Raw genomic sequence first — 288,358 nt, forward strand, 5'->3', positions numbered from 1 at the left:
CAAAGACTTACATATCTTCCTCTTCATCCCATTCAAGTGGACCAACCTTTTTCTCAATGGGGATTGGATTCCATAGGCCCTATCAACCCTCCTTCTAGCTCTAGTCACAAATAGATTCTAGCTGCTACGAATTACTTCACCAGATGGATAGAGGTAGTTGCATTGAAGGATACCATAGAATCTTTAGTTGTTGAATTCCTTTATGAAATTATTACCAGGTTTGGTGCCCCTTCAACAATTATTTTAGATAATGCAAAATCTTTTGTAGGAGCTCAAATTTGTGCATGAGCAATGGATCATAATATCTATTTAAGCACGTCCTCAAACTATTATCCTCAAGTTGATGGATTGGTTGAGTCATCTAATAAGAACATAATCAAGATTATGAAAAGGACTATAGAGAATAATCAAAGGTGTTGGCATCAAAATTTGAAGACAACACTATGGGCTGATAGAATACCACCTAAGAGAGCCATAGAAAATTCACCCTTTATGTTGGTATATGGTAGGGAAGCAAGGCTTCTAATTTTGTTGGAGTTTCCTACTCTTGAGTTAGCTCATCAATTAGAGCTAATTGAAAATGATGCTATGTCTTAAAAATGGTAGAATTGATGGATTTGGAAGAGAAAAGAAAATAGGCATGTAGACCCTAGAAACACATCAGCAACAAACAAAAAAGAGCTTTGATAAGAAGGCTAAGGTCAAAATTTTTTGAGAGGATGACCTTGTGCTCAAGTGGGATGCAAATAGGGAAAAACTAGGGAGGCACTCAAAATTTGATGCACTATGGAGTGGTCCCTATGTGGTTATCAGTTGCAAATAGGCCAATGCTTTTCAATTAAGTAGGCCTAATGGTAAAATTTTGCCTATTCTGGTTAATGGAATATATCTTAAGTCCTGCTTCTGATCAAAGACAAGTTTTGCATGTATATAGTTAGGTCAGTTTCCTTCATATGGTTTCCTATTTTCCAAGAAGTACAAGAGCACATGTGTTTTTGTAGAGGTTGCAAAGGATTTTGCTTCCTGACTTTCAATTGTAGAGAGATAGTTTGGAGGTTCCTAGGCATGTTTTCTGTGATTTTAGGGTTTTTTCTAGGTGGATCTTCATGATTTCTATGACTCTATTTCCCAATGGATGCGTAGGCTACTAGTCAATGCATAGCTCACTTGCATTCCCTCTAAGTCACCTGATTTATTGGCCAAATTTGCCTTCCTACCAAATTTTCCACATTTGAAATCAAATGTTAAACGGTCACTTCCCACCTTTAATATTAAAAAATTCCATGGAAATATGAAATAAATTAAATAAAAAACTTATAATATTTCATATTTTCTTAAGTTATATTTCTACAGGCCCACATTTTCCTCATCGTTAGATCTTTTCATGATCTACAGTCATCATTATGTCACTATGCAAAGTTACAAGGTAGTTATTTCATGCGACATAGCGACAGCTCAGTGGACCCCTTTCCTATCAAAGCAGTCAAGCAGTTGTCAGACCATGTCAGTATTTTGTCGGTTTCTCATTAGCTAGGGTAATGATTGTGCAAGGTGTGTTTACTCACCATCGTATCTTTCATCATCCACAGTTGTCACTTTGTCAATTTGTGAAGATACATGACCTTTATTTCATGCAACAAAGTGACATCGCACCATGTGTCTATGTGGGTATGAGTTCTTTGGTGGGTCGTCCTTCCAACTGTGCTAACATGTCAATGTTGTGTTGTGTGGGCCATAGGGTGATAGGGTAATGAGTAAGATTGAGCTAGCATATTGTGGGATTTCCATTGGTTGAGCCTCTAACATGTCGATTTTGTGGGCCACATGTTCTTAGCTTCTACCTCCTACCATCTAATGCAAACAGATCAAGGGTGGTTGCTTTGTCGCAATGGGGAGTTGCTTGATCTTTAATCATAACGACAAAGTGATGATTTGACATGTGGTATGGTGGGTCCTTTCTTTTTGTGGGTCATGGTAATGTAGATGAAGTGTCAGATTGGTTGGAAAAAGAACATGTTTCTATTGGTTGGTGTATTTGTAGGATTGATGGTTTTTTAGGGCTGTCAAATTGAGGAAGATCGACATCTCTCACTTTGTCACTATAGGAAGTTGCTTGATCTTTAGACATAGCAACATGGTGAGGTCTTGTCATGTATCCTGGTGGGCCCAAGTCAATTTGCATTGTGGTTAGAATTAACAATATTATAAGTCGTTGTGGTTAAGTTTGAAGCTGGTGTGGTTACTTAAACATGATATGGTCAAACAAGTGAAGACTTCATGAGGTGGCAAAAGGAAATAATATGGTTGTTCCACATGGAGGTTTCTGGTTGCATGACCAAGTTAACCTATTGACTTTGCTGATTCAAGAGCCAAAAACGAGGAAACATTAGCTTTTCTTGCACGATATGATCTTTTCGATCTATTTCAACCACTCCAGATTTAATGCTAAGCTTTAACAATGCAAAGGACACTATTCCCGCTATCTGATCATCCATTTTGAGGAATTTAGCATTGATTGGTGTCATTTCCATCACTTAAGGGTTTGCTCTAGTTAGGGTTTCCATGATTTTCATGCCTTTGCAAATGTACCAAATTAAATCTAGTGTTTGGGTCACCTTAATTGTTCTTTGAGCACTTAATGACAATGGTCATGAAGTAACTTCAGTTAGAAATATCTTAGTTATGCCTAAGCTATAAAGGCATATTTTGTAATCTTTGTAAAGGTTGATCTTTCTCTAATTCTCTAGTACTGCTTCTATAATTTTTCATGCCTCTAAGCCATTGTAATTCTCTGTTGAGTCTCTTTTTAGCCATTAACACATTGTGCAAGATTTCTTTGCCTCTAGTTAATGTTCTTATCCATATTCTGAATTTGCATGATTTTATCTACTTTTGGCATTTGAATGATATTAAGTGAAGTCTCTTCCTACAGCATTCTCTTGTTTTCTAATCTACATGTGGTTGTTGAATTAAGTAAAGCTTGAATCTATATTCTTTGAGGTTATAACTGGTAAATTGTGCATTTATGGGCAAAGATAAGGTCAAACACTCTATTTTGGTTCATCACCCCCTTAGATTAGATTGGGTAGTTTTCTTTTATGCATTCCTTCTCCCTTTTTCTCTCCAAGAGTAGTTAGGTGCATCCTAATAGCAAAGGAAGTCAGCCTTCTCTAGAGGCTCAACCTCATAGTTCAAGTCCCATAGCTTCGAGGTTGTTTCCATAGATCACAAGGTTTTCCTTAGGTAAAAACTTTGGACAAGGGTACAAACTTTTGTGAAAACAATTTTCACTTCTAATATGAAGATACCACTTCCAATATTCTATTCATTTATATGTCTATTTTAGTCAATTTTCATGAGTTCACTCAAACTTGTGATTTATCAATATGAATATAAACTTGCTAGGAGAAGAATGTATACTTTACCTACTTTTGCATGGAAATTTTGAATTTACTAATTTCTTCTAATTGTCTCAAATAAATCCAATTGAAACACTTAATTTTTTACACAATATTTTTTAGCACGCTAGAAAATTAGGACTTATGTGTTCCTAATATTGTTTAATGAAATTGCATATTTTACTTATCATTAATACCATTTAATTCTCTTATATGTTATTATAGCTACCCATCTATAAAAATTCATTTAGTTTAATTCAAACTAAAGGATAGTTCTTTGAAGAAATTTCTTAAGATACATAACCTAATTATAATTCAAAAAAATCTTACACACACTTCCTTATGATCTACTCATATCTAAGCATCATGCAAGTTGAAATTGCCCTAACTTAATAAAATTATTTATTCTTTTCTAGAGTTTTAAAAGAGAAGAGAGAGAATATTGTTAATATATATAATCTATAATAATTCATTTATCAAGTACCCATTCTAAAGTATATATGAATACAATCTTTTCAAAATTATTTTCAAAGCCAAAGAAAAGGTTAAGGTATTACCCTATACAAACAACTTTTTCCTAAATCATATATTAAAAGATAAGGGAAGAAACATACTCATCCCACACATTTATCACCAAACAGTATTATCATTGTTTTTTATATTTCAATGTAAGCATTATCAAAGTCACAAACAAATACACTATTAGTCTGAACTAAATAAGGAAATATGTTTGATAATCTTCTAAAGCTAAGTTGGTTTTGGTAAAACGAACACATATAGGATAGAGGTTACCAATGCTAGATATAATTCAACATATACCAATCATGGATTTTTTTCCCTAGAATAAGAGCGCACACACTGTGAAGCATAATTAGTATCATTATGACCCAAAATACAAAACATATGTATTTGACAAAAGATAAGTCCATCCCAAGACAACATGAATATAGGAGAATGTAGCTTTCTTTTATAAGAAGTAAGTTCTTACTAACCCTCCAGAAAATGTTTAAAAGGTTCTACACATAATATTAATGGTTATGCATAAGCAATCTATGAGTCCCTAGAGTTCTCAGTGTGGAAACCTAGGGCTGATACTAAATACAAAGCTCCTCCATGAAACCTAAGAGAACAAGCTATCTAACTACTAAAAGTGCAAGTTTTTTTAAACAATGAGATGTGCATAGTTTCCAAAACATAAATAGACACATGTTTACAAAATTAAATGTAGGATTACTAACCAAACTAAGTCCTCATAGGTTCGCTAACGTCACTACCAAATTAAAATCATTAAACATATTTTCATATGTAAAAATATAAAGTGATTTGTGATCTGTATTAGTCTATGATCATTTTAATATTCATATGTAACTTAATCAACTATCATTATTTAAATTATCAACTCAAGCCATTACTTAAAACTAATCATTGAATTCATAACATGTGCTAGTTTATGCTTGATATTAGTTTTATTTAGACATTAAGGTAGAGATAAATCCTCATTAAGGTGTGCATTGTCTTATTACTCTACATTCAGTTTAAATGCATTAAGTAAACATAAACCATTCGTTGTTCTATACAATCAAGTTAGTGTCTTCGTTAATTATATCATAAATACCCATTGATTACGAGTGTGATTTACACAATTTATCATTCACAATACATCCTTTAAACATTAAGTTAAAATTTAATGTTTTTTTCTTTCTATCATTCAATAGTTATTTCTACATCAATTTTTATTTAATCCATCAACTTAATAGATACTAAAACAAATATCATTATTGAAACAACATCTTTCAAATGTTGTAAAAAAATACAATGTGCTCACTTTCCCCTTTCCTTTCTCTTAGAGCTACCATTTCCATTTTTACATTTCTTTTAAATTTAATTACATCAATATAAATCAATATGTCATATACTTACGACACCTTTTAGGAGATTATATTTACATGAATACATACACATTAGTACATTATACATAAATATAAAATCTTCACAGGATAATCTAGAAGGGAACATGGACAAGTATCATCCATGAGACCATAACAATAACTTGATAAAATTAACCACCCAACCGTGTTGAACCAAAAAGGCCCACTCACCCAAGCTAGGAGATATAAACCAAAGTCCACATAAGAGGTGAAAACTATGATATTCCTATGTTTTTAGACCCCTTCCTAAAATAAAGAACGATAAGGTTATTAAAAAAATAATAAAGAAAAAAGAACTACTATAGGCAATAGCAACAAGAGTGAGCGATTCTAGGGTATTAACTATTGTGGTCTCCACAACACATGCCCCATTCCTTACTAGGAGTGGGGACCCCCTACTTTTTTTGACTCCCGGACTCATAGTTTGGGAGTCAAGAGAAGAAAACTCGATTAAATAAGTTAGAGTCAAAAAGTCAAAAAGTTAAATTTAAAAAAAAAAAAAAAAAAAATAAATCACAACAAATTAAATAAGTTCTAGGAGATCTTTTTTTTTCTTTATGTTTTATATATATCCAATAATTAATCATTCTTTCTCTCTTTGTGACGTGCAGATAATATAATCAAATGGCATTCACATCCGAATCAATAGCAAAGCCAATTGTGTACAAGCTCCAAGGCGTAACCCCAAAGTCACAATTGCGCAATGAACACTCTAAGAGCAAAGACACAGAACTTGGACACACAGACTTGGGAGAGTTTTTGAGGGTTTGTAACAACCCAACTGAAAGATCTTCTTTGAGATCTGCCTTAATCTGATCTAGATTGGTAAATGCAGCATCACATCTTGGGACCATTCAGTCAATTGAATTGATTATGACCTTATCTTGACATTTTTTTCCTGAGGAAAGGGTGGTAAAGAGTGTCACTGGGGAAGTGGTCTTAGATCTATGACCTGATAATATCGAAAGGGTTTTTCACCTACCTAGAGCTGATCAGTTTATCAGGCTTTCATATGAAGCAGCCGAGAGGTGGCATAAGGATCATCACCAGGAGGCCATCAATGTCATATATTCCTCATACTTCATTAAGAAGCCATATTGGGGAAAGATAATTAGTAAAGTAGATATGACTCAAGGATACATGAAGGATGACATTGGATATTCAATCATTCTCCTGAGCAGAGTCATGGGATTGCCTGTAGTGGTCATCTCACTCCATTCATGGTTAACTTTATTGAGACCATTAGACACACAAAGATGCCACTAGATTGGGCCACCACACTTAGTGAGAACTTGTGTGATCAGTTGCGGACAGTAAAGGACAAGAAGAAGTTCTATATGACTTCTTATGTGGTATATCTACTTGCAGCAAGAGCCACCGACTATCTCGGTATGCAGGATCCTAACGCATGGCCGTATATAATTTATCCTTAGCTAGTTAAGAAGAAGATCTCACTAAAAAGCAAAGAGTACAGGATTGTGAATGGTGCCTTCATCTTTGCCATCATTCAATTCATCGAAGGGGATTATGGGAAGAGATTGTCTGATGAGGCCAAGGCACAGATCACAGCTCTTGGTGCATATTTCATCCAATTCTAAACATTCACATACATTCGGGTTGGTGGTGCATCCATCCATCCAAAGAAGCTCCCAAGATACCCAAGTGACAAGTTAGTTCTAATGGAAATTTCTTGGCAGATTGAATCAGCTTATGAGAGGATCAAGAAACAACGAAGGCCTTGTCGGGATTGGCCTTTTGTAATAGGAGCATACCAGGTAAAGAGAAAGCAGGATATCCCAACTTTTGAATGGGAATGGGAAAATTATCCTCTCGAAGAATATAACTCTCCTTAGCCATTCTTTGACAATGTTGGTAAAGTGGAAAATTTGACAGGAAAAGAGTTCTACCATGAAGACGCCATTGAAGATCATTAGATGAATGCCACAAATGACTATGACGTTCATATCAGGGACTATTGTAGAATGACTTTGTATTTAGTAGAGAAGGCTCTCCATTTGACCATCCCAAATGAGATAAGGTTACAAGATTCGCAGGAGCTACTGGATCCCTTATTCAATACAGATAAAGTTGGTGAAAGGCCTATCCTAAATGCAAAAATTGATAGAGAGGAAGGAGATGATATTAATCATTGAGCAAGACATGTCATCAGAATGACAAAGATTTGGATCAAGAAACCCTTTCCACTTTATCCAATTTCAAACACAGTGATATTCCATGCACATGCTCACCCAGAAAGAGTAAAGGGGAGGAAAGTCATAGTTCCTATCTTTGCGCTCCAATCTCCTATTAGGCCAGAAATAGTATACCAACTTGACCGCCCAGTGGGATACTACCATCCTTCAGAAGAGAAGAAAGAAAAGAGGAAGAGAGCCTCTCCTCAGAGGATCCAGATAGAGCATGTTGAAGAACAGGCCCCTTTGCAGCAACATGAATCTACTCCCCAGGACCCCCGAGACCCTAGAATTTCTCATATCCAGGTTGATTTTCCATTGCCTCCTATTTTGTCAAGCCAACAAGAAGAGGGAGAGATTCCAGAGACATCCATTCATCCGATGCATGAAGAGCCTGCTTCTCCTATGGTTCCACAGAAGCAAAGGAGGGTTAAGGTTAGAATGAACAAGAGGCAAAGAGTTCGTAAAAGATTAGTGCCTAATCCATCTGTTCCTGAAACCATTCCCAAGGAAGAATCAGATGAGGATGAAATAGAGTTAGATGGGGAGGAAGAGCAAGTGCCTCTACAAGGGAGAACCCGACTAGCCAAAGCCACAGAATTGGAAAGAAAGAAGAATGTCACAAATACCCCACCACCCACCCAAGTTGAAATGGTAGAGCTCTCTTCTTCGAAAGATGAAGTACAATGATGGGTGAATGAGAAAAGGGAGCTAGGTGATAATATTCTCTCCATTCCAGATTTTGATTCATGCCAGTGGGTACAAAATTAGTTGGAGATAAGATTAGAGATACTCCTACAGGTGAATTTCAACAACAAGATTGGATGCAGATGCCACCTGAGACACAAGGTACTCATCCAACACCCCCATCTCCACCTCAGGCTATGATGGTAGATAAGGTTTCAGTGACACTTCCACCTCTGAGTTCAGAAGAACATGTTCAGAAGGAATTATCATTACAAGGAGAGCCAGAACCAAGGGTTATTGATGAGCCCTCAAAAGAGGCACAGATAGTAGAATGTATACAACAGCCTCCCCAAGAAGTTGAGGATCAAACTATGGGATCTACAGAAATTGAGACTATAGAAGAAGAACCCTCACAATAGGAGAATTCGAGTAAGAGCAACAAAGGGAAGGAGGTAGTTGAACACATCGCTACATCATCTAGAGCCAAGGTTACAAAAAGACATATCCTGAGATGGTTCTGGAAGGAAATAATGAGAAGTGCTAAGCATCAATTCCTTGCTTCAGAGGATGATATTTGTGACATTGTAGAGATTTTGAACAAGCCTAACTCTCCATTACAGGATGCAACACCATTTGCATTCATTACTACTACTCGGAACCAGGACTTATTTGCATAGGTGGCTCACCCTCCGAAAGGTATAGATGAAGAAGCCATCAGCCTTCAGGACTATGAAACGAAGGATATCATGTTAGGAAAGCCTACACGGGATACTTCTCAACAGATGATGACTATGGGAGTTAAGGACGTTCTTAACCATATGGAACATGATGAGATTGAAATCAGAGCACTTCGAAGGCAAGTTGAGATCTTGAAAGGATATCTAGCTGAAGTTATTGGTCCTCTTGATTCTAAATGCCCTAAGGAGACTTTGACTACCATTCTTAAAGAAGGGGAAGGTGTACGGCTCAGTCCATTCTTGAGAGCTTGTCAGGATTTGTGAGACAACCTTGAGGATAGGGGTGTCACTATAATTACAAGAAGTCTAAAGTTATTACATGCTACACAAGACAATGTTGATAAGATTGTGGAAATTTTGAGGCAGGACTTCAGTATTATGGATGAGGTACAAGTTTGGAGCAAGGATTTGCAAATTCTACAAGCCATAAAAGGACAAAGGTACTACATTCTGATTGATGTATATACCGGAGAAGAGCTAGACATGATAGATGATTGGATAGGAAAGATTGCAAAGGGAAATAAAGTGATGGAAACATTGCATGATGAGATACATAGGCTTAAGGACCAAGCCTAAGAGCAAATTTTGGAAGCATAAAAGTTATATAGTGATGCATGCTTGGATATTTTTGAAGATGAAGAATGAGAGAAGCTTTTACTAGTTGAGGTAGTTGTGGAAAACTTCAGAAAGACTTTAGAGGAAGCATCCAGTGATGAAGACATTAGACAAGCCTTCAGGATAGAAGAAGCATTGTTAGAGTTGGATACCAAACTTGAAGATTTTGCAGAAACTCGAATTGAGGTGGACAACTACAAACAAAAGGTCAAAGATAAGTATGAGGCTTTGGATCTTCCTGATGCTGCTAAGATTAATGAGATTATAGAGAAATTCAAGGGCAAACATCCAAACATATCTTTAGGATAAAGATGAGCAAAACCTAGATGCCAGAATTTCAATTTTGACACTTAGTAAAATTTTGAGATTTTGGCCCAGTTGAGGTCTGCAGGTCCATAGCTTCGTAATTCAGAGGTGCACCAATAGTTGACTACCAATTCCAAAAATAGCACTTTCCATGCATTGGAAACGCATCTTGATGGCAAGTTAACTCTAACACACATCAAGTGAAGGGCTAGCTTCTGTTTTTGGTGTCTCCATGCACTTCTACTTCGACTGATGGCTTCCTCCTACTTTCTCTCTCATGCTTTTATTGTTTTCGACATGTAAAGGGCTCATGCATCCAATTAATAAATAAAATATGGATGGAGTCCCTCTAAGCACCAATTAGATTACCAGTTTGTATATATTTAGTTTGTTTTAATGTTTTAAAAGCATTTTATTGCATCAAGATATCTCTCACTCTCAACACAAATTGAGGAGATGATTTCTTATAAATACCCCATTGTAAAATGTAAAAAGGGTCACCATTATTATGCAATAAAATTATGCTTTTGGTGCTAACACTCAGAGTGTAGTTATTCTTGCCTGAATGTGTCATTGTTTTGTGGATTTTATTCATGATATTGTGATTGAGCCAAAGGTTTATTGCGTTGTTTTTGGTTGTGCGATCTTTTAGTTCTGGTGTTTGCTATAGATATATGAATTCTGTTGACGTAACGAGTTTGAGAAGAAATCACCTGATTGTGTCTACATAGCTTTTTGTCTCGCATGAGTGCACTTTCTATGGCCTTGCGATTTGATGAAGAGTGAAACATCATTTGATTTGTTAAAGATTCTCACCGACGATTGCATCAGTGGATTCTAGGAAGCACTGCTCCTGTTTTCATTAGTTTCGTACCGATTTCTTCAAAGGTTTAACTCATAGTGCGTTGTGTTCTGTAGCTTATGTCCGTTTAGGAATTTCAGTTTCAAGTTATTTGATTTCATGTTATTTGCTTTCAGTTTCATTATTTTCTTTGCTAACCCCCCTGTTAAAATAGGACCTCATAGTAGCTGCATTGTTAGAATTGAAAAACAGAAAATACAAAATATTTTTCTTTTGGTGTAATATTTTTGAGACAACAAACAGATTTTACTTGATTCCAAGGTAAAACAATTTTTGAAACCAGCAAAGGCCTCCTCGTGAACATTCACATTTATCTTCTACTAAGCAGATTTTGGTACGTCGAAAGACAAACACTGAACCTTGGAGTGGATCCTTAAAAAGATTTGCTTTTCAAGAGAGGAATTACACTATGGATTCCTGTCGTTGACCTCATGCAAAATGAACGCCCAACATTAACTAGGTGAGTGTCAACACATACCCCTCAAATGTTTGGATTAACCTCCCAAACCATTGTTACCCTACCATACTTAGATCTTCTATAGAATGATTTATGGTCCCAGTAGTCTAATAGGGCATATGTGACCTCTTATTTGTCTTTATATTTATTAACATGTTAAGAAAAACTCCCCTAATATAAAATTTATTTAATAAATGTTTTCACTTGATTACAAAACTCACATGTAGAATCCAACCTGCTAAAGGCCCTAGTCTCCTACTTCATAGGATCCTCTAGTGACCAATTCTAGGTCCTAGCGCCTATGGTGAGCCACTCACATAGAGTGCGTAGTTTACCCTTCTCTTATGAAAATATCATTAAAATTTATTAAAACACATAATAATGACTAAACATTTCATAATAACATCAGAACATTAGTTGATTGGGTTTAGAAATCCTATGTTGTCCATAGTTCAGTAAACAACCCTAAACCCTAATCTGGGCTTCAAAACTTATGAGAAGGAAATAAAAATACTCCATACATGATATAAAAACATATTAAGTATATTTCAGATCCTTAATAATAAAATAATATCATAAAATCCTCTACTAACCTACAACCCTCTAACACATGACAACTTCAAAAATTATTTATTTCAAACAATGGTTAAATGCCAAGAAAAGTCATCAATGAAAAATAATCCATATAATGAAGAAGACATATCTATTTTATTTCCTTAAACTTATATGAAGATCCAATGAGGGGGATGAAATTTATGGCTAATGTTATAAAATTAAAAACCCTAGTTTGGGTTCAAACCTGTCTTCACTAAAATGGTTGTAACTTTCACAAAACATAAAAAAAATCCATCAAACTAGTGGAAAATAAAATATAAGACATACAAAAATCTCTCATATCAAATTCAATTTCATACACAAAATTTACAATCCATACCATTCAAATAAACTTGACTGAAAATTGGAACCCGAAATTGATAGATTTATTCTAAAATAAATATAGTTTAGGGCATTAATTCGACCATAATAAGGATATCTAAGAGATATCCATTTGATATCTCCAAATTTTCCTTCCACAAAATAATCCAAGAAGAACCATAGACTCATAGATTTCCAAAAAAGGATTTCTACAAACCCTAGGAAAACACATAACAATTTTCACAAAAATGAACTCAAAACTTTTGAATAACTCTTAAGAATGGAAAATACATATATTATATATTATGAGAACATATAAACAGATCCATGTTTTATCAAATAAATATAACAACCAAGATATTCAATCCATACCTCAAGTCCTATGAAGATTCGATCGAAGAAGGAGGAAGGAGTCAAAGAGAGGAAGACAAGTCTAACTTGAGATGCATCATTCAAACCCTCTTTACTTTCAGAAATATACAAGGAAGGTGAATAAACAATTAAAGAAAGAAAAAAATCCCTTTCTCAATCCTTAAAACTTTTATATATGTCTCTCTCCCCCAAAATAGATAAACTTATAAATCCTTAAAGAATTTTGTTAAAAAACCCTCCTTCACATTCATATTTTTTCTTGAGAAATCTCCATGAAAAGTAAAAGTATGCTCTCCTTAATGTTTCAACCCTCTCTCCTCCAAAAGAAATAAAAAAATCCATATAAATAAAATTTTGAAAGGTAATAAACCCCTGACTAATTCATAACTAAAGGGCATAATTAAACAACTCAACATAATTATAAACACACAACTGCATAGTACAGAAAAACTAGAATGAATGCTTTTATAATCAATAATATGCATATTTATATTTAGCATGAAATATGTAAATAATATATAACCTATTCATATGATTAGTAATTAAGAACATCATACTTCACATTATGTAATATTCAATTAGTAACAATATTATGTTTACCTTACATCCAAATATACACCATAACTAATGTCTGTAGTCATCCAAATATAATCATAGATAACTTGTGTGTGTGTGTGTGTGTGTCACACACCCACCCCCACCCCACACACATACACATTTCAAATACCAAGTAGTATAATATATGTGATTATGCATTAATATATCACAACATTAATATTATTACATATTTATACTTCCTATAATATATAAAATACTAAGATGGAATAAAATTCCATGCTTCAAAGTACATCTAATCATCCAAAGATGTCATTGTAAGGAAACTTGCAACAAAATATATAACCATTTTCACATAACCCATAATAGATCTGAAATAAAAATTTAATTTAAATCCACATGCAAGAGAATAGACAACATACCCACAAAATGTGATGCAATATATACCCTAGGAGAGCCTCATTGAGGGAAAAACCCAGCCTCCAAAAGCATTTGTCACTATATATTATTCAAAAAAAACATAATTGCAATGCAACCATGGAAGCTTTTAAATCCACAGCCATAACCAAGAAATCCATGTGAATAAGCATGAATCCACACATCCCCATGTCATGCTTTCAACCTTCACAAATTCTACCTTAGCTAACTTGTCAAGCCTTATCTTTCTCGACTTTCCTTTTTGCCTTGTCTCTACAATTGTGGCTACTTATATAGTAGCAAGTCCCAGCAAGTGGTATTACATAAACTATGAGCTAAAACCATGTGCTACCTAACCCATTGACCCCATTTAATATTGGACATTTAATTCTTTTTACCAATATTAAGTAATTAGATATTCAAATATTATCAATGTTACAATACAACTCATCAAGTATATCCTATGAATCTCTACATGTTGCGCATCTATCTAGGTTCTCCTAGGTGAAACATTACATAATATATTAAAATAATATAATATAAAAAAATTATGCAATATGTGCAACACTGATTATCTCAACAATCTCCCACTTGTTGTATACATTGCATAGGGTTAATTTGTAGCCACATGAATGAACAAGGAAACAAACCCTCCTAGTGCATCCACCATCATGGATCAAAGTACACCATGTGCTCCATCATGGTACCCATAATAAAATCAAAGTATCTAGCATATTGAACATGAATGATCCCACCTCCTATTATGTCACTGCCATCGAACATACATAGAAGCCATCCAAAGAGAAAGCCACCCAACCTATCACATTAGAAGATCATGAATCTTGTACCAACTAAAATGCCAAGCATAAACACCTGATCCAAAGGTAATCACATGGATATATAGCTATCAAAATATCCATAGCTGAAATAGCACCCACAACAAGTGCCAACCCATCCAATTATCCATACCTCCAAAGGCATACCAAGTGAAACTCACATCATCAACATATCCAATCTGCAACCTGTAATCACAAGCCTCAAGAGAAATTCCTACCACAAAAATATCAAGAAGCTCCCAATGTAAAAGATAATGTCAAATCTATAACCAATCCACTCACAACATCTCAAAGAAGTAAATACTTAGTTTCAAGAACATTCACAACACAAACCAATAATTTGCAATGACAACTCTCATAACAAGTTTTCGTTGCTCTCTCAAGTTTTACACAACCAGTAAAGGAAATAAATAAAGGAATAAAAATGACATCTCTCACATGACATACATGAGCACAAACAAGTGATCAAGATCTCCAAAAAATCCCAAATGCAATGTAAGTGAAATAGAACATCCAAGAAGATAACCAAGACCAAAAAGAAAATCATGCAAATCATAACATGTATAATGTCCTTCTACACACACCTCTAGATGTAAACTATGTCAATTAATATCTCATCCATAAAACCCCAACAAAGAAGCCACAACAACACCCAAACCCTACCATATAACTAATCATAGATGTAAGCATCTCACGGGAAGATCTAACTCATAAACCATTTCTAAACTAAGTAATAATCATTCTTAATCCAAGGAATATGCCCAATATAAAACCATCTTCAAAAATCAACTAGCATAAAAACATTTGCACAAAGAGATAATCAATGCTAAACCATATCTCAAATGAATCCTCCAAAACTAACTCATGTACCATAGCTCAAGATCCATATCAATGAAAGATAAGCATAAACATACTATACCTGAGAGAAATAATGGGCTATACCTCTCAAGTAGTAAACTAACGAATAGACCAAAAGTGGGGAATGAGAATATTCATCAAGATATCCAAGTCTCCAACCAATAATCATCTAAAAAAAATAACCTCTCAAGTCCATATCAAGTTAGTGCCCTTTGGAATTCCTACTAAAACCATCAAGTATCCCAACAAATACATCTCTAATCCAAGAGAAATCAACATCACCACTATTTCTAAGTATCTATGAGCACCTATAACTAATCAATCCATACCAACTCCAAATGTAACATAGCAATATCATGAAGTATCCAACAAATGATCAATGTACTCAATTCAAAGAAACTAAACCAAGATCAATGTCAAAGTTTCAACCATGGCCTCAAGAACAAAAACATGACAACATGATCTAAACCATCTCAACAAAAGAGATAACATGCTCCATATGAACATACCATAGCATGTCAAAACTCTAAATGTGTATCAAGAGTATATCATGAAATAATAATGAAACCATCCTAACACCAAGGATAACATGTCAAATGAAAGCATAAACCACACCTTTACTAAGAACCCCATGAGTCCTCAAGATGTAACCATCTCCACACACCATGAACAACACCATGTCCACGTAACATGAAGAACCATCTCCACACACCATGAAGATAACCAAGAACCCCATGATTCCTCAAATTCCAACCATCTTCACACACCATGAAGGTAACAAGTGCACCATGCAAATGCCAAAGGTGCTTTTGTAACAACATGATCTAAGACATCCTCTAACATCTATAAATACTCAATAAATATATCAATGCAAAAAAAAATCTCACTCAATTGTGGTACAGAGTTACTCATGGCATCATAAAACCAATTTCCTACATGAAAATCATCTAGGTCTACGTACACAACAAAAGTGTCAATACCAAGTGAAACCAAGAAAATACAAGCCTAATCAAAACTAATCTTGCACTACCACCTCATCACTGTCACAAGATCCCACTAAACCATGTAGCCAAGCTATCCATGACATCATGATGATAAACCATCCTCTAAACATGATAATCAACCAATGCATCAAACCATCAAAGAACTCAGAGTGCACATCATGAGCTCCTCAAAAGAATCCAAATAACCATGATCTTCAACCAAGAAGATATACTACCATAACCAATTCAGTAATCCAAATCAATGAACATCAAGGATGTACTTATATATCCAATCATGTCATACCAAAATCCATGACACCATGATCACATCCATGAACTGAGCAACTAACTCTCAAAGTGTCCAACCTGTCATCATAAAATAGTCAGCCAAAATCCTCCACCATGACTATGCCTGGTAACAATATCTCATCCCTTCTACATGAAGATAAGTAATAAAATCATGTGACTAAGGGCATATACAACCCAAATCCAAGTCACCAATCTAAATATGCATCAATAATGAAAGATCAATGGGCAAAGACAACCCACATCCAAGCAATAAATGCAATATGTAAGTATAGACTGCTTACAACACTACACAACATGTAGACCTAACAAGTCCTCATACATATCCAAATCAACATTGATAACCATACCATCATGAAACCAATTTAAAATATAAGTTGAGTATACACTGACATTAAACTCAAATCTTCAATATACACAATGTCATAAACTCACAATGTTACTATAGTTAATATATATCAATAACCCATTCGGATTAATTAGTAAATAAATCATGCCAAACCTACACCAAATCTAAACTAATGTATAGAGCTCTCCAAGAGCTTTATGTTGACTACTCAAAGTCCAAAATTTGACTTTATATGCCCCAAGTTATACCCTAATCTATGCTCAAAATAAATAACATTTGACTTTTGTGCTCTAAAAACCTGAAAAAATGTCAAAATCACAAAATCAAACCCACACCAAGTTGTAGTGCTCTAAATTAGATTTCCAATGACTATAAGAAGTCCAACATTTGACATCCTGAGATGGGATTAAATTTGACAGCCGTCATAGGATACAACTAAAAAACTTTTATATTTTTCTATCAATATGGCAAAACTAGGGCATATTATATATCAACATTTATGGAAAAGCCAACTCAATCCAATGGTGATGTCTATTTTTGTTTAGGAGCTCATTTTTGCAAGCTCCCCCCTAAAACCCTCATTTAAATGAAATATCCAAAAAATCTATTTAACCAACAATCTCACATGCCCAAAATCTACCAACATCCAATCATAACAGCAAACCCAAAACCCTCATATCTACAATAAACAACTTACAAAATCCATATATATTTCCCTCTTTTTTATCCTCTCGTGCATTCTTATAGATTCAATCCAGGGTTACAACAATAAAATCATAGCTCTAATACCACTTGTAAAGAAACTCACAACAAAATATATAATTGTTTTCACATAACCCATGATCGATCTAAAATAAATATGTAATTTAAATCCACATGCAAGAGAATAGATAACATACCCACAAAATGTGACACAAGATATACCCTGGGAAACCCTCATTAAGGGAAAAAAAACCCAACCTCCAAAAGGATCCATCACCATGTATTGTTCAACAAAAACATCATTACAATACAACCATGGAAGCCTTCAAAGCCATAGCCATAACCAAGCAATCCATGTGAATAAGCATGAATCTACACATCCCATATCATGCTTCCAACCTTCATAGATTCTCCCTTGGCTGACCTTTCAAGCCTTATCTTACTTGATTTTCATTTTTGCCTTTTGTCGTTTTGTCTTGTCTCTACAACTAGCCTTGTGGCTTCTTATATAATAGCAAGTCCCACAAAACCAGCAAGTGGTATAACATAAACTATGTGTTAAAACCATGTGCTACCTAACCCATTGACCCCACATCTAATTCTTTTTTTCCAATATTAAATAATTACATTAAATATTATGACAATGTTACAATACAACTCATCAAGTATATCCTATGAGAATCTCTACATGTTGAACATCCAAGTGCTCCTAGGTGCAACATTACATAATAAAATAAAATAATACAATATAACAATATTATACAATGTGTTCAATACCCATTATCTCAATAGTCATAACACCTAGCTATAAAACAAAAAGAAAACCACAAGATCAAATAAGGTCACCTAAAGTCAACTAGGAAAGTCAATCCAAACTTCTTGTAAAGTGTGAAACCCTAAAACATAGCATAACATAACAAAGATAATCTGTGAATCATCCCAAGAAGGATAAATAAATACATTTGTAAGACAAATAGTACACCAAAATAATGAAAGTGTAAATTTACCTAGTCCAAGAAAGTCAACTACTCTACCTAAACATAAAACTTGTGCCAAAAGAAGTTACTTGTGGGGACATTTGCACTACCTCCACACCAAAAACTTTCAAGGATTTTAAAGGCATGCTCAAGCTTGTTTAGCTAGGTGAATTTGATGCATAGTACGTACAATCTTGCATTACTAAGATGAGAAAATATGCATACATACATACATGTAACGCCCTGCCAGGGAACCCAAAAGAAATCAACTTAAAGTTTCACTAAGTTTTCCAAACTTTTTTTTTTGAAAGATAATATACAAAAATAGTTATAAAATAGTGGAAGCAATAACAACAATAGATAAAATAATAGCAGAAGCATTAGCTCACATACATAACAACCATCATAAATAGATAAAAATTCTTAAGGGTCCCATGACGTTGAATCACATTTAAGTTTAATTAATATTAAAACTAATATATAACACAACCATATTAAAGAATGACTACAAGTACAAATTCCATTTAAACAATATACAATTATCCTGAATGTCACTTGGCAATAAATAGAATGCACAATCATCCACTATACAAATTATAAGGTATGAGAAGCTAAAATAATATACATCATAAAATAGATTACATCATCTTGTAGGATCTATTAAATCAAATATAATACACTTAGAGCATAACCATCCATCATAGTAATACAAGATCAGATAGAAATGAACATTTGCATAAACACATCTAGCAACGACATCCAATGGTCAGATCTCAATGGTATAAGAAAAAGTACTACCCCCTGACCTCATGGAACCTAAATGGCTCACTCCCACCGTGCTAAGGAGATAATCTCAAGTCCCAAATAGGATAATAAACTCAAAATTCAAAACTAACATCTAGGTTCAAGGAATCACCTGAAAGCAAACTAACTCAAAGGATACCAAGAGACAAGTACCAACTAATCCTAGAGGCAACACAAACACATAGCGAATCTACTATGCAAGTGGGCAAGTGTCATCACATGAGCCAAATCTAAGTTTACCCTGGCAACCTCTTTAGACTTCAGCCTCCTAGTGTCTCTATGTGACATTAGTATCCTTTTGTACAAACAAAGCATACTAACGAGTCAACTCTAAGGTTACCCCAACAGTTTCTCAAGACTCTAGCCCCCTAATGACATTATGTGGTATCATGTCTTATTAATTCATTTTAAACCCATTTAATGAAATGTTATCACTTATTAAAACAACCTACAATGGGTTACCTAGGCAACCTCTTTAGGGCTCTGGTCTCCATTGCAAGCCACTTCCCAACATGACATATAGATAACCTACCCTAAGCTCAGCAAAAGTAAAAGATCTCAAATGACTATAAACCACAAATCAGTTCATAAACAAGCAATTGGAACACACTGAAATATTATTGATCATAATCATAGATTCTACCAATATGATCATCCTAACAGGACCGATCCAAAATCAAGTACACAAAAACCAAACCATGTCATAACATGACAACACCAAAACAAATCATTTAATCACCTCAATCCTATACAAGCAACCGATAAGCAATCAAAGATAACTGATCGAAGACTCAAAGGTTATATCAGATAAGTCACACCATTCACCTCAATTTCACACAAGAACATTGGAAAGCAATAATCATCATTTGATTAAACTCATCATAGAAACATGTGACACATCACCAAGGTTAGGTATAAAAGATCGTAATAAAAACACCATCAACACATCATAGAACAAAACTCCCAAGCCTCTGGTAAACATCCTAATTTATTCAAAGCTAAGTCAAACCCTAGAAACCGAACACCAGTAAATCACACGTCATATAAGGTACATACAAAAGTCATTTTCATAATTCATAAGGTTTTGAAAACACATAAGTTCAATGTTCATTATAGGTTTTCAAGTTTTCATTTTCATTTCCAACACAAAGATTCAACAACAACCAGGGTTTCAATTTTTTTTTCTAAGTATGACTATTTATAGAGTTTTCAATTTCAATTAGGGTTCATGTTTCCATTTCTCTAGTTGCCAAATTTACTATGGTTTTCAATTCCACCAGAATCCTAGATGATTCAACAATTCATATAAAGTCATTTAAACATTGTTCATAGTTTAATTCGTTATCAAAACATAAGAGTTCAAGTTTTCATTTCTAGGTTTTCAACTTTATAAAGTTTATTAATTTCCCCTATAATAGAACCCATTTCTACTTTTAAATTTAATCACCCAATTACCACTAATTCACAAAATTATCGTCTCTATAGGATCATTTATGAAACAATAAATTATTAAATAATTAACCAGTAATTATTAACAATACTAAATATTAAAAGAATTAGCAATATTTTATAAATTTGGAATCTTGAACCTAGGCCCCAGTCCACTTCTGGATGGATTTAGTGGTGGAATGATGCCATCACCCATACTACGAGGTTTCTTAGCATTAATGGGAGACAGTTGGCCACTTACTGTAGGAGATCATATGAGGCCACTACCAAAGATCTTTGTACAACCACTGAAGCTCTTGCCATGAATCTATTTGACATGGATCTCCAAGTTTGGCTTGCCAACCTCCACTACCAAAAGCAGGTTGCAGACAACTATACTGCCCAAGGAGCTTAGCTCAATGCCCGCCTACACTGGCTGGAGGTTGGAGATCAAGCTTCCAAGGAATTTTTTAATGCGCTAAGGGCTCACCATTTAGTAGTTGGGATCAAACCTAATCAGAAGGGTCAACACTCCTTCTGTGAGCTTCCTGACATCCTCCAAGCTTTCATGCACCACTATGAAAAAGTTTTCACGGCACAAGGCCCTTCAAAAGCTCAAAATCAAGCCTTGTAGGCTTGTTTAGATGTTACTCCTAAAAGCCTCGCTCCAGAACAATATGCTTTCTACGAGCAGAAGCTCAATTTAGCAGACCTCAATGAGGTTGTTTTCTCCATGGCAAATGATAAGGCCCCTGGTTGTGATGGTTTCCCTTGTGAATTTTACAATGCCTTTTGGGAAGAGATCAAACTAGACCTACATAAAGTCTACTTTGAAATATTATTAACAAGGAAAATATCAAGTTCATACCTAAGGCAGATGAACCTGAAGATATATGTAATTGGAGGCCCATCACCTTGTTAAATGTCTCTTATAAGATCATTGCCAAGGCTCTCTCTCTTAAAATCCGTCATCTTCTTCCTCAGATTATTTGCCCTGAGCAAATAGGTTTTATCAAATCCTAGTATATTTTGGATAATATAATCACTGTGTGGGAAGGGATGGAATGGGCTCAACACTCCAAGCAATAGGCCATCTTTCTTAAGATTGATTTTGCCAAAGCTTATGATTGGATAGAGTGGTCCTTCATTCTTGCAATGCTTCAAGCGCTTGGGTTTGGCCCCACTTTTATACAGTCAGTCTAGATGCTTTTTGGGGATGCCTCTACTTGCATCTCTATCAATGGTCAACAAAGTCTCAAGCCTTTGGGCTTTATCATTCAATTCGACAAGGTTGTCCTCTAACACCCTCACTATATGTGTTGGCTATTGAAGGCTTTAGGTATTTGCTTGCCAATGTCATTTCACAAGGTAGGGTTTGTGGTATTTTCCTTCTGAACTCCCCTAATTAGCTTGTGAATGGCCATTTCATGGATGACTCCTTCCTCACTCTCATTTAGGATGAGGATAACATTGCTAATTCTCTGCAATGTCTTGACACCTTTTGTCTTGCCTCTGGGTTTGCTATACAGTGGCACAAAACCCTCTACTACAGGCAGTCTTCCTTTCCCAAACCTACTTGGTTTGGGAAATATCAATGGAAATGGGTCCAACATGGTGAAATTTTTTATTTTCTGGGCATCCATTTTTCCTTTCAAGCTTCGGCTATCGAGCTCTAGAATGTGCTCCTTCCACGAATAGAGAAGAAGCTGGAGTTTTGGATCACTAAGCCTCTCTCCCTTGCGGGAAAATTCCAGATTTGTTCCAAGGTGTTGGCCACCACCCATGTGTACTATTCTTCCTATTGGGCTCTTTCAAAGGCCTCTTATCTCAAACTTGAGCATCTACTACGTGACTTCCTCTGGGCTTCAAATGCTTCTCACCAGGGCTTTCATAGAGTTGCATGGGATTTTTGTTGTCTTCCCAACGATTTTAGTGGTCTTGGCTTGCTCTATAGCTAGAAGCAAGGTCTTGCTCTTTGTGCCAAATGGGATATCCACACTCACACTAGCAATGAAGCTTGGAAGATTTTGTTGCGACATTGCATCTCTTCAGGACTTTTGGTCCACCAGCCAGCCTAGAAGGGGATTTGTTTTCAGACCCTTCTTGTGACCACTAAACCTATTCAGATTCAGGGCACTTTTGTTGCCAAAAGCATTTGGAAAGCTAGGGAAGCGATTAAGCCTTGGCTTCACTGGGCTGGTGACAGGTTCAGAGATGGGCTCTCCGTGAACCAGCACAATCTCTGGTGGTCACTTTTATTTGCTATCCAAGGTGTTCCCCTAGCCAAAGTACATGGGGCTAGTGGTCTGCATTTTTTCAAACGAGGGATAAGAACCCCTAAAGATCTTTTCTCTAGAGTTACTATGAGCTTATAGTCATGGGAGGACATAAAAGCTCAATTCTGGCTCACCCATCTAGATCGTCAAACTTATGATCTTCTAATTTCTATGGTGCCTCCCCATATGTTGCATAAACTCAGTATTTATTCTTCTCACCCTTGGTGGAAAGACTAGAAGTGGTATCCAACCACTCTAGTAACTAGCCACAAGCCTAGGCTTGGCTACCGGTGGTTGGGTCCTCACTTGCCCATGGTTAAAATTCTCAACCAAAGATGACATTTGCAATCTTCTCACTGTACTAAGAGTCATAGGTTTTCCACTATGTGGCAAACTATTACTGAGCCTAAAATTGTGCATTTTTCCTAGTGTATTCTTTTCTAGGGCTTACCTTTGGGCCCTTGACTATGGCACCTAGGAGTTCCTAACCCCCATTACCCTTTCTATGGTCAACCAGAGACTTTTTGGCACATTTTTTGGTTTTGTAGATGGGCTCAGTGTTACTGGTGATGAATCCATGATCTCTTTCGCCCCTTCTGCCCAAAACCTTTTTCTTGGCATATGGTTATTCTGGGAGATAACACTTAGCTTCCCTTTAAGTACTCTTAGATTTGGCATACTTTCAGATTGGAGATCTTATTTACCATTTGGAAAGATTGCAATGTTGTCATCTTTGCTAATAACACTCCTGACATTAATGTTGCTATGTACGCTAAAGCATGTATGTATAACAATGTCATGATGTAGATTCAAGTAAAAAAAGATAATGTGGCTCTGGAGGTGGCTCACCTGCAGGAGCTGCTGGCACACTGGGGAAATGCCCCTTGTACAATTGCTCATGTTCCACTAGATTCTACCTTCGATGACCGTAACGCTCCTCGCAATCATCATTGAGGACATAGTAGCTTTGCTCACTGCTTGCACACACCTTGCTCTCAGCCATGCTACTCTCCTAGCGGCGGTGCTTTTGGTCGGCACCGCTCTCTTGGAGGCTCTGGTAGTTGGCATTGCTCCACCTCGCCCCCACAAAAGTCTAGATCAAGGTGGTCCCCTATGGCTACTCTTTCTACTCCTACTAGTGGTTGGCTCTCTGCTCATTCAAACCCCAAGTGGGTGTTCCCTTAGCTAAATTTAGCCATTTCTCCTCCCAAACCTAAGGGAGAGAAAGAAGATGATAATGCTGCTATTGCCGACAGATGGGCTCCCCCTGAGCTATCCGCTCACCCCACCCTTGGGTGGGGATCTGATGATAAGGATTCTCCTGCCTCGACTGGCACTATGCTCGCAACCTGAGGCTTTTTGTTTTCTATGTTTTTTTATGAATAGTTGATCTTCGATCTTGGGCCATGTGAACTCGCGGGGTGATCCTGTTTCCCCTGACCCCTTTTTTTATGAATATGTAACTTTATTATATATTTTTGAATATAAGGAAGGGACTATTCATCCAAAAAAAAAGAATTTCATTAAATAATTTCCTTCTAATGTCCTATTAACAAATTAATTAATTAATTAATTAATTAAATTGTTAATAACATAAATTTTTAAAGCAATACTTAATAAATTAACATATTTTAATAGTTAAAAGAAAACTATTAATAAAATATATTAATAACTAAATTTTAATTAAAATAAAATTTAAATTTAAATTTATTAAATTTTAAATACATTTATATTAAATTATTTAATTTAAAATAAAATAAATTTTGAAAAAAGGCTTCAGTCGTTTACCTATAAAAAAAAAAGGCAATAGCCTACAACACAACGGTAAATGGTGAGCCTCTTATCTACGTGGTCTTGGGTTCAAGTCTACTCAAGCTTAATAATAACAATAATAATAAATTACAACACAAAATAATAACTAATCTTGGCTTTGGCCTCTTACAGATCAAAAAAATTAAAAAATTAAAAATAAACATTTAAGGCCCACCGACCATATACTGCAAAGCTGTCATGGCAGTGTTGCTGTAGCAGTGCATTGCCATAAAGGTCGTAGCTGCCATGTAGCCCCTCCACGAGAGCTGAGTGTGGGTGGGGTTTGGTGGCCTCGCCCACCATTTATTATTAATTTATATTTTTAAAAAATTGTTTTAAAAACAAAATAAGCCCCCACCATTAAATTCACATTTACTAATGTAATTACATAGTAATTACACACACACACACACACACACACACACACACACACACACACACACACACATACATATATCCAAATAAGAACCTGGTAGAAAAGCTTAGATTAAACAATTGAAATCCATAAAATGAAATTCATTTTCTTTACAAAACCCACAACCTGATTTAACAATCCAAAATAACCCTTCAAATCAATTGAACAAGAGTTTCAAAATTATAATCATTCACAGATGTTCTCAAGAAATGGAGAGTGATAATTGCAATACGAGGGTTTTCAAATTCTTAAACCATAAACAAATATTTCTCAATCAAAGAACAATCAGCTTACATACAAGGGTTTCAACCTAATAACAGTTTGAAACCAAAACACGTAACAAACACAGAGAAGACAAAAGTTTGAAGAACGAAAACTATTGCACAAATAAAACATGAGATCCTACCTGGATTTGATACTAAAATGACAATCGCACAGAGCACACAAACAAACCCCTTTTTCTAAAACCCTTCCTCTTGGAAAATTGCTCCTCCAAAACTCGGTTAATGAAGAAATGAACTCTAGATCTCCGGTAAAGAGTTCTCCCCTAAATTTAAGGCTTTGATTGTGCAATCACGCGAGGGAACTCATTGATCAATTATCTTTTATTATTTTATTACCTTTTTACATTTTCATGCATAGATATTTAATTACAAAATATCTTTATTTAAATGATTAGCTTTGTCCCTTTAATTAATTTACTATATTTTAATTTCATGCATAAGCTTTATGCAATTTTAATTAAAATAAATTTTATTAAATGATTGCTCACTCTCTCTTATTAATTTGTGAGATGTTTTTAATATAATATTTATTAATTTAACTAATAATACTATTTAGAGTTTATTAATAAAAATAAAACTCCTAAATAAAAGGCAAGAGCCTACAACACAATGGTAACTTGTGAGCCTCTCATGTGGGAGGTCTTAGGTTCAAATTTGCTTAACACATAAAAATAATTTAATAACAATAAATTAAAATAAATAACAATACTTAATCTAGGCTTCAGCCATTTACCAATTTAAAAAAACTCCCAAATAAATTAGTATTAAATTAAATAAATATAAATACGCCAAAATTAGAACTTTAATTAAATCTTTTAAATTTAATTCTTTTATTTAGTTAATATCTTAATTACTTAAATATAATTAAATATTAAATTTTCCTTATAAAATTTTCATTAAATTAAATCATTAATTTATCTTTTAATTTGATTTAATTAAAACAAAACATCATCACATCAGACCTACGAGCCAAATACGACAACTCAAATGAAGACAAAGAATAGATTCAAACTCTAGGGTCAAAGTCACAAATTCATGTCACTTGACGAATTTAGATAGGTGAAACTAACTCAGATACTTATCCTACTTTCTAGGAAAATTGGCTTAGGTTAGGATTTAGACTCAAGAGATATCTCCCCACTTATACCATTGAAATACTACGATAGGGTACGCTCATCTTAGCAATTCAGGGAAGTCGATACCTGATACCTGCAATCTGCATAAAATTCATGCATGTACAAACACATATATTCTAAACCAAACAAGCAATAGCAGGAAGTGGTACATCATGTAGATCCCAACTAGTAGATGACTATGACTCCCTTCCTCAACCACATTAGAAATGCCATACATAAAGTAAAATATACAGATACACCATATACATGCAAGTATGGGATAAGTAACCATAAAATTTGCATATAAATCATTCCTTTAACTAACATCATGAAATAATTGAAAGCATTAAATGAACATATGTATCATCATCGAAATAATCCTAAAATAACTAAGTAACTCAACATATAATCAACTGAGTATGAAATAACATACAATCAAATTTGGTAACTAGGTACTGCTAATCACAAAACATGCCTAAAATAATCCAACAATACAATTAAAAAAAGTCAAGTAGGGGTAGGCATTACAATACACACACACACACACACACACACACACACACACACACACACACACACACACACACACATATACATACATGTGTGTCTATGTACAGGAAAACATTAGTAGATAAGGATGGAGGAGTGTACCATTGTATACATATCTCCTATAGGAGTGACTATGACTTCCACCCTTCATCCAAAAAATACACCAAATATGTGTGTGTGTGTGTGTGTGTGTGTGTGTGTTGGATTACTAGGGTTAGACCAAAATATCATAATCATACTCAACTAGATGCACTAATCAAAGAAATTGATTATTATCATTACATACATTTCAAATTACAATGTTGTTCCAAAACAACAAAAGGGTATTATCAACTAGTTGCTATTCATTTCATTGATAATAATTAAACCATTAGACTCTTCATCCTTCATCCAAACACAATAGATAGTACATCATTAGGATAGATATTACAAGAAGGTTATCATGTAGAAAGGGGATTATCACATATTACTATGAATATATTTTTAAAGTAATATCTAGGGTTACAATACAACTCATCAAGTATATCCCATGAGAATCTCTACATGTTGAGCATCCATCTACGTGCTCCTAGGTGCAACATTACATAATATAATAAAATAATATAATATAACAATATTGTGCAATGTGTGCAACACCCATTATCTCAACAATCATAACACCTAGCTATAAAACAAAAAAGAAAACCACAAGATCAAATAAGGTCACCTAAAGTCAACTAGGAAAGTCAATCCAAACTCCTCACCAAGTGTGATATCTTGAAACATGGCATAACATAACAAAGATAATCTATGAATCATAAATCGTCAAACAAATAGTACACCAAAATAAAGAAAGTGTAAATTTACCAAGTCCAAGAAAGTCAACTACTCTACCTAAACATAAAACCCATGCCAAAAGGAGTTACTTGTGGGGACGTTGGCACTACCTCCACACCAACAAATTTCAAGGATTTTAAAGGCACGCTCAAGCTCATTTAGCTAGGTGAATTTGATGCCTAGTACTTGCAATCCTACATTACTAAGATGAGAAAACACACACACACACACACACAACTAGATACACTAATCAAAGAAACTAATTATTATCATTATATACATTTCAAATTATGACGTTGTTCCAAAATAACAAAAGGTTATTATCAACTAGTTGATATTCATTTCATTGATAATAATTAAATCATTAGACCCTTCATCCTTCATCCAAACACAATAGATAGTACATCATTAGGATAGACATTAAAAGAAGGTTATCATGTAGAAAGGGGATTATCATATATTATTACGAATATATTTTTCAAAGTAATATTTAGGGTCCTAATTAGAAGATTTATTATAAAGCACAATATTATAGTCTCTCACCCACTTCGTAAATGTATCTTAAAATCGTACATATACCATTGTTAGGTGGATTAAAGGACATAACATATCAACCCAAGCATTTAGACAAAATTGTGCCTTCAAGATAATGCTAGTGCTCTAATTACATCCCTAGTACTCAAAATTACATGTCAAGGTTAGAGGGGCATTACATAAGTAGTTAGAAATCAAAAAAAAAACCAAGGAAAAAGAAAGAATTTGAACATAAATTGAGCATTGTCCTAGAGGTCACTAAAATGAGGCCTAAGAAGTCTTTAGAGCCTCAATGAGTGCTAACTTTCAAGACAAAACACACTCATTCAAAATCTAGGATTGACACGTAGAGATTCATGCATTTGTAAAGGCATCTTGATTCTATAAGACATTTGAAGCATAAATTTGAGCATCTTCACAGATTTTACTATTCTCTACATCCATCCATGAGAGATTTTCAAGCAAGATAAATTTTACATTCATCTTATTTATATTGCTTTTCTTATGCCATTTCTATTTCATTTAGAGGTTGATTCCTATAATAGGGATTGACCAGGGTAGACATCTTTCCACAACCTTTTCCCCTTCTTTTGTGTGTAGGAATAGGTTTTTGACATTTCACATAGATTTTGGGAGTTGTATAATCACTTTTAGATCCTTCCAAACTTCCTTAGGTTCAAAGTCTCTAAGACAAGGTCAACTTTTCTGGACAAGGTTGACTTACTCGACACTCTCCTTTGAATTTATAATTTCCATAGTCAGAAGTTACAAGTGTCAGAGTGTTAGATCCAAAACCATTTTTTATTCTGACAGCTCCACGATAATGAATCTTAAGTCTACTTTTCCTTCCTACCTTTAATGTGAGTTCATTACTGCTCTTTTCATTTTTCTCTAACTTTTATATATCACATCTTATCAGCTTCCATTTACTTCTTTTCATTTCATACACTTGCATGTCATTTTTATATATCATTTAAATTTTGTTGTTAAAGGAACCCATCCCCAAACTTACTACATCCTAAAATTTATATCTTATATTAGCACCCCTTTATCCTTTTGGGTTGTGCAGATCTTATTTGGGTTTGAGGGTGAGCCTTTAGTGTTGTTTCTAATGTATCATAACCCCCACATCATTTGATTTGCATAGTTATCTTCCTTCGTAGTATTGCTCTCCATTTCTTATGATACATAAACATTTATCGATATAAATAGCATGGATTTTCAAACTTTTGAATCATGTTAATTATCATATCACAACCTTAGCACATAATGCTAATTATTATGTTTTTACAACACTTTACCACTTCATTTACCAAGAAAGGCATAACCAAAGGATTTCTAAATAAAAATATTTCACTGTATAGTTTTCCCTTTCAAATGCTATATTATCAAGTCACTCAAGGTGACCAAGAAATATCTTTCTTGCAATGAACTCAAGAATATCATATGAATATGAAAATTTAATCCAAATGCAAGAACTGTTACAGTAGTGATTTGTAATGATCACATAGTTTGTCTATCCTTAGCCACTAGTAAATCAAACCACAAATATTTCAACTATTTCTAATTCAAACTTATCATTATACCAATCATATGCCATTGCAAAAATTGATTTGTACATGCATGTTATAACAAATTGGTATGTTCCATGTAGTCAATTGGTCAAACCTAATCACTATACTAGATGCACCATTTATCAAACTTGGAACTAAGGGATTAATGACTGTGCCATGTCATCATTGACCAAACCAAATACCAACTAAGTGTGACATCATGAATGCCAAGTATGACAGAGAGTCAGATACAAAAATCTACACGAGCATAACATGACCAAGTTAGTGTTTGGGCACCAAGGACAACACAAAGGTAAAGCAAAAAACTCCCCTTTTTTCCTTAGTGTTAAAACATCCCTATTTGCATCAAGGAAAAAGGAAAGAGGAAAGTAGTGCATATCCCTCAAATATCAATAGCTGAGAATAAAATATCTAGATGAACATTTTAATAAGATTTCATAAGAGTGCATCAAGAACAACAAATAATATTTATACATATGTAGATTTCAACTTACAAACCAAACCTTAAAGAGTCATGATGTAAATATATACCAAGCTCGCTAAGCCAACTGAAAGAATATATGAAAACACCAATCAACAAAACTTATAATGTTAAACACCAAAATCATTGACACAATTTGTGAATCATCATCCAATTTGAGAAACTGAGATCTATCACAGATTTTTGAGAACCAAAGATCACAATACTATCAAGATTATGAGTGATTGCAATGCATTGAAAATGCTTTAAAAATGTTGTTATTATACTATGATCTACTCAAAATATTGAGTATTCAAAATTGCTAAAGAAATACCCTTTGATGAAAATATGCATGTAAATTGATGGAAGTGTGTTGGTAGATTTAAACATGTTCAACTTGTAGATCTAAACACAAGTCTTTGCATGTATGATGTAAATCTAAAACACTTTTTGCTCTCTTTTGACAACAATATTAACAATCAAATGGGTATAAATATTCTGTTGTTATAACAAAAGAAAAGAACACCAACTTGAAAATATATAACCAATAAGAATAGTGTATATGGAAAAAATGTGCCATCCTATTGGAACTATACTCTTCGAGGTGAAGAATATACTCAAGATAAGAAAAAAATTGAAGTATGAGCATGCCAAGAAATGACCACACCAAGAAGCATGAGTATCAATTTCCTAGCATATCAACTTGCTATAGTGAACTTGATCTGATTTAGGATCTATAAGTTTTATGACTTAATCCCAAAAATCAGATATACTTTCCCAATCCAAGCAGTAAATGTGTGGCTATGTATTTTAAAACCATTGAAATTACAAGGAAGAATAAATACTTTGAACACTTAAAACAATTATGTGTTTAATAATATCAACGAAGGAGAATAATAAAATGAAATAATCGAGAGAATAAGAGAGAGAAAAATGCAAACACTTTGATAACAGAGTTCATCCTTGGGGACTATGTCTCCGAGTTTGCTTCTCAATTCGAGGACCACTTTATTGATATCACCAAGCAAAACTTTGCTTTGTTACAATATCCATGCTTCAAAGCCTTCACAATCTCTTTCACACACTTGAAGATGATATACTATATATTTGTGCTTACAAGATATCTCTCACTTACAAAGTCTCTCTCAAGAACTTACAAAATTCTCCCAAGGAATTTCCCTCTAGAATTACAAAATAATTCTCCAAGACTATTTTCTCTCAAAGTCTCCTGCACATCCAAAGGTCTAATTCCTCCAAGACTCCTTGTTTTTCTCTTCCAAATTCCCCTCCTATTTATACAAAATATTTCCCTTATTTGGTATAAAACCAAATAACAAAATTTACAACCATATCCCCATTTTAAAATAACAAGTAACCTCATTTTTGGCTTTTATAATTATAAGCCTTAAAAAAAATGATAATAAAGCTAACACCTCCATAATTTTAGGGAACATAATGACAAAATATTTCAAGAGGGAGTTTGTATAAAACAACTTCTCATGCAAATTCTAAATTATATTTGGAATTTTTTTCCCAATACAATTAAAAATTCCTCCAAAATTCTAATGACATAATGATGACATCATCAATACTTGTTTTTTTCTCCCAAACTTTGAATGATGATAACTTTTACATATGTACTCTAATTTTGATGAAACGAAGGTCATTGGAAAGCTCTTTAATTTGACACCCATTGTTGAACACTTTCAAGATAGCCAAATTTCACCTCTAGTTCACCAATTTGACTCAAACTTTGATAAAGCATAATCTTGAGCAAACGGGCTCCTTTTTCGCCCATTCAAGTTGTGTCAAGTTCAGTTTTCCAAGCTCTTCACAATGATATCATTTTTGAGAGATTTTGAGACTGTGGAATTTTTAGCCTTTTTGGATCCACTTGGACGATTTTCTTCCCACTGAGAAGCTTTTGGACCTCCAAAAGTTTATTTTTACATAAAATGAAAATGAGGGCATGTTTGCCTCACTTGTCTAGTATCACCTGTACAAACTGCTGGAATTCTGAATATCTGAACCATCACACACATTATGATGAATGAGATAGTACTACTAATACCATCAACCATACATCCACTAGTGTTCATTGTTACATCAATCATTGACATAGTACCAACTAGTATAAATAGTAGCAACAAAACTGAAATAACTAATAAAATGGACAAAGTATAAACATTTTGGACCTCCTGCATAAGAACACCATTAAAAAGTGAACCCTTCAAATCCTCTTTTATCATCACGGGTTGAAGACTTGTTTCTGCTTGCATTTGATCCTCACTTGTTGCTATAGACATGACAGTCAATTTACTGCTTGCATTTACAATCATTTTCAAATGTCCTGTGTTTACAATTGATCCTTCATTCTTCATGCGATGAGCTCTTATAATGTATTCAATTCCATCTTTAAACAAATGATACTTGTTATGTTCCTTGTAGAAGATAGCTTTCCTATTATATATGTATGGGCTACTCAACACAATCCCACAGATATCAAGTGGAACAACATCAAACTCAACCTCATCGATGAACTTAGATTTTATTGCAAATCTTAACTTACATTGCTTAGTGACTCACAATCTGTTATCATTGCACACCCAACCTAATGGATAAGATCTCTTATGTGGCTTAGTTTCCAATCCTAACTATTTAACAACTTCTTCTGAAATCAAATTAACTTGGGACCTACTATCTATCAATGTGTCAATTTTAGTGTTCTTTGAAATCACCCTTATATGAAAAAGTTCACACCTTTTACTATCTTTAGGAACAACATGATTTTTGGAAGTGGAAGTATATGAAACATCAGTGGTAGAATCAACAAAAACTTTACATTTCAAACCCACAGCCAATATTGTTGTCTCATCACTAGAATCTGATCCAAGATCCTCAACAATAACTGTAGAATTTTGCTTTCCTTTTTTATCCTTCTTAAACCACTTTGGTTTCAACTCCGGATGCAATTTCCAACACTTTTCTTCTGCATGCCCTTTCTTTTGACAATGTGAGCAAGTAGGCTTGCCACCTTCCTCTTTCTTCACTATGGCTACTTTCTTGCCCTTCTTGTGTCCTTTAGGAGGAACAAATTCCTTCTTTGAACTGAAACTTGTGTTTCCTCCAGCTGATTCAATATGAGTTGCTTGAACACACAGTTCATCAAAGTTAGAAGGACTAAACATCAATATTGTATGCTTCAAATATGAATGCATTCCACCTATATACTTTAACAAAGTATCTTGCGTGTAAAGAGGAATTCCAAGAGTTAATGCCTTCTTCCTAAACACCTGTGTATATTCTTGTACCGATTGTCCTTTACCTTGCCTTAGATTTTGCCAATCCATAATGGCTTGTTGCATATAACCTAATGGATAAAATTGTTTCTTCAAAGAAGTAAATTCATACCAAGATGAAATGATTTTACCATGTGTAGCAAGATCATCCTAGATCTTACTCTCCCACCAGACTAATGCAGTGCCTCCCATTCTGAGAGTAGCTAGCTAGATGTTGGAAGGATCATCCAAAATATTTTGAACCCTATAGTACACTTCAATTTGCTTAAGCTAGTTATCTAGTTTTTCTACATCCAATTCATCACTATATACAGGAAAATCAAACTTTACATCAAGATTTAACAAGGGTGTCTTCACATGTTTCTTTTTAGAAGAAGTAGATAGAGAAGAAGAAGACAATGAAGAAGATGGGGATGGAGGGTCAGGAGTGTCACTACCACCTCCTACTCCTTTGCCTTTGTCATCTTTTGATGAAGATTTAGCTTCTTCCTTCTTCCTAGCCTTGTTCGTGTTTCTCAATTGTCATTCATGCCTCTCTTGAAGAAGAATGTCCACCAAAGCCTTTAACTCCACAAATGCTCTCTGGAAGGCTTCTGCATCAAACTTGGGAAGATTTTGTTTAGATGCCATCTCTGATCAAGGAAAAGTCCTTCTTTTCCCAATCTCTGGATTGAACTTTTTAAGTTCACCTTCTTGTTTTGACCTTAACCTGGTTAACATTCACCACCTGCAATTTCTCTGCAAAACAAGCTCTGATACCAAACTTGATCTGATTTAGGATCTATAAGTTTTATGACTTAATATCAACAATCAAATATACTTTCTTGATCGAAGTAGTAAATGTGTGGCTATGTATTTTAAAACCATTGAAATTACAAGGAAGAATAAATACTTTGAACACTTAAAAACATTTATATGTTTAATAACATCAACAAAGGAGAATAATAAAATGAAAGAATTGAGAGAATAAGAGAGAGAGAAATGCAAACACTTTGATAATGGAGTTCATTCTTAGGGACTACGTCTCCGAGTCTGCTTCTCAATTCAGGGATAGCTTTATTGATATTGCCAAGAAAAACTCTGCTTTGTTACAATATCCATGCTTCAAAGCCTTCACAATCTCTTTCACGCACTTAAAGATGATATACTATATCTTTGTGCTTACAAAATATCTCTCACTTACAAAGTCTCTCTCAAGAACTTACAAAATTCTCCCAAGGAATTTCCCTCTAGAATGTTACAATATCCATGCTTCAAAGCCTTCACAATCTCTTTCATGCACTTGATGATGATATACTATATCTTTGTGCTTACAAAATATCTCTCACCTACAAAGTCTCTCTCAAGAACTTACAAAATTCTCCCAAGGAATTTCCCTCTAGAATTACAAAATAATTCTCCAAGACTAATTTCTCTCAAAGTCTCTTGCACACCCAAAGGTCTAATTCCTCCAAGACTCCTTGTTTTTCTCTTCCAAATTCCCCTCCTTTTTATACAAAATATTTACCTTATTTGGTATAAAACCAAATAACAAAATTTACAACCATATCCCCATTTTAAAATAACAAGTAACCTCATTTTTGGCTTTTATAAGCCTTAAAAAAACCGATAATAAAGCTAACACCTTCATAATTATAGGGAACAAAATGACAAAATATTTCAAGAGGGAGTATGTATAAAACAACTTCCTGTGCAAATTCTAAATTATATTTGGAATTGTTTTCCCAATATAATTTAAAATTCCTCCAAAATGCTAATGACATAATGACGACATCATCAATACTTGCTTTTTTTCCCCAAACTTTGAATGATGATAACTTTTACATACGTACTTCGATTTTGATGAAATGAAGGTCATTGGAAAGCTCTTGATGAGCTCTTTAATTTGACACCCATTGTTGAACACTTTCAAGATAGCCAAATTTTGCCCCTAGTTCACCAATTTGACTCAAACTTTGACAAAGCATATCTTGAGCAAACGAGCTCCTTTTTCACCCATTCAAGTTGTGTTCCAGGTTCAGTTTTCCAAGATCTTCACAATGATGTTATTTTTTGAGAGATTTTGAGACTGTGGAATTTTTAGCCTTTCTGGATCCACCTGGATAAGAACTAGTGTCACAATCCTTGTAAGACCAACCAATAAGCCCATACATTCTTAAATTGTATGATCACTATTATTGCAAGACATCAATGAAAACTTGTCTTTGAGCCCAAAAACTTGTTGGTAGTGAAAGATCTTGTAGGTGCTAAAGAAGTCACGATTTTGTTATAATATCTTATTAAATACAACTAGTCTTAAACACATTACAAATCCAATATCATATGGAATGTGTATTCACTAAGATATCTAATTATCTATCACTGTATTTATTGATGAATCATCAAGGTCCTCATTAAAAACACAATACACAAAATGTCTGATTCTAATAAAGGTCAAGTCATAGTTTTTATTAACTAATAATATAAAACAAATAATATCACAAAATGCACATACAAGTCGTCAATCCTATGCCTTGACAATGTGCTAAAACTGCTTCCTTACACTGATGATCTATTCTCAACCATTGCCATGATATGCCCCCACCAACCCCACACGCATAAACTAATCCAGTCCATATCAAACTATGCCCCCTAATTAGTCTACCTCCCGATAGTATATACACCCTCCTAAACTAAAATGGTAGGGGCCATGAAAGCCCTCTTGAAAATAGATAAGAACCCTCTCAACAATATAATAGAAGCCCTCCTACTAATGTAATAGGAGCTCTTCATCAAAGTGGGGTGGGGAGGGGGGGAGAGGGTATGTATATTGTTAGGAGAGCTTTTGTGGCTATATGGGAGGGTATGTATATCATTGAGAGGGTTATTATCTATTTCCTACATGGAGAGTACTATATCATTCTCCCCACACAACCACTAGAATAGTATGGGGGTAGGAGTTCCCTTAACCTCTACTATTTTAAGGGCAAGGGCCCTGCAAAAATATACCTCTGGAGGGGTTGAGAATGAATAAAGGGGAATTATAGTTGGTTTGATTGTGATATTGAGAGGGAGTTGGTAAGTTGAGTCTTCACAAAGATGTTTCATACATATGAGGCTTTAATGACACATATATTACGTAATAAGATACTTGACCTTCCAAGAGAATGAATTATCCAACTTTATCGTGTCAAATAATATGTTTAAGGGGCTTCACAGACCTAAACATGTGCAACAAGTTAGGAACACGTGGAAACTATGCCCCCACCTATCCTCACATAGAGGATGCCATACATGGGGGGTCAACTAACAAGCAATCCAGATATGTAGGAAGGTTTCGACTAACACTTCATCAAAGACATCCCTTGTTTGAAATGTTAGTTGGGGTTGGAACAACTATCTCCACCCGCCTCCTGCATAGTACAATAGAGGCAATATAGCCCCCATCCACCCCACACATAGGAATAAGTTATAAGCATGGTGAACCCTACTATTTTAAAGCAACTATAATTGTAGGACAACATAGGGTGGGGGAAAGGATATAATTGCACATGTATGAGCAATGATTCTAGCCCTCTTAACAATATAGTTGTTTTAGAACATCAAATTTCCATAGTCTATGTTAATTGGAAGTGATGCATCTAGCTTCAACTTTGTAAGATCGTTTTAGCATCAATATTTCAATTCACACTCCTCGATCCATCATTACAATGAAATAAGAAAGTCATGCTCTCCTAACTCTCTGAAACTCCTTATGCTCTCTTATTTCATTTTATGATAGAACATGATATATGATCCTTAAATCAGCTTATGCAACAATTGTAAATATAAATATTTCACTATTTTTTAATCTTATAATAAACTATTTAACATTCTATCATTTTCCCTCTAATTTAAGATTGACGATGAAAATATTCTCTCACAAAAGTTTTGTGCAATAATTTGTTTTTAATCATTTGACCAGTTGCTAATCTACGTTGACTTTAGAGCCACTGAGCTGCGGTAGTCTAGAACCAGTCTCCGACCAACCTATTTTTCTTTTAATTTGTAATAATTGGAAATATAAATAATTTTCTTTTCAGATACGAGGGGATTCGTTTTTTCGGCAGCAGGAAAGGAAGGAACCCTCGTTTTGTCTTACTGCAGGTACATATTATCTATCGTTTGCAATTTTTAAAAAAATTTGTATGGGAGGCGTGGAACGCGGGTTTGAATTTTAAATCGGAACATGAGATGCAAATGCTCTTATTTAGATTGACGTTCACTGCGACATTGCCTGAGAAATTAGATTTAGAATAAGATTATCCGATTTTCTTCGTGTAGATTTCTTTTTAACTTTCTCGAAATCACGCCCATCACTGATTACGTTGATCCGTTGTAGTCGTTTCTACTGTGGTCCTACAGGAGAGGAAAAATCCTGGCAGTCGCGTATCTGTCGGGGCAACTATGCGTAGATCTAAAGAAATTGTATCAAATGTTATGCTTTTGAATGTATTACTGTAGGGAAAGAAACACAAAACAACGGTTTTTAGATCTAATAAATTAGTAAAACACTCAGTGCAATCAGTTTTAAATAAATAGTTGAGATTGTATATTTAAATGCAATTGATAATGTTAGGCTAGGATTATGTTGCCCAGATTTTTATCAACCTAAAATGCAAAAATATTTATTCGTGTTAATCCTGAAACTCGGTGATCATAAATCTTTATGTTACCTGTACATTGTCAGTGATCCAAAGTTTTTTCATTCCTAAATCCTTTCGGGGCTCTTTTGGGCATTGTTGTATTTTTTCACCAAGTTCATTTTTGTTGAGGTTATGAATTTATTTAGAAATCTGAAATAATTAAATTTATTCTTCAAAATAATTTTAATAATTTAAATTTTCACCAATAATCTACCTTTAAGACAAGCCCACACTGTGAAAAAATGGTTGAAAATCCCACAAGTTATCCTCTTTTATCTAAAGTGTTCAAAAATTTCAAATTCCTAATTAATAAGTTAGAAAGGCTCAAAATTTGAGCATACACAACCAAAAATAGTTGACAGTGTTATCAAGTAATCAAAACCATAAAGGTTTTGAGTACTAAAAAATTGAGCGGTCAAAACCAAAAAGTTTAGTAATGCTCAAAAACGCAGCATTTCTAACTTCTCTGATTATGAATGCTTACATCTGAGCATTCCTAACCTCATTTCAAAACTGGGTTGTAACTGCCTGCCTCAATCTTTCTCAGTAGCTTCTTTGCCAGAAGTTATAAATGAAAATGCTGTGCTAGATTTACAGGCGAGCTGTGAAACTAAGAGCACACACCTAAAGGTATTTGATAGGTCGCCTCAAAGAGATACCGTGTGAAAGGATAGGGCTATATTGGAGACTTCATTTTACAAGAACAAAGTTAAGAAAGGGAATCCATTTGGTCATGTTGCACAAGTGACTGTTGCAGCAAGTTAAAAATTGTGATTTAGAGTTTCAAGTGGTTAGAATCTTTCATGATGATCTCTCCACATGTGTTATAGCATTAGGTGCAAATGATGATTGCAATGCTGAAGTATTTTCTCATAAGGATTTCATAGTCAAATGCTCAAATAGCCACTTGTTCGAATGCCTCCAAGAAAATAAATGTCATGGAATGAGATGTGTGCTGTGCATTCTCTAGTTACTTTCATGCTCATGGTGGTAATCTCGAAGGCTACCCAAAATCTTTTTGATAATATTCCAGTTATAACTGCGAGTGTTGTGTGAAATTTTTATGTTACTGTGATCTTATATGAATGCAGGCTGAGTATCCCATCGGCATTGTGCAATTTTGAATTACCAATACCAAATAATGAAATGAATGAATGTAGCATGTGCATGAAATGAATTTGTTGATGCTTCAGAAATCTGAACAGCAAATGCATGTTTACTGTTTGACATAAGCCTCAAGGAAGTTGTAAATGTGGAAGTGCAGATTAAATATGCCGCAAACCTTTTAATAGAATGCTTCGAAGATGTGTCATTACAAAGGAAAGAAATGAAGTGACTGCAGATTGTGCATGCAATGGAGTTTTGGAACAACACCGACCATCCATCAAGGCATAGAGGATAGAAGATTTTTTTTTTTTTTGGCATACACGCATATAAAACATGGAGCCATAGACCATTACCTCCGTGTTGTAATTATTATACATGCACAAAATGAATTTGATAAAACAACTTTAGCAATTTTCAATAAAATGTAAACAGCAAGAAATGTGTTGAATTTCACAACCTTTGCTAGCATCCTCCTGCTGTGCCATTATACAAAATCTAAAATGTGGTATGGACATGCACATCGAAGCATACTGTTCAAGGCACATATGCAAAATGTGGAACCATAAACAGCAACTAAGTTGTTTAATAGAGCCGCCTCAATGAGATGCCGTCTCATGATATGATGGTAGCAAGTTATGAATAATATTGACTACTTTTGAGACTTTAAAAAATAAATGAAGAATGAAAAGGCACAGACAGGCCACATGCATGTTTGGATGATTTCCTGATGGATTTGACATCTCATGGAGTACAATGATTTCAGAATTTACAGTGAATAGATTCATTACAGAGGCATTCAGAACTCTCAAACAAAAGCGCCCACATACACACAGACAAGGCACTTGAAATGAGTGGTAGAATTGCTGCAAAAGAATGTGATCTTGTTGTGTGATTCTTGTCAAATATTATAGTTGGAAATGCTCTGTCAATCAATATGAATGCAAAATGTGGATGGCTTTACAAGGCACACAAACTATTTGCTAAGAATGTCTATGATTGATGTCACTTCATGGAACATAGTATTCACAGGAACTCACATCAAATGGATATGTTGAAAAGGCTTTACAAAGTACCAAATAGATGCAAATGGTAGGTACAGAGCCAAATTGGTTTCTAGCACCCCTGCGTGTATAGAAGAAAGAGACATGGGTGCAGTTTATTGAATTTGTGACTAGGATATCCCCTACATTTCATGCCAGGCAAAGTTTAGCCTATTTTCCCTATAATCTATTAGATGATGTTGGTCCTGATGATATATTAGCATGCGTATGTCCTAAATGGTCCACTATATTCCAAATGCAATTTGTTGCACTTAATAAACTTGATCTGCACAAGGATGTTGCTGATATGTTTAAAGAAGGGAGCAGTACTCAAGAAAAAGTGACAACAATCACCAATTATGGGATGAAATCTGATATTCATTTGAACATGTTTTTCATAGAGTATTGAGGTGATGTCCATAAGCAATGATTGTAATTCAAATCTCCAGAGAATAAGCAGCTACATGTTCTTTATTATTACAAAAGGGGTTCATGTAAGGGATATAGTTGTTATTGGTCATCATGCCTTACATGGTATTCATATGTATGCCAGTAAAGTTTTCACTATCTTTTTCCTTTAGTTTCTAGCTGTATCCTCTTTGTACTTTCAGGCGAAAAGTACACAGAAATCACAAACACCCCCGTCATGTGAGGGAGCTGCCCCTCTTGAATGCAGAGGAAGATTGCAATCTGATTGTGATATAATTTCAATCACCCCAACTGTTGGCATGATTGTCATTGCTCAGAGGGCAAACAGGGTCAACTTTTAAGAAGCACTCACCGTAACAAATCTGTTTACCAACAGGTTACATGAGGGGCTTTCAGAATCTTTTGAGGGATAGGTGTCATGAAGCAAAAAACGTGCTGCAGGATTGGTTGGAATCTTTATTTCAATAGTTGCGGTCCATACTGTTTAGTTTGAAGATTTCAGTAGGTACATTTGTGGTGGGAGTAGAAACTGTCCCATCAGGCATAGGCTTAGGCTTTCTCATGTCACTTATCATTACGAGTTTTAAAATTCCAGCCAATTAATTAGATATACAGAATACTAAAATTCACGAGACCACGAACTTCTATACATTTTGGAGCTTAAACTTATAAGTTTAAATTGTACTATAAAATTTATGGACCACCTCCTTTTGAATATTTCTTAAAAACCTCAGAAGCATCCTCTGAATTTTTTCAGAAAGCCCCCTCTGTAGGACCCCACCCTTAGAATAGTCTAGTGCCCTAATTTTTTGATTTAAAGTAGTAAAAAGCTTAAACTCTAAACCATTTGGTCTGCTACACAGGAAAAGAGAAATTAGTACAAGTTTTCCATAAATTTAGCTTGATCTACAAGGATAAAGTTGGTTGACAAAACCTAGTAGCAGTCTGAAGTAGTAGGTACTGTTGGGGTTCTTTCATTTGCAATGGGCATACACATGGCCACCCTACTATCTTGTGCGGATCCATGATCATTGTGAGTAAGAAATGCTGTTTTGACCTATCACACATGTCCTAAAGGGGCTTGAGAACTCATTTGGAGTGGAATACTCTCCAGGGATTGCTGTAAGAGATTTGTGGAAGTCTGTTTACCATTGAATGCTGCTCTTTAGTTTGTACCAGCTAAAGATGGTCATGTCAAGGATGCTCTTGCTTTTAAGACTAAACTTTATTGGCCTTTATTATTAAAATGTCAGCCATATTTATCAAGAACAAACAGTAGATATGGTAATACACATAACATATGATGCATTGTAGGGTTGGGGTTGGTTGGTAGAAACCAAAGGTGATCAAAATTGGAAAAAAAATCACAATATGCTTTGAGAACATGGGTTTGAAGTATATACGTGATTTGAAGAACCAAGTAGTTGGTGAGGAAGTAGCTTCCATAGATTCATAAAATATAGCTTCCGAAAAAGAATGGATGGAGAAGGAGCATCTGGGTTTCAATAGAACGGAACTTTGAAGGGATCTTTAGTCATGTTTAGAAGATTAAAAAAACTCTCTCTATGGTCTGTTTCATTGCCAAATGGAGGATTATGAGTTATTTTCAACAAATTGTAATTTATTTGAAGTTGTAGGGATAAGAAAAAAATGGACAATTTGTGTGTTGGATGCAGTACAAGGCTTGCAAAAGACAATATTTTTCATTTCAGCAGAAGCAACATAATCAACAGGGTAGCAAGCTCTATGCAGCTTGAACTTGTATTGTTTATCATGATAGACTCATACTGTATACCATTAGATCACAGTCCAGTAGACTTATTGGACATTTCTTCTTTTGGCCTAACAAAATATTTTGCAATTTTTTCTAAACTTGTCTGGAATGGCAGCAAGACGTTCTGATGCATTGAGTTAATGAACCAGCAACTCAGAATCTTGCATAACAATTTAATAGATGGCCTGAATGTCTTTGTAGCAGCAACTTCTCATATGGTTATATGTAATGAAAACAATTATTTGATGAAATTTTTCTTCCCTAAGAATCAAGACTGAATTGAGTTTCTCTATCAAGAATATCACATACCACCGGCTTATAATTTTGTGAGGTTTAGCGTCTTGTTAAGAAACTTACTTTTACATATGAAAACGATTCTTCTGTGAAAATCACCTTGGTTTGTTTTAGGCATAGATATGAACTGCTCGAAAAGGCTTAGTTATTCTTGATCTGATGTTGATTTTTTCTTCTAAGGGCTTATTATTTAAAGCTTATCTTTACTCAAATAACGGTTGATGTTATCATGTCGAGGGAGGCTAATGGATCACATTCTACTGCAGTTCTCTTTTATTTTTTATAGAATAATGAAAACTAATAATCCTCACATATAAAAATTAAAATATGTCTGTTCAACAATGAATTTCAATACATAGTTTTAAATTTTGTTTCTATTTCGTAGAAGCTAATGATTATATATATAATATTCAAAGGCATTTATTTATAGGTCTGACAGTGTTTTGGTGTCTACAAGGTAATTTGAAGTACATTTGGAACATAAAATGGCAGCGACGTTTCGGACATTCTTGAATAGCCCTGTCGGCCCAAAGACAACCCACTTCTGGGGTCCTATTGCCAACTGGGGATTTGTTATTGCTGTAAGTTTTTAACTTTCTCATACCAATATCTCACTGATGAAGCAAGGGGGCATTTCCTTTGAACAAAATTTACCAAGAATGTCTCTCTCCAAGTTGAAAACAATAGTTTGCATGGTCGAGTTCAAAAATTGCAGAATATATTTATCTAGATTAGATATTATTAATGCCTTGATTAGATTTTATTCTTTGAAACTTGAATAAAATTAAGTAAGAATCTTAATTTGTTATTTGTGTTGGAAACCTTTACAATTCCTACAAATAATTTTGCCATTCTTTAAGTTTGGAAATATTATAAAAATAATGATTTTTATTTAATTGTAAACTAGTCAACTTTATATTATCATTCATTTCTAATTATGAAGTATATAATTGGCTGGTCTAGAAGATAATTACATGTCTCTGGCAATAAATAAGGTCAATTTTAACGTTTCTAACTTTGAATTGCATTGTTCTATTAAAATTAGAGCCCAGAAATCCAGAAAAATAACCAGCAATAAGAGAAAGACAAAACTGAAACAAAGAACACCAGAAATATCTTGCGAAAACCCTTCTAGAATGAAGGGAAAAACCCAGCCACACAACACAAATATATCTATATTAATAATGAAATGTTAAGTGCACAATATCCTTTACTTGATGCAATATATATATAACAATAGAAAAGACTCTTCACATTATAACCGAAGGTCTCTTGATATTCCTGTAACTCCTATAATTAATTATGACTTTTCGAATATTCATGCCTCAATGCATGTCCAATGACACATGTCATTACATTTAATATTACAATTTAAACATAAGTGTCCTTTTCAGCTGAACGTAACAATAATGGTAATAACATTCATATTTCTAGAGATAAAGATCTCTATCGCAGCTACCATCTTCAACACTCCCTCTTAGCTAGAGAGAGATCTTTAGCTGAACAATCACACAAGACTGCAACCAAAATGTTAATAATAAAATCTCATCACATATATCCTATTTAAACCTGTAACAATCGATCATATTCATGGAATCACTCAACATGAAACCTTGTAACAATTACTTATATTCATGGAATCACTCAACATGAAAAGATTTGCAAGACTTGCAGCTAAGCCTTTATTCACAGACTCTCTCAATGTGAACTGTCATGGAATCTCTCAACATGACATCCAACTCCCATCACAGAATCTCTCAACGTGATGACATCATGGACTCTCTCAACATGATGTTCACTATTGCATAGTGAAAGAGTTATCATAGCTGAGCTTACAATCTCATTTATTTACAGAAGAATAGAAATATGCATAACAAAATAAGACTTAGTTCCGTTTAAGTCAGATTTACAAATGCCACAAGCATCACATGCATATATAACAATGAAAGGAATTCCATAAACATTCCCTCTTAATAATTAAACCTCCCTCTAAAGCTAATATCTCCTTTTAAAGCTTAACATCTCCCAAAGCAATCTAATGCCTTTCTTGTTGCATCCTGCAGTGAAGAGAGATTAAATGAATTTATCATTAAGATTAATTGAGGACTATTTTGATCGTTAGAAAACAGCAAAAGAAATCTCCCTCTCAAGCTGAAACTTTTCCTTCTAGATGCAAAGCAACACTCTCATCTTAATACTTCTTGTTGCATCCTAAAGAACACTAATGCATTAGGAAATATTACCAAAGTTCTTTATCTCGAAATGGCGCTTCATCCTCGGAAAAAGTCCCCTAACGCCTTCTCCAATCAATGCTACTGTTTATATGGTTGGTGGCCTTCTACAACACTTGGAATCAAATAGCCAATAACTTTTTTCATGCTTGACATAAATTTATTATTAATGTTTCCTCCTTGGTCAGAATCTGTAGATGTCATTTCCTTCGACATAGTACCTGATGTTGTTATAGCCTTTGATAAAATTGCTCTTCTTGATCCCTTCCAACTAGTCCTTCTCAAGATAGGATTCCAATGCGAGTCTTGGAAATGCAAGCTGAAGTTTAAAAAAAAAAGAAACAATAGAATCAAAATCCACAAATATAGAGGATTTTGGAGGCAGAAATGAGGCTAAACCCACTACTCCTTTGCATGGAATTTCCTGTCCCAATGAAGAATAGAGTCCAAACACTGGCCTCCCATAAATGTATGACCCACAAACAAATGATAGTGGAGGCAAGGCAATATGATGATGTAGAAGTTCCGGGCGATTGCAGCAACACAAGTGACTAACTTCTGTTATCCTTGCTTGACGGGGGTACAATTGTAGCAGATGTTTCACAATAAAGTAATTGACAATGGTGATTAAATCACAAGCTTCCTTGTCATGAATTTACCATTTGTAGGGAAACTCCTTTATGTTGTCGGTGCTGAGTGTAACCGATGCCAGTAATGACACATCAAACTCTTAAAAGAATAAGTAAAGCTTTACACCTGGGATTACCGTTGGCAGTGCCGACTCCTATATGTTATAAGAATTGATGCCCAAGACAAAGAAAGTGACCGCTTTATACAAATAAATTGGCTCCAGCACTTAAGTCAGATCCCCCTCTACAATGTAAAAAATATATTACCACAACACTGTCAGATTCCAATCGCTGCACAAAACCTCATAATGCCATGACCCCAAATGGCCAGAACAAATGCAAAAATTCAAATCAGGGCAGTGCCAAACACATGACAATGTTAGCATTTGTATTTCAGAGCATTAATGCTTTGCTAGTGGTGTCAAATTCACACAACCTGATAGGACAAATCAACTCCCTCAGTCACAACTTGATTCCCCTCTAACAATCACCCATGTAGATGAATCGCGACAGTAGGGAGTGCTATGAGGACCTAGTGTTTTTGCGTTCTGCTTCAGATTGATCAACGTCATTTGTGCAGGGGGTATCTCAGTTCAAATTGCCACCAGTTTGCAGCAGCGGCATCTAGGGTAATAGCAAATATGGGCGCTCACAGACAGGATTCACAACACCCAATTTCGCACATAGTAACAAACCATTATAATTCCCTTTCCCCTTCTCAATCTAAAACGCTTCAGTACAGGAAATTTCAAATGCAGATACTCAGAAGAATTCAACATCCAAACATAATGCCAAACCACGTTGAGCCATGTACAGGAGATTTGGCACCCAGATAAACAATTCAGATCCTTACCAAATTATCACAAATCCTCATGTAATCATAGCTCTAATAACCAGATTTGAATACAAGCGATGATATCACCAAAATATACTTATGAAAGCATTTACAGACGGCTTCCTAACAATACAAATCTCGACTTATGCCAAAGAAAACTATATCCAATGTGGCAAAAATAATAAAAGACTTGAATACAAAAAAATCTAAAGAAATACAATATATTGCAGATTTCTGATATTGCAGATACACCAAATTGAAGAGGAAACTGCATAAGACAAAATATTTAAGAAGTTATAGTGAGGCATCACTTAGAAATGAAAAAAAAAAAAAAGTTCCCTTAATCAAAGTGGGCATCATATACGCACATCCGCCCAAGAGATTTAGATGGAAGACACAGAACCATCTGGCAAGCACGACACAATAGGAATAAATAAATTATAATAATATTTATGCAGAAGTTGATGATACCAAGAACACAAGTAGGCTTCCTTCATTAATAAAATTAAACTAGGCTCTGATACCATGTTAAAATTGGAGCCCAGAAATCCAGAAAAATAACCAGCAATAAGAAAGAGACAAAATTGAAACAAAAAACACCAAAAATATCATGGGAAAACCCTTCTAGAATGAAGGGAAAAACCCAGCGACACAACACAAATATATCTTTATTGATCATGAAATGTTAAGTGTACAATATCCTTTGCTTGATGCAAATATATAACAATAGAAAAGACTCTTCACATTATAACCGAAGGTCTCTTGATATTCTCATAACTCCTATAATTAATTATGACTCTTCGAATATTCATGCCTCAATGCATGTCCAATGACACATGTCATTACATTTAATATTACAATTTAAACATAAGTGTCCTTTTCAGCTGAACGTAACGATAACGGTAATAACGTTCATATTTTTAGAGATAAAGATCTCTATCACAGCTACCATCTTCAACATGTTCAACTGTGCATTTTCATCCGTTTCTAAGTTAGAGTATATGATAGCATGTTAGTGACTTATGGAAGAGTAAAACAGACACTTAAAGGAATTGACACAGACTATGTTCACTTGGTCACTACTAGGGAAGTCTTGCATAAGTATTCCTTTGGAAATGTCAACTGGAGGACTGGAGTGTGACTTTTGCCAAAATTATCATGGAAGTTGTAGCAACAACCCTCATGACATAAAATACTAAGCTTTAACAAGATCGTAAATAACCGCATGCTAAAAATCTTGAGTAAACTTATTTCCTTTCGCATGTCATTTATTTAACATGTTCATTTTTAAAATGGGAAATACAACCATTATAAAACATAATTAAATATTATATGCAACGTTTCAACAATGAATTTTTAACAATCTTTTTCTTTCACATTGCATACATGCATTGCATTAAAGAAACTTGTTTACAACTGCACTAGATGAGCTATAGATTATTTTGTATCTGGAATCTTGCACCTTTCACACAAGTCTTGGCGAGTTGTTTGCAAGAGGAAGAGCAGCCATTTGCAAGAGGAAGAGCATCACCCAAGTGCTTTTCCACCAGCAACAAACTAGAAGTCTATCTAGAAGTGGCCCTAACCTTAATCTAGAATATAGATGAAGGAAACCAACAAAGTTCATGCCATTTGAGTCTTAGTGTTGTCTCTTTCATAACTCGATTGACCGGACAACCTTAGACAATCCTTTGACTAATTACAATGAATCTGACTGTATTACAAAATTTGGGACATTGTGAACCAACTAAATGCAATCGTCTGTTCACACACCTCTAACTGGACTTGGATACTATATTCATCCCACAATTTATAACACAACTGACTCACTGTTGGACTAGTTGACTTGCTGCTTAATCATCTAATGTTTCATATAGAATAAAGACCAAACACGTATTTCTTGCTATTCTAAGCAAGCCACTAAAGTAATTGAATTATACTTCCAACAAAGAACTTCCAATTTGCGCACTCATAATTCATGGATCTTGGCTATTGCCATGTGTATGTCTAATTCAAGAGTATAATACTCTCCTAATTTTTCTAGCATAAGACATTTTAACTCATTTATAGGTTATAGCACATTCATAATGTCACCTTCCTACCATGGAGTAATAATTCTATGGGTTATCATTGAAGGGTCTTGACAACTTGTAAATGCAGATAAATAAGAGTTTTATCCTCTTTCATATTGTCTAAACAAAATAACATCATTGTATTTCTGTTTTTTTCTTCTTATACTCTGGGCTTTATTTAAGAAAAATAATTTATATAACCAATGGAGGTACAAAGGAAAAAGCTAGAAAAGAAGAATAATACAATTCCTAAAAGAATGGAGACTCATAGTAGTAAATTGGAACAACAAACCAAGGTGAAATCAAATGTTGGAACTCTGGAGAAACCTGGAAGGAAATCTTCAAGGAAAACTAGAGAAATGGAAAATATGCAGAATATTGCTGATGGAAGACAAGCAACTATTTTGGATTTTACCCCTAAAAAACAAATATGAAAATTATTACTTGGAATATAAGGGGTTTGAATAGTAGTCACAAACTTGATGTTGTTAGGAATTTTGTTAGAGAGCATAAACCGGATTTTCTGTTGCTACAAGAAATCAAAATGGAAAAGGAGAGAGCAGAACAAATTAAGTCTTTTAAAGATTATTGTATAAAAGCAAGTAGTTCAGAAGGAGCTTCAGGGGGTACTCTGATGTTATAGAAGAAATCTTATTACTCAAGAACTGTCTTAAATGCTAGTAAACATTTTATGGTAGTCAAAATTACTAGCATTGACCAGAAAAATGTTTGGTATGTTGTAAATATGTACTAAATTTAAAGAACTCCAGGAAAAAGGTTTGGGAACTCTTTCTCATATAAAGAGTAAAGATTACTTTGGTAGATGGATTTTCTTGGGGGACTTTAACGTTCCTCTCTCTATGATCATGAAAAAAAGGGAGGTAATGCGAGTCAGCAAGATGGAAGACTGGATCTTATGGATTTCATTAATAAGGAGGGCTTAATGGATTTGGATTTTCATGGAATTGAGTTTACATGGAGTAATAAGAGACTAGGTAATGATTGTATTCAGGCCCGATTGGATAGAGCCCTTATTTCTTCTGATTGGTCTAAAGAGTTTATTTGTAAACTGGAGGCTTTATAGAAAATTGGGTCTGATCATTTCCCTTTGATATTTACTGCGGAAAAGATAAATTTCAAAAAAAACTTTCCTTTTAGGTTTGAACAAATGTAGATGCAACATCCACAGTTTGAGAGTAAACTGGCTGCATGGTGGAACATAGATGTTGAAGGAATTGCTTTTTTCAGAGTGCCTGCCAAATTAAGAAATGTTAAAAAGGAGGTTAAAATATGGAATAAAAGATGTTTTGGTAATATTTTTGAGAAGAAAGCTAGTATAAAGGAGGACCTGCAAAGTATTTAAAGCAAGATACAGAAGGAAGGCTATTCTTCTGACCTTGTTAGTGAAGAGAATGAAAAATTGGTTGAGTTTCATGACATTGTCACTAAGGAGGAAATCTATTGGAGACAAAGATCTATATCGATTTGGCTGAACGAAGGAGATAAGAATACTAGGTTTTTTCATCTTCCACTCTGAAACACAGAGCAAAAACTCGTATTGCACATCTTAAAAAGGGTGATCTAAAGATTACTGAGGAAAAGAATATTTCAAAAGAGATGGTTTCTTTTTTCTCTTCTTTAATGACAACTGATCTTAATATTGATGCTGCTCACCAAGATGATCTCTTAAAGGTGATTCCTTCTCTAATTACTGAAGAACAAAACAAATTGTTAGGATCCATTCCTAAGGAAGAAGAAATTTTTAAAGCTGTTTGCTCCTTAGGAGGGGATAAGTCTCTAGGACCAGATGGTTTTCCTATGTTCTTTTTTCAGAAGGCTCGGTATTTGGTTGGTAGAGATGTATGTGATGCTGTAAAGAAATTCTTTGGGGCTAAGAGAATGCTTAAGGAGATCAACTCTACCTTCCTTTGTCTTATTCCTAAAAAGATTGGGGCTGATTCTCCATATCAGTTTAGACCTATTAGCCTTTGTAATTCCTTTTATAAGTTTATTTCAAAGTTTCTCACATCTAGGTTGCTTTTGGTGCTTCCATCTCTAATTGCTGACCAACAAAATGGTTTTATCCCAGGAAGGCAATTTCTTAATTCTGTTATTACTGCTCATGAGAACATTCATTCCTTATCTTGCTCTAACAATCAAGGATTTATCATAAAAGTTGATATTGTGAAAGCTTATGATAGAGTAGAATGGGGTTTTCTTGTTAAGATTTTGCAGGCTTTTGGGTTTAATCATAAGATTGTAAGGGCTATATCTTAGCTGATCTCCACTACTTCTATAGCTATTTTGGTGAATGGATGCTCTTCTGAATTTTTCAGCCCTTCCAGAGGATTAAGATAGGGAGATCCTTTACCCCCTATCCTCTTTATTATTATGGCTGATTGCTTGGGGAGATATATTGGAAAATTGGTTTCGCAAGGGGATATTAAAGGTTTGCAGCCTTCTTCTCAACCTCTTACTTGTTCTCATGGTCAATTTGTTGATGATACTACTTTCATGGGTAAAGTTGAGGTCAAGGAAGCTAGAAACCTTAAGAAAGCCCTTAATTTGTACTCCTCTGCTTCAGGTCAATTGATTAATTGGAATAAGAGCTCCTTGTTTTTTATTAATACCCCTGTTCCAAGACAGAACAAAATTGCTAAAATTCTAGGGTGTTCAATAGGATCTTTTCCTTGTATCTGTTTGGGTCTTCCTTTGGGACCTAAAGTTCCAGCCTCTTTCTGGGAAGATCTCATAAAGAAGTTTAACAAGAAGTTGGTGGGCTGGAAGGGCAACCTTTTGAGTCAAGTTGGTAAAATCACACTCCTTAAAGCTTGCCTTCAGAGCATCCCTACTTATGCTTTGAGTCTTTTTAGAATATCGGCAAAATTTGCAGATACTAATGATAAAATCCAAAGAAATTTTCTTTGGTCTGGAACTGAGGAAAGAAAGAGAATGGCTCTGATAGCTTTGGATCAAATTTGTCAACCTATTCGGAAAGGTGGTCTGGGAATCAGGTCAATGTGAAGTATAAATAGAGCTCTTTTGGCTAAACAAGGATGGAGAGTATATGATGATGATAAGGAATGGAGTAAAATATGGAAACATAAATGTCTTTTTTATGCTCATTCTTTACCTGAATTTTTGTCTTCTTCTGATGTTCTTTCCCCTTCTACTATTTGGGGGGCTGTTCAGGGAATTAAGAATACCCTAAGTAAAGGATGCTCATGGAAAATTGGAAATAGGTTAAAAGTCAGATTTTGGGATGATACTTGGATAAATGATCACCCCCTAGGGGATTGAGGATTTTGAGGATAGGACTCAAGTTGACAGATGTAAACAATTGTATGAGACACTTGTGGGACATTATTGGCATAATAATAATTGGGTCAACCTTGTTGATGTAAACCAGGTTTTTCATAACATTCAGATCATGTTGAATGCCTTTTCCTTGCATCCCCTTCAGGAGGATAAGATGATATGGAGTGCTGATCCTAGTGGTCAGTTCAAAGTTTCCTCTGTTTTCAATTCTAAGGAGAAAGGTAATCAACCATTTTGGAGAAAAGTATGGATTAAGGGTCTTATACCAAACATAAATATATTTTATTGGATCCTGCTTCAAAATAAAATTCTAACTCAGGACAATTTGCAAAAGAGAGGCATTAATGTGGTTAACAGGTTCAGTCTTTCTAAAGAAGGTTTTGGAGACAAAGATCACTTGTTTTTGAATTGCACTTACAGTCAACAAGTTTGGAACTCTATTCTTAACTATTGGAATATTTCTTGGGTCCATCAAAATAATGTTGATCTATGTTTTAAAAGTTGGATCTGTCCACCTAAGGATACTGATGTTGTTTTCCTATGGAAAATTACCCTCCCCCATCTCTAGTGGGGTATTTGGAAAGAAAGAAATAACAGAATCTTTTGTAATGAAGAAATGCCAGATTGGGTGCTTGGACAAAACATAGTTAGGGCACTAAAGGAAAATTTTAAATCTCAAAGGAAATGTAATAAAGACTTTCAAATTGATAATCCAATGCTCTCCACAGATTCAAATATGGAGAAAGAAGACCTTAGACTAAAGACTAGATGGAAGGCTCCTCCAATGGGATGGCTTAAAGGGAATTTTGATGGTGCAACTAAGGGAAATCCAATCAAAGTAGGTTGTGGTGGAGTTCTGAGAGATCATATACGTAATATAATAGATGCTATTGCTATACCTATTGGTATATCTAATAGCCATAAAGCTGAGGCCACTGCAGCTCTATATACAATGAGGATTGTTGTTGAAACTGGTTTTCGGAACCTTTGGATGGAAGGAGATTCCTTAAACATTGTTAATATGCTAAATGGTAAAAGCTTAGTCACGTGGTCAATCAAAGATATTGTAATGGAAATTAAATCATTAATGAATAAATTTGAGAGTATTTATTTCCCATTCTTTCCGCGAAGGTAATGCAGTGGCTGATTTGATCGCCAACAAAGCTGTCTAATGAGAGTGTAAGATGACATGGCATGATGATTTAAGCAGGGATATGGATTTGAAATCTCTCATTAATTATGATAGAATTCACGTGACGAAGGGAAAGATTTGCTAAGATTAGAAATATGATGATGTATGGAAGTGCAAATATAGAAGTTAGTGTTATTTTCCCGAGAAAGTACATTCATGTGAATTCAATCTTGGCTTCGCATGTATTTTTTTTTATGAGTGCCTTAGCTATTTTAATGAATACCTTGGTTGTGGTTTTTTCTTTATTTCTTCCTCTCCACTCGACTCTGGATTTTCTCAGCAAAACAAAGTCTTTGGAAATGGGTGGAGAACCACGAAAGCAAGAGCCTAAAAATTGCAAGGCATGGAAAGCCAAAACCTCTGTTTGGCAAAATCTGTAGAAGGGGAATGTCACCACTTATCTGGAGTGACTTCATGGATGTAAATCTCATGCCACAACGGCTTTCTTCAAAAACTGGGTTGAAGATAGGGTTTCTCTGCATGGAGTGATGGTGCATTTGACGGAAGATTTCATTGTTGAGGTGACGGGATTGCCAAAGGAAGGCATTAAATTTAGCAAGGAAACAAGTATTTCAAATGCAATGTTTAAGAAGTTTTCAAAAATGGATGAGGAGGAAAAGAACCTGGAGAAGAATGGTGACTTTTACGAACTGGGCCAAATCAAGGTTATTTGGGAGGACGTGTTTTCATGCATTCGTGAGTACTTTATCTTAGATGGTAGAGCTAAACGTGTTCATAAATTTCATTTTGTGTTCTTGAATCACTTTAGGCACAAAGATAGAATCTCATTTCCTTTTTATTTGAGATTTTCTTTACTCCATAGTCCCCAAGCTCATAGAAAAAAAGAATCTCGCCCGTTTCTTCATGAAGGGTTAATTTTATTGATTGAGAATTATTGTAAGAATAAGGCTACTGTGTCTTCCCCTCCCTCTGAGAAAAAGAAGGGCTCTGTGAGTGAAACCTACTCTAAGAAGAGTAGAGGTGAGGAAGGGGTTAGTGGGAAAAGACAAAATCTGAAGCAAAAAACCCCTCAGAAAAATGTGGAAGAGATTACTGAGTCTGATAACTCAGATAATAATGAAGAAAAAAATGTGAAAGAGGAGGAGAATACGGATGTGGGAGATTTCAGTTCTAATTTGGAAGGTTACCCTGGTAGTAAGGACAAAACTGGTAAGGAGGAGATGGATGAAAGCAATGATAAAAATATTGGGTCGGGTAATGTTGGTGAAGAGGATACCAATCAGAGTGAGCAATCCCTGGGAGCAAAGGATGAAAAAGAAGTAATGGTGAAAGAAAAGGAGGACCTCACTAATATGGATGTTGAGAATGTGAAGGAAGATACAAGGAAAGAGAAGAATGAGTCTATGGGTAAGGAAGACATGGGGAAGGAGAACGATGATTTTGCTGGTAGAGATACTAGGCTTTCTTTCCTGCATACTGCAAAGCTCAAGGCGGATTCTTCCCTTCAAGAAGACTCCTAGGTGTACAATGAATTAATGAACTTGAAAAGAAAAGTAACAAAAATGGAGTAGAACCAAGAAACTGATTGTGCAAAGACCACCCAGATGGAAATTCAGGTTGGTAATATACTGGACAAACTAAAAGAATATGAAAAAAAGCTCCGGTTATTGATCAAAGAAAGCGGAAATAAGATGGAGCAGGTTACTTCCAGCATTTGTGCAGCAGCTGCCAGCTTAGGGAAGAGAACTAATGAAGATATCATATCTCCAGGTGGTCCAAGTAAAAAAACTAGACAGAGCTCCAGGAAAAAAGTAATGGAGGTCACTGTGGAAGCTGCTGTTAATACCATCCAAAGTACTGCGGAGGCTGGAAAAGAGATGGTCCAAATGATCAAAGAACTGTAGTAGCAGTTATTTGTGTTTCTGGTCTTTGTTTTGGTAATAGTCCTGGTTTTTGGTTGATTGTCTAGGTTCTTTATTTGGTTTTGTTGTTTATAAATTAGGTTCCAAGTCCTTGTAAAACCTGGTCTTATTTTTTGGTTCTATTCTGTGGTTTCGAGTCCCTGTAAAACTTGATTTTGAATCTTTTAAAATTGCAGGTTTTAGGTCCTTGTAAAACCTGGTGGGGCTTAATGGTTTTTCTTTTGATTTCTTGTTAAGGGTTTCAAGATCCCTTCAAAACTTGTTTTTACCTTAATCTAAAACCAATGGAGGTACAACATGTTTTAGATTAAGGTAAAAACAGGTTTTGAAGGGGACCCGAAACCCTTAATAGAATAGAAAAAGATAAACCATGAAGCACTACCAGGTTTTACAATGACCTAAAACCTGCAGTTTAACAGTAACAAAATTAGGTTTTACAGGGACCTGAAACCACATAAAAGGACTATAAAACGAACCCAGGTTTTACAAGGACTTGGAACCTAGTTTTTACAATAGACAAAAATAAAATAAAATAACCAAGATCAGCGACCAATTACCAGGACCACAAAAGACAGAGACCAGATACCAGTGACACTAGTAGTTGCTATTGCAGCTCTTTAATCATTTTGACCACCTCTTTGCCTACCTCCGCAGTGCCTTGGATGGTATTAGCAGCCAATCCTCTAGTAACCTTAGCTGCCCTTTTCCTGGAGCTCTGTCTGGTTCTTGTACTTGGTCTACCTGGAGACATTATTTCTTCATTGGTTCGCTTCCCTAAACTTGCAGTAGCAGTACAAATGCTGGAAGTAACCTGCTCCATCTTATTGCCACTTTCTTTGATTAGCAAACGAAGTTTATGTTCATACTCCTTTAGTTTCTCCGGTATATTACCATCCTGGACTTCCATTTGACTGATCTTTGCACAGTCAATTTCCTGGTCCTATTGCACCTTTTCCACTTTTCTTTTCAGACTCATTAATTCATTATACATCCATGAGTTGGCTTGCAGAGAGGTATCAACTTTAAGCTTTATAGTATGCAGGAAAGAAAGCATAGTATCCCTATGAGTAGAGTCGTTCTTCTCCTTCCCCATTTCTTCCCTACCAGAAGACTCATCCTTCTCTGTCCTTACATCTTCCCTTACATTCACATTAGAAGGGTCCTCCTTTTCCTTCGCCATTTCTTCTTTTCCATCCCTCACTTCCTTGGAATGCTCACTCTGATTATCCTCTTCATCAACATTACTCGACCCTATATTTTTCTCATTACTTTCTTCCTCCTCATCCTTACCAATCTCACCCTTGCTTTCTGGGTAGCCTTCCAAATTGGAGTTGAAATCTCCCACATCCATATTCTCCTCCAAATTTTTCTCATCATTATTTTCCGAGTTATCGGACTCAGTAATCTCTTCCACATTTTGCTGGGGGGTTTGCTGAGTTTCTTGCTTCAGACTCCTCCTTTTTCCCTTAACCCCTTCATCACCCTTACTCTTCCTAGAGTAAGTTTCGCTAACAGAGCCTTTCTCTTTTTCAAGAGGAGGAGAATACACAATGGCCTTGTTTTACAATAATCCTCAATAAGTAAAATTAACCCTTCATGTAAAATCGGACGAGACTCTTTTTTCCTATGAGTTTGCAAACTTTGGAGTAGAGAAAATCTCAATTAAAAGGAAATGAGAGCCTATCGGTGTGCCTAAAGTGATTGAGGAACACAAAATGAAATTTATGAACATGCTTAGCTCTACCATCTAAAATAAAATATTCACGAATGCACGAGAGCACACTCTGCCAGATAACCTTAATCTGACCCAGTTCATAAAAATTGCCATTCTTCTCCAGATTCTTTTCCTCTTCATCCGTTTTGGGAAATTTCTTAAACACAACATTTGAAATACTTGTTTCTTTACTGAATTTTATCCCTTCCTTAGGCAAACCCGTCACCTCAGCTATGAACTCTTCAGTCAAATGCATTGTCACTCCATGCAGGGAAACCCTATCTTCAATCTAGTTTTTGAAGAACGCCTTTGTAACATGAGGTTTATATCCATGAAGATGCTCCAAATAAGTGGTGACGTTACCCTTCTGCAGAATATGCCAAACAAAAGCTTTGGCCTTCCATGCTTTACAATTTTTTGGCTCATGTTTTCTTGGTTCTTCGCCCATTTCCAAAGACTTTGAATTACTGCAAAAAGCCAAAGTCGAATGGATACGAAGAACTAATGAATTAATCAAAGACAATACATTCATTGAAACAACTAAGGCACGCATTAAAACAGATACGTGCAAAGCCAGGACAAAAATCACATTAATGTACTTCCTCGGGGAGAGAACACTGACATCCATAACCCCACTCCCATATATCATTAAGTTGCTAATCTTAGCAAATCTTTCCCTCCGTCGCATGAGTTGTATCATAATTAATAAGGGCTTTCAAATCCACGTTTCTACTTAAGTCACCATGCCACGTCATCTTATACCCATTTGGACAGCATGGCTGGCAATCCAGTCAGCCACCGCATTACCTTCACGGAAAGAATGAGATAATCACTTTTTAAAATTTATTCATTAAAGATTTAATTTCCATAACACTAGCTTCAATCGACCAAGTAATTGCATTTTTTTCATTAAGCATATTGACAATGTTTAAGGAGTCTCCTTCCAGCCAGAAGTTCCGAAAACCAGTTTCCATCGCTAGCCTCATTGTATATAGAGCTGCAGTAGCCTCAACTTTATGAATGTTAGAGATACTACTAGGTATTGCAATTGTATCTATTATATTACCTGTATGATCTCTCAAAACTCCTCCACAACCTGCTTTGCCTGGGTTTCTCTTAGTAGCACCATCAAAGTTCCCTTTAAACCATCCAATAGGGGGAGCCTTCCATCTAGTCTTCAATCTTAGGTCTTCTTTTTTAATATTAGAACCTTTGGATAACTTTGGAGTGTCAATTTGAAAGTCTTGATCACATCTTCTCTGAGACTTAAAATTTTCCTTTATTGCCCTGACAATATTTTGTCCAAGTACCCAACCTGGCATTATTTCTAAAGATTCTGTTATTTCTTTCTATCCAGATACCCCACCAGAGATGTGGAAGAGTAATTTTTCATAGAAAATCAACATTAGTATCCTTAGATGGACATTTCCAACTTTTAAAACAAAGTTCAATATTATTTTGATGAACCCAAGTTATGTTCCAGTAATTGAGAATAGAGCTCCATACTTGTTGATTGTAAGAACAGTTTAAAAACAAATGATCTTTGTTTTCAAAACCTCCTTTACATAGACTACACCTATTAACCACATTAATGCCTTTTTTTGCAAGTTATCCTGAGTAAGAATTTTGTTTTGAAGCAAAATCCAATAAAAGATATTTATTTTTGGTATGAGACCCTTTATCTATGCTTGAGACCATAAAGGTTGATTACCTTTCTCATTAGATTTAAAAACAGAAGAAACTTTGAACTGACCACTAGGATCAACATTCCATATCATCTTATCCTCCTGATGGGGATACAAAGAAAAGGCATTCAACATTATTTGGATGTTATGAAAACCCTGGTCAACATCAAGCAGGTTAACCCAACTGTTGTTATGCCAATAATGTCCCACAAAAGTCCCATACAATTGCTTGCATTTGTCAACTTGGGTTCTATCCTCGAAGTCCTCAATCATAAGATGATCCATTAACCAAGAATCTTCCCAAAATCTTACCTTCTGCCCATTTCCAATTTTCCGTGAACAACGTTTAGCTAAGGTACTCTTAGTTCCCTGAACAGCTCCCCAAATAGTAGAAGGGGAGAGAATATCAGGAGATAATAGGAGATCAGATAAAGAATTAGCATTAAAAAGATACTTATGTTTCCATATAGTACTCCATTCCTTATCATCATGATAAACTCTCCATCCTTGTTTCACCAGAAGAGCTCTATTCATACTTCGTATAGACTTGATTTCCAATCCACCTTCCTGGATAGGCTTACAAATTTGATCCTAGGCGATCAAAGCCATTTTCTTCTTTTCCTCAGTTCCAGTCCATAGAAAATTTCTTTGAATTTTATCAATAGTATTTGCAAATTTCATTGGTATTCTGAAAAGACTCAAAGCATAAGTAGGGATACTTTGGAGACAGGCTTTAAGGAGGGTAATTTTACCAGCTTGACCTAAAAGGTTACCCTTCCAGCCCGCCAATTTCTTGTTGAATTTCTTTATGAAATCTTCCCAAAAAGAATCAGGAGCTTTTGGTCCCAAAGGAAGACCCAAATAGATACAGGGAAATGATCCTATTGAGCACCCTAGAATTTTAACAATTTTGTTTTGTTTTGGGATAGGGGTATTAATAAAAAACAAAGAGCTCTTGTTCCAATTTACCGACTTGAAGCAGAAGAGTACAAATTAAGGGCTTGCTGAAGATTTCTAGCTTCCTTAACTTCAATTTTGCCCATGAAAATAATATCATCTACAAATTGACCATGAGAACAAGTAAGAGGTTGAGAAGAAGGCTGCAAACCTTTAATATCCCCTTGTAAGACCAATTTCCCAATATATCTCCCCAAGCAATCAGCCATAATAATAAAAAGAACAGGGGATAAAGGGTCTCCCTGTCTCAATCCTCTAGATGGACTATAAAATTCAGTAGAACAACCATTCACCAAGACAGCTACAGATGTGGTAGAGATCAACTGATAAATAGCTCTTACAATCTTATGATCAAACCCAAAGGCCTGCAAAATCTTAACAGGAAAAGCCCATTCAATTCTGTCATAGGCTTTAGCAATATCAACTTTCATGATAAAACCCTGATTATTAGAACATGATAAAGAATGAATATTCTCATGAGCAACAATGACAGAATTAAGAATTTGCCTACTTGGGATAAAACCATTTTCTTGAACAACAATATGAGAAGGAAGCACTAGCAGCAATTTGGATGTGAGTACTTTTGAAATAATTTTGTAAAAGGAATTATAGAGACTAATAGGCCTGAACTGGTCTGGAGAATCAGCCCCAATCTTTTTGTGAATCAGACATAGGAAGGTAGAATTGATTTCCTTAAGCATTCTTTTTGCCCCAAAAAATTCCTTAAGGGCCCGTTTGGTTGCTAGCATAGGAATTGAAAAATAGAATAGAAAAATGGAATGGGAATGGAAAAAAAGTTTATTTTTTTTAATAAAAAAAACAGATTGGGAATATGAATGGCTATTCTAGTTCCAACTATTTTTTTGCTAGACATACGCTCATTTTAGGGGCAAAATTGGAATGTCTTCCTATTCCCAATTCTAATTGAGCGTACCAAACAACAAATATAAAACATATTCTAATTTTCTTTTCCTATTCCAGTCCTATTCCAACAACCAAACGGGCCCTAACAACATCACAAACATCTCTTACAACCAGCGTCCATGCCTTTTGGAAAAAGAACATGGGAAAACCATTTGGTCCTGGCAACTTGTCTACTCCCAAGGAACAGACAACCTTTAAGATTTCTTCTTCCTTAGGAATGGAACCTAATGATTTATTTTGTTCCTCAGTAATTAAAGGAGGAATCACCTTTAAAAGTTCAGCCTGGTGAGCAGGATCAATGTTAGGGTCAGCTGTCATTAAAGAAGAAAAGAAGGAGACCATCTCTTCCGAAATATCCTTTTCCTCAGTAATCTTCAAATCTCCCTTTTTTAAGATATGAGATACGAGTTTTGGCTCTATGCTTCAGAGTAGAGAGATGGAAAAACCCAGTATTCTTATCTCCTTCATTCAGCCAAATCGATTTGGATCTTTGCCTCCAATAGATTTCCTCCTTAGTAACAATGTCATGATATTCTACCAATTTTTCATTCTCCTCTTACAAGGTCAGAAGTATATCCTTCCTTCTGTATCTTATCCTGGATAATTTGGAGATCTTTCTTAATACATGCTTTACTCTCAAATATATTACCAAAACATCTTTTATTCCATATTTTAACCTCCTTTTTAACATTTCTTAATTTTGAAGCCATTCTAAAAAGAGCAGTACTTTCAACATCTATATTACACCAATCAACCAATTTACTTTCAAACTGTGGATGCTGCATCCACATTTTTTCAAACCTAAAAGGGAAGTTTTTTTTGAGATTTATCTTATCAGTAGAAAAAAACAAAGGGAAATGATTTGACCCAATTTTCTGAAGTGCCTCTAGTTTGCAAACAAACTCTTTAGTCTAATCAGGAGAAATAAGAGCTCTATTCAGTTGAGCTTGAATGCAATCATTACCTAGCCTCTTATTACTTCAGGTAAACTGAATTCCATGAAGATCCATATCCATTAAACCCTCCTTGTTAATGAAGTCCATAAGATCCAGTTTCCCTTCCAGCTGACTCACATTACCTCCCTTTTTTTCATGGTCATAAAGAGGAACATTAAAGTCCCCCATAATAATCCATCGCCCAAAATAATCTTTACAATCTCTTTATATGAGAAAGAGTGTCCTATACCTTTTTCCTAAGATTCTTGATATTTGGAGCATACATATTGACAATATACTAATCCTTATTCTGATCAATGCTAGTAATTTTAACCACCATGAAATGTTTACTAGCATTCAGTACAGTACCTGAGTAATAAGATTTCTTCCATAACATCAGAGTTCCCCCAGAAGCTCCGTCTGAACTACTTGCTTTTAAACAATAATTTTTAAAAGATTTAATTTGTTTAGCTTTCTCCTTTTCCATCTTTGTTTCTTGTAGTAATAGAAAATCCGGTTTATGCTTTCTAACAAAATTCCTTACAACATCAAGTTTATGACTACTATTCAAACCCCTAATATTCCAAGAAATAATTTTCATATCTATTTTTTAGGGGTAAAATTCAGAATAGTTGCCTGTCTTCCATCAGCGATATTCTACATACTTTCCATTTCTCTGGTTCTCCTAGAAGATTTCCTTCCAGGTTTCTCTGGAGTACCAAGATTTGGTTTCACCTTAGCTTGTTGGTCCACTTTACTACTTCGAGTCTCCACTCCTCTAGGAATTGTGTTACTCTTCTTTTCTATCTTTTTCCTTTGACTCGGTTTATGTTTAAGATCCTTCCCTTCCTCCTTTGTCTCCTCAAGCTCAACTTCATTCCTTAAGGGAACAATTTCTTTGCACATAGGCATCTCGAGAGGCTTTGGGGTAACATTTTGATTTTAAATCAGCTAGAGATTTTGAGAATCTTCTGGCACCATCAGTTTACTAGAGTCGGACATAATTTCCCCCTCCTCTAATTCATACATCTCAACTAGATCTTCCCAGTTAGCATCAATCTTCTGATAAATTACTAGCTGTTTCGTCAAATCCATTATATTTTCTATATTTTGCTCAGGTGGCACAGATTCAAGCATCATCCCGACCCCTTGATTTTCAATGTTCAAATTTTCTTTCAAGGCCGAATTTGACATTTTACCAGTATCCTGAGAGTCCAAATTCAATTTATCCTTCATATCTTTCATATGAGTAACTTTAGGTTTCCAAACTTTCTTCTGGACTTTTACTTCTTTCTTTTTATCTTCCTTTTTAGTCTTTAGGATTATTCTTGCCTTTATTAGGACAGTTTTTCACCCAATGGCCCTGTTTTTAACAGGCAAAGCAGGTATTTGGAAGATCTTCATATATAATTTCCTGTATTCTTTTACCCAGTTTTGAAATTAGTTCCACTTTTTCTGGGAGGTGATTCAAGTTTGCCACTTTCACATATAGTCTGGCACTCTGAAGTTTAGATTTCGATGCCGTTGCATGATCCATAGCAACCAGTTCCCCAAAGGAGCTAGCAATTCCTTTAAAGATAACTTCATGCCAAAATTCTAAAGGAAGGCCAGGGAGCCTAACCTAGATCGGTGTGGTTAAGAAGAAAGCATCAGTTAAATCCATATTTGGCTCCCATTTTTTAATAGTGAGAGTACTTTTTCCAAATGACCATGGACCTCCACAGAGAACCATATTCATATCTTCTTTACAATTAAAAACAAATGAGAAGAAACCATTCAACATAGGGGCTATATCAACTTCACCACGGATAACCCATTTCCGTTTAATCATTTTTTTCAAAGTATCTATATCTGGTCTAGCCCCCATAAATTTTTCCACAAAAGTAAACTCCATGGAAGATACAGAGAAATCAACGATTGGGTTCGGAATAAAAAATTGGAACTCACCTTTCTCCCAGCAAGATTTTGAAGTGACCGACGAGAAGGATGATTTACCCCCAGGTTTCCTACCAAACAGGGAAGACCATGTCCTTTGATCACTAAACCCTTTCCTTGACCCTTCAGATTGCCTCTCAATATTGACCTCCACATTCTATAAAGGATTCTTTTCATTCTCGGATACCTGACCGGGCACGTGAATTGCAGTGGAAGAATTCGAAGGCACAACATGTTATCCAAATTCTTTTTGCAAGAATAAAAAATAAGGCTTTGAGTAAAATCTAAATACTCACTGCCATTATAACCAATCTAGGTATCAAGCTTTTCATACATTGGTGAAAGTAATGTTGAGAATTACAATGAAGTCCTCATTGGATCATAGTAAGCTTTTCAGCATGATAACTAGAATGTCCTCTTCTTTGATCTTGAGACCAGTGGCCTCCTATTGATTGTGAATGTCTTTGATCTTCATCAGATAATTCTGTTAAGACATTTTTCTGTCCATCATGATTGAGAACAACATATTTTTAAGGAAGAAAGCTCTACCTTTGTCAAATGTCTAATGAAGACTCATCAGGTGCATCCAAAATTAGTAGCCGTCTTGCTAGATGGCACTTCCGGAAACATCTTGTCGGTGACAAATAATTCGACCAATATAATGGCTTCATGGTGCCTACCACCATGTTGCAAGTAGATATGTGATGTCCCCCTTTTTGGGATTGCCCTTGAATCACAAATTCCATTGAAATAAGAATTGTAAGTTGGTTAGAGATGTAATTTTACCTCTTAAAATGCCTTGCAACAAGGTTAATCCTGATTTTGGGCCTGCAATCACCAAATAAGGGACTACTGCACATATATATATTCTAAATAATTATATTGTTAGTGTAATATAATCTGCCTTAGGCTTTATAAACTGATATTACAAAGAGATATACAATCCTCACCTAGAGATTAGGTAACAATATAATGCATCTTTCGGTGTATGAAAGAAACATACTTATAGCATTTAGTTTCCATGATTTCAACCATAACGAGGAATGAGAAAAGAAAGACATGATGAGGTTCACCTACTGCCCTTCCCTATGACCAAGAGTCAAAACTTTGTTCCCCTTGGCCCCATACTTCATGGGGTTAGCGTATCTAATCTTACTAAATCATATGGTCAAATTTTGCTTCCTTAGATACACAATTCTCCAATATGTGTTGGTGGAAGGATTACAATAGGGTTTCCTTAACTCAACCCTAGCCCAAAGAGCTGAATCTCATCCCCCTGGGCCTCATGTTTCATGAGGCGGTGTACCTAGTGAGGCCTCATTGTTGCCCATTATTGAAATTGCTTCCCATCCATATGGACTATCTTTCACAAATACTGCCGTTGTATGATGTAGCCCTTTCCCATTATATTGCTGGCCTTATCCTTTGCCTTTGTAGGATGTAGCCCATGCCCTTTCCACCACAGGAGTTATCCCTTCTTTTGTATGATGTAGCATGGCCCATTGTACCATAGGGCTTACCTATCTTGTGAGGCATTGATACCACGTTTCATTGTTGCCTTTGAGAATAACATATTATTCCCCCAATTAATCTTTCCCTTTTTGAGTTCTTCCTCAAATGGAACCTTCTCCTCCTTGATATCTCCTTCAAGTTTAGGGAGTCACACCCTTTCATTTGTTAATGCCCTTATGAAAGGATCACACACTTTGGCTATGAATAGATAGATCTGTTTGACAACAACTATTGTCCTTTTCACTCCTATTTTAAGCTTCACCCATCTCTCACTTCCCTTCCCTTTCCCTCAATACCTCCTTAATTCTTATGTTCCACGCTTTCTTCCTTCTTCCCCTTTTCCCCTCAAATGAAGTTCTCGTCTCGCCCTTTTCTACCTCTCATTTGAGTGTAGGGAGTTGCACCATTTCATTTGTTAATGCCCTTATGAAAGGATCACACACTTTGGTTATGAATAGATAGATCTGTTTGACAACTACTATTGTCCCTTCTACTCTGTAAAGTTTAATAGATCTTTATTGGTGGAGACTAAGCAACTATATTTTCAGTCTTGATTTTATTTAATTCTGGAGTTCTTTGAGTTTCTTATGTGAAAGCTTGACTTCTTCTTATGTGTGCTTAATGATTTCTGTAAATCCAATATATATTCAATATATTTATTGAAGTAGTATTCTGATATGATCTGAGATTGATATGCCAATGTAATTGATATGATCTGCAGATAGAAAATAGAACAAGGATAAATATGTTGAAACATAACCATGTAGGGGCATGACCCTACGTGGTCATGCCTCAACATATATATAATTGCACCTGTTCATAATTAATCACAACTCACCTGATACCAATCGGTGATGATAAAACAAGTCTGATAAACGATAACCAAGCGGTGTATAAGACACCTGATAATGACACCCGATATTATCAATTGGTATGGAGCATGATGACACCCGATTAACAATCGGTGTGTAGAACAATAACATCCGATGCTTATTGGTGGTGAAGCAAATTATCTCAGACATAATTCATAGCTTCAATATAGAAGATCGATACCTTGTATCATATGCAAGAGTGACAAATCAAGATTCTCACGTAACTGGTAATCTGCAGTGTAAGTGTAATGACAGTTTTGTATATATATATATATATATATTGTCAACTACTAAGATTAAACAGTAGATGTTTCAATACACTAACTCCTTATTTAAGCTTCACCCATCTCTCACTTTCCTTCTCTTTCCCCCAATACCTTCTTAATTCTTATGCTCCACGCTTTCTTCCTTCTTCCCCTTTCCCCTTAAATGAAGTTCTCATCACTCCCTTTTCTACCTCTCATTTGATGAAGACACCTTTTCCATTCATGCCTTTTGGTTAACTAATATTTACTTATTTTTTAATATTACTCTTTTATATTTTCAATTTATTTATTATTGTTTATTATTTAATCCTATGGCCATGACAAGATTTACCCAGAACAATCTGATTTAGGCACAGGTACTAAACTATGTGAGCATTCACTGCTTTTGGGTGTTGTAATTTTTGCCATTGAATCGTTGATCCCCTACCACCACGATGTTGGTCAAAGATGCCATCCCTCCCATTTTGCAGAGGCACAAAAAATGAGGTCAAAGTCAACTCAACAATGAACTTTAAAAATAATTCTGATTGTTCTGTCCCCTGGGTAATCAGCTGGCTGATTTTTATTAAAATCGGTCAAAAGAAATAGAACAGTGGCGTAGCTCAAAAACCCTAGCTCTATCAATTTGTAGAGAAAATATGTGTAACCTAGGTCACCAAACTCTAGGCATTCAGAGACAGATCACAACATGGGCAAAAATATTGATCTTCACAAACAGAGAAACCTAGCTGCATGGTAACATGGAGAAGGTGTCTTTTCTCAAAACAATGGCCAAAAAATTGTTCGGAACATGGAGAAATGTACAAATCCGTTGCAGCTGCACAATACCATTTGTTTTGCAGGCTTAGAAACCACTAACGTGGGTTTTGTGGATTGTGAGCAGACAAGAAAACCGCAAAACAAAATCTGTGTGGACGGGGCAAAAAAAATGGTGAAAAACACTGTTGCTTACCATCTAAAAAATAGTGTTTGAAAGTCCTTTTGTGGGCTAAGTGATGCAAGAACATGCGGAAGCAAGTTGGACAGGGCGAGAAAAAAAGTCTTCAATGTGCTGTAAAAGACTAGAGAGTGGCCCTTAAAACCATGAGTAAAAACCCCTTGAACATTGAGAAAACCTCACACAATGCACCCGCAATTTTTTCATAAAAAAATTGATTCAAAAAAACTTGAGGAAAATAAAACTTCTATGTACCCATGAATTTTATTGATATAAATAATTTCGCCGACTTTATATACAATGAAATGGTGATGGAATGAATAAAATAAGGCGAGGAAGACTCTGTATAAAGAGATTAAAAATGGTGTTTCTAAAACAGAAACAATCGCTAACACACACATTAAAAGTTACTAAAACTAACCAATTCACATGACCATTAAATATAACATTATAACTTTAATAAAGGGGTTCTCTTTGATGATCAAAGTTTTTTCCAATCCTGTGGAGGTATGGAGATATATGATAAAATTATAAATCAGATCATTTAGAATGGCAAACTCTTTGAGTTCTAGTTTTTCCACGTTGACTTGAAAGAGAGGACACCCTTTCCGCTTTTCCCTCTTTAAGTTGCATGGCTGAAATCTGTTTAATCTTTACTTCTCTTTGAGTACCTTGAAGGAAGACGTTGTTTCCTATGTTGTCTAGACACTATTGATTTTGTGAAATAGTGCACCTTGGCTCTATGCTTCCATAACTGATTTATCCGTAGGACAACATCATCAGAACCGAGATGGGCTACATATAGATCCACAGTAATTGAGAAACCAGGGAGATCAGTTTTGTCTTCAAATAGGCATTGTTCTACTTGAGCTTTTGTTTAGATAGCATATTCAATTGGCCAGGGTTTAGCTATTAATCCAACTCATGGGAAATTTTCTTAATACTCGTGGTGCAATAAACCTTCATTTAACACATGTATCAATAAAAATATAAATGGGAACTCAAAATAAAGTAAATGTCCCTATGGGACTAATTTGGTATTTCCTGTGTTAGATGTCCAAGGATGCATGAATCCTTTGGAAGAGGCCGCTTGCTGGGTTGGTAATGGATTACCTCTTTGTTGGACTTTGGGTTCTTGTTTGGCTATTGGTTTGCATAGTGATCACCTCCACAAGAGAAACAACCTCCAGGAGGTCCTCACTTTTCAGAAGCTTTACTAGTATTCACAACATTCCTCTTGGAACTGTTGTTATTTTTCTTTTCAGTTCTGGATTAATTTTGGTGATTTCTGAATCGTTGGTTTTTTCCTTCACACATCTTACATTTTGTTTCCTTTTTTAAATGGTTGAGAAGATTGTGACCAGTTGTATTTTTTACCCTAGTTGGCATAATCGTCGATTAGGAACTAATTGCCGAGTCTTCTTGCAGGGCGAGTAAATCCCAAAAAAAATTGCGACTCGACACTTCTAAAACACTTGCCATTTTTTTTTGGTTTCTTGACAGATTAATTGCCGAGTGTTTCTTAAAAACTCACCGAGTTTTTACCTGTGACTTGGCCATGTGATAGGCAGTGGCGTTGAAAGCAAAAAAATGTATTTTTTTGTTTACTAGTTTCATTTTCAGTGTTTCGAGGTTTGAGGAGTGGAGAGAAGAAGGGTTCCAAGGCATTCTTAGGTGATTGCAAGCTACTAAAGGCAGATTTGAAAAACATGTATTTTCAAATAAATTTAAGCAGTTTTTTAGGTTCCTGGGTTTTTCCTGAGTTTGTTTGAAAAACTGACCATTTTTTCCCGAATAAACTTTTAGGAGCTTGGCGAGTTGTTGCCGAGTGAGAGTTTTCCAACTATGCTTTTTGCGATTCTTTTCGCTATAAGTGGACATTGACTTCAGTTTCCATTCTTGCTTTAGCCTTATCAACCACTTGATCCATCATGTTCAGACCATGAACATCTACTTCTCCACCTATCTGGGCATTCAGTCCCATCATGAATTTCCTGATTTTAAATCTTTGATCTTTTTGGCATTGGGGCTCATACTCCAAAAGACGGGTAAACCTCTTCTAGTATTCTACCACGAAGATGTCCCCTTGATGCAAATTCTGGAAATCTGTTAGTTTTTGGTTAAAAAGGAGTTGAGGTAATTTCCTTTATCTAAATATGACCACAAATTGGTCCAATGTTAAACTTAAGGAGGTTAATCCTAGTTCCATGTTCCTATTCATCCGCTATGTAGATACTTCTTCCGCAAACTGATTGGCACCCCATACTGATTAGTTATCTCAGAATAGTTTTTTGATCTTAAAATACTTCAACAATTCTGTCAGTGAAGCTTCCACAACATCACCACTTACTATCCCATAGAACTTAGGTGTTGTTCTTCATAGTCCTTACAAATCAAGATAAAATCAAGCTTCCTTTAATCACGAGTTCTAGTTTTAGCATTGTTCTTCCTTTGCTGACTTTTGTGTGTCATTTTCTTGCTTATTTTCTGTAATGTCCCCTTTTTCTGGGACATTATAATTCTTTGTGGCCAGTTCACTTCGCTCAGGCTTCAGGGGCGAAAAGGTTCTGTACGAGGTTTAGTTCGAGATTTGGCCTAGACATTTCCAGTTCCAGACCCATCGGAGCAGTTTTGGCAGGTTGTCCAGATACTTACTATTTTTAGTAAGTAATTAGAGCTCAGTATTTTCAGTACTTCAGTGTTAGGTTGGAAGTGTCTCGCTGAGAGCTTTCCAAGGAGCTATAACACGAGCTTATCCGAGTTCGTTTGGTCAGTTATTTTAATGCCTGAAGATTTTATGGTTTACTAGCTAAGTGACTTAAAGGTTTATTTAATTTGTCACTTTATTTTAAAAAGGTACTATGTTCACTTAAGTGACTAAAGGACAAAAAATTGCTTTATCCCACATTGCTTGAATGAGCGTGCATCTCATTGGGAAAAGTAATAAAGGTACAACAAGCTCCACTTGAGAGGATATATATGAAGATTATAATATTCAAGCAAATATTAATCTGGGAACTGGAAACAGTTGCTGGTTTCTTCTTCTAGGACGCAAACCCTTGGAGAAGTGTTTGAAGGTTGGACGCAAACCTAGCCTTCTTATAGGTTTTCATTTATATTTCCAATCTGGCTGTTATTTTCTGTTTATAAGATTGGACTACTTGAGTTGTTGCATGTTATTGTATTGCTGATGTATAATACAGTAGCACATTTATGTTATTTGAGTTAACTCCTGGTTTTTAATATGTATTTCTGATTATTGGAGAAATAAACAAAGTTTATCTGCATTTCTTTGAATGCAAATCTGTGCGTTACAAGTCATTTAAGGTTCTGAAAATTGTGTCAAATACTGGTTGCTGTTCGGGTTTTAAAATCTGCACGTATATATTTCATTTTTAATAGAATATCCGGTAGAGGGATATTACATTTTCATCATCTCTTTTCTGTGTAGCCTCATTGTCTCCTTCAGGTTTGCTTTGGCCCCACTTCTTGTTCGAGCGTAGGAAGCCTTTCCTTAGTTTAATTAAAATTTTCAGAATTTGATCCAATTAGGCTATTTGATTTTCAGAAGGATTCGACCCCTCCTAACTTTCTCTATGGTTTATTGAGGGTCACACAATATTGAATTACTTTCTCATACTTGGAGTTGATTGTGAGTGTTTAATTAGATTTCAGAATTTTAACATTGCACATTAAACGAAAATCATCATATATAAAAATATCAATAAAAATACACAGATTTGTGAGAACAACAAAATTTAATAATATTTTATTCAGTGCATGGTAGTACATCCTTATTTAGTACAATTTTTCTTTGTTATTTTGAGACTATAGCTAACATTGGACAAATTTATTTCTTCAGGTTCTTGTTCCCCACCATAATCTATTAGGACAAATTTGGAGGTTGGGTGTACTTGTAGGTACTCCACATTCACTGCCTTACCTACTCTAGGTATATCACGACCACATGATGAGCAGATGGTTTACTTGGTGTAATAGAGGGATTGGGGGCAATGGACTTCTTTTCCATGTTTACTTGTTGCTTCCTACTGAATGTACTTAAGAGCATCCGCAAGGGTTTCAGAATCAGTAAGACATGCACTAAACAATTGAGTGTTATACCCCAACTGGGTATCGTTCACAACCCCTCAAAATAAGAAACCACAAAATAATGAACAACAAATGCATGTAACAGATTTTACCAGCTATTCAACCCAAAACTAGCAATTTCACCAATACCATAGATTAAAACAACCTCAGATTTGTTATTGCATTATATATCAGCAATACAATAACTCTTATTACCACCCAAATCCAATCTTACAAAGAGAGATACAGTCAAATTGGAAGTATTGAAAATCAGAGATACAAATAAGTACAAGTGAGACACCTGAAGTGACGTCTCCATTACGTTGGATTTTCTTCCACTGTCTTTTGACTTAAGGGTTTTCGTCCTCTAAGCGAGCTGAAAGTTGAAACTTCCTATTGGCTCTCCAAGAGTGCTCAATATCCAAATCAAATCCAAGCAAATATCCAAGCATGCCCAAAATGAACACCTGAATGTCCTTTTATAACTATCCCTGTGTCTCTTCATTTTCCCTTTGCTCGACTCTTCATATTCTCCTTGTCTTATTATTCTACTTTTAATTTATGTCTCCATGTAATAGGAAAGTGGCATAATAGATAGTCTAAATGCATCTCTGACATAAGAAATGAACAACCAACTGAAATCAGAATAGCAGGTGTGATAGCTCAATGGAAAGCTCTCGATGAACTAGTCCAAGTTCAATATTGGAATATTAAAATACAGACCCAAATGACTTACTATAAATAGTAAGTGTTTGAGAAACTGGACTAAAACACTTTGCCTAGCTTGAACTGTAAGCACCTAGACCAAACTTGCTCTGATATCTCAAAGGTTTCTTGGTTAGCTCATGATAGCATAGCGGAAAGGGCTAAAACCGTGGCAATAGTAATGAACCAAAAAATGGGACATTACAACCCTCCCTTCCCAAAGATTGCTTGCTCTCAAGCAATCAAGATCTGCATGCCACGAACTAGCTGCTGCACAACTTTGATGCAAACATGTCCCATTGTGAAGCTGCTCATCAGTCCCCCACAACAACAATGTATTAATTGTATCAATACTAGGATCCCAAATCACACCACGTGCATGATCAGTCAAAACAACCTGCCACTACTATCATATACAAGAAGATCCTCAATCCAACTGAGACTCTCACTCCAACTGAGATTACCAACACCACTATGGTCACATGACTTTGGGAACTCAACCGTGTGCCAACCAACTCTTGGAAACCTTACTAAACATGGGAATGTTCCCCTTGGATCCCACAAGTAAAAGGGCCATTCATCTTCCCATCTTTTTGTAATATCATGTTGCTTTGTGCCTGTAAAGGGTGGAATATCCAAGCTATCCAACTGACACAACACTACCCCTCTAAATAAATGCTCTCTAGCTATACTGCTAGCCCCATCCCTATCCAAGGCTGATTTGTAATTAGTATTATGTCTCTCTGTCAAGGCAACGATCTCCTGGTTGCAACACATCTCAATCTGAGACTCATGATCAATATCAACTGACGTTCCATCATCAAACTCAAATAGTGGATTCTCCAATGTCCAATCAACATCTACCTCAAAAAGGGAATTGCTATGATTTATCCAATGAATATTATGCAGGCTAGGAGAAATGTCATCATCAAAGGCCTCAATCTTTTTGTTTATTTAATCTGAATGCAAAGGCAAAGCTGTTGCTATGTCATTGTTCTCATGCAAACATTCATCATACAAAGATTTCAACATGCTCTTACTTCGAGTAGAACCAACCTCATCAACATGTTTGTCAAGGCTAACCTCCAAATCACCAACGTAGAAACTTGTAGAAGTTCCTTAACCATTTTCTTTCCATCGTTGGTCTTAATTACTTTACCTTCCTTCTCACTGCTATAATTCCCATAAAGCCTCGTAGGAGTTCCTTTAACCTGTAAACCCATGGAGATCAGTTCACTATCCGTCACGAGATTCCAAAATTTGTTGATTATATGCTTAATTAACCCCTTTGTTAGTATTTTTTATTTCAATCTTCTAGGCCAAGTGACTTGTTTCCATGGGAAAATGGTCGTCTGCTTGTGTTTCCACTGGAAAATGAAGTCCACAGGAAAGTTGTCTACAGGAAAGTTTGTCCACGGGAAAGTTGTCCATGGGAAATTTAGTCCACGAGAAAGATAGTCCACAGGAAAGTAGTCCATGAGAAAGTTTGTTCACAGGGAAGTTGTCCACGGGAAAGTTTGTCCATGGGAAAATTAAGTCCTGGGAGAATGTTAGTCCACGGGAGAATGCTAGTCCATAGGAAAGTGAAATCCATTGGAGAATATTTAGTTGACAGTATTTCTTCACTACACTGTTTGTATTTGTTGACACTCTTTATTTGGGGTTCATGAATTTCTAACTTCAAATCTGCAAAGTACTGCACAACACAGTAGATTCTCCGATTTTTTGAAGGTATCAGGTGTTGTTTTGGTGTGTTGAAGCCGAACAAAGAACAATTTTTGGTAGGATGTAATGATCATACTTCAGCTGTTACTTTCATCCAGGTAGCAATGAAAACATTATGGACAAGTTGCGTACCCATGTTAGAGACACGATTGTGATATTCATGCAGAGAGTGGGGAACATAAAAAGGTTTTGCTATTCTTTAGGTAGAGTGTGAATTAGAGGGTGGAATTTTCATTTGAAGCAAGAAGATAGTGATAGAAAATGGGGAGGGAAGAAATTGCTATGTCTGTATTCTTGTCTACAATGTTTTATCACTTCATGATAAAACAAGATTAAAAATTGGTTGTAATAAAGTTGCTTCATTAGTTAGCTAGAGGTTGTGACCTCTAGAGGTAGTTGCCTCTGTTTGATTAGGTTGCAACATGCTTTTTATTGAGAAAGTTGGAGCCTTGGATGTACTAGGTTGTAGCCCCCATTTGTAGTGATTAGTGATATCGTGTTTTTAGCCAAAAGGGTTTCCACAAGAAAATCCTTGCGTCTTTGTTTTCTTTGTGTTCATTTACTTGCATTTACTTTTAAATTTTTGAAATATTGATTCACCCCCTTCTCGCGGCATTTCTTCAGTTTTTTCAATTGGTATTAGAGTTGGGTCTCTCTTTCAAAGACTTAAAAGCTTGAGGGTAGGTCTGTCCGGTGTTGCCATGAGTGCTTTAGAGGGTCTTGCTACAAACCGCGCACCCTTATTTGATGGAACTATGTGTTTTGGGCTGTGAGTATGAAGACATACATTATGTCATTGGTCTATGATATTTATTTAAGTATGGTCAATGGCTACATATTCCAGCTCGACCACCCATTGATCTTGATGATAAAAAGGATTTTGAGAACAATGCTAAGGCTATGAATGCTTTATTACGTGGATTGACTGAATCTGAATTTCTGAAAGTCATGCATTGCACCTTAGCCAAAGAAGTATGGGACAAGTTGTTTGATGCCTATCATGGAGATGTCAAAGTCAGGAACGACAAGGTCCAAACACATAGGGTTGTTTTTGAAAATCTTCACATGAAAAAAGATCAGAGCATTGCTGCCTATTTTCTTCGGGTTGAAGTTGTAAATGCGTTTAAAGGCTTGGGAGAAAATAGTGGTTCAAAAGATTCTTCGCTCTCTTACTATGAAATTTAATGCTAAAGTATCTATTGAAGAAATGTCTGATTTGGATACTAATGCAGAGGGATCAACACTGGAACTCTCCTTAAGGAATTTAACACTCAAGGGATTCAACAGTGGACCTTCTCTACATCTTGATAAAATTTATAATGAGCTCTTCAATCAAATTATGCACCTTATACTTCATTTCTTTGTCATAAAAATTCAGAATAGAGGAAAACTCAAAGTAAACATATATTATTTCTACAAATCTACAGTAACATGGTTCTGTTCGAAAATGTGCAGATATTCAACGGGAACTAATCCGATTTCTTGTAGCAATATTGACTTTCTTGTACAGATTTAACTTCAACCGACCAGATTCTTCCTTACAAAAATTTAAATACATGGGAAACATAAACCAACTTTGAATGTAAACTGGGAACATGAACCATAGAGAGTATAACAAAAATAGAGAATGAAATAACATAGAACTCTAAAATTTATTGAAGATACTTAAAAAGCAGCTACAACTATCACCATGATTGTCGATAGCCAGAGGGTGGGATAAATTTTACATTTTTATCTTTACCCTCTGAACTATTTGATTTCTCTCTATTGATCATGCCCTTTATAATTACTTTGGGCAGTTACAAATGACTATTCATATTCTTGTTGGTTGCATGACTCTTTGGATTCCCTTTCAGTTACAAAATATTTTTCATTACTTTTGGCACATCTACCGTGCAGGTTTCTCTCTTAAATATATAAATATTTTCAACATGATATAAACTTTTGCATTTTAATATGATGTGCTCTTGTCGCTGTCAGACTTCCTGTCGCAAAACTTTTGCATGTTACTGATATTTCAGGTTGCCTTCCTGTCACCACTAGACTTCTTGTTGCAGACGTGCTCCTACACCATACTCCCAAATTCGTAAAGTTTCCATGTCCCATGGAAATATGCTTGATTGAAACTTGCAAAAACAAGAATCTCTACCTCTTTCTCTTCATTTTCTTTGACATCTCTATTGAACCAATTCTTCAAACTAAGATTCTCATCACTGAAATTTGTAATGACTGCCTTCAAACAAAAATCCACTCCTCTAGTGCTGCATTCCTCACACACAAACAATTTCTATGCCTCACCTGGGAGTTCCTTCCATGCCTCTCTCCCCAAGACTTTTGGCCAACTTGGACCACCTTCTAAGGTCCTTGTGGTAGACCTCCATGTCCCTCTTGCAGCGAGTGAACAAACAACTGCAACCACAAAAACTTCACTAACAAAATCAATTCATAAACTCTTCCATTGCCCAAATCATTTACTGAGCTCTTACACCAAAAATGATGCAGAGGGATCAACATTGGAACTCTCCTTAAGGAACTAAACACTCAAGGGACTCAACGGTGGATCTATTCTACATCTTAATATAATTCATAATGAGCTCTTTAACTAAATCTGCAAACTCCAATTAATTTACTGTCAAAATGTAGATAGAAAGAGGCAACTCTATATTGTTCCTGTGGCTGAAGTCTTCCAAATCTACATCTTAATATAATTCATAATGAGCTCTTTAACCAATCTGCAAACTCCAATTAATTTACTGTCAAAATGTAGATAGAAAGAGGCAACTCTATATTGTTCCTGTGGCTGAAGTCTTCCAGGGCTTCTCATTTAAACATTTTAATTGCTAGTCTCTTCAAACTAGCCTTATATCTTATTTCCATGTCTCCCCAAATGCAATCCAAAAAATATTTAAAAAGTTCTGGAAAATCTGCTCATACCAAGAAAATAACAAATTACTCCACTTCCAAATGATCAACACCCAAACTATATCAAACCATAGGTAAATCTGAAAATTGTTTCCATATGGTGGGAATAAAATATCAATTCCATGATCCATTAATAGTCTTTTAAAATTCAGATTTTGAATATCAAAATCTGCACTAAAAAAAACCATTCCAAAGTTTATTCAAATACGTATAGAAGAAAATCTGATTTTTCCTTTTATTTGCCAAGAAATCTGCATCCTGCACATTCTCATTTTAACTCTCCCATGCTAATAAAGAAACCAAATCTTATTCCATGTTATTCAACTTGGTTCAAAAATTGTTTAAGCTTATTCTCAATTTGACCGTAAAAGTAATCTATTCCATACAAAAATCTGCACTTTTGGTTTTCAAACCAAACGAATATCTTTCCAAATCAGAATTACGAAATTAACTCTTGGAATCCCATTTCACTAACAAAGCTGATATCTTCAAATCATAAACCAAATCCCACCTTTTATAAACTGAAATCAGAAATTGCCTTTTATTAATCCATTCCCAATTCGACCGTAAAAGAAATCTATTCCATACAAAATCTGCACTTTTGGTTTTCAAACCAAACCAATATCTTTCGAAATCAGAATTACGAAACTAACTCTTGGAATCCCATTTTACTAACAAAGCTGGTATCTTGAAATCATAAACCGAATTCCACCTTTTATAAACTGAAATCAGAAATGGTCTTTTATTAATCCATTTTGAAATGAACCGAAATATTGGGTTGTAAAATCAAAATAAATACAAACCACTATCAAAGGAATCAATGCCATTACTTCAAAGTATCGATGCGTTTTGAATTAAAACCGAACAATAGTAAATCAATACCCACATACCAAGACTGCAACTTTATCTTTCAAAGGGTGACACCATGAAATAAAAGAAATAAAAATGAAACAGCACTAAGAAATTTTTATTGAAAACTATAAAAAACTACAAAAAGAAATGGCCATGACTGTCAACAGCCAGAGGGATGAAATATTCTCACATTTTGTTCTCCCTCTGAACTATGTTTTGTTTGAACCGCTCATGCCCTTTTATAATTACTTTGGGCAGTTACAAATGACTATTCATATTCTTGGCAGTTGCATGACTCTTTGGATTCCCTTTCAGTTACAAAATATTTTTCATTACATTTGGCACATCCATTGTGCAGATTTCTCTCTTAAATATATAAATATTTTCAACATGATATAAAATTTTGCATTTTAATATGATGTCCTCCTGTCACTGTCAGACTTCCTGTCGCAAAACTTCTGCATTTTACTGATATTTCAGGTTGCCTTCCTGTCACCACCAGACTTCCTGTTGTAGACGTGCTCCTGCACCAGATACTCTCACCATTGACAAGTTGAATGGTTTTTAACTGCCTATGAGATGAGAACAAACATTGAAGGCATCTCTAAAAGTTAGATGGCATTCAATGCCTCTTAATACCAGTAAGGACAAAGAAAAGAAACAAGGTGAAAGTTAAGATGAAGGCAAAAATGACGAAATTGCAAATTTTGTGAGGAAGTTGAAAAACGGTCTTAGCAAGAGGAAAGGCAAGATCTCTTTAAAGTGTTTCAACTGTGGGAAACAAGGCCATTCTGCATCTAAATGCCCTTTTGAGAAAGAAGATGATAGCTAGGATGAAAGGAACACAAATGCCAGAAGAACAAGAAGATTCTTGAAATGTCATTGGAAAGCTAATAAAACAAAAAGGGTATTATACTCTAAAGATGGCAGTGGAAATTCATCCAGCAGTGAAGATGATCCTCAAAATGATGAGATTCTGTTCATGGCCATTGATGACTTGAATCTGGGTCAGCATGTTAATTTTGGGGTTCCCTAGTTTGATGGCTCAAATTTCACCATTTGGAGCTTTAGAATGATGACCTACATCAAGGCTCTTGGACTTGAGGTTTGGGAATGTGTTTCAGCTGAATATGATCCACCCCTTAATCCTCCGAATTCTGAAAAAAGGGTGACTGCAAATGCAAAGGTAGTGAATGCTATCATAAGTTGTCTTGCAGATTCTCTACGTGAGAAATTTCTTCATCTCAAAACAACCAAAGAAATGTGGGAGCAATTATGCAACACCTATGGTAAAGACCTTCAAGAGGATATGGCTCGGTTAGCTATGGAGTACGCTCTGCTTGAAGATCAAGACTTCTTTGAAGATGTGGTTATGGATGATGATGAAGTGGACTTATAACTTGAATTAGTTGCAACCCTGGCTGAAATTAAGAAGCTCAAGAAGAAAAATTAGAGTCATGTTGATTTTCTGCAAGTAGAGAGTGAAGAAAAGTTGAAAATTGCAATGGCTCTCAGTGAAGCTGAAAAACACTTGACTGATCTGAAAATACAAAATGAGAAGGCCAAGATAATTCACGAGAATCTTGAGAATTAGATTCAGCTGAAGGAAGGTAACATTGCCAAGCTAGGAGCTGAGATTATTTCAGTTAGAAACATTGGTAAACCGTAAATCTACTACCTTGTCTAGTTTGGAGTTCTCAAATAGTAAGAAGAACATGTCCTTGGATGACATTCTTGCCTCTCAAAAATCAACTCTTGACAAGAAAGGTGTCGTATGGGAAGAAGGTGAAAGCTCTCTATAAAAAAGAAAGGGTCGGCTGAATTCAAATAATGGTCAGCATGCTATCTCTTAACACATGCAAGTTGACAAGGTGAACACGCCTTTCTTTTATGGTTAGTTTTTTTCTTGTAATTACTTTGGGCACAAAGCTATGGATTGCAAGACCGGTTATGGAAGGAAGTTCTGCAACTTTGAAAGGAATGTCTTTGGTTCTTTTAAGAGATTTAATCTGACATACTACAGCTGTAACAAGTTTGGTCATACTTCAAGGTTTTGTAAGAATTATGATGTAGGGTTACTCACTAAACCTGGAACCAAAGGCATACCAAAGATTGTCAAGGCATGGAAAAAACAGAACCAAGAGGATTCACACAAAGCTCTAATTGTTTTAACAACTCTTCTAGCTAAGAATGAAAAAGATATATGGTACATTGATAGTGGCTGCTTTAGACACATGACAAGTGATTTAAGTAAGTTTCATTCTATAAAACAAACGAAGAGTGGAAAAGTAAGGTTTACTGGTAGTTCCTCTGCTAGAGTTGTTGGTATAGGTAATCTCTTGTTGAATAATGGTCAAACTGTTGTAGAAAATATTTTCTATGTTAAAGGGCTGAAATGCAATCTATTGAGTGAGAGTTACCTATGTGTTCAAGGATATGATCTTGGTTTTGATTCTAACTCTTTTACTATTATGAAAGGGAAAGATGTCATAGCAAATGCAACTAGGGCAGCTAACAATCTCTACATTCTTGAGGACTCTAATGTTGAAACCTGTTGCCTAAGTAGCATGGATGATGCTTGGCTTTGGCAAAAGTGTCTTGGGCACATTAACTTTGACAATATGGTCAAGATTAGCAAGAAGGAAGCTGTTAGAGACATGCCAAAGATAGAGTAACCAACTGATATTGTTTGCAAGAATTGTCAAGAGGGGATGCAGACTAGAGTTTTTTTCAAACCAAAAGAACATACCAGCTCTAAACCACTTGAGCTAGTACACAGATTTTTATGGACCAACTAGAACAACAAGCCTTCAAGGTGAGAAATACTTTATGTTGTTAATTGATGACTATACTCACATGACATGGGTTACATTTGTAAAGGAAAAATCAGAAGCATTGGATAAATTCAAGGTGTTTAAAGCTCCAGTGGAGAATGAAATTGATTTAAAAATCAAATGTTTACATTCTGATAATGGTGGTGGAGAGTTCACTTTTAATGAGTTTATAGGCTTTTGTGAACTTCATAGTATTAGAAGACCAGTTTTAGCCCCAAGAACACCACATCAAAATGGTGTCGTGGGAAGAAAAAATAGAACAAGCCAAGAAATGACACGTTGCTTAATCAGTGAAAGAAAGGGGAGTAATACCTTCAGGAGAGAAGTTATTCGTACAATTGTGTATATTCAGAATATGACCTTGTTGAGATCCACGTTCAATAAGATTCCATATGAACTTTGGAAAGGTAAACCAGCAACAGTCAAATACTTCAAAATTTTTGGTAGTCCATGTTATATTAGAAGAGATGAAGATAACTTGGGTAAGTTTGACTCTAGAGCTGATGAAGGGATCTTTCTTCGCTACTCCTTACAACAAAAGGTTACATAAAATTGTTGAAAGTGCTAATGTTAAAATTCATGAAGTCACTAACGTTTCTAGTGAGAATGTGGATAGTCATAGTGAAAGAGAAGGTTAGACCGGCACTACTATACCTTCTTCATCTCAACTCATAGAAGCTGGGACAAGCAAAGATGGTGGAGATGCCAGAGAAAAGACTAAATCAGCGAGTGGAAGTGAAAGGTCTTTACATAATGAAGCTGAAACCTCACATTGGCATTCAAAGCATGATACTAAAGGTGAAATTGATGATTCCTCTTCTTTTAAAACTCCTTCTAAGTTTGTTGAAAAGAATTATCCCTTAGATCAAGTCATATTTGAAAGGAGGCCAAGGGCTACTAAGAAAAATGTAATTTACTTTGAAGAAGATGATATTTCATTTTTTTCTTTTGTATGAGCCTAAATGTTATGAAGAAGCAGCCAAGGATGAGGATTGGATTGCAGCCATGACGGAGGAGTTAGAGAAGATCCACAAGAGCAATACTTGGGAGCTTGTGCCTAGACCCAAGGGCAAGAATGTAATAGGGACAAAATGGGTGTTTCGTAACAAGGTGAATAAAGAAGGTAAAGTTGTTATAAGCAAAGCTCGTTTGGGTTGTAAAGGGTATTCACAAGTTGAGGGTGTTGATTTTGATGAGACTTTTGCACTTGTAGCTAGAATAGAAGCTATTAGAATGTTTCTAGCTTTTGCATCCTTCAAAGGTTTTGAAGTGTTTTAAATGGATGTCAAATCTGCTTTCTTAAATGGTGACTTAAATGAAGAAGTTTATATCGAACAGCTGGAAGGTTATATGTTAACTAATAATCTGGACTATGTATGCAAGTTGAGGAAGACACTCTCTGGTTTAAAACAAGCTCCTAGAGCTTGGTATGACAAGCTGGATAATTATCTACAACAATAAGGTTTCAAAAGGGGATATGTGGACAACAACCTGTATGTTAAGGAGGAAGCCTATACAGATGTAGAGTGGGGATAATTATCTACAACAATAAGGTTTCAAAAGGGGATATGTGGACAACAACCTGTATGTTAAGGAGGAAGCCTATACAGATGCAGACTGGGGTGGCTCGGTGGATGACAAGAAGAGCACAAGTGGCTTTGTTTTCTTTCTAGACGGCTGTTTGGTTTCATGGCTCAGCAAGAAACAGTCTTGCACTTCCTTATCTACTACTAAAGCGATGTATATTGCAATAGTTTCATGTTGCACTTAGGTAATTTGGATGCAAAACACCTCGATTGATTACAAGATTCAGTTTGATAATCCCATTTGCATATATTGTGTTAATACGAGTGCCATTGATATTTCCAAGAAATCCTGTTATGGACTCCCGCACAAGCACATTTTTATTAAGTATCACTATCTAAAAGGGAGAGTTGCTAACAACATGGTCAAGCTAGACTATGTTTGTTTAAAAGAACAAACTGGTGACATTTTTAAAAAATTGTTATCTTGGGAGCACTTTGAGTATCTTCAAAACAAGCTCGTTCTTCTGCCTAATTAAATGACACATGTTTAGGGAGGAGATTTTCGTTGCAATATCTCATAGGCATTGATGTCAAAGGGGGAGTTATGTCATATGCTTGCAGAGGCAGTTGTATGTTCAGCTTCAGGACAACTCAATTTTAGGAATATTGTGGTATCAATATGGGTTGCCATCAATGAAAAATAGGCGGAGATTGTTAGTATTTTCATTTCAGTCTTCTAGGCTGAGTGACTTATTTCCATGAGAGAATGGTAGTTTATGAGAAAATGTTCACCCGCTTGTGTTTCTATGGGAAAATGAAGTCCACAAGAAAATTGTCTATGGGAAAGTTTGTCCACCAGAAAGTTATCCACAAGAAAGTTTATCCATGGGAAAGTTGCCCACGTGAAAGTTGTTCGTGGGAAAGTTTGTCCATGGGAAAGTTGCCCACGGTAGGGAAAGTCCACTGGAAAGTTTATTCGTTTGTCCACGGGAAAGTTAAGTCCATGTGAGAATGTTAGTCCACGAGAGAATGTTAGTCCACACTAAAGTGAAGTCTATTGGAGAATATTTAGTCGGTAGTATTTCTTCACTACACCCTTTGTAACTGTCGACACTCTGTGTGTGGGATTCTTGAATTTCTAACCGCATTGCTGCAAACTACTGCACAACATAATAGATTCTCTGATTTTCTGAAGGTAACAGGTGTTGGTTTTTGTGCGCTAAAGCCGAACAAAGAACAATTTTTGGCAGGATGTAATGATCAATGGTTACTTTCATGCAAGTAGCAATGTAAACATTATGGGTGGTTGCGTACCCATGTTAGAGACACGATTTTGATATGCATGTAGAGAGTGGAGAACATAAAAAGGTTTTGCTATTCTTTAGGTAGAATGTGGATCAGAGGGTGAATCTTTCATTTGAAGCAAGAAAATAATGATAGAAAATGGGGAAGGAAGAAATTGCTGCGTCTTTATCCTTGTCTACAACGTTTTATCACTTCATGATAAAACAAGATTAAAAACTGGTTGTAATATAGTTGCTTCATCAGTTAGCTAGAGGTTGTGGCCTCTAGAGGTAGTTGCCTTAGTTTGATAAGGTTGAAGCTTGCTTTTTGTTGAGAAGGTTGTAGCCTTGGATTTATTGGGTTGTAGCCCACATTTGTAGTGATTAGTGATACCGTAGTTTTTACCCAAAATGGTTTTCACGAGATAAATCCTTGTCTTTGTTTTCTTTGTGTTCATTCAGTTGCATTTACTTTTAAATTTTTGAAATACTTATTCACCCCCTCTTAACATTTCTTCAGTTTTTCACCCTTCACGACCTCGAAGGTTGCAAATGAGAGCATAAATGTGAACAATCCTTTGCAATATTTATGTTTCCTCCAAAAAGCTAACAAGGTTGATTGCAACATCTTGCAGATTTAACATTTGCATAAAAAATGGAGGATATAATGGTGTGAATGCAAGTCTTTAGTTTTCCTAAATGATGCTTCCCAATTTTGAACAAGAAGCATTCTAACAGCTGAAGAATTAAGTCATTGTATTCAAGGTCAATCCTACTATAAAATAATCTCATCTCGGCCATCGTACCTAGAATCTTAGTCCTTTTGGCAAACATAGGGTCTTTGTCATTATATAATCCCTGTAAGTTTTTCACCATCAACTGCAAAAATTTCCTAAACACCACATCATTTTAGGCTATTGTATGAGATGTTATTCGCATAATCTTGTTGAGACATGAAGCAATCGCAAGCCTCACATCTTTATGTGAATGTTCAATAAACTTGGGCTTAACCAAGGTAACCATTGAGGGTTGTAAAGCCCAATTCGTGAGCCAACAATCTTCGTGCTCTTCATTGGTCAAATATGTTTCTATCTCTTCCAATTTGGAGAGAACATCATTTGAGGATTCCATGTGTTCTAATTGCAAACCAAAACGTATAGCCAACCAAGTTTTTTTTTCTTTCCGCAAGTCTCTTAGCCGAGGGCCATTGGATGTATTGTTAAATTCATCTGAAAAATACTAATTTTTCGATCTTCCATGGTGTTACGCATTGTCTGGATTCCCTTGAACTAAAGCAATGTTTCATATTACTTTTGTTTGCTACTTAGTCTGATGAAATGAAATTTGGACTAGTCTGGTAACAATTTTAAATGATATTTGAACTGAGTTCTCTTATCACGTGTACAATGCCCTTCATAGCTGCTTCAGACAACAACAGTACCACTATTCAAGCTCCTAGATCATATATTAATTGACTATGGAGTATTCTAACAGGGCCTGTGAATGGTCAGGTACCAGATAATACCCTTTGTTGCTGGAACTTCAATTGCTATTTGTATAAACCAAATGCATCTCTTTAAATTCCAGTCGCTTGCAAAAAATAGTTGGTGCTGTTCAATCTGCATCCTAAGTAATTGTGTTCGAAAAAATGAATTCCTTGATACCCTAAGGTATTGCGGAAGTGAGATGTCTTGTTGACAAGAGTAGTCCGTCAAGTGTATTTGCAAAAAATCTGAATCATCTAAACTATTTGAACCGCCAAATGCAAGTAGATTTAATTGTTTCCCTCTTAAGAAAATTCACGAATCAATGGCTCCAGTTGGAAGTCACAATTTAATTCCTCACAATCATTGGTTTGTGTTTGTGTAAATTACCATTTACTAGATGTTATCACAACAAATTTGCTATTGTTACTTCAAACATATCATTTGAACCTTTTCAAGATTATCGGTTATCTTAGACAGTATAACTCCCGTCCATACGTCTATGCACATGGTACGCTGGCATAGAGCTCTTTTCCCTTTGCCCACAATAGCAAATACTTTCCAATGCTTCTGTTAAATAATCTAGGCAAAGAAAGGTAATTGTCGTCTTTGCAATCCCTCTACTCTAATGACAACTATAAAAGGTTCCTAATGTATTAGTTTGGCCAACCAATAGTAGACAAGCCTAACTTCTCATAATCTCTATGACCAAATGCATCTATATCATTTGCGAGCTTCTTAGTGCAGCTGTCACTAGGTGGCCCTGTATATTATCACAAAAGGTATGCTTTGCCACTTTTATTAAGAGATAAACCTAGTATGAATTCCAACACTAATTGGCAACAATTTAAAATATTTGAAACTTGGGCCATATGCGGCAGATTGTAGTCACAACAGATAATATATTAATCTTTAATTCCTTTGCCAATCGCATGTGCTCCTAACCACACTTCCAACCTCTTAATGCTCTTCTTCTAGTGTTAATAGATTTCTAGTCCCCCATGTTTTGATTACATTACTTGTTACTGTTTCAAATTGCATTCACTATCGCTAATGTTAAATACTGATCGACATATTAATAATATCCGCAAACATCATTGACTCTTGGAAACATACTCGAACCATGTAAAACCCGACTCCAAAGGTATCAATAATTTCTTTGTTAGGTGTTGTTTTTCTTTCTTTGAGATTGGTAATACTTCTTCCCAGGTTTGTAACGACAATTTTGCTCATCTGTAGTTCTAAATACGGCTCAACATTCAATATCATTTTTTTGTGCGTTACTCTTCCTTTGCAAGAGCTTGGACACTCCCAGAAAGTGTAGGTTATTTACGCATGTTTATAATCTTTTCTATTGCAAATCATCTATGACCAAATTCAATTACCTCCCAACCGATTCTTCTTCTTTTGACACTCTCCTTGTAGAAAACCGAGATTGGTAATACTTCTTCCCAGGTTTGTAACGACAATTTTGCTCATCTGTAGTTCTAAATACGGCTCAACATTCAATATCATTTTTTTGTGCGTTACTCTTCCTTTGCAAGAGCTTGGACACTCCCAGAAAGTGTAGGTTATTTACGCATGTTTATAATCTTTTCTGTTGCAAATCATCTATGACCAAATTCAATTACTTCCCAATCGATTCTTCTTCTTTTGACACTCTCCTTGTAGAAAACCGAATAGTAGATTCAAAACAAATTATAAATTAATTTTCCATGTGGCATGCATATTTTGAGTCTCAAAATTTAAAATATTCAACTCCCAGATATCTCTGTGACTTCAAAGTTAAAACGCATTTAGACAAAAGTTGTATCTCCCCATATGTTACTTCCGCTTCAAATTTTTTTGTTGTAGTGTGCAGATACCGAACTGTAATTGTTCTTGGCACATATACTATAAGATGGAGATCTTTAGTTCAACCCAACAAAGAGGCGTTTATAAAATTCATGACTCTGCATACTTATGGGGTGATACGTTTTACAATGGACAACATTGAAGAATAACTTTCAAATGTCGACTTCTCATAAAAGTTTAAGGAATCCCACAAATATTTCTTTGACAACTTTGACAAGAAATAAAACTTCAAAAATGTTGCCAAATCTTGTTTTCAATATATCACATGCTTTGTTTTCTGACATCGCATATAATAGTTTTTTCCACAACGGGGCTTTAGATAAATTTGGCTTTAATATTTCCACAAATCCTTTCCAAAACCATGAAATTATATCTCCTTACCAATCTGGTTCCATTGATTAAAATATTACTTTCAAACCCATATTTGTAACAATTTAACCGATAATATTTCAACAACTTCACAATTCCTTTTAGAAGATAGAGCTTATTTCATTGTTTCTCCAAAATAAGAATTTCCAGATCTGCAAATATCTTTAAATATCATAGGTTGGTAGGATACTCTACTTTGATACCACTATAATATGTCGACAGGGATAACTTTAATGGCAAATATTTGCCAAATTGCAAATTTCACTCATCGAGGACCTTGAATTTGGCGAAAAAATTTGCACATTCGGGATGACCATGTCATCCACACATTATGAAAATTGGGTCCAATGTTTAGGCGAATTGCCAATAACGATACATAATTATTTTTATTTTGGTGATGACTTCGCCAATGTAATCTAATCTTTCCACATGTTAAATTAAATATTTTCACCTACAATTTCCGATGCATGTCTTATTCGATGGTCAGATTTACCAATCTATGGTAAAAATTTAAGTCAGGTTATATGTAAAGTACATAGACTTGACAAATGTCTCTATTCCGGAGACTTTCCAAGGAACTTTTTATCCTTGTAATCTTTGGCCCAAAATAGATTTTATTGTGGACATGTGTCATTATTTTGGAAACTTTCTCTGAAACTTGTTGTTCTTTAACATTTTCGCCTGAAATAGGATTTATACCGTCTATTTAGGATCATCTAATGGTTATTAAAAAAGGTTTGTGTATTTTAGATGATATAAAATTATGGTTTCTAGGTATTTGTACTTTTGTTCCGGATTTTCTGAAATAAATAAAGATTTGCCAAGGTTTACAAAATTTTCATACGATGGAAAAAAATCGCCAATAAAATTAATTTTTTTTCCTATTTTGAAAAACAATCAGCAATCCAAATTTATTTTTTGCCCCTAAAATAATGTTGGATTCGTCACGAGTTTATACATTTTTCCAATGGCGGTTTCTTAAAGTTATCCCTGTACCCCGGCTGGGTATCGTTTACAACCCTTCAAAAAAAGAAACCACAAAATAATGAACAACAAATGCTTGTAACAAATTTTACCAGCTATACAACCCAAAACTAGCAGTTTCATCAATATCACATATTAAAACAACCTCAGATTTGTTATTGCATTATACATCAGCAATACAATAACTCTTATTACCATCCAAATTCAATCTTACAAATAGACATACAGTCTGATTGGAAGTACTGAAAATCAGAGTTACAAATAAGTACAAGTGAAATACCTGAAATGACGCCTCTACTACAATGGGTTTTCGTCCACTGTCTTGCAACTTGTGGGTTTTCGTCCTCCAAGCAGGCCAAAAGATGAAGCTTCCAATTGACTCTCCAAGAGAGCTCAATATCCAAATCAAATCCAAGCAAATATCCAAGCATGTCCAAAATGAACACCTGAATGTCCTTTTATAACTATCCCAGTGTCTCTTCATTTTCCCCCTTCTCGGCTCTTCATATCTCTGTGTCTTTTTATTCCAGTTTTAATTAACGTCTCCATGTAATAGGAAAGTGGCATAATAAATAGTCTAAATGCATCTTTGGCATAAGAAATTAACAACCAACTGAACTCGGAATAGCAGGTGTGATAGCTCGCTGGAAAGCTCTTGATGAATTGGTCTGAGTCCAATACTGGAATACCAGAATACAAACCCAAATGACTTAATAAATAGTAAGTGTTTGAGAAACCTGACTAAAACACTTGGCATGGCCTGAACTGCAAGCACCTAGACCAAACCCGCTCTGATACCTCAAAGGTTTCGTGGTTAGCCCACGATAGCATAGCGGAAAGGGCTAAGACTGTGACAACAGTAATGAACCAGAAAAGGGGACATTACATTAAGGTTTGGTTTATCTAGCCTATGAGCTTGACTTAATTGCTTTGCTAATAGTTTATCCAGCACAAGTACCAGAAACACAAGCATATCTTCCAGTAGATTCTGCTGCCTCTGTCAATGATGCATCACTAGTAGATCGACGATTCAGTACCAGCAGTACCAGCAGTACCAGTATAAGTTTATCTAGCAGCATAAGCATAATCAGATGCATAGGTAGAAGAAAATCTATAAGTTGATGTGGTTGATCCAGTAGTTGGTCCAGTAGACCAGAGATGGTTCTTTCTTGACCACTATCCTAGTTAAGTTGTTAGGTGTAGTTTTCCAAGCAGTTCTGCTTGTTCTTTTCCCTGCCATTCTGGCACATAAACACTTTCATGCATCAACTAATATGTTATATCAATATGTCTGATAAAATTTGTTGAAGTGAGCTCCATAAGTCAAAAATTAGTGCAAAGCATAAACCTGCAATATAATTATTGCAAATAAGAAGTAAACCGTATTTCCATTTGTTGTTAGAATCTTTTCAATACATACTTGCTTATGAATCCTTTAGATATTCCTTTCCTTTTGCTAATGACATTGTATACTAATAAATTATAATGCAAGTCTTCTTGGGAAATAATTGGTTTTGCTTCTAGTCTTCAAGGTTGTTTTTTAAAATATCTTCTTAAAGATTTTTGTTGGGCATTTTCTGGCTAAAATATAATATAAGACATTCTACAGGGTTTGGTGGATATGCAGAAGCCACCAGATATGATCTCAGGAAACATGACTGCAGGTATAGCTCTGTTCTATACTTCACTCAGTAAATTCAAGCATTTAAGTGCTCTAATGTTCTGATTTTTTCATTTAGACCTGTAAAGTTTGTGCTAGCTCTATTAGGTGGTCATACAAATGGCAGATGTATATTCTTGATGATCATTACTATACAATTTTTAAGCTTCTCTAAAATTTTAGTCCATGAATGTATTACGATAATAGATAAGCTTCTATTATTAGTTAATGGTTATCTATTTGTAATCTATTGTAAATATTAGAATGTTCCTAATATTAACTAGTTTGTAGTTATCTGTTAGCTTTCTTTAGCTTTCTTTTAGCTAGAATAGAATGTTTCTATTCCTTAATGATCTTTTACTAAGGAAACATCGCTTTATTCTTTTGTATATATAGACCTCTCGGTCTCTGTTAATATCAAGCACATATTTACCAATAACTTCATAATATGGTATCAGAGCAACTTCTTTAAAATTTTTCAAAAATCATAATGTCTACTCTGAAATTATTAGACCCTATATATGAAATTATTTTCATGCATATTTGCTTCCAAAACCTTTGGTTCGACTAGGGTTTTCTGCCAAAACAATTGCCCATTTTGTCTGTAACTCCTGCAATTTTTTCTGTCTGCAAACTCACGCCCTTCTATTTGCAACTAGTGTGATTGAATCCTTTGAAATTCGAGGTTTATTCTCTGTTGTTCACGTGGAGGTCTGTTGGGCATCATTTCTCTGCAACTCATGCCCAAATTTTTCTGCCACTTGCGTCCAAATTTTCTTTAAAAATTGCACATTTGTTTTGTGGCCCGTTTTTTCCATTTTCTTTGAAGTGGTTGTTTTTTGTCTATTTGGAGGCGTCTAAGGTTTTTACAAACCTTTGGTCTTGACTTATGCTTAGATTTTGCAATTTTTTTTCCAAATCTACCATTTTTTAAAGCTTTTTTGAAGCCTTTTTGGTCCTAGGACCGTTTTTGTTCGAAACCCTAGATTTCTCAGTACCAGATCAAAAATATTTTTACAAATTCTTGGTGGGTTTTTCGAGAGCTCAACTGGGTTGTCGTCCAATTTTTCTGGGTGCCTTGATTTTTGTGCCTTGTTTTTCGAGCTAGCAAATCTAGAATCTGACAAAATATTCATGTTGGGCTTTTCGAGCTCTCTTTTGGGTACCTCTTCATTTTTTTTGGGTCTTCTATTTTCTTTCCCTCAAAGTATGTGCCTTCACAGATTTTCATGCGTTTTCATTGAAAAACGTGCTATGGCATTTCTGACTAATATTTTGCTTGAGGGAAATCAGAAGTTCAATGGTCACAATTATGGCACATGGAAACAACGAATGCTAACCATCTTCGAATATTGCAACAACGATAAGGTGGTTTTGGTTCACAACAGTCTTCTCAGTAGAGGTCCTCTGCTCCAGCTTTAAAAGGCTTCAAGAAAAAGAACATTCAATGCAACTATTGCCACAAGTATGTGCACATGAAGGTTGAATGTTGGAAGCGCTTAGCTACCCTATTTAAGCAATCTGGTTCGTAGCCCACAGTGAACAATGCAGAGCACTTTGAGTAGAAAAAATATGCCTTTTACGCTTTTTGATAGCTTTGTGCTTTAGATAGATTAGCCATTAAGGGAGGGTATTATGATAATAGATAAGCTTCTATTATTAGCTAATGGTTATCTATTTGTAACCTATTGTTAATATTAGAATGTTTCTAATATTAGTTAGTTTGTAGTTATCTGTTAGCTTTCTTTAGATTTCTTTTAGTTAGGATAGAATGTTTCTATTCTTTACGATCTTTTCCTAAGGAAACATCGCTTCATTCTTTTGTATATATAGACCTCTCGGTCTCTGTTAATATTAAGCAAGTATTTACCAATAATTTCGTAACAGAATGGTGCAGGTTGCCACTGAGTTACATTAGCTGGTTAACAATTTTGTCTGTATTGAAATTTCTGACTGACTTAGTTTCAACTCAACAAGAGCTTATTTTCAATTACACATTAGGCCAGAAGCTGATGGGAGAGGATAATGCTAAGGGTAGGAGTAGTAGTTGAATTTGAAAGGATATATAAGCTGCACTCCTTCATGCTTTTATACCATGGGTGTTAGTATGTAAATGAACTCTATCATATCTTTTATATACATTTGTTAACAGCTAAAAGAAACAATAATATTCACATTAATTTTTTTTGAGCACATCTTTGGTGAATTGTTTTTTGAAGATGTTTGCTTACCAATATTCATTGTGATCTCATCTGCAAATGCTATGCTCAACTCATCATTTCCTCCAAAAATGATGTCATCCACACAGATCTCAGCAATCAACTACTTGTGCTCCTTATCTACCTTTAGGTACACATTACTGTTATCACTTATTTTAATGAAACTAATCTTAATCAGATATGGAGACAATCTTTCATACCATGACCTTGTGCTTGTTTCATTCCATACAAAGTTTTTTTCAGCTTGCACACTCCATATCGTTTCCATCTAATGAAGCAAACCCATCAAGTTGTTTAATAGACACTTCTTCCTTAAGAACACCATTTAAAAATGCCAACTTAACATCCATTTGGTATACCTTGAATTTCTTGTGGGCAACATATGCAAGTAGAATTCTCACACCTTCTGCTAAGTGTTGGACAAATATTTGATAAAGGTTGCCAATTGGAGTTGATTTATGGTATGTGTGAAATTCTTGGAAGCAATGAAGAACTAATTGCATCACTAAAATGGTCTCTTTTTCTTAAACTTGTTGCCAGGTACAATGGTGATGTGATCCTTTTTGCTTTGTCAGTATTTATAGTATTGTTTGTCAATTTGATGGTACTGTAGTTATATGTCAAAGGGGATCAATTCATCATTTTATTGAAAAAAAAAAAGATTGGTTTGAAGAATTGCTAATTCAAAAAATTAAAGAGCACCGTGTAATGTCCCTTGCTGGGACTTTAGTTAAATACTTCTCTATTAAGCTATTTGCAGACTTATTTCATGTATTCCATTTTTCTCCATGTTTCTCCATGATATCTCTTATCGGTATATAATGTTCCTTATATACTTCGTTATAAGAAAAGATGTCTTTTTGTTAATTAATTAATTTATTATTTATTAATGTTAATATTATGTTATTAATTGTATATGTAAATGTATACTTTAATTCATATATTTTGATTATTATAAAAAATAATAATATTCTATTATTTTAAATAATATTTAACTACTATTTAATCTATGTTCTTTCATTGATATTGTTATTATTATAATGTAATATATTGTTTGATGTTATATCATAATATGGAGTTCTAATTATATAAATATTATTTTGGCGGGGATATCACAGTCCTCCCCTTTCAAGTTTTGCTTGACCTCAAGCAAAAAGATATATTCATAACTTTTCTTGTAGAGTATATAATTGAATGCAAGAAAGCATGAGGAATTCATGGAATAAGCATGAACATTGAAAACACAAAGCATACACGAAGTAGACACATGAATGCCCAAAAACACGAAGTAGACACATGAAAACACGAAGCAAACACATGAATGCATGAAAACACGAAGCAAAGATGATGTAGACACATAGTACATGCATTCTTGATTAATGCCTTTAGTTCACTAGAGTCAAGAGGATGATTTATGAAATTTACTTCTTCGATAGAATCCAACAACCACAAGTGAGTATTAGTACACATGGGTATATATAAGTTTCAAAAAAATGTGAGTCATGATAACTTACTCCTAGTCAATCCCATACTAAGTCCAAGAGTGGAACTTTGCCCCCCTTGGCCTTGATGGCAGTGTTTATGCATCCACTCGAGGTGGTCGTCTTAGTGGGATGCTTGTTTTGCTCTTATTATCATTCTTAGTTGAGAAGAATACTTAGGATGTAAACAGATTGCATAGGCACCAAACTCAACGGTCTCACTCAAGGTTTCTGTGGATCCAAACCCTTTATCCCATCTTGAACAAGTCCTTGAGGCATCTTACAGGGATGTTGATCCATACCCATCTCTGAATACCGATTGGCTGGATTTACACTAGCCTCTCCTTGGGTACACCTTTGTTCTTTCTCTCATGAGGCTACCCTTATAGGGAAGTTAGTAATATACTATATATGAATTTGAAAAGTTCACGCTATTCTGATTATGATACTGAATTAGGAAGCATGTTGAGATACAGTAGGGTGTGCATAACCAAGCATCAACAACCTTCCTCAAGTTACCTGTGGATTCAAGCCCTTAATCCATCTTGGAGTAACCTCAAGGCAACTTGATCCCATCTTGGTTAATCCTCAAGGAATCTTATAGGGATGCTGATCCTTACCCATCTCGGAATGATGTAACAGTTGGTTTAAACAGTCCTACACTATATCCTTGTTTTTCTAATTGAGAATTATAACGAGTATGATGTTATTCATCAAATTAATACTGATGACAGAGGATGTGTGAGAGACTTACCTTAATATTTTACGAGTGAATGGAGCATCCGATGTGCAGTGTATTTGATATTCTTAAGCTTGTCTGTTTATACTAGCCAACGTTGCTTATATTAGTTTGGAATTCTGCCGCTAGTTGCAGCCTGAATGGTTCTGCACCACCACTATATTCTTGTTGAATACCCTTCATTCTATTTCTGCACAGGACGTATTAATTGTTTTTGCATCTACTGTTTTGAATAAAGACAATTTTATCACAAACTCCTCATATAGTTCATCTTAAATCTGAAGCGATCTTCATATAATTCTCTCCTTCTAGTGTAGATACTATGTACTATATAGACCTGTATTCCTTTATTTGTGGTTCCTCGGTAAGACTAATGATTATTTGGTACTGAAATATGATAGACATTTTGAATAATTATAAATTACTTATATGGATCTGGTCAGATGCTGATTAGATCATTTTTCTTCCCATTGTTTCCTTATGCCTGGTTGAATGTAGTTTTCAATATTGTACTCTCTACGAAATTATCAGAAATGCAATTTGTATCCGTCTGGGATAAAAGCCTATTAATATTCACAGTTATTCATTCCTGAACAATTTTTTGACGATTGTGAATTACACTGCTGGCTATCTGACTACACAATGATTTGATTTTTCCATCCTCACAAATAAAGTTCCAGAAGATACAGCGATTGTAATGTTTCAGCGCGAGTCTTCAACTGTTGCAATCTATGCTGACTACACAATGATTTGGTTTTTCCTTCCTCACAAATAAAGTTCCAGAAGATACAGTGATCGTAATGTTTCAGTGCAAGTCTTCAACTGTTGCAATCTACGCTGACTACACAATGATTTGGTTTTTCCTTCCTCACAAATAAAGTTCCAGAAAATACAGTGATCATAATGTTTCAGCGTGAGTCTTCAACTGTTGCAATCTATGTTAGAACCATTATCACTCATTATCAAGATTCCCATTTCTAACTTGTGATACATATTGCCAATTTTGACCTAAGATATAAGCTGTGTTGCCTAGACTCCATCCTTAAATGAGTGTGAAAAATAATAATAATAATAATAATTAACTTTGTACTTAATTCTCCTTACTGTCTATCACTGTCAGTATGTTTGAAACCAATATGATTGTTGAGGGAGTGTTTTCGTTCCTTACAATCTGCTGCTGGTGTTTATCATTCTTCCTTTTCTGCCTTTAGAAATATTTGCCAATAAATGTCACCCGTTACTTTATTCGCTTTACGGTGAATGATATTAACAAACTCAAACATAAAATAAATTGAACCATAAACTATTTTGAATGGCCAACACAACTCATTGAACAATTACCTTCACTTTGGTCAGGTCTTTGGTATTCAATTAGCAATCACCATTTCTATATAATTTTCCTGACCTTAAGCGCTGGAATCTGTATGTTAATGAAACTGGCAATGATAAAATTTCTGACTTAGTAAAATTCCTCTCCACTAATAGATCAGTGCCCACAAATTTTGCTTTAATATGGTCTTAGATATAATCAATGACAAAGTTAAAGAATATATTATCTAGTGTATGCACAGTAATAAAATATATGTGCTTACCTTCATTCCATAGCTACGGCAAGTGCTAAAGTTTTCAAACAAGTATTATACACCTTGTATATAGTTTCCACTCCAATTATTTAAATAAGAAAGATGTTTGGGCAATATAATCAATGTTGTTGCACCACTAATGTTATTTCCACAAATGTAGTCACGGTATAATATTTCCTGTGTACCAAATGATGAAAAATGAAGCTCTTTATAAAAAATGTCCCCACAATAGAAGACGGCTGCAAGAAAATATATTAGCAAATCAATACTTGCTTTTTATTGGTCACACCAGAAGATGTTGCTCTAAAATGTATCCCCATATCAAAAAATTAAATACTAATCAACACAACAATCAGATGCAACGTCAGATAAAAGCATTTTTGAAATACTAATATCCTTTCCCCTTCACTGCAATTTTCCACACAATTTCCATGCTTATGAAAATACTTCTGGCACTACTCAGGATATTTAAAAATCTTTACTGTAAAATTTTCCCATTATAGAACCTTTATGATAAAGCCTTTTGTATATCTGTCTCTGTTATAGCTGTTGAAGATTGTAGCTGTGATACAGATCTTTTTCTCTGCTTTTATAAAATGGAAATATGTTTGTTATGACCATTATGGTCACCTTCACCTGAAAAAGACATTTGTGGAATTTTTCAAGTTAATGTTTTATAAAAAGACATGTCATACGTCATGCGAAGAGGCATGCGCATGAAAATATTAAGTGTTGTATATTTGGAAATTTGAATGATCTTACATTTGGGATTTGAAGAGACCTTCGTGTGTAAGATGAAAAGCCAAATGCAATCTATTTATGTGATTGCTCAGTTTATTGTGATGAAAAAGTGAAAGCCTCTAAAACATTTTCATTATCAATAAAAGAGATCTTTTGCTGGCGTGGTTGGGTTTTTTCCTTCAAGTGGAAGGGTTTTCCTAAGATAAATGATTGAGTCTTTTGGTGTGTTGTTTATACTCTTTATTCCTTTTTTATCTTTAAATCTGGGCAAAAACTTGACATGGTATCAAAGCCAGCTTGGTTGCACACAGAAGCAACAATAGAAATCTCAGAGTTCATGTGATGTTGTGCTATTCATTCTCATCTATTCCGTTATTTTATCATCCGATTCATTTGTATGCTGGTAATCTTCTATCTTCTATTGAAATAGCTGATATATATAAGCGACTCCAAGCCTCTTTTAGTCAATATCTTTTATCGCATGGGTTCGCAGATAGTCTGCCATGGTTTCTTGTATGCAGTCACCTCTAAATGCTTTTGAGCGTCGAACAAATATTGGACATTTTGTAGCCATTCTATTGCTGTTCTTTTGTGTGATGCTCTATTCGGTCGGAACCATTATTTTTATTCAAGCCTTTTGCAGGGCATTAGGTGATAGGGCTGTTAAAGAGTCTTTAGCCATTTGGTCCAGGCAAGTCAAATCTGATGGATGACCATCAACTTTGTTCTAGGTATGTGCTCAAGCAATCTTTCGAGGATCTCACATGAGGTCGACAAAGACAAGGTTGTCACATGGGACATCTCATCAACACCTGGAAGAGATGTAGAGCCCATGGAGAAGATGTAATATTTAAGGGAATTGTGAGAAGTTTCTAATTAAAAGGATTTCGGAGACAAGTATTCTTATTGTTGCAAGGTTTTTTTCTGGCAGTCTCTAGTACCTGTGTCAATCGTCTTCCTTTTATATGCTCAGTGGCAAAGGTCACGTCAAAGAACCATGTGCATGCATAACTATATCGTATTAGTTTGATACATCTTCTTTCTGAACCTTAGTGCTTGATGTCTTTAGTTGATATAAATCTGATTTTGTTAGAAAGAAAGTAATTAAGAGAAAAATTCTATTGTGGCTTGCTTCTGCTCTTCCTATTTGGCGCTCAACTTTTTGTTGTATCCATTTCATCATCTCACAGCTTGAGAGAAGCCAAGTCAGAAATCGTCAATCTTGTTTTAAATGTTTTCTTGAAGGAGATATCAAATCAAGGCAGAGAGTGAGTTTCATTGGAAATCCCTTAAATGTCGACTTTCCTCTGCAGATCTCTGGATGTGTGTTTTTCTTGTGGTCGCAAGATAACTTATTATCTGTATAGTCTTTGCTTATGTCTTGGTAGCTTTCTTTCCACCCCTTCATGTCACGGTGGACTGTTTTGTTTGTGTGAAGCGACTTTACATTCATGTAATTTTCTCCTTGGTTCAAACCTATAATGACACCACTGTCAAGGATATTTGAAAAGATAATTTCAAGCATGATTTGAAAGGGTGCTATTTAGGCGTGATTCGAAAGGGTGCGAGCTGTTGGGCATTTTTTTTCCAACAACAGTTTATTTAATTTTATCGATTCATTCTTTTCATGTGGTGTAATTTTTGGGAAATGCTAGACAAATATTCTTCTTCTTGGATTCACTTGTTATGAGTGAGGAAGATGTTGAATAGCCTTCCCAAAATCGAACACATAGTTGGAGGTTGATTTGCGAGTGTATGAATCTCATGATCGTAGGGCATCGAGTTTGACATAGGTTGCAAAAGTTTGTGCATCACATACATATTTGCAGAGTTCGTGTGATACATAATTTTGTAGAGTTTGTGTGTTATAAAAATAATTGTAGAAAGCTTGTGCGTTATCTAAATAATTGCAGAGTTCATGTGTCACCTAGATTTTTGCAGAGTTCGTGCATTTTATACCTTTATGCCAGGATTTGTGAATCAATTGTGACACAGAGCATTCCGTTTATTCTGAGTTTCTGAGTCATCAACACTAGGGCCTCATGGCTCCGTTGGCATTGAGATTTTCTTTACTGGACCATCAGGAGAGATTTGACCAAGTAGGAGGATAAGCAGGCACAAGCCCAAATGACATAGGAGCTTTCTGGGTGGAAGCTTGTTATGGTTAATGTGTTTAGGGCACCAAATTGCCCAAAGCTTCTCTATATGATGAAATGCGATTCTATTTCTAGGAATTGATGCAAGAATGTGGAGGTTTATTCAAGAGGATTCTACTTGTTGGAGATCTGTAGCATGTCATTGCATAGGAGCCATCCTAATATCCCTTTACTTCTTTTGTCGCTCATCTAATTGATCCGATGAAAGAAAGGATTGCCAGTCTGCTCAGGTATACTTGTTTTGAGTGCTCTTGTTTTATAAATTTAATGTTTATATATTTTTTTTGCAGAGTAAGCTAATTTTTTAAATTTAAAGTTCTTGGATAAAAATTTGGCTGGCTGAAAGGTAAGAAAATTTGTGGTATTGAAAAGCAAACAAATTTGGAAAGACAATACGTTATTCGCATTCATAAAATTCTGAACTGTGTGCAGTGACGGGGGTTATTATTTTCAAAAGTCTAATAAAAGGACTGTCTTCTAGTTTCCCTTGAAATTTTAGTATTTTTGCTCCAGATTTATTATTGCCTAATTATTCTATGTTATTAGGAATAGTGATCATTACCTACTGCAAAAATTAAATTATCAGAATCATATTGATTATGTTGCTTTCATTTTGTTGATATTCAACTTAGTCTTGAAGAGGCTTTTAAGCATTTTTGTGGACTGTGAGCCAATATTTTTAATTGATGACTTGACATTGAGAATACATTTCTATTGTTTTTGTTTTCTAATTATTGTGACTAGTGCCATTGAAAAGTTGAAAACTACAGTTATTGGAAACAGGGTATATTTGGCTTCTTCCCTAATCATCCTTCAACTACATATAACACTTGATTTATTCTATTATGACTGATTAATATGTAATCTATGAAAGAGAAGTAACCTTGGTTGAGTTTTGTGCGAGTTTTTGAAAATGGTTGGAGGTGCCAGCTCATACAAAAGTCGCTAACTCCATTTTGTAGATCAATGTATATCTACTTATGTCTTGGTTTGAAGAGATTAACCACAACATTAGAGGCCTGCCTGTGATGCTCTTTCAGAAGCTATACGGAGGTATTGTGAATAAGCATACATGTGGGTTGTGAGGAAGATTTGATGATAAGGAGAAAAGTATTATTGTTCCAATTTTATGATGTTAGTATATGATTTTTGATATTCAAATTTATATTGATGCCTTGAGCATTGCATTGACTGTAGAGGCACAAGCCATAATCTCTTCTATGTATATATTTGTGTGCATGTTGAGATTAGACAACAAGGAGATAACTATTTATGATTATATCTCTTGAATATTGATTATAAATAGTGATTTCTTATATTGATAATTATGAGTTATTAATATCTCGCATGGTTGCAGAGAGCAACAAAGAAGCAATGAGATGAATGTTGCTTTGATGTTACATATTTAGAGAGAGACTATTCAGCTTCAGAGGGAGGTTATGTGATGGAGGGAGATGTCCAACCATTTGCAAGTTTATGCAGTAGTCAACTATTTTATTGTGCTGACTTAAGTTGTGCCTGCTGAGAGGGAGTTTCTGTTAAAAGATAATCTCAGTTATTAATGCATTTTTCTCTAGGAGAAGTTTGAGGTGAAAACCCTCATTCCACCCTCTATGAGTAGGTATGGTGGACCACCCTCTGCAAGTAGGTAAGATCGACCACCTTATGTGAGTAGGCATAGTGGAAATGCATTCTTCTTTGGGAGAAGTCTAAGGTGAAATCCGTTGTTCTACCCTTAACAAGTAGGTATGGTGGACCAAACTTTGCAAGTAGGCATTGTGGAAATGTATTGTTCTATGGGAGAAGTTTTGAGGTAAAACCTTTTGTTCCACCCTTTGTGAGTAGGCATGGTGAAAGTCATGTGTCTGACTTTAATATTATGTGCTTATGAAGTAACTATGGCGAATCATGTTATGTTGAGATAACATGTGTTATGTGATGTGAATTTATCTTCCTTGGTTGCATCTATGGGTGCTTGCCTTACTAAAGATCTCTTTGTTGCTAAGAGTGAGTGTTGAAGATTTTAGCTGTGATAGAGATCTTATCTCTGCTTTTATAATATGGAAATATGTTTGTTATGACCGTTATGGTCACCTTCACTTGAAAAAGACATTTGCGCTATTATTTAAGTTAATATTAGATAAAAAGACACGTGTCATACATCATGCAAAGAGGCATGCATATAAAAATAGTGAGTGGTGTATATTTGAAAATTTGAATGGTCTTACATTTGGGATTTGAAGAGACCTTTGTGTGTAAGATGAAGAGCCAAATACAATCTATTTATGTGATTGCTTAGTGTATTGTAATGAAAAAAGTGAAAGTCGTGTACTAAAACATTTTCATTATCAACAAAGTTGCATGAATACGAATAATGAAACAAATATAGATACGGTATTGGGTATGCATACGGCCATTTTTTAATACCCTCAATATGAATACAGCTGGACACAACATTAATAAATAACACTTACACATATATTTAACACAATTTTCTATGTTGTTATAGGAGATTTTCATTACTTAAAAAGAAATATTTGACGCATGCTACATAAGTGTTTATAAGTTAATTTAACACTTTATAATATGTAAACATAGTAGAGATGCATTAGAAGATAACCCAAAAAACGGGTTGCTGAAATAGAAAAATATTTTATTTGTCTCTTTCATTTGGTGTAGGTTTTGTTTGTACCATTTAACAAAAAAATTGCTTTAATAAAGTTCTAAAAAAATTAAATTTGGGAAGATTTACATCAAATGTTAAAAAAAAATCAAATCCCATAGTATTTGGCACAATTGGAAAATCAAGTTTTTTTAGGTAGACATGGGTACAATATTCAACATGTATCTAGGTAGTATCGGATATGTTTCCAAATTAGATACGGGGATACACGTGCCCAATGATGGACAAAGAAGTTTCCAAAAACTTTAATTATCAATAAAAAAGATCTTTTTTTGGCGTGGTTGGGTTTTTCCCTTCAAGTGGAAGGGTTTTCCTTGGATAAACGATTGTGTCTTTTGGTCTATTGTTTATGCTCTTTATTGCTGTTTTCTCTGTGAATCTAAGCAAAAACTTAACAATAGCTTCATATGCTGGCAGGAAAACCAGCTCTAATACCAATTGTAATGTCCCCCTACTGTGACTTTAGTTAAATATTTCTCTATTAATCTATTTGCAGACTTATTTCATGTATTCCGCATTTCTCCATGTTTCTTCATGATATCTCTCATCGGTATATAATGTTCCTTATATACTTTGTTATAAGAAATGATGTTTCTTTTCGTTATTTTATTATTATTATTTATTAATGGTAATATTTTGTTATTAATTATATGTGTAAATATATACTTTAATATATATATTGACTATTATTATAACTAATAATATTTAATTACTATTTAATCCATCTTCATTCATTAGTATTGTTATTATTATTATAATGTAATATATTGTTTGATATTATATTATAATATGAAGTTTTAATTATATAAATATTATTTTAGTGGGGATATCACACTGAATAAAAAAAAAAGTATATAGATATAATTTTCAGGAAAATATTACAAGATTTATAAATGAAAATTGTCCTATTTTGGAAAGTCTCATTCACCGCTTTGGGTTCTTAAATTGGCTCATAGCTCTTACTACCAACTTTGAAGAGCGCACAAAAAATAGTGAGAGGGCGGGGGGGGAGAAGCGGGGTAAGGGGCATGGATAAGAATTTCAAACTTAAAAAAAAAAAAAACCACATAACATAAGAAGTAGAGTAGAGAGCAAAGATCAACAAGGGGAACACCAGATTTCACGTGGAAAACCCTTTTAGGTGAAAAACCACAACACATCAATAGCTTTCATAAATGAAATGGGCACTGACCCAGATTACATAAATGGGTACCAACTCACTGAAAGCACCAATCCTCCTTGTAACTCAGATCAGCTGAAGCACCAACTTCAGTTTTTAGCACCAACTCAAATGCAAAACTCAGTAACACTTTTTAGAACATACTCAACACTCCAAAAACCAACCTGATTTACTCAATGCTCATTAATGTGAAGCTATACAAGCATCTAAATGCTCAAGAATGGAGTTCTGAAAAAGCACGTACAACATACATGCTCAATACCACAACCTCATGCATATTCCTCTCCACAACGCATTCGATTCAAAAAAATATAATGTATCCTCAATCAAAACATTTCAAATGTGCCCAAAAATATAGAGAGTAATGCACAACTCCTTTCCTATCCCACTCAGAGATCACACACAGTAAAACTGATACGCACATTCTTAGTTGCTTACATTCATAACATTTTCATGCTTTACCACTTAATTTTTAGTTAAGTTTTTTCACTACCTAGTCTTTTGCTCGATTCTTTACTTCACAAGGAAGGAACGCCAAAAATAAACAAAGAATCCTTAAGAATAAAAATGGTTCTCTAATGTAGAAAATGTTATAGCCATTGTCATAAATATGCCTCCAACTCACAATCAACGGAAGCATCATAGAAGCCATCACACAAAAATAGGACAAGTAACCACCAAGCATCTAATGCTAAAGCTGTCCAAAAATGCTGGGTGCACATTTAATCTAGATGCTATACACGTTTAGGAGACAACCAACAAGAAACAAAGCTGCAAGACGCATCCAAGGTTAGCCCAAGTTTCTTGGATGGGGATGATAGGGGATGGGGGGACGAGTTTCAAGGATGGACTTTTTTCTTTATAAATTTTGGGGACAGCTAGGGGATGAATACTTAAATGTAGGGAAGATTAAAATTTGTAGGGAAATGTAAAATATACATATGAAGTTGTGGATAAAACATGCACTTATACATTATAGAACCTTAAAATATAAAAATTAGCAGAATTCTTATGCCAAATTTTTGTTATTTTGGGAGATGAAGTCAAATAGCCTCAAGATTTCAAAGTCCCTTAGGCACCCCCTATCCCTAGGACAAGGATGGTTGAAAAAAATGCAGGGATGCGTCCTCGGGTAATATGGTATGCATCAGAATATTTATGCAAGATGCTGAAAACTTCCTCCGTTGCTACTGTTATTTATGATGAGTATTTCAGAACACCTCCCACTACACTTGCTACAGGTCACACTAGATAGAGAAGTTTTCTTAGTAATAAAGAGATAATCTTCATGGCTCAATAGATCATAAAGGACATCATGAAAAGAAATCACAGCCCAAGGATAAACTACGACTTTCACCATAACAATATTTATTGTCTTTGCACTTGGAATTGGAATGTTGCGCACAGAAGGGAAAGAACAAAGGTTGTTGATGCTTTGCCTGAAACTATAATTATTCCTCCAATAATCGGACCTTATTCTTTATACTTCTCATTATTTTATTGCCTCATTAAATAAGAATAATGGTCTTATTTGCAACTTATGGAAACAACTGATACTTAGGAAAATCTTGCCTCTTGAATGTAGGTTGACCATTTGAAAATTCGACCCGTGACATGGCAGTTAATCTGCAACCAAGTAGCTCAAGCATGTAACCAAGCAACTCAAACATGCAACCAAACAACTTAGGTAGACAACCAAGTAGCCATACCAAGTAAGCAAGTTGATGGAACTTGCAAAATTTAGAGTCCCAAATACCATGCCAAGCAGAGAATCTTCATATTCACTATGTAATCCTCGTCTTCAAATGTGTTCCTGTCGTTCTAAATCCTAGAAGCCAATTTGATGCTTGCATTTGGTGGTCAATTTTCCGATCTTACCCACTACTTATTTTCAGACAATATGCTTCAAATTGTTTACTGTACAGGGTAAAAGGATACTTATCGCATGTCGTATAGCAAGATATAACACAGAACAAATACTTTATTCATATACGCAATATGCACTTCAATGCTTACAATATGATTATGCTCATTTCAATCATTCTGATCATTACAATGATTTTGATGATTACAATGATTCTGATGATTTAAAGTCCCTTCTGGATGGTGTACATATACTTTTCCGAAGGGGTGACTCAACTGTCACGCACCCTTTTAGATACAATTCTACCCACCGGCTACACTATAGATTTTACTGACAACATCATCCCCCCAAAAAAGTAAAGTCGTCTCCGAATGACAATTACAAAATTACCGAGACAAATTAACAAAATGGAATATATTAATTGTGACTAACTATAACAGGATAGATCTTTTTTCCTTCACATCACATTCACAATCCTCATGTGCCTGCACCAAACTGGTCTCCAAAACACGTAGCCTCTGCTAATACAATACTGTCTCCCTAGCCAAGCTGATCTTGATAGCCACCCGTGCCGCCTTCTCTGCTTCCAACTCTTGTGTACATTGAGCCATGTGTTGCTCTTACTGCCTCCAATTGGATGGTTAGCTCCTCCCGAGCTCTCTATGCATCCACCAAGACAACCTCACGTCCAACACCTACTCTGAGTGCCTCAAAGCGTAGCATCCCTCTCCAAAGGCTTGCTCCAGTGCTCTCTCCACCTCTGGTACACAGACACTCCATGCTCGTAGTAGCTCTAGGTCTCATCAACTGGTCACACTTCTCACGATTGATAACTGAATTGACTGGGGGTCTAGGGGGCAACGCCCCCAACGGGGTCGAAGGGCAACGCCCCAGCAGGGTCTGGGGCAAAGCCCCAGGCGTGCTCCCTGTTGCAATACAGGGCGGGGTCGAGGGGCAGTGCCCCTGCCGCCAAGACCAAATCAACACTCTCAAACCCATACAGAAGTCCATGGAACACACCATTTTTTTGTGATTTTCTTCTGATCCCATACTCTTTCTACCAATTGCTTATGTTTTCTTCACTACCTATTTATGTCTTTCCCTTCGACACCATATGTTATTCATTATGAACTGTTTTGATTTGTTGTCATTTTTTTTTAAAGAACCTTCTATCACCCTTCTTCTGTGTCCATACGGTGGTCATCTCTTGTATCTGAATTGGTGTAAGATATTCTGTTGCGCTGTACAGTGGTCCTACACTGTCAATATCGTACGGTATATGGCTACACAATGTATTGCCTCCACAGTGTATTCCGTATGATCACCTCTACCTCGTTTAACAATGGCCATACAAAAAAGTTTGTCTTTTATAACTGTTCGTACGGTGCTCTTCCCATGCCATATGGACTATCATACAGTAATTGTGTCACTCCCTTGTACCATACGGTCTGCTTCCTGTCGCCTCCTCTCTCTGTCTCCTTTGCCGTATGGTGTATCAGTGTACCGCTTGTGTGATTTCTACTCTCCTCTTGGCCATACAATGGATCACTGTGATTACCTACTAACTCCGCACAAGGTCGTATGATCCAATATATTCCCCTGTTGCATTTCATACGTCCGTACGGCCCTTAAGTTTGTTACTCCCTTTATATTTTCTTTCTTCTGTATGGTGTTCATTCTAAGTGCTTCCTTAATGCTTTTCCCTTGTGTATGGTGGTATGGCAGTACGACTTCCTCGTTTGCACATTCATATGGTACTTGCTTGCACTAATTATAATTCCTCTTATAGCTGTACGGTGCATTGTATGACCTTCAGTTTACTCTTTTATCACTACTCTATACAATTTTACATTCTTTATTATTATTTACATTTACATATGTACATTAATAATTACTATTTTTATACTTCTCTCAATTGTTCGTCCATGGAGGTGCATTATTTCTTTCATGATAGACTTTTATCTTCGACCCATTCACTGCATCGATTACTTCCTTCCCATCGAGCGTCCATAATTTTATTGCTCTGTTATCGCCCACTTCACGGATTTTATATGGTCCAACCCATTTAACTTTAAATTTGCTTGGTCTGATCTCGTTACACCCATTATACTTCAAAACTAACTGCCCCCATTGAAACTCATTCAATTTTAAATACTTGTCATGCCATGCCTTACACCTATTTTGTGTGCCCTCCGTGCCCCATTGTGCCTGCAGTCATCACTCGTCAAGTTTATTTAAATTGTATAATATTTCCTTCAAGTTTTCCATATCTCCCAGCTTGTTTTCGATTGCAATCCTCAAAATTGGTACCATGAATTCTGTCGGCTGCCATTCCTTGCCGTCAATAACTGTATTCTTGATTCTAGAACCATTACTCTGTACTACTGAAGTTTTTATTAAGCCCTTCCTCTTTGCAAACCGTACGATGTGTTTTCTTTGCTGCCGGTACCTTTCTACTAAATCTGTGGTGCGTCATAACCTTTTCTTTCTACACGGTCTATTCACTGTGTACCATACGATGAAATCTTTCCTTTTTCTGGGTTTGTACAGTATGTTCTTCCTCTTGTACTGGCTATACGGTATGTTCTTTCCTTCAGCTTCAGCCGTAACCGCCTTGCCTTCTTTCGCTTCTCTGTATTCCTTCGGACATTCATTTTCCTCTTCTTTCTTACCTTCATCGACCCTTAACATCTTGCAGCTCGGAAAGACTAGCTCGGAAAGAGCTCATAGTCCTCCATCTGCCAATCGAGTAGGCCGTTCACTGAGCCCAGGTCGTCATCGTTAGACCCTCCTAGTCTCAATACTCCCTTTTCAATAGGTTCCATTCTCTTCTTCCTTTCATCGTGCCCTCCACTTTTGCCTTTGGAATCCGACGATGCTGCCTCCTCACCTATCATTTGTGTGTGCAAGTCAATTATAAATCTTCGGCCTTTGCGTTCCATGGATAGGGCATTTCGTTTTCAGTCATGTTTCACTTTTGCTTGCACCAACCAACCGTGTCCAAGGATAGCGTCATACCCTTTTCTTTTTAGTGGAATGACCACAAAATTTAATAAAAATGGTTGCGTTCCAATAGTTATCGGCTGTAATGATCCCATCTTTTGGCCTTCACGTTCTCCAAAGTCTAAGTGGAGGATAAGAAGAAATTAAATTAATTTCTTATAAAGTCATTAAATAAATTAAAAAGTGGCTTTATATTTAATTAATTTAATTAATTATTGTATTACAAAGGAGATGCTTCTAGAGTGTGTATTAATTATTGGAAAGGTGGAAGCCTCTAGAAGCACAATTAATTATCGCAAGAGAGGAGTTTCTAGAGAGTGCATTAATTATTGGAAGGGGGAAGCTTCTAGCACTTGCAATTAATTAATGTTTTAGTTCTTTCTAGAAGGGTGAAGGAATAGGATAAATAGGGGTGAGAGTCTCATTGTTTAGCATGGGATTATTGTATCGGATGATTATAACTTGCATTTGATAAGAGCTTGGATGTGTGAATCACACTCTTTTTTTGGCAATAGAGGACGTTCATTCTCTGTTGTAACATTCTAGACGTCATTCCCTTAGGGTTTGGCCTTTGGAATACAACTCTTTGTAATTGATTGCAGCATTCTCAGCATTAATATAATTTCAGCCTTGGTTCAACTTTTGGGCATTCCTGGGTGTCCATTACAGTGGTATCAGAGCTTGCTTGCAAAGTGTTTCACGAAGTTATAACCAGTAGGTGTCCATTACAGTGGTATCAGAGCTATAAGTCCTGCCATCCTGTGGAGATCATAGAGCTTCCTTGCAAAGTCTTTCATAAAGTTATAACCGGTGGGTGCCCATTATAGTGGTATCAGAGATCATATTGATAGCTGGATAAAGATGTATATTAGTCCAGATCAAGATGTGATGTTCAGATAGTTATTGGGTACATTAGAGAAGAGGCAACGTATGCAACAGGAGCAGAATAGGCGAATGGATATGATGTTGCAGCTTATGGCTAGACAGATGGGCATCAACATTGATGATTTGTACGTTGCTCCAGAGCAGAAGGTAGTCGATTTCTCAGGTGGGATCGAGACACGTATAGAGCCAGCCAGCTATGATGTTGGTGATGTGGGCATTTCGACAGAGTCAGTAGAGACATGCGTGCAAAGTCAGGAGACCACATATGAAGCCTTGTTAGGTGATGATGACATAGCAATAGTGGAATTAGGAGAATGCGAGGATACTATCATATCAGCAGCCACTTCTATGTCAGTTGAAGCATCCAATGAGGAGTTTAATGGTATAAATGCAGTGGTTGATGTATTTTCTAATGAAGCCACACATGTTAATGATTATGAGTTTTCATCAACTACAAATTCAGTTCAGTTTTCTATTGCAGCAGTTAATGTTGTTCCTATGTCCATATATTTCGATGTGGCAACACCTATTGTTGATACAGTTAGCATGAGTACATATGGTTCACCTACAACTACATCTTTTTCAATGCATGATGGTGATAATATGCATTCCAGTCCAATATATATTATGTGGGTGGATATAGGGAATAAGAGGATGCATAGATCTTCTATGGAGCCGCCTTTTGGTGACATCCAGACTTATACTTCATCAACACAAGTTTTGGGAGCTAACTTCCAAGACATGTGGTTGGTCTTAATGATGTTCATTTTTATTTTGTTTAATGTCCATATGGATATCACATATTACTTCAATTGGGATCGAGGTGGAGGTTGGAGTTCATTATGTTACTTAATTGCTTGAGGACAAGCAATTTCAAGGAGGGCAGATTTGTAATGATCCCATCTTTTGGCCTTCACGTTCTCCAAAGTCTAAGTGGAGGATAAGAAAAAATTAAATTAATTTCTTATAAAGTCATTAAATAAATTAAAATTAAAAGGTGGTTTTATATTTAATTAATTTAATTAATTATTGTATTACAAAGGAGATGCATCTAGAGTGTGTATTAATTATTGGAAAGGTGGAAGCCTCTAGAAGCACAATTAATTATTGCAAGAGAGGAGTTTCTAGAGAGTGCATTAATTATTGGAAGGGGGAAGCTTCTAGCACTTGCAATTAATTAATGTTTTAGTTCTTTCTAGAAGAGTGAAGGAATAGGATAAATAGGGGTGAGAGTCTCATTGTTTAGCATGGGATTATTGTATCGGATGATTATAACTTGCATTTGATAAGAGCTTGGATGTGTGAATCACACTCCTTTTTTGGCAATAGAGGATGTTCATTCTCTGTTGTAACATTCTAGACGTCATTCCCTTAGGGTTTGGCCTTTGGAATACATCTCTTTGTACTTGATTGCAGCATTTTTAGAATTAATATAATTTCAGCAGTTGATTCAGCTTTTGGGCATTCCTGGGTGTCCATTACATCGGCTGTGCCATTAGGGTTCCCAATGGCTTGATTCTATGCTGATCCGCTGTGAGTAATTGAAATGTAGGTGGCCACAACATAGGTTGTCCCAACTTTTTCCATATATCCTTTGGTAACACGTTTACGCTTGACCTTCCGTCCACAATTGTGTCTGTAAGTACGGTTCCTAGGATACCCATCTCTACTACTGCCGGATGTCTTCCTGTCATGAGTGCCAGTAGCATTGGGTCTGCTGCAGTTAATCTACTGCCATCCTTTCCTATTTCCTCCGTTGCTTTCGAAAGTGGTGTCATATTCAGAATTGACATCCGTAACTAAGGCATTGTAAGAAGGTCATTTAATTTTATAGGGAATTTCTATTTGCATTACCTGCCTTATCATGTTTTGTTCAGCCAAGTTCCTGTTCGAGGTATCGACAATATCTTTTGCTTGCAACTTTCCTATTTCCATCTATTTTTCCAACTTCGTTCATGCTTGCTGTAACCTCTTCTTTTCTTCCTTTGCATCAGGATACTTTGCCTTCTTTGCTTGCTCACGTGTAATGGCTAGTGCTTCCTTTTCACATGTTTCAATGCTTAACAAATTCATCCCTTGCTTCGGGCATTTCGAATCTTCGTGGTCTCCCGGACCACACCATCTGCATAACAGTTGCAGTGTCTCCTTCGTGGTACAATCTTTGGCAAAGTGCCCCTAGAGGTTGCACGCACGACATTGTATCATCAATCGTCCACTTGAGTCGTACTATATCTGACTCCGACCTCCATTGTTATTATTGTTATTATTATTACCACCCCTTCCGCACTGGTTATTGTTGCGATATCCTTCGGAGATTGCATCATTGTTCGTGTTTGTTCCGGTGGACACTTCCTGCGTCAGTAACACTTGTTGGTGTCCCTTTGACTTCATATTGAACGGGCATTCCTTTATGGAATGTCCCGCAATCTGGCAGATATCACAAAATTGGTTTTTCAGGCAGGAGCCCTTTGTGTGGCCTTCCTCACAGTCCGTACACCACAATTCCCCCTTCATTGAGTCAACATTCTTTTTTAGATTTTTTAAATTCTTTCATCATCCATAGCATATTTTTCTGCAATGCTCGAACTTTCTTGCTTGATTCGTCATTGCTGCTACTTTCAGACGATGAATCGTCTAAGTACGACAATTTGTGCTTCTTATTTTTTTTTGTTCAATCTCCAGATCCATCGCTTGATTATACGCATCTGCGTACAACAATGGAGGTACAATCTTCATTTTCTTCTTTAGAGTTGGCCTTAGCCCTTCCACAAACCATCGTTTCTTTAATCTGTTAGATGGTGGGCTCTCCATCTTCCCCACCAATCCTTTTAGCCTTCTTGCATAGGTACAGATCGTTTCGTTCTTTCCTTGCTTTGTGCTGTATACTTCTGCTATAATTTTGTTATTGTCCCTTAGTAGTCAGAACTCTGCTATGAACTCCTTCCTAACGTCTGCTCATGTAGTTAATTTCTGGGGGTCGGCATCCGTAAACCAATCAATTGCTACACCCCACAGGGTCCCTGGAAATTGTCGGACAAAATTATCCTCATCTGTTACACCATTTGTCATCCATATTGTTTCACATGTCTTGTAGTGTTTGATCGGATCTGCTGTCCCGTTGCCATTAAACTTCGACAATTTCTCCTTTGGTCTTGCCATTGCTATTTTCTTCTGATTCTGTGGTACCTGCTTTGTATCCACGTTGTTTTGAGCACCCTCGTTGTTTTGAGTGCCCGTGTTGTTCTGAGCACCCGCGTTGTTCTGCACAACTGCGTTGATTCAGACAATTGTCCTCCTTCCAACAACCGCGTTACCTGGTGAGAAAAGATCTTCCTCAAGCGAAGTTCGATTCTCTACCTGTATCCCTTCGTCAGGTGTATCGGAAATGAAGAGTTCACTCAATGCTCATGCTCCTTTGGCACTTTGAGCCATGCGAGTTGCTTTCCTTCCATTCATATGCTCTACCCTCGGCATATACAAGTTAAAGAACTCCTCTCTTGTCTCTACCACCAAATTCAATTGTTGTCGAGTCTCTTCTAGCAATTCCTCAACACTCCTCAGTTTGCTAGGTGAATGCACTCCCTCTGTCTGTGCTCCTTGACCCCCCCAGTGTCCGTTAGTAATCTGCTGAAGCTTTTGTTTGCGCTCCGCTTGTTGTGCTAAAATTAAAACTTCCTGTGTTGTACGTATTTCATCCTTATCTTTTATCTTATTCCTATCCTTGTTAAGCAGATTCGGCATTAATCTTCATAACACTTCCTTCGTTCCAGGTTCGACTGGCAACGACGCCAAATGTTTACCATACAGGGTAAAAGGATACTTATCACATGTAGTATAGCAAGATATAACACAAAACAAATACTTTATTCATATATGCAATATGCACTTCAATGCTTACAATATGATTATGCTCATTACAATCTTTTTGATCAATACAATGATTATGATGATTACAATGATTTTGATGATTACAATGATTCTGATGATCCAAAGTCCCTTCCGGATGGTGTACATATACTTTCCCGAAGGGGCGACTCAACCGTCACGCGCCCTTTCAGATGCAATTCTACCCGTTGGCTACACTATAGATTTTACCGACAACACAAACCATTAAAACTCATGATCAGAAGAATGTGAAGTTGGTCCATATATGCATGCATTTCGGCACTATACATAAATATCTGATATCGAATGATGGAGATGTTGTCATATGTCTAAGGTACAATATAAGGTATCTTAGCAAGTTTAATGATTAGATATTTGTAAACAAAAATGTTATATAAATGAGTGACCAAGGTGAAATCAGAGAAGATAAAGTCTTAGACATATTATCACTGAACAAGCTATGACATGGAAGTCATGAATCCATATTACAGTGAAACTAATTCATTAGAGATGATGACAAGACAGCAACAAGATTTGAAAAATTACTAGAAGACAATGAGGAGTGTTTCCACCATTTAGACCTACACTGTAAATGATAGCAGTGTGCATTTAAGAACAATGATTTATCACTGAAGACATGACTATTCAGTGGCAGTATCAAATATGTGCATTAGGAATGTCTCCTCCAGTGGCTCAATCACAGCAATACACAACAATGAATAAAAGCAGATTATCATGCTCACAGTGATAAAAGTCATTAAACAACAACTTCAATATCTATGCAGTGATAAGATATAGTTTTGGTTCACTGCAGCAGCAATCGTGATACGAAGGATACAAAGACATGTTTGTCGTGCACGGAATACTTGGAGCAGCAAACACACACACACACACACACACACACACATATAGATCATAAATGAAAGGTGGCATTTGAATACAGAATTAAAAGCATCGATGGTAAAATCCAAAAGATAAGCAGAGATTAATATAGATTCAATGTAACAGCGACAGGTCAGAGAGAAAAAGGAGGATGCGAGCTCTGCCGTGTGTTTAGCCTTGGAGAAGACAACAATACACAAAGACACGATGGCATTTTTGAGATAGTGTAAATTCTGACAAGATAGAGGCAGCGTATACAGTATAAGTGAGGAAAACATTGACGCGGCAGAGGTCAAGCTTCAGAACAATAGAAGTTTGTTATAGTTGAACCTGGCAGTGACCGATGTGCCTAGACTGCACAAAGATGATGTGTACAGTCATTATTTTGAGATTGAAAAACAAAGGATTAAGTTTGTATATAACTTGATGGACATCTACACTGGCCACAAAATTGGAATATGATAAATAGTCAAATATTATATAAAACGATAGAATAAGTGTTACCGTCAATTGTTAAAAGATTGACTTGTTTTATACTTGAGCAGCAATAGAAAATACTATATTGAAAACCCTGATATTCATACTTGGTACTCAAACGATGTCAGAACAATATGAAATAGGAGGACGTCTGGCTGAGATCCCGTCAGATAGTGGCTATCCAGCATATCTGGTTACACAATTGGCTTCTTTCTATGAACAAGCTCATAAAGTTAAATGCTTGGGAAGTCCAGATTGCACAGGTGGATATCTGAATGGAGTTTTAATAATACCAAATCAACAAATTTTAAATTAGTACATATGACCTGTTGGTCCTGCGGGAATAATTAACTCATGCCTTCAAGAATTGAATCTCATCCCATAACATTATTAGAAGAAAGTAAGATTAAGGATAATTTGTAAAAGGTATGAATTAGTGCGACTAAGCAATATATTTGTTTTTGAAAGGTCACATCTTCTTATATATATTATAAATAACAAGAAGATATGATAACAAGAAGACACATTCAAAGGAGACAATTCAAAAGAAGAAAGATTTCATATAAATGTTTGTAAGGAGGAATGAGGAGCTCAAATTTGACTTTGTAATTTATTCTAATATTATATTTCAATGATCTATAAAAGCTTGTTGCCTTTTGGTTATTTAAAGGCTTAGTAGCCGGATTCGTCTTAGACAGGCCAGATTTGGATCCGATCTGGATCTGGATTCGTGCTTGGATCCTTGAGGATCCAGGCATGATCCTTGATTCTGCCTGTGGCTGCGGATCCTTAAGGATCCAAGCCTCAGCTTGAGGATCCAGCACGAATCCGTTGCAATACAAGTCACAAAAACATAAAATAATGAATGTGAATGTGCTGTTTTGCTTTATAATTGTGAAAATAGATCAATTATCAAGTATACTAGATTCATCGATGCATACTAGAATATGTATATTTCTCTCATTTTTTAGTATATATAAATTTATAATGCATATATATATATACATGAGTCCTCCACGGATCATTATTGGGAAAAAAATTCCTGAATCCATGAATCCAATTCGCATACCCGAATTGGATTCGTTTCACGAACCGACAACTAAGTTTAAAGGGCATGGAAAATTAAATTGCAGTTGATTGGTCCTTTATAATAATTTTGTAAATTCTATAAACAATTTATGTTAGAGAAGTGGACGAGGTCATCTATGGCATTTTAAACTCGATCATCGCAGATATTGTGAAAAATTTAATTGTTTCTGAATCTGTGTCCAGTCTATCTCCCCGACCTTAGGAGTTAGAGCACAATCTTGACTAATTTAGAATTGCGTATATATATATATATATATATATATATATATATATATATATATATATATATATATATGTATGTATGTATGTATGTATGTATGTATGTATTTGATCCATCACATCTTGATTATTAAACTGTTTATAGTTTATGTGCATAGGACATAATAAAGTTGTATGTTATAATCTTCATTGTAGTTGACTTTGTTGCCCAAATAAGCTAAAGCACTGATCTTTTTGTCATTGAAGTATTGGATTTATATTTGAAGTTTGAAAATCTATAACTTCTTAGAAATGTCAAATCATTTGTTAAAAACCTTATACAAAACATTCATTTTAAACTATCACATAACTCCATATTAATTGAATTCAAAGACCTTGCTAGCCGGAGAACTCTAAAGCTTAAATTTGCTATAGAAAAGCCTTGAACCAATCAGTTAGGCCTTTGAGATGAAGGTCTACTCGCATAGGTGTAACAAAGCCTAAAGTGTAGGGGAATCAATAAGTATTCCTATTCGTTGGCCAGAACTGGTTGAGGAATACTTTCAGAGAAGTGGCAAACTCTTGGATTTCCAATATGTGGTTTTGGGAACCAACAAATTGATGACTCTACTGGGGAGAGTTGATTGCAACAAGTGTTGTGAAGTTACCTAGAATTTCAAATTTTGCAGACCAGAATCAGTAAGTAGTTGGATTAGTTTTGTTTGGAAGCATACTCCATAGTTGGAAAACTCGGACTCGCCAACAACTCGCCAAGCCTCCAAAAACTTTAATCAGGAAAAGCTCGGCCATTTTAAAAAAAAACTCGAGAAAACTCGAGAACCTAAAAAAAACTGCTGAAATTTAATTAAAAATACATTTTTTTTGCAAAATTTAATGAGAAGATGCATATAATAAGTTAATTAAAGAGAACACAAAAGAAAAAAGCAGAGTATCGATATATATAATTGCATAGTGGGTACAAAATCGCATTCTCATGTGGAATGCTGATGGTGGGAAGCAAAATAGTAAATAGTTTCAATATGTCAAATTAGAAGTAAATACTAAATACATCAATACAATCACATCTTCCTCTTTCCAGATGCACTAGCAAGAAAGCGAGGGGGTCTAGTCCTCGAAGAAGTGCCCCGTGCTGGGATTGGGCATGAGCTGTGTGACTGTGAAGTCTGTGGCTGTGCCTCCTCGCTCGACATCCCTACTGACTAGCTCAGCGTCCTGGAAGAGGATGTATCTTATATGTGGCACTGGTAATGCCTCCTCCTCTGAGCTTGAATCATCATCGTCCTTGTCCTTAATGCCATCCATTGTGAAATGAAAATCTGTTCTAGCACCCCCCTCCATGGCTTGCCTCTTCAAATCAACGATCTCACTCGTTGAAAACAATGGACTTGGCTCCTATGTCGTCTAATTAGAATAAGGATCTATCTCTTTTAGATCAAGTGGACCAGACAACTTTGTGCCCTTTTTATGCACAACTTAAGATTATAGTGCACATAAACAAAGTCATTAAGCTGTTTTTGAGTCATCCTATTTCTTTTCTCTGTGTGGATGGACTCAAATAACCTCCAATTGCGCTTACAATGGGATGCGCTACAAGGTTGGCATAGGACTCTAAGAGCAAAACTCTTTAAATTGGGGGTAGTGCCACCCCAACTTTCCCACCAACCATCTGCAAAACAAAATATAATAAGTTATAAATCAATGAAAAAAGATAATAAAAAAACACAACTTATCAATTTGCAAAAGTTTTAAAGTTTGACACTTTGCTTGGTGCTCGAGTAGCTCTTGCTCTCTTTGCTAGCATATAAGAGAACAAATTACCCCTCAATTTAACAAACTTGTTGTTCGGTCACAACAAGGTCTCTCTTTGCTTCATTGGATATCATTCTCTCAATGCATTTAGAAAGACCTTCCATGACCTCTCCGTTAGGATCTGAGCAGGAATCATCAATCCTAAAACAAATAGAAAATGATATCAAGTCTTACTAGACAACCTTAAAAAGTAAAGTAAAATAGAGTCTTAGTAAAATCTCAAGGACAATCATAGTACTTGAATTTGGGGTTGATGTAATAACCCCAACAGGTTATAACTTCGTCAAACACAAAGTCTTCTCTAATTCACTTGTTTGACATTTCGTCAAACACTTTGCAAGCAAGAGATATACTGCATATCTAAATTCTGATTGCTTTCTAAATGCCAAACTGTAATAAATATGCTTGCAAAGAATACATCAAACATCTAACAATGAAGATGCAATTGTTTTTGTATAACACTGATTACAAATACGAAAATATGCATCTACATCAATAAGACAGTAGGGCAACAAATTCTGATATAAATCAGATTACAACAGATTTTACAAACCCTACCAATGCCCTAAATATTTACTGTCAAACAATACAAAATGTACTAGATAAAAACCTGGAATTGCTCCAAAAATATGTTTTTTTTTTTGTAGCAAATCACTGTAGCAACGACGATGTAGCAGCATCACTGTAGCAGTGATATTGTAGCAGCGGTACTATAGTAAAGTTACTATAGCAATACCCAACTTATTCCTTCTCCACAAATCTGGCCCTGGGCCACAAATTTGGCACAATAAAAAGACCGATTTGTCTTCTCCAATAGTCGCAACCCTTCGAAAGACATTTCACCACCTTAGTTATGCAAATCAATGAGAGTGTTCGTTCCCAACGATCAATGTAGCAATTGCAGAAACACTTGGCTCCACAACTTATCCGGAAGAGTAGATGGCAACACATTTGATGCTCAACAATGAAGCTGCCCTCCCTATTTATTCTTTTCCTCCAATAGATGGATCTATTGGATCTATGTAGCAATTGCAGAAACCCTTGGCTCCACAACTTATCCAGAAGAGTAGATGGCAACACATTCGATGCTCAACAATGAAGCTGCCCTCCCTATTTATTCTTTTCCTCCAATAGATGGATCTAGAATATTCTTTTCCTCCAATAGATGGATCTAGAAGATTCTTTTAATTAATTTATTTAACTTCAGTCACTTTTAATTAAATTAATGAAATATAAAGTCACCTTTTAATTTTATTTTATTTAATGACTCTATAAGAAATTAATTTAATCAATTTCTCCTTATTTCTCCACTTAGCCTTCGGAGAATGTAAAGGCTAAGAACTCCACTGAGATGCTAAAAAGATGGGGATATTATGGTCCGCTCCTCTTGAAATTGCTTGTCCCCAAGCAATCTCAACTCTGGATGCTGCAAAATCTTTTCACTCTCCCAAGTGGCATCCTCTATTGGCAGGTCCTTCCACTTCACCAAGTACTCTTTGATAGCACGTCTCCTCAAATTCTTCTCCCTGAACTCAATGATAGCCTCTAGTACTAAAACCAATTTCCCCTCATCGTCCAAGGGTGGAAGCACTGTAGAAGGAACTATCTGGTGTCCTAACGCCTTTTTGAGATGTGACACATGAAATACATTATGTACTCTGCTCTTTGCCAGCAAATCTAACTCGTAAGCCACCTCTCCAACTCTCTTGATCACCCTAAAAGACCAATAATAACGTGGCTGAAGTTTTTCGGCCCCACTCTTCTTGAGAGTGGACTGGCGGTAAGGTTGCAACATCAAGTATACCATATCACCTACCTCAAAAGTCGGCTTAGTCCTCTTTTGATCAGCATACTATTTCTGTTGATTCTGTGCCTTAGTGATATTATCCTTAAGAGCCTTCACAATGTCTTGGCTCTCTTGTAATAAGTCTCCAATGCTGGGCACTCGACTATCTAATAACAACAAATCCATAAAACTAGGAGCTCATATCCATATAATGCCATGAATGGTGACATTTGGATAGACACGTGATAAGTGGAATTATAACAATATTCACATAGATATATCCACTTAACCCAAGCCTTTTGTTGCCTTGCTATGTAATTCCTGAGGTATCCCTCCACCCATTTGTTCACTATCTTTGTCTAACCATCTATTTCTCTGGGGGTGGTAGCTAGTACTCAAAGTGAGCTCTATCCCGCACAATCTGAACAACTCCTGCCAGAAGTGACTTATAAACCTGCTATCCCTGTTGGTGACAATGCTTCGGGGTAAACCATACAACCTAAATACCTCTCTGAAGAATAAATCTGCCACCTGTGTAGTAGTGTGTAGTGTTTATTGGGAAGAAGTGGGCAAACTTTGTAAGTCGATCAACAACATATATACAGTCTCTACCCTGGGCTTTCGATAGTCTGTGATGAAGGCCATGGATAAACACTCCCACTTCCTATCAGGAATCAGAAGTGGCTTAAGTAAGCCAGTTGGGTAAGAGTGCTCCTGTTTATTCTGCTGGCAAGTTGGACACTCTCTAACATCTTGCAACACCTCATCTTTGAGCCCTTTCCAAGAAAAACGCTCACGAATTTGCCGGTAGATTTTGTAAAAACCTAGATGTCCTGCCATAGGTGAGTCATGATAAACTCTCAACACCATCCTCGTCACCTCTGAACCTGGCACCAAATAAATGTGCCCTTTGTAAATGATGATCTCATTCACAAGGGTGAAATCATTATTCTGCATCGATCCATCTATGAATCCTGATGCTCATGTATCCTTTGCATACTTTGCAAGGATCAAATGTCTCCAATCCTCTAATATATCGGTCATCAAGCTCAAGTGGGGTCTTCGTGACAAGGCATCTGCTACTACATTCTGTGTCCCCTTGAAATAGGTAATATGAAAATCATATGCCTGTAATGTACTTACCCATTTCTGCTGCCTATCATTAAGATCTCATTGCCCCTAGAAATGTTTCCGGCTATTGTGGTCAGTTTTTATGCTGAATTCGCTACCCACTAAATACTGCTTGAATTTTGCCAAAGCATGCATTATGGCCAACATTTCCTTATCATAAATGCTGAAGCTACGAGCCCTTGAGCTTCCTACTCTCATAAGCAATTGGGTGTTTGTCCTGCATAAACACCGCTCCAACACCTTCGCCAGATGCATCACAATGCAACTCAAAAGGTTTGCTAAAATCTAGTAATGCTAGCACTGAACAAGAAGTCATCAACTCTTTGAATTTATCAAAACACTCCTATGCCTCAAGAGTCCATAAGAAAGCCCCCTTTCTCATCAAGTCCGTCAAGGTGTTGCATGCCTGAAATATCCACTAACAAACCTCCTGTAGAACCCACACAACCCCAAAAATCCTCTCAACTGTGTTAGGTTTACTGGAGTAGGTCACTCAATAATAGCACGAATCTTTTCGGGATCCATGCGTACTCTCTGAGCACTAATAATGTGACCTAGATATAATAACTCTGATAATCCCAAATCATACTTTGATTCTTTTGCATACAAAGACTCTTTGCTTATAATGCTCAACATAGTGTCCAAGTGTCGCTAATGCTCATCCCATGTCGTACTATACACCAAGATGTCATCAAAGAAGACTAATACAAATTTCATCAACTGATGATGAAAAACTCTGTTCATTGTGGACTGAAAAGTAGCTGGAGCATTAGTTAGCCCAAATGGCATAACTTCATACTCAAAATGGCCACAATGACACTTGAATGTCGTCTTCTCTATATCTTGCTCTCTGACTCGGATCTAATGATAGCCTAATCTCAAATCAATTTTGGAGAAGAAACATGCTCCATGTAGCTCATCTAATAACTCATCAATCCATGGGATGGGATACCTATTTTTGATAGTCTTCTTGTTTAGGACCCTGTAATCTATGCACATCCTAAGAGTACCATCCTTCTTCTTCACCAAAACCACAGAAGAAGCGAAAGGAGACTTGGTCTAATGTGCCTCATAGCAAGTAGTTCCTTGATGGTTTTCTCATTCTCTTTGGATGCCTGTAGGGTGTGATCATGATGGGTTTAACACCCTCCTCTAACTCAATAATATGCTCAATACCTCTATTTGGAGGTCTACCTGGTTGTATTTCACTGAAAACCTTGTAGTGCTTAATCCTCAATTCCTGTATGTCTGGGTGATATTATGATTTTTGTTGCTCCTATGATGGCATTAAAGTGCAATGTGCTGCCCACTCAACTTGGTCATGTCTCAACAAGCTCTCCATGCATTTACAAGACATCATCCTAAACCCACTATCACAAATGACCTTAAGTATATGGGTCTTCCCTTTTGACTGAAACCTCATCTCCATATCTCTCAAATTGAGAGTGAACTCCCCTATATCATGTAACCAAGTTATGCCAAGAACTAAATTTGTATCACCCATGTTAACAACATAAAAATCTGCTTTGAAATCAAAATTGTTGATCTTTAGGGGCAGACTTGTAATCTTCCTGTCACATTTGAGGATGTAGCCATTAGCTACCCTTACTCTCAGACCCTCAAACTGCTCTGTCTATATCCCACGCCTCTCAATCAATTTGGAATCAATAAAATTGGGAGTAGCACTTGTATCAAGCAAAGTAATAACTCGTTGACCAGCCAATACCCCTTCTCATCCCGAATGATCCCTCTTGTTGTACACTAGTGAGACGGGCCTCCTTAACTCTACCCTCAATCTTCTCATCACCTATATCATCCGTGCGTTCCTTTTCTTCAATTGATTCCTCATTTTCAGATTGCTGGTCTGAATTTTCAAAATCAGAATCCTCATAATAAATAAATTAAAAGTGTTTCTAAAGTATTCTAAGTTATTAAATAAAATATTAAAATGATTAAAATGATTTAATCATTTTAATTTTCATTGGTTTTCATTTTTGCATTAAAAACATTAAAATGAGGTCCAAAATACATAAAATAATTTAATATTATATTTTACTTATTTTTAAAATTAGGAGATTTTGGGGAGACTTCACTTTTTGGATTCAAAGACTTCGAGACTCCAGAAGACTTTGTCATGATGTCTCCAACCTTTTTTGACGTTTCCGGAGATGCAAAAATGTCTCCGAGACAGGTTTCCTAAGGGGGTGACGAGTCTCCCCGTAACACTGCTTGTTACATTGAGTAACTGTGCAAAATTTATATGACCTTGATCACCAGCCTTTGATTAATGAAAAACTATTGAACAATCTCCTCCTTGTCTTAGATGGCAACTCCATCTGCAACCAAAATTGCTTTGAAATAATGATGCCCCTCTTGATTTGCTGCTCCACCCAGTTTACTACTTGCCCTAATTGACTAGTCCCCCTTTGACATCAATGACTAATACCAACCTGAATAATTGAAATGGGACTGAAAGAATACAACAATTACAATGGAAACTCCCCCTAAGTCCAAACTACAATTTAAGGATGAAGTGTAATCACTCCCAACTTCTCACTTTTGATATCATCAAGAATGTATAGATTGTTAGCAGCCCTACTATCAGCAATATGTTTATCAACTTTTCTAATTTCACCACAATCTGAAATGAAATTAAATTGTGTCCTTGATTACACAATTGACTCACACTTAATAGATTGTGTTTCAGACCTTCTACAAATAAAACATTCTCTAACTGTGTTCTCACCATCATCTAACACAAGATACCTTTACCTTTGATTTTTGTAGATGTATTACCACCAAATCGTACCTTACTTCCATTAGTGCTTTTGAGAAGGAGAAACTTGCTCTTGTCTTCGGTTATATGCCTAGAACAACCACCAACACTATACAATATGTCTTTTTCATTTTGTGCATAAAGGGCTATTTGCACAATTAAGAATTCCTCTAAATTTTTTTTGTACTTCCTCCAAACCTCAGCAATCTCCTTTGCTCTGTTCTCTTTCTAACCTTCTTGTTTTTCTGTTTAGAGATATCCGCCATTCCACTTTTACAAATTCTTATAGTGCAACCAAGCCAAAGTTATTACAGTTTGTTGGTTAACAGATTGGTTTAACTTATTGATATTGACTCAAACCCTCGTCAAAGCCTTTCCACCACCAACAGTTGAACAAACTGCTATAACCTTTTAATAATTTATTCTCTGAATTTTACAGGTGCAGCTCCCTGTGAATGATTTACAATGATTTTTGTTTTGTTTTTTGCATATAAAATGGGTGCTCTTAACCAGAGAGCCAGTAGAGGCAATTAATGGATGCTCATAGCCATGACATACCCATGAGAATTATAAATTGTATATGATATGAACTGCATTATTTCTCACAACTATGAAAATAAAACTCGGTCACTGCCTTTAATTTACCTTTGTATATATAATTCCACCACTGTAAAATCATACATACGACGCACTAAAGAATGAAAATTAAATTGCTGAATGATATGAATATGCAAAAATGTAACCAGTTTTGAATCTCAGATCATTTCATAACTACAAACTCACAAAAAAACACAGTTTGATGACCCTGTAATTAATTGACTGCATTCATCATCTATTCGTTCCATCAATAGTAAACATTTAGTCTAATTACGGACAACAGTCTTCATTTAGTCTTTGAGACTCACTCAATTGTTACAGCAACAGGGGAAAGATAGAACAAAAACTGTCGATCATTTCTAAAGAGTTTGAAAGCATAATAAATAGTCCCTTTGCCTACCCCACATGGTTACAAAATGAGTCTCTTGAAAATAACAACAGTAAAATAGTGACAAATGTTCATGAAAACTACTAAGCATGCTAAAAATAAAATAGGAAAAAGGCTTATGTGGCCTTTTTGCTTTTCTACTTCTCTGTGCCTTTGCTAGCCGCCTCTTCACAATCTGGGAAATCAAATCCCAAGGGGGAACACTGTCTTTTTATCGCTTTCTCTTTTTCTCAATGGTTTGTTCAAACCATGAGGAAGTTGCTAACTTCGGAAGCCGACATGAAACTATCTATATCAAATAACTTCCTCACTATAGGAGTATCCTGCTGACTAGAGGCAAAGAGGAACTTGGGTAGCTTGGGAGGAATGGAGCTGATAAGAGCCTTCTCTGTATCTTCCTGCGATTTCAGTGGCTGCTCCTCTTGCAAATCCTCAAGATGCCCTTCCAGTGGTTGCTTGGGAGGTTCTACCTGCAAGTCTATAACTTGCCTTTCAATCTCTTTCTTCTCTGGTTACTCTTGTGGCAATGGGCTGATATTTAGAATGGGTCTGCTTCCACAAGTAGCTAGAATGCCTTAATTCTTCTCAAGAGGTTGATCACCTCTTCCTGCAGCTCGTGAAGAAGCTTAAACAGGCGCAACCACTATTGCAGATCTAGTTGGGGCTGCTGAGGAGTTTTGAGTAGGAGTTAAAGAGGGAGGATCTAGACTTCTTTTTGTTTGCTCTCTTCCATTCCACCCAGTCTCTGGTTCTTTTCAATATGGGAGCCATCCTTGTATCAAAATCATCAATTTCTGGTCCGTCAAATGACACAAGCTTGAGAGTGCCCTTTTTTGTCTACATAATGGGCTGGTTGTAGGTCTGACCTATCATCAGTTAAATACTCAACATAAATCCTAACACCATACAATTTAACTTGATCAACTATGAGGTGTGACCAAGACCTCTATCATGTCTAGGTCTTCTATACAGTTTGCCGATAAATCTTCTAATGTGGGGTCATTACGATATGCTAGTCTTAATTGTAGGTTATCTTTACCAAAATTCACATGATAAGAAATGAGGCCTCAACAGCTCATATACTTCTGAAAAGGCTGTCTAGCATTTGTAGTTTTAATCATATTTAAAGTATGAGAGCTGGATACACATGAATATGCTCCAACTAAGATAGGAAATTGGATTTGGACCTTATGCCACTCATCTCACCTCGAGTTAACCTCAATAATTTGCCTACACAACTCTAAAAATATCATCTTATCATTTTGATGCAGGAGCATCATGGGGAAGTTGGCAATCCTAAATGTTGGGAGTTGTTTCGACCTTGGAGTTGGAGGTCTCAGTTGTAGAGCAGTTCTTGAGTTGTAGTATTCGGAGCTCGACATACACTATGTTGCTTGATATGTGTGTTGCACAAGTTATACTAGGGTTGCTCGGCTTATTCTACATTACTTGGCTTATATTACATTGATCGGCATGTATCGTTTCTCGGTGATGCTTGGAGTTTTGCTAATGCTCAGTAGTGTGGTGCATCATATGGAGTACTTGCAGATTGGATTGGTCCACTTGGTGCATTTAATTTGTGTAGCATATGATAGTGATGTGGATCGATAATTGGGATGTTTGTGGACCTATGTCTAAGTGTACGTATTCGTATGGGGTCATATGCATTAGTTATGCATTGTAAACTTGGGGCTTGTCCTAAGTATTTAGTTATTTCACATGGTTGTATCGTGCGTTAATTGTGATAACAATTCTTATTTAATGTCTGTTGCAAGCCGACTTGTGGCTTGAATATGTATTTAATGTGAGGGTTTATTTTAATTTGTAACTTACTAGGCCGACTTGTGGCGTAGTTGGGTATAAGTAGAGGGATTGGTGGAGTCTAGATTCATTATTCATCATTCATCTAGCATAGAGAAGATGGAGTAGTTGAGAGAGTGCAGTTTGTTAGTGGAGCTAGTAGTTGTGGCTTGGGAAACAGGGAGGTTGCTTGGTGGCTTGTGAGCACAAGTTCAGATTCTTCTTGGAGTTCTCTACCAGATTGTGGATTTGGACTAGCTAGGGTTTGGATCTTGCAAGGTCTTGCAGAATTACTATTGTAATTGATTATGTATTTGGCCATAACCTAGAAGGCCTTATAGTAGGGCATTTTGGATGTAAATTTTATGATTCTATTATGAGAATTGGCATAATTGTGAATCAAATTATCAATGTTATTATTTATCTTCCGTTGTGTGGTTATTTGCTAGGGGCTAGGACATCTCCTTTGAGGATTCTCCTGCCTTGCACTGCGTCAGGTTGAATCAAAGCGAAGGTTTGATTTGGTTGGAGATTATCAGAGCGGGTTGATCTTGTGGATTTGTTGTTGAGGTTTTATGAAGATCTTGGAAGATGCCTCCAAGAAGATTGGACGCTAGGGCGATTGACGATCTTTGTGATGTTGTTGAAGCAAGGACCTCAGAGAAGGTTAAAACAAATTTCAGATCAAAGGTGGAGTTGATGAAGAATGAAATCATGAGAGCTATTGTTCTTGTACCTAGGAATGTGGGTATCAAAGATGGATATGAGGAAGCTCCTAAAGACTTTGAAGTTGCAAGAACTAGTGGTGAAGACAAAACTGATTGAATGGAGAGACCTACGGAAAATAGGGTCAATCAATTGGATAGATCTGGATCTTAGCTAAAGTTGAAGCACAAGATGGATGTTTCTAATTTTTTGGGTACTTTGAATCCTAAAGACCTGATTGATTGGATTGGTGAATTGGAAGATTACTTTGAGTTAGAGGATATTGGAGATCCACTTAGAGTGAGGTTGGCATAGACTAAATTGAAGGGCATGCTACTTTATAGTGGAAAGAATTGCAACGAGATGGAGAAGAAGAGGGTGAAATGAAGATCACTCGCTAGAGATTGATGGTGACTAAGTTGAAGGCGAAGTTCATTCTAGCTGATTATGAACTTGAGTTGTTTAAGAGATTGCAAAATCTGAAGCAAAAGGATATGTCTGTGAAGGATTATAATGAGGAGTTGGTTGACTATTCACTCTAGACATAAAGATTTCTCTAAGGAGAAGGTGGCTAGGTATATTAATGGCTTGAGATTCAATACTTAGGATGAGATTGGTATGCTGAAGATTGATTCGATTGAGGATGCTTGTTAGTTGTGTCATAGGGTTCGCTGAATTTTTGGCTTCAGGTTCGAAATTCGTTGAACCCATAAAAAATGTAAAAAAATCGTTCAAGTTCGTTATTAAGTTCATATGCAACTATTTTCTTGTTGTTTTGCATGAATTCATATAATATTCAGGTGTTTTTTAGGGTTTTCTGCCCCCAAAAAAGGTAAAATAATGCCATTGTCTGCTAAAAATGCAACACTGTGAAGCTTGGCTAGGGCAAACTGATGGTCATTGAAGGGCAAACTAATGGTCGCTGGAAATTGCGTCTGAAGGTTGCACCTGAAGATTTCGTTTTGAGACTTAAAGGTCGTGTCTGGTATCTCCTCCATTTTCGTCTGCTGCCCCATTTTTTGTCTGCTGATTGCGTTGCATTTTCCTCTGCAATTGTGTCTGCATTTATGCTTGCATCTACATTTTGGTCGCCTAATATAAGATATTTATAATTAGTTTTATTTTTATTATTAGGTTTGGATGTCGGCTGTTATTGTTACCAAATTTTTCAAATCTAAATGTTATTATTATTCTAAGATTTTAATATTAAATGTTCTTATTATTAGGTTTCATTATTTAATAAGATTATAAAAATAAATATGAAATGTTATTTTATTATTATTTGTTATCAACCATTCAAAAAAAAATTATTGTAGGAAAACATTTGTAAGTGCATATTTGATGTATATGTATTTATTTTTAATGTACAATATTGATGTTTTCTATGTTTATTTATGATTATTACTTTATTTATTATTATTGTATTTATTTATTTTTTATTTTGTAATGTTATAGTTTTATTTTATTAGTTAAGATTATATTTATTATCGTTTTATTTTGTTATAAAGATTATATAGAAAGATATATAAATTTTTTTTAAAAAATTACATAAGGCGAATTTAATATCGAATTTTTTTTTGATTTTTTCGACTTGAACTTCATCCGAACTTCATAGTTGCCGAACTCAAACTTAAAGTCGAATTCAAACCTTGTGACTTAGCTTCTCAGTATGCTCTGAAGACAGAAGATAAGTTGAAGAGGAGAAATCAAGGTAGTTCTTGTGGGAAGGAGAAGCAAGATCACTTGGCAAAGGATAAACAAACGGCAAAAAGTGAACCAAAACCTATTGAGTAGAGGAAGAGGATGGGTAAGGTTTCCTTTAAAGGTAATTGTTTTCGTTGTGGTGAAGGACATAGAGCTCATGAATGGTTCCTAGAAGGCTGGTGATAGAAGAGTTGTTGTGAATGAGGCAAAGACTCGATCAATGAACCTAAGAGGGAAGGAGAGAACTTTCTGGCTTGACAAGTACTGTTGGGTAAAAGGATATTGGAACCTTTTCAAAGGAGTAATTTGTTCAAGACTCGTTGCAAGTCTGCTAGTAAAATTTGCAATATTATTGTGGATGGTGGTAGTACTGATAACCTTGTTGCTGAGAGATGGTTCAAAAGCTTGATTTGAAAAGAGTGAGACATTTGTGTCTTTATAGGATTGGTTGGTTACAAGATGAACATGCTTTGGAAGTGAGGGAGTAATTCTTGATTTTTTAGATTGGGTAGTATAAGGATCAAGTGTTGTATGATGTTGTGGACATGAGTAGCTGCCTCATATTGCTCGGTAGACCTTGGCAGTGTGATTGTAGGGCTATGCATGATTGTGTGAAGAATGTATTTACAATTGAGAAAGGTAGCAGAAAGTTTTCATTGATTGCTTTGTAGAATGAAGAACTCGGTTGGAGGAACCCAAGTTTTGGGAGCCAAGTTGAGCTGAAGGATTTTGAGAGTGTTAGAGATCAGTATAGAAAGCAAACCTGTGTTACACCTAGAAAGGATGTACAGAAGCAGAGAAACCATGTGATTGTTGTTGGAAAGGATTTGTAGAAGTGGAATAAAGGCAAGAGTGTGCAAGTTGATATGGTGGACATGTATGTGAAGAACTAGTTCGGAATTTATGCGTTGAATCCCGCAAGATGTCCTCCCAACCTCTAAGAACATATTTTTCTCACATGGGGTGTCTAATGTAGGAGCATCTTGGGGAAGTGGGCAATCCTATATGCTGGAGTTGTTTTGACCTTGGAGTTGGAGGACTCGGTCATAGGAGGGTTGATGCTCGGTCGCTATTGAGCAGTTCTTGAGTTGTATTAGGAGGTCGACATACACTATTTCTCGATGTGTGTTGCTCAACTTTTACTAGGTTGCTCGACTTATATTACATTGCTTGGCAATGCTTGGAGTTTTGCTGACGCTTGGCAGTTTGGAGCAGCGTATGGAGTTCTTGCGGAATTGGATTGGTTGACTTGGTGCATTTAATATTCATAGCGTATGATCGTGACATGGATCGATCATTGGGATGTGTGTAGACCTATGTCTAAGTGTGTGTATTTTTATTAGGTCATATGAATTAGTTATGCATTGTAAACTTAGGGCTTGTCTTAAGTATTTAGTTATTTCGTGTGGTTGTATTGCGTGTTAACCGCAACAAACATGATGAATAACAATTCTTATTTAATGTCTGTTGCGAGCTGACTTGTGGCTTAGTTGGGTATAAGTAGAGGGTCTGGTGGAGTCTAGAGTCATTATTCATCATTCATCCAGCATAGAGGAGATGGAGTATCTAAGAGAGCGAAGTTTGTTAGTAGAGCTAGTAGCTGTGGCTTGGGAAACAAGGAGGTTGCTTGGTGGTTTGCGAGCAGAAGTTTAGATTCTTCTTGGAGTTCTCTACCAAATTGTGGATTTGGACTAGCTAGGGTTTGGATCTTGAGAGGTCTTGCAAAATTACTATTGTAATTGCTTATCTATTTGGCTGTAACCTAGAAGGCCTTACAGTTGGGCACATTGGATGTAAATTTTATAATTCTATTATGACAATTGGCATTATTGTGGATCAAAATATCAATGTTATTATTTATCTTCCGCTGTGTGGTTATTTGCTGGGGGCTAGGACATATCCTTTGGGGATTCTCCTGCCTTGCATTGTGTGACATTTGGGTACCTTGACTACTTATAGAGGAAATCATCAAATGCACCTATCCTAAAATATCTGAAGGTCAGATATTGGGTAAAATAGCTATGAAAACTCATAATTTTTATGATAGCTGCATGGGAGATTCTCTACTTAGGACATCTTGACTCAGGACATCCTTGCAATTCCTGACATAACTTCTTGGTGAAGGCGTTGTTCACCTTTATGAAGTGTGCTCAACTCTTGCGTAATTGTAGATAGGGGTAGAAATCATACATCTGGTTGCCTTCTTTAAAGTTTTCAACATAAGCAACCTAGGATAATTTTGGGTGTACACTAGTGAAAAGATAATGTATGACGACATAAAGAAAGAAGAGGAATGCTCCACAGTCCTAATCATCTAGGATATCCTGTCACTGAGGAGTTGTGTCCAATCAATATATCTATACTATAACATGCCAATTTTCCCAAAGTTAAAAATAGATGATTTTGCCCTAGGGTTAGGTCTCAAAGTATTTGCCCTATAATATATATATATAGAAAAGTTGTGCCCTAGATATTATAATCGTTAAATGATCACATAGAGGAAATGCGCATATATCTACATCAATAAAATATTATCATGATAAGTCTACAGCTAAAGATAATGTATTCCAACCCATGTATAATCATTTGAAAAGAACTGACAATTCTAATCTAAGCCATATATATTTATTTGAAAGGAAACTAGAAATGAAATCTATGCTGATAAATTAACAAGGAGATAGATAAGATTCAGATTTCATACATGTAATTGAAATAACTGTCATTGTGTTGATCAAGCCTCAACTCTTAGAGAAGAGGAGAAGCATTGACTTAGGCTTAACCTCCCAACCATAGACCTTATAAAATCCCCACACAATCTTTTAGCAAGAAAGGCCCTCCCTACCCCGGGTTAGGCTTGGGGCACTACAGTCCAACCATCCAAGCTTATTAGTGTTTAGAGTGTTCACTCAGCAGTAGGCAAGCATACCTGAATAGTTGGCACCATCGACATCTTGTGATAAAAAATAGGCAAGCATGCCTCTAATCAACCTTGGGCAAGGATTTAGATGGGCATCAAATACCCGATCACCACTGCTCGACTTGACAAAAGAGTAAAATTAGACAATCATGAGCTGACTTGATTTTTAATAACCATCTTAAAAATTTAATGTTCATATATGGAAGTTCTGAGCGTGTTGTTTCTTTCTTTTGCAGGAATCCTCTCCTCTCCACCCTTTGTCATTGGCTTAACTAGCCTTGGGCGAGTCCTCGAAGATTATCACTTCATACTAAGATCTTATCACATGTTTTATTTGATCAATTTCCAAAATTGGTATACAACGAGTATTGGCATGTATATTAGTATATCATGATTTAAAATCAGATTTTGTTACAGAACTCTCTTGAAGAAAGTAATTTGATTACAGAAAAAAGAAATGTATGAGGCCCTTTGCATATTGAGCCTTAGAGATGTACATAATATCATGCTTGATGTTACATCTCAAATTTTTGACCTAATTTTAAACTTGCTTATAACTGCTGGATTTAACGAATTTTTCTTTCATGATCATGTGAAGTAGGTAGTTATTTATACCCGTTGTATTAACTGTTAGGGCCCATTTGGCAGCGAGAATACAAGCGGAATAGGCATATGTAAATTCTTAAAATTTTCAATTCTTTGTTTGGATGCACCAAATTAGAATTGGAATACGAAGTAAAATAGGAATACGTATTCCAATTTTGGCCCAAAAATGAGGTTTTGCAATTCCACCCAAATAGGTGTTATTGGAATACGTATTCCTATTCCACTTTTATTTATTGTAGAAAACATAAATTTTGGGGTCCGCGAATTCCCCATCAAATATTGGCTGAACCAAATAGAGAATAGGAATACGTAACCCCATTTTCTATTCCATAATACGTATTCTAGAATAGCTATTCCTATTCCCGAAGCCAAATGGGCCCTTAATGAAGATGGTCGCTAACCATTAACTGTTATATGATGTTAGCAGTTGCTTGATTTTGGAATTATGATTAATAATTTAAAGTCTTTTAAATGTTTATATGAAAATTATTATGGAATTGTTATTATGGCGGAAGTGTTTTCATGGGTGATTGCAAGAGAAGATGAAAGGGGGGGAAGCATTGCAAAACGGGATCATCGGAATGATATGCTTGCTTAGTTTAGTTAACAGTATTGACAGGTATGACCTTAAACTTATTTGGTAAGGACTTAACAACTCGAACACATGATACATTTGTGGGAACCGCATGAGCTATTTAAATAAATAATTTGAGAAACATTAAATAATTGAGTTAAAATATAAAACGTACCTCAAAGGATTTTAAATGATCTTTCACCATATTATTATAATATATATGTATATACGTACATATAGATGTAAAAATGAAATGGCACCATTATATTATAATAATTTTATAAAATGATGTCACCTCATTAATATATTTACATGTACATATATAAATATAAAATTATAATAATATTCAAAATATAATAACATTCGAATTATAATAATATTCAAATTATAATCTTCCAACTCTATTTCCATTTTTAATATTTCTTTGCTTTTAACCAATTAAACACTTGGCATGATAAATTGACAAATAATCTTTTAACTTGCGGAAGCCAAGAAGTCACAATTTGTTCTTTTAAAATGGAAGCCGTGAGAAGAGGCAGACATCATATTTCATACACCCGACTATCTTTGTTTTGCTATGTTTTCCAGTATTCTCTCCGCCCTTCATGACACCCGACTTTCATATATTTCTTGTGCCAAATTCTCTGCTATCCCAATCTGCACTTTCCATTCACAAGCAGTGCCATAAAAACTCTGCCGTATGTGTTATGATCACATTGAAGTCTAAGTATCTCTGCATTTTGGATACGTCCATAGCAATTGAAGGAGAGCTGGTTACCAAGACAATTTGCAATACTCCAGGATAGACCCAAACTTATATCAGGTCATGTGAAAACCATTCCAGTTCATGTTATTCCCATGTTATTTTTTTTTTACAAGTGATTTCCATAGCTGTAGCTGTAGTGTACCATCACTTATAACTAAATAACTCTAGAGAGTTGCTTAGCAATAAGCATATTGATGTGTTATAGCATGGATTCATAAACTATATGCCAATAGATTTTAAAGTCGGCTGATAAATATTTATGCAAGTTTCTTTCTTTAAAAGAAGATCGTGAAATGCTGGAAGATTGCAATATTCATGAATCAATAAGCGCTGGATGCTTTGAATTTCCGAACACCTAGGACTCACTGGCTGTTAAGCCATGGAAAAGGTGAGATGAAATCTTGCAAGGATAAGAGAGTAAAATCAGACTTGATACTTTAAAACAAAATAAATAAATCTTACTTAATAGCTTATGCTTGTCCCTAATAATGTAACCTGTTGTCAAGTCGAGCGATGGTGATTGGGTCATTGATCCCATCATAAATCCTTGACCAAGGTAGTTTAAAGGCATATTTTCCATCTAATGAACACTTGATGTTAGTGGCACTAGTTATGCAAGCATGTCCGTTTCATAACTATGCGGACATTCTAAACACTAGGATGCTTAGGTGGCTAGACTGAGAACATTCCAAGCCCGATCTTGCGGTAGGGAGGGCCTTTCTAATTCAATAGATTGTGTGGGGATAAGTATGGTCCGAGGTTGGGAGGTTAAGCCTATGTCAATGCTTCTCCCCTTACCAAAGCCGAGGCTTGCACAACCAGCGAAAGATTCTCCGGATGATTTTTGTATTTTCTTTTTTCTTTTCTTGTTAAGCATTTACCTACTTGTATGAAGAAAGGATCGATGATCATTAATTTAGTTATTTACAAATGATCATAAATATAATTATTTTTAGTTGATCGTTAATCTAGTTATTTCAAGTTGATCATAAATACAATTATTTTCAGTTGATCATTAATCTAGTTATTTTCAGTTGATCCTAAATACAGTTATCTTCAATTAGTCGTTAAACTAGTTATTTTCAGATGATCATTGATATGGTTATGGCTATTCTAGTTGATCGGTAAAACAATTAATGTCATATGAATAGGATTTTCAGTTATCTATCAATGAATGTTGGGTAATCTTTATATAAACTGTCTTCGTTTTCGATATGAAAAAACCGTTTGTTACACTTGATAGAAGCGTTTTTATTGCAGCCGTAAATAGATTCCAATAGCCAAGATGCTGAAATGGAAAACTTAGATTGGTGGGAAAACATAACCTGAGTGAAATAAATCAATGATTGATTTGAAAACCAGCTTTGTATGATACCGCCACTGTGTGGTTCTGACGACCCGATTTCTAGTGGAATATGTGAGAGAAGAATCGAGAAGAATAGAAGGTAGTTTTCAGTATCAGCTGGTTTGATGCTATGAGCATAATGGAATACCATCCTCATACATTTGTAGCCGCAGAGTCTTGTAGCTCCCCAACTCGGTACCACGTTGTCGGTTTCAAGATCAACAGTTTTTAAAAGATCATTAGTTTTGTTTTTTAAAAGGCTCATCGATTTGAAAGATGGGCGCCAACTTGAGATGACCACCTCTCAACAAGAGGAATTTATAAAGTTTATATTTACCAAAGGTTTCTATTCTCTTAAGATATTATATATATAATTATATAATTATCAATATAAGGTATCATCATGCTATTTTGTTATATCTACAATTGTACTTATAAGTTTATGTACATCTATATACATGTGTAATTTAGAGAAAATATTGTTTATTTCTAACACCATATACCTTTGGTATATGCATGCGCACAACACACACACACACTAATGAGTACGATTTATAAATATCATCTGAGCATCATGGTGACATCATATATTTTTATATAACAACTCTTAATGATAAGATTGTCGGTGACTTAGAACACCAGAGGTAATAGTTTTAAACAAGAAATTTAGATGTTTACTGATTTTAAATGTTTGACAAAGTAGCTCATCACTACCCAATGGTGTACTCTATTGTGAAGTCGCTAAATCCTTATCAAGGTAGTTAGAAGTCATACCTGGCGATCAGACGATTGACTAGAATAGTGCCCCATTCCTTGAATCCCATTTAGCAATGCTTTCTCCCCTTCGTCTGCTCCTACAACCACGAGTGCAACTTTTCCACAATAATAATAGGTTCCTCCATTTGAATCAAACATTAGAATACATTAACTGTTAGATATAACGACTAACTACCATTATCACTAAACAAGTAAACATGATAAACAGTTAACCATTTTCTAAACAAACCATTTTCATATGAAATAAACGCTTAACTATAATTTCTCGTATCACATGATCATGACATTTGATAGCTTTAACTAATCATTGAAATGACTATAAACTTATTTTTAATTAGGTCAAAAATTTGGGATGTAACATATACCTAGCACAAATTGTTAGCACGATGAAAAACCACCAGTCTTCAAATTATAGGACCTCTTCATTTCCCTTATTCTGTGAAGCAGCACTAGAATGCCCACAATCTCTCTTTTTAGTTTGGTTTCGTCGAGAGTTTTTTGAAGCTTGGATTGAGCAGACCGCATTGTCTGAAACCATTCGGTTGACATCACACTTCTCCATCGTGACTTTTTCCCACTGATGAATGCATAGAGGACCATAGAAGAGTTCCATTTTGTAAATTTCACTCTCACAGGTAGTCGAAAGTAATTCTAGATTGTGTTCCTGTCCAGTGTGATTAATACTTCATCATTAGGCTTCTTTATCTTCTTAGTATCAAGGTCGAATCTTGCGATGCATTCCATTATGATTTCCAGAGATTGAACAACTACGGGGGAATCAACTTCCTGGATCAATCCACTCAACTAATTTCTGTGTGATGCAGTGTACGGGGATGTTGTTGATCCTTTTGTGGAAATCACCCAAATCATAATGACTCAATTTAGTATAGTTAATCTCTCTCCATTAATTGTCTATGCCATTCAAATGATCATAACTGTGATATTTGAGGGCTATTCTCTGCAACATGAGGGGAACATTGAGTCCTAGTCTCTTTAGGACGTGTCAGTAGTTTGAGAACTCCAATCTATTCAAAAATGTCATTTGTCACTGTAATGATTATGCCCCAACTCAATCCTCCTCTATAGATTCTTATCAGTTTGAGGCTGTTTGGGATTTATGACAGGAGCGGAATCAATGCACTAAACCTTGTACACGATATTCCTTGTTATGAATCACTTCAACATTGAATGTTCATTACTTTAGAAGGCGATAATACATCAGCAAAAAAATGAATAGTTTATAGAGTTTGAAAATTTGGGTTTGGGCTTCCACATCGTCAAATCCTGATGTCAGCACTTAATCCCTTAATAACTTGATCTCCTTTGTCTTTGGTTCTCTTGTTTACTGGCCTTTTGGTGACCCCTTGGTTTCACGATGATCATTTTATTATGCTTCACTATGGAAAGCACTTCTTTGGAATTCAATATCTATAGGTACATTTAACCCATTTTGAGGGTACAACATTTTCTTCAAATCATAACATAATAACGCTAGTACACTTTCGTTTTACCTTTTTTAAATTTTGTGGGCAGAATGATGAATTCTCGACCATCACAATCTTCTATCCCTTGATAAATGACTTTGTCCCTTAAAAAGTTGCTCTATTCTACTTCCTTGGGGAGCTCTTCGCTTAAGGAGGACTTCATTTAGCTTTCCTTTGGAATTTTGGAAAATACTTTACCAAGCTTGTGTTCCCAGTCTCCTTTAGGAGCCACAACATGATTTTCCCAAAACTTTGCACTAAGCATTTTCTTGAAGTTGAAACTTGAATTGCCACTTGCCAGGTCCCCACGGGACCTAATGACTAAATGTTAGAGAACAACTTTATAACAAGGACTGATTACCAATTGGCTGATTACTCAATTCCCCAAATGGATACCAAAATCATGACTAGACCACGAAGCCAAAACTCAGAAATTTGACTAGTAGGTTACTCTTGAAAACCCAACAAACAAATGGTTTTGCCAAAGCCTGACATTTTGAAACTTGAGTGAGAAAATGGGTGTTTAACTTGACTAGAAAATTTTATTTTCCAATTTTAGACCTTGTAACCAAAACATGGCAACATAGTTATAAAAATTGTAGTTCCTTAGAGGAGCAAAGGAATTCCTGCACATAAGTTTGAAATCATTTCTTGCATACATTCTATAGTTGATTGCTATGTGTCCAAAATAATTGCAAAAGAACAATGACCATATAAGAAAGAATTATTTAAACTATTGATACATTCTTATCTTGAGATAGGAGACCTTTTGAAAGCATCATTTTTTATTTTTGATGGTGAATCCTTTGTGCTATCAACTGGGTCATTTGTAGACTTAGATCTTTGACCTTCTACAATACCAGCTCCGCCTTCATTAGTAGACTATCTTTCTGAGCCAATGACCTTAGCCAAGGTACTCAATGGAGACTCTTTGCCTTTGTCTCCCATTTAATGACTAGAAGCTTTCAGGTCATGGGGCCTAGGTTTCATGTGCCCACTAGAGAAGCCGAATTGTCATGTCATTGTAGTGATGAACATGCCAAAGTTGTTTGAAGTTTACAATAACAAGTTACAATTCTCACAGCCACAACCACCAATATCCCGCGTGACCAGTTTACTTGCTTTTTACATCTGCATTTGAGAAGTTGGAGAAGGGTAGACTTGATTATTCAACACTTGATCACATTTGAGACCATTCACTGATCGTTTTGTCCTTGCTAACCCTAGAGCCAATAATTAAGCAAAGGTGATTATTAAGATTCTTGTCTTTTATATTATAAATATTAGAGAGGAATGATTCGTAAGTGTGATTTTTTTGTTGACATTTAAGGAAAATTTAAGGGTTACAATTGAGTATACTCTTTTCTGCCTTATGTAGAGTTTGCAGATTGTAATTCTGATATGATTTGTGGCTATTCAGTGCATGGAAACAATGAGCTTGATGACTTTTATGGCATGGTCTATTGGCAGAGCTAAGAAAACTGGACAGCAAGAGACCAAGTGTAAAGCATTAGATTGAGTTGATGAAATTAGATAAGCAGCATTGGTATTACCGGCATATGTGATATGTGAAGTGTGAATTTCAAGCTAGACACTTAGGACAAGTATGATAAACATAATTAAGGTAAGCACTGGTGGTTGGGTCTTTGACTTTATAAAGTGTGCATGAGCTAGAGGAAAACAAAGAATAGCAGGAGAGATCTGGACCAAGAAATTTTAAGGGATACTGCCAGTGGTGCTAAAATCAACAATCCATATAGCTCTGCTCACTGGCATTCTGCTTCACACTTCCCTCAGGGTAGTGCATCTCGGTGACCTGATGGTGGTGGTTTTGGGTGACCAACAGGTAATGCTTCTAACTGGTTTTCTCAGCTGGAGTTGATTATTTCTCTAGCCTGTGATGAAGCCAACAACTGATATCACTCTGGACCCCACATGTATGGTCAGCCGGCTCACTGGGACTTGCCTGCTGTTGCTGTTGCTCTTGCTGACTAGTGGCTTTTATGTTTATGATGTTTTGATCTGGGCTCTGCCTTGTGTGTCTTGAGGGTGTGATCTTGTATCCGCCTGCCTTTTTTTGTAAATATGTTTACTTCTCCAATTAATAGAAATCCTGGTACCTATTCATCAAATGACAAAAACCCATATAGCTCATTACTGTCAGGTGGACACTGGAATTTATTGTGATTTATTACAAGTTTTCTTTGTTGACAAAAATGAAAATTAAAAAGAGCAATCTCTTTTAGATTCCCAAAAAGGTTACAAGGATAGTTTAGTTGGTGTTCAACTTCAAAATATAAAAATAAACGATATGTTTGTTTGAAGAAAATGATATAATTGAAGTGCATGACAAACTTAATAAAATGGTAATAATAAGCTAAAACTACTTTGGTTGCTAAAATTGGATCTATCGTAATTTCTAGTGAAAAATATTGAGTTTTGTCTTCTTTGTGAGCTATCTTGAGAACGAGTCTTTCAATAATTTTCTGAATCATGACCTCAGTTCAAGATATATTTCATGGTTTTGTCCTTAGAAGAATCTCCTAATGTCAGTTGTTCAGATTTCTGCATTAGCTATTTTTTATTTTCTGAAAGCTTGGTCTACACATTGCCTCCTGGTAACGTAAAAATAAAGCTTTCCTAAAATATTTTTTAAAACTTATTTAGTGGGAATGACCTTTTTAATATCTGTCATAATTTGCTTTGTTTGTCGTTGGATCTTCATCAGTGATTACCCTCACCCAGCAATAAGGAGTTACTCATTAGCTAAGTAGTCTGTTTGGGTTTTAGTGGTTGGTATGTGCATTATAGGTCATCCATATGATTGAGCCCATCCAAGAGTAGCTTCCACTAAAAAATTAAAATAAATTGGTTGCCTTGGAGATTGTGTTATCTGGTGCTCTTGCTGAACCCAGGCACAATTGTTCATCTGACTGGCTCTTCTGGGAATTCAATTGAGAGAGTTTCTCTGTGTTTGTGGGATGAGGGTATGTGGTTTCAAGGATTTCAATTTTTTCCTGAAGAGATGGTGTGGGGCAACTTAAGAAACTAAAGGCTGTTAAAATTTCAAAAAGTTATAAAATGTGTTGAATTTTTTGACAAATTGGCAATCCTCTTCTTTTAACATTTTAGGGGTTTCTAGCACTTCCCTTAAAATATTCTCTTTTATAAATAAATTATGTGGGAAATGCAGCAGGCTGTTTATTGTTTAGTCTTGAAAAGAGGGGATGCTCACTCCGAGTCTCTAAGTCCCTGGGCTTTTTAGGACACTAGGAAGCCACCAAACTCCTAGGAATACTTCCCCATCCAATGGTGGTTTTCAGCACTTGTATCTGGTGGTGAAGGAATGTTACCTCACACATTGAAGGCTTAGAAAGGGCTATTGCAGCATCAACAATATTTTTTTTTTTTTGCAGCTCATAGATACACGCATTCTTGCGGAGAGGAAGATGTAGAGCATGATTGGCGAGCATTTGAAAATTTTGGTTTCATTTGGCGAGGAGTCAGGATGCCCTTATAATATTCTTGTCTTTTAAGTTTTTAACATATATAGGCATAAATGGATATTACTTAATGAGTTATTCTAGTTTAAATATGTATAGATTTTCTTTGCTAGCTATGTGCAGATTTCACCTGCCAAGTCTGGTTAGGAAGAGCTATTGTAAGATGGGATCAAAACTGAAAGTTGCATAACTTTGTATTTAGTTATGATTCATTATTACTCCAACAAAAAATACCATTTATGACAGCTAGCTGCAATACTCTCAGAACTAATTCTTTTCTGTCAAATGAGATAAATTCGGTTTTCTATTTGCTGATACAATTAAGCAATGAATACAAGTTTACTCTTTCAGTAACACGTCTGCAATGATTTTTCTTCCCTGAAGTTACCTTTTGATTAAATTTTTAGCTTTGATTCCGATTGTTTAAATGGCTGTCCAGATCAGAGTGTTAGCATAGGCTGCAGAAAGCCTCAATTGCATCAATACACTGGTCTCTTTGGTTATAACTTATAATCCTTTTATTTAGTTATGAGTAATGATTACTCCAACAAAAAATACCATTTATGAGAGCTAGCTGCAATACTCTCAGAACTAATTCTTTTCTGTCAAATGAGATAAATTTGGTTTTCTATTTGCTGATACAGCTAAGCAATGAATACAAGTTTACTCTTTCAGTAACACTGAGTAATGATTACTCCAACAAAAAATACCATTTATGAGAGCTAGCTGCGATACTCTCAGAACTAATTCTTTTCTGTCAAATGAGATAAATTCGGTTTTCTATTTGCTGATACAACTAAACAATGAATACAAGTTTACTCTTTCAGTAACATGTCTGCAATGATTTTTCTTCCCTGAAGTTACCTTTTGATTAAATTTTTAGCTTTGATTTCTATTGTTTAAATGGCTGTTCAGATCAGAGTGTTAGCATAGGCTGCAGAAAGCCTCAATTGCATCAATACACTGGTCTCTTTGGTTATAATCCTTTTTACTTGTAAAATTGGCAAAAAAATTAAAAATACAATTTTTGACTGTTTCTCTATACGTAGTCTGATATGGTCTTCTATTTTTGGTCTTGCAGCAATGTGTGTGTATTCTGGATTGTTCATGAGATTTGCTTGGATGGTTCAACCACGCAATTATCTGCTTTTGACTTGCCATGCCTCAAATGAAACCGTGCAACTTTATCAGCTTTCCCGATGGGCTTCTGCTAATGGGTATGGAATTACTTTTTGGAGATTTTCTAGGAATACAGGACATTACCACTTTTCAGTTTCAGTAAATTTTTCCAAATAATTGTGATATAGTAATGTTCTACATCTTGAAGGAAAATCTACAGGGCTGTTATTCTTTTCCTTGTATAAAATTTATCCATGAATAGTGCTTTTCAGCTTCACCATTTCACAAGCTTTCTGCTATCAAAGTATTGTGGTTATTCAATTACTATTCAATGTGAATGCTATTTCAGATCTCTTGTGGATCCCCTATTATACAAGAATGCCTTCTATTTTTGACTTGTATTTTTATTTCTCCTCATTTATCTGAGGTGCTTCTTTGTAGAGCTATTGTTTTTCTATTTCGAGTCCAGTTATTTTACACAAAATAGCTATAAAACATTGAAAATTTGCACCTCATATCTGTAGGTAGCACAGAAGAAATTGAGTTACACTGAGAGACTGAAAGCCAAAGGGTAATGGTAACCAAATTTACATACTTTCAGCTTTATATCCACGATCTTTTCCTGGAGAGAAAATCACATGATCACTTATCGGCAATTCTAATTTTTGTCGATCCCTATTTTCTATTAAATTATCGTTTCTGGCCATAGTTAGGTTTGGTATCTTCAGGGGTGCCCTTGTGACAGTGGGACAGGTGCTCAGACCCTGACCCTCTTTGTTGGGCTGCCCCTGGGAACAATTCACCTTTGGGGGGACATCTGGTAGCACCTTGGCATCAGTGTGATCACCTGGGGGCTGCCCAGGCATCCCTTGACCATACGGGGGATGTTAATGTGTGCCCAGCAACACACTGCAAGAACAGAGTCAAGAAAGAAAAAGAAAAAGGATAATAAATTGAAAAAAATCAACTATTTGGCATTAATTTTGCTATACAAAACCAATACCATAGACAGGATGGTATTGCTGGTTAGAAGTCAGAAATAAATTGTAAAATACATTGCAAACTTGTGTTATCATCTTATTGATGGTCATGTGTTTTTTGAAATGCCAACTAAGAGCATTGTTCAGATGGAGTTAAACTCAACATCGAGTTACTAAAGCTGCTCAGAAATGTCAAGAAGAGATCCTTATCTTATGCTTTCGGGAGGAATAATGTTAAACCATTCAATTTTTTGGTATAAACTTAAATGATGTCTTTGATGTGCCCATGACAAACTTAAACTGAGCGACTAAAATTTGCCAACATTGTAATTGTATTTGTTTTAGACAGATTTGTATATGCTCATATTTATATTTTTAGTAGTTATATGTAAGTTTTCATTTTTTTAAAATTTCAATTTCTTTTTAGGTTTTCATCATCCCACCGTAGAATCTGTAATTTTTCTGTTTTCTCTGTTTCTTGCCTCCTCATCCCTGAAACTCAGAGAAACTCTGGTATTTTCAAATAATAAAAGTTGCCAAGATTAGAATTCAAATGCACAACAATAGGAGTTTAAGGTTTGTCAAGGTGATGTTTTCTAAAAGATATTTTGGTGTTTATCCATAGATTGATGTTCATTTAAATTCCTGTTATTGCAGGTACCTGCCAAAGAAAGAGGGAACTGAGAAACAATAAAAATGTTGTTCTGTTACCTGTTTTTGTTATGATAGAAGTGTTGGTATGTGCATTGAAAGGCATAAAAATTCCATCTGATAAAATTGAAGTGATCAAAATATACAATTTTATGGTCTCACAAATAATATAGCAATCAATATGGTACAACTCATTTTGGCATTTCCATTTCAACTCATTCTCTAATATTAATGCCTTTTTTCCAGGGCCTCTTAATCAAAACGGATGGAATTTATATTATGGGCAGTGTCATTTTATTTTGGATACACGAATATTGATGATTGTAATTTGTCATTAAAATGCAGGGAGCTGTGCTGAAAATCTGGTCCTATTTGATTAAAAATTAATATTTGAATGCGAAAACTTCTTATGACCTTTTTGCGAGTACTAAAATTTGGAGAAAAGTTTCACTGTGAGCAATGTAATATTATTTTTTTGGATATAGTAGCATTGATATCTACAAAGAAGGTGTTATGATGGGACAGAACCCAACAGAAAAATTCCAGGACTCACATTTTAAGAACTAAAGGTAGTAGGATGCTTATCTTGGTATAATTATAGTATTGGCATTCAAGGATGTGAACACAATTATCGACCAAATCATAGCATTAGGGTTGAACTTTGTTTTCTCTTATCACTTATAGGCAAAAACTGGACGACTTAAAAGGTCCTAAAAATTACAATATCTTAATCAAACATTTTTTGTTGTTGTAAAAGTCAGTTACAAAATGTATTAAACAAAAAATTGACATCTCAGAAGAGACATTGCAAAGTTTTATTGCAAAAACATGTGAAAGCATATTTTAACCAGCACTTCACTGCATCGACATTTCTACATGTTTTTTTTGTGTCTATAGAATTGTGAGAGTAACTAGTGAAAAATTGCCTAGCCGAAACTTAGAGTGCTCGGCAATTCTGAGGGTACCCACAGAGTTTGCAAACTATGCTTTCAACATTTAAATGAATAGACTTAGGGCCCATAAGTTTTTGCCAAACTTTTGTTATTACATCACATCACATCACATCACATCACATTACATTACATTAAGTTGAAATTCAGGCCATTTAGGCTGCAGGGACCTCCATGGTGCATGTCAAAATTCAAAATTTTATTGCATAAGGCTAAGCTCTAAAGCCTTAAAAATATATTTAAACATCAAGCCATTAGCAGTAATTAGGCCTTACTGAATTTAAATGAAATAGATAGGCTGAAGATACATGACTTCATGTGTGCCCCCGATCACTCCAATGCCTAGTTAAGTAAATTTCAGATCTGCCACTTTGAAAAAGGTTTTGATTGAAAAACCATTTATCTTATGGTGATATTGCTACCAGGATTCAACTTTGAGTTTCAGGGTAGCTGCAAGATAGATCACCTGCTTGGGTTGATGTTCTCTGTTCCCTCTTATTGTGTTTCTCTGTTGCTGCTGTGCGTTACTTGTCTTGTGCATTTAGCTTCTGTTGTGCTGACCTTTGTCACATGCAAGAGTTTATGTCTTGGAGTCTTCAATGTATGTTCTTTTTGTTAGAATGTTTATTCTGGCATCGGGCTCCTAGTTCATATTGTTGTCTGTTTCATCATCGTGCCTCTCCTACGTGGTCTCATGATTGTGCTGACTATGCTATGCCATGTGTTCTAGTCATGTTGACTTGGCATTGTCAAAGTGTCTTCATCTGTTTTGGATGATCATTAGATGTGCTGTTTTGTTATCGTGCTTCACTATTAATATTAATGAAGCCAATGGACAATCTTAATTGGCGTTGCTTCAGATTTCTTTGCTGTGATGAGTTTTGTAACTAACAAGAGACTTAGCTTGCTTGGCATTACAAGATTCCTTGTTAATGATTGTAGCTTCAATTGGAGGATTCCAACCGATGAAATCAAATGTTGAAATGGCCTATGGGCCTTAAACATTTGATATCTAACTTTCACTATTATTATCAGTGTTATATATATATATATATATATATATATATATATATATATATATATATATGATTATTATCATATATTATATTCATGATAATACATTGAACAAATATCATTTGTGATATCAACTGATATATGTTAAAGCAATGACTAATTTGAGTTAAGATATTAACAAGGGACAACTCATGTAGAGACAAGTCTGTACGAAAGACATGCCTCTGTGAGTGACATGCCTTGCTATGTCATATACATATTCATTGAAAGAGTAAATTGAAAGGTACAAAAATCAGTAAGTGCAAAGTTTTTGATTAAGTAGAATAGGTTTTGAAGGGTGCCTGAAACCCTTACACCTCAAATTTTTTTCAATGGAGCCCAAACAAAAAGTACATTAGACCAGAGGAGAAACAAGTCACCGACCAAAAAAAGTGACCAGGGTGGCCTCATAGATAACACAGTTCACTTCTGCCACCAAATTACAACTTCATAAAACCATTTAGGACCCTTTAGTCCCAAAAGAGTGGGAACGAAGAAGCCGATTAGAGGATTGTTGGGATTGTTTGTTTTTTTTTTTCCTTCAAGCTTTGCCGAACCTTCTTCCACCAAAGAAGCCACCTTCTCCCAAACCAAAGCATCGACATCAAGCCCATTTGGAGAAACAAGCAATGCCATACTAGAAAGATTACCCACATGTTCCCGTGCCACAGAGGGAGGGGAAACCACTACATCCTTATACAACAACGGTCCAGAAGCTTGGTCAGACAGGGAAGAAACACAGGTGCCTGAAGTAACCATAGGCGCAAGGTAAACCAATGGAGCTGGGTCTTTAAGGATAGAGTAATGCTGATCCAAAGCCCCAACCCACCAAGAAGGCCTTTTCTCTGATTTCCTTAGCTCCATAGGGCAACGCGCAACCACATGTCTAGTTCCAGAGCAGACCCTACAACGGAAAGCAATACCTTCATAGTCTAGAGTTTGAATCAAGGAACCATTAGGGACTTCAAGTTTGATCTTCTCAGGGAGGCCCTTCGAAATATCAACCGCCACAAGAATGTGAACGTAAGTAGTATGAAAAATATCCGAAGATTTAGAATCCACCATTTGGAAGACTCCAATAGCATCTCCCACAACATCAAGAACTAAATCCAACCACAGGTGAAGGGGGAGATTCGGGAGCCTGACCCAAAGAGGCATATGAGAAAAAGACTCAAAACAAGGGTCGAAACCCTCATGCCAACAAAGGGTGACGATCCTCCCAGCTGAACCAACTACACAAAATAGCCCTCCTACCTTTAGCAACATCAAATTTTACTATGAAAAAATCCCTGGCCATAGGGTAAATTTGGACAGATTCAGAAATCAATGAGTCCCAGTGCTTAGAAATTCAAGCATGAAGAGCTGGAAGGGAAGGCTAGAAGCCTCTAAATATGAAAATAGCTGCCTTCTCAGAGAAGTCCTCGATCTTTTGAGTATTTTCTTCTATATCATCATTCACCAACTCCAACTGGATTGGATTGCAGACTGTGATAGGAGTCACACTCGATGAGAAAACTAGACGATCCACTGCCAGAACCCCTAAACCATGGACCTTGGCTTCAAAAGCTACCACATCTGCAAAGGAAGCAACACAATCGCTTGCAACCGAGGCAAGAACCCTGTCCCACAACCGACCGCCAGGGAAAGGTCGAGAAACGACCCCAACAACCATCCAAACTAGGCAGAGAGAAGCGGATAGGGGATAACTTTTATATTGGTGTAGATGTTGAGTGGACCTTGGTGGGAAGTATTGCAAAGTTAAGTTACAATAGTTATATATAATATATGTTAGCAACATTAAAGTCCAAAAATATATAAATTTGATCAAACTCAACATGGTATCAGAGCTAGGTTCCCAACTTGTCTATGACGTTTCATAATGAAAAGAAAATTGTTGAAGCTTTCATGGTTGGTTGACATAAAGAAAAATGATTGACGACTCCCATATTTACATCAAAATGTACTTGATTGAGTGCTGAAGCAGGCAATTATCTTTGAAGGTCACAATTCCTCAAGAAAACACTGACAGTGTATTCGAACAAAAGTCTATCAACATAGTGTTTAATAAGTTGTTGAAAATTATTGCAGATTGGAGGAAATATAGTTAAATTTGTTTGTTTTGGTCTTAATGGGTAACATATTGCGAAGCATTTCAAAGTTTAAAAGTCATCTACGGATAAGACTGTTAAGGAATTGGAAGGCATTCATCTAGATCATAGTCTTCAAATGTTGAGCCATTTGTTAACTAGGATTCATACTCGACCTCTTACAAGAAGAGCGAAGCTTGATGGTGGGTGACTGTATCTTTAGATTCCGCTTCCTCACAATCCAAGGCATTTTGCAAGGGCATCTTCAAAAATAAATTTGACGACAATTTCTAGACCCCAAGGATGCAAATTTTGCTTTCTTGGCTTGTTGATGGATCTACTATGCGTATGAAGCTTCCTCTTTGCAAAGATGACCTCACAAATTTTCTGTATGGAAGTTGGGAAATACATTGAGACACTATTGTTTAATGACAGGAGGAATATTGTTGCGTTGAGGAAATTATGGGCAAATGCTATTATTTAACTAAATATTTGGTACCGTGAATACCAAAGCCTTAGCAGTTCTTCTCTATAGTGAAGGATTAAATAGTTCGGTGGGCTTGGATTCAAACATTAATGACATCACCTTGCTATTAAGAATATTTCAGAAGGAGCCCGTTTAATCAATTCCATAAATGATATTTGAGGAGCCTCTTAAAGTTGTTGTGAATGTTACACTAGAACATTCGATTTATCAAAACTATTGCAGGAGGACTCCAATAGTGTCGTGTTAGCTTGTGTGGCTTTGAAGGTGTCGTTTCCTCTTTATAGGACATGGAAAGTCTTTCCATTGAATTATGTAGGTGCTGGTAACTGCCATTGTCCATAACAAATTATAGTATAACTATAGATTTTTAGAATGATGCCGCTAGCACCCATGTCCGTGACTACGTTTGCTCACGATATTGCTTCTGCCTCTACGACGACCTTTGCATATGCTTCATCTATATAGGCCTCTTCCAAGGGCGGTGTTGTTGTTGGTTCCGACTCAGTTTCTCCCGCGTTCACCCTAGACTGTCTTCTGCAGCTTTGCCCTAGCTGGGTTTCATAAATCGTCTTCTCTTGCCCTTCCTCAAGTGGCCAATGGGGTTGGGTTTCATCCGACTTTGGCTTTTTCTTCGCTCGTGGATCTTGCTGGGGCGACTCTTTCCCCTGGTGTTGCGGGTAGATCTGCCATCTCTTATGCTGATGTGGCCGCTTATGAGGCCGACATTGGAGCCCAGGCTGTGCGTTCGAGGCTTCGTGATGTTGTGCCAGTCATTGTAAGTAACTCGATTATGATTGATTTAGAGCCTGATATTGTTGATGAAATCTCCACTTATGTGAAGGACTTCTCTAAGTGGACTTCTCTTCCACCTCTGCTATTTTTCAAGTTAAGGGTTCTTGACCCTCACTGTCAGATCTGCATGCTTGGATTTCTTGAGTTTGGGAGCCCTTTATTTCAAAATTAGCTCAAATTTACCCTATGGCAAGGGGTTTTTTCATTGTGAAATTTGCTACTATTGAAGATAGAAATGCCATCTTGCATCGTGGTTTCTCTTAGGGGGAGAGGTTCCCCTTGATGGCGAAACCTTGGTATAAGGATTTTGACCCATCAATGGAATCCTTTAATAAGATTCCTCTGTGGGTCAGGCTGCCGAATCTCCCCCTTCATCTATGGTTGGATTCAGTCTTGGAGGCAGTGGGGGAGGCCCTCGAGGACTTCTTGCTGGTTGATACTGTGTCTTCTACTATGTTTCGGATGACGTATGCTCGCATTCTTGTGGAGATTGACGTCTCTAAGAAACTCCCTGAAAAGATTAAGTTGGCCTCCCCTCTTGGCTCTTGGATTCAACTTCTTGATTATGAGGGTATCCCCTACAGATGCGAGAAATGTCATAAGACCGACCACCTCGCTGTGCGCTGCTCCTCAGAAAATTCTAGACTGAAGAAGTCACCTTCTTGGTGGAAGGGGATTTTGGATGACTACTACATGGTTCAGAAAGCCCCCTCTATTGGGGATGGTGGCTCCTCTCAGGGCACTTTAGTGGCACATTTGGTTGCTATCTTTGATAGTACGAATGCTGCCCCAACGGTGGTGACCTCTCCTTCGGATTCTATTATTGGTGATTCGATAGTAGCCCCTCTTGTAGCTCTATCTCAGGATGTTGTTGCTGTCCCTTCTTCTGTTGCGGTCCTAATGTTGTGTGGTGGTGGTTCTCTTGTCGCAGGGATGTTGGGGGTTGGTTGTGGTGTTGCTAACTTTTCTTGGCAAAAGGTTGCTGGTTTGGTGGAGGATGGATGAACAACTGTAAAAGGAAAAAAGGTCAAGCCCTCTACTCTAGGTTTTGATATGGCATTACGTTCTCAAAAGACGAGACCAAAAAGTAAATCTTGAAGCCCAACTTGTTTGTGGTCGTCTTGTTTTTGGTTCTCCTAGCTCTTATGACCTATTGTTCTTTGTAGTTGATTTGGTTAGGGACCTATTATCTATCTCTTTTGTAACTATGGGGTTTTAGAAGCCCTTTCAAAACCTGCATTGGTGGTTGAAGAGTATTGTGTTATCTGTGATGCCACCCTAGTCACCTTGTTTTGGTTTGTGACCTTTTTCACCTATGGGCTGTTTTTATTTTTTGGTTTGGGCTTCTTTGAAAATATTTCAATTTGTAAAGGGTTCCAAGCACCCTTAAAACCCTGTTTTCCTTAATAAAAAATTGCCATTGTCCATAGCTTATGCATTTCTAGCATGGGGTTCCTATTTTCATATGTAGCGTGGCAAGCTTCCATCTGGATAAGTCGTAGCATGAACAACACTGTCATATTCATCTAGAATTGATTGGTGTTCCTTTTAATTTGTGTATAGAAGCATTATTATAATTAAGGATATAATTGCTGCTACAGAGGAAGATACTACATATGGATAAGGAAGCAACGATGGGTGTAATTGAAAAGACATAACAAGGTTTAAGAATTTAATGCATCTCGAGAGGCTTAAGTGCGTGGAAGACATATGTGGATATGCTAAGCTGCAAATATATAGTAATGACTTTATAGAAGTCGACTTGTTAGATGAAGATATGGATGTGCTCGATAATAATCATTAAATACACACATGAACTGTCAAGTAGAGTCTACATCTGTTGATGAGAGCTTGGATGAAAAATTATAAACAATAAAACTTTGAACCTCGATATAATTGGCATGGTGTAGTACGAAGTTGAGATACTCTATTCTATGCATCAATCTCATGTTTGATACAAACTTGGTTACCGTAGAACTATACATAGGCACTATGTAGGGGATCAAAAAATAAAATAATATAAGCTATCCAAGGCCTAAAAATAAATCTATGGTTTCTTCTAAGTGGCTGTTCAAAATCAAACATACAGATGGGAGTGTAGAAAAACACAAGGCCAAATTTGTAGCTAGAGTTTTTTTTCCCAAAAAGAAGGCTTAAACTATGCATAGACCTTTACACTTATAACACATTACACTTCTATCAAAACTATCATAGTTGTTGCAACAATTAGAGGTTGAAAGCTTCATTAGATGAATGTGAAAATAATATTCTTAAATTGTATAACTGAATAGGAAGTATACATTGAACAATAAAAATATTTTGTGATTCATGATAGAGACACATATGTATGTGGGCTAAAAAAAGGCATTGTATGGCCTTAAACAAGCCCCTTGTGCTTGATATGAGAGGATAGATCATTATCTTTTGAGCTTGGGCTTTCTAAAAAATGACATTGATTAAAATTTTAATTTAAAGGTATGTGGTGACAAAGTGTTAAATTTAGTGTTGTGTGTTGATAATTTATTTCCCATTAGTAATGATGATCTCACTGTGTTAGCTTCTAAAATTGAAATGAAAGATCTTGGTTGCACCATTTCCTTGAGGTATGGAAAAGATCAAATGAAATCATTTCAAGTCAGGGTAAATATGCAATTGATATTATGAAGAGATTTGATATGTTTGGGTGTATACCTACAATGACTCTTATGGAAGTGAATCTGAAAAAGTTACATGATCATGCAACTACTTCATAATTAGTCGATCCTACTATGTACAAGCAATTAATTGACTCTTTGATGTATTTGATTAACACAAGCCTCAACATATGTTATGCAATTAATAACTTGAGTTAGTTCACATGTAAACCAAGGCAAATTCACCTTGTGTCAACAAAACACATATTGAGATATGATCATGGTACAATGATATGGCTTGAAATGTTTGTGTAGAGCTGAATTTGCACGGGTTTCTTTGATTTAGATTGGGCAAGGTGTGTGCTTGACATGAAGAGTACTTTAGAATGTTTTAGTCTACATTCAACCATGATTTATTAGTGCAATTGGAAACAATCTTGCATTGCTCAGAGTACAATTGAAACAAAAAATGTTGCAACTTGTGTGACTGCAAGAGAAGTTTCGTGGCTTTAGAAATTGCTTGCAGGGTTGTTTGGGAAACTTCTAGAACTTACAATGATTATGTGTGATAACCAAAGTTGTGTGAAGCTTTTGATTAATTCAATTTTTCATGATAGAACCAAACATGCAGAAATTAAGCATCACTACTTACTTGAAATGATTCAAAAGAAAGTAGTTGAGTTCAAGTACATCTCTATGGAGGAGTAGATTGCAAACACTCACCAAATCACTTTAGAGAGTGAAGGTCTGTTGCTTCCAAGATAAGCTTGGTATTGTAGAGAATGACAATCTTGCTAAGAGAGTCTCCTTTGTGAGTGAAGTTTGAGGTGTAATCTCTTGTTAATGAGCTCTTCTCTATGAGAGAAATGTACAATCCCTTGCTAATGATCTCTTCTTTGTGAGAGAAGTTCGAGGTGAAATCCCTTGTTAATGAGTTCTCTATGAGAGAAGTTTGACGTGAAATCCATTGTTCCACTTGCTAGGAGTAGCTATGGAAAATATTGTTATGCTAAGATAACAATTTTATTGTGAAAATCTATGATGAGATTTTGTTGACATTCTTTTTGGTTGCAACTATGTGCACTTGTCATGAGATGACATACTGAAGATCTCTCTCTCGCTATGAGGGAGTGTGTTTTTGGGTAACCGTGAGATAGATCACCTACTTGTGTTGATGTTCTATGTTCCCTCTTCATTGTGTTTCTCTATTGCTATTGTGCGATACTTCAGTTCTACATTCAACTCCTGTTGTGCTCACCTTTGTCACATGGAAGAGTTCATATGTGTTGGAGTCTTCATCATATGCTCTTTTTGTTCGAATGTTTCTTCATATCATCAGGGTCCTAGTTTATATTGTTTTCAATTTCATCATTGTGCCTCTCCTACGTGGTCTCATGATTATGTTGACTATGCTATGGCACGTGTTCTAGTCATGTTGACTTGGCATCATCAAAGTGTCTTCAACTGTTTTAAATGATCATTATGTGTGTCATTTTGTTATTGTGCATCATCATTAATATTAATGAAGCCACCTAACACTCTTAATTGGTATCACTATAGGTTTCTTTGTTGCAAATGAGATTTTGTAACTGACGTGAGACTTGGCTTGGTTGAAAACTTGCTTGGTATTATGAGAGTCTTGGTGTGTATGGAATGACATCTTCATTCATATGTTGCCAGGTGCTCAAAATAATGTCTGGAGATATTAAATTAAAAGGTTGTAGAATATTGTATCATATTCATTCCCATTGTCACTTTTTACATGTTCAACCTATTGAATAAAAACAATTTTGGGTTTGATGCCTTTGAGAGACATTTCATTATCAACATTTTGCTAATTGTTATATGCTCTGCATATAAGCTTCATATTCATATGTTTATATGTATTGAGATCAAACTGTGTTTTATATATATTTGTATTTTGTGACTTTGTGAGGTGATCTCTTGTAATTATACTATCACTGATCATTGAGTGATCTTTAAGTATTGTAGACATCAAAAGACGGTAGGGTTTTTTGTATTCAGTTTTGCATTTTTAAATAAGGGATCTATCGACCTGTTAATGAGCTTCATAAGGTTGATCCTTTTCTTCCAGTGAGGGTGAAGAAGGTGAGGTGTTGCCCCCCGAATAAGGGTGTGTTAAGGTCAATTATGACGATGCCTCCAAAGGTAATCCTCGGTCATGGGGTATTGGTGTGGTTGTGCAAGATGATGCTGGAAATGTAATGACCTTGGGGGCTAAGTGTCTAGTTAGTGGTACCAACAATGATGCTAAGTGTGTGGCATTGGTTGAGGCAATTTAGATGGGGCTCGAGCTGGGTGTTAGAAAGTTGCATTTGGACAGGTGTTCTAAGATAATAGTGAATGAGATTATTAAAGGAGAATTGTAAGCTTGGCATCTAAACAAGTACATTAGGAAAATTCAAACCCCTGGATGAGTTCATAGCATCACATGCGTATAGAGAAGCAAATAATGTGGCCAATAAGTTATCAAAAATCGGGGTGGCTGACTCCCTTGAAGACAATTTTGTGCCTTTTGAAGACCTTAGAGAAATTAAAGCTGTAGATTTGGATTTTGAAGTATAAAGACTTATTAGTGGATTTGGGTTGTAGAGAATTGTGCTTTTAATGAGTGTGGTTTGAAAGGATAGATGATAGGTGGTTGTAACACAGGTTCGAAGTAGGCATGTGTGTCGTTCTTTGACCAAGTATTTCAATGATTGAATTTTCTTCATTGATCCTAGTGCCCTTCTAGAGAGTTCATAGGATAATCTAAATGGGGATTGTTTTTTAAAAAGACGTGCATAAAACAAATGTATTTAGTGTACGAGATGGTGCAATGGAGGCAAATTTTTCATTCAAGATCGATGGCCAAATTCCCTCTTTCATAGGGTCCTTATTAGTGAAAAGATTGGGGAATATTTTCAAGTATGACAACAAAGTATTTCAAAGGGTTGTTTGTTTGATTTTTAGAGAGGAATACCTTGAATAGGATTGGCACCCAATTACTAGTAGAATTGGCCTCTTTTTTCAATGAAAATTGGTCAAATTTTTTACTCAAATTGGTCGAATGATCCACAAATGGTCTTGTTGGTATTTTTTCCATCAAAATTTTGAGAAGTCTGTGTTGAGGTCGCAATTTCTACGTAAGTCTTGGTCGAAAGTGGCATCCACAATTGGCTAATGTGTTCGTTGAACTTTGACCAACCTTTGTCAAAGTTCAACAAAGGTTGGTCGAAATTTTGACAAATGTGAATTGTTAAAAAAAAAAACAATTAAAGATAAATATCTAGACTAATCACCAACAACATCTTGGTCAGTTGTTAGTCTAGATATTTATCTTCAGGTGTTACTTTATTGGAACGAAGTTAGTTGGTGTGTTGGATCATTTATTCTTCTATAGTAGATCTCACTTACATTCTGCACCATGTTGTCAAAGTCATATTTCATGATGACAAGGGTGATATTAAGTGAGAGATGCGAATAAACACACATTGAAATCTTTGGTGATCATGTTACCATAATCATAGGCGGGGGTGATGTTATCAAAGTAAACGATAGGCACAAATGATGCAACTACACCAATTGTTAAGTGTGGGTACTTGAGGCGAAACCACAAAACTAACACTACAAGAGTACCATTTTAATAATTGAATTACACTTATTTTAAATCATTAATTCATTTGTATCATCTAGATGCAATTAGTGTTAAGTATTCTAGCTCATGTCAATTTGGAGGTTAAAAACTCCTTGCACTAACACAACAAGATGCTAAACCAACGAGATGTTAAACTAGAGTGTGTGAAGTTGGATGATTCAATTCCCAATTTTGTGCACTTGGAGTTGATAAACATGTACCTAGTGCTAATAAGGCTGCCCTAGAGGCTGACGTGCTAGTACAAATACCAGCGGCACTATTTGTGGTTATAATTTTCCATAGGGAGAGGATGCTAATATGTTTGTTGACTGTTGATTATATAATATATTTAATTAGTGATAGCTAATTGTCAACAATTGACATTATCACTTTTAAATTGAAACATTGATATGGTGGTGCATTTTGGCATCTCCCTATGTTGTTTGGACTAAAACATTAATATATATGGCTGTGTATTTTAGTATGTTACTTTACTATTAGCATAATGGTTTATTATGAACTTATTTGATGTTGGATACAAGTATATGTGCGTGCATGTGTGTTTGTAAAAATGAACCCAAAGAAAACCCAAGCCCACCCTTAAAAAATTGGACGTAACCTGCACAAACCTAAACCCAAATCCGAACCATGAATGGCAATTGAGTTTGCAACACATAGAAGTTGCCAATTTATTAAGTAGGGGTCAAATATTTTTAATATTGAAAAATGTAAAAGCTAGAAAATGTAACAAATTGGAAAAGATTAACATAACTCACTGATAGAGAAAAGACAAAAGTATTAAAGTGCCCTTACCAAAACGAACATCTTATTTCCAACTTTTTAATCGGATGATGGTTGTATGCTTTGAGACATATGTTGAGGTGCCAATGAAGTATGTTGCATGACATGTTATCCAAGTGTGCAGTATGGATGCAATGTTGTGGATGAGAAGGATGGGAAAATGAGATGCCTATTGGGTTTGCAGGGATTGGTGTTGGGATTGATGTAGTTGCTGGTGTTGAGCTTGATGTGGTATACATTGCAATGGCTGGGTTGGTGCTACATCTGAGTTTGAGACTGTTATCTACAATAAATCAGTAAATATAGATTATATCTCATGAAAACTAAATCAAATTCCAGGCTACAAATTCTAACCACTCTTGGTGACACAGGAGTAACCAGATGATACATATAGGTGATTAGGATGTGAGATTCAAAACATTATTTGTGTACTGCAAGAACTCAAGTATGCTAATGTCAACACTTAAAAATGCATGCCATTGCAGTTCTATGTAAACTCAAAGTAGGAAATACCAATAGTTCTATTTAAACTCAAAGCAATAAAAACATAGGCTTACAATTGAATGAAGACCAGTGTTGCCATTTGTTGAAGAATTATTTGAATTAGGATATACATGGAACAATAGTAGGTGAACATCCATAAGAAATAATTCCCCAAAGCCTTCACACCTCATATTTCCACATCTTCAAGAGAGTAGATATGAGAAGTATAATGCAAGAGCTCAAACATTTATCATATAAAAGTTAAGGATACACTTATAGTCAATGTAGATATAGAAGAAATAGAATTTTTAGTGCACCTATACTTTTTCTTGGCTGAGTAAAACTTATAATCTCTTTCACAAATAGTTGCTTCATGCCAACCTGTCAAACACTTTTACTTGAAGCAAATTTGATTTTTCCATATAATTATGACACAGTGCAAGGTAGGAGAATCCCCAAGGAGATGTCCAAACCCCTAGCAAATAACCACACAAAAAAAACACAAGAAAAAAATAATGCAAGATCTGATGCCAAAACCACAACTTCTTTACTCATAAAATAACTGATCACATGTAATATGCCTGACTATAAGGCCTTCGAGGTTAGAGCCAAATACAAACAACAATTACAATATCAGTTATGCAAGATCCCACAAGATCCAACTTTCAATCTCAATCCGAGCTAGTCCAAATCCACAACTAGATAAGAACATTAAGAAGAATCCACACTTGTACTCTCAGGTCCACCAAGCAATCCTTTGGTCCTCAAGATGCAAGTACTAGCTCTTCAAAATTCACATCCTCTTCTCCAAGATGGATGACCTGATCCCCCCTAAAGACTCGACAAAAACCCCCTACTTATACCCAACTAAGCCACAAGTCGACCCATTGTATTACAAACTAAATTAAATCCCTTACATTAAATATATGTTGAATCACAAGTCGACTACAACACAAATTAAATACCCATACATAAATTAAATGCCAAAAGTCGGCTCATAAAAAACTCAACACCAATAGAAACCAAGACCAAGCCGAGTGTCAGAAAGACCAAGCTGAGCACCGGTAAATTCACAAGCACTGTCGAGGTCCTAGTGCATGCCAAGCACTACAAACCTTGCCGAGCTCCAAGACCTTTCCAAACATCATAGTGTATGCCGAGCTCCCATAGTATGCCGATTTGCTAGGCATAGACTATTCCCAATAGTTACCGAGCACCACTCCTTTAGTGACCGAGTCCATAACTTCTAAACCAAATACTTCCAACATGCAGGATTGCAAACAACCCTAGGATGATCTTGCATCAGACACCCTAGGTTCGAAAAGATGTTTTCAGTAGTTAGAAGAACATCTTCTAGGATTCAAGACATAAATCCCAAATTGGTTCTTCACATACATATCCTCCAAGTCTTCAATTTGTACACTCTTTCCATTGTTCTTCTTCTACTTCTTCACATCCATCCTCAGTGTGCTACAAGTATTCTTTCCATACTAATCTCCAACCTTCTCAAAATCTGCCTGCTCAACTCGGCTACCAATATTTAGATTCCTCCTATCGAGCTCTTCATTTTGTAAAGGAATTAGGAAAAAATCTTGCCACCTTTCTCAATAATAAACCCATTCCTAACACAATCATGCACAACACTGCAATCATACTGCCAAGGTCTACCAAGCAACACATGACAACTGTTCATGTTCACAATTCACACAACACTTGATCCTTATATTGCCCAATCCATAATTCAACAAGGCATTGCTCCCTCACTTCCAAAGCATGGTCACCTTGCAACTAGCCAATCCTATAAGGATAAGGATGTCTCACTCTTTTCAAACCAAGTTTATGAACCATCTACTTAGCAACAAGGTTATTGGTACTACCACCATCCACAATCACCTTGCAGAATTTACCACCAGACTTACAACAAGTCTTGGACAAACTAGTCATCTGACAAGAATCCAATATCCTCTAACCAATCAGTACTCGCTGAGCTAGCAAACTCTCTCCTTTCTCAGGTTGACTGTCTTGGACTACAACCTCATTCACAACAACAATTGTCCTACCATGCAAACATTCAAAAGATATATGCCCTTCTTGACCACATATGTAGAAATTACCTTTGAACCCACCTCCACTTGTCATTTTCTTCTGATCAACAGGTTTTGGTTCTTCATCACTTAGTTAGCCTTAGCCAAGTTATCATGCTTCTCCTTACCTCTAGCATTACCTTGACTTTTCCTCTTCAACTTATCTTCTTCCTTTAGAGCATACTGATAAGCATCCTCAATTAAAGAAATATTCAACATCCCAACCTCATCCTAAATATTGAATCTCAAACCATTAATGTACCAAGCTACCTTCTCCTTTGACAATTCTCTATGACCAGACCGAATAGTCAATTTGTAGAACTCCTTGGTATAATATTTCACAATCATATCCTTCTATTTTAGATTTTGCAACCTCTTAAACAACCCAAGTTCATAATCAACATGAATGAACTTAGCCTTCAAATTAGTCATCATCCACCTCCATCTAGTGATTTTCATTTCACCTTCTTCTTCTTTGCATCTTTGCAATTCTTTCCACCAAAGAACAACATGTCCTTTCAACTTAGTTTATGCTAACCTCACTTTGAGGGGATCCTCAATATCCTCAAGCTCAAAGTAGTCTTCCAATTTACCAATCCAATCAATAAGGTCTTCAGGAGTCAAAGTACCTGAGAAATTAGAAACCTCCATCTTATGCTTCAGCTTCAACTGACCAAACTGACCAGCCTTAGTTCCAATAGGTCTCTCCATGCGATCAGTTTTGTCCTCACCACTAGATCCAGTAACTTCAAAGTCTTCAACAACTTCCTCATAGCCATCATTAGTACCCGCATGCCTAGTTACACCACCTAAAGCACTCATAATTTCAACAATCATGTCACTCTTCATCAATGCAATCTCAAATCTGAATTATGCTCTAATCTTCTTTGAGATCCTTTCTTCCACAACATCACTAAGATCATCAATTTCCCTAAGGTCCAATCTTCTTGGAGGCATCTTCCAAAATTTTTGTAAACCTTAAGCAATATATCCACCAATTTAGAAGATCAGTTAGCTCCACAAGGTCAACCTTCTCCAACCCAAGATTGTGGTGAAAACTATCTCAACTTCGGTGCTTGGTCTACACACCCAGGAACAACCTTCGCTCTAATACCACCTGACACACTGCAAGGAAGGAGAAGCCCCAAAGGAGATGCCCAAATCCCCAACAAATAACCACACAACAGAAGCACAACAACAAGCAACAAATAATGCAAGATCTGATACCAAAACCACAACTTCTTTACTCATAAAAAAACCAATCACATGCAATATGCCTAGCTGTAAGGCCTTCTGGGTTAGGGCCAAATACAAACAACAATTACAATATCAATTTTGCAAGATCCAACTTACAATCTCAATCCCAGCTAGTTTGGATCCACAACTAGATAAGAACACCAAGAAGAATCCACACTTGTACCCTTAGGTCCACCAAGTAATCCTCTGGTTCTCATGCCATAGCTACTAGCTCTTCAAGATTCACATCCTCTTCTCCAAGATAGATGACTTAATCCCCACTCTAAAGACTCCACAAAACCCCCTACTTATACCCAACTAAGCCACAAGCCGTCCCAATGTATTACAAACTAAATTAAATCCCTTACATTAAATATATGTTGAGCCACAATTTGACTACAACACAAATTAAATACCCATACACAAATTAAATGCCAAAAGTCGACTCGTTGACAACTCAGCACCAATAGGAACCAAGACTAGGTCGAGCATTACAAAGATCAAGCTGAGCACTAGTAAATTCTCAAGCATTGCTGAGCTCCCATGCATTTCGAGCACCACAAACATTCTCAAGCTCCAAGACCTTGCTGAGCTCCCAAGCATTGTTGAGCATCATAGTGTATGCCGAGCTCCCAGGGTATGCCAAACTCCCAGGCATAAACTATGCTCAATAGCGACCGAGCACCACTCCTTTGGTGACCCAGTCCACAACCTCTAAACCAAATACCTCCAACATGCAAGATTGCAAACAACCCTAGGATGCTCCTGCATCACATTATTCTATCCTTTATTAAATTCTAAAATAATACCATAGTAGATTGATATTATACAAGGGTGCTTGACAAAGGGACGTCTTATGGTTAAAAGAAGTACAACTATTTGTCTCAAATTGGCTCACTTCATCATTTTTCTATCATTCCCAAAATGTTGCTAACTAGCCACACAAAACAAGACTTCCAATTGACTTATTTGATCATTTTTACAACTTCCCAAAATGTTGCTAACTAGCCACACAAAACAAGACTTCTATTTGACTCATTTTATCATTTCTACAATGTTTCACAAATGTTGCTAGCTAGCTATACAAAACAAGACTAACACTACTGGAATTGTGTTATGAACCTTATGGTAAGAGAGAACTTAAGATATCATGTTATGTCCAAATGCTCTATAAAAGGTCCAAAAGATGATGGTGAAGAAAATACCATGCGCAAAGTAATGCCATTACATTGCAAATTGGTTGAAATCAATGAATACTTTGGGTATACCTAACTCAAATTTGTTTCTTTACTTGTTTGGGATGCAAGCATTGCATTTAGAAATTTAGACATTTATTTCCCATCAAAGAATGCCCTTGATTTGTTGAAGTAATTTGCACTAATTTTTTTTTCATCTACCCCATATCAGTACCAAGTGTACTACACTGCAAGTTGATATTGACTTTGTATAGGCAACTTGTGGGAGTCTATTACACTTGGCTCATACTAGTTCTGTTATGATCATGCATGTGAAAATTCAAATAAGATCCAAATAAATTATTAGGATATGACCAAGCAAATACTGAGAGTGAGGTATATTTAGAATACGACTCAATTGTGGTCAAGAACTATAGAGTTAATAATGGAAGATTAGTAGGTTCTATCAATATAGGGTCAAATTAAGTAAGTGGCATGGGTATAAAAAGTTCTACTTTTGGTTGTGCAATTAGCTTTAATGAGGTCTACTCTTTTAGTTATATGACAAGCTAAATGTGATTGCATTGCTAATTGTTGATGATGTAGGAACAATGAGTGGCAGCATAAGAGGGAACATGCATACAGGAATAGTCATATAGACTTGGCTTTCCACATATGTGATCACACCTGATCTTTAACTGTGCTTTTCAAACTTCTCAAACCCATTTAAGCATGCATAAACAAAGAGTATTGAGGTTTTTAATATTATATTTAACATTGCATTCAAGTGGAGATGCTGGATTTCTGATTGTAGGGAATGATGACTATATTGCAACATATTCACAAAGCCACTCATTGATACTATGTTTGTTATATTTAGAAACTGATGTGAGCTTTTGGGAGATGCCATTATGGGCTATGGCAACCAAGAACCCAATTCCTTCAGTAATTTTTAGTTGTGTTTTATGGAGAAAGTTATGATCCATCTCATCCAAACCATATGTAATATCCCAATGTAATCTAAATATAGAAGTACTAGTTTAAATTCTCAAGTTTAATTTGCATTTTGTAAGTTGGAAGTTCACGCACATTGTGAACCCATATTAATCGAAGTTAAGTAAACATATACCAATAAATCTTACCTATTTCCTTTTCAATGTTCCTAATATGTCACATCAATCGTAGAAGGTGGTCTTGATTTAATCTAACATTAATTGTAACAATGACCATAATACCAATAAAGATAACCATAGTAGAATTAAAGAAAACATATCTAGTATTTCTCAATGTCATAATTTTCATTTACAAAGGATTTAATCTCAATGTCAAAATGCAAACTTTATCTCTACAAGAGGAACCATGTAGATTTGACACATTCAAGAAGATAATACTTACAAAAAATGAAGCCGAATCATGCCAACCAAGTTGAGTGTTGGCCCTTTAGGCAAGAGCCTACAACACAATGGTAAATTGTGAGCCTCTTATTGAAGAGGTCTTGGGTTCGAATCTACCCATGCTTAATAAAATAATAATTAATAATAATACATAATAATTAATCTTGGCTTGACCTCTTACCGATCAAAAAAAAAAAAGTTGAGTGTTGGCCCTTCTAGTTTGTTATTTGATAGTTCCTAACAATGACACATTCAAAATGCACTTATGAGAAAAAACTAGAACGAATGAAATTGGTTAATTAATGAAGTTATGCTAGTTTGAGCTTCACTTGGTTTTGAGAGTCCTTTAATATTCTCTACTTAACAAGACCAACCACGTGAAGGTGGAAGCTTGTCTAGCCTCACAACCTAACATCAATCTAAATTCTCCATTAACATCTAATTACCTACTTCATTTATAACATTCAAACAATACAATCACATAACATTCATTAATATGCAATATTAATAAAAAAATCATTAACATAGAACAATATTCATTAACATGACATAAAATTCAATTTTAATATGCAAGATTCATAGACAATTACTTAAAACAATGTTCTTTCATTATCCAACAAGGTTTATCAAAGAGCATTTTAAAATAAAATCATTTATTTTTTTGTTTTTCTTAGATTTCTTAAGGAAAAGACTAATAGAAGCATTAATATCTTCACCACTCTCCCCCTCTTGTGGTTGTAATGTCAAATTATGATGTTTCCTCCTATTTTGAGGAGCACGAGGCTACTACACTAAAGGGGGGTCTGCTGCAATAACAAGTAAATGGGTTAAATTCACATACTTTTTTTTAAACTATTACAAGTATTTCATATACCAATAGAACATAACATGCATTTTTCTTTACTTGATAATGCCACATCATGTACAATAACATTTTGACTGGCCACCACCTCAACATGATGAACACTTTAAACATGCTCCACTCGTTCACCATGATGTTCAACATGCTCTAAAATATTCAAAAAAAGGTTACACGGCCAATTTCAATTAAAGATGTTAAATTCTACTAATAAATACATAATTTATTTTCAATAGAAAATTAATACCTCCACCATTGTGATGCACATCATGGCCTTCGTTACACCAAAGATTTAACACCATATTTTTGCACTTCTTCCAACAAAAAACCATTTTCTCACTAAATTCATAGCCTAATACTTTTTTTTTAATTCTTTGAAGGTTTAGCTTGTGTTTGAACTTATTTGAAGTTTTAATCTAATATTATTTTTTCTTAAATGTTTATTAAATATGTGACTTATTTTGTGTAGGTTTATTTTTAATTAAATGGCAAGTATAGAGTCCCCTACAACTGGGTCAGCTACAACATCTGATAGTGGCCCTGTAGCATGTCCATCTAGATTCATAGGCACATGCCCTAGAGGGGCTAGAGAATTTGTATGAAAATATTGCTTTGAAGGAATAAAGTATAATAATGTGATATGTTTGAAATGTGAAAAATAAATTCATGGAGTCATATCTTGTTTGAAGTACCACCTTGCTAGTATGCAAAATCGTGACATAAAGGTTTGTGGTGGCCCTACAAAGGAAATAAAAATAGATTTGATTTCTTTGCTTGGGCACCACTTCAACATGCTGAACACTTTGAACATGTTCTACTTGTTCACCATAATGTTTAACATGCTCTAAAATATTCAAAAAAAGGTTACATGATCAATTGCAATTAAAAATGTTAACTTCTATTAATAATTATGTAATTTATTTCCAATAGAAAACTAATACCTCCACCGTTTTGATGCACATTATGACCTTCTTCACATGCAAATTCTGTGATAGGATTTGAAGGCTGCACTGAAATATCATGTGCATTGTTATCATTGTTTGATATATAAAACATAAATAGTCAATTTATGTTCAAAATTAACACGAACCATGAAATTTCTCAACTATTCAATTTAATTTACTTTTCATTTGACCAGTTCACCTGTGTCTCATATGGTGCACCTGATTCGTTAGTATGGCTTCTAGATTCTTGACGTCGGCATGCAACATTGACTTTATAGCCTTCCTTCAAGACAATTTTTCTATCTTCATCTGTGGGCTCTACATTGAATTTTGTGTCTTATATTTCTTGCTTAATATCGTTAGTTTTGCATGTATGATTTGATTAAACAAAATTGTTTGCAAACTTATATACAAAAATTGATATGAATCTCCATTGCTACTACTTACAAGTTGAGAGTGAAGTTTCATATAGCCACCATAGCGAAGTTTGTGTTGGCCAACCTTTTTAACTCTTTTTTCTGTAGCTTTTGATGTGTCCTACAGTCTATGAAAAGTTTGAAACATTTTAGATTATATATTTATAAAGATCACTAATTAGTGCATGATTACATTCTACTTAATACTGTCATGACATATCTTCCTTTGTCGTCTTCTAGTTGAATTCCTCTACCCTTTCGCCTTTTCTCTTTTGCATTTTCCATTATTTCATTCCACTCCATTGGTAGAATAATAGGAGGACCCTCCTACTTTGGGTTATCCTTTAGATCCCTTATATATTGGTCCCTCACAATCTTTATATGTTTGGATAATCTTTTATGAATTAGGGCACTATCAAAAATGTTATTTCAAAAGAGGTCCTCTAAAGATTTAATGAGCTCATTTTTTAAGTTAGGATCGTGTTCATTCCACCTTTTTTGAAAATAATAAAATTGTTAGATACATAACTTTAATATAGCACAATAAATGAAAGAAAAGAAAAATATTGTACTAATGATATGAAGTTATGTACCTTTTATGTATAGTGGACCCAAATAGCTTCAATGTCATTTCAAAAAGAGTATAATAAAAACACATCATTTTCTATAAAAACATCATGGGATTATCAATCCAAAATGAGTTATATATAAGTAAACCACAATTACACTGTAAATAATAACAAATTTAAAACACTTGGAAGATTTGCTACTTTTAACGGAAATATATTTTTCTTGTTCAACAACAATGACCCCACAAATGAACCAATATTAGTAACATGACCTGATCCAGGAAATGGTTGAGCTTCACTAGTACTGGTCTCTATTTTTGTATCAGTTGTAGGTGTATATATTAGTGAACAAAATAGGTCCATGAGTATAAATTTCACCCAAGACAAAAAAAAATTCAATTTAGAGCCCATAGATGAAGAAAAAAAAATTGTCTTGAAGGAAGGCTATAAAGTCATGGCTGTCCTATGCCAAGAATCTAAAAGCCATACCGAAGAATCTAGTGCACCAGATGAGACATAGTTAAATTGGTCAAATGAAAAGTAAATCAAATTGAATAGTTGACAGTTTCATCTTTGATGTTAATTTCAAACAGAAATTGACTATTTTTGTTTTATATATCAAACATTGATAACAATGCACATGACATTTCACTGCAACCTTCAAATCCTATCACAGAACCTGCGTGTGATGAAGGCCATGATGTGCATCACAGTGATGGAGGTATTGATTTTCTATTGGAAACAAATTATGTAATTATTAATAGAATTTAACATCTTTAATTGCAATAGGCCATGTAACCTTTTTTTGAATATTCTAGAGCATGTTGAACATCATGGTGAATGAGTGGAGCATGTTCAAAGTGTTCGACATGTTGAGGTGGTGGACGATCAAAATGTTACTATACATGATGTGACATTATCAAGTAAAGAAAAATGCATGTTATGTTCTACAGGTTAATGAAATACTTATAACAGTAAAAAAAAGTATGCAAATTTAACCCATTTACTTGTTATTGCAACATACCCCCCTTTAGTACAACAACCTCATGCTCCTCAAAATAGGATGAAGCATTATAATTTGACATTACATCCACGAGAGGAGGAGAAAGAGGAAGATATTGATGATCCTATTAGCCTTTTCTTTAAGAAATCTAAGAAAAAAAAAAAAAAGAAATAATTTTTAAAAAATGATCTTTGATAAACCTTGTTTGATAAAATTTGTTGGATAATGAAAGAAATTTGTTTTAAGTAATTATTTTACTGAATGTTGAGTAAATATTAAATTTTATGTCATGCTAATGAACATTGTTATGTGTTTATGAATTCTTGATTAGCATTGCATATTAATGAATTCTTTCCAATATGCATAACGTCAAACAAATGCACGATTGAGAGATCTTTGTAGTACTACAACCTACTAAGTTGACTAGGATAACCTTTTATTCCTCTAGGAAGTTGGTCATTGATGCCTTGATGACCTTCATGAGCATCAATTACATCATTACTAAATAAAAGACAATATCAAAATATAAATTTCAAACATAAATCATCAGATGGAATGACATTACCTTGATGATTTAGTCTATTGTATTCCAACTTCCATAAATGAGGTGTCATTCTTCATGGCCTTGATGTTTCTTATTTCCCATTAAAAAGATATTTTTTAGTAATTCAAGACCTATGATTATTGTGGAGAAAGTGCCTAAACTTATCAAACACTTTCTTTTTGAAACATCTTGAATGACGAGATTTCATCTTTAGACCACAAATTGGACATGCAAATTTTTTCTTTGTCTGAAGACCTAAAAGATCACACAAAATTGGATTATGTACAATTATCATGCACAACTTAAACATACAACAATAATGTGTAAGCACTATAACATACCAAAAATATGTGAACTTAACAATATGACATACTACAAAAATGAGTTAGCCCAAGGGGTTTTCCATAACTTCAACAACTCGTCAATAAGAGGCTCAATATAAACGTTCATATTTTTAACTTGGTACTTACCTAGTTGAATGAACATAAACATTACATAATTATTATGACCATATTGATATGATGTTTATAAATTAATTTAGATGACTATTAACTGAAAAATAATACCTAGTATAATCATTGACAACATTATGTGCTTCTTCTTTATGGACATCCAAAGAGGAAAGCTATTTTTAATAAAAAATTAGGCCACATAGAGTAAACAAATCTCATATCTCCAAATAGATTGACATTGTTTGTTGCCATTCAAAGCTTGAGATTACGAGGATCTTCTTTCAAGTTGGCCAAGTTTTTGCTATATCTCTAAATGCAAAACAATTTGTAGGCATTCACATAATGTCATCTTGACTTCTATTGTGTGCATGGTAATCCATAAATTGTGTCAAGCTAGTGCACCTGAATAAATGAATTCTAGTATTATGATAATAAAGGAATTCTATTATAAAGTAATGTTGTTTATGGTATAGACTGTGATCATTGGGACATGCATGCATTGTCTGATACTTCATTCCAATTTGATTCATAATAGTAGATAATTCTTGTAGGAACTAGGAAAAATGTTTGATGGTGGTAACAAAAATTCACTTATCAACCTACAACAACAAATGTGATTTGTTAATATAATGAATAGTAATGGTATGCTAACATTGAAAATGAAAATAATGGCATGTATTAGCATACGTGACATTACTACATTGGATAAACCATTCATAACTTTCAAATTCACCAACAACACTATAGTAAAGAGAAGATTTGTTTGGGAGCCTTGGTATAGGGGCATGTATGTCTATCAAGACCATATTCATCATCATTCTCAGATGGGCTAGTCCCATCATCATGATCATCTTGATGAGCTGCGCTAATACTATCTTCTTCACTCATGTCCTCTGGCACATTATCATCTACGCCAATACCATCATATTCAATTGTGTTCTCTATCGTACGACCATCTTCTTCCATGGGAGCATTATCCCCGGCTTGGATATTCACACCACCATGTTCCTCTAGTTGGAAATTTGCATTCACCAATCGACAAAAATCATGCCCCACTTCAACGTGACTATGTTGCTTACAATGACTTTGGGCTGTTATGATTAGAATTCTTCAATTCTTTAAGCCTTTATACTTTTTGCAAGGACAATTATATTTATCAAATTTTCTTTGGAACTGAGACCACAATTTAGCAATTGTCTCATTATTTTGTTTTGGGTTCATATTGCCAGACATGGTCTTTCTTCACAGGGAAATATTCAAGCTATAAATATACAAAATGTAAACATACAAGTATTAGTAGTATCTTGTATGTAAATTTAAGTACATGTGTAAGAAATAGATTCATACATCTGTAAGAAAAACATCACCATATATATTCTTTTTTATATATAATTGTCATTGAAGGAGGGAGAGGGTGTGAAGTCCCCTAGTAATATAAAAATTTGAACATAATTGGATAGTAATATAAGAAATTGAGCACCCACATGAAAGATGAGGGGAAGAATACTTGAATAGAAAAAAATTGTAATAGATTTTTTTTGTTTAATACACTTTAAGATGCACACATAGGGATATATTGCTTTGAAGATGTCAACATATCCAATTTCCATGATGGTAACTGGTGTAGGAGCACCTAGGGTAAGGTAAAAACCTAACTCAAATTTTCGTTTGTAAATGATCTAAACAACCATTTAGTGAATAAGGACTAAATTTAAAGTCCCAAGGTAGGTTTTAGATTCGTGGTTAGGTGAGATTCTAGGTTGAGCCAAGTTTTAAGCAATTAGGTGTTGTTAAGCCTAAAATTGCTCAAAGTTGCTCTATAAGGAAAAACATGGAAAGATTTCTAAAATGGGGCAATAAGTGTTCAAGGATGTCCTAGATGTCCTAGGTTCATTTTATGAAGGTGAAACCAAACCGGTCAAGTTTGGAGACTTAGATTGCAAAATTGCAAAAGTTGTCAAAATTGCTCATTGACAACTTTGCAATTTTGCAAAATTGCAATAGCATTTTTTGCACATTTTGAGAAACAAGAAATATAGGTAGTTATTGATCAAAAAAAGTGAAAATTTGGTTAGGAGAAAAAATATAAACACCTTCCAACTCATTTCCAAGGGCGGGGGATGCATTTGTATAGACAACACGTGTGGAGGAGAGTTTTTTGGTCAGAAGATGTAGTTTGAAGGATTGAGCAAAGAAACCTGATTGAATAGCTTATTATTTTGAATGGACTAGTGACTTGGGATCATGTATTAACTCTATGAATTCTTGTTTTGATCTTGAGAATTCATTCTATAGGGCTTACAAAATTAGTTAGTTTTTGCTTTCCTACTGTCCAGTTTTGAGCAACCAATTTTCAAATGGCTCCAACTTGAGTTTCCATGGTAAAACAACTATGGCCTTTGGGAATCAATTAATAGCCCATGTATATTATTACATAGTTATTTTTGGGTTTGTGGAAGTCAAGTAGCTATTTTTACAAGTGAACCCTAGGCAAGCAAGAAAGGCTTGGCAAGACGCAATGAAAGCTTGGAATTGAGTTTTGGTGGGAACACCGGATTGACACATACCAATATTGTATAGGAAATGATGGAGTAGGATACCGAGGTTCCATGAATTAGAGGAGAAGATTGGAAGCAGAGTTTGGAATAATTGGTGAGAGTTTTATTGTCATTGCCTTTGAAACCCTTAAAATAAGGGTCTTCTAGAACCATATTGTACAAACACTATGGAGGCCTAAGACTTGAAAAATATTCAAGTCTAGGTCATTAGGAAATAAAGTCTAGAAGGAATCAATAGGCCTTGTTAAGGGTTTTTGGGAGTTACTGCAAGTTCCTTGTTTCTAGGAGGGCTAATAGGGGCTCTTAGGGCTACAAGGGAAAACATGGAAAATTGGAGTTGTGGGTATGATAATATAACCAAATGATGTAGAATGAAGTAAAAAGAATCAAGAACCATAAAAAGATGGTGTAAACTTGTTTTTGACCCTTTGAATGCACTTGGTGGAGTTTTGGCTCATTAGGTCAAAAGATGTATAGTTAGGGTTCTGGAGTGAGGAGTGAAACCTAAGTTGATTGGTGAGTTTCTTGGAGAGAAGAGATTGGAAGAGAGTCCTCTAGGTCAGGATTGGAATAGTAATCCTAAGTAGGCTAGGATTAGTCTTGGTAGAGTACAAAAGCTCTAAGTGAAGAAGCTCTCCATCAGTAACTACCTCATACTAGTGCACCAAAAAATGCAAAAGACCCTTCAATATAAATAGTATCTAAAACATCATTCAGGTTTTGCAAGACAAAAGATCACCATCTCACATTTGGTGGTGAATCCACATCATTGCCAAAAACTCCCATTACCAAGTCACACATGGTATCGTGATATCAATCTTCTAAATGAAGACCCTTTATGTCTACATGCACAATTGGTATGCTAGTAGCATTGAGTGAAACTATGAAGATTTAAATCCACCAACAAAAAAAAAAAGAACCAGTTCTATGATACCACATCATCACTTTCAACAGTCCAAAATCTTCATAAATAGCTTACATAAAAATATTTTCACCATATGTCTTCCATAAATAATATATAGCTCATAAAAAACAACATCTAGATCTTTCACCATGAATGTACATAATAAGAACATGTATTATCCTCTATTTTATAAAAAAATCAACAAACCAAGTGACAAAACCACGACACCAATTTTAACAATTCTTCAACTGATATTTATTTTCAACATGTTATGAATAAAGTAGAAATATCTCAACTCATAATTATCATTTAATATTATACTTTTGATAAAATAATTAGAAATTAATTATAATTATTAAAAATAATATACATAAAACTTACTATGTCATTTTGATCAATAGGGTTTCCTATAGTCAAAATGTCATTCCAATCAATAGTGGAACACACAAGATTTTTGATTGAAATTGGATAGAACATCTCTATAATGATAACTAAATATGTCTTATAAACCTAGATTGATAACACTATGCATATCTAGACTCCCAAAAATAGAATGTAATGGTCTCATTTACACTAGCTACTAGAGAAATGAGATCATCACTAATAGATCTGAATAGCTCTTATAGATGGCCTTGAGCTTGATGGAAATATCAACATGTTCTGAATGACCAACAACCAAATGGTATACTGTATATTTACATGGTTTGAAACACTAAATAGTTGATTCCGAAGAAAGTGTAACTATCTTTGTATTGTCAGAGAAGAGATTCATTGCCCCACAAGGTTTCATGATGAAGTGATGTGTCTAGAAGAAAGACCACATGCCTCTGTTCATATCATGGCAAATGTGCACATCAAAATATAAAGATAAGGTCAAACATGTGAAATCACATGAAGACATAATACCCCCTCCTTGTCTTGCCTCTTTATGCAAGTTGGAAGCATCATCCATATTGGGTTTTCGTACATGAGCTTGTAGCATGAACATCAGAAATGGAACCTTATCAAATTATGAGCTAGATCCCATGAGGCAATATGAAGGCAATGACTATCCAGGCAGTTCATTCGACTGCCTGGATGCCTCTTGGCTAGACGCGCATCACATGGCATGCCATGCCTCGCTGTGCGTTGTCGTACTTTCCTCAGCTCCTATTCCAATGCTCGTCATAGTCCATCTTACATTTTTTGATGCATTCTCTTTTATGTTATATTATTGTCAAAGTCATATCAGGAGGAGTATATGTCAAGTTCATAAGTTTTTTTTAACAAGTGTTTAGTTTCAATTTTTTTAATTTAAAAAATTAGATTTCTGTGTATAGTTTATTTTATTAGATTGTTCTAGAAAATTATTTGTTACTATATTTTTATATAAATTAAAAATGTTAAGTAAGAAAATTGATTAAATCATATTCAGAAAATAATAACTATAATCTATAAATAATTTAACTTAGAAATAATTTGATTATTAATGTTTTAATTTATATTCATTTTAATAAATAATTAACATTTTGGAACATATATTATGTATTAATTTTAATAACATTGCTTACTTTTCAAATAATACATAGTAATTTTTTGTTGATGAGGCATGGCATGGCATGTGATGCACATCCAACCAAGAGGCATCCAGGTAGTCGAACGAACGGCCTAGATAGCCATTGCCCAATATGAATAGTTAATGACATCATGTTTATATCTTCACAATAGATGAGTGACATTGTTGATGATCATAGTATCAAAGAGGTTTGCACAAAAATATTGATGGCATGTACAAGAAGAAATGGAAATATTCACACTCTACTTTGAATCCCATTTCCTTTTCAACTAACACACTAATTCAAAGGTTCTCTATTGGCAGTATAAGTTTTCCTAATATCCATTGGTAGTGTAGAAAACTGTTTGACAAAATTCTGCCCTTAAAATAAATGTATTAAGTGGAAATGTCTTTCTGACGGGTTTAAGATACATAATGGGGTTTGAGCTGCAATTCTAATAAAAAGGTTACTCAAGTAATTAGCATGGCTTTGATATACTCATCCAACCCCTTCATCTCATGAAATTAGTAGTGTCATTAGAAAATAGGATGATGATCCATATGAATTGTAATGTTGTCATTCTTATGAGCTCCAAAGGACATATTCCAAGTGGTCTTGTTTTTATAGGGTATGGCATAGAGTTATAAACATTGATCACACCATCCGTCCTTTTGAATATCCAAATACATGTTTCTCATTAAGGTGTTAGGTGGAAATTGAAGGAGATTAGCATAAAAATGACAAAAAAAATCAACTAAATGTTGATCCATGTATATTAAATGTATAAAGGGATATGAAGTGCAGAGTGTAAAAGCTATACATTTGTTCAGAGGGGGGATTATGTTAGAGTGCATTAAAGGTTCATGCAACTCCACCATGGATGATTGTGATAGACATTTCTCAAATTCATAATGTAGTGTCAGTTAAGCATAGAGAATTCATGTGAACTGTTTGATAAAATGCCTACCCAAACATGGTTGATGGTTTATACCTTAATAAAGGCACATGGATCGCTGATTTTTTTAGTTTATCTAGTACTAGTTTTCAACCAGGAATTCAAAATTCTTGATGTTTGATATCAATTAAAAGGATGGTACGCCTTGGCAACAATTGATGTAATTTGGTGCCCTATTTCTTAGACATGAAATAGTTCTCAAAATATCAATGAAAACATTCGCACTCTCATCGAGTCTTGACATCATGAACCTGACAATATGCACATGGGTTGGTTATTCTCCAATCCAATTCTGTAGTGCCAGGTAAGATGCGATGTATGTTATCAAAAGTTATTGTTTCTTGATATGTGAGGCAATCATAAAACTCAAGAACATTTCAATATCAATTTTAGCACCTTCAAGGTACCCGTGTTTATGAGAAGAGACCTTCAATATGAGTAATGTTCTTTTTCTTCTGTGTGTCAAGAATGTCTCCTTAAGTTTGGACTACCCTATGTAAATGGAAAATGATAAGATGAGAAGATTGAAAATTACCTTTCTTGTCACATCTAAGAGCGTTAGGGTAATTGTTAGAGTAATTAGATATTTCTTAATTAACTCAAGTTGCTTAAGTTAAATTTTAGGCATCTAATAATTAATTCTTTTATTAATTATTTTGATGCAACATAAGGTAAACCTTTTTAGGGTTTTGATATCTTTTATAAGGACGATCTCTCTTTGTAAATTTTATTCATTCACTTTTGATTATAGCAATCTCTTTTTTGCTCATCAAGAATGTCTCATCTATGGCTCTGACAATTCATGCCTTCATATCTTTTTGCCTCTCTTCTATAACAAGTGTTTGCATGCAAATGATTCTTGGGAGCTGTGGGATTGATCGTTCATCAAATTCAACATGATATCAGAGCTCCAAATGTTCATGCTTTTGTTCTATTTCTGAGGACTTTTGGCATTAGTTTTCAGATCTAAGCTTTCAATGTTTTTAATTGAATTTAGGAGGGAGGGGTCACTGATTTTTGAGACAATTTGAGCAAAATCAAACATCACTATTAAGCTTAGAGTGCTTGGAAAACCCCATTTCCACATAAAATATGTCCAATTTGGACCCTCTTGAAATCTGAAGCAAAAGTTTTTTCTACCCAGGTCGTTTTGACTGGTGCACGTAAATCGAGGCGAGTCTGCTCGCTGGCGAAAGATTTTTTTGGATTTGGGTGCTTAGAGAATTGTGGATGAATGGTTAATGGAATCGTACTAAGCTTGTCAGACGGATCTGCTGTACGGTGTTCAACTAACTCTCTTCATTGATTGGCGCGGTTTGTATTCTTGTGCAGTTGGATTTGTAATTAGTGGACTTGAATCTTGATTTTTGATGGTGTCCCTGTCTGGAATCTTGTAATTTGACAACATCCCCATCTAGCCCCTGGGTCCTCTGATCATGGTGAAGGGAGGTTTTTTGGGTTGCTGGGCTTGTTACTGTTGTACCCGCACAGGCCCCTGATTGGTGGGGGGAAGTAGATTCTTTGGCCTTTCTGCCATTGACGAGGCTGAGAGGTATGCTCGCTGAAGACACCCCTTCTTTATGCAATGCTAGCACTAGTGCTCTCAGTGGCATTTACTGTGCCATCCTCCAAGTTTGGTTGCACACATCAGTTTATTTGGACTTTTGCGCATGAATATTGGAGAGTAATGTTTTTGTATGGAGATTGCGTCTTCCATGAGTTTCTCTCTTTTTCAAAGCTTTTTCTCCTTCCCGATCACCTGCAATTTGGGAGTTCAGCTTTGTGGTTTTGATCTGATCACCGCTCCTCTTCTGCGAGTCCTCCATTTATCCTGACTCCTTAGGCACGGGTCTCTAATTAGTCTCACGTCTCTGTTTGAGATGTCGTCATTGCATGAGCCTCGATGCCAGTTTTGAAGGAAGTTTAGTGGTTTCAGGTTCTTTGACTGATTGATCGGCCAACTTTGGTGAACATATATTTGGGCAGTATGCTTTGACTCAGCGCTGCTACTTCCTTCTGGCATTGTATGATGTATTGGCAACTTTTACGTTTGGAGTTGCATTATTTGTCAAGGACTTAGGCTCGCCTTTGGACCCCTTCTTCGGCCTTTGCTCTCTCCAGTTTCTGTAGGTTCCATGTATTTGGGAAGTTGACATTTTATGTTCCTCCCTACATCTATGTTGGCTCCCCTCCTTAATCCGTGTCGATAGTTTTGTCGCTCCTCAGAATCTGTGCCCACCAATTGTGCCTTGTGATTTTTTTGGGAGACGCGCTAATTTTTTGGACTCCCTGTCAATGCCTTTGGAGAGTATGTTCAAACACATGTTATGGCGGATTTATTTGCCTCTTTTTGACCTCAACTATTGTTTGGATTTCTCTGCTGTGTGGCATTTTTTTTTGCCATCCTTTTGCATGAAGGTTCATATTTTGACACATGCCTTATTATTTTTTGGCCACTGATTTTTAATCTGGCTCTGGGCCTTGGTTTTTTGGCTCTTTTTTCTGGCTCACCTCATGGAAAGGAATAGTTTTGAAGGTGAGAGAAGCATACATGCTACAGGATTATGAGATTCAATTGCATCAAAAGAGACATAATCTCATACAAAGGGATCTTGATGTTAGTTCCTACACTAAAGAATTCCAAAAGATTTGTGTGAGGTCACATGTGGCAGAGGATGAAAACATTAATGTGGCTAGATACCTTAGTGGCTTAAGGTGAAACATCTAAGAAGAGATGAATCTTCTTAGCCCTAAAATAGTGCATTAGTGCTATCAGTTGGCCATAAATATTGAAGAGAAGAACAAGAGAAAGCATGATCAATCCTTCAAAGTAGGGGTAGAAGAAGATAATAGAGAGGTCATAGGGGAGGATACTAAGGCAGAGGAGTTAATTAGAAAAACCAAGGTGACACCAAGACCAAAAAGTAAGGAGGTGATGCAATACCTAGATGAGGCTATGGAAGAGGTAGAGAATCTCAAGGAGGTTTTAATAGGGGAGGAAGTTTAGGTAGGGAAAATTCCTACTTTTCTAACATGAAGTCTTATAGTTGTGGCCAATTAGGACATCTTGTTTATATATGCCCTAACAAACTTACTTCCTCAAGAAATGATAAAATTATTGCCTATACTCATGAAGACACAACAGGTACTAAGACAACTAAGGCTGATCATATTGAACCAGAGATGGGAGAGAACCTAATGTTCAAGAGAGTTCTGACTAGGTAACCATTCAAAGATGAACCCAAGCATAGGATAGCCTTGTTCAGAATTAGATGCAAGATTTTAGGTAAAGCATGTCAAATTACTATGGATTCAGGCTCCACAGATAATATTATACCTGAAGAAGTAGTAAACAAATTCAAGTTGGGAAATATACCTCATGTTGACCCATATAAGGTGACATGGTTGAATAAAGGACAGAGTGTGTTGGTGAATGAACAAACTTGGGTTGAGTTTTCAATTGCATGCTAAAAGGAAAAATTACTTTGTGATGTACTACCCATGGATGCATGCCATATTCTATTGGGCAAGCCTTGGCAATATTATAGAGGTGTTGTCTATGATGGGAAGTAGAATTCTATCTCTTCCAAGAAAGGTGGAAGGACTTTCAAAATTTAGTCCTTGCTGGAGGAAGATGAGTCATAACCTAAGAACCCTATTGTCTTGTTGAGTAGTGAAAAGGAGCTCATTAATGCCCTTAAGAAAGAGGGAAGGGATGGTTATGCTATTTTAGTGACACCTAAGGAGGAAGAGAAGGCTGCAAAGATACCTATACCAAAAGAGGTGCAAAATCTTCTTGGTAAGTTCAGAGATATAGTGAGTGATAGTGCACCAACAAACTTACCTTTGAGCAAGGAAATTAATCATTAGACTGAATTTATTCCTAGGGCTTCCATACCAAATAAGGTAGCTTATAAGCTAACTCCAAAATATAACCTAGAAGTGGCTAGACAAGTGCAAGAACCTCTTGATCAAGGATTGATAAGGAAAAGTATAAATCCTTGTGTAGTACCAGTAGTGTCAGCATCTAACTAAGGTGGAAATTGGAGGCTATGTATAGATTCAAGGGAAATTAAAAAATTAAAATCAATTATAGGCTCCCTATATCTAGAATTGAAGACTTAATGGATTATCTTGGAGGGGCTAAGTATTTCACAAAATTGGATCTCAAGAGTGGTTATCATCAAATTAGGATAAAGGAAGGTGATGAGTGGAAAACAACCTTTAGAACCATTGATGGGTTATATAAATGGAGAGTAATGCCATTTGTGCTTTCTAATGCCCCTATCACATTTATGCGGCTCATGAATGAGGTTCTCAAAGACTATATTTGTAGTGGTATACCTTGATGACATACTAATTTTTATTACGACCATGGAAGAACACGTGAAGCATTTGGATATTATTCTTAAATGGCTAAAAGAGGAGAAGCTATCCATTAACCTTGAAAATTTTGAATTTTGCAAGCAAGAGTTAGTATACCTAGGGGTCCTTGTACTCCAAGGTTCATTGAAGATGGACCCAAACAAGGTAAAAGCTATCCTAAACTGGCCAACACCAACCACTAGAACAGAGTTAAGAATTTTTCATGGACATGGACAATTTTATAGGAAGTTTGTTAAGAATTTCAATGGTAGATGTACCCCTTTCTAGACACCATTAAGGGTGGGTTAAAGACCAATTTTAGGTGGACCTCTAAAGTACGGAAAGCATTTGAAAATTTGAAGTAGCTACTTTTGACAAACTGCCTAGTTTTGATAAATTGTTTACCTTGGAGTGTGATGCAAGTGGGCTAATAGTAGGGGGTGTGTTAAGTCAAGAAGGTAGGTCAATAACTTTCTTTAGTGAAAAGTTAAATGAATCCAAGAAGACATATTCTTCTTATGAATTGGATTTGTATGCTCTAGTTTAGTCTCTTAGGAAGTAGAGACACTAACTCCTACCCAAGGAATTTGTAGTGTTTACTAACAACCAATCCCTTAGCTACATAAATACACAAGAAAATATGAGCAATAGAAACTTGAAATAGATGGAATATCTTAAAGCATTCACATTCACCATCAAGCACAAGAAAGGGTAGATGAGCAAGGTTGCATATGCGCTAAGAAGGAGGATACTGACAATTCAGGAAGTTTGACTACATAGCATTGGTATAGAGAGTTTTAAAGGTCTCTATAAGGATGATGAAGACTTTGATGAGGCTTATAAGGTATGTTCTAATTTTTAGAATCATTTTCGCAATAAGTTTTTTGATTATAACTTGCAAAGTGGATTGTTATTTAAGGGAACCCAATTGTGTATTCCTAAGGATTCCATGAGAGATAACCTTATCCAAGAGAAACATATTGGTAGCTTAAGTGGTCATTTTGGTGTTAACAAGGCCATGGAGTTGGTCTAGAGAATTTTCCAGTGGCCAAAATAATTTAGAGATGTTACAAGGTATGTTGAGTAGTGTGTAGTGTGTGTTAGGATTAAACTACATACATAAATAACAATTACATGCAAATATAAACGATATCAGAAAATAATAGATCACACAAAAAAGAACGCAAGACACCAAGATTTAACGTGGTTCACCCAATCCCTCGGTTACATCCACCAAACAACAAGTTCGATATTATTATGATCCAATGATTACAACTTGATTACAATTCTTAATCCCTTACAGCTCAATACCGCCGCAAGAACCAATTTTCACATCACCATAATGAAACAATCCCTAACCCTAAGCCCTTTTATACAAGTATTTAAATTCTGCTATAGGGTTACAACACGTCGGCCATATGTTAGCCATATGTTGGCCATAGGCCAAAAAATGGAAGAATTTATGAAGTATGTACAATACTTCCCTGATCAATCACCACAAACTAACAGTGTGCATGAAAGTAAAAGGGGGAGCTAGCAATGCAGGTTTAACCTTTCCCATTCCAAATAGACCATGGGAGTGTGTTATCATTGTTTTTATTGCGGGGCTTCCTAAAACAAAACATGATTTGGATAGCATCTATGTTGTGGTAGATAGATTTAGTAAAATGGACCATTTTATCCCTTGTAAGACTACCCATGATGCTAGTTATATTGCACATTTGTTATTTAAGGAGATTGTGAGGATCCATGGACTACCCCTAAGAATTGTGTCAAATAAGCATGTCAAATTTATGAGCCATTTCTGGAAAACTTTGTGGAGTAGGTTGAGAACTAACCTGCCATTATGGTTCAACTTACCACCCTCAGACATATAGCCAAACTAAGGTGGTTAATAGGGTGTTAGGTAACCTTCTAAGATGCCTAATCAAAGAATATGGATAGACATGGGATGTGGTCTTTCCCCAAGAAAAATATGCCTATAATGATAGTGTGAATAGAACAATAGGTAGAAGCCCATTTGAGGTTGTTTATGGGATGCATCTAAGGGGTGAATATTAGCTCAAAGATCTTGGAGCCATGGAACACAAGAGTGGTCATGCTAAAGACTTCACTCAAACCATGAAGGAGATACAAGAACAAGTCAAGAGGACTAAACAAGAGACTACCCAAAAATTGAAGGCTAAAGTAGATGAAAGAAGAAGAGATGTTCAATTTGAGATAGGCGACTATGTCATGGTACACTTGAATACATCTAGGTTGCAAAAGGGTGTGCCTACTAAGCTTCAAATGAGATGAGTGGAACCCTGCAAAATCTTAGCTAAGTATGGGGCTAATGCATACAAAGTGGATCTGCCTACTAATTTGAGCATCTCAATAGTCTTCAATGTGCCAAATTTAGTCAATTTTAAAGGACCCTTAACTAATATGGATATGAACACAAAGGAGGTTGGGAATGATGTAGAACCCGATGTCTTACCTCCCAAGATACAACTAGAAGAAGAAAAGGTATTGGATTCAAGGGTCAAGAAAGAAAGTAGACACAAGGTGTACATGTAACACCTCATATAGTGGAAGCATAAACTAGAATATGAGGCAACATGGGTTGCAGCTATAGACTTCAAGAAAATGGGAATTTTTGATGACATCTTTTCCATAGGAGTGATATGATTTTCTTTTGTGGGGGAGTATGGTGCAGGAGCACCTAGGTGAGGCTACTTGTTAACCTAGGGTTTCTAGTCTTTTTGCTTGTAGTGGATTTAGCCATGCCACTAGTTAAATATTAGGTTTGGTTAGTCCTAGGGTTGTGTTTTGATGGTTAGAGGGCTTAACTAGGTCATTTGGAGTCTCTAAGTTATGGGGTTTTATGGGTTTGCTCAAAGTTACTAGGATATGCCCTAATGCTGCAAATGTTGCATTTGTGCATTTAGAGGGCCAAATTGGGAAAATAAAGGGTAGAATAGTTGTTTCATGACCTAGTTGGCATACATATTCATTTGGTTAAGTTTAATGAAGAGATAAGCAAGTCTAAGTGCAAGAATGCAAAAGTTGTCAAAGTTGCATGACAACTTTGCAAAATTGCGAAATGTTGTCAAGACAACATTTTCTTGTTTTAATGCAAATTTAAAGAATATAGTTATGAAATGGTCTAAAAAATTCCTAGAGTGTGAGGGGAAACTATATAAGGCTTTCCTTGACCACTGTAAAGGGTTGGATAACATATAGAGGAAGTTTTGTTAATGAGCAAGCATAATTCCTAAGCAATTTTATGACAGTTAACACATTTTCCTTTCCATTTGTTAAATTATGGATTGAACTCTATGTAGTATCTTGTGCATGAGTTGGTAGATGTAAATATATTACTTTTTGTGTGTTCAGATAGAAAGTTTGTTTAGTTCTTTTATTTCTTTTGTAAATACTTTGGTTTCAACACTATCTCTTGTTTGGTCCAGACAATTTTTGCTTATGGGGTCATAGCTCACTTTCCCATTGTGGAATCTATATGGTTTATTGGGATTTGTGAGGTGACTCCTTGTAAATTAGGTGTGCAAGATTGTGGGCCGTGGAAAATAAGTTTTCTAATTTTGCAATGATGCCATAGGCAAGCTAGAGCAACATGGTTAGGGATCATAGTGTTAGCACAAGAAGACTGGTGGATTCAGTGCATTAATGGATTCAATCTAAGCATGTGAAGAGGAGGTTAGGTATGTGAAGAATCCACATACCCAAGGATAAGTCTTGATGATGAGTTTTTTTAGGTGTTTGAATAAACTCTGGTTGGTATTGTCAGCACTTTGTGAAACCCTTGTTTTTAGGGTTAAATATATCATCTGACTATAAGGATGGTATGCATGATTGAGACCCAACAAAATTGAAAGGTTTTCCAAAAGTGTACCTAGATTCAATTTTTTTTTGCCACATTGTTAAGGGAATTTTGAAGTTGTAAGCCAAAAGGTGAGTTTTAAGGCCTAATTTCTTGTAGCCCTAATTTGCCTAGTTTGAAGAAATTTCTTGAAATCGATAAGGATTTCATTGAATTTTGAGTTGAAGAGAATTGAAATGGTTTCAATGCCTTTTAACTAAACCTCCCTCTCTACTTGAAGACAAATTTAGTCATGTTTGATCATTTGGTGAGTATGTTTCAAAGGCCATTCATGGAGCCTTGCAGAGTTTGATTTGACTTCTTTGTTGGTGTGGATAAGTTGAAGAGGAAAGGATTAGGAATAGAATCCTTTTGGGATTAGGGTCAGAAGAGTAACCCTTATAGGCTAGAGAAGTGGCCTATGGGAAGTCCTACAAAAGATTAGGACTTGGATCAAGACTTATCCTTACATCAACTACTATAGAATAGACCTTGATCTTTCTGCAAATACTACAAACTTCTATATTTTACAATATCATAAGGATAATGATAGTAAAAAGGGGATTACATCTAGACTATAACCAAAAGAGGATGAAGAAATTGAAAATATATTTGAGGTAGATCCTTTGGGAAATGATGATCTTTTTAAAATGAATGTACTTAACATAATAAGTCTAGATACAAAGGATAATTCCTCTATTTTTGAAAAATGTAATAAGGAGGTGGAAGATGATATATATAAGAAGCAATGGATACTTGAATAAATGAGGAGATATCCTTTAAAAAAAAGTTTTTTTATAACCCCTCAAAAGGAGAATCCCCTAGAAAAACCCTCTAAGTATAGAAGGAGGAAATTGTTGAAAGGGTACAAAATAAACAAGAGAATTCAAACAAAGGGGTGAAAAAAATAAGGGCATATCTTCTTTCAACCATGGAGATATTCATTAAACACATGATACGACCCATTCAAGAAAGGAAGAATAGGGAGGAAAATAAAATATATTTGAAATAGGTGCCTATAGACCTACTATTTCTAATACAACTCTAGTGTGGATATCACAAATTTTCCATAAGATAAAATGGATGTACAAGGAAATTGAAACACAAGATATTATAATTTTGAATATTACAATTAAGGCTAAAAAACTGAGGAGAACGACAAAAGAATGTCTCACGTACCTAAAAATTCAAGAGGGTCTAGTAGATAAATTAGAAGAAGATATACTAGAGGATGATTGTCAAATGCAAGAGATAGAATTGGGTGTGCCAATTGTAGAAGGATAAATTAACCTATCACATAAGATATCAAAAGTGACAGTTCTTAGAAGTTGTGCTACCAACACTCAAGTTCTAATAAAAAGTTGACTTGGGTGGAAAACTAAGTTGGTATAAAGTGAAGTGACAAAATGACAAAATTTACAATTTCTAGAACATCTCAAGGTAGTTATTAGTACTAATAAATAGGTGAACCTAGATTTACAAGGTAAGTTCAATTGGTTGAATTTGTAGCTCTAGATTATAGGGTTTTCTGAGAGAGTTAATTTTCTTTCTACTAACTTGAATCCAGGTAAATTTTCAAAAGTAATTATTCTCATTTATTTGAGACAATGGAAGGAAAAATAACAATTTCTTTCATTATTTTAGTTTATTTCTCTATTGTGTTGTGTAATTTGGTTTGTAGGGGGTGTGCCCTTCATCAAATTTATAGGAATTCATTGAAGTTATAATTAATTGATATTATAGGTAAAAGGGAAAGGTAACCAAGTTTTAATTTTTTTTTTATCATTTTGTAGATGATTAAATTTATACAATTTATAATTCTAGCATACAAAATGAACTCAAGAAAATAACTTTTTTTTGATGAATATGCCTTCTCTATTAAATTATTATACTACAATAGCTACTCATAGATAAATTTTGGGGGATACAAGATCACCCCATGAGGGTTCACATGGCCTTAGGTCGAAAGCATAAAACTATCAACTATTCATCAAACACAACCTAGAGAAAGCTACCTTAGGCGGCCAAAGCAGTGTCATCCAAGGGGGGGAGGATCTTGGTGATTGTCTTTACGCCATACATTAGTAGGTTCAAGGGTGAGGTCTGGAATAGACCACCCATCTTCACTATCCTTTTCTTAAATTAATTTACTATTTTCTTGACATATAGGTATATCAATTCATATTTTTATTTGCAAAATGGGGTAACTCAAAATTTATTGATTTGGTTCAAAATTGAAAAGTGTATAGAAATGAAAAAACTATAATATGTGGTTATAGTTATATAAATAAATTTTAAATCTACTTTTTCATGATATCTTGCATCTTTGATTTCATCCTTTCATGATCCTTGAATCTAAATATACTCTTCTACATCCTAGTTTGTGATTGCAGTCTTGCAATATGGTGTTAAACAATATTTTAGTAGAATACATGTATTAATGTACACATGAGTGTAGAATGATGGGTGAGTTCAAGATCATTGTAAAATGGAGCTTACCTAAAAATACTAGGAGATAAGTTGGACATAGCTAACCAATGCAACTCCCTATCAAAAAAAAGAAGTAAATCAAGATATCCTAAATGGGTTGCTCTCATGAAGGTAGAATCACAAACCTACATGGATTGAACAAAGATTAACACAAAAAAATCATTTAGGAAGGCAAATATATTTTGTGATAACAAAATCATAGAGTTCACACAAAAAATGTACAAAATTATATAGTTCAACATATATATCTCATTAAGTCACGAGCATTGGTTGCCATGATAAACTCAATCATCTCTATCTTTGTTGCATACTTCTTTCTATAGAAAATATTGTCTTGAATGCTTCTTGCAAAGAGAGAAAGATCCTAGCCAACTATGCACATGTATGTTGTCTAAAACTCCTCATATTTAAAAAAGTCCAAGACTAATCCATGATTTCTTAATGTGGTCCCTCTTGAGTCTTTCCAAACAAATCCACAATCCTCTCTTCTAAAGAGAAAGCTATAATATCCTTGTGCTGTCCTAAAACTCCCTAGTCTTGGTCTTTCACAAGCCTTTCAAACATATGAGTAAGGGTGACATTTCTTGTGTATTATTTTCTACTATGACTAGTTGTAGGGTTTGTATAATTAGATTGAGACAATCCCCCACAAGAGACCTCAATTGTATATACTAATTCACCACCACCCTCCTTAGTATATTGTGTGCCCTAAAATTGGTTTGGAGATTAAAAAATAAGAGAGTTTAAATTGTTGAGGTTTCCTACATGCAATTAATTTTAGCAAAAAACTTATAGGTGTCGTAGATTCTATGAATAAATAAATTATAGTATGATAGTTTTTAGCACTTAGGTCTCTTAAGATGTTAGAAAACTATAGTTAGTAAGATTATGCTAGTTGGGTAGTGAAAAATGGAGCTCCCTAGGTTTCAATCACCCAACCAAACATGTTAACACCTCTTGTTTGGCCGTAAGATATGTGTATATCCAATAAGCTATTTATAGTAAAATGCTTAAAAGGTAAAAGTATTAAAATTTTGTAATGTATTATAATTACTTTATTTAAAAATAGAAATTCTTAAGACTATATTTTGGGCTATGACATGAGTGTAGATCTTGTGTAATTTATAATTTTTCTTGTGCCTCAATATATGAATTAATAGTCATTGCCACCTTGTAATGCAATGAGACAACCATGAACTAATCTCCATTTTCTCCACTAAATGAAAATAAAAATCATAATAAATCTTCTTTAGTTGGTTGCCATGAGAGACTCAATCATCTCTATCTCTGTTGCATACTTCTGTGTATAGAAAATACTATCTTGAATGCTTCTTGCAAAGAGAGAAATCTCCTAGCCAACTATGCACATGTATGTTGTCTAAGACTTCTCATATTTTAAAAACCTAGAAGACTAATCCATGATTTCTTAATGTGGTCCCTCTTGAGTATTTTCATACAAATCCACAATCCTCTCTTGTGAAGAGAAGGTTATAACATCCCTGTGCTTGCCTAAAACTCCCTAATTTTGGGCTTTCACAATCCTTTCAAACATATGAGTAAGAATGGCGTTTCTTGAATATTATTTTTCTACTATGACTAGTCGTAGGGTTTGTACAATTAGAGTGAGACAATCCCCCACAAGAGACCTCAATTGTATATAGTAATTCACCACCACCCCCTTAGTATATTGTGTGTCCTAAAATTCGTTTGGAGATTAAAAAATAAGAGAGTTTAAATTGTTGAGGTTTCTTACATGCAATTAATTTTAAATGAAAAAATTATAGGTGTCATAGATTCTATGAAAAAATGTATTATAGTATGATAGTTTTTAGCACTTAGGTCTCTTAAGATGTTAGAAAACTATAGTTAGTAAGATTATGCTAGTTGGGGAGTAAAAAATGGAGCTCCCTAGGATTCAACCACCCAACCAAATGTGTTAACACATCTTGTTTGACCATAAGATACGTGTATATCCAATAATGTAGTTATAGTAATATACTTAGAAAGGTAAAAGTATTAAATTTTTATAACGTATTATATTTCCTTTATTTAAAAATATAAAGTCTTAAGACTATCTTTTGGGCTATGACACGAGTTTGGATCTTATGTTATTTATTAATTTTCTTGTACCTCAATATATGAATTAATGGTCATTGCCACCTTCTAATGTAATGAGACAAATACAAACTAGTCTCCATTTTCTCCACTAAATGAAAATGGCAATCTTAATAGCTCTTCTTTAATTGGCTATCATGATAGACTCAATAATCTCTATCTCTATTGCATACTTCTTTCTATAGAAAATATTGTCTTGAATGCTTCTTGCAAAGAGAGAAAGCTCCTAGCCAACTATGCACATGTATGTTGTCCAATACTCCTCACATTTTTAAAAACCCAAGACTAATCCATGATTTCTTAATGTGGCCCCTCTTGAGTATTTTCATACAAATCCACAATCCTCTCTTGTGAAGAGAAGGTTATAATATCCATGTGCTCGCCTAAAACTCCCTAATCTTGGGCTTTCACAATCCTTTCAAACATATGAGTAAGAATTTTGTTTCTTGTGTATTATTTTGCTACTATGATTAATTTTAGGGTTTGTACAATTAGATTGAGGCAATCCCCTACAAGAGACCTCAATTGTATATACTAATTCACCACCACCCCGCTTAGAATATTGTGTGCCCTAAAATTGGTTTGGAGAATAAAAAATAAGAGAGTTTAAATTATTGAGGCTTTCTACATGCAATTAATTTTAAATGAAAAACTCATAGGTCTCATAGATTCTATGAACAAATACATTATAGTATGATAGTTATAAGCACTTAGGTCTCTTAAGATGTTAGAAAACTATAGTTAGTAAGATTAAGCTAGCTGAGGAGTGAAAAATGGAGCTCCCTAGGATTCAACCACCCAACCAAATATGTTAACACATCTTGTTTGGCCATAAGATATGTGTATATCCAATAAGCTAGTCATAGTAAAATTCTTAGAAAGGTAAAACTATTAAAATTTTGTAACATATTATATTTTCTTTATTTAAAAATAGAAATTCTTAAGACTATCTTTTGGGTTATGATATGAGTGTGGATCTTGTGTTATTTATTAATTTTCTTGTGCCTTAATATATGAATTAATTGTCATTTCCACCTTGTAATGCAATGAGACAACTACAAACTAGTCTCCTTTTTCTCCACCAAATGAAAATGACAATCATAATAACTCTTCTTTAATTGGATGCCATGATAGACTCAATCAACTATATCTCTATTGCATACTTCTTTTTAAAGAATATACTGCCTTGAATGCTTCTTGCAAAGAGAGAAAGATCCTAGCCAACTATGCACATGTATGTTGTCCAAGACTCCTCATTTAAAAAAAAACCCAAGACTAATCCATGATTCCTTAATGTGGTCCCTCTTGAGTCTTTTCATACAAATCCACAATCCTCTCTTGTGAAGAGAAGGCTATAATATCCCTGTGCTTTCCTAAAACTCCCTAATCTTGGGCTTTCACAATCCTTTCAAACATATGAGTAAGAATTCCATTTCTTGTGTATTATTTTGCTACTATGACTAGTTGTAGGGTTTGTAAAATTAGAGTGAGACAATCCTCCACAAGAGATCTCAATTGTATATAATAATTCACCACCACCCCCCCAGTATATTGTGTGCCCTAAAATTGGTTTGGAGATTAAAAAATAAGAGAGTTTAAATTGTTGAGTGAAAACCTTATATGTGTCATAGATTCTATGAACAAATATTTTATAGTATGATAGTTTTCAGCACTTAAGTAGATCTTAAGATGTTAGAAAACTATAGTTAGGAAGAATATGCTAGCTAGGGAGTGAAAAATGGAGCTCCCTAGGATTCAACCACCCAACCAAATATGTTAACGCATCTAGTTTGGCCATAATCTAATAAATGTATATCCAATAAGCTAGTCATAGTAAAATGCTTAGAAAGATAAAAGTATTAAAATTTTGTAATGTATTATATTTTCTTTATTTAAAAGAAATTCTTAAGACTATCTTTTGGGTTATGACATGAGTTTGGATCTTGTGTTATTTATTAATTTTCTTGTGCCTCAATATATGAATCAATGGTCATTGCCATCTTGTAATTCAATGAGACAACTACAAACTAGTCTACCTTTTCTTCACTAGATGAAAATGATAATTGTAATAACTCTTCTTTAATTGAACCTAACTATTATATCTACATCACAAATATTACGTAAGTCATGAGCTATGATTACACTAGTTCATCCTGCCATTACTCATATAGTGCATTTTGTACCATTTTTTGATCATCCAATGCATTGATGATCTCATATTGAAACAATATAGTTAGACTCTTTATTATTTCACTTGTTATTGCAGTTCTTTAGTTTTTTCTTCTTCACAATGACACTCCTCAATCCCCATTTTACATATTATGTTTTCCCTTACAAAAATAACATTAAATTTTTTAAAGAGAACAAATTTCCATAATCCATATATAATTGATATACATTTTCCAAGTAGATTGTGCAATAGCTTTCTTCATTAGTGTTGATGAAAAAAACTATTACACAATCTACCCAGAAAATTTATATAAATTAAAAACATGCTAAAACTAAAAGCTATGAGTATACTAGGGTTGCATATGTAAAAAATGACTTGCAAATGGGGTTGCAAGCATAGTGGTTTAAACCATGGAGGAAACTCCATAGTTAGCACACTCAAGATGGAGTAGTACTAGGATGGGTGACCTCCCAGGAAGTCTCAGTGCTTCGCCTATGTGAGAATCGCCTATATTCAATGAGTGCTAAGTGTTCCATTCATTTTCATGAGAGATGAGTTCATGTGAACCACTACTTATGAAACATAGGCCAATGAGTGCTACTAAAAAAGCTACACAATTGAATCCTGGTAGCAACATTACAATCTATGAGTATGCTAATTTATACTATGTGTTCAATATTTGATAGTTATAAGTTACAAGTAAGTTGTTTGTTATTTTGAATGACTGATTATATATAATTGATGGGTCATAATCAAATAGTCATTTTTTAGATGGATTAGAAGTCACCTTACTTATTAATCCTACATGTTTTATATTTTAAACTTAAACAAAGAGACATTCAGTAGTAAACAATTAAAATATTCACGACTATTCTTGAAAGAAGTGCTATATATATTTTAGATGGATTAGAAGTCACCTTACTTATTAATCCTACATATTTTCTATGTTAAAATTAAACAAAGAGACATTCACTAGTAAAAAATTAAAATATTCATGATTATTCTTGAAAGAAGTGCTACACACACACACACACACAGACACACATAGACACACACAGACATAGACACACACACACACACACGCACACACACACACACACACACACACACACACACACACACACACACACACACACACACACACACACACACACACACACACACACACACACAAAATTTAAAATAAAGAATCATCTTTTAAATGATCATTTTTATAAATATTTATATTACTTCATTTTACTTTATCATCAATGATCCATATAGATTTAGATACATAATAAAAAATGCACACTACACACCTTCTCTCCCTCCCTAATTTAATGCTCACTTTATCCTTTTCTTAAGATACATCAACCTAGTACTCAATTTAATGTATTTTTGCATAAATTTTTATAGATCCTAGTAAACATATCTCCATCTATTATTTTTAAGGCTCACATGCTTATACATTAAACCTAGAGACGTCACTAGAGAGACAATAGGTCACTAGAGAGGTAAAAGGCAATATCATTGAACATGATTGAATGACATAATATTCAATTTAGAAAATGAATATATATTACCAATAAACAACATAATTATTTCAATATTAATATTTTTCCTCAAGTGTCAGTGATAAGAATATCAAATGGGTTGGGGATGGATTAGGATAAAAAAAAGTTAAATCAATGAGCAATAAGCTCAATAATAGAAAACTAATAAGTCTCTAATCAATTAGTTTACCACAATTACTAATAAAAACAAGTGCCACATAGTGGATTGTACTTTCCTTATAGTTAATTGTATTTGTATTGTCCTTATTCAATATAAACTGATTTTATAATATTTTAAATATAATATAACACACACACACACACACACACACACACACACACACACACACACACACACACACACACACACACACACACACACGCACGCACGCACGCACGCACGCACGCACGCACGCACGCACGCACGCACGCTCCTCTTAAAAAAAATATTTTTTTATTTGTTCATATAAGTTGAATATATAAATAGAAAAATATTACACAAAATACTATTTAGTGTTGGACATTGTGAGGTGGAACAAATATTGACCTCAAAAATCACAACCACTAAAGTTTTATATAAATATTTTAATATGATTCATGATATATTTATTATTTATTTTTTAAAAACATTAAATAATTGTTATAAAAAGTGAAATAAAAAGAAATTAATATGCAAATAAATTGTAAGTATAACATAAAAATATAAATAGTTAAATTTTGTTATGCTTTTGTATTAAAAAATAACACTATCTGATCATTACAATAACTCAAATAGATTATTAGTGATTCAAATAATTTGTGACATTTACTATAGATTATATTATAAATAATTTATTTTAAAGATTTCACGAAATTAGATCATTAACTCCAATACCAAGCTACATCTTTTTTTGTGTTTATTAATTTAAAATTAATTTTACTATTATTTCTTAATTCAAATTAATCAAAAGTCAAACATATATTTTACTAAAAGATAATATTGTTTCCTAATAATTAAAATTGATATTTTAAAAAAATAATATTTAGTTTGTAGTGGACTTAAAAGAAAATAAAATTGTGATCTAACAATTCATTTTCTTTATCATCTTTAATGAAGTAATGTATTTACTGAGTAAATTAAAAATATAATTTTCTTTAAAATAATCATATTATGTATTACAAATTTAAAATATGTTAAAAAATAATTCCCGAATTTAACATTTGTGTAGTAGAATATAGAAATGATAGAAAACCTAATTATTCTTCAATAACATAGTTTAAAATTGTGTAAAACACATTGTTGACATCTTACTATTATTATAAATGACATTTTATTTAGAGAGTAAATTAAAAATATATTTTTCTTAAAAATAATTATATTGGGTATTACAAGTTAAAAATTTGTTCTTATAAAGAAATATAAAGATAAAAATGATATAATAAAAAAAAAACAAAAATAATATGACGTGTAAATAAAAAATTATTCTTAAGTTTAGCATTTGTGTAGTACAATATATAAAATAAAAGCCCTAATTATTCTCAAACGACATAGTTAAAATTGAGTTTTATATCTATGTTAAAGATTGAAAAGGGAAACAAACTTTTTCACGAAAATGGAATGTGAAGGAAGTGATTCTGCGAAAAGCGTCCCTATAACACAAATTGGTATGAACCAATGAGAGTGCAAATATATTGTGTTTTTATTTAAAAATAAATAGAAATGGAAATTTGAACATTATAGAAGAAATGAAAAAATGAAGTGTTTCTATTGGTTCAAATTAATTGAATGATCAGAGAAAGTGAATGCAATAGTATTTGCCTACAACAAGTACAATAACACAACATTGAGCCTTCTTACAAGGGAGATAAATTTACTTGTTCTCGTTTTTGTTGAAACGTACTTGGAAATAAATCAGAAAGCAATACACTTTTTAAAACTTCCATAACAACATGAAGATGAATTGTTTTTATAGCTTTGCATGATTTTCATAAAAAAAAATTCAAAAATGGTGCATATGATAGCCTTTGCCAAGGCAGGGACTTTAATGAGATGGATAATATAAATTTTTATTTAATTGGTAATGGCAATTTTATTTTATATATTGGCAAAATGACTAATAATTTTCTTTGTTGATCTCATTGAGAGACCGGTAACTAACAAGAGACGCAAAGTGTCATAGTTCCTACCCTATGCACAATGATTGTAGTGGTATGGATTTAAAAAATAAATAGTTGAAATAAGATGAAAAAAAGTAAAATTTGAAAAAGTGATGACATATCATTTCTGAAAACTTTATATGGTTGGATGGGACTGGATTAATGCTGAGAACATGTGGCTTTGAAGAACATATTTTTGTGAGAATTTGGAATATTAATTTTTTTTGACAGTTTAAATGTCCATTAATTCATCAAAATACAAACCAACCAATAGTATATTAAAAAAACCTCATTTTACAAACATAATCAAAACTATTGGCTAGAAAACAACAGTACTAGATTTAAAAAGCATAAGCTCATCCAACCTATGTGGCTTGTTAAGAAGTATTAGTAGCTATTTTGACTGTTGAACTTTCAAATCTATTCAAATCTTTATTTTTCCACCCCTGGTATGGATTTATTGGTCTGGTTTCATGATATTTTTAATAACTCGATGCTCAAAATATTTGAAGACCAGTTATTTTCAATATGTTGCCTTTAAATAATACTAATAGTGTAAAATGTTAGTAGAATTTAATCACAATTAATTTTCAACTTTCAGATTAACAATTGAAACAAGAGCTCTAGTTGAGCTGGAGTCCCTGCCTTTAGAAAGAAGATTATTATTAAAAAATTTAACCGTAAAAGATAGAAAAATATTTTCAAATTAATTTGAATTTCTAATTGGATAAAGATATAAATCATGTCTCTATAATCTATAATATAATATAATATTTATAATTAAAGAAAATTAAAATATTTATTCAAATATATTAAAATGCTTCATCAAAATGTTTTGTTATTGTGATCTAATGAAAAAATAATGTATATAACAAGTGGATGGAAAAAAATATTTTGATTTGAAAAATAGAGTTATATTTTTTCTTTTTTTACATTTAGGCTTTTTTTTTTTTTTTTCTGTTACTTTGTATTTTTTTGTCTTCCAATAAATTTTTAAGAATACCATTTATTATTATATAGGTAATTTAAATAATTCCTCTAATACTAGTGACTAGTAAAATAATTTTTTAAAGAATTTGTTAGCGTGTTTTTAGATTGATGCTTCATATGCCTTTCACACTTTAATCCACTGTACATTAAATAAACAATACAATAATAATGAAATTAATCCTTTTGATTAAAATAATCAACATGATCGCACTCAACCTAATCAATTAAAAAAAATTTGAGCATTTTTTTTGTGAGACCTTGGGATGAGTGATCAATTTTTAGGGCCGACATGTTGCCTAGGAGCAGACAGGTTTGTTGGTAGACATTTACTACATTGTTATCACCATTTCATTTTTATAACTTTTTCGATTGTTAAAAATTTAATTTTTTGCCCAAGAAATTGGTGGACGACCAATCAGACTTCGAAAATTAAACATTGTAAATGAATTAAAAAATAATTGAAGAGGGTGAAGTGTAGGAGAATTTCCTTAAGGCCTTGATGGAGATGGCTGCCGCGGTGGAGCATAATTCAGATTTGTGGAGAGCAGTGTTTGAGACCAGTTCTCCTGCTGCAAAGGCCATGGTGGAGCAGTTGCTGCATGTGGCGGAGGATGGAACTCCTAACTTGTAGATTACAAGACTCTAGGTCATTGGGTGCTTGGCTTGCACATTCCCAGTTAGGGAGAGCATAATCAGTAAGCCTCTGGTGAAGCAATTAAGTCACAGGGTGCCTTTCATGGCTGCGGAAGTGCCATTGTAGAAGTTTTCTCACCCCACCAATTTCTTGCACACCGAACACTCGAAGAGGATAATTGAGTTAGGTTGGTCGGGATCAAGATCACCCAATTCGAATGTCCACTACCCACTATGAGGTGTAGAGGTCCTCTGCCATGGTGGCTAGGGCTCTACAACAAGATGCGAGATTGGGCAGGTTGCTGTCAATATTTTCATATTTTTTGTTTCAAAAAATACAAATTTCCCCCAGCAAATTAGCTTGGGGCCAATGACAATTAAGAAATTAGAATGTAAAAAATTAATTAAAAAATACAATTTCCAAAACCTTAGCTTCTAATACCTTTTTGCTGTCGTAAAATTAATGCAATCGGAGTTGGGGGAGCTAATGAGAACATTAGTTCCCTGCCTTATATAAGGTAGGGACTAATAAGAGTTGTCATTCGATATACTAGTTGTATATCATGGATAAATGCAACAATTACTATAAATTGATTTTTTTTAAAAAATAATTGAAGTTACTTGCTCACTGAAACATACTATGCATAATACCTAAAGTGATATTTGTCACCCTAACTTGATTATTAGAACTTGTGGCATTTATTCACTTGTGTGTGTGGCATATTTATGCTTTCACAACTTGCACTCTCTTTAAACATGGTGCCAGAGAAATAATTGAGTTTTTCTTTATTTTATGTCAATTTCTTTAACATTTTCATAGTGAATCATTTCACATTGTAAAATATGCTATATTGAATCCATTGTAAAGAAAAAGATTAAAGACTGCAACAAATTCTCAACATCTAAACACAAAATCAAAGAGGGAAAAAAACTCTTATGGTTGTTATCCTTCAAAGTTTTGTTGGGACAAAAAATTGGTAAGACTAATATAGAACGCATGTACCTTCCATTTTTTTATTTCATATATTATTGAGAGCTCATTTATTATTATCCCAATTACTCTACTGCAATGTACTGATGAATTTTTTTTTGAATATGACAGACAAGGTTGGTGCTGATATGGTCTTACATGACCCAAATAGGCATCAATCACATATTATAGATTGTTTTGATGATTAAGTATATCTATAGGTCTAATTTTAGAGTTTGTAATTTATAGAATCTATGCCATGTTAATCCTAGTATGAGAGGTCTCCTTTAGTCCATGAGCAATCATTTATCCTACATCATCCTCTTCATCTCACTGTAAGTACTTAAATTTTAGAATGATCAATTTTGTGGCTCAATTTTATTTCAAGCAAGAGCAAGAAAAAAATATTTTAAGTTACATTGTGAGTCTTACTAATTTTGGTTTCAATCTAATTGCCTTCAAAGAGTTTGGGGCATTATCGGAAATCTTTTATTGAAAAGAAAGACAAGTTTGATCAATCTTCTGCGAAAATTTAGATTGAAAAGAGATTTGAAGGGAAGATCATCCAATGCACAAGAAGGCATGATGATAATGGATGGGAAAAGAAAAATCTTGAGCATGGTAATAGGTTGAACTCATGAGAAAAATTGTTTCTAAGAAGAAGAAAGCATTTAGTTGTATTTGTTAGGCCTGGAAATCTAATGTAATAGAAAATAATGTAAACATAATGGAAAATTTATTGTGTCTTGTTCAACAAGATTCATTAAATAAATAAGGTAGTCATATAGCAGTTCAACTACTATTTAACAACTACCAAAACAAAAATGTATTTACCTAATTCTATAACCCTAATGATTAATATGTTAACATCCCCCCCTTAATCAGAAAGGGTTACATGAAATTAGGAGTATTTTGAACTCTTCAACCTATTGCCTTGATAGGTATCACTTTGAGACTTATTTTGTCCCTTTTGAATTAGCAGACTTTGGGTGCATAATTACCGAAAATAGCACACACTGGGTGCAATGAACTTGTATCTTTGATGTTAGAATTTGATAAGAGCACACATTGGGTGCAATAGAATAACACACATTGGGTGTTACAGACTTGTTTGTTTGTATTATAATTTGATAAGATCACACATTGGGTGCTATGGAATAACTCACATTGGGTGTTATGAATTGTTTTGTTCATACGATATTTTGATAATAGCACACATTAGGTACAATAAACTTGTTTGGAAATGGTATAAACTTGTAATTGTAATGGTATACAATGATTTATTGTAATTGCCCTTCATTTAAACTTTAACTTGGAACTCACTTGAACTTGAATATGAAATTGCATTTACTTGAACTTGAATCTGACATATACAAAGTATCCTGCCCTTGGCAGATGAGAGGAAATAATTTTATGAATTCATGTGATAAGCCATTGGATAAGATACTACATATTTATCTTCATTGCTTCAACTAGGTGGAGTGCATCAATATGGGACACAAATTTTATTTCCAACATCATTTTCATACATAAACTTATATCACCTTGATTATTGTCATCAACATTGACCTTATTTGAAAATTTTGTTTTATTTTTTTATATTATTGATACGTCTCCATCCTTGTTGCTACTGCCTTTTCTACCTTGTAATATTGTAAACTAAGCACTGTATATCTTGAAGACAATTTGTTAGTTTTCAAACTTTCTACAACAATACTTCTACAAAATATACCTTGTCTGTATAACCAATTTCAAGCTTCTGAGAGCATTTCTAAAACCTTCATATCAAATGTCATTTATTATCATCAAAATGAGAGGATAGAGACAAATTATATCATTCCTCAACATGTAATATTCTACTCAAAACAAGCTATTCAGATTGAAACAACATCACAATCTTTGTTAAATTCCAGTATAATGAAAGAAATTGGAGTCTCTCAAATAAAATTCTAGAATTGATATAACATCAATGAAAATAATGGCATTCCTTTGTGAACACCAAAATCATAGTGATAAAGGAGTTTGATACCATTATAGAAAATTAAATGAATCTCATTACACAATTCTACCAAATTTTGTGCTTCCAAGAAGACCAATTCACATTCTTATGAAATCAAATTATTTTCTACAACCACTAATTCAAATTGATTCCAACCATAAATACCAACTAAAATCCATTTAAAACTTTCACTTTCCAAACCTCGCAAGCTTAATCCCAATCTGGTCTTTAGAGGCCAAATTCTTAATATTAAGAAAGCTTAAACAAATCAGATCATTGCAGGATCAAATTTGCATTTAAGGTTACTAACTTAATGATTAAAAAAATCATATTTTTATCTATGTAAAATCTACTCCAAGATAGGCCTAATTATCTCATACAATACCCACTTTTTTGACTATGGATTCTTCAAATTGATTTGCTCTTATGGTCAATACCATGAAAATAAATCATTTTGATTAAATTTTTGATGCATGCATATTATGTGTATCCCAAATTGAGACTGAATATTTCCACATAGAACAAATTTGGACTATATAATATATAGTTTATTCTTGCATGCAATAAAAAAATGATATTATGTTTCAATAAATCTGATTGGATTCAAATAAAAGACCAATTCGTACCATCAATGGACTTACTCTTCAATCTAAAATGTCCAAATTAATTCATCAAACCATCACATAGTAACAAACATTCACAATCAATTCATTTCATAGTTGGTAGAAATATTAAAATTGAAACTTTTAGCCAATGCATATTATAACTATCTAGTGTGTCTGTACCTACAGGATGACAATAGGGTATTTACTTCCTCAACAACATTTTTTCACTCTTGGCTATGGCCTGCTCTGATACCATTGTTAGGCCCAGAAATAGGATGTAATAGAAAATAATGTAAACATAATGGAAACTTTACTGTGTCTTGTTCAACAAGATTCATTACATAAATAAGGTAGTCATATAGCAGCTCAACTACTATTTTATCAACTACCAAAATTGAAATGTATTTACCTAATTCTAAAACCCTAATGATTAATATGTTAACAATATTGTAGTCAATCATTATAACTCCATTGGAGATCGTTGTGCTCAGAAACTCGTGAATATGATGCAAGAGGTTATCAATGAAATTCACTCTATACACACCTCTGCATTCTTTGGATTTTTTTTGTTGGCTTCATTGACAGTAACACCATAGTTAATCAATCAATCCTTCTTCTTTTCATGCTCTAATTTGTAGTAGTGGAAGCTAGGTCTTCTTTGTCTCTGGTGAAGGAGGGGAAATCACCAAATTCTATGAGAAGGGAAAGGGGAGAGCTTTCCAGAAAGTTCTGCTCTAGAGCTTTCCGGAAGCTTTGTGTAATTTTTGACATTTTTTTCTTTGCTAAATTAATTTTTTTCCTTACAAAATTTCTTAAGAGCCAATAGTGTATCAGATAATTACCATTTTAAATATTTCTAAAATAATAAAAAATTATAAACTATAGACCAAACATAAATGTCGAAAAAATATTCAGATTTGATTAGCTATGACTGGATGAATTAAATGACTCAGGCTGTAGGTAGGAACTAATAATGAGCATTTTCTATTAAGAAAGAGGGCATTGTTCCAATATTGCTGATAATATCAATGAATTATGCCTTAGATGCAATCTATTTTCTTTCCATTTTAATTATGAATTGGAATAGGTTTGATTGTTGAATTTGTGAAATTCATGACACATATTATTTGCTTTGCAAATACATGATTCTCCTAGATTGATGTAGATGTTCATTCCATGTATATTTAGATAAAAGAATTACATATGCATAGAAAAGAAGAAATCCTCAATTCACCTTCATAAGTAGCTGTATAGTAAATTTGAAGTGTTTGGATAGACAACATACAAGTAAGAATGATACGACATTTTTATACATTTATATGAATAAAATATCTAGACATGGAGTGGAATCCTTAGCTTTTCATGCTCTATAAAAGGAAGGTAAACATAATAAGGAACTAGGAACTATTGGTGGTCAGCTCATAAAGGCCAAGCAAAATAATGAAACTCCACTTCCTATGGATGAGTATTGAATAATCAAGTAATGTTGATCTTCAAAACTTAAGGATTAAATGCCAACAAGGCATTTTGAAATCCATAGTCTTCAATGTTTTATTGTGCATATCCATAGCTAATAATGTTGTATAAATAAAGTTATCAGCACATTATCCCCCCTACTGGGTAGTGAGATCCATTTGACCATATTCATATTAGCATCTTAGAATTGGGAGTTTATTACATCATCCAATTTAGGTAACAATATTTGCAATCATTAAACTTTATTAAATTCCAAACCATTTCCTTTTCCAAATCTATTATGCAATTTTTTTGAAATGCAGGTGTCATGATGAAACCATTAGTTCTTGCTATAGAAACATCAGTTCTTCCATCAACCTTGCCAATTTTGTAACTATTACCACTAAGAACATCCAAATTTGAAGTCTCTAATGGAAAGAAAGATGGCTATTAGGTCTGTGTTTGCATTCCATGCTTCAGCCATGGTAGTGTATCCATAACATAGCCTACTTGTTGTTCAATCATCAAATACCATAGCTTACTTGTTGTTCAATCATCAAAAATACCTTATATTGTCATCTTACACTTGAAAGTTGTAGTAAGGTTTTAACACTAGTTCAACCTCATTTTTCATTTAAATGTCATCATAGTTCTCTCAGGACTATATATTCATGACTCTCCCATTTTCCATGGGGCTCTACCTCTTATCACTTCTCTTGAAACTTTATGTAACCAATCGTGATGAAATTCAACCACTCTCCTTTAAATCATTCCTTCAACAATATTTCACATGTCTTTTCAAGAATTTTCAAGAATTATTGTTTGCATGAACACTCTTAAAGACCATTGAAAGATAACTTGTCTTCCTTGTCTTTTCTCCCATAGATACCTCCTCCTTAAAGTGTCACACGAGCTAATATACTATGTATTTAAAGTCATTTTTGACTATCATTGCATTGATATCATCTTCAAGCATGATTTTCCTTTGAAGCGCATGCTTTGGCATTGTCTCTTCTTGTTCCTTCTTTAGGATGCTTTCATGGTTGATAGTGTAGGATCCCTATTATACTCAAATCATGACTACCCTTTCATGATAAAATATTGTCTCCATCACTTACTCCCTTTGTTAACAATGCTCTTTAAGGTACTTTTCTATATTCTTTCAAGTTCTAACTACTATGTCTAAGCATTCTCCCATCCCTTTCACAATTTGAAATAAAAAACTGACAAAACAAAACAGGAAAATGCACAAGACCTTCACATCATTCTCCTTCTAATCAAACATTTTCTACTAGATAAGTGATCTTTTGTGATATATAAAGGGCTTCAAAATTTTTCTCACCAGTTGGCACATTGAGCTTTATAATCCTATCTTCAATGAAGCAAAAATCTTGAAATGGAGATGTCATATTGGAATCTTGAATTGAGAAAACCTAGGAATCATGATGCCCCAAGAACTAGCCATGCAACCAAAGACTACTCAATGGCTTCTCTATAAAGAAAAGGTTGTAATGGCCCTATGAAATCCCCAATCTTCAATGAGATATTGTGCATTTACATAACTAAATCTATGTATAGAACTATCAATGTTGCAAAATGTTATTAGTACATTGTCTCTCTTACTAACTATTTACTAGGTAGTATTATCCACTTGACCATAATCATATTAGCATATTAGGTTTGTACATTCATGAGATCAATTAATGCAGATAACAAGATTTAAAATCAATGAATTACCTAATGAGAAACCCCAACTAATCTTATCAAAATTTTATTTGTAACTAGCTCAGGTATGCAGTATCTAATTTCATTGGCACAAAAATTTCTCTCTAATGACGGATAACTAATATTTATGTAAAAGCAGTGCTATGAGTAATTCAAATTTTTTCATAGATAAATTATGTTTATTTTGTTTGCCTTTGCAAGTTACTTATCTGTACGACCCATTCACTCATGAATAAATGATATCTAAACATGGAAAATGGAAAAGAATTGAAATTCATTGAAGCAAAACCACAAAAATAGCCACAATAAAATCTCCAATGAAAATATTTCTAAGGTTGTGATTGTGCCTTTAGTCCATTATCATTAATGAATGAATGGTTAAAAGGTCACAAGACCACTACATACACCCAAATATGTGTCCATTATTCTTAAATTTAGAATAGTAGGAAATCTAGGAGGACTAAGAGGCCTTAGTAGTGAAGGAAAACCGCTATACGAGGTTGTTAAAATATAACAATAAAATTGATGTAGATGGAAGGTGGCTATTAGAATATTGATACCCATATTTCACAAAAAAAGGTTCTACAATTTTATTCTTCCAAACTTACACCAAGGACCTTATCAAGTCACACTTAATGCATAATTAGGCATGCCTGCTAGTAGACCTCCAACAAGACATTTTGAGCATAAATTTCCATTTGTAGGTCATAAGTCAAATGTAAAAGAATATCGGGATACCTTTTTCACCCTTTTTCAACATATCCAAAATATAGGTAGAGTATTTTAGAAAAAAATGACTCAATAATTGATTGGTAGTCTAAACCTTGGTCTATTTAGGCTACCTTTACAACCTATTGGATTCCTCCACTCTAGACTTTCACACTTCATTTATGAGCCTTGGAAACATTAAAAATGGTATGAATCCAAAATTATCAACACTTGGAACCCTCATCAACTCACTCGTTTATCAAACCCTTAGTCTACCTATGCAAAACAAGCCTAATGCATGAAGATTTAGACTAGGGCATCAACGATATGACATCTAGAATGGTCCCTTGTTCTTGAAAAATTATGTAGCCTAAAAGAAATCCAAAAAATCCTTCTTTCATTGATTCATATAGAATTTTTCAATGGTGAAATGGGTCTCAAAGCAATATTTTGTGATTCAAATTGCTAGACCCAAGGTTTCAAGACTTAATTTAGTAAAATCAATCTAATTTACACAAATATAAATTAAAAATGAAAAATCTAGTTTAAAGTGAAAGAGAAATATGATTATCATCCAAAAAAAAAGGTTTTACAGTAGTTAGGGTTCATACACGACTGTACAGAGCTCTACCACAACAAGAAAACCAAAAAAAATGCAGGAAATCAGAGATAGTTTTATTGCTTTCGTCATCCAAATCACAACCAATCCTTTGTTGTTTTCACACAAGGTATTTACATAACTATCCATCATCTCCAGTGGTTACAACTTCCATTTGAGTTATAATTAACTAAAAACTGCCACTTGTCCATTATGACAACTTTTACAAGAAAAAGTTGCTTAGTAACTTTTATAACTATAGTGCAAACTTTTAAAATGATCTCAAATGACACCCTAAGACTCTAGATTGAGTAAAAAAAAAACACCTAATGGTCTAAAAGATAATATTCCATGATCAAAACTATAAAAGAAAGTAAATTTTCCAAAATTGGCACAAACATTCTAGGTGCTTTTGCACCAAAAATCAAAGGATTAAGAGGCCTCTAGAATCAAGGAATGTTGCAAAGAGGCCACATATATGGAGTAGTAAAGAGGAACCATGTGGGGCCCTACATGCATAAATAATTTAATCATGTTGTTTGTGACCACAATTAGATTTTTGTTGAATTTTTTATTTGTTTTGATCTTCTCAAAGGTATTCCTTTCTGCTATTTTTAATCTATGTCCTGCATTATACATCTACAACTATTCTTAAGATATGCTCCTACTAGGAAATCAACTACAAAATAAAAATAGAAAGACTAATAATAGTGGAGTAGGATAAACATGATCTTGTCCATCATGGAATCCCCTCTATAATCAATAACAATTTCAACTAAAAATGGGAATGCATGCATGCTCATTGTAAAAACACGTTGACATAAGATGAGATTACATACTTGTTTATACAAAGAATAGTTGGATATTGCTGTCTTCTGGAGCCAATCTGATTTTCTAACTAGCATTAATTTTTGCTACTTCTTATCATTATCTTGCACCATTAAAACATTAACTTTTCTTAGAAATTTCCCTTGAGAAAAATCATGAAGACGACGATTTTCTGCAACAGACCAAGATTACAATAGACCATTGTGCAACATAGATGACTATCAAGGGCACATGTTATAAAATAAATAGCCCAATGGACGAAGAAGCCATTGAATGACATAAAAAAGGTAAAATGACAAACTAGACACGCGCTTACGAAAAATTGCTTTGACTATATTGAAATGAGCAGTAAAGATAACAATACAAAATAAAAGAAACACTTATTAGATTCTTATACACTCTCAAGGGAAATGGAATCACCTTTACCACCAATGTGAGACCTATATAACAAGAATTTTCCATATATATTCCTCCAGTTATTATACTTTCCTGGTTTGTGGTAGAAGTTGAATTGTGCTTCCTTATTTTCACATTGGGAATGTGAAATGCATTTCCTTCCATACTTGAATCATTCCAGTTGCTATCTTTCTTTTTTCCAGAAGGGCAGACTACTTGTGCTGGACAATAATCATTTAGAAAAAGCAAGCTAGGCACAAATGAAACCTTCTTTTGCATTTTCAAAAATTGCATTAGAGGATATTGAGGCATAGTATTGTTCATCCTTGCCTGAATTCCTTCGATTGCTTCTAGGAAAGTCTTAGAAGAACAATATATTGCCCTTCTTTTATAACAACTAAGAACTAGTGCTACTATACACAAAAATGCACCCATAATGCCACAAAGAAAGGGACTTCAACGAGATTTAATTAAAATGCTAGATAATATTGCTCCCAAATGTTTGGAATCTATTGCAGTTTCAAGAACATCCAGTACTCCCAAATGTTTAGATTCTTCTTCAATTAAAATAACATCCAATAGCCATTCCTTGGCCTTCTTTGTGAAATATTAAATCACAACTTTAATAATTTTCTCGGCACTATCTATTACCGAGTGCCAATTTTGCTCAGCACTAATAGATGCCGAGTGACAGGAGAAGGTACTGAGCTAGCTCGACACAAGAAGATGCTGAGTGAACTCGGCACTCAAAAAGGGCAACTCAGCTCAAATGGATGTCGAGCAAGCTTGACTTCAATTGAAAATTTATAACTTGGATAAAGACCAGATTTTCAACATGAATAAACTAGAGAGCCAAGGCTTGGAGCTTTCAACAATGAACTCCTTAAATGCAATAAATAAGGAAGAACAATGCATTCACATATGCCTACTTTCTTAATATTCAACTTTGATTCAAATTATTACAAAATTTGGGAGCATTCGACTTCAACTAGAAAACCCTAAAACTTTAAACTGGTGAAACTTAAAACTTAAAACTTAAAATTTGCAACTCTAATGGCTACATATATGAATGCCTTGAGCAATCACTGCTTAAACAGGTCAAAAACAATAAACTACGAACTTACAGAATGACAGGTAGAAACACGTGCAACTGCAAGTATGACAACAATTCCTTCTATCTTTTGAGCTTGACTTGATCTTTTGATCAACTTTCCTCCTTCTTCTTCTTCTACTCTTCTCTGCAACTTCTCTCTGATTTGCTAAATTGAATGAATGAATCAATACATTCCTTTTTTGTCTCATTTCCAAAAACATTTTCCCCCTCATTTCCAAATTTGAAAAATTCACCTAACCATATTAAATTTTTTGGCTATTGTGCAAGTCATCAGGGGTGGTAGGTGGGCGTTTGGCTCTAGGGACAAACAACTATATTTCTTTAATATTCCAACAATCCCCCTTTGTCCCGAGCCAAACAAACAAGGATCATTGTTGATCCAAATCAAGTACACCATGACACTCTCTTAGGTGTACAAAACTTCCAATGCCTAAAGGCTTAGTAAAAATGTCTGCTAGTTATTGCTCAAACTTACAAAATTCCATCTTGATATCCCCATTCTCCACCAACTCTTTGATGAAGTGATATCTAATCTCTATATGCTTGCTTCTCCCATGGAATATTGGATTCTTGGACAATGCCATAGATGAAATGTTGTCACAATAAATTGTGGTTCCATCCTCTTGCCTTTCATTCAAATATGTCAAAATCCTCCTTAACCAAATTGCTTGACATGCTGTTGCATTTACTGCTATGTATTTAGCCTCTGCTATAGATTGAGCAACAATAGGTTGCTTCTTGGATGCCCATGAGATTGCACCTGATCCCATATGAAACATGTATTTGGAAGTGCACTTCGTATCATCTAAACTTCCAGCCCAATCACTATCTATATAACCAACCAATTTGAAATCATTTGCTATAGTATAGAAAATTCCAAATCCCTTGGTATCTTTCACATACCTTAGGATCCTCTTTCTCGCTTGCCAATGGCAATCCTTTGGTGTTTCCATAAATCTAGAAATCAAACTTATTGCATGCATTAGGTCTGGCCGAGTTGCAGTCAAATACATTAAACTTTCAACCATACTCTTGTATAGTGTTGGATCCACTCTCTTGCTACAATACTCCTTGCTCAACTTCAGGCCTACTGCTATTGGTGTTGGGGTTGCCTTACTATTCTGCATTTTAAATCTCTCCAAGATCTACCCTACATATTTTCCTTGAGAGATGAAGATGCCATCATGCATTTGTTTTACTTCTATGCCTAGAAAGTACTTCAAGAGACCAAGGTCTATCATCTCAAATTCATTTTTCATGGCTTCTTTGAACTCCCCAATTAGAGCCTTGCCATTACTAGTAAAAATCAAATCATCTACATATAGGACAACAATCAACACATTTCCATTTGCTGCCTTGATGTAGAGAGTAGGCTCACCATTGGTTTTACTAAAGGTATTACTCATCAAATATGAGTCAATCCTATTGTACCATGTATTTGGAGCTTGCTTGAGCCCATAAAGAGCTCTCTTCAATTTATATACTTTATGTTCTTCACCTGAAACTTCATAACTAGGTGGCTACTACACATAGACTTCTTCCTTCAATACACCATTCAAGAAAGCAAACTTCACATCCATTTGAAATACCTTCCATTTTGCTAAGCTACAATTGCTATGACAACATGCACAGTTTCCATTCTTGCAATCGAGGCATATGTCTCATCATAATCTCTGCCATACTACTATTTGTAGCCCTTGACTACCAGCCTTGGCTTATGCCTATCAAATTTTCCTTTAGCATTGCATTTGGTCTTGTATTTCACTCTAATCACTTTTTTTTTGGGAGGAAATTTAGTTAGCTCCGATGTCTCATTCCTTTCTATAGCATCTATATCCTCATACATGGCCATACACCATTTCTTCTCCTTAACAACTTCTTCAAAATATATTGGATCACTATGAGAAAATAATGAAAAATTAACACTCTCATCATAATCTTCATACCTTTCATCTTAGTATATCTCCATAAGACTCTTGGTCTTTCTTGGTAATAGGGAGGAGAGTGTGGGATCAAAATCTTCACTACTGCTGCTTTGTTGACCAGCTTGATCTTCACTGTTACTTGGCACTGAAACTCAGTCATGCCTAGAGGAGCTCAACAATGACTGAGGCTTCTTTCCTTTTCTTCTATCTACTCCTTCTTGTTGTTGTTCATCAACACCCTCTTCACTCATAATTCACTTTATTTGAGGTGCTCAATAATTCATCAATTGGTCCATACCATGACTGATTTTCAAGAAATTTCACATCTCTTGAGAGAATCATCTTGTTGTTTAATGGGTCATACAATCTGTATGCCTTCGATTCTGAGCTGTATGCTGTGAAGATGCACTTCACACCTTTGTCATCCAATTTCTGCCTTTTCTCTTTAGGCACATGTGCATATGCAACACATCCAAACACCCTTAGGTGTTCAACTATCCATCTTCCTCGTGACCATGCTTCCATTGGAATTCTATCACAAACTGCCTTTGCAGTACACCTATTAATTAGGTAAACTGTTGTTGCCACAACCTCTCCCCAAAATTCAATTGGGAGACCTTTCTCTTTCATCATGCTCCTTGTCATTTCAACAATGGTCCTATTCTTTCTTTCAACCACTCCATTATGCTGTGGTGTATAGCTAGCTATGAGCTCTTTCTTTATGCCATGTTTCCTACAAAAATTTACAAAAGAATTGGAGGTATACTCCCCTCCTCTATCTGACTTTAGGACCTTGATATAGTGTCCACATTCTCTTTCAGCCTAGGCTTTGAACTCAAGAAACTTATCAAATGCTTCAGATTTAGATTTCAAAAAAAAACCCATGTCCTATGACTGAAATCATCAATAAATGTCATGAAATAAGTACTCCCCCTGATGGAAGTAACTTGCATAGGACAAACTAGGTCAGTATGCACTAACTCTAATGGATATCTAGCCCTCCTAGAATTTTTAGAATTAAAGGGAAGCCTATGTTGCTTACCCAAAATACAAGCCTCACACTTGTCACATGAATTTTCTATTCGTGGTAAACCTTCTACCATTCTTTTATTTGATAACAAATTTAAACTAGCATAGCCAAGATGACCATACCTGAGGTGCCATAGACGTAAAGGGTCTTCAATAACACTCCTTAGAGCTTATTGTGTGGGAGGTGCAACACCAACTTGAGATGAGAAACATGTCTCTATCTTCAAGGGAAACATTCTATTCTTTGTCATTTGAACTGTTGCAAGTAAGTTCTTGCTCCCATCCTTTTCATGAATGACACACTTGTCATTCTCCATCAGCACTTTGTATCCATTTTGAATGAGCTGACCAATGCTCATCAGATTGTGCTTCATACCAGGGGCAAAATACACATTTTGTATTTCCTTCTTCTCACCTTGCTTGGTGTAGACCATAATAGATCCTTTGCCCATTACTGGTAGGGTTCCATTGTTACCAATTTTAATCTCAGATTTGAAACTTTTGTCAATAAATGAAAACAAGGTTTCATTACCACGCATGTGGTTGCTACATCCACTATCAAGGTACCAAACTTTAGGGCTTATTTCTTCACCAATATTACACATGATGAAGGCAGTGGCATTGTTTCCACTTCCCATGTTTACATCAGCCACATTTGCTTGTCCTGACTAATCATTTTTCTTCTTCTAGCATTCACTTGCATAATACCCATATTTATGACAGTAGTAGCATTCTACATTACTCCTATTTGAGTTGTAGTTTTTCTTACCTCCTCTTGTAGTATTTTGTGAGCTACTTGCTCCATCTGCCCTTCCTGAGCTTTTTGCTGCATCATTTCTTTGTCCTCCATTACCTTGGCCTCTGCCTCTGGATTTTCTACCTGAGCCATTTTTTCCTCTCCCCCTTCCTCTTGGATTTGACTGAGCCTTGAATGCTTACTCTTGGGAAGAAGAAGATGTAGATCTGTTGATCCTATGCTCATGGGTTTGAAGAATACCCATCAACTCATCCATTGTCAAAACAGTGAGGTCTTTTGCCTCTTCTATGGTCATGACCAAATTGTCATATTTATGAGGTAAACTCCTCAGTATCTTTTCCACTATCCTCTACTCTTGATATTCTTCTCCATTTGACTTTAGTTGGTTAATCACATTGGAGGTCCTTGAACTAAAATCTACAATTGATTCATTTTCCTTCATCTGAAGGTTCTCAAACTCCCTCCTTATATTTTGTAGCTTTACTGTACAAACTTTATCAGTCCCTTTGAAGTTCATCTCAAGGATATCCCATGCTTCCTTTGCATAATTTGCTGCTGTAATTTTGGGAAAAATTATCTTTGTCATTGCTGCCTCAATCAAACTTAATGCCTTAGCATCCTTTCTCTTGGACTCTTTGAGCTGAGTCTTCTGTGCATTTGTGAGAGCTACATACTAAGTTGGGTATGTCACATCATTGAACCCATTAATTACAAACTCCCATAAATCATTTGCAACCATTATGGTCTTCATCTTCTTTGCCCATGTATCATAATTTTGTTCATTGAAGGGTGGTGGCTGTTGCCATATCTTTCTTGCATCTCTTGCCATGTCAAATATCCCAGAAAAATATGCCCTAACTCATTGTGGATGTGGGGCCTCAAAGCTCTGATACCATGTGAAATATTAAATCACAACTTTAATAATTTGCTCGGCACTAACTATTGCCTAGTGCCAATTTTGCTTGGCACTAATAGATGCCAAGTGATAGGAGAAGGTGCCAAGCTAGCTTGACACAAGAAGATGTTGAGTGAACTTGGTGCTCAAAAAGGGCAACTCGGCTCAAATGGATGCCGAGTAAGCTCGACTTCAACTGAAAAATTATAACTTAGATAAAGACCAGATTTTTGACGTGAATAAACTAGAGAGCCAAGGCTTGGAGATTTTAAAAATGAACTCCTTAAATGCAATAAATAAGGAAGAACAATGCATTCATGTATGCCTACTTTCTTGATATTCAACTTTGATTCTAACTATTACAAAATCTGGGAGCATTTGGCTTCAACCAAAAAACCCTAAAATAACCCTAAAACTTTAAACTGGTAAAACTTCAAACTTCAAACTTTAAACTTGTAGCTCTAATGGCTACATACATGAATTCTTGGAGCAATCACTGCTTCAACAGGTCAAAAACAATAAACTATGAACTTACAGAATGATAGGTAAAAACACACGCAACTGCAGGCATGACAACAGTTCCTTCTATCTTTTGAACTTGACTTGATCTGCTGATCAACTTTCTTCCTTCTTCTTCTTCTACTCTTCTTTGCAACTTCTCTTTGATCTATTGAACTAAATGAATGAATCAATACATTCCTTTTTTTTCTCATTTCCAAAAACATTTTCCTCCTCATTTCCAAATTTGAAAAATTCACCTACCCGTATTAAATTTTTTGGCTGTTGTGCAGGTCATCAAGGGTGGTAGGTGGGCATTTGGCTCCAGGGACAAATGACTATATGCCTTTAATATTCCAACATTCTTTACCTCTGACATATCATCTTCCATCGGATTAGGTCTTTCCATTTTTACCTTTGATATTGCATATTCCATGTGATTAGGGCTCTCTAATGCTAATATTTTAGACAGGCCAATTAAAATGCTACCAGGGACTCTAAAATTGTACATCCTCTCAAATTTAGGTGCATTAAACTGCTCAAGTACTAAAAGGCTGGTTCATATCCATCAATTGACATGTGGATATTATCTGTACTTTCATTGATTTGCAAACCAAATTCATTTGAATCTTTGTTAATTAACATGGCCAGTTCATTAGCATATTTATTTGTTGGCAGGTCCAACTCCTTTGAATTTTCACTGATTGGCATATGGGCTCAAAATTTATACCTGCTCTCAAATTTAGGTGTGCCAAACTATTCAAATAGTGCAAGACCATGTGTTTCATACCCATCAATTGACAAGTTTATATGCTGCATATTTTCATTGATTTGCAAGCCAGATTCTTCTAGATCTTTGTTAATTAATAGGGCCATTTCATCTGCAATTGCACAGGCCCATTTCCTGTAAACATTCACTGATTGGCAGAACAAAATCATCATTGAGAGCTTTCAATTTGTTAATTAACTCATCTATAGTTCCATTGATTGGAAGGTCCATTTCTTCTGATCTTTCACTAATTGAAAAGTCAAATCCATCTACATATTGATGGAGAGCTTGTAGAATCGAATCAGCGGACAACTTGGTGGAATGCTCTGGATACCTACAAACAATTGAAATTGAAAGCACCACTAGTAATATGAGAATAATAATTTGGAAATAAGGTGATATACCACTTGGCTCCATTCTTTGAAATTTCTCCTGGTACAACATCTTTTTCATTTTTGCAAATCTCGTCCTCTGCAACTCCTTGGGTGTAAAGAAGCTTTTCTTGCCCATTCTTTCCATTGGATAATTCTCTTCATTGTCGTCTTCTCTATTGGGCCAATACCACAAGAATTTTGGCCTGGAAGATGTATACGTGGATGACACCAATGGGTCATACAATTGTCCTCCAAAATAGTAGAGATCTTGTGCAAGAATTGTGGCCTACCAGATGTATGGGTAGATACGACTATTGGGTCATACGGTGGAAGTTATCAAACTCTTAAATCAGAAACATCTTCCTTCTTGAACATATCATGTGGCATCTTTGTCAAAATTTCTAATCTCCTCTAGAACTCTTCATCCTCTTTTAAAATGAATGCACATAATCTCTTCTTTCCCATTCTTTGTAGTTGGACAACAATGCACAGTGTTACAAACAAAAAAAAGATGCATAGTTACAATATTTAAGTATTGATCTTGTTCAAGATTAGAAGTTTGATTGTTTTAGCCTCTAGTTTGTAGAAGGATTTTGATACATTGATGTTGAGGGAGTGGAGACTTCCCACATAGGTCTTGCTATGAAAGATGATAGAGGATCTAAGTGCATCACATTCAATGCAATTAGTTTATGGTGCATGACACAAATGCCTAACATCTAAGCCAATTTTAGTATGATTATAACATATGCCTTCCAATTGGAGAGATGATCATCACACTCAAGAATGTGTACCAATTTTTCTCCATACCAATTCTTGGTGACAGGGTTGTGTAAGACCTAGGCACAAGAATGCCACCCATGGAAGGAGTAATGGAGGATGATGAGCTCAAGGTGGTTGGTACCAAGTTATAGTTTTATTTATCTTTTGGTTTCTATAAGGCATATGTTTCTTTTCTATTAAATGTGGTTATGTGTTAGAGAGAACTGTATGGGAGGGTATACGTGCTATGCATGGGGCTTGTGTATTTTAGATCCCTTGGACATATAAATATATGTTGTAATGTATCATAGGCTTACTACCATGGTGACTGTGGTGACACTGTTCCACATATAGGCACAAGAGCTTGTTATAATGACTTAGATGATATTATATAAGGTGAGTTCCACAAGGTAATCCTACATGTACATGCATAGTGGTATTGTTTCCAAGCATAGCATGAGAAAAATGTTGTGCTAGAGAAAAAGTTTGATGACCTTGATACATTTCCAGAGGCCATGTTTAGATTATGAGGAGTATAGGGGACATCTCCCTTATTGTTGATTACCACAATTTTTCTTGGCCATACTATATACATTATTGAGTGATTTTTATTAAGTCATGTGTAGAGGTAATTGGGTAGAAAGTAGACATTTCCATTGGGATTCATATTATTTTGTCACAATCATAGAGCAATCTAAGGGGTCTACCAAGTATGCACATGGAGATGATTGGTGTAAAGGAATTGGTGTGATAGACAGATGAGGCTAGAGGTGAAAACAAGTTTTGATGACGACCATGTCTTTTTTGAGACCCATGATGAGCAGGGGGAGTTTAAGGAGTGCATCATGGGTCGTATATAGTGAAAAACCTTAGATGATAGAGGGTTTTGACATAGGTATAGAGAGGATACAAAAATTGAGGATTAATTTGTGGCTGTGGTGGAGGGTAAGTGGGAGGAGATGCTAATGATGAAATACATGATTAGACAACAAATACACTTTTAAAAGACATACATACTCATAATGTGGAGGGGTGAGAGTAAACATTAGAGAGATTAAAGACTAGCATAGGTCACTACTGTATAAAATACAATGGCTCATTTGAAAGCTAAGTGATGCCTCTGTGAGTAAGAAATAGAGAGAAAAGAATCCACTAATCAGAGTGAATGAGATAGTATAGGGCCAATCAAAGGGGATAACTGTGGAGATGTTCAGGTGTACCCAAGAGAGATGGTAATACATAAATTTGTATGAGAGTATGGAACCAAATAGCAACTCAAGGAAACTAATCTTGATATAAATATATCAAGCAAGGTAAGGTTACACAAGACAATGAGAAAGGGAAGTAAGGGGTCAATGCATCCCCCATGACCACCACAAACATGCAATTAGAGACAAGGAGGGGTGAGTTCCTCCACAATTTAGGAGCAAATATAGTCAAAGAGTGCCTCATCTTTGTAGATCATTATGCTTTTTGTATTTTGTGGATATTTAGTTTGTTATGGACAAACACATTATTCTAAATATGCATATGAGAATCAATTTTGGAACTCCTTATGCACTATGCATGAATCTCATTATGGTGTTTGTAAATGAAAATATCTACTATATCAGGAGCATTTCTTGATACATGATTATTTTATGATGTAATGCTTATGAAGTTATATATGGGGTGTAAGATTCTATTAATAGTTTTATATATGTCAATTGTGGTGATATTAATATAATGATAACCTGATGCTTATATGAATTTATGATGCTCATATGATCCTAATGCTATGGAATATGGTGTAATGCATGGATTATGATGCATGTTTTGATTATGATTTAATCATGTGTTTATAGGATGTAAAATAAATATTATGCCTATGATGCTTATGTATATGGTATGATGTCTTAATATCATTGTGAATATAGAGCTGATAAATTCATGAAGTGCTTTTTTTTGGTGATATCATGTCATTATTTAGATAGCTAGAGGAATGGTTAGAGAGAAGAGAATAAAGTTATCTTTATCAAAGAAAAAAATGGATCAATGGGATGAGAAAATTTGGTAGAAGAAGAGAGAATATGGATAGATATGAGGTGTATGAAATAGTTTCACAAATTTGATATTTATTGATAAAAGTGCCTTTTTTAGCATCATAGAGAATTTTTAATTATTTCACACACACACACACACACACACACACACACACACACACCAAGCTATGGATTCTCTCCATGACATCCACTCAATATGCAATTCCAATCAACCAAAACATTAAAACCTTTAGTGAATCCAATGCAAAAAGACACTATAACCAACATTAAACCTTATTTGCAACTCAAATAATGCACCCCAACATACATTTTAGTGTACTGATGATATGTTTTAGTAGCTTGCTCACATATATTTATGCACAAGTTCTACTGCTAATACAATTTCACTCAACCTAAAACATAAAAATTAAACATAGTTTATTGTTCATATTTTCAAAATCAAGACATGGATACAATTTTTCATCAACACATAAGAGAGTGAAGATAACTACCCATGCTACTATTTTCTTTTGCCATGCAACTACCCTTTATGCATGTAGGCAAAATGAGGCAATGAAAACAACCCACGTCAATTATTTATAGAACACCTAATTGTGGAAGCTCATGTAGTATGCCACATTGTCCCTCCTCATTTTTCCTAAATTTTTGAAAGAATATATGAAAAGTCTATCGGGAAAAGGAAGGACAACCAATGAAAAAATAAAAATAAAATGAGAAAATTACATTTTAATACAAAATTTCATAAGCACTATAAGACGAAACAATTGTGTGCATATTTAAAGAATGAATTAATTGAAAAAAAAAAAGATGTTGAAAACTTAGTCTAGTCGTCAAATGATAATAAGGAGGTTGATGGTGAACTCACAAGTAAATTAAAATCATGTTTTTGACTTTGGAGAGTGAGAATATGTGTATGCATAACTATATTATTTTGAGATATTATTATCTACAACATTAACAATGGTAAATGAATGGTTTATTAATCATTATTACTTTTGAAATTGAAATTTAGGTAATAATGGGTATGCATGCATAAGATAAACTATTGCATTTATATTAGGGTTGGATACTATCATCATCAAACTTTGTTTGGAATTTCTATTTAATTATATTCAACAAAGATTAACTAAGATGTCGGTAACTTTTGGCATGGGCCAATAAATATCTTGAAAATTCATAGTTATATCATTATCTAAATAATGATAATTCTAATAATATTGATTATATTTTCTTTTATTATTAACATTAGATAAAATATAGCACTAGATGGGGCATAATTTAGTTTAAAGCTTAGCCAACCCCATTATAACTTGTTATCATTAATGTCTCTTGATGACACCAATACTCTTCTAAATTTAACTAACATCTATGCTATTTACTAAGTAATAAACTCAACAATGAAAAAATGGAATGTGAGATATTGTTGAGCATTTGGAAAACTTTCACATAGTAAGAAACTTAGTTGGAAATGATATTTTTCCTTTTAAAATGCTTAAAGAAACTAGAAATGGAGGAACAACATAAAAAAGAAAGAAAGAATATAATGGCAGAGGCAATGTTTGGAAGAAAAAGAGGAAACACCCATGGAACTAGGCACTAACACAGTGTATGAGGAAAAGATGACTTTTCCTTTAAAAAAAGGCAAGGGTGGAGAGAATTAAGAGGGTGTCAAGGAAAAAGGAGGAGAATAATACATTGTCATGAGAGGATATTGGAATGTATGGGGCACTTGAATTAAGAGTTTTCGGGAAAGGGAGCTAAGGATGATAGGTATTTAAATATTAAAAAGGGCATCCAAGTTGGGGGCAGGGGTGTGTACGGTTGTAAAGAAATGTTAAGTTTTGGTAGTAGGAAATTGTAAAGCTTGGTATTGATTTCTATAGTTGAAAAGTGGACGACTTAAACATGTACACTAAGATTTTATTCCTATTCTAAAAGTGTTGGATAGTCAAAATTCACTTATTTTTTAAGCTTAATTTTTTCTCTTAATGTATAATATTAAAAATGATAGTCAAAAACTACCTTAAAGTGAAAGTGAATGTGGATGCTACAAAAGTCTTGATTGAAATGCCTATGAAAGACTGAGGACAAAAGAGGGAGGTATGCCTTGCTTTGGAAATGCAGATGTGGGAGGTAAGTTTTGTAGCATAACAATGCATTCCCCTATTCCTTCATATGCCTCGCTATCTCTATATTTCTTAGTAGTAGATGCCAAATTTGTGACCCAACATTTTCTTCTAATAATCTCCATTGTAGCCTCCATTTTTCCCTAATTTTAGTTTGTCTGTTTAGGAAAAGTTTTGACTCTGTTAGTAATGTCTTAACCGATTGATAGCTGAAGTCACATGGATCTTAAATTCAATTTGTTTGCAATCATAGCATTGCTCGATCTGATCAAGATTACTGTATTTTCTCTTCGCCCATTTACATTGCTAGTCAGATTATAGGCTACATCAATATAGTTTGTTTCGTGTCATTTTCAAATCTTTTTCCAACACCAAAATGGATTTTAACTAGATTCTTTGTGTTTTAGATTTTGGACTGCATGTGATATAAAAAATCTTCACCATAAATGCATAAATGTAGAGATTCTTTGTGTTTTATATCACTTGACACTTTGTAAACTGTCGCCAAACCTGACTAATCATGAACCTCTCCATGATCTCTAAGTGCCTACCCACTAATGGTCTGCTATAATACATATAACCTAGCTCCCAGGCATCTGACCATCTGTGGCACTCTTTTTAGGGCTGAGATGTAAACATTGTCAACTCATCAAAAATGCATCGATAATATGTAATGTCCCTACTATGAATCTGTGGGACAAATCCTGTGTACCCAAAAATGTATGGTTGGCTCCGCTCCCATGGCTGCACTTGTGGTCAAATCACAACAATGTGCTCTCAGGCCTAGATCTGTGCTAGTATTGCCCCACATGCCTAGGAGTGACCACTATGGTACACTATCTCATGTAGCTCATGGTACATAACTGTTAGTATCATTGGCCCCCATGCCATCCTATGTGGTTGTGCAATCAAGTTTGCCACCAATCTACCCCATCCTAGTGGGAAGCCCTTCTAGCTCCTATTAGTCACCAAGGCGTGAGCTACCAGAGAACACAACACACTTGGTAGAAGGTAATCCTTACCATACTCATCAATGTGTCACTCCCAAATCAGATGGCGGTCTAGGATGGTAACATCCTATAACATTTGCTACATCGCTGCTCGCCCCTCTGTTGAGGTCTGATCATAGTACACTTGTGACATATCATCAAACTTAACATTAGTACACCCACATCAAAATCAAAACTTGCAAAAAAATGACAAATCAATCAAATGTATAACTCACTGGATTGCCATAACATGGTACTCGAAGGATGTAATACACATCCTCTAATGTGATTGAGGCCTCTTCGGTTAGAAGATGGAAAGTGTTATGCTCCCTATGCCACTACTCAACAAGTGCAGTCAGCAGCCCATGATTTTCCCATATATGGGGCATCCATATAACCCATCTCAACCCCATAGTCGATATAGTGACAAGCTCATCATTAGTCAAATGCTGAACAACCCACAACCCCACCACTTTGGGGGCTTTGATGAGAAGCACAAGAAATAACTCCTGCTACACAAGACATGCAAACATTAGTAATGCATCACAAACATGCTCAAAATGCAAAACTTCATGAAAAAATGCTCCAAACTAGGTTGTACGACATTTCTTTCTACATTTAGGTGAAATAAAATGATGGAATAATATCGTGCAATACTTTTTGTGAACCAGTGCAATACAATCTTTTCGTGCAATATTTTGCATTGGTATGGGCAACAAATGGGTGTGTCCCATATGACATACCTAAAACTACTTGTGCGACACTTTTTTTCATGTGAAATATGCACAATATTTTCTAAATTACCCATGTGATACTTTTAAAAATATCACTTGATATTCTATTTTCTACCTAAAAATGTGCAAAAAAAGTACACAAAATCTTGAAAAAGCAAAAAAAAGTATACACTTATCGGCGCCCTGTAGTGGTTTGGTCGGTTGTGCAATTGGCTACGCTCAAAATGGTGTCAGTGAGTCAAAATGTTCACCAAAGCCATGATGCTCTCTCTTGACCACTCACAAGCTCTCAACAATCACAAAAGACAAACGAATTTGAAAATGACACTTGGGCCCCTTTTATAGCCTTCGACCCCATTTTGACCTAATTTTCAAACTCCTCAAAATTTCACAAATTAAAATTGCACCCCTAGCTAATTTCGACATCCAGGATCCGTTTTCGGGATTGAAATTGAAATTTGAGTTCATCTTGATAGTCTTAAAATTCTACCTTCTTCTGAGCAATTAACTGACCTTCTAAGGTCTAATCTATGAATCATCACCGAGGCATCTTCATTTCTTCATGTCTTCATCATTTCTATGCTTCATATCTACTCAAATTCACCTTTTCATGTCTAAAATCATCTCTTTACTTGATTTGACCTAATTTTTATGTTGTATCCTTCGTAGTCAACTCTAGTCAAATTGGGGCATTCTGTCACTCTTTAATAGTCACTTTTGGTTCTTATCATCTGTCAGTCATCTTGGACATTGCTATGTCCGAATTTACTCATATCTTGCTCATTTCTACATCCCCTTACCTCATTTCAATTTCAATCCCGAGGGGGCAAGAATACTCTATCATTGCTTGCTACAACTATCTATTTCCTAGGAGCATATGTTTGATCTTTTTATTTTCTCTTGATCTATCTACTTCACTAAGTGTTAGCATTCTTCTTGAATTCTAACATTGTCTTTTCCTAATGTTCAGTATTACTGCTATCAGGCTGTACATTCAGGATGTGCTATCTCTTTCTACATTTTGTTCTTTAGAATTAGATATCTATATCTATTGCTACTTACTTGGCTTCTATTTTCTTTGATGTAATGTGTTCCCAAATCGATCACACATTAGTCAAAGAGGGGCAAATGTAATCACCTAAAAATAGTCATCTAGACTATTAGCCCCCTTCTTAGCATTTTGTCTAATTTAATTAATTATTTACCTAGACCAAATTGTTAATAATCAATTAATTTGATTATAACCTATAGTTTGACTATGCTATCCTAAGTTCATTATTTGATTAAAAGAACATGTCCCCTTTTAATTAAATAAAAGACCCCATTCTTTTAACCGACTTAAAGTGCACACATAAAGTCCTTTTCTAATTTTCAAATTAAAAGAAAAGGCTTTGTGACTTTTGTCTTATATGACAAGTCAACTTATATCCTATTGGTTGACTTGTGTGTGCACATGGATCACTCCTCTTCTTGAACTCCACCGTTGATCATCCATCATCTTGACCTTAATCTCTATCGTCTATATGACTTTAAAAGGGATAGAGGTTTTCCCCTCAATCCATCTAAACTCTTGAGTATTGTTATGTTACAGGTTTACCGTTTGAATTCTTAAGAGATTTTTGTGGAGAACTTCTATTTCTTGTCTACATTCTCTCACCCATGACTTTTAGCATGTGACATTTTAGCATATTTGCATGTTAATGTAGTTTCTTTGCAATATTTTAAATCACATAGCATAATAGTGAGATTTGTAACACTTGCATATTGCTTAGAATAGCTACATTTTTTCATTCTCATTCTAGCTTAGCTTCCATCTTGCATTGCATCCTTGAGGAACTTCTTGTGGACATTTTCATTCTTGCATCTCATCTTTGGAACCTCCCATTGCATGATTTACTAGCAAGAAGAGTATTCCTAAGGCTTAGCTGAGAGCCCTTTACTTGAAATACACTCTCTTGCACTCCGTGGATAGGGAGCTCTAAGACGACATCCAAGCATTTCGAACTAATAGAATCTCTTAGATATAAGGGTTTAGAGTGGGACACTTTCTTAGAGTACTGTATGTATGTATGTGTATATATATGTATGCATGTATATGTATGTATGTATGTATGTATGTATGTATATGCATGTATGTATATAGAGAGATCTTGTGGATTGTGGACATTAGTGGAGATCTAGGGTTTCATTGTCATGCGCTTGTGATCGCTAGGGTATTATAGGATTGTAATTATAGAAAATTGCCTTATTCACTCGAGTGGGTGTATGATGAAAAAGAGCTATATTAGGTGAATAAAGCTCACGAGTGGTTATAGATTTACAACTACATCAAAGAAATTAGAAACTAGAACTACATATTCGTTAGAGTGAGTAGTTCAAGGGTCTTAATTTTGTGTATACGGATATGTAGGCAGCCTAGTAGGTTGAGTATGCCTCCAATGTGTAGACACCTTGGACATAGTTAGGTAGCACTTAACCATGTATGTATGTATGCATGTATGTAACTATTCTCTACTTAACTATGCCATTTACATGGGAGTGGGGGGGAAATTGAACTTGCATCTTTGGCAATACTTCATTTCCATTATTTGCGCTCTTTGAATCAAAGGTATAAAACTTTATCGCTTGTAACTATAATTTTCAAATAATACAAACCATAATAGTTTCTTATAATTCTACGGTTCTCTTTGTAAGTTTATAAAATTGAAGTTTAAAATTTAATTGCATTTATGTACATCATTTTCAAGTTTGATATTTCTCTTTTTCCTTACTCACAGTCTAAGAATAATTTTCCAAAACACATACCCACCAGTTGGAGACTGAGCCAAAAAATTATAAAAAAATTATGCCAAAAGAGCTAAAACAAATGATTGTGCACGATAATAATCTTTTTACATTCCTTTTGGCACAACTATTCTTACATTTTATGGTTTTTGGTGAGAACAAAATTCCAAACTTATCAGGTAGGTGATCCAAAATTAAATCATAATTGGTTAAGGCATGTTTAAATACCTTATTTGACATGTTATTGAATGTTTCTTGAATGTTTAGGGTAATAACTCCTTACACTTAACTCTTCACTGAAGTTATTCTCACAACCATAATGACATTACCTCTAAACTATACAAAGGATGTTGAAGTGGTTCCCAACCTTGAAACACTCTTATAACTTAAGAAATGGAAAAGAAAATGGAGATGCAATACATGAAAAAATGCACATTTTGTAGTCTTTATATATACAAAGAGATATTTTTAAAGTTTCTTATTACATATTAAAGAACAACAAAAAAATTTGTTCTAGCTACATACATTTTCCAGAATCCAAATAATAAAACAATAAAACTCACTCAACCCATGCTAAGTGAAAAGCCATAACCTAGTTCAATTGATGTAGTTGTTGATTACAAATTCCTATAAAAATATCATCAAATTAGGTACGATAAAACAAACAATCAACTGTTCCCAACTAGCATTAACTTGACTAGTCTATTTAGACCCATTGATTATTGTCACAAGCTTTTAAACATAAATATATAAGGAGTGAGTTGGGACATATATAGATTAGCCTTACATTAACTATAAACTACAACACAAAGGTTGCACGGGTTATTACAGGATTTTAATTATAGAAAACTGCTTGATTCGGTCAAGTGGGTGAATGATGGCGAAGAGTTGTATTAGGTGAGTAAATATCACCAGTGGTTATAGGAATACAACTACATCAAAACAATTAGAAACCAAAACTATATATTTATTAGAGTGAGTAGTTCAAGGGTCTTGATCTCATGTATATATGTATGTGGCAGCCTGGTAGGCAAAGTATGCCTCTAGTGTGCAGATGCCTTGGACATAGTTAGGTAGCACTTAACCATGTATGCATCAAGTAGGTGATCCAAACTTAAATCATAATTAGTTGACACATGTTTAAATACCTTATTTCACATATTATTGAATGTTATGTGTTTATGTGCTACTGTTAATGAATGTTAAAGGATGAATGTTCAAGGTTGTTGTAACAATTCTTAAGCCCAAAATAGATAAATCATGATTTGAAATGCAAACTTGGGTGCTTAACTTAATGAATTAGCACACCAAGAAAAAGACATCTATTTTTAGCCTCATGGCTCAAAATGCACTGTCTAAGTAACATGTATGAAATAAGTTTAACAAAACAAATAGCAATAGTGTTGTATACATGCCACTCTTAGAAGCATCTCTTGCAATCAAAACCAATGTCAAATATTTTCAGACTTGGTAGTAGCTTCTCCAAACCAATGTCTTCTAAAAGAAAGTTTTACATGTACCAATAAAAGTACAACTGGAACCTCAATTAAAGGTCCAATAGTTGCAGCTAGGGCTTCTTCAAAATCTATACCAAAACTTGCAATAACAACAACTATTGCTAGTTCAAAGTTGTTACTTGACACATTAAAAGATTGTGTGACAGACTAGGGATATGAGATTTTTTGAAAAATGTATATAAGTTTGAACAAACTAGTCCATGTCAATGTCACTGGTCAAAACCTCTTCAACCAAATCAACATGCCCCATCTTCTCCTCCCTAAAGTGTTTAATCTTAGCAATGGGTAAACAATTCAACATCTTGGTAATGAACTCAATTTCATCCTTATCCACATGCTTGACCACCAAAATCTTTGCCTTGGATAGATAATGTAGCAAAAGATCAGTCATGACATCTCATAGAATACTCTTCTAGATCAATAGCATGTTGCATCCAATGAGTTTGATATTCTTTATCATACCCAGAATATAATTCTTCTCCTCCTTCAAAATCCTACCCATCATTATATAATTAGAGACCATAATGTTCTTCTCAATGTCTGACTTGGGAGGCAAAATCTAGAATTGTATTATGCTAATCTTTTCATTCTCAATCCTAGTGGAGCCTTTAGTCATATGGCTTTCCTTCTTATCAAACACCAAACCCTTAACCATCTCTGTATCACTAATAGTCCCACCCAATTTTTGCAAAACTTTGATGTCCCTCAAATCCACAATGTTAGGCTTTGTAGGGTTGATGATTCAGGATGACATCAACAACAAGAGGGGCCAATAAGGTAGAATACCGGCTAATAACCTTACCATTCAAAGAAGTGCTCTCACTTTTTTCCAAAGAGTCATAGTCCATCAATTTGACATGAATAGCCATGGAAATTAAAATCTTGATGGCCTAATCAGAGGCCTATGAAAGGCTTTTGACATAGTGATAGGATGAACATCCTTAGACAACAAATTCACACATTGTTTAAGAATCACACCAGTGATGATAACAACTATTTTTGTGTCATCACCAACAACAATATCCTAAGATTTCAAAAGCTGTATAAGCATTTTAGTGGTTTCTTGAGTTACCTCCATTTTGTTAAAAATGATGGCACCATCATTGGTGATGATCACATCGCCTGAGGAGGTACAGAGAATCTTGTCCATACCCTTAGGAACTAGTGAGGTTTGAACTACATCCACAGTGACCTTTTCTATGATGATGTTGGCATTTCGAATGACATCCCTATGCTTGGTGTCAACACATTTTTTTGTCTTAGTAGCCAGTTCTACCCGCGGGTGTTACACTGCAGTCACCATTTTCAAATTCTTCCTAAACTTCTCTGTGATGTCTTCTTCACCTCTCAAAACCCTAGCAAAAAATTAGTAGATAGAATCCCTCTCACTCGAACAAGTTTTTTCTTACTTCTCACTATAGTCATTGGCGAATCCAAAGACTATATGATGAGCTCAAGTAAAGATGATGACTCCAATATAGTGCCCATCCAAGAGAAAGAAAATGGAAATTGCTGAGAGTTGACTCCAATATGAGAAAGACAAAGATAACTGACATCTCCAGCACTCCACTCAACAGAGCATGGAAGACGACAAAAGAGTGGAAGGGAAATCGATAGTCCACAACAAAAAAAAAAAATGAAGACACATAAAAAATTTGAACATGTACCAATATGATTGAAAATGCGTTGAAGGCATATTGCAACCCAATCATGAATGATAAACTCAAAGACCTGAATGGTGATAAATAAAATATATATTAACCCAACTTGACACGATATCCAAACAACAAGCAAACATGATGATGGAAAATAATATTGCTAGGGACATACAACCATAAATGAACAAGAAAGCATGATGCTAAATGGAAACAGAGCCATGGACGATAAATACATTGTGAATATACAATGAGAATATTTCATTTTTTATGATCATTCTTCTTAGCCTATTATTATCTTTTTCTGATCTTGTTACCCAAATCAATCATTTTGATCTTTTTCTAATCATTCTTCTTAGCTTATTATTAGCTTGATACACAATGAGAATATTTCATTTTTCTTTTGGAAAACTCTAGCTATCGTCAGAATTTTGACAAAATTCATAGTCAATGGTATAATAAACCCATTGAATCATCTCTGGCTGATGTCAATAGTTTGATGAGGTTTTCCATTGATGGTATAACATACCCATCAAATCATCTTTGGTTGGCATTGATAGTTTGACATTTTGAATTAGTTATCTGGCATTGACATGTGACATAAATGGGGATGATTTTTGATAGATCTTTTTGTCGATATATCGTTGCTTGTGGAATGCATCGAACTTTTGACAAAATTCTAGCGATTTTGACTTTCAATATTTAACTGTCCAAATTTTAACCAAAATTGCATCATAAAATAGGTCCAAATTTATTAGTGACTGGATTATTCCACCATTGCGCAATACAATCCCTAAACTTTGGGTGTGAGTGCCACATGATCTCATACCTGAAGGGCCTTTGTCTGGTAGTTTGACTTTGCTTCTATGGAAAAACTAGCATAGAGTGGTTTGAGATGGTCCTCAACTCTTCCTTCAAGGAAGTATGTTGGAGAATGTCCTAGCTAGCCAAGATAAGGGCCTTATCAAGCCTAACTTGGATTAGATTTTCCCTAATCTATTGTTAGACCAAGTTAAAGCAACACCTTGGAGATTGATATCAATCAAGTCATTCATCCTAAGGAAGCCCTCCAAGTCATGCATGCTTTTAGAGAAGTCCTCCAAGCCCCCCATTTTCTCTGAAGGGTAGAGAGGGGTATTAAAATCATCCATATACACAATATGTTATCCTATCTCATTGCATCAGTCACTTTAGTTACCTCATCCCAAATAGCCAGTCTACTATTTCGAGTGTTAAGGGCATAGAAGTTAGAAAAATTCCAGCTACCAGCTTGGGAGGTGAAACCCATCGCCCCAAAATGGGTATTGAGGAGGATCATTGAGCCCACCACCTTATCTGAGTTACACAACATTGCAATGCCACTAGAAGCATAATTAGCACCACTATAAGAAAATTTGGCACCTAGTCAAATGTAAGTAGCCACTCTAGAGAAAACCTACTCTATCATTTTCACTTCCTATAAAAGAATCATGTGAGTATCAAGTTCAATGATCTTTTTGTTTAATTTCTTACTACTTCCTAGGACTATTAAGCCCTCTCACATTTTGCGATACAATCTTCATCTCTTGCGTGGTTGGATTTCCTTTAGGGTTTTTTTATTTCCCTTGTGCTATATCCTTTTCTATTTCCTTTTTATGGATGTTCCTGATCAAAGGTATCCCTACCCTCATCGTTGATCCAACATTAGCCTTATTTCCCCCTCTAGGCATCCTCTTAGGGACCATCCATTCAACTCTATTACTTAGATAGTCAAGACTTGCGACCTCAGAGGTAGGGGAGAGTATTTCCACAATACTTGGGAGTGAAACCACTAGGGTTACATTTGTGAGTGGTGAGTTGTTCCCCTTGCTCAGGGATATGTTGTGGGAATTAATCACTTCAAACTCATCCTCCATCCCTTGGTTCAACTTTCCTCCTCTAGGTTGAGTCAGTTGCATGGCATGAGATTCAACAATCTCCCCCTCCTCATGCTTAGTTGTTACCTTTTTATCAGTTTGACCATAAATGATCTTCTCAACTTGCCCATCAACACGCTCCTTCACAAGGGTCCTAACCTTCTCCCTATCCTTACTAAGAGCTTTGATCAGATCATGGAGTTCCTATACGCTTGTTTCCATCAATCTTACTAATTCCATGTAATCATGGCATTTGGTCTGGTTTTGCCATTTCAGTAGTGTTCAAGTGTTCTACCACCACTACACTCGGTGAGGTAACTTTGTCCTTGAGTTTCTCGCCCTTTTTGCAGTCCACTGTTAAATGGCCAAACATGTTGCACTGTTGGTAGAAGGATGCATCATTCTCAAATACTATCAGTTGCAACCAAGTAACCCATTTAGATTTTAGATCCACCATGGTTAGCAATGGTTTATTCATACCCATGTTCATACAAAACCTAGGAAAGCCTAGTTTAGTCTTGGAGCTAGTTGTTATATCCATTTTAATGAATAGTCTAAAGGAATTTCCAATCCATCTAAAACACTCACTTATCCTAGAATTCCAAGGGGAGTCTGGGTAATCTTATCTAGACCGGTGTAGATTGTCACACTCAAGGTTAAACCCTTGTCTCCATTTTGTGACCATCAATAGGTGTTTACCAAAATTCCAAGAACCCACCATGATTGACTCATGGTCCATTTCAGTAGTGACACTAAAAAGGAAGAGGGAGCCTACCATTGCAAAGACAAACACTGAACCTAATAGTTTCCACCTAGTGGAGCACTATTTTCTCACCATATCCACCATAGGTCAAATCAAGACAAACTTTCCAACAAGGCTCAAGGATAGACCTAAGGAAATTGAATCAATCATAGAGTCTGGTAGTGAGGTTTGTGGTCCTATAGCCCCTAAGGAAAACATAGGCTTCTCTCTGGAGTGAACAACAATCTTGGATCTGCAACAACCCCTAGCCAGTTTGACTTAGGGGTCACAGTCTCGTCCATAGTCATTGTGGGCCCCCCAGAGATTGGGGGCCCAAATAGACATAGTTGTCAAGAAGATTACATGGTTCTGTTAGGCCAGGATTTATCACTGAATGCAACACTTGAGCATTCTAGGATTTAGCAGACAAAACTAGTTGCAAATCGGGGTACACAAGTGCCTGCTTCGGAGGAGGGGGTAACGGCGTGCAGGAGGAACCATCCCCTTGATGACTGAGAAGGCATGAAATCAAGTTGTAGGCCATAACGAGTGGGAAAGTTTTAGATGGAATTTTCCAATTTTTGGTATTTCTATGGCTTCTTGATTCTTGTTTGTTATCAATATCATAACAACTAAAATTTTCATTTCACAAAAATGAAATGGATCTTATTTTTGCCTTTTAAGAAACCTTATGGTAGTGACTAATTTCTTATAAAAATATATTCATTTTGATGGAAAGGACATAAGAACATATATGCATACTACAAAATAAGGTTGGTAGCATAAATGGATACTTTTTCAACACTGTTAATATATGCCTCTAATTGATGTTTAAAAATTGTAGAGAAAACATATCTTTGAACAAATGAAAGCATGACCGTAAATAAAACAACACAAAATAATAGTCTAATTTCTGGTTGATTTTACAATGACATGTTCAAATGCTTATAAAACATTAAATAATACATTCCTGCAACTTCTTTAAAATTTCTTGAATTACCCTATAAAAATTAACTCCCAACTAGTCATTATTAATCTAACATGTCACTAAGTTATTGCTTAATAAAATGGAAGCATTAATTTTCCAAAAACCCTCCTTAAGATTTAAATTACAAGAAAGAAAGGAAAAAATAACAACATGGACTAACTACAACAATCCAAGTAGAAATATGTAGAAGAGTTATCCTCAAAGTTTGACTAGATCAAATCCAAAGGGTTCGAGTTTTTGATTCTCTTAAAAGGAGAAGAGCATACTTCTCTATAATTTTCACTTCACCCAAGCATACAAAACATTTTCATCACCGAGCTAGATCGTCTCTCAACAAGATCTAAAATCTTCTATGTTTCCACCCTCAAGGAGAAAAGAGCATACTCCCCTCACTAATAAATAGGTCAAGTGATTCGCTACCTTTCCTTGCCTCCTAAAGGATCAATCTCTTAACTATTTCTACTTTTTTTATTTTTCCATGGTCACTACCTCTATGTAACAAAGAACATACACCCATTTTTCATTATCAAGACCCTTATAGAGGTTTTGAAGGATTTGATCAATACAAATCCACAAAGTCTTTGAACACTTACATGTAAGAAATCTGTCATAGAAGAAAAAGACGAGAGGAGGCAAGGGTTTTGCTCTGAAAATTATGCAAATGTATTCTCAGAAATGAAAGAGATAAAAAAATAATTACAAAAGATCAATCCACAATTTAGAATGTAAAATTTTTAGTATAAAAAGATGTGTGAAATTCATGTCAAGTTTAGTGACGTATAATTTTGCGGAGGGTCTCAAAACACCGCTTAAACATTAGAATTTAGAGACAGTTGCGAAAATTTGACAAGGATTAAGATGGGTGCAAAAAAATTGCATTTGCACATAGATCTCCCATTTTGGTGAGCTCTATTCTGTGTTCAACAATGGCAGACACTACCTTAGAGAGCTCATCATTTCGGTTATCACTATTGTTGGTTGAAATTTCTTCTACATTTTCAATTGTTATGGCATTCACATAGGTGTTAATTTGCATCAAAGATTATGAGGACAACTTTTTTCAATTTTTTTATTCAATTGAAAATTTTAAAGAGCTTTTGTCTCCAGATTTGGAAATAAATAATGCTATGTACTTTGCCACTTTACATCCATTGAAACTAATTACACTTTAACCATCGATACCTTGCACAGTTGCTTAGAAATATCCAATCTTGTAGATAAATCAATATCTCATAATAAAGAATAAAAGATAACTAACTAACCCCAACTGAATGAGATAGAAAATTATGTTCTTGATATATCATTCCATTGGCATTAATTGTCTTCAAAATACAAAAATGGATGTGAATGAGTATAATTATATTATTGAGTCATTAAATATAAATGTTAGTTGTAATATTAATTCAAATTATTTAAAATATAAAAGTTTTTCAATTCCTTTAGTTAAATATTCTTTACATTTTAAAATATGTTTAGTTAAATATTTAGATATGTTTAGTTTACTTCTTATAAGGGTCTATTTGGTTATTGGAAAATGACAGGAATTGGCTTTTCCAAAATCAGGATTTGAATTTTTTTGTGTTTGTTTCAAATTCGGCAAAATGGAATTAGCATATCGAACTTCCAATTTTGCCTCAAAACCAAATTTTCCAACTTCCTACTAGCAAGTAGGAATTGAAAATCAAAAGCCGATTATGTTTTTAAAGGCATGTAAAAATAATAGATGGGACTACTTTTTGAAATTTGCCTTCAACTCCAAGCTTACGCATAAAAATGTGCCTTCACACGCATCTTCCAAGTAAAATCCCAAAAATCGGAATGAAGATTTGTAAAACTTTGATTTGGCTAAATTAAAGTTTGTAGAAATCTTAGTTTTTTAAAAGTTCAAAACAAGAGGAATATATAGACACAAATTCTATTTTATTTCTTCAAACTTGCTTGAACTCTTATTTATAAAAAATTAACATGTCATGGTTGAATTTCTATTTATAAATTAAAGAACAACAAAAAAAACTTGTTTCAATGTCCTTGTGCAAACACCACCACCAAAAGCTGGAACTTTAACATTGCACCTCTTGTTAGTCCCTGTCTATACATAGGTAGGAAACTAATGTTTTTAGTGATGACACAATTAATTTTTACAAGCAAAACTTTCACTAGTTTCTAAAGTTTAAAATCATTTTTTTTTTTATTCATTTTTATTCAACAATTTCTAACTTTTTATTTGACAAAAACATTTTTTCCGAGGCAAAAATTAGAAGAAAAATGTCACATCTTCTACAACCACCTCCTTCTACAATCTTCCATGAAGCATCTAGTAGCTGCTTATGCGTAGAACAAATCATGATCCTACTGTCTCATGCAATCACCCCATGCTTATCCAGACTTGAAAGGAAAAATCTGTGCAGAAATAGTATGCGTACCCCTTGTAACCCAAAAAGAATCTGTGCAAAAGCACCGTATAGATAGCTACTGGCACTCCATGTATAGAAAATGGTGGCAGAGAACTACTTCTAGACTGGTCCAACATCGACTACAGAGTCATAGCGGTGAGACTCTAGTTGAGTAAAATCAATGGCTAAAGCTGGTGCCTTTCTTAGATGGAGCAGTGTAGAGGCAGGTCCTCTGAAAATGATTGCATGACTGCAAGGTATGAGAGAAAAAGAAATGGTGATTAAGGAATAGTTTACTGAGAGAAATTGGGTTCTGGAAGGGCCAAGAAAAGTTTCAGAAAAGCCACTGGTTCTGAAAAGCAAGAGGAGTTTGGTGAGGAGGCTGTCGATGAACGATTATTTCACATGTCAAAGGAGAGTCGACAACTTTCTATCCACGCGGAAACAAGTTTTGCAGGTGTCAGAACACACGCCAGTCCAAAATTTCTCTGAATAAAAAGCTGGGTGTTTTTGGAAAAGCCACCTATGAGAGTAGACATTTTTGAAGAGGTTATTTGATTATAATTATGTGAGTTCATTTTTTTAAAATTTTGTATTGATTAAACATTATAGATATATTAATAGGTGATTTTATTTGATGGCTTTTTTTTAAAACTATTACAAAAATATGATTAAAATTAAAGAAAAATCAAATATTATAATTAAATATATATAGTTAAAAATTTACATCAATTTCTGAAAAGTAATGATATAAGAATTTATAAGATATTAATCTCTAAGTTGTCTTTTAATTTTCAATATATCAATATATACATTAAAAAAAAAAATTGAAAATTTTAAGTGCACATGCTTTTAAAAAAATAAATTAAAATTAATAAAATGACTTGCTAGATTTGTACTTCGTGCTTGTTTTTTGCAAAAATGTTGACAATTTCAAATTTTAAGAACGCAAGTCAATTTTTATTAGTTATCATTATTATTATTTGGAGGTTAATTGTAGAATTTTAACAAAAAAATCATAAATACTTAAAAACAATTCAATGTGTATTTCACAATAAGTATTGCCAATCTGTTTTCCATTTTATTTTCAAAACATGAATCACCAAAAGCATGAGGCAGGGACTCAAGCTCTCATAGAGCTCTTGTTAAATGGAGGCAATCACTCCATTTGTTTGTATGAATATTCAAAAGACGTGGCATCTCACGAAAAAGAAAATGCGGGAGCATAGACAAGAGCAGCATGTGTATAACATCCATATATATAGCACGTGAAGTTTTTAGCCAATGCAACAATTACGTTTTAAAAGTGTGCTTACAGACTTTCTTTAGAAATGTAGAATCACAAACAAAAGCACGCGACATGTTTGACAAAATGTAGAATCACAAACAAAAGCATGCAATATGCTTGACAAAATGTCTGAGAGAGATGTACAGAATGCTCTAATTGAAGGTGATGATTAAATGGACATCTATTCCAAACAGTAACTCTGCCACTTCATTTCAAGAAATGTCTGAGAACAATGAAGTAGATTCAAGTACCATGCTAACTAGTAGGAAGTCTTTGAAAGCTGAACCAGCCACTTTTCAAATGAAATTTGATGCTCAAATTGAAATGGATGATTTACAACTGTTAACTGATTCATTCCAAATCCACATTCTGTATATTCAAATGACTAACATCACAATTATCATAAATAAAGGCGAGACTTGATTTCTTTGAGGGACAAACTAAGGCGGAAGCTTAGATGATATGCAAGGAAATTTAATTGCGATTCACGAGAACACTTAAAACCATGAAAACAAAGATTACATGTTGAGAAGCATGTGACATGTTTAACAGAATGCCACCAAAATGGAAGATGATCATAGAGGTGTTAGGCAGTTCAGTTGTACTTACAACCATCAAAGCAGCCACTTTGAGCTACATATTGAAAACAAACAAACACTCAAAGATAGCACCATTGAAAAATGGCATGCAATGAATGAAGATTATATGGTGGGTTTGAGAAGGCAATTCAATTGTTCGGCATAATAACCTGATGAGATTGGGTATGGTGAAAGCATGCACCTTTTATAAATGTGATATAATTGATCATGAAGTTCAAACATTTGAACAGTTCATTCTGCAAGAAAGTATCATCTATTATACAAAATGCCTCGACAAGAATGCATAATGCGAAAGCAAAGGTGACTGCTATTTGTTTGACAAATTGCCCAAACCGCTGTCTTAAAGATTTTAAATAAATATAATTAGATGGTGTAAAATCCGACTTCACACCCTTGGAGAACGTGTCACGGTGGAAACTTTTTGCATTGGATTGGTTATCCAAGAATAGAGGAGGTGCCGAGATGTTTGACAAAGTGTGACAATGTGTTGAGATCTAATGATTATGAAATTTAAGCTCATTTGGCGGGGTGGGGTCAAATGAGCTTCCACCTTCATGCGGTTGGCCCTTCTTAGTAGAAAATATTACACTATTCTCAAAACCAAGTGAAGCTTAACATTAACCTATGATTGTATGACAACTAGCTGTGTGAATTTATTGGTTTCAAGTAATGTAGAAGGACGCCATAGTTCAATATACAATCTCAATTCATATGCATACAACATCGGGTGGAGCTAAAAAGCCCAACAAGTTTGCATTTTTGTTAGAGGTTTGCATAGACCTATTTAATAAATGTAAATGTGCTAGGTTTTTTCAGCTCCTTCTATTGTCCATGCATATAGAATATAGTTGTACGTGCATTCTCAATTTAGAGTGGTAGAATCTTATTTTGGATGCAACAAAAAAATGACATGCACCAAAAGATGGGAAAATGATGTCACTTGGGCAAATGAGCTTCCACCTTCACATGGTTGGCCTTGATTAGTAGAGAACATTAAACTATTCTTGAAACCAAGTGAAGCTCAATATTAACCTATGATTGCATGACAACTAATTGTGTGAATCTATTGTGAGGTATGAGAGCATCATAACTATTCAATGTTTGTTGCCAATTTTTTATTTATTAATACAACACATCGTCGCAATGAGACAAACACTTTCGACGGCTAGCTGTCGATCGTGCACCATTCCTACCACATGCTCGTTGCTATTGGGACTGACGATTCTGACAAATTGTCATGGGTTCCATAGCATTTATGTCACAAACACGTCGACATTGCAATGGTGTCTTTGGTAGCTTTCTGTCACAATTAGGACGGTGAAAATGAACTCTTTGCCAGTGACTTAGCCTAATTTATGATAGTTGTGCCCGACGCAATTGCAACGGTCACCCTTGCCATTGCAAATTGCGATGACAAAATTCCAAGGCCCATTTGATGAGAGCCAATTCCTCTTTCTATCGTGATGGCAAAGTAGACCCAAATGTAGTAGTTACAAAGAAGAGGAATAGTAGGTGATGTGTGAGTGGTTTGCAGAAGGTTATAAAGTGGAATCTTGCTAAAAATTTCAAAGGAAGTTCTAGATACCCAGAGGGGGGTTGTTACAATGGGCGGGGATGGGTCTTCATGATTTGATTGCATCTCACAGATCATTTCTTATTTGACTAGGACAAATTATTCAAGCTTTCATTTTTGACTTGGCCACATTTGACAATTGTTGCTAACATCTAGCTTTCTAATTAACTGCTTATCTAGTACATGTAAAATAGATTGCTTCATACAAGAGCCTAGAGGTTTGAAATTGGATGGGGTTAATGGTTATTTTTGCACTTTTGAATAGTTTAGAATATAAAATTGACATGTCTTAGTATTTTACTACAAATATACTATAAATATATGTGACATGTATGAATGTTATTAAATTTTCAAATATCTTAATATGAATTTAGAAAATTCTTATTATTTTTTATTTTTTTAATAGATAAACAACCTAAGCTTTAATACATCATATTATGCATAGATACGTCAGGATAATCAACAATTTTTACTTCGTGTTGGCTGCTTAAGTCTATTTTGTGCTTAAATTTAAGCAGTTAAGTGTTCCCATGAAAATTTTAAAGTGTATAAAAAGGATAATTAAGAATCTTTAGCTATTATTTAGCAATTGAAAATAAGCTATGGGAAAAGAGGAGGGGTTAAAAATGAGAAGTGGTTGCTTATTGCCAAAACTACCACGTGGCTCCACAAATTGTTTTCCCTCTTCTTTAAAAATATTTTATTTCTATTTTTTGTGTGTAAAAGTATGATTATTTTGATTAACTCACATTTCAAATTCATATATGTTCATGGGGCTATTAGCTCCACAATTATTTCCTAAAAATATTGAGCAGCTAAGCAGTGGAATGTGAACATGCTCTTAGTCCCAAAATACATTTTTCTCCTTCTTCCAATTATTAATAATTATAGTTCTTTCTTTGACCATTCCACACCTCTACACCAAACTTTTGGTGATATATAGCTCTTTCTTTGACGAAGCTATTATATGGAATGAGATTGGATTTGGAACCACTTTAATGTTTTATAGAGTTTACATGTTTTTGTCACAAGATAATATTCTTTTAGTATTTTTGGGAGATGCAAATGAAGGATTGAGTGAAGGATCACAATTAATGACATAAGTGCAAAATCAATTTATTTTACTTTATTTGAAGGATCATTGTCTTGTTTTGTGTTAGTGTTGATATAAATGTGTGTGCAATAACATATGTGAATGTGTGAAAGTGCATGAATATTAAGTATGTAAATTTATTTAATTAAAAGGCTAGCTAGTGACAAGCATGAGCCTAGATTTTGAATTAAGACTACAAATATTAGTCTAAACTTAGAACTTCAGCTAATGTTAAAGAGATTAAAACCATACAAACCTTGATTCAATATTAACTACAGAAATCAATGAGATTCATTGAACCATCTCTTAAAGCATGTTTTTTGTCATCGCTTGGTTTAAGTAGTGTATTTTTTCTTTTGCAATATTTAGAATCTTTGTTTTCTATGGATGGTGTGATGTTAATAACATTACTAGTCACTAATATGTTTGAATTCTATTCTATGGGCGTACCAGTTTTTTCTAATTGAAAATACTATATTTAATGAGAAAAAGATTTTATACAATAAGAGGATCTAGGGATTTCAACTCTATCTCATGTATTGTGAGTTACTATCAAACTATGGTCTCATGCATATGCTTAGCTTATTTTGTTTAGAATTTAAAGTTAAATTTTAAGACATATTTTGTGAAAATATTAATCTTATACTCATTTTACTCTATTTATTTTAAAATTATTTGGAATTATGTTTTTTACTATATAAATCAAAAAAATTAATAACAAAGAAAATTTAAGAAGTAAAATTTTTAGAAAAATGAGAAAAAGAAGGATTCAAGAACTACGCATAGCCCCACATGACATACATTTCATTGTGTAATGGTTGTAAGATATTAAATCATCTTCCTATGTTTTTTGTATATGATTTGAATTCTCAAAATGTAACATTTACACCATAACAGGTTTAAATCTAAATTATATTATATTCTTCAAAACTTGCAAAAAATTCTTTGTAATTAATAACCATATTATTATATTGGAAAGAATTATACTTGAGTAAATCTAGAATGTTGTCTATGTGAATGAAGTAAAAAAAGAGTAGTTCAATTATTTTCCTAGCCTAAGTGATAACTAGGACTAAGACTTAGGTCATGATTGTTACTATTCTAGTTGAGCATAATAAGATCATCCTAGATTCACTCAATCACAATTCTTTCTAATATAATATCATTATCCCATTTAATTACTTATTATAGTAATTAGATGGTTCCATCTAATTATTTATTAGACATTTTGATTCTAAATTCTTTCTAATATAATAACATTATCCCATTTAATTACTTATTATAGTAATTAGATGGTTCCATCTAATTATTTATTAGACATTTTGATTCTTTCTCATATAATAACATTGTCATATGCTTAACAACATTCAAAAAGTTACAATTAAATTATGCTTATCAAAATGATTAAAGAGTCCAGGTGGATAGGTTGACAAGGGATAGTGAAGGCCTAAAACAAATGTCCTTAGAACTTAATAGAAAACATAATCCTGAAAGCCAAGATGCATAGAATCAATGCCAAGGTGTCTTCTTATAACCGAGGGGTAGTATACATCACATCCACATGCAAGAGTTCCAGTTTACCAGTCTACAAAATCATACAATAATGAAGAACATGAATGATGAGTGAGAATGGTGGCAACAAGATGAAGACACTTGTAGATATACAATACATAAAAGAGTTGTTAGTGTTTTGATTAAGTAAAAATAGGTTTTTATAGGACTCGAAACCTTTTACAAGGAGAAAAACATATAAGCATTAAAAGTACAAATGAAACTATGCATCAACACCCAGAGTAGTAGCATCTAGAACCAAAGAACCCTAAAAAAAAGGGAAAACAACAAAGACAACACAAAAACCAAAGACAGACAACAAAAGAACAACTAGAAAGTCTTCAACAAGTCCATAGCTTGATAAGCCATAATGTTCATTTTAACTATAGAAACGCTTATCTCATCAAGCTCTTTATCTTCCATAGCCTCAGGTTTCTTTGAAGTTTCCCTAGTATGTTTACTAGGTCCTTGATCATCCCTCAACTCCTTATTGCCATGGTCCTTTCTCCCCTATTCCAACTTCTTCAAAAGAATCTTAATATTTTCAATAGTGGCCTTGAAAATCGAGCAACTATGTTCAACAATCTTTTTCAGTGTTCTCAATACCCATGACTCTACTACCCAACTTATCAACCCTATTTTGTAAATCTTTTACCATTTAATCTATATTTCTAACTATCTCTAGTACGAACCATTACACCAAAACCCCAAGGTTCTAGTGAAGGCCGCCCACTAGGATTATAACATCCCACCACGCTCCATAGCCCAGACCCTTGGTTGGATGTGCACCCATACAATGGACCCTCCCTTGGCCATATAAGCCTCAAAAAAACACTGCAATGCTGATGTTGCCACCCTCTCTCAGACTCAAACCTAGGTAGAGGCTCTGATACCACACGGTATGAACCATTGCACCAAAACCTTGAGGTGCTAGTGAAGGCTGCCCACCAGGATCATAACAGTCTCCTACAAGGGTGGAACTATTTTCATCATATTTTTTACATCTTTAGCAGTACCAATAAAGATTAGTAAGTCTGTCTAGGTGTTGGCCCAAAGTTCTCTCCCCCTATTGGTTTTACTGAGATACTCAAACTCCCTCCAGATATCTTGCATTTGTTCCTTAATCAAATCAATATCCCTCCTCATCAAACCTAGGTTGTCAAACACACTAGTCACGTTCCCATGATCCTTAGTATCAAAGCATTGTCTCAAATTTTCCTCCCCTAGGTTCACATTAACATTCTAAATGTTATCTTCTAGGTTCAAATTCGCATCCCCTTTGGGCATCTTCTTCTTAACATTAATGTCCATAGTCCTCATATAGGAGAGAGGTTATGTGTTCAATTTCAACCCCTTACCCTTCTTACCTTTTTTCTCCACAATCTCCTAATCAATACCCAAATTAGTATCATAATCCACCTCATCATTGTTCCTTTTCCTTCTCTTAGAAGATGACCCACGGTGGGTAGAAGTCTTCCTCTTTTTCTCCATTGGTTAGAACTTCTCCTCATCTGTCTCATCCTCATATGCATCTTCAAATTCACTCCCTTCCATATCATAATCCTCAAGAGTCTTCCTACTCATACAGGGCTTTTCCACTTTCTTCATTTTCAAAAAATTCATGATTAAAGCCATAAGCCCTTCATTAAAGGCATAGTCCCCATTTGGTTCATTTTGTAAGGTTAGAATAGTGCTGTCCAGAGATTGGATGAGGTAAAAAGGGAAATTAATCCTAACCCCATGCATAAAATGGTTCACTAGCATGAAATGATGACCATAAATTTTGGAATAGCACCCATCCAGGGTATTATACTCGATCAAAACAAACAAAACAAATCTCCAAGGTCTAGAAATACTTTTAGGGATAAAGTAAGAGTTACTGATTTTAACCAACCTTTTTCTTTCCTGGTCTGACTCCATAAAAACATCAACAACTCTATCTAAAACTTTTTTGTCCTTGAAGAAATTGATCCCCTCCATTTCCAAACCTGTAGCTTCAGCGATAACATCCTCAGTGACCTCCATGCGTTGATTCCTCACAAGAACGCTTCCATTCTTCTAGGTTTTGAGAAATTTTCTAGTGATGGAGGGATTACTACCCTTAAGCTTTTCTAGGTAACCCGTAATCTTTCCCCTTTCCAAAATACTTCAGACTTCAGATTTCTATTTCCACTCCAAGCAATTACTGGGCTCGCGTCTCTTCTTCCTACTACCTATATCTTTGTTCCTGCTGAAATCACCTATCCCCTCTAAAAAAGAAAGGAAATTCACAGTCTTGGCCTCGAAGAAACAACTATCTCTTTTATTCTCCAAAAGCACCCACAACCCATGTGACAAAAAGTAAATGATCACATCATAATTGTACCCAGCTAGAAACTCCTTTTCCAACTCACCTCATAATTAAACCTCATTGTAAAATTAATCATTTTAAAAATTTGTGTGTTTTTTGCCTATCTAATCGTACTCCATCAAAGATGAGCCTTCAATAGGGATGTCACTACAATTATACCATACAATCTTCATGTGACTTTTACAAGCCATGTTAGCAGCCCAATCAACTTCCATATTAGCTTCTCTATAGTTATGGGTAATAACACATTCATCAAAGGAATTAATTAGATTTATGCTTTTTTAATAATATAATGAATAGTCCATGAAGGGGTAGTGACCTTATTAAGACAATTGATGATGTTTAAAGAGTCCCCTTCAAGCCATATTTTCTCAAGATTCTTACTCTTAGCAAACAAGAGACAATGTAATGCAGCACTAGCCTTTGCTATATGATTTTTTTGATAACCTATAGGTATCGCCATAGCCTCATTACTATAACCATTTTCATCTTTGATAATGACCTTGCATCCTGCAATCCTTGGGTTTCCCTTCGAAGCACTTGGTCTGCCTCACAATAGGTGTGTGATAATCATGCCCAAAGCCTTACTTAGGAATAGTTTATTCAATCTAAGAATTATTTATCCCACCATGAGGTTCATTTAATTTGTCAACCTAGGGATGTATACTTGAAATGGTCGGCACAACATGTGCACTAGGTTCCTTGAAGAGTCATTATGCTTATGCTGCATAAAAATAAAATCCATATAAAGAACCTACACTAGTGTTGCAGGAAAGTAACAAACTTAACTCCTTACTGAAATGAATGCTATAAATAAAACTCTATGTTAACCTATATTTCAACCCAGACCATCCACTATAACTACTCTTGCGAATGCTGTAGGAACATTCACAAAGTACGATGCTGCAATAAGAAACTATAACTTCTATCTAAAATACTAGAAATGTTGGAAGTAAATCTACAGTACTTCTAATCTAATCCACCTTTGAAGTGGGCCCCCTTGGTCAACTTCTACTAATATACTAACACAAAATGTAAACCAAGAATTACTTCATTATATTTCAAAAAATCCTTTCATAAGAACAATACATAAAACTATAGATAACTCACTACAAGAGGCAACAATATTTTTCCATAAAAAATTTCAACTCCCAAAACTATTGATCCCATCCCTATAACTAGAGGATCGACACTTATTCTAAAATAGGAAAGAAAACAAACTGACTAAAAATCTACCATAGAAGAAGAAGGAAACATAACAGCTCGTGGTATAAGCAATAAATTCTGAGTAACCAATTCAACACAGTTGTAAACACAGAGGGAATATAGAAACACTTCATCCCTACATTCCTAGAATAATAGCTCCTCCTTTCTAGTAGTCATGTCTTCTGGTGCCATAATGATTCATCCTTTGTAGCTGGGCCTTGATGCTCCTTCTTTAATGTTGTCGACCACTCTCCAGCTTCTTCCTTTCTTGGTAGGTTAGTTATGATGTAGAAATATTTACACAGATAAGCATAATCAAATTAAATCCAAATATTAGAACACAAATTCTTATGGTTATATGAAATATTGCATTATATGTATAATATTGGCAAAATATGACATAACTATCTACCCATGGTTTAACAATTATATTTGGACTTAATCCTAAGTTCAACTGGTTACGAGTTCACAAATGTCTTAGTAGTATTAAAAATAAAGTATTAATTTTAAAATAAAATAGAGGCAAAAAATTGACCTCATCATCTACCCCCTAGTAAATTCAATGTTTGTCCTCAAGCATTGCATCCTCTGGCCATTGATAAAAAATCTCCAACCTTAGTCCTCCCACACTTATTACTCTTGAAAGTGTAGTAGAATCCTCTTGTTCTTTCCTAGACTTCCCTCCTATGATCCTCCTACAACCTATCAAGTCATTCAGAATTGATGTCATATAGGGGTCAAAGGAGCATGGGTAGTTGTATTGTTAATGGACACCAAATTTCTGGTCTAATTTTCCTTCCCAACTATATGTATCTTGGTGTGTGGTGAAGGGTTGCCTCTAGGTTGATGGGGATGTGTGGTTCTAACCTTCTAACTCCCCGGGGCAATCTGTCATGCCCAAATCTCGAGGGCATAAACACACACCAAATTTTTTTTTAAGCTAATAATTAAAGATACTCTAAGTTTGATATAAACATAAACACTAATATCTAACGATCTCTAACTTTTAACCTTTTATTAATCTATCATACTTAAACCTAATATGTAAAACATATTTCAAATCAAGAATAAAGTAATTCAATTAGTTAATAAAAAAAACACAAATCAGCATCGATGCTCCATTTATCTAAATCTATTTCATTCTCTTTTATATTAGTCAAATCGATAATCAAATAACATAAACTATTATAACACAATAAAATGTTAATCTTAATTTACTTAGTTAATCAATCATACATTTAACTATAACTGATAGTCATCAAAACTCCACTTCCATAATTATAATAAAATCATAAACAATCAATATTAACATTTCTCACAAACTTATTGTTGGTGTTTGAAAATGTTATCAATTTTCAATTACCCTGATGAGAACAGAACACATCTAGGGGCAGCTAACTCCCATTTTCAACATGCCCATTCAGACACCAGGCCAACTATAAGGCTAGACCCTTCTTCTTCTTTAGGCTCTGCAAAACCTAGGCAGATGGACCTATAGATTCTTTATATGGTACCAGTTGTCAAAGCATACACTGAATCTATTATGAAGCAGATAAAACCCCTAATTCTTCTATGCTTAACCAGGAGATCACAAGCATGAAATAGCTAAGGACATGACTCATGAAACTGGAAAGCTAAGTGTGGATTTACATTGAATAGCTTTCAACATAAAAGGAAAAATTGATTTAATATGTTGATAACAGCAAGACCCAAGTATGAACAACAAAACTTAATGATCCTATCTCTGACCAGTGCCTTATCTATTGGGCAATTAAATGAATCATAACCATACATCTCCTGGAAAACTCAGACATATCTCTACATCAAGATCCCTGATCTACCTTTCACCTTGTGAATAGACATCTGCTACAGAATGAATCTCATACTTAGAAAATCCTATCACGAAATCTGCAAACCCTATGACAAATATCAAGCAATTACATGTTTCTTTGTTCCATAAGCAAGACATTTTAACCACATACATTTTAAAACGAAATGCAACCTAATTCATGCTCTTTGATCACAAATTAGAAGAAATAACAGAGACATAATCAGGAGACAAGATTCAGAATGAATTTCAAACCTTTGCTGCTCTTTATTTGCTTTCCTTGAAACCAAATACTTGAAATGTATAGAAAAAAACTCATAAATCACCTAACAAACTAGAACTTATCTGCATAAAATTTTGTTCAATACCAAAGAGAAATGCTGGGTGTGTGGCTTTCACAGCTTGAGCAGAGCTCTAAGAACCGAAAAATAGAAAACCAACCAACCTACAAATGAGAAGAAGAATGAAAGATATAGGAAAGAAGCAATTTCCCGGATTGAATCTGAACATGACACTTGTCCATCCGAAAAACCTTCTCAGTAGGTTAAAACCATCTTTCTTATCTTTTCCCTCTAACTGAATCAAATCCCTTTTTCAAATTGCTTTCAAAGACATCAAATATCTCAGAGATGTCATGATGAAAGATCACAACTGATTCTGACGTTAAAAAGAGTCACCAGGTAAAAGTAAAAATCAGTTCAATATCACTTCAAGAAGTCAATAAAACATTTAAGAATTATTTTTCTTCATTTTCACTTTTCACCAAGCTTTCATATCTGTCCTTTTACCAGTTCTGGTGATCCATGATGAAAACTACTCATTCTACTGCCAATTTCTTTGATTTCACAAATTGACCTACAACGAGAATTAATGAAGACCTATGCATAAATTGACCCCATATTCGGAAATTTCAGGCTCTCTCGATTCTAATGGTATGTTGGAGTGCATATCTAGCTTATCGAAAACGCCCAGAATCTCGATTTGAAAAACACTCCTTTGGTAGAACACTTAGGGTCTGCAACTATAAATTTAAAATTTTATGAAAAATAAAATTCTAAAGTGAAAAATTTAGAATTAATCCTTTTGAAATTTAAAAACCTAACGTGCATCTTTAACAAAAATAATAATAAAATATTATTATTTTTAACTCTGCAAATTTTCCTGACCCTTTGAATCTGGGGTCAACCTTCAGTTGACCGACTGCCACGTGTCACTTTTTGACTCCCTCCTTCAATGCATAGTCATTGCCCAGTCACTCACGCCACATCGTCGCTACCTTGCTATATTAACTTCCTTGCAATTCTTCCATAGCGAGTTAACAACAGCTGTCAAATTTGCCACATGGCGCGATCTGGTGATCTTTGAGAGTTCCCTGCCATATCATCGCTTGGTTGTTCTATCTCCTACTGCCTTGCTACCACTTGGCACCACTGGGTTCATCGACGACATCTGAGGTGAGACCCACGTTGCATTCTGAATTTTGTCAAATTTAAAAGTTTTCTGGCGACCTTGCTATCTCGCTGGTCGGACTTTTCGAGATTTCTCGGCTAGCGAAGTAGCGAGGCACCGGATTTTTGAGTTCTCCGGTCGCCTGCAACTTGCTGACGTCATCCTATCATCGAGGTATATTCCTTCAAAATTTATTCTTTTTTCCATCAGGTCGGATGAATGGGACCCATCGTGCACAAGCATAGCCTTTCCAAAAGGCCCTTTGTTTAATTCACATCTCATAGTGCATAGGATGCTATTTAAAGATTAAATTACTCTTCCCACGTTGAATGTGGGATATTGCTTTGTTTGTATGGACAACTTTTCCTCCTGGCTGTGGCTTCTATTCAAGTCTGGCGTGGATCTGCTTGCTCATGCGGGTCACTTTTGTGACTTCTACGTTGCTGAAGCTACCAACTCTTGCATAGAACTCCCAGTGTTTTGTAATATGGGTGCCCCCTGTAGATGGCTCGATAATTTTCACTGCGATAATCCACATGCTACGGCTTCAGCTTTATCTCTGACCCTGTGGATTTCACCTATACATGAGGCTCCGTAGTGTTTTGTTGATTGGCTGGGCGTTCTTTCATTACTTGGGTGGATCTACGACTGGAGCCTTCTTTTATCACATTCATGGAGTCTTCCTTCAATGCGCTGCCCTTTTCTATTGCATGAGTTCTCCTTCTTAATTGTGTGACTGTTTGCCCCTTTTTTTGTGTGAGTCTTCTTTGTTAATGAACGTAGACTGGCTTCTTAAAATGTGAGACTCCCTGTTCATGCTTCCTCTGCCTCTTAACCAGGCTTTCAACGTGACTCTTCCTTCTTGGCGTGTTTCAAATTCGCAGACTTGATCTCCACTTTGATTGCCTTTTAAATGTTCTTGCCTTTGTTGTTGACACGCTGCAGGTTCTAAGCCATGGCTTTAATTTATGCGTGAGAATGCTCTATTTTTAGTAGCGGCTCCTCCTGGTGCTCTGCACTATATTTCATGGCGCTCTCTATTTTTTGAAAACAATTTACTCATTTTCAAAACGTGAATTCATCTTTTTTGACTGCGGCATGCTTTATGCATCAGTTTGCTCTCCTTGAGTATTGTTGAACGTGGTAGCTCTTTGACCTGCGTCTTATTACTTGCGTGATCTTCATGATGGGAAGGCTTCCAAATTCACTCATTCTTCTTGGCAACATTTTTGTAGTCTTAAGTCTGCTTGTCTTTACTTTGACCTGCGTGGGCTTTGCCCCTGTTTGGAGATGGCTTGGGCCCAATGTGGAGCTTCCTTTGACTACATTAAAAGTGGATTCTCTTCATGTGATCTCCTTTTCTTTTGGAAATGAAGCCTTTCCTTTATCTTTTGATGGTTCTGCCCCTGCATGAAACAATCTTCAAACGTTGCTTGTTCCTCTTAAAGTTTGTGAGTTGTCTTTTCCTTCACATGGGGTATGATCTCTTTTTATTTTTGGTTCATTATCATCTTCCAAAACTCTTGCAAAACCACTTTATTAATGATAATGGAAGGACATAACTATTGTCAAAATGGAAAAACTTCCACACAACCATGAAAGTGAACTAGATCACATGATTCCTCCATACAAAGACTGTGCACCTATTTACTTTGTCTGTATTATAGTTCAACACAAAAATGCTCCACATATCCATTTGACTTCATACAAATATTTCAACTCTAAATGTAACTTTTAATGCCAAAACATTTAATAATTTGATGGGAGTCAGTCGGGCCCAGGATGGGTCCAGCTAAAAAAAAATTTGCTTCCAAACAACTGATACTCCATACTGATCCGATGACATCTGATAGAAGTCTAAATCAAAATTCATCACTGAACTGTTAATTATGACTCATTTTGTCACATTTTTTCAAACCGTTAATTTTGTGCCAGGAGGTCTGTTGACTGCCTTTAAAAACTGACCCGAACAACTGTCCAAGCTTTGAAACTCAGGATCTCTTTTCTCTCTGACATGTTCAACAGGCCTGCCAGATCTCGTCTCATGACGAATTTCCAGTCAAAAGATATTGACCGTCAAATTTGTCTTCTCAAACTTATCTGCAAGAAAACACGTCAGAAAATAACAAATTGGGTTTGGAATCGGCTCGAAAAATTGGGCAAATGGGCACATGGGGAGATGAAAACTGGGACACTGATTCTGTGTCATGAGGACAATGTACTTCTATGATTTGGGCTCATGAAAAATCATGAGGCGCAAATGGCGATCAGTCAAAATGGGCTACTTGAATTTTTGCAGACTGGACATGTTGATAGAAAGCATTTTTTGCAAATGGAATTGATCTGGAAAAGTGTGCAGATGGATTCGTCAAGGTTTGAAAACTGACACACTTGTAGTATTTTCAGTATAGAACATAGGAAAAAAAACCATTCGATCTCACCTATCATGGATCAGGAGATATGATGTCACGAACAGGGGTTCCAATCACTCTGCAAATGATGACACTAGTAAAATTTTAGAAATTCCATTTGGAATCGTGTGTGAAAATTGGTCAAACGAATTCATCAAGACTTGAACATTGAAACATAGGAAGTCTCTGATGTCTAAAATGTAATGCAAAAGGAATTTTGTCATTTTGGTCAATCGGTCAAAAGTTACAACATGTCAAATAGGGCTTCCCAGAATTAGGTGCAAAGTGCATCAGCATGAAAACATTACATTGCCAATTTTGAGGGATTCAAAACCTAGTCAAACGGACTCGAAATGAGTCAAAATTTAAAATATAGGTTTTTGGATATGGATACTAGATACTCTCAAAGTGGAAAGTCAAAAAGCCTTTCTGGGTGTGAGATATTCAGATGCAAACACAACCTCCTGTCGCTATTTGACACTTAGGTGAAAAAGCAAGATTGACAATTGTTCAAAATAGGACTTCGCCAAATAGCTCCGAATGATGATTTGACCATATGGAATAGGTAGATAGGCTAAATGGAAGGTGTTAGAAACATTAAACACCATTTATGTGTTAACTCAACAACGGGGTACATAGGCTTCACAAAGCATTTATAGGCCTGAATTTTTCAATAGTGCTCAAAATTGATCATGCAATTTTGAGCGCCAACACTTATAATCTAAATCTTTTGACATTTAATCAATAAAAGAACATACTAAATAAATTAACATTTATCAACTAATCACTTGACTGACTTAATAATACATCTACCAACTATCTTATCATTCTCTAATTTATACTAAGATTGAATGAAAGAATTTTAAACTAGAACATACTAAGACACTAATATTATAACGTTCATACTAACCCAACTTATACTTACAAGATTTTAAACCTAAACTAACATTTCAACACTTATGTTAAATCTAAAATTAATCATAAATTTTAAACTGACTAATCTTTAATATAAACCAATTAACTAAAACTTAAAACTGAATATATATATATATCAAAAATTTATTAACTTTAAACATTTCGACTAACTTAACATGAAAATTAACTATCTAATCGAATAAAATCTACATTTAAAATTTAATTTATAAAGTCAATTAAACTTTATAATTAAAACTAATTAATACTCGAAATTTAAACTAACTACCCTTAAAATCAAACTAAATATATATATATATATATATATATATATATATATATATATATACAAAAACTAAATTAACAATAATATAAAAAAAAACTAAACTTAAAATGCACTAACTAATAATAAAAACTAGAACTAATTACTAACTAATCTAAAATTAAAACTTTCTAACTAATCTAATCTACAATTAATAAATATAAGTAACAACAAAATGAACTAAAACAATACTAACAACTTAATTTACATTAAATACTAACTAATTACAAGTATCATCAAATAACAAAAGTAACTACATATAATAAATAACAATTTAATAAACTAAACTAATTTACAATTAACTAACTTAAAAAAAAAACTAACACACACCTAACATCTATCTTCTCAACATCCTACTCCCCTCCTACACCCTACTCTACACTAACCCCCATGCCCCCACCTACTCCCTAGGCCTACGCATGCGCTGCCCAAGGCCTGCACATGACAGGTCGAGCCCCTATCCTTGCATGGGCGGCATGTCATGCAAGCCCAAGTGGGATGCATGCTGTCAGGTGAGGTGGCGACCAAGGGTTTTGTGGGGGTGAGGAATAAGGCAAGTTAATATGTTTGCAACTTGCTAAATTTTAACAAAAAAACAACTTTATTGCCTCCCATCATGTGAGCGCCTGTTTTGATAAGGGAGCAGTGGATGGGATGTGGGGACAGGGTGACGTCACCCCCCCATCAAGACAACTATTGACTTTGCTAACATTTTAAAAAAAAAAAACCTTTTTAAATTGAAGCTTTTGAACTGACGCCCAAGGAGAGATGATAGGCATTGATGACATAAAGTTTTCTAGGTAAGTTAGGATATTTAGTTTATATTGAAATTTCTTTATTTATTCCATTACTATTTTTAATTTAAAAATAAAAAAATATTTTAAAAAAAAAGGATAATAAGAGAATCTATTAGATTCTCTATCTCAAGGGGGAGCATTTAAATTGCTCCCCATACAAAATCTAGAGAGTTTGTGCTCTCTTGCCACACTTTTTTTTCGTCTTACATTTTTCTAAGTATAGAATTTTCAGTTGATTTAATAACCAAGGGGGGAAATTTTTTTTTGAAGCTTTATTTTTCTAAGTGTAGATTACAGAGTGATGTATATTTTTTATTTTTATTTTTACAAGGAGTATATTAATTGAATGGAATTATAACATAGATTTAGTCATTGCGGTACAATAATGCAAGATTAATTGATATCTAATAATCATAAAAATTGAATCTACATGCATGATCATAAATTTTCATTTTTAACATATATGAAAACTTGAATTTTTTCCAAATTGAACATCATCATCATTTCCATCCTATTTTTGATGTGCATCCATCTAAACTAAAATTATGATTAAATCACATGATAAACAATTATACTCAAACACCAATTATATTGGCAAACCTGATTCAAAGGCTCGACTGAGAAAGAACCAAGAAGAAAACTCGATGTCGTTGCTTAACAACAAAGTTTGAAAAACAAATTACATAGGATTTCAATCCTGAATTACAACAATAAAATTGAATTTCCTTCACGACCCTCATCAAGGGTTCCATATGGAATTCTGCAACACATTTCTACGAATCGTGGAGGGAATAGAATCTGATCAGGTGACCACAAGCATGACCAAGAAACAAATCAAACATACATATTCATACAAGGCTTTCACAATAGGATTCACAATGAATCAAAACTAGGGAAAGGTGGATTTTTCCAACAGGCGACGTCAGACACAACACCAAACTAGGTGCCCAATCGGAGCTATAAATCAAGAACTTTTGCTCTTCCATTCTTACATGCCAAAACTCATACGTGGTTTGTGCTGACAGATAGGGGCCCATAACACCCTACCCTCTCTCCCTCTTCTCGTCCTGAGAAGAGACTCTACACTGTTGGAGTCCAACTAAAAAGGACCTTTCCCGAAATTGGCCACTTCTGCCCTCTCCAAGGGTGAGTAATGCCAAAACACCCATGCAATAAAAACTCAAAATTCAACAAAAACATGAAAGGAAATCATTCAAAATAACATGGTTTTCAAAGCTTCCCAACATACCCACAAACATACAAACATTCAAACAACAACAAGGTAGCATAAGCATGAAACAAACATGAAATATGAACAAGGAAGATGAGAATTCCTACCTTCACAAAGAGGTAATGGCAAAAGAACAAGTTTGAGTAGAGCTTTTCCCTTCCTTGCTTCAATCTTCCAAGACTCCTCTCTAAATGTAGAGATTGGGTAACAACCTCAACTAGACCAAGAAGGGCCTCTAAATAAGCCTCAAACTCAACCACCAAAGGGATCAATAACTTCTCCCACCCACCTACAAATCTAAAAGCTCCTAACTCAACCCATACTATGGTTAAACACTAAGTGGAGGTGAGGTGAGACAACTCATGGTAGTCATAGTCAATTTTCGCACAAAGGCAAAAAGAGACTTTTTGAGTGATCTCAAAAGTCAATAAAAGGGGCTTAGGGGTTGGAAAAGACCCCCAACCCATACCCATACCCATTGGGTATAAATATTTTATGTTTTAAAGTCTTAGGAATAGGTTTGGAACCAAACAAAAGCTAGGAAAAATAATTCGGACCAACTAACAACTCTAACAATGCAGATTAAGCACTAATCCGGATTAGGGTGACTAAACTTGATTAAAAACCAAATTAGCAAAAAGACACTAACTTAATCTGACTTAGGTCCAAAGGTTACACAGCTAACCCTAACTAGCACGCTGAAGAGCACAAATGATTCATGAGTGTCAAGTGACACTAAAAGAACATAGTTACGAACATTAACATTTAATGAACACAGAAAGATACATACATCTCACAATAAATTTGATTACGAACAACAAGGTTTCCACAATTAGCACATAGGGATCAGTTATGTTCCTCCATCGGTTGTCTCGGCTAAAATATTTGCACACTCATTGCACACATTAGTAGTCCCATAAAATCACATGCACATATGTATATACGTATCCAAAATTCACATGAATTGAAACATACATCAATTAGGGTTTCTCTCATCCTACTTAATTCTTAACCATTTAAAATCTCTTATATCAAAGTATCAATCCTACATTTACTAATTTCATTGACATACATATACATAAAACATTAAATGACAAACATTAAATATCTAAAAATAACATCACACAAAATGAAATAATATAATATGTTCAAGTATCTAATAATGTCTCGACATCTTGAGTCGTGGGTATCAAAATAATAGAGTAACAACTAAGGCTACAAAGGGTCGAGGCGAGGCCTCACACAATCTACTCCATCTACTTTTGACATCGGTCATGGCTCTTTGAAAGAAAAAGTAAGGCATACCGTCACACTCTGCATACACTTTTGTTCTAGCCTCGAAGATTTGTTTTCCTATCTCCTTGCGAACATCCCCATAGGTCAGCCTAAACCAACCCCTAAGGATTTCTTATGGTGTATTGCTTTCTGCTCTTAATGGTAGGAGTTATGTTCTCTCTTGGTCTCTGTAATTGTTCAATTGTCTATCATAGTTGGCCTCATTGTGCATACAAGACATTAGGGCCCTAAGGTGTATATCCCCTATATAAAGTAGAGGGTTCCATTGAGTTTTTGTAGGGATAATGAAATTATGCACATACAATTCATAGAGTAAATTTTGCTACCATGATGGAAGGGTCTGGTACAAACCATATAATTCCTAAGTTGGCCTAAATTTTGTATCTATATCTCTAAGGGTCATCATCAATTGAAATAAGTGGAATTGTTCTCTTAAACAGATGGCATAGATCCTAGGTGGCAGCCTACAAGTAATTATTTGGTTAGCCAGTTTAAGGGCATGATCCATCTTTTGCTTCCGTCTCGCCAATTGCTCTTTTAATTCTACAATTTCTTCACCTTGGTTTGTTATTACCTTCTTCATTTTCTTTTTCTCTTCTTCCCATAGGGTTGTTGTTAACACATGTTTATTATATAATTGAAAAAGAAGAATTTGTAAGGTAATCAAGCCACTTTCCTCATCCCAATTATTTTTCTTCCTCTATTCCCTCCATGACCATTCTAAGAAGCTTGTAAACCATGTTTTCTTATAGAAAAGAAGGGCAATTTTTGAATAGGCTAACTGGTGCATTATTGGGTCTTCTTCTTGTTCACGGTGTGGGCTATCCTGTTGGCTTGTTTGGAAATCATTGTGGCATTCCTTCATCTCAGCCTTACATTTCTCATCAGGATTCTAAGGAATGTCTAGAATTTCAAGTTGATTAAAGGAATCATTTGGAATGACTTGTATTGGTGGTTCTTGATTAGATTGTTTAGGTGAAGTGGACTGGGTTTCTATGGACACTTTAGGAATTTTCCCTCTCATTCTAGGGCTTCTTCACACAAGGGTTTCTTAAAGCATTAAAACCTTTTTCTTGCTAACCCTCTTCGGTGTCTCTACTACAAGAACTGACTATTTTCTTTCATTTTGAGATTGTAGGGTTTCATTTTTCTGCTGCAGGAACTGAATTTTCTTCTTGTAACTTCCATTTTCTATTTTCTCTAGTAGAAGTAGGTACATTTCTCATTTGAGAAGGTAAAGGCACATTTTCTTGCACATTTTTAGTTTTCGTGCCTTTGGTACCTTGCTCAGCAGCTATGTCATTGGGGACTGCATTATCTTGGCTATGCTGCACATTAGGGGCAATCTGAGGCTGCAAGGTTTTATGCTAGACAAACTCTTCCCATGACATAGGAGAGATGTCCCTAAGAGATCTTTCTATGAGCAATTTAATTAGGGCATTGTGAGTAACAAAATTGTCATTTCCTTTTTGGATCTCCTCAGCACTAATGCATAACATATTGAACAAGAAATTGGGGACATTTACTAGAGAATTATGCCTTACATAACTAAGTAACTTAAAATGATGTGCATGCAAATTAGAAAATCTTCCTTCACAGGTAAACTACCTGATAATATGCATGGCCAACTCATTATATGGTGATGGAATAGACATTCTTTTGTAGCCCTGCTTAGTAATATCCAATGGAGGGTCACTTGGTAGGGAAAATTGGGCCCTAGCTGATCTAGCATCGTGTGCATTAGGGTAGTGCTCCCTTATTGTTGGTAGCCTAGTTACCTCTACTATTCATTCCTTTGTGGCAACGATAGTCAATCCCCATACCGTTGCTTCACCTTCTTCAAATGTATTTGTAAATTTAGTAGTTGCTTCTTCATCAAAATCTATTAATTTCAAGAAGTATGCTAACCAACCACATGCATTAAATCTTCTTACTGCTTCTACATCAGAAAGTAAAACACTATGTTCTACTGGTTCATGTCACTGCAATTTTCCTCCCATTTGTGCTTACTAATCTCAACCTTTGCTCTATTTTCAACAATTACCTTCTTCCCTCTATGAATTTCAGACTTTTTAAAAATAAAGCCACAAACCCTTTTCACATTCTTATCTATGAATTTCCCATCATGAACAATAATAATGTGCTTTTAATGAGAATAAATCATAGATATGCAATAATCACTTCAAAATTTAATTCAGGTCAGATCTAATTTAATTTAGGTCACATCTTAGTCTAACAATGAGGGATTATTTGGGAATAAAGATACGACACTTGACACTTGCATACTATGGCAACTAGATTTTAATCAAACAAAGAGAAAGTACAAATTTGAGGATCTTTTAATGAATAAATAGAAATGTCACTAGAAATTAGTAACCTTCCCTGCCCCCTACAAAACATGGACAAGTGTCCTCACTCGTCATACTTGGCACAAGGTACAAAATTGGCATAATGCCTCAAAGATATATTTAATGTAGTAGTAGGTATAAGCAATGAAATATATGTGCCAAAAATGAATAAAATTTAAAAAGTGCATGTTTGTCAGTTGGATTATTGCACGTGCAGATAAAGGTGGTGAGAGTGGAAGAATGATAGTGACATCATACGTCGGTGGACTCACCATATTATTGAAAGCACAGGAAATGATGATGTGGAATGTGAGTGGGTGGTAGAGAAAGAAATGAGATGAGTTGAAAAGAAGAATTGAGAAAGTGAATGGAGAATTGAACTTTATGTAAACATAAAGTTTTTATTATGGGTGTGCTCAAAGAAATTCTTATTGAAGAGCTAGAAGAAGAAGGTTGGCACCTTTTGCTATAAGAGTGTTACATGTTGTTCATTTAAAACTAGTTGTTAAAATTGTTGCAAGGTCTTTTTTCATTTGGGGCTAGTGATTCAACTTTAGCCGATGTCCATTGACTAATAACTTGAAATGTACTGGATCAATTGTGGTTAACTAGATTGCTCCATTTTCAAATACATGGCTTGTTTCATAGGGACCCAACCATCGTGTCTGTAGCTTTCCTAGTATGTCTTTGAATCTAGAATCATAAATTAATGGTCAATATCCAGTTTGAAATTGCTTACTCTTAATGTGGGAGTCATGTCATTGTTTCCTTTTCTTCTGTATGATTTTTGTGCGTTCTAGAGCAGACTTGCGCATTTCATCCAAAGAATTAAGATGCAATAAGTGCTCTCTTTGTGTTGCAGAAAGATCAATGTTTAACTCCGGTGTTGTTCTTAAAGTTTTATGTTCAAATTCAATGGGTAGCATTCCTTCTTTTCCATACAATAGTTCGAATGGTGTGAACCCTATGGTGGTCTTCCATGTTATTTGATATGCCCAGATAGCTTTTGGTAGTCTGTTGCTCCAATCTCTATGGTGCAAATGAACTATCTTTGTCAAGATGGCTTCTATCTCCTGATTTGTAACTTATGCTTGTCCATTAGTTTGAGGATGATAAGGGCTTGAATTGTGATGTCTGATATTATATTCCTTCATGAGTTCTATGATCATACTAGAAGTGAATTGAGCACCCAGTTAGTAACAAGTTCTCTAGGTACACCATATCTAGTAAACATTTCTTCATATAGAAATGCAACAACTTTATGGTCATGGTCATGCTTCATGGCTTTGACTTTGATCAATTTTTTCAAGTAGTCGGTGCATACAAGGATGTATGATTTTCCATTGGATGAAGGATCTATTGGACCAATGAAGTCCATGCCCCATTTTTTGAATGGTGTTACCACCACCTATGGATTGAGAGGCATTTTATTTGATCTTGTTGGTTGGCCCATCCTTTGACATTTATCACACTTTTGTGTATAACTGGTTGTATCTTTATGAAGTGTAGACCAATAGTAACCAGTTGTTAAAATTTTCAATGCTATTTTTTTTGCTGTAAAGTTCCCCCCACATGGTTCATTATGACATGCATGTAGAATATCATATGTCTCATCTTCTTGCACACATCTCTGCATAAATTGATCAGGTCTAGCATAAAATCATGTGTTATCAATCCAAGAGAAATGAAACATTTTCTCTACTAGTAGTCGCTTATCCTTGTAAGAGAAATGGGTGGGCATTTTGTTAGCTGCAATGTAATTAGCTATGTTGGCATACCATGGGGTTTGGATAGAAATATGAAATAAATGCTCATCTAGAAATGTGTCATCTATCAAAGTAGTATCTTCTTCATCATGGTGGATTCTAGATAGGTAATCAGCTACCACATTCACTTTCCCAAGTTTTTCAATAATTGTGATATCAAATTCCTACAAAGAAGTAGCCATCTTGCTAACTTGCCTGTGATAGTAGGTTTGTTCATGAGATAATTAATTGTTGAATGGTTAGTATGAACAAATATGGGATAACCAGTTACATAATGCCATAATTTTTTAGAGCATAAACTATTGCTATTAGTTATTTTTTAGTCACTTTATAGTTTAACTTTGGTCCATGAAGGCTCTTACTAATATAGTAGATTGCATTTTCAAGGTGTTAAGATTTTTATCCTAGGACTGCACCTATGGCATAGTTAGAAGCATATGTATGTATTTGAAAAGGAAAAGTACAATTAGGACCCCTAAGTATTGGTGTAGTTGTCAATAGTGTCTTGAGCTACCAGAAGGAGTCATCACATTCCTTTGTCCAGGAAAATTCAGCCTCTTTGGTCAGTAAAGTATATAAAGGATTGGCTATCTGACTAAATTTTTTAATAAACCTCCTATAATAGCTATCATGTCCTAGGAAAGATCTAAATTCTTTTTTTCTTTGTGGGAATAGGGAGTGTGAGAATTACCTCTATTTTTGCAGGGTCTACCTAGATTCTAACTTCAAAGATAAAATATCCCAAGACCACACCATCCTACATCATCAAAAACATTTCTCACTGTTGAGAGATAGGTTATGTTCTTCACATCAGATTAGTACTTTCATCAAGTTCTTTAGGGCGTCTTCAAATGTAACACCAAATGTAGTAAAGTCATCCATGTATATCTCCGTGCAATCATGTGATATGTTAGCAAAGATGCTGATTATAGCTCTCTGAAAAGTAGTAGGTGCATTGCATAAGCCAAATGGTAATACAAAATAGGCATATGTACCCCAAGTACATGTAAATGTGGTCTTCTCTTGATCTTTTGGAGCAATACTTATCTGATTCTAACCACTGTATCCATCTAGAAAGGAAAAGTATTTCTTTCCAACCAGAGTATCCAAAACTTGATCAATAAAGGGCAAAGGAAAATGATCATTCTTTGTGGCATTATTTAACTCTTTGTAATCTACACATATCTACCACTTACCTCCTTTCTTAGGTACAATAACTAATGGTGATACCCATTTTCTATCATAGATTGGATAGATGAATCCAGTATTCAACAACTTCTACAACTTAGTCTTAACTATCTCATGCAATGTTAGATTTATTCTCCTCTGAGGCTGATAGAGTGGCAAGCTTCCATCATTGATGTAGATCCTATGGGTGTAGAGTTTAGGGCCCAGTCCTACCATATCCCCATAATCCCAAGCAAAGGCTTCTTCATGCTAATTGAAAAGCTTGATTAACAATCCCAATTGTGATTGGGACAACTTGTTGTTTACATGGAGATTATGACCAGGAGAAAGTTCCACAATAGTTGTTAATTCTACCATTGAAACTTATGGTATTAGACTTGTAGCTACTTCACTTGGTAGTAATTGATCAATTATCTTAGGGCTTGTTGGGTAGACATGGTCTTCTTAGGTACATAACTTTAAGACAAAACTCTTAGCAATATCTCTGGCTACTATACATTCATTGGTAAGAATTCTCTATATTACATCATCTTCCTCCTAAATTTTCAAAAAAAAGTTCTTATACAACATCATGAGATGGGCTACAAAATTCAGCTCTTCTTCTTCATCCCCTAAATTTGGCCAAATAGGTTCTCCCAAGTTTGGTTGGGGTTGGGTAGGTGGGTATAGCGTTAGCTTCCTTATGGTTTGACCATTTGAAATTATCATACTGCCTGATTTGCAATTAATTTTAGCATTAGTGGTGGCTAACTAGGATTTCCCTAATATGATAGGATAGCCAACAAGTTTTACTTTAGGTGATAGGATGAGAAAATTAGTAAGGTACTCCCATGAATCTAAAGTTACTATCACATCTTCTATGAGACCATCTAGAGTGACAGTTGAATTGTTAGCAAGTTGTAACATAGTGGGAGTCATCCTTAAACCTTCCATGCATAACCTATACATTGTATCTTTACTCATCACATTTATTGTTGCTCCCAAATCAACTAAAGCATTTTTCACAGCTTGTCCATTTATGATTAGATTGACTGCTGGACTACCGAGATCTAAATACTTTGGTATTACTACCTTTCCTAAAATGATATTGGCTAATTGCACAAAAACATGGACTATTTGAGGATCTTTCTTCTTCCACCTAGCTTCTTAAGGCATGCTTCCTTAATGGCCTTTCCATAAAGAGGGACATCTTTGATAGCTTAGAACAGAGGGATTTGGATGTGTATATTTTTCAACTGCTCTAAAATATCATATGTCTCTTCCTCTTGGGATATAGATGTCTATTTATTTAGCCTGTGGAAAGGGAGGATTTACTGAGGTATGGTCAATAGTCCTACTGGGTACATCATTTGGTGGGTTGGTATTTGGTAGTGTAGTTTCTGGAAGTGTTGCTGTAGGAGTCTCTGCAACTTCTATGATTATAGGATATTCTAGTGTAGGAAGAGTTGTACTAGATCTCAAATGGATATTAGATATTTCTAGTGAATAAGTAGGGCACTGCTGAGTATTAGTGGTGTACATTTTCTATTGTTGTTGCTTGTTGTTTGGATTTGGCTAAGATTGAACAGGAAATTGGGTTGGCTTAGGATTAGCATTATTTGGCGTAGGAAGTGGCATTATTTCAAGTTGTTGCACTGGAGGTGGTAGTTGTGGATTACTAGGATTTTGGTTAGGCCACTGTGGATGCCCCCTCCATTGATTATTTTGCTAGCAATTTCCTTGCGGTGGTTGCCATTGATTTTGCTAATTTTGTCATTGGTTGTTTTGGTGATTAGGTTAGTGGTTGTTTTGTTGGTTTTTCTAGGCAGGTTGGGAGTACTAAAAAGGATTCTAATAGCTTTGATTTTGCCACTGATTATTGTAAGGATTTGAAAATTATAGAGGATCTTGAGGCATACCTTGTCTTGAATCCCATGGTTGATGTTAAGAAACGAAGAACACTTGATCATTGTCCTCATCTATCTTCATGTAATCATTTGGAAATTTTTGATTCTCCAGGCTAGCTACCAGCTTACATGTGCAATCTTGTTTTTGTTTGCAATAGTGAGGACAGTACTCCACCAGTCATGATTTAGCTTTTGCATGCTTTTTCTTTATAGTCATAGTGTCGAGATGTGTAGCGACATCATTTATGATGTCTTGCTTGAAATTTGAGAGTAAATTAGATATCTCAAGCTTTGAAATGCCTTGACAGATCCCTTTAGTGAGTATGGATGGATACCCTCTATCTTTCTTCACAGTTGTCCTTGAGTAGTTAAGATAGATTTTCTTGAGGTCATCCCAAAAATATTGGTATATATTGCCACTAGCCATCAAGTCTAATGCTTCCAGACAATTATTGTTTACCCCTCTCAAGAAGACTAGTAATCCTCCGCTAGTACATGATGGGGGTTCTTTTGCATTGTATACAAAAAATGTGAAACATAGTCTTCCAATGTTTCATCCTCCTTTTTTGATATCCTAAAAATGCCATCTACCCTTGGATCACTTCCTTTGCAGTACTCTTTATATTTCTTAAGAAACAGAGTTTGCAGCTCATCCTAGGTACCTGCTACATTGGCTTCTAAGCCCATGAACCATTGTAAGGTTGATTCTTTCAATGTTGTTGTAAACAACTTGAGCTTGTGGGCATCACTATTATAGTCAAAGCTATGACTGAGTATGTTGAACTCAAACAAAAAAGTATCAGGATCCTTAGTTAGAAGGCCATACAATTTTGGAAGAGCAACCAAAGCTATATTTTTGAGATTAGCATTGTTTATGAGGCTTACTAGAGGAAATAGAAAAGTAGGGTGTGCCATTACTGGAGGTATTTGATTATGGGGTTGCTACTAAAAAGGAGCATTAGCTATGAGATTATTAACAACAGGTGAATTTGGACTAGAATTGTCAAGAAAGCTAGCCAAGATTTCAGCAAAAGGTTGAAGACCACTTATATCCAAAGATTTTGCTCTAGAGGTTTAGATGTTGCAGGAAAATCAAGACTTGCATACTCAAAAGGCAACTCAACTTCTTCAATTTTTTCATTCAAATTAATAGACCCTTGTGGAAGAAATATTCCATATTCATCTCGTTGTCTTCCTCTTTGATGCATGCAATTGAATTCTTCACACTTGTGAAACAATTTTTAGGACTGCAAATCTCTTAAAAAAACTAGCTAAAAAAAACTATGACTCAAAAAGATATTCCTAGCTTAAAACCATCCCTGACAATGACACCAAAAATAGTTCGCCTCACAATAGGTGTGTGATAATCATGCCCAAAGCCTTACTTAGGAATAGTTTATTCAATCTAAGGATTATTTCTCCCACCATGAGGTGCATTTAATTTGTCAACCCAGGGATGCATACTTGAAAGGGTCGGCACAGTATGTGCAACACTTCATCCCTGTATTCTTGGAATAGTATTTCCTCCTTTGTAGTAGTTGTTTCTTCTAGTGCCATAATAATTCCTCCTTCATAGTTGGGCCTTAACACTCCTTGAATTTTTTTGACCATTCTTCAGCTTCTTCTTTTCCTAGAAGGTTAGTTATGATGTAGAAATATTTATACAAATAAGCATAATCAAATTAAATCCAAATATTAGAACACACATTTTGAAGGTTATATGAAATACTACATTATATGTATAATATTGAAAAAATATGACATAACTATCTACCCATGGTTTAATAGTTCTATATGGACTTAATCATAAGTTTAACTGGTTATTAGTTCACAAATGTCTTAGCAGTATTAAAAATAGAGTAATAATTTTAACATAAAATAGAGGCAATAATTGGCCTCATCAACACCATCAAAATTGATTTTATACCACCCCTTAAGAGGATAAACCCATCTAGTATTGCTTCTAAGATTTTTCTCCATGTGAAGATGATGAATGCCATCCACCTTCTAGTTCTTAATGATGGTAGTGTCCTAGTTGCCTTTAGGCTCTTGATCTTTACCACTCATCCTAACATTCTCAGTCACCGCACTCTTGATCTTGTAAAATATTTGGTTAGAATTTGACTCCTTACTTCTATAGACCCTATCATTCCTTTTTTTCCAAACCCCCAAACAAAAGTGAGGTAGGAAAAAGTTAAAAATATTGATAATAAAAATATTGTGAGGAGTCTTCCAAGCTGTTAAAAAATCTTGGATATTGTTAGGAAAGACCCACTCAATACACAAGAGTCTAGGAAATTTATCCCATAAATTTTTGACATACAAACAATGTAAAGTCATATGATCAACAAATTCCTCTTCCTCCTTGCAAAGGTAGCATCTATTGACAAGACATAAACTTTTATTCTTTAAAATGTTCATGGTGAGAATTTTACCCTGCAAAAAAATTCAAAAAAAAGATGTTAACTTTAGGGGTCATGCCCTTGAACCAGGCTTTCCCCTAGCGAGATTAATGGAAATTTTCAAAATTCTAAACATATAGAGAGGAAACTAAGAACATTCCATTGGGGTTAAGCTTCCAAAGAATCCTCCTCTTCAATTAAAAATATATCCCTTTAGGGGTTATGCCCTTGAACTAGGCTTTCCCCCAACAAGGTTAATGGAAATCTTCAAAATTCTAAACATATAGAGAGGAAACTAAGAATAGTCCATCGGGGTTAAGCTTCCAAATGAGAGAATCCTCCTCTTCAATTAAAAAGACAACATTCAATATTATGTTTAGATCCTTGAGAGATAAATCCACTCTAGAAAATTCCATCCACTTACCATCTTCCCAAAAATTAGCTACATAAGTACCAAAAGTCATCTTAGACTACATCATATAGCCATTTCAAGGTTGTATAGTACTAACAGGTTGATTAGCACCCAAATATCATCCCAGAATTGGACAGTCTCACCATTGCCCACTTTCCATCTCACCCTCTTATTAATCATCTGTTTGTTTTTTTTAACATTTTAAATTATGGATCCACCTTGAACATTTTCATTGTTAAGAAAATGGTGAAGACTCTCATTATCCATATTATATTTGTTATTCCAAATATTCTTCCATTCTCCATCATCATTAAAAAATCTCTAAATAAGTTTAGTCAACAAATAATGATTCATATTACTAGTTCTTCTTATCCCCAAACCCCCTTTTTCTAATAGGCTTGCAAACCTTCTCCTAGGCTATGAGAGCCAATCTTTTCTTTTATTCCATGCATGTCCATAGGGATTTTTTTGGATTCTCTCAATAATATCAAAATACTTCCTAAGAATCTTAAACACATTGAGAGCATACAGAGGGATGTTCTGAAGAGTAATTTTTAACACAATAATGTTACCAGCCTGGCTAAGGAGAGATCCTTTCCAAACCGTGAGCTTGTTATAAATTTTATCTGTCAAGGATCTCTGAAAGGAATTAGTGGGGTCAAGGCAAAGGGGTGGACTAGTAAGATAAGACACAAGGAGACTACCAACCTCACGACCCATAATTCTCTTGATCTTTAATTTCCTATTCTCATTAACAATTATGAAGTAGATAGAGATTTTAAGACAATTAGTAATCTGACCAGTAGCATCCCCATAATTGTCAAGAGCCTTCCTACCATTTCTCACATTTTTCGCCATAGCTTCTCCCATCACAATAGTATCATCCACAAATTTCTCTTTAGAAAAAATTTTATCCTTAGATGAGGGTCTAAGACTAACAAAGTCACCTTTTTGGACCATTTTATCAATGAATCTACCAAAGCATTCCACCATTAAGAGTTGTTATTGTTATACAAATGTGTAGAGAGAGATAAGCAGTGGTGACAAGGCAATGAAACCTAAGAGTAAGACCATGGAAGTTTGGTGTGAACAACATGCACAAAGTACATGTTGATGTGACAAACCAAAAAAGGATGTCCCATGTGGCACGAATGGATATATCCTTAAAAGAAGATACTAGCATTTGTATTGATATTACGAAGAGCCACCATAATCCATGAATCTGAAAAGATGTTTGCTTCTCTAGGACAATAAGTTGATATTGACCTAGGAGCTTCATCAAAACTAAAGCCTAATTTAACAAATAGTTAAGTTGCCAAGACACTATAGATTTCTAGGATGAATCCCTTATCACCCATTGGTGTAGAGGCAGGGACAAGGACTTTTCCAACTACTTGTGACAATGTTGTCAAGTACTTGGTGATGTTGTAAATTGCTCAATGTTTCAAAGGGTTGCTAAAGGCCTATAGGCTCTAACTCTGTAAAGACCTTTCCCAAAGGTTTCAAATGACTTCAAGGACTTCTACCAACTCAAACACCTTAGACCAACCCACTCACAAAGTCCCAACATCCTATTTCATCAACAAACCCAAAATGTTGATCTTCTAGGCCTACTAGTAAATTAGGCCTCCAATGACTGAAAATAAACGTTTTCTCTAAATTTTTCAAATGCCTTCTAAATCAGACTAGTAACTACATATTTGGACACCCATTTTCCCCTTCTCCAACAGATCAAAAAATCAAGGTGTTTTGTTTTGGACCAACTCTCTCTATGGTTTGACTGTGCCAATTTTAAGGCCAAATTTAGGCCACTTTTACAAAACAACTAGATGGAAATATTTTCATCCAACTCTACAACCTTGGATAAAACCTTGTTTTGATCTCAATTAAAGGATTCCAACATTAATTTGTGCTTACTAAATGTCTAGACCCAAAAGCCCCAAATTTGTCTACAAACCCTTGCCCAAACTATGGCTTCCTCAATGTTACCTCTCCTAGAAAAATCTCCAAAAACCAAGGGTTAATTCATCTTCCCCTTATCCTACTTGAACTCATCCAATCATAAAAAAGTGGTCCTCCAATGGCTAGTTATGCTCTTGCAATACCCATGCCTCCTATTTGTGTTCCTTCAACACAACCAATTGTGGTGATCACTAGACATCCTTACTAAATCCTGCAAAATTGTGTTAATTTGACACTATACAAGTTAATACATGATCATTCCATGGGGATCAACCTCTTACATTCATGAAATGATCAATTTTTCACGAGGAAATGTAAAACTAGTTAGGAAATGGAGCAAATTCCTAAACTCTACCAACAACTACTTGAATGAACACACTTATAGAGGTTTCAAAAAATTCACAAAGCCTTCTTTAGATGTCTCCAAACCCTTACATGTGTAGGAAAATGAAAGATCATTCAAAGGTAAATCAAGAATTTGCAAAACAACTAACTTTTTATTGCATTTTTTTGAGCCATTCCATACAAATGCTTGTTCAATCTATATTATATCTTGCCACTATGCCTTGACCAAGCTATATAGGGCTCCTTTCAACTTCCTCAACCAATTCAAGTCTGTTGGAATGCATTAAAAACTTTTTTAAGAGCCTAAATCCCCTTTCCCTCCAAATTGCAACTAATTGTTAGAATTTGATGAAGATCAAATTTCTAACTTTCATTTCTTTGCTTAATTTGATTCAAAAATTATTCAAATCAAGCCTTTGTTTTCATCCTAGGGCCAAATTGACATATCTAAGACCCTCTTAAACCAATTAGAACCTAACATGATCCCATTATGCACCATTGGCCTCCCTTACATTGAATTTGTCCTAAGGTCCTTACCAAGACCTTTAGGAATTGTGATTTTTACATCATTTCTTTTTATTACACATGGCCATGACTGGCTCCAAAATCTCCCAATTAACCTTCAGAGATAGTCATGCCTCCTTCCTTGCTTAGAATATCCAAATGCCTATGAACTCTTTTAGGTGCTCCTGCACCACTCATCACATCCTCCTCCTCATCCATCTAGTCTAGCTTTATTATTTCTCTCTTGGCCCTGAGATTCTGAATCTGAAATGAAGCTAATCATTATTTCTTCATTGTGCTCTCAAAGTTATGAAGCTATTTAGCATTAGAGTAACCATTTCAAGGACACTCACACTTAACATATGTTTGTGGAAATTATTATTCTATGACGTATCTATCTGGTGGAAAAGCAGGAGTGGATTTTATTCAATAAGAAAATATTCACAAACATAATGTTATTATTGAAATTCATGAAAAAGTATCTAGACAGTGAATGCCTTAATCCAATAGAGAATGTAGAGGTTTTGATTGTTGAAATTATTTAAGAACTAAATGTTGACAGTGAAAGCCACATAGATGTCCTCTATGAATGAAGAAAGCCTTTCACTTTCCATGTGGATATCACTATATTGAGAAGAAGTAATTAATTTCTCGAGGACAATTCTAGTGTATATATCATGCTCTTCATAGTTTTGATTTCTCGAGGACAATTCTAGTGTATATATCACTCAATTGCAACTCAATTGGACATTTCTACTTTGATATTGTTGAGTTTTGTTGGAATTGTGTTCCACTTTGAAATGATGTATAAGTAGTGAGACAAGAGGGAAAGGTTTGATCTTTTCTTATCACACTTGATTATGACAATGCATCAATGATGTGTGATTCATAATTATCCATGTGCATAAATCACTTGCAATTAATTTGTGCTTCTAATTCAATGCATTTGAGATTTGAAATTATCATAAAAGCTTCCAAGGGACTACTGAAATGTTATTTTTAATCTATACTTGACTAAGTAAAGCTTTTTTTTAGGCTATTAAGAGGATTTCACATGATTATGGTGAATTATTTTTTATGGTAAATGCCAAAGAATAACCTTCTGACTTCTTTGAATGAGTTAATTACATGATGCAACACTACGAGGTGATCATAAGCATTCAAAAGTAATATATTATAAGAGAAAATCCTCACGTATAAATAATTTGTTTGAGCCAAAAGGAATATTACATTGAGGGGCATTAGGCAGGTATCAAATTTTTCTTAGTATGGAAACTCTTTTAAAATGGTAGATAATAAATTTGAAAACTCTACAACTCTTCCTTCTTACATTGGAGTTCCTCTTCTCAATAGTTTTCCAAAATGGGAACTAGAATAGATAATTAGTACATAAGGAAATAAAATAATTAGTACATAAGGATATTTTATTTAATAGTGTCAGACATGTATACTAAAACCCTTAATGTTTCTTATGCTAGAATCATTTGGGTTACTATTTCTCAGTTATATTTCCTATCCTTTTTCATAACACCAAAAGCATAGGTTCACATAACATTGGGGATGACTTTGTACACTTCTAAGAAGAGAAATACCAATCTGGTTATAGGCTTGTAGTTATGACACATATGCATGGATCAAACATGAATTCCCTCATGTAGTCATGTTGGTCTCAATACAATTTTTATATTCTTGAGATATCTGCATTCTCCTCCAATTTATCTTGAAAGAAGAGTTTGTTTTTAAATTAAAGTTAATTTTCATAAGTAAGGATATCATATCAATAATTTATATCACAAATAGAAATCTTATCCACATCTTGTTGCTTCAAAATTTGCAGAGTTTGCATACAATTTTCCATAATGCATCAAGAAACACAGATCTTAAGTTATAGTTAACTTGAAATATATCTCTCCTTAAGAAGGAAAGTCATAACTGAGTTGGGCATTATTTGTAACGAAAAATTCTATTTATGGCTGGCCTAGAATCATTGGATTTTTTTGGTTTTTCAACTTTTTCTGATAAACTATAAAGTTTAATGTAGTAGGTTTGCCCCTGCAGCCAAATGCCCACCTACCACCTTGATCACTTGCAACAGTCACAAACATTGAATGTGGTAGGTGAGTTCAAATTAAAAAAGAGAGGGAAAAATATTTTTACAAGAGACAAAAGGAATGAATCTGGTTCATTCGATTAGCAGAAGAGAGCAGAGCAAAAAAGTTGGATCAATTGTAGAGCAGAGAGAAGTCGATTAGTAGATCAAGTCAAAGTTCAGAAGATAGAAGGAAGTTAGTTTCATGTATATAGTTGCACATGTTTCCTCTTGTTATTCTGTAAGTTTGTTGCTTTGATTTTTCCTATGAAGCAGTGATTGCTCCAAGCATTGTTGTATGCAACCATTAGAGCTATAAGTTTAAATTTTTAAAGTTTTATTAGTTTGAAGATTTTAGGGTTTTTCTAGTTGAAGCCGAATGCTCCCATATTTTGTAATAGTTTTTTATCTTATTTGAATAGAAAGCAAGCAATTAAGCAAGCATACTAAGATGTATTGTTCCCTACTTCTATTCATCATTGCATAGTTTTTTTCATTTAACAAGTTCATAGTTGAAAGCTTCATCCTTCGGCTCTCTACATTTTAATGGTAGAAATATTCATGTTATAAGTTTTGTCTATAGCTCACTCAGTTCAATCTTTGATCGAGCTCTCTCTTTGTCATTATTGTCGAGTTGACTTAGCATCCTCTTTTTCTGCATCACCTTGCAACAGTGACTGAGCTCACTCGACATCTTCACAGCCAAGCTCACTAGGCATAAACTATTTCCAAGTTGCCCTTATGTGCCAAGTTCACTTAGCTTCTTCTTGTGTCGAGCTCACTCGACACCTACTACTTGTCACTTGGCATCCATTAGTGCCAAGAAAAACTAACACTCAACAACTTCTTGTGTCGAGAAATTTTTTTAGGGTTGTGATTTATTACACACATGGTATCAGAGCTTTGAGGCCTCACATCCATAGTGAGTTAGGACATTCATTTTTCTAGGATATTTGACATAGTAGGAGATGCAGGAAAGATATGGAAGCAACCATCATCCTTTAATAGACAAAATTATGACATTTGGGCAAAGAAGATGAAAACCATAATGGTAGCTAATGACTTGTGGTAGTTTGTGGTTAATGGGTTCAATGATGTGATAGACCCAGCTTAGTATGGTGCCCTCAATAATAATCAAAAGACTCACTTGAAAGATTCAAGGAGAAATGATGCTAAGGCATTAAGTCTGATTGAGGTAGCAATGATAGAGATAGTCTTTCCCAAGATTGCAACAACAAATTATGCAAAGGAAGCATGGAATATTTTTGAGATGAACTTCAAGGGGACTAATAAGGTTAGAGTAGTGAAGCTACAAATGATTAGAAGAGAGTTTGAGAACCTTCAGATGAGGGACAATGAACCTATTACAGAGTTTAGCTCATGAATCTCCACTTTGATAAACCAACTCAAATCAAATGGAGAAGATTATGATGAGCAGAGAATAGTAGAGAATATATTGAGGAGTTTACCTTAGAAATATGACAACCTTTTGATGACCATAGAGGAAGCAAAGGAATTCACCACATTGACCATGGATGAGTTGATGGGAACTCTTCAAACCCATGAGCATTGGATAAATAGGTTACCAACAACTTTCCAAGAGTTGTCTTTCAAGGCTCAAGAAAATTCAAGAGGCAGGGGGAGAGGAAGAAATGGATTTGGTAGAGGCTCAAGAAGTAGAGGTCGTGGACGGAATGGTCAAAGGAATGCTAGTGTAGAAATCTTAGGATGAACAAGCAACCAAGAGGGAGAAAGCATGTCTCAAAACAACTCTAGAGGAGGTAAGAAGAATTACAACTCTAATAAGAGAAATGTTGAATGCTACTACTGTCATAAGTATGGGCATTATGCAAGTGAATGCTAGAAGAAGTAGGGTGATCAGTCAAAGCAAAATGCTAATGGGGCTGATGTGAACATGGGAAATGTAAATAATCCAATAGCCTTCATTGTGTGTAACATTGGTGAAGAAGACAGTCCTAAGGTATGGTACCTAGACAATAGTTGTAGCAACCACATGAGTGGTAATGAAAGTTTATTTTCTTTCATTGATAAGACTTTTAAGTCTGAAATTAAAATGAGAAATAATGGAACCATTCCCATAGTAGGCAAAGGATCTATCATGGTTCGTACCAAGCAAGTTGAGAAGAAGGAAATACAAAATGTGTATTTAGCCTCCAGTATGAAGCACAACTTGATGAGTGTTGGACAACTCATTCAAAATGGATACAAGGTGATGATGGAAAATGACAACTATGTCATTCATGAGAAGGATGGGAGTAATAGGTTACTTGTAGCAGTCCAAATGACAAAGAACCAAATGTTCCCCTTGAGGATAGAGACATGTTTCTCTTAAGTTAGTGTTGCACCTCCCAAGTATGCATGTACACCAGTACATCAGCAATCAGCTCTTAGGAGCATGATTGAAGACCCCTCCAAGATTTGGCATCTAAGGAATGGACATCTTAGCTTTTCTGGTTTAAATTTGTTGCCCAAGAAAAGAATGGTAGATGGTTTTCCAAGCATAGTATATTCTTATGAAAAGTGTGAGGCTTGTATTTTAGGTAAGCAATATAGTCTTCCCTTTAATTTTGGAAATTCTAGAAGGGCTAGAACACCATTAGAATTGGTGAATTCTAATTTGGTAGGCCCTATTCAAACTACTTCTACTGGGGGGAGTACTTATTTTATGACATTCATAGATGATTTCAGTCATAGGACATGGGTGTGTTTTTTGAAGAACAAATTTGAGGCATTTGACAAATTTGTTGAATTTAAAGTCCTGGCTGAAAAAGAATGTGGACACTATGTTAATGTCCTTAGATCAGATAGAGGAGGGGAGTATACCTCCAATATATTTGTAAATTTTTGTAGAAAAAATGGGATAAGAAAAGAGCTTATAGCCAATTATACTCCACAACAAAATGTAGTGGCTGAGAGAAAGAATAGGACCATTGTTGAAATGGCTAGAAGCATGATGAAAGAAAAAGGACTCCGAACTAAATATTGGGGAGAAGCTATAGCAAAAACAATATATTTGACCAATAGGTGTCCTATAGTCATTTTGTGACAAGATTCCTCTTGAGGCATGGTCAAGGAATAGATGGATAGTTGAACACTTGATAGTGTTTAGATGTGCAGCATATGCACATGTGCCTAAAGAACAAAGGAAAAGGCTGGATGACAAAGGTGTGAAGTGCATCTTTACAAGGTATAGCTCATAATCAAAGCTCTATAGGCTATATGATCCAATTAACAAGAAGATTATCATTTCAAGAGATGTGGAATTTCTTGAGAATCAATCATGGGATGGCTTGATAGATGAATCCTCATGCACTTCAAGCAAAGTGCCTAATATTGAAGAGGAAGAAGATGACATTGGTGATAAAAAAGAAGATGGAGTAGCTAACATGGATTGTAGACAAAGAAAAAAAGGGAAGCAACCCTTAACATGCCAAGCAACAGCTCCAAGCACATCAAGACAACCCTGAGCTAGTATGCAAAATAGTAGTTGCAATAATACTGAGAATTCAGATCCCACTCTCGCCTCCCTATTGCCAAGAAAGAATAAGATTCTAAGGGAGATATACCAAGAAGAAAGGTATGATGAAGATCATGATAAGAGTGTAAATTTTGCATTATTTTCTCATAGTGATCCAATTTATTTTGGGAAAGTTGTGACTGAAGAAAAATGGTGTAATGTCATGGATAAGGAAATAGATGCTATTGAAAGAAATGAGACATGAGAGTTAACTACTTTGTCTCTCAAGAAATAAGTAATTGGAGTGAAATGAGTTTACAAGATCAAGTGCAATGCTGAAGGAAAAATAGATAGGCATAAGGCATGATTAGTGGTCAAGGGGTACAAGTAGCAATATGATGGATTATGATGAGACATATGCCCTACTTGCAAGAATGGAAATCATGCATGTTGTCATAGAAATTGTAGCCCAGTACAAATGGAAGATATATCAAATGGATGTGAAGTCCACCTTTTTGAATGGTGTATTGAAAGAAGAAGTATATGTGGACCAGTCACCTAGTTATGAAGTTGTAGTTCAAGAACACATGGTGTATAGATTGAAAAAAACTCTATATGGGATCAAGCAAGCTCTAAGGGCATGGTACAATAGGATTGACTCATACTTGATGAGAAATGGCTTTAGCAAAAGTGATGGTGAGCCCACACTTTACATCAAGGCAGCAAGTGGTAATGTGTTGATTGTTGTCTTGTATGTAGATGACTTAATATTCACTAGAAATGACAATTTCCTAATTGGTGAGTTCAAAGAGGCTATGAAGAATGAATTTGAAATGACAGACCTAGGTCTCTTGAAGTACTTTCTAGGCATAGAAGTAAAACAAATGCATGATGGCATCTTCATCTCTCAAGAAAAATATGCAAGTTAGATTTTGGAGGGATTCAAAATGAAAAATAGTAAAGCAACCCCAACATCAATAGCAATAGGTTTGAAGTTAAGCAAGGAAGATTGCAACAAAAGTGTGAATCCAACACTATACAAGAGTATGGTTGGAAGTTTGATGTATTTGACTGCAACTCAGCCAGACATAATGCATGTCATAAGTTTGATTTTTAGATTTATGGAAACACTAAAGGATTCACATTGGCAATCGAAAAAGAGGATCCTAAGGTATGTGAATGGTACCAAGAGATTTGGGATTTTGTATACTGCTGATAACATTTTCAAGTTGGTTGGTTATAGGGATTGTAATTGGGTTGGAAGTTTAGATGATAGAAATCTAGCACTTCTAGATACATGTTTCATATGGGATCGGGTGCAATTTCATGGGCATCTAAGAAGGAACCTATTGTTTCTCAATCTATAACACAAGTTGAATACATAGTAGCAAATGTAGCATCATGCCAAGTTATTTGGTTAAGGAGGATCTTGATAGATTTGAATGAAAGGCAAGAGGATGGAACCACAACTTATTGTGACAACATCTCCTCAATTGCATTATCTAAGAATCATGTCTTCCATGGAAGAACCAAGCATATAGAGATCAGATATCACTTCATTAGAGAGTTGCTGGAGAATGAAGATATCAAAATAGAATTTTGCAAGTCTAAGCAGTAGCTAGCAGACATATTCACTAAGCCTTTAGGCATTGGAACTTTTGTACACCTAAGAGAATGTCTTGGTGTAGTTGTTTTGGATCAAGAGTGATCCTTGTTTTGTTTGACTTGGGACAAAGGGGGAGTGTTGAAATATTTAATTAAGTAGGTTTGCGCTTGGAGCCAAATGCCCACCTAAAACTCTGATGGCCTGCAATAGTCAAAAACATTGAATGCAATAGGTGAGTTCAAATTTGAAAAGAGAGGGAAAATATTTTTACCAAGAGACAAAAGGAATGAATCTAATTCATTCAATTAGTAGAAGAGAGTAAAGCAAAAAATGTGGATCAATTGCAGAGTAGAGAGAAGTTGATCAATAGATCAAGTTAGAGTTTAGAAGACAAAATGAAGTTAGTTTCATGTATGCAATTGCACATGTTTCCTTTTGTTATTTTGTAAGGTCATTGCTTTGATTTAGCCTGTGAAGCAGTGATTTCTCTAGGCATTGTTGTATGCAACCATTAGAGCTATAAGTTTAAAGTTTTTAAGTTTTATCAGTTTGAAGATTTTAAAAAAAATTTGGTTGAAGCCGAATGCTCCTAGATTTTGTAATAGTTTTTATCTTATTTGAATAGAAAGCAAGCAAGAAAGAAAGCATACTAAAATGTGTTGTTACCTACTTCTATTCATCATTGCATAGTTTTTTGCATTTAAGAAATTTATAGTTGAAAGCTTCATCCTTCGGTTCTCTGCATTTTAATGGTAGAAATATTCAAGTTATAAGTTTGGTGTATAGCTCACTTGGTTCAGTCTTTGACTGAGCTCTCTCTTTTTTGTTATTGTCGAGTTCACTTGGCATCCTTTTTTTTCGAGCATCACTTTGTAATGGTGACCAAGCTCACTTAGCATCTTCATTGTTGAGCTCACTCGACATACACTATTGCCGAGTTGCCCTTGTGTGCCAAGTTCACTCAACACCTACTGCCTATCACTCGACATCCATTGGTGCCAAGAAAAATTGACAATCAACACCTTCTTGTGTCGAGAAAAATTTTTAGGGTTGTGATTTATTTCTCATAGTTTTGAGTAAAGAACTTAACGCCTCTCTGCCAAGTGTGGTTCAATCTTTGGTGTACAAATCGATCCACAATTTGAAACATTAGTGCACTTATTGTTGAATAGTGAGTTTGTTTCAAATAGTAGTGTAGTGCTTACTATTGGATGTGTAATATTCAATTGTTACAACTCTCCATTCATTCTAACAAATTCTATACATGAGTTTCTATGAAACTTTTTCTTTAAGAATCCATCTCTTTTGATGTTAGTGAAAGGCAGATTTTTGGATTAGAATACATAGAATTTGCATGAATGTTTGTGCGTATAACCAGCAATGTCCACATGTGATTGGCAATATTGTTCTCGTGATATGGACTTCAGGCTAAGCTGCCTCTAATAGTTGCTTGAGTTCACATGATATGAGCATTATCAATGCCAGATAGATTTATAGGAGATATGTTGATCTAGAGCAACACAATATAGCTAGCTTGGCTTTACTTCGCTTTCTCACATAGTTGATTTTAGATTACATGCTTTCTTCCCCTTAAAATTAGATATAGTCAGATATTAGTGCTGAGAGACTTTGTGGGCATCGAGGTGAGTGAAGTTTGGGTAGGGGGAATAGGAGGGCTGGTGGTGGCAGTGAGAATGTTGAGGGACCATAGCTCACTAGATTGTCTTCCATCAAAAAAGGTGATTAATGAATGCTTGACCCCACTGCCATGTGTGACTGACCTCCATCTAATTAAGGGAGCTAGTGGACAGGCCCTTGGGGAATGGAGGGCTTCTTGACATTATATGTAAGAACTCCTATGCTGCAAGGAGGCTAGGATTTCTTGGGTCCCCACCGTGCTTGTCTTGTTCGGGTACAACCCTACCACAATGTGAACTCTAGGGCGAAGAAGCACCTGCATTCATTCATAAATTGAAACAAGATTATTACAAAGAAGTAGATGGTAGGAATAAAGGTTATTTTCTTCTTCTTGAATCTCAAGATAGAGACCTTAAATAAAATTATTAGTCCCCCCTATACTTCTATAGTGTGATATTCAAATCTTTAGATTGTGGAAAGATTTTAAGAATGACTAATCCTCTTATTCTTATTCTAGGAGGATAAAGAATAAGGTCGACTCTATTCTTCTCATGGTAAGATTATTCAGTATGAAGATTCAAGGATAAGGGAGTCTTTTATTCTTCTTGAAATTCACTCTAGAACCATCTAAGATGAGTCATCTTATCCTTCTAAAGTGTAATACTAAACATTTTTTTATCAAAAGAGGATTTAACAACTCAAGGCTCTCTATTTCTTCTTAAATCTCATTATAGAAATGTCCATGAACAAAAGGGTTCTTGTTGTAAGATGATAGAGAACAAGAACAACTCCTATCTTTTTCAGTGATAACTTTAAGAAACCCCTCTTGAAAAAAAGCCTAAAATGCTGGCAAATCCAAAATTTTGTGGGCAGGAAAAATTTCACATTGAAGGTGATTTTTTTGTTCCATATAAGGAAATAAAATATTATATGTTGGCAATTTTTTTCTTGCCCCAGTAAAAATCATTTTAAATGTGGCAAATTAATGCTTTTTCTTGCTAACATATAAATAAATGATGGCTATTTTTTTCCTTGCCAAAAATGAACTAATAATGTTAGAGATGAATTACTTGTTTTGTATGAAAATGAATAATAATGGTCTTGGCTAATCTTTTAGTGGTAAACTGAAAAATTGTTTAATTTGAAAGAAAATTTGCACGTGTATTGGCTAGTGATTGTACTAACTACTGAGTAGTCACTTCAAGTTCCAACTTGTGTACTATCTTAGGTCTATGATTAATAATGTCGTAACATCATTACGTCTATGTCACTATTACCAAGTCGGCTACCGTTACTTTTGTATTACTAATAGTAAATACAATAGTTTTATTTATCATTGATTAGTTAGAGATCAACGATAGAAGATGCATTTCGGGGCCACTCGCTTGAAAAGACCTGGAGTCGCATGAACTTATCTAGAATGGAGACACGTGGAAAGTTTTGTACAATAATCTCTGACTGGAATTCACTCAATTCTAGGCACTTTGGACTATCCAAAATTAATGTCACTACATTTTAACATTTCACACACTTGAAAATTAATAGGAATACAAAAAAAAAGATATGAAAGATCGTGAACACCAAAGAATTCATTGCAAATGCCATTAAATAGACTCTTCAATTTCTCTTTCATTATCATTTCTCAAATTCTTCAATCTAAATTTGGTTTGCAAAGTTTCTTGAATCTTAGTCATGGATACACCAATTTGCCTGAAATGCACTACAATGGCTCTGCAAAAGCCCTTTTTGGGCAAGATTCCTGACGATGTCCTTGCCATGGTTTGCAAGCTAGATGCCCAAAGTCTTTTTATCCGCCATGCTATATTCATGGTCCTCGGCCATAATTTCTTAAGAAATAATAAGAGGTACCATGTGCCTACGGATATTACCTCTCGCTTCCTCACGTCTCTTCTTGACCTTGGAGGTAGTCAAATACACATTTTGATGCTTCTACATAACATTTTTAAGGAAACATTGTTAGAAGATGATGTCAAAATTCTTGTATTGGCCAAGTAGGTACTAGGTCTGGGCATTGGCATCCCTTTTGCAAATGTAGCAGACAACTGTTGGGAGCAAGGCATAGGGTGCATTATATAGAAGCATCATTTCTTGCTCGACATGAACGAACGACAATTGACTTGCCATCAGAAGTGGGTGTGGCTAGGAAGGGATTTTCTACAGAAGTGGTTTTTGTTGGATGACGTTAATGAGACCAACCTCACATGGCTGGACAATTTCAACGACATCATCTTCTTTAATAGATTCCTCGTGAAGGGACTCGAAGACCTTTTTGATTGAAGGCTTCAAGCCCTTGGCCCCTCATCCTACTAATGCTTCCAGCCTCCCTATTCCCTAGTTCCCTATCTCCTAAATCCTTGGTCTTGTTTCCTTAACCGTTGCGACATTGCCCTAGGGCAAAAAAAATGTTTTTAAGATATCTATTTTTTCTTTGGATTGGGCCTTGCCCTTTAATGTAAATTATGAAATAGTAAAACCAAGCTGATTTAATCAACTATTTTGAATATCTATGCTTTGTACAAACTACAATGTACATTCTAAAATATTATCAATGAAAACAATAGTTTTTGGCTTCTCAAATCGTTGTTCCAACTTCCTGTTAGTCTATGACTTTGTTTTTTGCATCTCAATTCTCAATGCATTGTTGAAATGTTAGTCTGCAACTTTGTTTAAAATAATTAACTATTAATAGTTATAAAATTAGAACTTAGTTTCAAAAAAAAGGGTTTCAACAATCCCTTTATGGTTTCATATAATATATTTGATTAACGATTTATAGTAAAAAATTATTCAATTGAAAATAATCCTATTAAATTTTTTGTAATTTCTAAAACTATTTTTCTTTAATCTGATTGGTTAAAACAAATGGAGCAATAAGAGCAGATTGCAAGGAAAACTAAAGATTATAACCTTAGCAAAGTTAAATAAAATTTTGATAATTTATGTGTCAATTTTTTAATTCATACCTATCTTGTCACCTAACTCTTTTTTATCATGAAATATTTTAAATGATGATTCATGAAGAATAGTTTATAAACAATTATCACAATTTTCAATATATGTTAATAATTCATAGACAATTAAACTATATTACATTTTAATTTTGAAACTAAATAATAAATATGAATAAAAATATAAACATTTGTAATTATATTTTTAAATTTAAATTATTTTATTTACATTAAACTATTATCATTATTATTTCATATCTTACACCAATTTATTGTATAAAATTCAATATATCTTCATTGAATTTTTCATATCATCTTTACAATAAAAAGTTTAAACTTTATGATAGAAAAGAAAATCATTTCTATAATAGAATAGAAAATCCTTTATTTATATTATATCATAACTATTATAATAATTATAATAAATTATATATATATATATATATAATATTTTATGTAAATAATTAAATTAAAATCATGATTTTGACATGGTAAACTTAAAAATATAATAATAATAATTAATAACAATTTTTTTAACAATATTTATTTCAATATTTTTCTCTAGATTAATTAATATGCTATTTAAATTCTTTTCAATGATCACGACTCTATTTTGGGTCAAATTTTAAATGATTGAAGTTAAATACTATTTCTAATTTTCTACCCAAAATTGGGATACGTGTACTCCAAGATTCTATCTGAAATCTCGACTGTTGACTAAAAGAAAGATCGATGGCCCAAGATGAATTTCGAGTCAATTTGGAAAATATTTTTCCATGTGCCTAGATTCATCCAGAATCGTGACACATGTCCGACCATTGCAAAGCTTAATTAAGTGTCAGGACTTGATTAATATTATTAATAATTATGTTTATAAATAATTATCACAATTATTTATATATGTTAATAATTTATAGATAATTAAATTATATTACATTTTAATTTTGAAACTAAATAATAAATAAAAATAAAAATATAGCATTTATAATTATATTTTTTAATTTTAATTATTTTACTTGAATTAAACTATTTTCGTTATAGTTTATTATTAGTACTTGTCAATAGGCATAGGGCTAAGCACTATTGTGATACATTTTAGATTTTAGACTTTAACTAGTGATTACATTTGTTTCATGTTTTTATAAGTAAGAATAAATCATTCTAATTTATTTTATCAAACTAATATATTACATAACATAGATGCAAAAATTTTAACTTAAAATTTTTTATAAAATATTTTTCTAAGTTATGATTGGATGAATTCATTAATTTCATTTAGCAAATTAGCTCTTATATTGGCAAGATATAAGAGCTAAATATTTCATTTCCAATTTAATTCATTAACGTTAACATTTTTTTTTAATAATGTAAGTACATTGGTTTATATTTTATATTTTAATAATGTATTTTTTTATAAATTATAATATAATATTACTTATATTATATAATCATTTAAGATTTATTATTATTATTATAAAAATATTATTATTTTTATATTACAATTATTTATTATATAATAGAACATATAATATAATTATAACTATATATGTAATAGAACATATATATCAATGATTATATTTATGAATAAAATTTAAATTTAAAATAACATGATTATAGAAAAATATAATTATATAACATTTTTATTAATTAAAATATTTTATATATTATAATAAATTTATTAAATTTAAATTAGATTTATATAAAAACTAAAGGCAAGTACTAAGCCACTATGTGGCACTTGTTTCATATCTTGCACCAATTTTATTTTATAGAATTTAATAAATCTTCATTGAATTTTTTGTATCATCTTTACAATAAAAAGTTTATGATAGAAAAGAAAATCTTTTATTTATATTATATTATAACTATTATAATAATAATTATAAATTATATTATATATATATATATATAAAATATTTTATATAAACAATTAAATTAACCCAAAATTAGGACGTGTACTCGAAGATTCTACCCGAAATCTTGACCGTTGACTAAAAAAAAGATCGACAACCCAAGATGAATTTCAAGATGATTTGAGAAATGTTTTCCCATGTGCCTAGATTCATCCAGAATCATGACTTGTGTTAAGTCATTGCAAAGCTTAATTAAGTGTCAGGACTCGGTTAATATTATTAATAATTATGTTTAGTCTTTTAGAAAAATATTTCTTAATCCTGACTCGGCAATGTCGCAATTGTTAAGTTACAGCAACAGCCTAGGATGAATTTTGGATAACTTTTGGGTACGCCATCACTGTTGTCAAGAAATATCCAAAATCGTGACATGTGTCACGATTCTGGATGTTTCTTGACAATAGCAATGGCGGACCCCAAATTTACTCGAAAATCATATCGATAATTAAGTTCAATTTTTATTTATTTATTTATTTATTTAAAATGAGCATTGAACAAATTTCAAAATTTAAATGTATATTAATGTAATAAATTTTTACTTTTTATTATTATAGTTATGTACAGAACTACATTATTAAGTCTTTATGTCATTTACATGTACATTGTACATACTATTAGTTAAGTACCTAAAACTATTAATTACTTATACTTTCATTTTAGCTTTTAATTATTAACCTTCTATGTTTTTAGAATATGAAGTTGAAAGTTGTGCAAGTCAAGAGTCCGATACGATAGGGTTTTCAAATTTTAACTTTTCAAAGACTGACAAAATTTCATTTTGTGTTCAGAAGACTAAATTCTGAAAGTGTAAAACTTGAGTATCAAATGACAACACCAATTATCAAATCTCAATTCCGGGTATTTATTTAAAAAAAAAAAAAATCATTGCAATTTGCAGCAATAGAAATCTTGATTTTAATTGTCTTAGGTTTATACTTTACAATTTTTTAAAATAGGGCTTGAAGAATAATTTTGTTTAATAACCTATAGTAGGCATGGGCAAAACAAAGTCAAAAACCTCCCCTATGAGTGCAAGCATAAAGGAAAATCAAAAGAAAGACATTAAAGAACTCAGGTAAGTGCTACAAATCCTAGGTTTCACCCATGAATGTCATGATATTTTTTATCTTATTACCCATGGAGATTTTGGAATCATGAGAATTAGACATTCTAAGTAGAAAGATCCACAAAAGGGGAGAAATTATTACAAATATAACAATAGTATTTGTGCACATACAAATAAACTAGTTGCTTTGGTTACTAGATTAGCAAACCTCGCTGTAACCAAAGTATTCCCTTGCCCTGAAATTGTAATGCTATGCACTCAAAATTATGATGAAAATAGAAAGGTAACTGTAAACAAAACACTTAGGAAGAAATTTTATCCATGGCTGAGAGTGACTTTTTCACTCAATTAAACCTAGGGCTAGGGTTTAAACTAGAAAGCTTTAACAAGTGCATTGACTTGGATAAACTAGCACAAGCTTATGACAAACTGGAAAGAGTTTTTCAAGATTCATATATTAAGGGTTTAATAAACTTAAGGTCCTCTACTAGTGTTACAGTGGACATAGACCATAAGCCTCCTTATGAGTATGATATTTTTGTGCCATGGGTTTAGAATATTATTTCTTTGTTATCATTTTATTTGGGATTGGACAGTAACGAGGAAGTGGGGGCCATTGTTCTTGAAATGATTTATAATATCCATTGTCGAGGTTAGTCAGTTGAGAAGGAGATGTAAGATATAATTTTGTTTATCATATTGTTGAATCTATGCAACAATAATTACTAATGATTAAACAAAGTACAACTACAAGAAAGATGAAGACATTTAGGTTCACAAATTACTTGTGTTACCTTTTTTTAGCAAAGCATCACCCAATATTTGAGACAAAGAACAACAAGCTTGATATTGAGGTCTATAAGTTTGATGAGAAAACCCAAAAGAAATTAGAGACTCCAAGTCCAGTATATGAGTGGACACATAAGATGAGGATAACTGCTAACAATAAAAACTACAACCATTTTGTAGACTTCTTTTTAGTACCTATTTGCCAAAAAATCACGAGCACTATGATGCCTAGATTGCCTGTGTCTTATAAAGATTGCATTCTATTGAGAAGTTAGATTCAATTGGCTGACTGGTTCTTCATGAAAGAGTACAATATCTTAAGGTTTTACAGTTCAACATTTGAACCCTACAAACTTCCAATGCATGTTATAGAAAGGTTTTTTGCACTGGAATATATACAGTAGATGGAGAGTGCAGATGAACTTTTCACTACACAACAAGAGAAAACAATATTTCCTTCCTTGCCTTTCAAAATTGGAGGCCTCACATTTAAGAGAAAGGCTTTCAAAGTGGCAAATCATAAATATACATTGCTAATTCTAAAAGAATTCATATGGATATAATTTGAGGTGTCTCAGAATCCATACTAGTGCCAACTTTGTTTTTGTGTATGTTTGGAAGACATAATCAAAACAAGGGATGTACCTGCATTTTTGGAAGGATTGAGTGGCAAGAGTTGTGGGACATGGTGTTATGGTGGCGTCACAACCGGCCCAGAGCACCGTTGCTGCCATCATTGCCATTAACCATAGCATCATCTTCCTACACTTCCCCATTCTCAACTAAACCACAATATGTTGAAGAATTTACAAAGTAGAGGAATAGTAGATTACGTGACATGAATGGTTTGCAGAAGCTTATAAAGTGGAAGCTCACTGAAATTGTCAAAGGAAGTTCCAAATTTCTAGAGTAGAGTGGCTACAATAGGTGACGATGACTCTTCATTAATTTATCGCATCTCACACATCATTTCTTATTTGACCAGGTGAGATGATTCAAGCTCTCTTTTTCGACTTGGCTTCATTTGACAACTGTTGTTAATAGCTAGCTTTCTAATCAACTACTTATCTAGTACAGAAACAAGAGATTCACTTCATACGAGATCATTTCTATCAATCTCATCTTTATGTCACTTCACTGAGATTATCAATGAAAAGTAGTTATTTGGTTTTGTTCAACTTTCAATTGCTCTTTCCTTCGTTATGCTGCACCTTTATAGCAAACATTAGCTTTTCTTTGACGAAACTATTATATGGGACCATGGCCTAAGATTAGATTTCGAACCACTTCAATGTTTATGAAGTTTACATGTCTTTTTTACAACCTAAGTTAACTGGCACATGGACGTGTTGATGCCTAGAGAGCCTTGGGTGGGGCCCTCAAAACATTCCTTTTCTCTTTTATTTTCTATCCCACTGATTTGACTCTCATCTGACTCTTAGAAGTGATAGTCACAGCTACTGTTTAGTTTGAATTCAGTTTTGAAACTCTCCCGCATAATCCTCTATGGCTCATTTCACTCGAATATCATATGGGTTACACAAAAATAATAAGATGCTTGATTAAAGATATATTTTCCATCATTTAGAGCTGCTTGGGAAGGAAAAGTGTATGTTTTCAAACTACCAAAGCTCTACTATCCCACATCATGGACCCTTCCTTTTTAATCATTCACACTAAAAATGTTCGCTAGATGACTTTTCACAAAACAATGAGGAGTTCCCAGGTGAAGTAATCATACAAAGAGAGCTTGTAACCTTTAAAGATATTCTCTATAGTTTTCATACTGCTAGATCTTCACCATTTCAAACGACGTTCTTTTTTAAATGAATGCTTTTCTAAAATTGCATCGATGTACCTAAGGCTTTAAAGAATTTTTTGAGGGCTTGCCATCTGGTTTGTGACAAACTATTGTAATAAAACATCTAAAAGCTGAGTGTTAACCATTAACTACCCAAATTTGTTTTTGATTGCATATAACATTTTGTTCGAGCTCAACTATAGACTGAGTTAGGTGGTTGATGTAAGGTGTAAAATGATTGGGCAGTTCAAATATTTGAGAGGATGGTAATCAGAATATGTCAATGCTCTTTGGAATAGTAGGTGCTAATTCTTTCTCTATTAAAAGTGGAGATTATAAAGTGAATACATAGTTACATCACCTTGGGGGATGGGGGGGACGGCCGAATAGGGGGACAAGTTTTTAGGATAGTGGGACAAAGGAGCCTTAATTTGGGGATGCTTGGGGGACGTTAGGGTGACAGTGGTGGGGGCCAGGAGTAGGTTTGTATATATATATACATATGGTACTTTAAATGCTAGTTATAAAAAAATGTATTGCAATATAAGATATAAAGATGTAAAAGAGTAAATACTTAAACATTGGATTGAATTGGAATATTGAACATTGAACATAAATAGTCAAAGTAGAAAATAGTCAACATTGGAACTTCCCCTATCCTCAATGGAGGTGGTAGAATCTAGTGGCATTGTTGGGGACTAGGGGATGAAGTCCCCAAGTCCTCAATGCATCCAAGTCTTCGGGGCATGGGCAAAAGGGGGGGGGGGGGGGGGTGGGGATCCCTATGTTACTATGAGTGAATATTAATTCTAGATGCTTGTAGAATCACATGTTCATATTTTTTAAGAAAGCACCCAATTGATAGTAGAAGTCAAGATATAATATTTAATCTACAGATAGAAATAATAGTGCATATTTTACACAACATGGAATCATTGGAATGTTAATGTGTTACATGTCTAATATATAAGATATCTAAAAATAGAGTAAGGTAGCACCATTTTTTGTGGAGGCTATTTCACATTATATTTTCAAGAGATTGTACATAATATCATACTTTGCATATACATTTTTTAATAATTATTACTTTTTTAAATTATTCATTTAGATATAATCATACAATAAAAATATAGTCATAATGAAGATCTACTCATATTTTAATATTATTAAATTTTTAAAAATATTAAATGACATGATATAATTATTTAAAGGATGTGTGCTACATGTCGACATTTACATTCATCTGAATACAAATTATAATATCAAATCTCTCAATACATGTAATATCTCATCCCTCTTTAAAATGATTTATCCACAAAACACAAGAAGAAGCTAACAATGTGAATGTAAAAATTATTACAAATATGATGACATGATCAATAATTTAACCATCCACAAAATATTCTCATTATGATAATTATTATGTTTATTTTTTGTAGGTTAATGGTGATTGGAATGTTGATTAACTATAGTCTTATTCATCTTATGTTAGCCTACTTCATGACTCATGCTTCTCCCTGTTTTTCCTCTAATTCATTATTATGATATTCACAAGTTTCTTCCCACATATGAGGCTCACAAGTTACCTTGTGTTGTAGGATCTTGCCTTTGTTGATTTTCTTTTCATAAATGTAATATCTTGTAGTTTTACATTTTATCTTCCCATAAGAATGATTTGTGAACTTATTTACCCATTGGTTTTTGTTGTATCTAGAGATGTTATCCAACAATAACTAGGAAAATCATCAAAACTATCCTTATCCAAATCATGAAATCTTGAATATACAAATCATAATTATCTATAGAGTCTTTAATTCTCAGAAAGTTGTGTACATATTTGATTTACCTTGATGTTTTCTTGCTTGCACATGTAGTTATTAACCAATTCCATGTTGATGAGCTTATATTTATGGCTAGGGTTTATAGAAACAATAACCTTTTCCGTTTGAATGCAATAGTAAAATTAATAGATTTGACTTTCTTTCCTCTGAGCAAAAGTGTACATGTACCAGAACCATATCCATCTATGTTATCTATTTTTGCTTCTTATATATATATTTTAAATTCAACTTCTTCATTTTATTCCTCTTCTTCTTTTCCTTCTTCTTCCTCTTTTAAATGCTACCTATCTAAGGAATATTGTTCTATTTCATCTAAATAAGAATTATCTATATTTATTGTTTACCATTTTCTAGCTATACCTCTTGAAATCTACCAAAGATTTGAATTTAACAATATAATTTTACTACCAATCTAATGCATCTCGATTTAAATGAGAATTCAAAAACTCTAATGTAAAAATAGTCTAAGAATACCAAAACAAAATCTCTCTCTCTCTCTCACACACACACACACACACACACACACACACACACACACACACACACACACACACACACACACACACACACATCTATATTCACCTAAATCATAAATGTTATGTAGGATATTTTGTAGGGAGAAGCAATATATTTTACATCAGTAAAAGAGCTATAGGTTTTGTAAAACTAGGGACATGGTGTAGTCACTAGTACATTAGGCCCCCATTTTCGACCAAAATTTTTGACCAAAGGCCTATTTGGGTTTTTATATATTTTTTTTTGAAAAAATGGGCCCGATATGGTCGAAATTTTGACTATGGTAAAATTGTTTAAATTTTGACCTTCAGAACATAAGAAAAAAGGTCATGGCAATGTTAATTTTTTTTTGGGGTGCACCGTGACTGCAATGGGTGGGAGTTTGGTGCAGGGTCAACAGGAGAGGAGAAAGGAGGTAAGAATCTGGTCATTAGATATCATTCCAAGTTTGTTATCTATCAAAAAGTTGCAGAGGCAGATTCCAAACCTATTCAATGCTTTTACATTTTATCTTTCTCTTCTACTCATCGCAATTTAAAAAACATAGCGACTATTAATTCTTTTAGGTCACAAAGTTGTTTTATAGATGATGTTTAGGTTCAGGGTTAGCATATATTTAAGTGCAAGGATACAACTGTGGAAAATTTATATTTTTGATAATGCACTATTCATTTTTTGTATTTCTTTTGCATGTAGGGAATCTCAAGATGTCTTGGTGTTGGAAAACTCTGGATCAGAAACAAAGAATTTAATATGCCATAGCTGCTCCCATTTGCTTTTTCACTCAAATTAGCAGCATTACCTCTGACAAAATTTGATCTATAGACCCATTCACACATATTTGTGGCCATTTTACAGTAGATTGCTTTGCAAGACATTAAATAAGAACTCAATCTTTGGGAGGATTGATATATTGTAGAACATCTATATCTGCATTCCTTTCCTCTTCATTCCAGTAGTTTATTTTCATCTTTCTATATGGCTTGCATCCACAACATAACCTTGTTGAGTTAGGAGTCTTTTTCACTACTTTATTTAAAGAAGAAAGGAAGCTTAGCTTGCAAGTTTTCAAAAGAACTTCATTGTAGAGTTTGGAGCCCCAGCAATGTAAATACTATGAGGAAACTATACGAGATGCATTGTTATAAGTTATACAAGAGTTCCTGGTACAATCTAGAAGTACCATTTTAAGGAAATGTTTCTCCAAAATAGAAAATGTAATTTAGTGATTCTAGCAGATGGCGTGTAGATGGGTATGCTTGTGTGGGAGAAAAAAGAAGAATAAAAGAAGCAATTTGCTTTATCATCTTTGGCTAAAGACACCACTCATACTCTTGAAGTTGTGTTATATTCTCTCATAGATAGTCTTGCTATAAATAATTATTCATTTTTTCCCTCATGCTTGTGCTTTGAATGATTAGGAGTAGCGTGTATCTTGTTGGTGTTTCAAATTGCTGAAACTATCAAGCAACAAAATGCTTAATATCATAGTGAAGTGACTCACACAATATAGGGATTAGCCAATTCCCAATATCAACTATATGAATGAATCACTATAACCCCACTTCAAGAAAACCAAACGATGGTTTCCTACTCTTCTGGCTCTGCTAAACCAAGGCGGGTATAGCTAGGGATAATTCTAATGCAAATGTGTATGAAATTATCTTAGTTTCATTCTAATTCTCATCTATTACCTTTACATACATACATAGCTCACTTCAATTCTTCAATGCTCTCAAACTTATACACATCCCTTATCAGCAGATCTGGTCATAATTCTCCTAAAATTTACAAATATTCTTGGAAATAATAGCTACCTAATACTCAAGAATTAGATATAAATGAGTTGAGACCAGCATTTATAATTCTTGAACAGGATTGAAATAATTTTTATTTTATAAGATGACTTGATATGCAGCAACAGAATTCATCCTTGTTTACTTCTGATTTATAGGACCAGTGCCTTATCCATTGGGCAAGAAATTGACTATTGGTGGGAGATCTAATTCAAATAACTTGTATAAGAATTAATCAACTGCAATTGGCCATCTCCATTCTTATGCAATATCCCTTTTATGAACTCATAAACCTACTAATTTACTAAAGCATTTATATAATTGCTTGAATTAAAAGCAACAATAAAACCAGCATACAACCCATCCAGACTGCATTCAGCCAAATAAACCTTATTTAAATGACTTCAAAGTAAACAAACCCATAAACTGGAGACAGAAATTGATGAATTAGGCAAGCTTCAAGATTTAAGTTTCTAGGTACTTATTTGACACCATTTCCCTATAGCCTACTTCCACTCTCCAAACTGCACCCTTTAGGACCCCAACTACACCATGGATGTAATATTATTTGTCTAAGCATAATTGGGGGCATCTTGAGTCATTTTGGTCATTTTGGGTGTAATCTACTCTATCATAGCTCATTTGGTTCATAGAAAGCACCTATTTTGATCAAAATTCACATCTAGGGTTTCAATTTCATGTTAGGACCTGGAGTAGATGACTTTTTGTTACTAATGGTCTATTTACAATATGTGGCAATCATTGGGAGAACACATTCATTGAAAAACTACTAATGCTTGTTTGCAAGATGTTGTTGAAGACTTGTGTGCTTGTTCAAACTCTATGCATGGTTTTTGTAGATTAGATAACACTTTATTTGGTTCACCAAAATTTACTTTCTATACTACTTGGTGTTTATGCATTGTTTAGAACCCTAGGAGTTGCATGGACATATCATCTCCCCTCATTATTCATAGATCTTGGGTGCAAGAGAAATTTGTGCAATTTCTATAGAGAGGCCTATCTTGGACACAAGACTCATCACTTGGTGAGCCCCATGGAGTGACCTTGAAGTGGTGATGGGCCAAAACTAGGTTTCAACATTCCAACCACTATAATAGACTTGATACAATTAATGTCATGTCAATGGTATTGTTGTGTGATAGCTCTCCTCCAGTATCTGTGTGGTGTATCAAACCCTAGTTCTTAGGGCTTAGAGACCTTCCGAGGAAGTTTATCATTCACTTTCCAAATGAAATGACCACACTAAATACCTTATTTTAGAGACCAAATTCCTTTCTACCCACTAGCTCAAGGGGCCACTAATGCCCATGAAGACATCCCATATTCTCACATCCTTAGTAGAGACAATAGTCCCTAGGGAAGTAATGCCCCTTGGAAACCAAATCTTGGTAGCGCCAAGAAGTGAGTTCACTATAAGGGAGAGCCTATGGTGCCAAGATTCTAAGTTGTCCACTCTAGATAAGCATGGATGAACTTCGGTTCAAGTGAGAATTCAATGGAATATATAGTCTGAAATTCTAGGTTGTGATGTAAAACTATTCTTGTCTTATTGTGCCTTGTGTGTGTGTAAAACATTAATCAAGATAAAGAAAAACTTGCAAATTTACACCTTGGATACTATTCAAACACTTGTCAAAAAATTTCAACATTGTCAAGACATTGTAAACTTTGGTCCAAAACACTTGAAACCTTGAAAATATGGAGACTTGTAACCTTAGGAGTCCTTGGCATGACTTAGATTACACCTTTTCATAGCATCCACTTACATTTATCATTCTTTGAGCTTCATGCTTGCATCCTGTTAGTAAACAGATTTGTCCTTTGGATAGAAAAATAAAAGAGAACTCAACATGCCCAACTATGAGAGACAAAATACACTAATAGTTGGATCAGTTATCATTTATTGATAACTATCCTCTAAATTAAGATGTATAGCTCCATCATTTATATATTTGCAATGAATTTAATGATAGGATATACCTTTAATCCAAAGGTACTAAGGTTTTCTAACATTTATCCATAGACATAGGATGAATATGATTGCTAGATTTATAAACTGAATAGGAAGAGAAGGCCAAATAAGTATCCATAGGACTATCTAACCAATGTTTTGTATTATAGGAGAGAGAGAGAGAGAGAGAGAGAGAGAGAGAGAGAGAGAGAGAGAGAGAGAGAGAGAGAGAGAGAGAGAGAGAGAGAGAGAGAGCTAAAATTGTTATGTTCTAAAGGCAATTTTTGTATAGTTACTTTTATTTGTTTTTTTTATGTATGATATCATTTTGGGACTTAGAAAATTTTTCCTAAATGTTTCCATTGATGCCAAAGGAGGATATTATTGGAAATATGGTCAGCTATATGTCTTAATGGTTTTCATTTATGGAAACATACATTCAACATTTCATTTATGCTTTTAAAGATAGAAATTGTTTACGTATTAAATAGTTTGCAGCAATTGAAAGAATAGATCTTAAGAGTATGGATGATGCATTGAGAGTTATCTTATGTATAGTTGAGTAAAGCTTCATGAAAATATCATGATGATGTGTTCCATTCCATAATTTATTTATATTACGTCAAGCATGTGAAGACATGAAGGTTGCCAGTGCAAAGTTTTGTTAATGTGAAAGGTATAAGTAAAGATCTTATCTTGCGTAGAGAAGGAGGAACTTGTGTGATTAGATGTGACATGCAAACTATTATGAGAAATATCTACAAGTTTTATATGTCTTAATGGTTTTCATTTATGGAAACATACATTCAACATTTCATTTATGCATTTAAAGATAGTAATTGTTTAAGTATTAAATAGTTTGCAGCAATTCAAAGAATAGATCTTAAGAGTATGGATGATGCATTGAGAATTATCTTATGTGTAGTTGAGGAAAGCTTCATGAAAATATCATGATGATGTGTTCCATTCCATAAGTTATTTTATATTACATCAAGCATGTGAAGACATGAAGGTTGCCAGTGCAGAGTTTTGTTAATGTGAAAGGTATAAGTAAAGATCTTATCTTGTGTAGAGAAGGAGGAACTTGTGTGATTAGATGTGACATGCAAACTATTATGAGAAATATCTACAAGTTTTATGTGATGTGAAATCTGATGTAAGATCAGAGCAATTTTGAGTTATAGTAGCCAAGAAAGTATTGTATGTATACCTATTTTGTGAAGGAATTGAATTGTATAATTGCATGTTAGGGCAGTGAGATATTCTTGCGTGTAATAGTTATACCAACTCCTTACAAGGTTGTAGAAACTCCTAATAGGGTTGAGGCTTCTAACAAGGCCTAGTCCTCTATCAAGGACTTGAAATAATATATGTACTTCATAGACTCCTAATAGGGTCAATACCCTTAATAGGATGCTATTGTTTAGTGAATCATCTAGTGGGTACCATCCCCACCAGGGTTTTCCCTTGGCTAGGGTTTCCCTAGTTAACAAATAATGGTGTTATGAGTTCTCTATGTGCATGTTTATATTTACTATTCAACAATTATGGTTTACTTCCATATGCAAGTTAGAAAGTAATTAACAATATCCCGTTGTGCACAAAAGTTTGTAGAATATTGATTCACCCCCCCGCCCCCCCCCCCCCCCCCCCCTCTCAGTATTATCTATTTCTAGCATAATAAAGATCTTTCCAGAAACATAAATAAGAATATATACTTTGAATATATTTGCATATATTCCATTTTCATTAATATATAGAATATATTAAACACAAGATATATATGTTAATAAATATACTCCCAAACATGACATTAGCAAAAATTTAAATAGAAATAAGGAATGGGAATGATCATTAGCAATAAATTATGCATTTATACCTACCTACCTTTAATGTGTCTAACTTATTTCCTTCTCATGTATGGCCACACCACCTGGTTAAACACCTAGTGTACTTTTCTACTAACATATATACACTTAGGTCACTTTTAGAATGGTCTACCTTTTTTTAATTTATATGCCTGAATGCTTATATTCTAGGTGATAAGGACCATTTAAACATGCAAACTTGAATGATGTAAATGATGTGAATATAACACCAAACCCTTAAATGGGTCCAATCCAAGTTCCTTAATGTGCCTTGATTTTCACCATCAATATCAATTATTATAGTTAGAAGGCCTCCCCTTGTCTTGACTAAAAAGATTAATGATGACATGTCACTTATTTTATAACTAGCCAAAGAGTAAAGTGATTCATCCTTATGTGTCTCTCATAATATAGGAGGAACTAATACATCATCTAAATGAGTGATAGGAGTGCATGAAATAAAGATTTTTTGCATCGTATTCAATCAAAGAGCATGATAATCTTTATGTAGAGGCATCATCTTGGTTTATATAGAATAGAGAAAATTTGTAGAGTTTTTAAAGTGATTCTTATTTCTTTCCACTCTACATATTGTTAATCTACATCTGCTACCAGTGTGTGTGATTAGTAGAGAACCATTATATATATATATATATATATATATATATATATATATATATATATATATATATATATATATATATGTTAATCCCTTATTCATTTCACACCCAATCATGATCATTAGGTGAGAGTCTTTCACTGCAATCCATTTGGTGTCAATCTTCCATTGAGATTCATTTGGTATGAGTATTCATTTGTTTCTAACCCACATTATGATGCATAATGTCAAGTTGCAACACACCAACGCTGCCACAATACTCTTTGTAAATATTGGAGATAGACCTTTGTGGACCTCAACCGTAGAGATCCAATATCATTCATTAAAAAATATATTAAAGGAACCCTCTTCTTAGAGGAACAAGAAAGTGGTTCATTATCCATCCATTTACTAGAGCTCTGTATTGAAAAAAATGGGTTTGTTCTTCATATAGAATATTGCACTGAACATCCTTTTAGGTAGTTTGTAGTGAAGCACTCCTAAGCATCCTTGAGTTCACACACTTGTGAGTTGGATGGGAAGTCTAGAAAGGATGCTTAGAATATTCAAGGTATTCTTTTATTTTCTTGCATTTATAGTTAGGCTTTGATACCATGTTGAGTAACATGGATTATTTTCTATAAATGTAATAACATTGCCAATGTTATTAATGATTTCAAAATGCAGATTTGGATCTCATATAAATATGAGAAGAGGAGACATGTCTCTATAGTTAATCATCATTATATTAATAATATAAATAACTATATGTATAACTCATCTTTAAGCATATATGTAATATGTTATTATATTATTATATAATAATATATAATGTATATTATATAAAAAATATATTACATTACATATAAAATATGTAGGATATTTATCTTAAAGATGTTTTACCATCAAATTAATCTGACAGAAGCTACAACCTTAACAAAATGAATCATCACCTCATCACCAACTTCAAAAACATGACATATCTTAGACTTATCAACATTCACTGTATATTTTTTATTACTTTTTTCCAAGTTCAACTTCACTTCTTCATGAAAAGACTTCAGAAAATCAGAAAATTCTTCCCCTTTTCTCTTCTATTCACTAGCAACATCCCTCAAATTTGATATACCTCTAGGTTACATTCTAATAACAATCTCAAAACATGTTTTTTCTGTACTCCAATTCACAAAATTATTATATGCAAACTCATCTTGTGCCAATACAATATCCCAATCGCTTGGCTTATCTCCAAATAAACATCTCAAAAAATTGCCCAAGCTTCTATTCACAACCTTTACCTTTCCATCTATCTATAGATGGAATGTAGAACTAAATCTCAACTCAGTACCCATCTTCTTCCACAAAGTCCTCCAAAAGTAACCAACAAACTTATAGTCTTTGTTAGAAATAACACTTTTTGAGAATCCATGCAATCTAAAAATATCTTTGGAGAAAATCTTAGCAATATGCACAACATCTCATGTCTTCTTACATGGTATGAAATTTTCCATCTTAGAAAATCTATCCAAAACAACAAATATGGAATCATACCCTCTTTCTATCTTAGGTAATATAAGAACAAAATTCATACTAATGTCACTCCAAGCTTTCTCAAGAAGAAAAATAGGTATATAAAAAATAGTATTCTAACTTACTCCTTTTGCAATTTGACAAATTCCACAAATCCTTACAAAATTATAAACATCATTATACATATTTTGTTGATATAACTTATCCTTAAGCAAAAGAAAACTCAATGTCTTATCAATTCCAAAATGTCCATCCAAACCACCACAATGTTTTTTGTTAATCAAATTAACTCTCCTAGGACTTCTTGGTATACACAACTAATTATCTTTGAACAATATACTTTCTTGAATGAAATACTCATCATACTTACTTATTTGATCTGATAGATTTGGTGCTCCGTACTCTCTCCACACCTTAGAAAAATAGGGGTAGTATCAAAAAAATCCTTCATCTCGATCATCAAAGAACATCTTATGCTCAATGCATTAGCAACTCGATTAGTAACTCCACTCCTATGCTTGATCAAAAATGTAAAAATTTGCAAGTATTCAACCCACTTTAGATGTATTTGATTCAACTTATATTGACTTCCCAAATACTATAAAGCTTTATGATCAATATACCACATAAACTCCTTAGGAATCAAATAATGTCTCCACTTCTTCAAGGCTTTAACAATAGCATACAACTCTTTATGATACACATAATACTTCCTTTTAGCACATAGATATAGTGTAAATACCCTGTTGTATTATCCTTTTCATATGACTAATACAATAGCCAATAGAAAACCAATTGAATGCCCAAAATAGATTGCCATTTCTGTCATTTCAATTTTCTTATTAGAAAGTACAATGGAAGAAAACTCAAAACCCCTGCATACTATTGGACTGATTGTATATGTACTCTTCTTGAAAGAAAACAAAAAATTACACAAGTCTCAGACCATCACAATGCCTTGAAAATTCATTTATATAGATATGAGTTGCAACAAGAAAAGGGAAAATATGATTGAGAGGTGTCCAAGGAACAAAACATTACACAAAAGACAAAAAGGTCACAACAGAATGCAAGGTGTATCAAATATTCTTTTAGGTAGGCCTGTTCCTCTTACTATTGTACTTATCAACTTTTGATTTATCTCTCACTGTTTCGGATCCTCAGAACACGTGGCTGCCAGGCTAGCCAATGAGGGTTGATCTTGTGATGCCTTCAGATTGGTTTGTTCTTGTGGGT

At 34.8% G+C, this 288,358-nt stretch overlaps 1 protein-coding gene and 1 pseudogene across 2 annotated transcripts; one reads left to right on the forward strand and one right to left on the reverse strand.

Moving 5' to 3' along the window:
- Positions 1 to 37,718: 37,718 nt before the first annotated feature.
- Positions 37,719 to 142,229, forward strand: LOC149548012 (mitochondrial pyruvate carrier 1). 2 transcript variants are annotated; one of them, XM_089792032.1, is made up of 5 exons: positions 37,719 to 37,943; positions 43,584 to 43,707; positions 89,260 to 89,314; positions 140,146 to 140,281; positions 141,821 to 142,229. In XM_089792032.1, exons 2-5 carry the CDS (start codon positions 43,612 to 43,614, stop codon positions 141,855 to 141,857), a joined length of 324 nt encoding a protein of 107 aa, XP_089648158.1. In that variant the 5' UTR covers positions 37,719 to 37,943; positions 43,584 to 43,611; the 3' UTR covers positions 141,858 to 142,229. The 2 variants fall into 2 exon arrangements, with proteins under 2 accessions (XP_089648158.1, XP_089648159.1); XM_089792033.1 differs by having other exon boundaries at positions 37,808 to 37,943; positions 43,566 to 43,707.
- A 65,687-nt stretch (positions 142,230 to 207,916) lies between these two features.
- On the reverse strand, positions 207,917 to 235,059 carry LOC149548013 (T-complex protein 1 subunit delta pseudogene; annotated as a pseudogene).
- Positions 235,060 to 288,358: the final 53,299 nt, after the last annotated feature.

This window comes from Cupressus sempervirens, chromosome 7 (genome assembly GCF_028749045.1).
Source record: "Cupressus sempervirens isolate cs-2001-9-10 chromosome 7, ASM2874904v1, whole genome shotgun sequence".
Lineage (NCBI taxonomy): Eukaryota > Viridiplantae > Streptophyta > Pinopsida > Cupressales > Cupressaceae > Cupressus > Cupressus sempervirens.

Excerpts from the sequence above, each read along its gene's own strand:
- LOC149548012 (XM_089792032.1), top strand. The coding sequence starts at position 43,612 with ATGGCAGCGACGTTTCGGACATTCTTGAATAGCCCTGTCGGCCCAAAG. Across the intron at positions 43,708-89,259 it reads ACTGGGGATTTGTTATTGCT|GGTTTGGTGGATATGCAGAA; the intron begins GTAAGTTTTTAA and ends GACATTCTACAG. Across the intron at positions 89,315-140,145 it reads CTCAGGAAACATGACTGCAG|CAATGTGTGTGTATTCTGGA; the intron begins GTATAGCTCTGT and ends TTGGTCTTGCAG.